This window comes from Chiloscyllium plagiosum, unplaced genomic scaffold (genome assembly GCF_037043375.1).
Source record: "Chiloscyllium plagiosum isolate Xiang-an unplaced genomic scaffold, Cpla_swu_hap1 HiC_scaffold_3, whole genome shotgun sequence".
Classification (NCBI taxonomy): Eukaryota; Metazoa; Chordata; class Chondrichthyes; order Orectolobiformes; family Hemiscylliidae; genus Chiloscyllium; species Chiloscyllium plagiosum.
In genome coordinates, this window is record NW_028270141.1 from 94,271,389 (window position 1) to 94,536,397 (window position 265,009).

The 265,009-nt window shown below is 42.7% G+C and overlaps 2 protein-coding genes and 1 non-coding gene across 3 annotated transcripts; all 3 read right to left on the reverse strand.

Moving 5' to 3' along the window:
• Positions 1-128,488: 128,488 nt before the first annotated feature.
• Positions 128,489-196,466, reverse strand: faxcb (failed axon connections homolog, metaxin like GST domain containing b). Its single transcript, XM_043685561.2, has 6 exons — positions 196,009-196,466; positions 188,823-188,958; positions 164,997-165,193; positions 141,284-141,501; positions 138,425-138,541; positions 128,489-129,442 (listed from the first exon to the last, which is right to left on the reverse strand). Exons 1-6 carry the CDS (start codon positions 196,266-196,268, stop codon positions 129,144-129,146), a joined length of 1,227 nt encoding a protein of 408 aa, XP_043541496.1. The 5' UTR covers positions 196,269-196,466; the 3' UTR covers positions 128,489-129,143.
• On the reverse strand, positions 175,763-175,834 carry trnag-ucc (transfer RNA glycine (anticodon UCC)). Its single transcript has one exon. It is a non-coding gene; the product is annotated as a tRNA-Gly (tRNA).
• Positions 196,467-205,412: 8,946 nt separating the features above from the next.
• On the reverse strand, positions 205,413-235,470 carry coq3 (coenzyme Q3 methyltransferase). Its single transcript, XM_087981570.1, has 6 exons — positions 235,264-235,470; positions 227,097-227,243; positions 219,088-219,187; positions 217,116-217,358; positions 211,529-211,688; positions 205,413-205,837 (listed from the first exon to the last, which is right to left on the reverse strand). The coding sequence occupies exons 1-6, from the start codon at positions 235,440-235,442 to the stop codon at positions 205,626-205,628; spliced, it is 1,041 nt and encodes a 346-aa protein (XP_087837696.1). The 5' UTR covers positions 235,443-235,470; the 3' UTR covers positions 205,413-205,625.
• Positions 235,471-265,009: the final 29,539 nt, after the last annotated feature.

Sequence of the window (265,009 nt, forward strand, 5' to 3'; positions counted from 1 at the left end):
TTATTTGTTTATTTCTGAATCATTTAATCATTTTAGAATATGATTAGTGGATTCTGCTGTGAAGACTGAAGCAAAGTATTTATTCAACTGCTCTGCCATTTCCTGGTTTCACATTGTTATTTGCTCCATCCTAGTTCTCTAAGACTCCCAAAGCAATTACTCTTCTTGGAACTTGGCTGAGGCAGGAAACCCCAGGGAAGACAGTAGAATTGCTTTAGGGATGTCCTCTAAGCATCCCTGAAGAGATCAAATATCCCTGCTCAAGGGAGACCCTGTCCTATGGCTGACCTTAATAGAGAAGATTTATTCAGGAAAGCACCAAACACATTGAGAGGCTTCATTGTTTCAGGATTCTTGCTAAGGGAATTTTATGAAGGTCGGTAGCAGAGAAGTAGATCAGTGGTGAATTATGCAGTAGTGTGCTCATATGGGAATGCTTTCAGGGGAACTGGGGTCTGATGAACTGCTCATGGATTGACTTGCTGTAGCAAGACGTCTCAATTTCTCCTACCTTGCACCTCCTTCCCTTTTGCTTCTTTGTCTTCCGATACCTTCTCCCAAGCTGCTCATCTGCTGACAAGAACAATGCCCTCATGGAAGCAAAGGAGTTGGAGCCAGTGCGGGGAATGGAGATATTGTGGTACTCGTTAAACATCAGATCGTCACTTAAGCTGCCTGTGTTGATTAACCAGGATTATTTCAAAGAAAGCCTCCCTCAATAACTGTTGAAGTTAGACACGAACTTAATGTCAAAATCAAGCACTATTTAATTGTTGCTTAAAAGGTATATATCATTACATGATGACTGCTGTTGTGGAAAGAGCATCCAAAAGATGGCTGGGAGACATTTTGGGATACTTTATCAAGAATTCACAAACATTTATTTTGGAAGTTTTTACAGGCTTTATCTAAAAACGGCCATGTGTTGTGCTGTTCCAGTTGATAGAGATACCAGAGGGAAAGGGTGTGCTTTATCATGCGTGCTTTGTCTGAGTTCTCCTTGCTCTGGAGAGAGGGACACGATAGTCCAAAACCATTTAAGGACTATCATTTGGAGGTACAGTCCTTCAGCATCTCCAACAGTTCAGCACTGTCTCAGTACCGTGCTGGAGGACCAAATGATTACTGTTGCAAAAAGCTACTCAAGAAAACACTAGTAGCCAGTCATCCATTGTTGGATGTTCTACTGCTAAAAAATGCTAACATGCTTTCATTGTTAGATTCAGCCTCAGTATCAGAGGGTGTTCAAATTCTACTCCAAACTTGCACATAGAGATTCTGAAATTCTGTTGGTATTTACAGAGCCTCCTGCTGTTAATCCAGCAGGATGGATCTGGTGCCCTTGAGTATGAGGCAGACCAACTTACTACTTAATTGCATATATAAAAAGTCTAACATCAATTGGAGGCATTGACCCTGTAACCACTTCTGTTCGTGTTTCTACCAGTTTGGTGGGTGGTGCATTTCAACATTAAATTCATGTGTGTCATTTCCTGCCAACTAGATGATTTGGCATCCATTCTCTACCTGTAAGACAGGGGCAGATTTCTAGGCCACTATGTGCAGGAGTTGTAATCAACTAAACAACCAAAATATCAGATTATTGAGGTATGAACAAATGTGTAAGGAGCAGTGACCAAAGTGAGCTTGTAGAGACGGGGTTTTAACATTATAGCCATGATTCTGCATTGCATGAAAATGTGGAATTATCCCTGATAAATATGAAACTATTGTGTGAAAGCTGAATACCTTGAGCGTTGCACTTACTTCTGAACAGAGGAGCAAACTTTCAAGTGCTGTAAGCAATGCAGAAAACAACAATAAGGCTCATCCCTATTGACAGAGGATTCAATTGTAGTCTTAAAAGAAGAATAATGAGAGGAGACCTTGTAGGAATATATCAAGCGTTAAATGGAACTGAAAGGGATTATCTGGAACACTATTTCAAGGTAAACCACAGATGTATGACAAAAGGACATAGATACAAAGTAAAAGAAAAAGAAGGTTCAAGTCTGACATAACAAAGCACTTCTTTACACAAAGAGTATGTAATACATAATACATGAAATGGTCTCCGGGTAGAACAATGGAAGACAGATTTGGAATCATTCCAGAGGCAGCTGGATACCATGGTGGGAGATTTGTTGCCTTTACGATACCATTCAATTGATCAGGTTTATCAATCATACTGCCTTCAGTGGGAAGCTCATTAAGAAATATCCGATCCCTACCCCACCCAATCCCACTCACGTGAGGAGTATAATCCATCACCTGCACCAACTTTTGTGCCACAGATTCAGAAACATTTTTTTACCTTTTTCCGATCGGAGCCAAAAACATTCATGGATTATAGAAAATCTATCCCTTAATCCCCAGGGCACCATAAAATCTTTGTAAAAATATAAAATCCATCAAAAGTTATCCCCCCCCCAGCTGACTTCTTGATGTAGCCCTCAATGAGGCAGCATCAGGGATGCTGATCCTCAGATGATGTTACAACTTGTCCCCAGATGAGGTTCCCCAATTTCTTACAGTTCCAGATAGGATATCTCAGGTTTTTTTAGCCTTCCTGGTGAGGCGGAGTGAACTGGCTTCCCTTCAATCATCCAAATGGCCCCTCCATGCCCCCCTCAGTTAGTTATTTAAAAAGGATCCCTTTCCTTGTGGCTATCTTCCTCCTAGATCCAACTGAGCTTATGTTCTAAAAGGTGAAAATTGAACTGGGCATTCTATGAAGTAGCAAAAAGAATGAGTTTTGCAAAAGGAGAAGAAGTAGTTACACATCACACACACAAAATACATTAGAAGTAAGAGGTGTGTCAAAAATATAGAGTTTAAAAATGTTATACAGATCAGTCACTGATTACCTGTGAAGTTACTCACAGTAGTGGATATTGCTGATAGCGTTGATGTTGGTAATTGAGCAGACAATTTTGAGTTTCTCAGCTTTGTGAGTTGATGAAAACTCCCCAGTACTGATTCCTTTTGCTGGTGGCTAACTGGCAACATTCAGGATCCCTACAATATGGAAGCAGACCATTTCTGCCCATGATCCACATTGACACTCTGAAGAGCATCCCACCCAACCCACCCCTCTAACCTATCCCTGTAACCCTGCATTTCCCATGGCCAATCCAGCTAACCTGCACATCATTGGACTTGGGAGGAAACCGGAGCACCAGGAGGAAACCCATGTAGACACAAGGGGAGAACACGCAAACTCCACATAGACAGCTGCCCAAGGCTTGAATTGAACCCAGGCCCTTGGTGCTGTGAGGCAGCACTGTGAACCACTGAGCCACCATCCCACCCATCACTTGTAGTGAAAGAATTGCCTTTGCTTTACCTGAAGTGCAGAGATGTTTAAATGGTTGCTCTCAGAGCTCTGATTCTCATAGAATACTCATCCATATGTTCAAATGGCAGGACACTAGCATACACAGACTAGTGTTGAAGCTCTCTTTTACTCGAAGGGGGAAAATATAAGTATGTCTCTTGTACAGATTGCTGTCTTTTTTTTTATTATCTTCACAGTTTGAGATACTCCCAGGAAATTACAAATTCAGTTTGCGGTGCATTTCTTCTCTTTGAGATTTTGATGACAATTCATCAGGTGTGACATTACAGAGTCTCTGTCCAGACAACCACTGAATTTACCGCTGCTGGTGTATGTCTTTTTTTTAAAGAAGAAGGTCTGTGGTCATGACAGACAAAACTGTAAGTCCACTCTCCCTATTCCCATGCCTTGATAGATATTAAAGTTTTTATGCTCCTATTCAAAAGGCAGGTAGGTCTCCAAGTGTCCCTTAATCAACTCCACGAAAAGCACCTTGGAGACTTAGTCATTCAATTGTTTGTGGAAAGGATTGTATGTCGAAACACTTTATGAAATTTTTCAGGAAGATGTCAAGGTGCTTTGTTTAAATGCAAATCTCTTTTTGTCTCCATAGATCAGGTGGGAGATGTTTGATAGTGATGTAGCTGTTTGGAAAGACCCAAGTCAACGATGTTCTTTTAATATTTTCTTTTTCAGTCACCATTGTGCATTTGTAGCTATAACCAAGTGAGCTGAAAAGAAGAAAAAAGGACATAATGATTTAAAGAACAAAAAGTCATCCCTTAAAATGCATTGGGTGTTTGTAATTTGACTCTTTTAACCATATTTGTATTTTTGATTCGACCCTCAACTGAAAGTCACACAGATAAAATTTGCCAAGTACTGTCAAATCTATCTTTAATCAAATCAGGCAGCTCAAATAATGCTTTGTTACTGAATTTACAACTTCACCTGAAATTCTAATTTTCTTTTACACAGAAAATGTCACCACTGGGGCAATTCCGAAAGCACTGCCAAGTCTGGCAATAAGAATACAATGTGATGAAGATTAGTGGCAGAAGATTGGGAAACATTGAACAACTATCAGAGGATATCTAAAAAAAAATATGCTATACCCATAGTTTTGAAGGAGATAGCTGAGGAGATTATGGAGGCAGTTATGGTGATCTTTCAGGAATCACTGAAGTCAGAGATGACTAATAAACAGTTAATGTAACATCCCTATTAAAGAAGTGGGGGAGGCAGAAGACAGGAAATTATATGCTGGTTAGCCTGACCTCGGTCATTGGTAAGAATTTAGAATCCATTATTAAGAAAGAGTTTGCAGAGTACTTGGAAGTAAAATAGCACTGAGTCAGCACAGCTTTGTCAAGGGGAGGTCATGCCTGACAAATATATTAGAATTCTTTGAAGAGGTAATAAACAAGATAGATGAGTGAGAGCCAGTGGACATGATCTATTTGAATTTCCAGAAGGTCTTTCACAAGGTGCTGCATAGGAGGCTGCTGAATAAGATTAGAGCTCATGGTGTTAACGGCAAGGTACTGGCAATGGATAGAGTGATTGGTAGAGGGCAGACAGCAGGAATAAGGGAGTCTTTTTCAGGCTGGCAGCCAATGACTAGTAGAGTTCCATGGGGTCAGTGTTCACAACTATTCACATGACACTTAAACTATTTGGACGAAGGAACTGAGGACATTGTTGCTAGGTTTGCATATGACACAAAGATAGATGGAGGAATAGGTAGTGCTAAGGAAGTGGGGAGGCTGTAGAAGGACTTGGATAGGCTAGGAGAGTGAGCAAAGAAGTGGCAGATAGAATACACTTTTGGAAAATGTGAGGTAACGCATTTTGGTCGGAAGCTTGGAGACATAGGTTGTTTTCTCAACAGGGAAAGGCTTCGGAAATTTGAAGCACAAAGACTTAGGAGCCCTAGTTCAGGATTCTCTTAAGGTTAACATGCAGGTTCAGTTAGCAGTTAGGAAGGCAAATGTAGTGTTGACATTCATTTGAAGAGTCTAGAATACAAGAGCAGGATACTGCAGAGGCTGTTTAAGGCTCTGGTGAAACTGTATTTAGAATATTGTGAACAGTTTTGGACCTCATATCTTAGGAAAGATGTGCTGGCTTTGGAAGGGGTCCAGAGGAGGTTCACAAGAAGGATCCCAAGGTTGAAAGACTTGTGATATGCGGAGTGGTTGAGGACTCTGGAGTACTCGATAGAGTTTCGAAGGACCGGGGTTCTGAATGAAACTTACAGAATTCTGAGAGGTGGAAAAGATGTTTCCATGTGTAGGAGAGACTAGGACCAAAGGGTACAGCCTCAAAGTGAAGGGATGATCCATTGGAACTGAGATGAGGAGGAATGAGAGGATGGTTAATCTATGGAACTCATTGTTGCAGAAGGCTGTGGAGACCAACTCATTGAGTGTATTTAAGACAGAGATAGACAGAGATAGGTTCTTGATTGGAAAGGGGATCAAGGGTTACAGGGATAAAGCAAGAGAATCGGGTTGAGAAATGTATCAGCCATGAATAACAGAGCAGACTCAATGGATCAAATGGAATAATTCTGCTCCTATGTCTTATGGTCAAATGGTCTAGTATGTAAACTTGCCTTTATTTTTACATTAAATCTGATTCAAAAGTCTCAGTATAGTTCACCGAGAATGTAATCACACAGCTGTGAAATAATCCAGAAGTTCATTACTGAAATGGCATTGTAGAAGGATTTTACATTTGAGAAATTAAAAATTTAAAACACAGAGATGTTTTATGTGGAGTTAAGAATGGACTGATTATTAAGTCACCACATAGCTGAGCCAAGGAGTATTCAGTACTGATGATGGTATAACATAAAGTGAAGGAGTAAGGATATTTTTCATGAACTTGTGCTGTTAGAAAAACCTAAGTTATTAATGAATAATTCTAGCACTTCACACTCCATGTCAGGAGCACATACTCATAAAATTTAAAGCCACCAATAGGAGTGCTGAGAAAGATTTTTTTTTTGTTTCATTGTAACCTTGATGTCGCTGTGGCAATAACAGAATTACTCCCTTTTTGTCTCAGTGCCAACTTATGCTGAACCCATTCCCATTCTCCACTTTCAGTCACAAACATACCGGTGGGCTATTGCCTTTGAGGTAGTCAAAATGGGTGCCCAAAAATGGAAAAATTGTCAGGGTAAGATAGGGGCTGACAGTTCCCCACTATTATTGCCATGAGACCTGAGGCCTAACTTCTGTCAAGCCTTTGATAATGTGGTTTAGATACACAAAACACATTGTCAATTCTATACCCAAAAATGGGTGATAATATTTTTTTTTAATCGGACAGTTTCCTACAATGCTATCTTATTAACCATTGCAAAAGCATTATTCATTTACTAATTTGGTTGGAAAGCATGTCAGGATCAGGAACTCATTCACTGGCCTTGATATTAGTAGATTCAGATCCCACATCATGGGCTGGATATCATATGTCCCTGCCAAGAGTATTTTCAGCAATTTGGAGGGCATGTGACACAGGGCAAATGCTCAGCTCACCACCTTCCCATCCATCTAAAGACTCACCACATTCTACAGAGATTGGTGGAGGTAAAGATTGGCAGCCCACACATTTTATGTAACCAAACAATTAAGGGTTTACTAAGCTTGTTGAAAGTTCAATTGACCCCAGTGTTACACTCCCCAATGCCATAATATGGTTGGTGTAGACAGGTGAACAAGAGGCACACCCCTTTAAAAAATTTTCAAACAACAAGGAAGAAATTTGAAGGGTTCTCTTTATTCACTTGAGAAAACCCCAGAAGATAGTACCTTGCCCGCCTTTACTTCCTCCTTGAATGGTGTTTAAAATCAATCCTTCACCCCATCCCCTTATGGTCACCAAACCCTCCTTGCCTGATGCCCCTTACTTCCCGCAGCCTGGGGTCCAGTGGGGCCTTCTCTTTTGGACTGCTTGAACTTCTATACATGCCCACTACTGAGTTTTGGCACTGTTGGTGCTGTTGGAGCTGCTAGTCAATCACTGAGAGACAGAGGTCCATTACTTCGACCCACAAGACAGTGTGTTATGGATATAGGGAAGGTATTGCCAAGGCCTGTTGTCTGGCCACTGACATTTCTCTCCAGGTCAGGGCTGAGGTATTGGGCAGGAAGAAGGTAATTTGATTCCTCTGCCTGTCACTCCTCCTCCCAGCCTTATTGTAAACTTCTGCCCCCTCAGCGTACTTCCAAATACCAAACCATTTGAAATTTGTAGTGTTAGTCTTCCTTTGAGGGCTGAATTTAGCAATAGTGCATTATTATCAGAAAAATATTTATTTTTCACTTCCATTGTGCCCGGTCTCATCCTCATGCACATATTTCAGTTTGTCTTTATCATTACACAGCAGGGTGAGGAGATGTTAATTGTCTCCTTGTGCTGAATTGCTATAGCATTGTTGTGTTCATGCAGTCTTCCTTGCCCAATTTCCTCTTAGTATTGTGGTCAGGCACAAAATATATGTCCCACTGTTTATAATGCTGAGTGACTAGTCCATCCCCTGTGATTCAAAATCTATGGCGAAGAAGCATACACTTCTAAATAGCTCCCCATTCAAAAACGCAACACATTTGCCCATTCTTGTTGAAGGAGGATTGGTAAAGCTAATTAACACCCAGTGTAAGAGGGGAAAATTTGCTGCATTCTTTATGATTTTTTGACACTTGTGGACGCCGGGCTGAAAACAAAATGAACCAAAGGAATGTTATTGATTACGTATTTATGCGTTACTGCAGAGATGTTTGATGCATTATGATTAGTATGAATTTTACAAGTATCTTGTAAAATGCAAGTTACATTATTGTCATATTATCATTATTATAAAATGCAAAATGTTGGAGATATTAAAAACTTGAAACAAAAACTTAAAGTGCTGGAAGCAGAGTAGATCAGTCAGAATCGAGATAGGGAACAAATAAGTCAATGCTTCCATAGCAAATTCTGATTCAAAAACTACAAGTTTGTCACTAAAACATGAACTTGCCTACTCTTCTTAGTTGCTTAATGACCTACTGTGTTCTTCCATCATTTTGAGACTTTATAGTTAGGATTAAACTGCAACATTTCTGAATCAAAAACAGAAACTGTTGATAAAACTTCAGCAGGTCTGAAGAAGGGAGACTGGACCTGAAACATTAGCTTGTCTTTCTTTCCACAGATGCTGCTAGATCTGATGAATTTCTCCAGCAATTACTGTTTTGGTTTCAGATTTCCAGTATCCACAGTTCTTTGTTTTAGTTTAGTATGCAACATTTCTGAATGGTTCTTCCTAACCTGTACTACTGACTTGTTTTTCTTATCAATTCCACGCTTGCTTCAAAATCAAAATATTGTACTTGGATCTGATTATTTTCCTTTGCAGGGTCAACAAGGGCTCTTTGCTGAAAAGTACTTGCTGCTAAGTTTTACAGATTTGCTTGGCTGCAAGTTCCAACCAAATTATATAGTCAAATGTTTGTGTTATGTCTTATGGTCAGTGTACCTGTAAAACATGTGCTTATGCTGTCATTCATTGTATCATAGCATGTGAACTGAGAGTATAAAAGGCTCTTGAAGCATGACAGACATCCAGAAGCATGGTATTCTGTGTAATTTAAAAGCATAAAGTTAACCCAGGTACTTAGATAGGCGAAAATGAGGACTGCACATGCTGGAGATTAGAGTCGAGAGTATAGTGATGGAAAAGCCCAGCAGGTCAGGCAGCACCCAAGGAGCAGAAGAATTGACATTTCGGGCAAAAGCCCTTCGTCAGGAATTCCTGATGAAGGGTTTTTGCCTGAAACATCGATTTTCCTGCTCCTCGATTGCTACCTGACCTGTCCTGTTTTTTCCAGCATCACGCTCTGGACCCAGATACTTATGTGCCTATTAATAGAATGTGAATATAATAGCTGTAAAAATGTGTGAGAAATTACTGCCAATGATTTAGAAGTAGAATTAGCTTTATTGTCACAAGTACTTACATGAGTAAAGTGAAAAGTTTACAAGCCTTTGACAAGCCTTCTCAGGTACAAAGGTCCCTAGGTACAGCTTTTTCAGTTATAGGTCTTGAAAAAATAGAGAAGTAAAAAAGTCCAACATCACAGATTTTAGGAATAAATTATAAAAAGGAGAAAAAGATTTCAGAACAGTGCTCTTCCAACCCAGTCCATGCCGGCACCCAGCCTCCGGCCTGCACTGGGCCTTGACACCAGCTCACGACTGGCTTCACCTCAGGGTTCCTGCAGCCAGGAGACTGATTTGGAATCTCCTCGGGACCAGAAGTCCACGCCAAGGCCATGCTAAACTCAGAGACCACCACATATCGCTTGAAGACCACCAAACTGGGCCATTACATCAGGGAAAGAGAGCAAGCTAATATTTTGAGTCTAGATGTCTCTTAATTAAAAATTTCTGTTGAATTCTTAAATACTATGATATCCACACCCAGTTTCCTATGTTACATGGGATAACATAAACATTTCTGCATCAAATAAAACACCCTGCTGGACTCAAATTCACACTAAAATTAATTTAATGAGTTGTGTTTCTTAGCTGTAATCTACTATATTTAATGAAGATTGTAATGGATAATGTTTTGTGTGATCTGTACTAGGATGGCAGATTGCATTATACACTATCAAAGCTGATGTCACATATTTGCCAGAGGCACTAGGCCTGTTTCCTTTCTGAATGTTTTCTTATATTTGTCACAAAGAAATTAAGGCTGCATACCAACAAAGAGTGGGATGTGGAATTTATTTCACTCAAAGACAAGAACTTTCAAAACCCACTCATGGCTTTGTCACTGGTGGCTTGCAAAGGTCTTAGTTAAAAGTGCAATGAACTTAGTGTCCCACTCTTGCCGATTCAGTTTTCTTTTTGTACTCCAATTTAAAATTAGATACAATGGCTCATTATGTTGGGATATACTGAGGGTTGTCAGACTTTAGACTGCCAACATGCCCAGAGAAATTTTACATTAAGAAAATGAAAACACTTTGTTTATCAACATCCTTTATTCTAACAGAATTTTTCTCCTACTTCTTCTCTTCTCCTTGTGTATTATTTATTAATTATCTAGATTTTTTTCACAGTAAACCCCTTTATTTGTAACTCTAAAGTATATTATGTAACTTGACATTAATCATCAAACTTCTTGCTCTGTTTATTCGTTTTTGGGGTGAGAGCAAGTTTTGTTTTAAAAAAGGTCTTATTAGAATCATCCCATTTATCAGCATGCTATGGACATCTAATTATTTCTGTTTTGTTGTTTGATTCTGTCGCATAATAAATATTCACCGTCACCATCACGAGGACATCATGAGAAGGCTGACATTGTCCACATTTCTCGATTATGGTTGACTCTTTAGTTGTGACAGACATTAAATAATCATTCATAAAATTACTCTGGTGGAACAGTTGCTCTGGTCATTATGTAGAGAGACAGATTGTAAATGCTTATCTGGCAATTCATTTTGCAGCCCATCATTATGTAAAACAAACAATAATTTGGACCATGTTGTAGAAAAGGAAAGCATTTGGGTTATTATATTTATGGTAGCTTTCTAAGAAATATCCACTCAGTATCCATTCCTATTCCCTCGTTCCATGTGTCCTTTTCATTTTTTATTTAAATATTTATCTATTACTCTTTAAAACTTGATGTATGAGATTTGCAGACACAGACCATGTCAAGAGCACAGGATTATGCAGATAAAGATAATTCAGCTTGAAAGGATTGATTACTTTCAAAAATATCCTTACTTAGTTTCTCAACAGCATTGTACAACCTTCTTCATTTGTTACCTAGCCTGGGTCTCTTCTTTAACCTCATGGTAACATGAGTCTGCTCTAACTGTTTTGATTATGTGAGGCAGCATCTCTACTGACTCCTAAAGCTCAGATATTAAATTGTAGCCACACTTTGATGTCGGCTTAAAGTCATCTTCCAATAGTGGGTGGCAATTCTGTTCTGCCACATTTCTACTGGCAGTATGATGCTTCAGATATTTTGAGTGCCGACAATCCATAAAATAAGATCAATTGTGAGTGTTTTGTTAAGTATAGCATTGTATTAAATCTGCCACTCAGAAACATCTCATTCAGCCCAACTGGCCTACTCCATTCTGTATATTCCATACAAGCAACCTCACACTCTAATCACCTCTTCCAGCAGTCCCATATTGCTCTTTGCTCTTGTCCTCAAATATGCATCACATTGCTCCTGAAATGCAACAATTTCAAGTGCATCTGTTTCAAGCACTCCAAGTGGCAGTGAGTTCCACATTCCCACAACTCCCACGTTATGAAATTTCTCTTCATTCTTTTATTTGATTCCAGTATCTATCTTATAATTATTTCCTCTGGTCCTGAACTGATATTTAACTGAAAAGAAATTCCCCAACTTCAGTCTAATGAAGTTACTTCTTAATTTTGAAGAGCTCTCTTCTGAGTTTTCTTTCTGCCAGCTTCCTCACTCTTTCCATTCTGTTGCGCAATCAATTCATTTTCTTGTAATGGTAATCCTCAGGATGCTGAAAGTAGGGTATTTAATAATGGGGAATGTCATGACTGTCAAAGAGGGATGGTTAGATTGTTGCTTGTAGGAGATGGACATTCTTGTTACTTAGCAGAAGAAGCTGAATGTTGTATAAGTCTTATTGCATATGGACTGCTTCAATATCTGAGGAGTCACAAATAGTGCTGAATATTGTGTAATCATCAGAGAACAGCTTCACTTCTAAACATACAATGGAAGCAATGTCATTGATGAAGCAGATGAAGATGTTTGAGTCTAGGACACTACTCAGAGGAGCTTCCGTAGTTGTATCCTCGGGCAGAGATGATGTAAATTCAAAAGCCATAGCCATCTTTTTTGTGCCAAGTGTGACTCCAACCAGTGGAGGCTGATACATTGATTCCCATTGATTCCAGATTTGTTAGGGCTCCTTGGTGTTATACTCAGTCAAATGCAACATTGATGTAAAGGGTAGTACACTCACCTTACCCCTTAAGGTTAGTTCATTAGTCATGTTTGAATGAGGTTTTTATGAGGTCAGGAACTGAATGGTCCTGGCAGAACGTGAACGGAGCATCATTGTTAGGATATTATGCCATTTAATAGAACTGTCAGTCACATTTTCTGTCACATTCTGGTATAGCCGTATATGCAGACCTGAAAGAAATATATTTGTTAAGCATATTGTTGTTTTTGCAAATCCATGCTGACTTTCTTTATTATAATCTTTGTCCCTAGATGATTGGTCATCCTTTAGACAGTATCCTGCCTACTACTGATGTTAAGTGTTTTTCTATTTCCATAGTTTGGCTCTGACTCATATCCCGGAGAAAGTGAGGACTGCAGATCCTGGAGATCAGAGTCAAAAAGTGTGGCACTGGATAAACAGAACAGGTCAGGCAGCATCCGAGGAGCAGGAGAGTTGACATTTCGGCATAAGCCCTTCATCAGGAATGAAGGGTTTATGTCTGAAACATCGACTCTGCTGCTTCTCGGATGCTGCCTGACCTGTTCTGCTTTTCCAGTGCCACACTTTTTGACTCCAAGTCATATCTTGATAACAAGAAGCAAAGATCTGGATGTTGGCTAGTTTAAGCCCAACCATCTGCTGGAAAATGTGTCCAAGAAAAGTTAAAATAAGGGGCAAAGTTGTACTCCTACCACATTCCCTGTGAAATTTTAGCTCCTGGGCTTAATTTCCATTCAACTGACTGGTTGCCCTAACATTCTGTCAGGAATCTGATACTTTCATAACTTCCAGCTCAACTTTGAGTTCTATTTCATCTGAGTGTGCACCTTGTAAAGTGTAATTATATTCTCTGCTCAGAATTTTCATTGTAAAATGCTAGAAAATATCTCAGCTGCTGAGACAGTAGGTTGTCCAAGATTCTTTGATGCTTCCTTGGGAGTTCCAGTTGACAAAGGCAGGTTAAGGGTACAGATACTCTTCTCAGTAGCCACAGGAGTATCCCCATGTTGTCAAACAGGCCTGGGTATAGGTGGCTGACAGATCATGTTCCATTAGTTTCTCTGTAGAACTGAATTCAGTTAATCAGAAAGTTCAATGACCCCACACAAGTAACTTAGGCAAGAACATCATTCCTATCATTCCTTCCTTCTCTGCCCACTCAACATTGCCTTCCTCTCTCTTTCAAAGCCTTGAACATAGAATCACAAGGGTACCAAATAATAACAGTGGACTCTTGGGCCAGAAGAAGTTAATGGTCCACCAAGCATCAGCCACAGGACCAGGTGAAGAGAAGTGGAAAGACAAATTATCTCCACTATTGCAGCAGTAACAGATGCAGGAGCTTTCATAATCAGATTGTCATTTCCTACTATAAATCACTGCACAATGAACCTAACTTCGACCGACCAAATTGGGCAGTTGAGGTTTACTGTGTCTAATGCTCCACCACTGTGGCAGACCACCATCAGATATTGCCAAATTTGAATAATGATTACCAGCTTGAGATCTGTTAAAGAGGATCCAGTTTCACCTCATTCCCCAGTGAGGAATGAATACTTAAATTCATCTGAAAGCCAGTAAAAATGTTATCATTAGCAAACAGCCAACTGTTTATGAAAGAGAGAAAAAAAATAGCAAGGTCCAAAGGCAGTTAAAGAATTTCTAACACATTATTAATTTTACATCAACTGAAGATAACCTGCAGCATGTAAGATAGGAGCCTCCCTCAAATTTAATTGTTATCTAACTGAAAATCTGAATTTTACGTCAGTAATATTGTGTATTTTGCATTACCACAAAGCATATATCCCCATAATGACACAGAAATTTTATAATGTGCAGTGTCCAAATACATCATATGAATGCACTATATTATTGTCCTAAATTGAAGATAATGTGTTCCTTTGTGATAGGAGCACAGACATGCGTAATGCATTACTATAACATCCGTTTTACATGGGCTTCAGAGAAGGCATTAATGTTTATTTTAAGAGTAAATTATTAATTAATATTTCTAATTCATTGTGTACTGCCTAGTGGACAAAATTGTATATCATGTAAGGTTTCATTAACATATTATCATCCTTATCCTCAATGATCTATATTCACTTCCACTCCCCAATGCCTTAAATTTAACATTCTCATTGTTGGTTAGTAAATTCCATCACAGTCTTGCCCCTTTTAAACTCTGTAACCTCCTGTACCACACAATGTGACACCTAACACGGAAACATTCTGTTCTTCTGGCGCTGGTCTTGTGAAATTACCATTTCAATTCAGTTTTGAAACCTGTGCCTTCAGCTATCAAGATCCTTGCTGGGTAAGTCTTCCATGGCCTCTTTTATGACTTAAGATCCTCTTTGAACCCATGTCCTTGAACCCAACTCTTTTATTACCCTCTCCTAGTATCTCCAAGCATCTATTTATTCAACAGAGTCTCAATGAAGCATCATGGAGCATTTTCTAAATTATAGGAAGTTTACAAGAAAAGTTGTATAATGTTAACATTTTAAAATAATATTATTACATTATAACTCCAATTTTATGTCAGCACTGACTGTCAGTAGACATTCTCATCTTTCTTTTCAAAGTTTCTCTGCATTGTTATCAAAAGGTGTGTTCCCAACAAGTACAAAATGCAAGCAATAGAGTGTATTCTTGAAACTGATTGCAAGATTCAGGTGGCATTGTTACTGTTTATAACTTTCTGATAATAATTGCACCATGATTCAAATCATGCAAACCACCCTTGTGTTGATTTACTGTTTTCAATATACATCGAAAGGTTTGCCTACAGTACAGAAACAAACAATCTGTGTTTCTGAGATGGTTTTGAGAGCTGTGCTGGATCTCGTACTGTGGGAATCTTTATTTTTGTTCCATTCTATTTCAGTAACTGGTACAGTATGTCACATTGCCACATCTAAATTGAATAATTAATTATCACACCATAATCACAATAAATGTATCAAATAACAATCAAACTTGAATTATAAGGAATTAGCAAAGTCAGTCTAATTATGCATATCTAGTCATGATAATTCAAGAATTGGATGTTTAAGTCTACAATACTATTGTTGACAGGGAAAAATGATTTGGACTTCTTTTTTGACTTTTTATATTCTATGTTCTTTTTGTTTGAGGAAATGCAGCTTTATGACCATTCACAGCTCTGCAGTGCCATCCCACTACAACAGTAAGTAGTACAACATTTCATATCATTTGGTGTTCTATCTACAGTCAATCCAATGTTAATACATTATACTTCCTTCCTTGGCTCAATGGAGAAGGTACCAAAATGAAGTAAGTTTAAAAACATTATGAAGATCATCAGAAGCACAACAGGTTGAGTTGTTTGCACTGGTCTCCAGAATGAAGCAGCTTGAATTTCTTGGCCATTAAGTTGCCTTAATGTTCTTCATACATCAGTAAAGACCATGCAGGGGGAAGAAAATGAAGAAATGAGTGGAGAAACAAAAGCACAGTGGAAGGAACTCTTTAGGATTTTTTTAAGAAAGTGAAAGAGAAATGGAAAAGTAATTAAGATATAGAGAAATATAATAGCTGAAGGAACAATCATTGATGACAGAGTAAAAGAAATGAGGAAAAGAATGAAATAGCATTAGAATATCAGAGGCTTTAGCATAACATCCAATACAATGGGTTCAGTGCAGCAAAGTGGCACTAGTCTTGGAAGTAATATATATTTTGGCAGTACAGGCGTAATAGGCCAAAAGCCCTCTTCTGTACTGTATGATTCTATACTTTCAGGCATACAGCTGAGATAAGATGGGACAAGTCTCTGTTGAGAGATTGAATGGTAAGCAAAGTGTTTCTAATGTCATTTTGAGCTACCGAGAAGGTGAACAAGGAGATTTAGACCATATGTATATCAGTTAATGAAGCAACGAGATTTAGTCAAGTTAAAGTTTCTGGAGGATGTTAGCCGGTAACCAGAAAGGAGGGATTTGCATAAGGGTCTTAGCGGTACGGACAATGCAAATGATCTTTCAGAGGCAAACTAGACTTTCCTAAGAATTCATATAAAGGAGGAAGATAGGCTTTGGGCTGAGAGTACATTGTGCATGCATGTTTGTCTTACACTTTGGAGGCAACAATGTTTCATCCAAGTTTCAATGATAAGCAAGCAGATAAAGAGATGGAGAACAAAATTGAATCAATAAACAAAAATGAGAATTAGAGCCGAATATTATTTTTTCATATTGAAAACTGATCTCAGTAGATATGACCAAGTGGAATGGTAGAATTTGAAAGGGGAAGGGATAGGGATAAAGCGCTGGGTTTCAAACAGACACAGAATACACACAAAACTTTCACAAAAGATATGAATCACTTGATTATTTTCTTCATTGCGTTGCACCTGAAATCAGCCAAATTATACATAATACTCAGATGGTTAAAAATTGATTATTGAGCAGCAAACCACAAGTTGCATAAGTAATTGCGCAACATCTGCACAACTCCTTACCTGGAGGACAGGATTTCTCTTTTTTTTTGTTCAAGCTATGAAATTAAATTTGGTGAGAAGCATGGAGCACTCACGTTGGGGTAAATGGTAGTTAGGGCAGGAAAGAATTTAGGATTTCTCAAGCAAGTGTAATCCAGAAATTACCAATATGTCCTTATTGTGGAAGCTATTTAGCAAAGCAGCAGCTGAGGTGTGTACGATGAAGCTGTGAAAAGTTGAAATTTTATTCGAGATTGCCATTCCTCTGCAGTTACTTACAATTTCCAGTTGACTAATATCACTTTCCCCCAAAAAAGTTCAAAATTGCAGGAAGCCCTGAGCCTTACTACATTAACTCAGAATGCCCATCACATTAAAGAGCTGTGGTGGCTTTATAGTATTGTCTGCGAAACTGCTGCTCACTTTCAATAATTTTGAAAACCTCTTACATGTTTGTTTAAACACTTGGTTTCCTCTTTTTTCTAACTACCTTCACATCCAATTTATTTCGTTTACCCTACTGACATATGTGGGTGGCACGGTGGCACAGTGGTTAGCACTGCTACCTCGCAGCGCCAGAGACCCGGGTTCAATTCCCGCCTCAGGCGACTGACTGTGTGGAGTTTGCACGTTCTCCCCGTGTCTGCGTGGGTTTCCTCCGGGTGCTCCGGTTTCCTCCCACAGTCCAAAGATGTGCAGGTCAGGTGAATTGGCCATGCTAAATTGCCCGTAGTGTTAGGTAAAGGGTAAATGTAGGGTCATGGGTGGGTTGCGCTTCGGCGGGGCAGTGTGGACTTGTTGGGCCGAAGGGCCTGTTTCCACACTGTAAGTAATCTAATATCCCATAATCTACTCCAGCTATGTTCTATGTAGCATCTTTTCAGAGTTCCTGAAAGTCCATGGTCAGCACATGAGCATGCCACACTATTTTGAAACCTCCTCAATGAATTTAAATTTGCCGTGACTTCCTTTCTGCAATCTGTTTGCTGCTTCCAATTATTTTCAGAATACTGTTTTATTTGAAATTGGGATAGGGTTCTCTGTAATTCAAATCGGAATGACGAAGGAATGATCTTTCCAGAGTATAAAAAAATTATATATATTGGCAAGATTCAATATCTTCAGTTTCCTGGCTAATACAGTCTCGATCAAACCATTTGCGAAATGACATTATACTATAAATTTCTGTTGTAAATGTTAGCTCACAAATACTTTATATGTTTGTATAAAATGACATACTTTTGTAATGGAGGCAATGAACTATCTAAGTAAAAACTGAAAGAACTGAGAATTCTGGAAATCAGAAACAAAAGCAGAAATTGCTGGAAATGCTCAGCAGGTCTGACAACATCTGTGAAGAGAACTCAGAGTTAATGTTTCGGGTCCAGTGACCCTTCCTCAGAACTAGCTAAAGTAGGTGAATTAAAACAGTGAAATTAGAACTGTTTTTTGAAGTTGCTATATAATCATTCACAAGGCTGTTTTCAGGTACAACTTGATATAATTATATCTTTAGATCATGTATTAAATCACAATGAAAGATTGCCACTTAGTGAAGGAAATTGTAGCCCTTGAATATGTGTGTAGAAGAGTCTGAAAAGGTTACTGGTTGATTGAGTGCAGTAAATACCACCCATTATGATGATATCACAACAATCCTGTTATAGTAAAGAAGGAACTTGTAGGAGACTGACCTGGTGCTCGTGTGTTCTTAATAGTCATTGTAGTCATAATAGTCATTTAAAATTTATGTAATCTGTAAATAATTTTAACAATGCAATAAACTCTGTGCTGTTTATTCAACAGTGAGAGCAGAATGGCGGATGTCCTAATTTGCATTCTATTTCTTGATGCTTAAAGGAACCCAAATTTAACAGTACCAATTTCCACTCATATTGCAAGTTTACATGAATGCCATAAATCTAGCCTATCAATATGCATCAACATATTGTGCACTACATGCCCCTAATTTAAAGAATTTCCAGCTAAGAGCATGTCGTTGAAAAAGTTACATAACTATGTCATTGTGATTACACACGTAAATCAAGCTTCTCATCATCACTTTTTTACATGAAAACAGCTTTTGCATTTCCTATCACAGTTATTCACCATCTTCTCCACGAAACCATCAATTTAGTACCAGGTTTTAATCAATTTATAGGTAACAATGCATTAGCGGCATGCCATCACTAACTTCAATGGTCACCACAGAGAGGGATATTCAAACCACCAGTCTGCATTGGTGTAGGAAAGCATACATCTGTCCATATCTCTCAATCACAATAGTGATATCATATTGTGCCATCTTACTATTATTTCAAGGTCAATATATTGAAGATATTCTTTTGAAATTCCTGTTTTGGAAGATCCAAACTTGTAATTGTTAAAAGAAACACAATCAGGTTCTGTCCTTGATATAACTCAAACTTGCTGATGTTTTCAGAACAGATGTCATACTTGCCTAAAGACAATTTTTTTTTATCAATCAGTTACATTAGTTATGAATGATGTGCTTTCAATTCATTATTGCAGTTATTCTGAATAAAAGACTGTCCCTCTAAAGCACAGCTCATTGTTACTTCTAATACGTTTAGGTTCCTCATTCATTCCAAAACATAAATCAATACAAGAAGCAATTGGCTGGAGTCCAGCTAGTGTCTAAAATGGCACAATGTTCTCCAAAATAAAGTCTGATTATTAATATGAGTGTTTGTTTATAACAATAGGTTAGATTTCCAACATATTATGCATTACAATAAATAAAAGAGAAGCAAAGAAGACATTCTGCCTTGGTAGCATTGCAAAGGAATATAGTAATTGGGAAAAAAATACGAGCAAACTATATATTTCCTGCATTAAAATATTTTTCACCAGTTACTTCCATTACAATGTTTATAATGTTCAGGCAATGGACTAAATATGTGCAATGAGCCAGCATTGTATTACACACACATTCCATCAACCACATGTTTAATAAGTACCCCAGTTGCTGTGTTGCTGTACTTCACCTCAAACACTCAGACAAACAGATAAGCTCAGGAGTATCAATGGACAACGTCAACTCAGCATTAGATAAGAAATAACAAAATCTGTTCAGATATACAAAACGTGATTACTTTACAAAGAATATTTGTGTATGGAAATACTATGGTTGAGAGTTTTACTGAAAACCTCAGGAATTTTTTCAGACTTCATTTTTGTGGCAATGAAGGTTTGCCACCAAGAATACATATTCAGAATTTCAGTGTATTCCACTTTCCAAGTATTCATGAAGGAAGCAGAATGTGTAAACTGCTCAAATCTGACCTGCAGATGACCTTTACCGCATGAACAATGCTGCTCATAAATTTCAAGATTCAGAGATGCCGGTGTTGGACTGGGGTGTACAAAGTTAAAAATCACACAACACCAGGTTATAGTCCAACCTGTTGGACTATAACCTGGTGTTGTGTGATTTTTAACTTCATAAATTTCAAGGTCATCAAAGACCTCAACACTCTTTCTTCAGGCTCATCCCGCACTGTTACAGAAGATGTCAACAAAACCAGTCAATCTGCAATGTAAAGAGGCACCATGAACTTACAGATACTTTGTTCAACAGGATGTTATACTTTTTTCCATTAAGAAATACAAGGAAAAAGACCTTTCATTATTTTTTACACTATTGGATCTCCTAAAGATCACGATCCTATTAAAGCATTATTTAGTCAACTACACAGAATCTAACGTTGTTAATGAACTGCAAGGAGTTTGATCCACTTCAACAATTTCATGTTGATTAGTGACTAGCAAAAAGAATAATGCAGTTAAATATTCCTTGTTAGGTCAACAGTCATACACTTCATCTCAAATGATCTACGATGCAGGTTTATTGATGGGAGAAGACAAATAACATAAGTGACTTACAGTTGGTAAGGCTGCTGGCTCATGACATTATTGGACTGCCAAGAACAACAGTAGAGCACAGTAACAATGATGTCTTTATATCATCAGGTTCATTATCAAACACATTGTTGGAAACTGAAGTTGCTCTTCCAATATCCCAAAAAAAAGGACACCTTACAGTACATGGCTGCCATTGATTTCAAGAATATGTCAGTCTGCCCCATGTTCCACAGCTTTGCTTTCAAGAAAGAGGAAATCTTTGCTAATTGCAGTGCCTTTCCAATGCAGTAACAACCTTCACTACATCTGCACAAAAAATATGATGCCAAATCTTTAATCCATTATTGTCTTATGCTAAGTCATCTGAAGAACTACTCTCTGAACACAATGAAAACTTTATCTTTGAAGATGAGTAGTAAATGGTTTTTGTGTTTGGTTACTGAGTGATTTCGATAGCTTAGTACAGTGCTTCATGTAAACATAGAACCATAGAAAATAGGAGCACGAATAGGCCATTTGGCCCTTCAAGCATGTTCTACCACTCATTATCATCGTGTCTAGTCATCCAACTCGATAGCCTGTTCCTGCTTTTCCCCAGTATCCTTTAGTCCCTTTGGCCCCAAGTACTATATCCATCTCCTTCTAAAAATCATACAATATTTTGGACTCAACTGCTTTCTGTAGTAGTGAATTCCACAGCTCACCACTCTCTGAGGGTGGTTCTTTTTTATATTCCCCAGTGGCAGGAGGAAGTTGGATAGAGGTGGTGCTGTGTCATTTTACACTGGGCTACACTGTGACTGAGGCGTGTATATCAAGTGCTGTGGTGACTCTCAGGCACTCCTTTCTTTCTGACATAGCTTTCGTAATTTAAGTGAGAAAGGTGCAAGGGCAGGTTTCTGCTGGGCATTCCTTCATTTCTGCTGATCTACATAGAGAAACATTTCTTATTAGATAGATAATTATGGGTGGAAAACAGTATGGATAATATGGCAAAGGTATTGCCATTGTACAGGAAATTGGAAATGATGGACCAAAACACAGAATGCTTACATTCAGATACTGTTTTAGAAATTATTCTGCAAGACATGGTACAACAAAGGTATGCAATCCACTTGGCTGGATGTGACAAAGAACGTGGATGCAGATGGGACAACAGGCTATTTTAAGAAGGCTGTAGAATTAACTCTAGCCATCAATTCACCATATTGTATTAAATTAATGCTAAGGTCATATCCTAATCCTTGGAAAACAACTCTGTCCATCTTCTGATGCATAGCCAGTGACAAAAATCTGGGGTCTAGGCAAATATTTGGTTGTCACTCTAGATACTTGAATTGAATTGAATTGAATTGAATTGAATTGAATTGAATTGAATTTATTGTCACGTGTACCGAGGCACAGAGAAAAGCTTTGTCATGCGAGCAATACAGGCAGATTGCATAGATAAGTAAATAATAGGTAAACAGCGGCAAAAACAAAAACAAAGGTACAGGTGAATGTGAAGAGTTTGTGAGTCCATTCAGTATTCTAACAACAGTAGGGTAGAAACTGTTGTGAAATCGGCTGGTGCATGTGTTCAGGCTTCTGTACCTTCTCCTCGATGGTAGAGGTTGTAGAAAAACATTGCCAGAGTGGGATGGATCGTTGATAAAGCTGGTGGCCTTTCCTTGACAGTGAGCCTAGTAGATGGATTCTATAGATGGGAGATTGGCCTTTGTGATTGTTCAGGTGAAGTTCACCACTCTCTGTAACCATCTCCGATCTTGAATAGTACAGTTGCCATACCAGGTAGTGATACATCCAGACAGAATGCTCTCGATGGTGCATCTATAAAGGTTGGCAAAAGTATCTGCCGTCATGCCAAATTTTCTCAGCTGCCTGAGGACGAAGAGACATTGTTGGACCTTTGTAACCAACGCATTCACATGAAGAGTCCAAGAAAGCTTGTTGTGGATTACCACTCCCAGGAGCTTGAGACTCTCCACTTGTTGCACCTCTGTGCTGTTAATGTGTAGGGGGGCATGAGTAACACCCCGCCGAACGTCAATAATGAGTTCCTTGGTTTTAGAACATTACAGCGCAGTACAGGCCGTTCGGCTCTTGATGTTGAGAAGAATTGATTAGATGAGATTCCTTACAGTGTGGAAACAGGCCCTTTGGCCCACCCCACCCAGACCCATTTCCGTCTGACTAATGCACCTAACATATGGGCAATTTATCATGGCCAAATCCCCTGACCTGCAGCACATCTTTGGATTGTGGGAGGAAACCCACACAGACATGGGGAGGATGTGCAAACTCCACACAAACAGTCACCCGAGGCTGGAGTTGAACTTGGGACCCTGGTACTGTGAGGCAGCACTGACCCACCATGCCACCTAGACTGCTGTTACTGAGAGCTAGGTTGTTCTCAGTGTACCATTTTTCCGGCTCTTCCACCTCCCATCTGTAGTCAGTTTCATCACCATCTGAGGTTCGACTTACTATACTTTTCAAAACTCCGGCAATAACATTTCTGCTTGTAGATGAAAGCACAGCAAAGAGGATTAAACCAAAATAGAAGCTGGGGGCTCTCATGTCAGGTAGCTGAATCAATGTGAACAAGCCATATTTGCATCCCAGTGTCTTGGTCCTTCATTTCCAATTTCCTGTACAGCGGCAATACCTCTGCCCTTTTAAAGAGCAATAGCATTTGGAGCCACAATCTACTTACTATAACTACTGTATCTGGGTCAAAAGAACACAATGTATCCAAATTGGAAACAAATGTCAGGAAAGGCCAGCATGCTAAAAGGTACAGCAATTTAGAAGTTATGATATGGGACTAACAATCAGAAAATGTGAGTTAAAATCCCACCATGTCAGTTAAAAAAATTGAAATTCAATTAACAGTGAATAAATCTCGAAATAACTAACCACATGGCAGTAAGGATTCTCATCAAATTATAACTAGTGAAAATCCAACTGACTCACTAACATCTGTTAGGGAAGGAAACCTTGCATTTATGCCCAGTCTACGCTTTATTTAAATCAACTTCCAAATGTGTTTCCAAACTTAAAACCTACCAAAATAAAGACTAGGGCAAGTTGAAAATTAGTTAACAGAAATTCCTCTATGAAACGGCCTAGCAAGGCATTTAGTTGTAATTTATCTCCAGAATAAAAAATGTTGCTTTTCTGGCACATCTTGCAAGTGACTTTTAACAAAAAACACATACCACTTCAGTCTGCATTTACAACATTATTTTTCAAAAATGTTCATGAAAAAAATCTCATCTTGCTCATGTTTGCCTCATTGAATACTTGTCATGGTACTTAATTGAACAAAAGCAGAAACCAAGTCTAATGGTCAATAAAGTTTTGGTTTGGTAAAGAGCAGTGAGGTAAGTCTCATAATTTAGACTACATGCAGAATTTTTTAAAAAACCTCCGTGTATTGCAACTTTCCTGACATTCCTTGCTGTCTACTTAATCTTGTAACTCTCAGTTAAGCAATACCAAATTGCAGAGTATTATTTAGGTAATGATAGATTGGGTATTACTGATGTACAAAGTGACCTGGTTGTCCTTTTACACCAATCACTGAAACAAGGATGCAGGTGGAAGGTAAATGGTATGTCAGCTTTCATTGCAGGAAGGTTTGTGTGCAGGAGCAAGAAGGTCTTATTATGACTTTACAGAGCCTTAGTGAGGCTACACCTGGATTATTATGTGCAGTATTAGTCTCCTGACCTAAGAAAAAATAGATTAGCTTAGCCATAATGGAGTGCAATGAAAATTCACCTGATTCTTTCATAGGATGGCAGGTTTGTCATATGAAGAAAGATTGAGTAATGCCTCAGCCATATTCAGTGGGGTTAGTTCAACAAACATTGGCATCTTTCTTGAAGCCAGTTCGACAAACATTCCAACATAACTCCTGCAAAGGCAATTATAATGGACTAAAGACCATGTCTAGATGGCTACAGATCATCTCCCTCATCAGAGCCTGTGTTTTAATTCTCAGATGGTCAGTCTTTCAAGGAAGGATAAAGAAAATGCTTCAAAGACACTCTGAAGCTCTTTGGAGAATTAACATCATAACTGGGAGATCTTGCTAGTATTCATTCAAACTGACAACAACTTGTCCAATAGGCAACATCGTGCTTTGAGCATCATGCTTTGAGCTCAATCATGAATCAGGTCAAATGGGGCCTAAACTCACCAAAGTATTGAAGAATGGACAGGCGTCCCATTGAAATGTAATTCAAATAGGGAAGGACAAACTGCATGCAGCTGTGGTGTTTCCCATAGTTGAATGATCCTGAACAAAGGGTCATGGTCTCAAGATATGCAATAGGTCACTTCAGACTGAGATGGGGAGAAATTTCCTCACTAAGCAAGTGGTGAACCTGTGGAATTCTCTACCACAAAAGGCTTTAGCGATCAAAGAAGAACTATGCACCAGGTCAATTGGTGTCAGCCACAAGTAGCCCTTCACAGCGCACCCAGTAGGAGGGAAACAAAAAGACAGCTCTGAAGACACATGGGCGATATGGGCAAATTAAGGGCTTGAATATGGTCAGTTGGCCACTGAGATGTCCAGGGTCAGATGTTCTGTATCATTGTACTCTAGGATTGGGTCACTGAAAGTCCTGCAGCAGCAGCGCAACCCAACACGAGATTAACAAGAAATCAGTCAGGGGGTTGCACAGAGGTTGATCAGGACATTCACCACAAGTTTATTGGGTGTAGTCCATTATCTGTCCCTCGGGTCTTCACACTAAAATAAAGCATGATAGAAGTACTGAGAGTCTGTAAGTACTAAATGAGTTAGCAAAGCTAATACAGTCTCATCTCTGAAAAGGCTACCATTGGCATTGAGATCTGACACTCAGGCCAGTTCAACTGTTTACAATAATGGCAGCCAGCTTTAGACAACAACGACTCTGCAAAACAACAAACATTCTAGTGTATATAACATCACATTCCTGAAATAAGACCTGGACCTTGTACCAGTGATGTGCAAGACCACTGGAGAAATTCCACCAGCAAGGTCTCTTCAACATTCTCAATACTCAATGGGGGATAGTTAAACAAACACTAGTACCCTTCATGGAGCCAGTTCTACAAGAATTCCAGCGTTATTCTTGTAAAGTCAACTGTGATGGTGAGTACACTGTCTCTGGTTGGTTGCAGTGGACCTCATACAGTCGTAGAGGTCTACAGCACAACAAAAGGTCCTTCAGCCCATTACATCTGTTCCTGTCAAAAACAACTACCTAACTATTCTAATCCCATTTTCCAGTATCCCTTGACATTCACGCATACATCTAAATACTAAAACGCTGTAAGGATTTCTGCCTCTGGTACCCTGACAGACTGTGAAGTCCAGATTTCCACCACTCTCAGGATGAAAAATAATTCCCCCAAATCCCATCAAAACCTCCAGCCCTTACCTGGAACCTTGAATCTTCCTCATCAGTTCCTGCTTCCTCAACTCTCAGATGGTCAACCTTCCAGGGAAGAATAAAGACAAAGTTTCAAAGACATTCTGAAGCTCTTTAGAGCATTAACACAAATAACAGAGAGAATCTTGCTACCATTCATTTAAAATAGCAACAACTTATCCTCGAGGATGTATCGTGCTTTGAGTCCAAACACATTGAGTATGATACTGACTGAAGGAATGAAAATGAAACGAATCCTCCACCACTACCTCATGGGATGTCCTACCCATTATGTCTGAAAATTTATTAGAGGAGACTCAGCCTGTTCAGCCACCATTACGTAAAACCTACAACTCTGCATAGACAGCATCCTTGAATGGAGGGACAAAATGTGCTTATTCCTATTCATAAATTTTCATCCTACTCTTTTTTCCATTTTTCAATGGGTTATAAGCTCAGAATTTTCTGTGCTTGAAAATTCCTTTACATTTACTACCAACTGTGCTGAGCTAAATTTCAAAATCATGTCTTTCATTTAACTGACAAGTGCTAATTCAGACGTAATCTTCAGGACTCATTTCTCTCCTGGATATTTATTTCTAAGTTGCTCGAAATAAACCTTTAGCATGAACGTAATGAGCATAACTCTGTTTTTTTCAATGAACTTCTATCAAGCATTTTTTAGATGGGAACCAGACTCAAACTACTTTGGTAAGTGAATGAATTACCATGTTTCAACATTGTTGCACTTCTGTTTATGTTTAAGAAAACCAGGCAAAATTGAACCCCAAGTGTCTAGTTTAACTTGCAATGCTTTTAACTGCAAAGTGGACAGGAACTTGCAAAAAGCAAGATTTGCTTGTTGCTCTTGTTTGATTTTGGTTAATTTTGGCTCAGAGATATGTTTATAATGATATACTGTTAAGGACAGTACTATAATTCATACTTTACCAGATGTAGTCGAGTTGGTAGTTCCCTGATTCAGAATTGAAGTTTTATATTTCATAAGCTTTCTGCAACTACCTCTATTAATCTTTCCTAAATATCCTGAAAACATTTCAACCAAGCATGGCAAGAATGACAAAAAAAGGAAAGACTTCTTGTAATAATACAAAACAGTGTATTTTGTAAGAAGACTAATTTTTCAAATTGTCTGCTGCTTGGATGTAGTTTTCATTCTGTTAATCTATTTCTGATGTAAAATCCCAAGTATGTTACTTGCACAAAAATATCCCCACCCTCAGTAAAGCCTTGTTTGATGCACTATATTCAGGATATTGCCAACGCAAGATTTATAACATTGCATTTATATAGCAACCTTTACAGTCACAATACATCTCAAAGTTCTTAAACATCAATTAAGTACTTTGTTGCATAGTCACATTTGTAATGTTGGAAATGGGAAAAGTAATTTGCACACGGCAAATGCTCACAAACAGTAATATGATTGGACTGATAATCTGCTTCTGATAATCTGCTTTTGTAATGTTGCTTGAGTAATAAATCTCGGCCAGAATATTGGGGATTATGATCTTGTTCTTTTTTAGAAATTGAGCCTTGGACAGTTACATCCAGTTGAAAAGTTGTATAGAGTCTCAATTCAACACTTAATCTAATTGACAGTATCTCTGACAGTGCAGCATTTCCTTAGTCTTAATTTTTGTGCTCAAATCCTGGAGTGAGACTGGAACCAAACATTTCTGACTCAGAGAGTAATGCTACCAACTAAATCATAGGTAGGTAGATAGGCAGAGGGAAAGGTAGCACTGAAGAGGCAGGGAGGCTGCAGAAGGATTTGGACAGGTTAGGATAGTGCGCAAAGAAGTACAGTGTGGGAAATTGTGAGGTCATGCACTTTGGTAGGAAAAATAGAGACAAGGACTATTTTCTAAATGGGGAGAAAATACAGAAGTCTGAAGTGCAAAGAGACTTGAGAATTCTAGTCCAGGATTCTCTCAAGGTAAACTTGCAGATTGAGTCAGCAGTTCGGAAGGCAAATGCAATGGTGGCATTTATTTTGAAAGGACTTGAATATAAAAGCAGGGATGTACTTCTGAGTTTCTATAAGACTCTGCTCAGACACATTTGGAGTGCTTTGTGCAGTTTTGGACCCCATATCCCAGGAGGGATGTACTGGCCCTTGATCATGTTCAAAGGACGTTCAGAAGAATGGTCCCAGGAATGAAAAGCTTAACATATGATAAATATTTGAGGACTCTGGGTCCAAGCCCGATGGAGTTTAGAAGGATGAGGGGGGTTCTAATTGAAATTTACAGAATACTGAATGGCCTGGACAGAGTGGATGTTTGGAAGATGTTTCCATTGGTAGGACAAGCTAGGACCCAAGGGTACATCCGTAATTGTCCTTGAACTGAATGGCTCATTTTACATGCTATGTTAGAGAACAGTTAAGAGACAATCGCAATGCAGTGAGTCTGGAGTCATGTGCAGAGGGGCGTTTTCCTTAACAAATTGAAACAGGAATTTCTCAAAAGAACAGTTCAGATCTTAGTTGTTTAAAGGTAGGATACATGGATGTGGCAAAGACATGATTTATCTACAAGGATGACAAATAATGGAAAACATTTTTAAAGTAAAAAATGGTGCTGGAGAGGGAAACAACATTAATTTTGTTGAAATAGGTTGTCTTCATTCAGGCTGACAGAGAAAATCATTCTTATAAGCACATTTATTTCAATTTGTAACAACCAATGAACAGGTATAAATGGACGAATCTGATTCGGACATTTTGTGGAAATCGGCATTTTTAGTTTATATCCACTTTGTGTACTCTGTGTACTTCTAACGATTGGGAACAGGGGGCAAAAAGTGTCTGTTTGAAGAAGGCAGGAGCTTTGTTCAAATATCCTGATGTTTGTCTGTGTAAAATATTTGAATTATCTTTCTTTCTATGAATAATAGATTCTGAGGGCACCCACCATGTGTGCAGCACATTGTGAAAATGCATCAAAATCTTTAAACATCAATTGTGCATTGTTTACTTCATCCATATTGGAGCTACTTTTTCCTGCAGTCACTCAGGTTTTGAATGAACTCCCAGGCATGCTTTGCTTTATGGCAATTTCACTGTTACCTCTTTCTTTCTACAGTTACATAATTAGTTGAAACTGGTTTCCCACTAGGAATCCTGCTATTTTAAAGCATTTTGTTGGTAGGAAAAATGAACCATGAGGGGGATGCAAGGACTAAGCAGGTAGCATCAGAAATTTTTGTTCCTACCCACCAGTGCCCTCATGCCTAAATCTATAAACAAAAGTAAACATATTTTGCTGAGGAAAAGAGAATTGTGTGTGCAAAGTTCAATTCTTAAGTATGCTGTTGTTGCATTAACTTGATTATTTGAAAATGATATGTTTAATCTGACTAGCTTCTTTGTAAGCATCCCATTTACATTGTAAAACTGAAACTGAGAGCACCCCAGGGAAATCAACAGGCAGCATAGTCCTACTGTGTACAATGTAAAATGCTGTCAGACCTTGGTGTGCCTATTTGCCAAGAACTTTGGGGAATTGCTTTCATGGCCTCGCACTGAAGAGGGAATCAGACATGGAGTTGAGCTACAAGCACATTTGTAACTCAATTGCAGAATAGGATTAATAAATTACATTGACAAAGGTTGTCTGGAAGATATGTCTGCAGAAACATTCGGCAACTGCTTCCCAGAACAGTGCATTGTGGAACCAACTAGGACAAAATTATTTTAGATCTAGTATTATGTAATGAGGCAAGGTTAATTATTAGCCTCATATAAAAGATCATCTGAGGAAAAAAGTGATCATAATATGATTGAATTTTGTATTGAATTTTGAGAGTGATTTACTCAAGTCCAAAACAAGAATCTTATACTTTAGCATAGCTGGTTACATCAGTATGAGGGGAAAGCCAGCTAAGGGAGGAAATAAACATAGGGAAGCATCGAAAGAAATCATTTAAATTTTAACAAAAATATATTCAATTAAAACAAAATCTCCAAGTTCCATCCTTAGCTCATTAGAAATGATACGAATAGTATTAATTTCAAGGAAAGGGCTTCCAATGTTGAAAATTGAAGAATGGGGGAGACTCTGAATCTAATAAAAATGGCCAAAAATTTGATGAATGGGGATAAACAGAATCTGAGCTAAGAATAGAAGGAGCTTCATTTCTCTTTACCCCAGCCATGTCTGATAGAGATCTCCAAATATGGTGAGATGAACACATGAGTTTGGTGTCTCCTCCTGAGATAACAATCCTGTCCCACCCACCTACAATTGTCTGGCTTTCCTGTATTCCAGATCTAGGGCCTTCTTCTCTGCGACAGTCATGCTGGGAATACTGAGAACATTTTTACTAGTCTGGATGACTGCATTTCTCTCATGCAGCCATGGCAAACACTTCCATTGTGACTGCTGTGAATTGTGTCTCATACACAAGGCTGAGTCTCTAGTGTGCTCCCACAGCTGGGCTGAAAAATAATTATGAAGCAACCATGGAAAATTAAACGCAAACAAACAACAAAGTTTACTTTCAATATGGTGTGAAATTCTCCTATTTTTTTGTTAAAATGTGAAGTGGGCATGTTAAATGGCAATTAGTTTTCCCAACCCCACCAATGTGAAAACCCATCCAGTCGCCTAAAACATTAAAAGCTGACAGGGAAGCATGGGTAAGTTTCTCAGTGGTCTTTGACATTGGCTCCCTGGTCACCAACCAGAGGCCATCAGTTTCTGAGTGTTAAAGTCCACTGACTGAGGGCTACTCCTCAGGGAGTAGCAAGAATGTAAGTATTTGTCAGTGCACAACCCTTGCTTACCATTCTTTCTGATGCTTCCAGTTGACTCCAGATTGAGAAACAGGTGAATGCCACCAACCCAACAGACTTGCTGCATTGGTTTTATAGTCAGGGAGCTAGCTGTCTTTCTCACCAACCCAGAAGGCCATTGATCAGCAAGATGGCAAGTTAAAACCATAAATTGACTACATAAGGACCTTAATTAGAACAGCCGAGAAGTTCACTCATGGAATTTCTCACCCAGAATTTAATTAATGAGGTGGCGAGAAGGGGAGGATGAGTTTTTCTCCAAAGCCAATTTACCCCATTACCTTCCCTTCTTACACCTTTCTCATCCCTCAAGGGACAAAAGAACATCTGGTTATCATTGTGGCAAAAGAAAATAAAAGCTTTATTACCGGTTATGTATCTACTTTAGCAGCTTTAATGTCTCAGAGACCAGCAAAAATGGCTAACAGTAGTAAATGGTTTTCAGTCATATTCATAATTATAATTATGACTGAGTTTTTTTACACAAAAAACATGAAAGACCTTTGCATGTGAGAAAGCCACATTAATCAAGCATGGTTATTGAAATGTTACTAAAATGTTATCCGTATATGTCAGGCACTAAATTATATCCTTTTTGTAATTTTATGTCTCTGGTGTGAATTTTAAACAGAAGTATTGAATAATATTTTCCCATCCAATTTCATAATATTCGCTATTTAATATGCAGAAAACTTCAGCATATTACACTGATTTCAATTTACCCTGCTAAATGATGACTGGACTGTGTCAGACATGATTCAGTCAGCAGTCAATACATTGATGTCAAATTTAATTAAATCTGAGCAATTTTAAAAAAAGAGGAATAAAACAATAAAATTGCATTTATGTAGAGCCATGCATAATATCTGTCCATCACAATGCACTGACAGAGCAGCAATATATTTCCAAGTTTGGGTGGTGTATGGACGGAGTTGAGGGGATCTTCCAGGTGATGGTGTTTCCGTGCATCTGCTCCTCTTGTCTTTCTATGTGGTCAGGTTTGCAGCCTTAGAAGTTGCTTTTGAAGGATCTTTCATGAGTTGTCGCAGTGTAGCTTGCAGATGATACACATTTTTGCCAATGTCTCTCTATAGACAGAGTAAGTTTTTAGGGGTTTGGAGAGAGTGCCCATCAAGCAGGTGCTGGTCGAAACATAATAAGCTTTTTGAATATTGCTGAAGTTGCACTTATGGAGAAAAGTACAGCACATTGCATCGCAATTCTGACGAGTGCCTTTTAGATGGCTGACAGGCTTTGACAAGTTAGGAAGTGAGTTATTCACCACAAAGTGTGCCGTTTCTGACCTACTCTTGTAGCCGGAGTACCTATAAAACCGATTCACTTCATTTTCTATTCAATGGTAACACCCAGGATGTCAGTTTCTGTTCTAATTATAATATTCACAGGTTCTTTGTGAACCTATGCCTGTAATTCTGCTTCTTTTTTCCACTAGAACTATATCATTTGTGGATAATCCTTTCCATGCATCAACACCTGCCAATGTTTGACATTTCCTTCCCTTGATGCTTAATTGTATACCTGTTATTTTCTTATATTCAACATTGGCTTCCTGTATTATACTCTAAGCCTGATTTTTGTTCACTTCTGAACCTTCATTGGCTCTTTTATACATAGATAGCTGCCTTTCTTCTGTAAATTCCCAGTTTGAGTACTCCATTATTAGTCCATCTAATATCAGCCTTAGTTCCAAGATAGCATCTCACACAGCAAATTCCATAAACACCACTGCAAGCATTGATATTCAAAGTAAATTATACAAACATAGGAATAGGAATAGACCGTTCAGCCCATTGAGACTGTCTTAAAATTCAGGACAATACATCATTGCTGATCAACACTTTGAGGCTTATATCTCCATAATCCTGTATGCCACTGAGAATCAGAAATAGATCAATATCTATTTTAAATATACTCAAAGACTGAGCTCCAGTAGAGAATTATAAAAGTTTGCAACCTTTTGAGTAAAAATGTATCTCCCCAATCTAAATGGGACCCCCTTATTTTCAAATTGTGCCCCCTGGCTCTGGAAGCCCTAATCACGGTAACCATCTTACCTGCATTTACCCAATCTATTTAAATATTTTAAAAGTTTCAATTAGATCACATCTCATTTTTCCAAACTCTCTGGAGTATACTACTTATGTAAGATGGTGAAGCCTCATTGTACTCCCTCATTAACAATAATATTCCTTCAGAAAAGGAGACTAAAACTGCACACAATACTCCAGATGCTGTCTAATCAAGCTCACATCTTATTTAAATAAGGCTGTACTCTTATACTCAAATGCCATGTGATATGATGTTGTTGTTGCTGCAGACTCAGCATTGATAAAACGTTATCCTTATCAGTTAAGTTGAGAGAAAAACCTCAGGTAGTAGCCGAGATTCAATAGATGCTGGAGAAACATTTGACTGAACCTAACCAAAGCAGCTAGAGTTTACCAGCTTTGTCAGTTCCTTACCCAGATGAATCAACTAGATTTTGCATAGACTACAGAGAAGTAAATATAGTCATGAAAACAGATTCCGACCCAATTCCTTGGTGAGAAGATTATATTGACAGTATTGATAGTGCATTATTATATTCTAAAATTTATCTATTGAATGGTTATTGGCAAGTGTCATTAACATTAATAGCTAGAGAAATATCTGCCTTTGCCACACCAAATGGATTATATCAATGTCGAGATATGACATTGGATTTTAAAAATACTTCAGCCATAATCCAAAAACATATAAATCAAGTTGTAGCTGAAGTACATAACTGTGCAGTTTACTTAGACATGGGAAAAACATGTAAAGGACGTGTTGATGCAATTGCAGTTATCTGGCTTAGTGACAAAACTGGCCAAAAGTGTATTGTGGAAGAAGATTGTAGAACATATTGTAGGAGAAGGGGCAAATGTTGAGAAGAACAATGAAGCTGAAGACTATGATAGAATTCTCTGTTCCTAAATCTAAACCAAACAAAATGAAGTTTTTAGAAATGCCTGATTTTTTAGGAAATCTGTGCTTAACTTGAGCATGATAGCTGTATCTTTAACAAATTTGATTTGGCAACAGCAAGTATCCAATATTAACTAGAACCTCCTTACTGCAGATGGTTTGGATGGAGCTGTTTTTGTCAGGCGTGTTCAGGAGGGTTTCCTTACTCAGTACCTAGACAGGCCGACAAGGGGAGAGGCTATTTAGGATTTGGTGCTTGGCAATGAGCCAGGACAGGTGTCAGATCTCGCGGTGGAAGAATACTTTGGTGACTGTGACCACAACTGGTTCACTTTTACCATAGCCATGGAGAGGAAAATGAGTAGTTTCTATGGGAAGATATTTAATTGGGGAAAAGGAAATTATGACACTATCAGACAGAAGTTGGGAAGTACAGATTGGGAGCAGTTGTTCCACAGAAAGGGCACAACGACATGTGAAGACTGTTTAAGGAGCAGTTGTTGCAACTGATGCATAAATTTGCTCCTCTGAGACAGGCAAGAAGGGGTAAGATTAAGAAGCCTTGGATGATGAGAACAGAGGAGCATATGTAAGGTGGAGGAAGCAAGGATGTAGCACAACATTAGACGATTACAGGCTGACTAGAAAGGAGCTCAGAAATGGACTGAGGAGATCCAGGAGGGGGCACGAAAAAGGCTTGGCAGTAAAGAATAGGGAGAACCCAAAAGCATTTTACTCACACATGAGGAATAAGAGAATGATCAAGGACAAGGTAGGGCCGGTCAGGGATAGTATAGGGAAATTGTGCGTGGCTGCTGAGGAGATAGGGGAAGCCCTAAGGAAAGGGACCTTGTTGTGAATAAGAGCTTTGAGGAGCTGGGAAACAAGATTGATGAAGTTCATGCGCTGGAAATTTTGCCAAACATTAAGATTGATAAGTCCCCAGGGCCAGACCAGATTTATCCTAGATTGCTCCAGGAAGCGAGAAAGAAGGTTGCTAAGCCGCTGGCAGGGATCTTTGCCTCCTCACTCTCCACAGGAGTTGTACCGGAGGATTGGAGGGAGGTGAATGTTGTTCCTCTTTTCAAGAAGGGGAATTGGGAAATCCCTGGCAATTACAGACCAGTCAGTCTTACATTTGCGGTCAGCAAGGTTTTGGAAAGAATTCTGAGGGTTAGGATTTATGACTATTTGAAAAAGCATAGTGTGATTAAAGGCAGTCAGCATCGCTTAGTGAAGGGCAGGTCATGCCTCACAAATCTTATTGCATTCTTTGAGGAGGTGACGAGACAGGTTGAAGAAGATCGAGCAGTGGATGTGGTGTATATGAACTTCAGCAAGGCATTTAATAAACTTCCCCACTGCTGGTTCTTTCATAAAGTCAGGAGGTATGGGATACAGGAAGATTTGGCTGTCTCGATTCAGAATTGGTTGGCTGACAGAAGGCAGAGAGTGGTGTAGATGGAAAGTATTCTGCCTGGAAGTCAGTGGGGAGTGGTGTCCTGCAGGGCTCTGTTCTTGGGCCTCTGCTCTTTGTAGTTTTTATAAATGACTTGGATGAGGAGGTCAAGGGGTGGATTAGTAAATTTGCTATAGACACAAAAGTTGGAGGTACCGTTGATAGTATCAGGGGCTATTGCAGGCTACACCGTGACATAGACATGATGCAGAGCTGGACTGGGAAATGGCAGATGGAGTTCAACCTGGATAAATGTGAAGTGATGCATTTTGGAAGGTCGAACTTGAATGCTGAATGTAGGATTAAAGACAGGATTCTTGGCAGTGTGGAGGAACAGTGGGATCTTGGTATTGAAGTGCATAGATCCCTCAAAGTTGCCACCCAAGTGGCTAGGGTTGTTAAGAAAGCATATGGTGTTTTGGCTTTCATTAATGGTGAATCGAGTTTAAGAGCTACGAGGTTTTGCTACAGCTCTACGTCCCTGGTGAGACCACACTTGGAATATTGTGTCCAGTTCTGGTCACCCTATTATAGGAAAGATGCGGAGGCTTTGGAGAGGATGCAAAGAAGGTTTACCAAGATGCTGCCTGGACTGGAAGGCCTGGCTTACAAAGAGAGGTTGACTAAGCTCGGACTTTTCTCTCTGGAGAGAAGGAGGAAGAGAGATGATCAGATTGAGGTATACAAGGTAATGAGAGGCATGGATAGAGTCGATAGCTAGAGACCTCTGCCCAGGGCAGGATTGACTGGCACGAGGGGTCATAGTTTTAAGATATTAGAAGGAAGGTATAGAGTAGAAGTCAGAGATAGATTCTTTACACAGAGGGTTGTAAATGCATGGAATGCGTTGCCAGCGGTGGTGGCGGAAGCAAAGTCATTGGGGACATTTAAGTGACTGCTGGACATGCACATGGAAAGCAGTGAATTGAGGCGTGCGTAGGTTAGATTATTGTATTTTTTATTAGGAATAATCCTCGGCACAACATCGTGGGCTGAAGGGCCTGTTCTGTTCTATATGTTTCTATGTTCTAATAGTACGGTTGGCAAAATGCCAAGCAGCCTTTTAGAAATTGATGACAATTCTAAACAAATCATTGTTGCCTGCCCATGACTTTACCAATATTTTGAAAATGGCAACTGATGCTTGAGGGTAGGTGTAGTGTTATTGCAAGATGCGGAGTTGGGAATAGAGAAGTCAATGGGTTCTTTTTCAAAGAATTTAAAACAATATCAGAGGAAGTACTTTGCCACAAGAAAAGAAAGTTTTGGATTATTGCTGACTCTTCACCACTTTTAAGTATATGTCAGACAGGGTTGCAATAAATATCAATCCCAAAATGAAGGACTGTTCAGATGGAGTCTATTAATTCAATCATTCAATGCAAAGGTTGCTCACATTGCTGGTAAGATAATCATAGATAACTTATCCCCAATGCAAAGTGATCAAATATTAAGATTTAAACAATTCCAAAAGACATTATAAGACTATAAAAAGTTTCTATTACACTATCAAAGGAAGTAAGGATGAATAAACGTAAACCTCCTGTTTTGATGTCTGTGTGTGGCCTATTTTGAGATGAAAAATCCTCTTTAAATGGTGTTGCATCTTTCCTAAGGATGGACTTATGTAAAGATTACATCTTCTATTTGTTTTTTAATGGACTGTGGATAAAATAGAAGGAAGATTCTACTTTTAGTGAAAAAGACGATATAAACAGATGGCTGCAGATTTAAAAACCATGCTTACAGGAGCACATTGTGAGTTGTATAAAATGTTGTATTTTCCTGGAACATTGAGAGCAGAACCAAGCACCACAGAGTTGATGAGTTTTGAACAAAAGAAAGACACTTGACAACAATTCTATGGTCACCTGGTTAGGAGTCAATGGTTTGTATGGAGCCTGTGCAACAGGTAACAACCTCGCGTGCAAAAAGAAAGCATCAAAAAATCTCTCTCTGTCTCTTCCTTCTTTGTGTGTGAACACCACAAATAAATATCCTCAATAAAAGGTGCTGTCTTCCACATACCTTTCTCTGTAAGTCCTATTAAAGAAAAAATAAAATGCTTTTAAGAACAGCAAACAGATGAATTCTCGACCACTGAATCAGTACATCAGTGTGCAAATAATCTTGTGCCAACAGCAAAGATCTAGAAAGGAATTATAAAGAAAGGAAATAAAGCAACTCAATGAATTCCGTGGTCCAGACTGCTACTCTTAAATAGTGTTACCCAGTTTTTTTTCTTTTTCCACTCCTAATATCCATGTCTTGTCTATCCTAACATATCTATTTGTGAAAGGGGGAATTTAAGAGATTAGTTTATGCTGTATTGTTATAAATTAGAAATTCATATCTCCTAATTACCATTGGTTAAGACAATTTGTTTGTGATAAACAGTTGTTTCCATGTTAAGTTTAGGGGAGGTGATGGCCTGGTCATGTTATCACCAGATTGTTAATCCAGAGACGCATGTAATTCTCACCACGGCAGATGGTGGAACTTGAATTTTTAAACAAACTGGAATTAAGAGACTAATGATGATCATGAATCTATTTTTTCAATTAACACAAAAACATGTCTGAATCACTAATGTCCTTTAGGGAAGGAAACTGCCACCCTTACCTGGTCTGGCCTACATGCGAATCCAGACCCACAACTATGTAGTTGACCCTCAGCTGCCCAATGGGCAATAAATGCTGACCCAGCCAGTGATACCCTTATCCCGTGAATGAATAAAAAAGTACAGTAATCTGAATAGTTTATTTTAACCTGTGTTTGGCAGGTGGGTAAATTGGGGATTTTGGATAAACTGACTAAATCGTTTCATTTTTGCGATAATTCTGGAATAGTGGGGTGTGAATTCCAGCATTCTGTACCAGTGAGTTGTGAGATGTGCTACAGGAATTGTTACTTGGATCTCCACTGTTTACAAATGATATAAATGACTCAGATGAAGAGATGGAAGTGGTTGTCAGGCTTACTGAAAATATGTGGCAAAGTAGGTTGTGAAGAACACACAAAAATACTGCATAAGGATATAGACAGTGATTTGGTGAAGATTCCCCAAATGGAATAGAATGTGGGCAAATGCAAAATTGTTCATTTTAGCAGAAAGAATGAAGAAAAAACTATCAAAACAAGAGATTGCAGAGCTCCGAGATGCAGGTACATGAGTGTCCTATTGGATGAACCACAAGAAGCTAAAATGCACATAGAGCAAGTCATTAGGAAAGATAATAGTATGTTAGCATTTATAATGAGGGAACTGAATGCAAATAGTTATTCATAACAGATAATGTTTCAATTATATGGGACACTGGTGCCATCGCAGCTGGAGAGAGGACAGTATTGGTCACATATTGAAGGAAGGATGTTAATGCATTATGAGCAGTTCAGAGAAGGACCTCGAATAGTGGGTTATTTTATGAGGAATGTGTGGGCAGGCTAGGCTTGTATCTGCTGGAGCTTAGAATAAGAGGTGAACTTAACTGAAATGTGTACGTTTCTAAAGTGCCTTGATGGGGTGTATGTACAAAGGATGTTCCTTCTTATGGGGAATCTAGAACTAGGGATCACTGTTCAAACTTCTGACCTCACCCATTTAAAACAGAAATGAGGTGAAAGCCTTTGGAACTCTGTTCCTGAAATAGTGGATCCTTGAATATTTTTAAGGCAGAAAAAGATAGATTCTTATAATGTAAGTAGATAAAAAGATATCAGCAATGATGGGAATGTGAATTTGAAGATCCATTACTTCTAGCTATAACTTCGTATGCTGAAAGTTTGCTAAAGTTTCAAGATGTCTTAAGCCATTTAAATAAACTTTTTGTGTTTAGAACTCTCTTTGTGTTACTGAGATAACTAAAATATTCAGCAACTTTGTCCAAACATTATGGTATCCTCTCTGAAAGTTGTAATGTTTTACTGTACCTTATCAAATGAGAAAATAGCTAAATGTAATTAAGATGATCTAATATTTAGTCACAATTGCGTTGCTAAAGAAATTGATTTTCCACTGTGCCAAATCCTCCTCTACCAGAAATCTCAGCATACATGAAAGTATTTTCAGAATAAATGAAAAGAGTTAATAGTACGTTTTAATAATTATTTAAGTCATCTTAAAGTATTCCCTATCCTTGTATTCATTGCCAATTATATAAAGGGTTGTCAAAAGATAGTAGACTGTTTTATTGAGCTGTCACAGAGAATAATATTTAACTAAGTAAAATAGATATTACAATCTAAACTCAATGTCATCAGCTAGTCCAATACATGGCATCTACTCAAATCAAAATATTTAACTTATGGAATTGATATCATCCTCTTCTGGTTTTTCTTTCACTATTAAACAGGACAATATCAAGAGATCATGGAGTTGGATAAGGTATGATGAGCACAATAAAAGGATAAGCTGACTAACTGGAAACAGAGTCAGAATAAATGAACTGTTTTCATCTGATCAACTGTAACTGGTAGAAAATGATAGGGATCAATGTTGGGTCCTCAACTATTTCAATCTATCGTAAGACCTTGGATGAAGGAATAAAATGCTATATAGCTATTTATACTAATAATAAAAAAGAGTTTGAAAAGCAAGTTGTGTGGAGGACATAAAGAAAATGCAAGGGGATATAGAGTGCGTGATCAAAAGAATTGTTGTTTGATTATAGGAAATGTAAGGTTATCCACTTTGCAGGAAGAACAGGAAACAATAATGTTTGAAGAAAGGAATGGCTGCCTTCATGGAGAGGGTGGCAGCTGTCCTGGAGAACCATGTTCAACAATCCCAGCATCTGCTTGATATGAAAATGGACCTGCTCTCCACTGCCTTAGCCATTGGTCCTGAAAACCGACAACTAACAATGTAGGCCAAGGGATCATAACCTCACTCCATATGCCCCTTCCTCACAAGGAGACAGGCCCCCTGCTCACCCCAGAGATAGCTGGGTCTTCCATTTCCAGCTGGGCCTATCACATTATATCCTGTGGGAGTTTCAGCTGAAGAGGGTGCACCTGCCTCTTGACACGACGCACTCTGCCCTCTCAACACAGTACACCAGAGTCACCTAACCAAAACCTGCAAGGCCACTGGTCTGCACTGTATGGCAAGATCTCCCTACTCAGTTGAAATGTCGTGGGAGGGTAAGAAAGGAAGACCATTTGAAAACACATTAGGGGCATAGTTTTTCACTTAGAGTCATAGAGTCGTACAACATGGAAACAGACCCTTCAGTCCAACCCGTCTATGCCGACCAGATATCCCAACCCAATCTTGTCCCACCTGCCAGCACCCAGCCCATATCCCTCCAAACCCTTCCTATTCATATACCCATTCAAATTCCTCTTAAATGTTGCAATTGTACCAGCCTCCAACACATCCTCTGGCAGCTCATTCCATACACGTACCACCCTCTGTGTGAAAAAGTTGCCCCTTAGGTCTCTTTTATATCTTTCCCCTTTCACCCTAAACCTATGCCCTCTAGTTCTGGACTCCCCAACCCCAGGGAAAAGATTTTGTCTATTTATCCTATCCATGCCCCTCATACTTTTGTAGACCTCTATAAAGTCACCCCGCAGCCTGTTCAGCCTCTCCCTGTAGCTCAGATCCTCCAACCCTGGCAACATCCTTTGCTATTCCTGCTATATGTTAATGACCTGGACTGTGGTATTTAGGGGATTAATGCAAAATTTGCAGATGATGTGCAACTTGGAAAACACTGTGAACTGTGAGGAGGATAGTGTAGAACTTCATGTGGAGCATAGACAAGTCAATGCAATGGTGATGTCTTTGAGCTGGAAAAAGTAGTGACATTGTACCAAATTAAATGTATACCTCTAAAGGTGGTGCAGGAGCATAGGGATTTGGATATTATCCAAAATGACAGGACAGTTGAGAGTGGGGTTAATAAACCAATCAGTAACTTAGACTTTATTAAAAAGGGCATAGAGTACAAGATGAAAGATGTTATATTGAACTTATATAAAATCAAAAGTTCAGCCTCAGCTGGAATTTTGCTTCCAGTTCTGGAAGCTACACTTTAGGAAAGAAGTGATTGCATTAGAAAGAGTTCAGCAAAGAATCACAAGAATGATTCCAGGAATAAGAAACTTCAGTTATGAAGATAGATTAGTAAAGTTGGAACTGTTTTCCTTGGAAAAGTTCAAGAGGGGATTTGATAGAGATATTCAAAATCATGAGAATCATGAAGAAATTGTTCCAAATGGTGGAAGGATTATGACTAAAGATGGATTTAAAGTAATTGGCAAAAGAAGCAAAAGTGATGAGTAAGTGGAATGTAGTGAATAGAGGAATAGTAGGATACAAACAATACAACATGAAGAAGGAAGATTTTAGCCCCTGAATTATTAAATCCCAGGTAAGTTAGAGAGTTTGGCACATCAGTAGAAAGGTTCTATATTTCATATTTTTCAATTGAACATTGCCTTTCAACAGTTGAAGAGCTTTTGGTCCTTTGGGATGGGTCAAAAATGGTAGATCTGGCCTTGCCTGATATAAAATACAAAGTGTGCCTACTAATGAAATGAAATTCTCTACTCATTTGATTCATGGAGGTGTCTATACAACTAAATATATTTTTTCAATATATTTTTCTTTAGCTGAAAATTCATCAAGTTGAGAAATTTTGCACTTTCAATTCAGTGATACCACTATCCTGACAAAGTGCATGTGTCATGTACATTTTCTTCAATGCAAAACAAAATCCCTCTTGGATTCCTGTAACTTCTCTATTTCTACACTGATACTGGTGGATCTTGCAAACTTTAATCATGCTAGTGGCAACCTTGCTGATACCTTTGTCTTATGATTTCATAAATGCTTTCATAATGCATTTATTTTACTAATTTTTTTAACACAGAACAAAGAAGCTCTGAATTTCTTGGGAGTTGAGTACCAAATTTGAAACAGAGTTCTTGCTGACCATGAAAAATTCCACAAACTAACTCACACAAAGTAAATAATAATCAGAACTTCAATGGCTTGAAAAGGAATGCCCTGCTCTGCTTTGCTGACAATACTTCTGAGTATCTTTCCCCTTACTCTCAACACTTCACGCACTGTATTCTGCTTCTTCACTTTTATGGGGCATTACAATCACTTCTCTTTCTCTCATAAAAATACAATAGAATGATTAACTTTAACATTGTATTTTTCCACTTGAATCTCAATTCATTTCCTCTGTATTTCATGAAATGTGAGCATCATTAGCAAGGCCAACATTTGTTGCTCATCCATAATTGCCCTTGAGAAGGTTGTGTGAGCTACCTTCTTGACTGCTGCCATCCATCTGCTGTAGATGCACCAACAGTGCTAGAATAGATTTGGGAGCATAGGAAGTTGATCTGAGTAGCTTTTTGATGATACTGTAGCAAGTAACTACAAATAATACCTAACATTACTGCCACAGCGACTTACCAATTAGGAATGCCAGGTCAAATAATTTTACTTTAGCAAAACCTTTAGTTATTCCTTTCTAATCTGATCCATTTGATTGCTGGACATGCGGTGTGATCTCTAAATTCCTATTCTAAATGTTCACCACTTACCAAGCTTTTTAATTTTTTTTAACATTAAGGATTGTTCCATTATTTTGATCCAAGATGGTACAACTACTGAATGTTGCAAATGTGAGCTTCATTAAGTCATCTGTGAATTTCATATAATGTTGTTTGATCTAGTTAGAACCAACAGGTAATTACAAGTTTAATGAAGCATATAGCGGATCACTCAACTCTGCTGTTTGTTTCTCAACTGGGACTCCGTTTCACTTTGTACTTATCCTACAGCAAGCCTCCTACTCCACAATCATTTTGGCAATAAGAAGTATTTAATTAGATTAATGAATTTTTATACTACCTCCTAGGAATCAGGCTTGTTAATTTCTGACAATGACAAAAAAATACTGTAGCAGATTTTTCAATATGTCTTTGCAAAGACTCTGGTTATTTTGCTGTAGCAGTATTCATAAATCAGCTGCTTCAGGCTGACTCACTCCAGCTCTCCAGAGACAACAGGTACAACCTGTTTCATCAATTAAAGAGACAGGATTCCTTTTATTGTTCTTTAGTTCCATTATTTAAATGTTACCCAAAACAATTTCCAAACTTGTCTGAGGTTGTCTTATAGCTGTCACATATCTTTTCTGTATAAGAGTATTGGTAGACTGAAGCTGACAATCTCTTAACTCTTGACCAAATGATTAAAAATGATAAGTGGAGATCATTTTTTACATAACTCACCTTCATAATTAATCCAATATCCTGCGATGTTTAAAACCATTAACAAACAGGTCAAATAGATTAGCGAGACATTTTAGAATAAACGTCCTGGCAGAAAACATAGGGTATCAGATCTTTGTCCATATTGGACTGTCAATCTTATTCTTCAATAATATCAATGGAAAGCAACATTGGACAGAGCTTGAAATGAGTGGCTGTACCATTGTTAGTGAGACAATTGTACTATTTAATCAATAATTGACTAACTTCCAATTTAATAAATAATACTAGTGGTAGAGACTAGTGATTCAATCATGAAGATTATCTGACATTGGTGCATTTGTTGTTAGCAGTGTAGTGTGACCCTAACCCCCAAATCCCAGCCCTTCATCCCAAGTCTCAGTTCCTTCATTTCCTCCCTCGATTACCATCCACACTTTGCACAGCCACACTAAATTATTGATTGATGATTGGCATCTGTTAAATATCCTGGTACTATCAGATCAAAGTGTAAGGGTGGATGTACATAGCCATCCATCCTGGTATCTATAGCTCCATACAATATTTACCAAAAGTTAAGCTCTGTTCCAACTTTTTAAAGAAAATTAATGACGATCTTAGGGACCCTGTGTTTTCAGGCATGAAGGACAGTATTTTGTTAGCATACTGCAATGAAGTGCTCATGTAACGCCATCTTTCCTGTCATATGATCATGTCATTGCATAACCTCTTTGTGTGCTTATACCAGCTCTGTTACTGTCATATAACATAAACAGCAGAATTCCTGGGAGGTAAAATAAAAATTCATGAATCTAATTAAATACTTATTACTGCCAAAATGATTTTGTACAGTAGGATACTCTGAGGTTGGCTGTAGGATACGTGCAAAGTGAAATGGAGTCCCAGTTGATTGATCTGCTATATGCTTCATTAAACTTCCAATTACCTTTGCTCTTGTGGTTTGTGTCATCCATGGAACCCCTTAACTATAACACAGCTTTAAAATATTTTTTGACTGTAAATCCAGGCAAACAGGAAATTTAGAAACTTGTAGATAACTCAAATACTCAGTGTTACTCCTAAGATTTGCCATTGGTTTTCAAAAGATGGTTCAATGTGATAATAAGTATAACTGTTACATCAATCATTGATTCTACAATTATATGTTTGTAATTTGAGGGGCATGTTCTTTCAACACTTCAATACTGGCCTAACATATTGACTATTGTCATGTATTTTTGTTTTGATTTATTATACCACCCAAAATGAAAGTATTCCAGAAATAATATGAAAACAATGTAACTCTTAGCAATATGTTGCTAAAAAATGCATTGTACTAAATAAATCAAAACATTTAATTGATCGACAACATTATTACATTGATGCACCAAGGTCATGATTCTACTTTAGAACAAAGAACCCCTACAGAATCAGAACAATAACTGAGTCTTGTCTACTGTTAGAATGATGTTTTTCATGCTCTGTTATGGTGTCAAACTCAAAAAAAATCTAGCTAGAAAAATAAATAGCAAGCTTCATCAAAATATAGTTCTCTATGAATTACAAGCTCTAAACACCAGAATAACATTAAAGAAAGAGTCAAATTGTATCTACCTAAATAATAATATTTACTCAGATGTATTTCCCTGTTACAGTATAATTTCAATTGATCCCAGGACAACTCTGATATACTTGCGCCAATGAGTTGTGGATGGCTTATTCTGTCAAACTCACAGATTGCCAAATAAGCTTTGGTCATATTAACCTGGTGATATGGTCAGTTAAATCTTTAAATTCTCAGGATTCAATCAGCTAACTGAATTACATCAAGATTGTCGGCAGAAACCTCCCTGTTCTTGAATGAGATGGGCAAAGGCAAATCAATTCGGAAAATGTGATGAGATTGGAGAAATTAGATTCTCAATGTCAAGAGAAAAAGTTAAATTCTGTAACCAAGTTTTGAACAGCAAGACAAAAATCTCATGACTGAGTTATGAAAGGCCTGTTTGTATGTATTTACATCCCATTAATACCTAATCATGCCTCACTGATATGCAGTTTCCTTTCTCCCACACGTCAAATAGAAACTTGATGGTCACAATTGCCGACATGAAGTTCAAAGCAGGTAGACAATAGACAATAGGTGCAGGAGTAGGCCATTCTGCCCTTCGAGCCTGCACCACCATTCAATATGATCATGGCTGATCATCCTTAATCAGTATCCTGTTCCTGCCTTATCTCCGTAGCCCTTGATTCCACTATCTTTGAGAGCTCTATCCAACTCTTTCTTAAATGAATCCAGAGACTGGGCCTCCACTGCCCTCTGGGGCAGAGCATTCCACAAAGCTACCACTCTCTGGTGAAGAAGTTTCTCCTCATCTCTGTCCTAAATGGTCTACCCCATATTTTTAAGCTGCGTCCTCTAGTTCGGCACTCACCCATCAGCGGAAACATGTTTCCTGCCTCCAGAGTGTCCAATCCTTTAATAATCTTATAGGTCTCAATCAGATCCCCTCTCAGTCTTCTAAACTCAAGGGTATACAAGCCTAGTCGCTCCAGTCTTTCAGCGTAAGGTAGTCCCGCCATTCCAGGAATTGACCTTGTGAACCTACGCTGCACTCCCTCAATAGCCAGAATGTCTTTCCTCAAATTTGGAGACCAGAACTGCACACAATACTCCAGTTGTGGTCTCACCAGGGCCCTCTACAGCTGCAGAAGAACCTCTTTGCTTCTATACTCAATCCTTCTTGTTATGAAGGCCAGCATGCTATTAGCCTTCTTCACTACCTGCTGTACATGCATGCTTACCTTCATTGACTGGTGTACAAGAACACCCAGATCTCTTTGTACTGCCCCTTTACCTAAATTGATTCCATTTAGGTAGCAATCTGCCTTCCTGTTCTTGCCACCAAAGTGGATAACCATACATTTATCCACATTAAACTGCATCTGCCATGCATCTGACCACTCACCTAACCTGTCTAGGTCACCCTGTAATCTCCTAACATCCTCCTCACATTTCACCCTGCCACCCAGCTTAGTATCATCAGCAAATTTGCTAATGTTATTACTAATACCATCTTCTATATCATTAATATATATTGTAAAAAGCGGTCCCAGCACTGCAGTACCCTGCCTGCCATTCCGAAATGGAGCCGTTTATCACTACTCTTTGTTTCCTGTCAGCCAACCAACTTTCAATCCAAGTTAGTACTTTGCCCTCAATACCATGTGCCCTAATTTTGCTCACTAACCTCCTATGTGGGACTTTATCAAAAGCTTTCTGAAAGTCCAGGTACACTACAGCTACTGGATCTCCCTCGTCCATCTTCAGGGTTACATCCTCATTGACTGCTCCAACTCACTGCTTGCTCCTCTGGGTCTTTATCTTGAAGTGTTGGGTACAAGTCAGAAAAGACTTAACTGAGATGCTGTTTCATTAAGTGTGAGCTGGGTAAAGCCTTAAACTGTACAGCATGGAAACAGACCCTTCAGTCCCACTCGTCCATGCCAATCAGATATCCTAAATACTATCTAATCCCATTTGCCAGCATTTGGCCCATATCCCTCTAAACTCTTCCTATTCATATATGCATCCAGATGCCTTTTAAATGTTGTAATTATGCCAGCCTCCACCACTTTTTCTGGCAACTCATTCCATAAACACACTAGACACTGCATGAAAAAATTGCCCCTTAGGTCCCTTTTAAATCTTTCCCCTTTTACATTAAATCTATGCCCTCTCGTTTTAGACTCCAGCACTCTGGGGTAAAGACCTTGTCTATTCACCCTATCCATATCCCTCATGATTTTATAAACCTCTATAAGGTCACCCCTCAGCCTGCTGGAAAAAATAGCCCCGGCCATTCAGCCTCTCCCTATAGCTCAAGCTCTCCAGACCCTGCAAGATCCTTGTAAGTCTTTTCTGCATTCTTTCAAGTTTAACAACATCTTTCCTATAGCAGGGAGACCACAACTAAATGCAGTATTCCAAAAGTGGCTTAACCCAATATCCTGTATAGCTACAACATGACATCTCAACTCCTATACTCAATGTACTGACCATTAAAGACAAGTGTACCAAAAGTATTTTTCAGTACCCTATTAACCTATGACTCCACCTTCAAGGAACTAACAACCTTTGCACTCTAACGACCCTTTGTTCAGCAACACTGCTCAGAGCCTTACATTTAAGTATAAAAGTCTTGCCCTGATTTCTCTTACCAAAATGCAATACCTCACATTTATCTAAACTGAACTCCATTTGCCACTCCTCAGCCCTTCAGATTAATGTCATATTGTATTCTGAGGTAAACATTTTCACTGTCCACTACACCACTAATTTTGGTGTCATCTGCAAACTTACTAACCATACCTCCTTTGTTCACATCCAAATCGTTTATATAAATGAGGAAAACACTGGACACAGCACTGATCCTTGTGGCATACCGCTCTTCACAGGCCTCCAGTCTGAAAAGCAACCCTCCACCACCACCTCTGTTTCCCACCTTTGAGCCAATTTTGTATTCAAATGGATAGCTCTGCCTGGATTCCATGTAATCTAACTTTGCTAACCAATCATGCCTGATCCTTCATTGACTATAATTTTTTTGTTACTTGAAAGGCAAGTTTATTCCCAAAAGTAAATGCAGCTTTTACTTTTTTTGTTTTTCACTTTTTTGTTGTTGAATAAAACTGAATGATTTCAACCATCTGAAGGCTTTCCGATATTTGATGGTCTCACATTGAACAATGAAAAGATGTTGGGTGACTGTCTGTGTGGAGGCTACACATTCTCCCTGTGTTGGCGTGGGTTTCCTCTGGGTGCTCTGGTTTCCTTCCACAGTCTAAAGATGTGCAGGTTAGGTGAATTGGCTATGCTAAATTGCCCATAGTGTTCAGGGATGTGTAGGTCAGGTCAAGGGTAAAATGTAGAGTAATAGGGTAGGGGAATGGGTCAGGGTGGATTACTCTTCAGAGAGTCGGTGTGGACTTGTTGGGCCAAAGGCCTGTTTCCACACTGTCAGGATTCTATGATTCTATGTTGCATTACAGTTGTGTTGCAATCTCTTGGACAGTATTCTAAGCTGGCATGACATTAACGATGGATAGCCTCTGTAACTTGATTCTTTCATTGACAGTCAGGTGAAAATGTCAAATTGCAACACATTTATGAATGCGATTTTGTATTTGCAATGAAGGTTTTCTTTATCGTTTCTTTCCTGTTTCCAGCATTGTGAAGGGCAACTGTGACAGTGTGTGACCTGGTGCATGACTGTGCTTTATATAGTGTCAGCGCCAGGAATCCTGGGAATGTCTAGTATTTCTGCCATTCTCAAAGCCCTGTCTAGTTCACTGATGGCTTTTGAGAGGGTAAACTGTCATTCATACTTACAGTGTAGCTCCAAACTCTGCAGCAATGTGGTTGACTACTAACTGCCTTGTGAAGTAACCTAGCAAACCATTCAGTTGCATTGACTGCTAAAAAGTCTCAAAGAAGGAATTAAACTATAAGGGACCTCCTAGCATTGACCTAGATACCAGAATCAATAACAACAGCAAACTCAGCCCTGTCAACCCTGCAAAAGACCTCTTTACTAATAAATCTGGGAGCTAATACCAAAATTGGGAAAATGACTGATAGAAACATACCTTATGCACAACGTCCCAGACAACACCATCACATCCCTTGGTATGACCTGTTCAGTGATATGACAGAGCGTCAGGAGTTGCCACAGGTGACCTCAAAATTAAGTCCAAACTCCATGAAGGCCTCATGGTAGGAGGTAAAAAATAGGCAAGGAAACCGCCTTCTGATTACCTTCCCCTTGGCTGACAAGTCAGTATTCCTCCATATTGAAGACAACTTGGAGGAGGCACCGAGGGTGATATAGAGCAGAAAGCTTTCTCGGTGGGGGACTTAATATCCATTACCAAGATTGGCTCAACAGCATCACTTCTGCTCAAGCTGATTGAATCCTCAAAGACATAGTTGCAAAACTGGGACTGGAAAACTTATTTGACCTCATTCTCATCAATCTGCCTGCCATAGACACATCTGTCAATGACAGTATTGGTTCACGTGACCACCCTGTGGAGAGAAAGCCCATCTTCTCAGTGAGGATATCCTCCATCATGTTGTGTGATGCTATCACCAAGCTAAATGGGACAGATTTCAAACAGATCTAGCAAATCAGTGAGGCAATGAGGTAAGCCATCAGCAGCAGCAGAATTGTAATCAATCATAATCTGTAATCTTGTGGCCTACAATATATCTGCCTCTCTCATTACCATCAAGTCTGGGGATCAAACCTGATTCAATGAAGAGTGCAGGAGGGCATGCAAGCAGTGGGACGAGGTACAACTAAATAATGTGTAAACCTGGTGAAGTCATAACAAAGAAATAATTGCATGCCAAAAAAAGCTGTAAATTATAGTAAAGGCTAAGCAATTCCACAACCAATGGATCAATTCTAAAATCTGCACTCCTTCACCATCCAGTCCTGAATGGTCATGGACCATTAAAAACTCACTGGAGAAGGAGGCTCCACAAATATCCCCATTGTCCATGATCGTGTATCCCAGCACACCACCACAAAACAAGACTGAAAGCTTCACAACAATCTTCATCTGGAAGACCCGAGTAGATGATCTGTCTCAATCTCCTCCAGAAGTCCCTAGTTGAACAGATGCCAGTCTTCAGCCAATTCAATTCACTCTGTATGACACCAGGAAATGACTGGAGGCACTAGATACTACAAAGGCTATACCCCTGACAACATTCCAATAATAGTACAGAAGGCCTGCTCCAGAACTTGCTGCATCACTACCCAAGCTGCTCCAGTGTAGTTACAACACTGGCATCAACCCAGCAATATGGAAAATTGTCCAGGTATGGCTTGTATACAAAAAGCAGGATATATACAACCCAGTGCTCATCTACATGACTTTTGGTCACCAGTAAAGTTCAGAAATAACCTGCTCACTGACATTTAATTCAGGTTCCATCAGGGTCAATCAGCTCTACACCTCATTGTAGCCTTGGTTCAGACAGGGACAAAAGGCCTGAATTCCAGAGGTGATGTGAGAGTCACATCAAGGTCCATATTTGACCAAGTGTGGCTTTCAGCAACCCTAACAAGAGTAGAGTCAATAGGAATCAGGGAAAACTCTCCAATAGTTACCGTCATAGTTGACAGAAATGAAGATGGTTGTGGTTGTTGGAGGTCAGTCTCCTCAGTTTGAGGACATTTCTGTAGGAATTCTTCAGGGTCGTGTCATAGGTGCAAACATCTTCAGCTGATTCATCAATGAACTCCTCCCCCACTCCACCCCCCCCCCCCCCCCCCAACCCCAACCCTGGCCATTATAAGTTTCTGTTCATTGCACAATGCTCAGAACTGCTCACAACTCCTCAGGTACTGAAGCAGTCCATGTCCGAGATAAAGATGGCAGCTCATAAACCTTGGCCTGAGGCCCAGAGCACTTTTTCCATTTGCTGAAAAAAGTGGAAGCGGGAGATTCAAATTCCGATCTATACTTGTACACCTATTGTTTACGAAACCTCCTAGTCCACACTGGCTCTCTTTCTCTCTCCCTCTCCCTCTCCACCTTTACTGGCTCCTTTATTCCAGTGAAGTAGGGCTTCTGAGCCTGGAGCACAGCTGCTCTGTTGACTATTCTTTTTATTTCTTTTCTTTCTCTCCTTTCTCCCATCTTATTTTACTTACCTTTTATTGAAGTGTTCGGTCACAGTGACAGCAAGTTAGTCTAGCATAGACTTGAGTCGGTCAGCATTTCGGCAAGATGGCGGCGGTGTCAGCTCCTGAGAGGATCCTGTTCCTTAATATGGTAACCCCTTCACATGCTACTCCTGGCCTATCTGAATAAACTTTACACTTGTAGGGTTTTTTTTAAGCTAAATGTTCAACCATTGCAGTCTTTAAGTGCTTAGCCATGCTAAGACTGCTGTTCCTACAATGACACGATCTGCTCCACTTTGGCACATTTTGGCACTCCGTCTACTCTCCTCCTTCCTTTTCTTTTCTCTTCATTTTTCATTTCTCTTGTTTTAGTTTTAGTTTTCTCAATTTTTTTTTTCCCAGTAACTTACTTTCTGCAGAAAGGCAGCAGTGGCAGTGATATCAGGCTGGTTGAATTTGGCGGTCGGCTAGATGTCCAGTGCGAGGCAGCAGCTGGAGGCCTGATCCAGGATTCTTGGCAAGTACCCGATGCATGGCGCGCGGACCGAAGGTGAGACCGAAGATCGGCCTGCTGACAAATGTGAGACTGAAGCTCGGCACAGATGGTGCCTGAATCGGGGCTTTGGAGGTCTGAGATCCCAGGAGTAAGCCCAATACAGCAATAAAGGTTCCCCAGCATCTGCAGCAATGACGAGAGCAGGGGAGATCAAACCAGTATGGGGAATGGGTGCCAAAGTGGGGCAGACCGTGTCGTTGTAGGACCAGCAGTCTCAGCATAGCTAAGCACTTAAAGACTGCAATGATTGAATGTTTAGCTTTATTTCTGTATTTTTTGACCTAATACTAAGAAGGATTGTAATGTTTAACTTTTAACTTTATTCCTTTCATTATGCTATGCTAAGAGTGGCTTTAATGTTTAACTTAGCTCCTTATTTCTATCTTGTTTTTCTACCTAGGTACTTGGTGCCATGTGTGGCAACATTGAAAACTTTTCACTGTACTCCCGTACTTATGTACCTCACTACACATTATAATAAAAACTAAATCTAAAAACATACAATAGATCCACCATCCTTCATTCCCTCCACTACTGATGCTCATAGCAGCAATGTGTGCATCTACAAAATGCACTGCAAAAATTTACCAAGGCTCCTGAGAAAGCAACTTCCAAAATTACCATCTCTCCTATCTAAAACGACAAAGTAGCAGATACATGGGCACACCACCGCTTGCAAAGTTCCCCTCCAAACATCATCCTAACTTGGAAACATAGCATTGTTCATTCTTAGTAAATTAAATCCTGCATCCCCCTCCTGAACAGCATTGTGAATCTCTCTATACCAAATGGATTGCAGTGCGTCAAGCTTCTCAGAGGCAACAAGGGATGGTTAAAAAACGTTGCTGGCCCAGCTAGTGACATCCACATCCCACGAAGAAAAGAAATTAGGAATACATCAGCAACAACAAAGAATACAGTCTAAACACAAACAATTATGCCGCAGTTTATTTTACAGCTTTTCATTTTAATTACAAGTCTTATGAACCTGTGCTAAATTTCATAGCAGCTAAGGAACAGGTTAAGGGCTCTTTAGTGTGAAAAATAATGATTCATTGAACTCATATATATAATGCAAGGTGATCCTGACGGCAGTATACAGTCTGCACTCATGCAAGAAAGGTTTGCCAGTTGCAACCATTGATTTTGTAAAAATAATTGCTGATCAGCCATCTTACATGTTTCATTAAAATGTATGGGTTGAATGCTAAGAAATAACTGCACTCTTTTATTAACATAATCCATATATTTAAAAAATTTATGGCAACTCAAATTTCAAGGGATCCTGTATTTAAAAATTTAAAAAAAAACTAAGTTTGATAAAATAAGCCTGCTGGCTTACGACAAAGTACAATTGAAAACCATTAGAATTTTTCAAATATTACCATAGAAACCATGGCGCTTAAATGCTTAAACTATTTTTCCTTGCATGCAATGATCAATTACTGTTGAAATAGGGATAGTTTCAAAGTCAGATCTTTTATATACAAAGCAATGTTTTCACATATTTTCCAAATGAAATCACTTGAAATGAAAAAAAGACATTACTATTTGATCCTGAAAAGATACAAATGCAACTTACTTTGTTTAATTTGAAATATTTCAGGAATTACTGAATACTGAGAAGCAGTAACTTTTTTAAAAGAAATGTCACATTCTCACTGTCACCCGTCCTAAGTATTAAAACTGGGTTTAACAATGGTAGTGACAGATGTTCACAGAGTGTGATCTAACCAGAAAAAGAGGATCATTTAAATCAGAGGACTTAGAAAGATAGCTGCTGCTGTCATTTATTCCCAAGTCTCTCTCTATCACCTGGAAATATCCTCACTTGAAATGATCTTTTTTCCAAACAAAAAGGAACAGATGCGAACAGCAGGATTTAGTACTCAGCCAAAACGGGGACTTGCTAACCAATAATTTTTGAGTGAAAAGGTCCAATAGCATGAGACACATTGGCATAAAAATATGGTTATCGTTATATATTTTTAAAAATTAAATTTAGGATAAAGCAACATAATAGTTCCCAAGAATCAAGCTTCAAAACAGTCCTTCTAAAATAGAGTCTCATAAAATGAATGCAAAATTCCAAAAGCTGACCATTAAGATGATATTTAAATTGTCGGCCAAGTCTTGCCTTGTTACTTTCATGACTGAAACTTCCCCTGACTATACCAATAATTGCAATTACAAGAATTGACTCAATATCCAATACGGGATACACTTCAAGACTCATGAGTGCACTTATTGATTTATACTTCCCAAGTTTGCAATTCATTTCATTTTTAAATAGGACAACATAGGCTATCCTCCAGCATTATTCCTGTGTCTGTGGAGCTACAAAAAATATGAATCAGCTCCTTCCATATTATCTTTCTTGTATTCTTATAATCTGTTCAGTTTAGCTTCAATGAAGTGAACATTAAGCTTGGATGATATCCATATTTAAGTTTTTTCAATGTTCATAGTCACTTATTATTACGCAGTAAGAAAAAGTTGTTTTGTGAACAAAGCATTTCAGTTGCTGAATGAAAAATAAACACCATTTGCCTTTTGTTGCTGTATATCAGTTGACTTTGAAAGGTTATGAAAGACCAATCTGCGCATTTTATTTTCTGGTCCAGTTTGTCATTTTAATGCAAGTTACTGAAACTGAATTCAAATTTAATAAGAGCTGTACCACAACCAACTTTATTTTTGCCAGGTCTGTTGGAAAAGAAAATGTTGTGAATATCCAACTTGATTTTTATTTTAGGAAATCGACTGAGAATATTTCTACTGAGAAGGTTTTTGCAAGATGATAATTTACAAAAAAATGTGTTGTTTAATTTTCATTTTCAATGTTATCACTTAGTAAGAAGACAACAATGAAAATAAATATTCATAGGAACATTGTAAAATATATTAAAAAATATACACATAATCACGATTCCATTTTTGAAAGGAAACTTATTAAGCCCTTCAGCAAACCTATGCTGTTATCTCAAGTCCTTGATGGTTAGCAATGATTTTTCTGTGAATTAAATGGTTGTCTGATAATTTTATTAACATTTTTGTTGCTGCAAAATGTTGCATGGATATTACATTTTATTAGTTTTAAACAAAATAATTATACAAACTAAGATGAGGGTAAATGCTGTTTCTGGATTAGTGGTGCTGGAAGAGCACAGCAGTTCAGGCAGCATCCAAGGAGCTTCGAAATCGACGTTTCGGGCAAAAGCCCTTGAAGGTCTTTTGCCCAAAACGTCGATTTCGAAGCTCCTTGGATGCTGCCTGAACTGCTGTGCTCTTCCAGCACCACTAATCCAGAATCTGGTTTCCAGCATCTGCAATCATTGTTTTTACCTGGTAAATGCTGTTTGCACAGTAAACATGGGTTTGAGATAATGGTATATTTAAAGACTATAATAGGATTACAAGCAACTTGTATGCAAATTTGAAATGATGTCAAGGTCAGTTGCTGAAAAGAATTATCATAAGAAAAGATGTAGTAATCTATTGTACTAACTCTCCATGTTTCTGATTACATTTTAACTCACTCATTCTAGTACTCAAGATTTGATAAGGAGAAATCAGTTGACAGCATCCGTTGCTGGATAATTTCAAGATATCACAGAAAGCTTAAAGGGACAAAACACCAAGCTAAATCACCAGAGTGTTTTTTTAACATTGAATTCATTTTAGACAATCAGTTCCCATCTGTTCTCTCATTGCTGTTGTGCTCTGAGCTCAGGATCAATGACATATTATTGACAGCCAATTGCCTCTGACACTGAGTCAGTAAGAGGATGAAGCTTTATAAAGATGTGAATTATAGAGTGTCACAATGGAAACAGAATTCACAAAATGTATTTCTATGAGGAGAATCTGTTTTCCCCTCATTGATACCATAAAAATCGATATTATAGAACAATAGGTCAAATGGATGAAAATAGAAAGACCATGTGATTAATTAAAATCATCACATTTTCAGACATCCACAAATTTGCAAAAATCAAAATATTTAAATTATGTAACCCCTTTCTTCCAAAGAAATTTGTTTTAATAAATTGTTAAAGTACTGTAGGAGAGGTGAGTCGGGGAAAGATTTCTACCTAGGAGAAAGTGAGGACTGCAGATTCTGAAGATCAGAGTTGAAGACTGTGGTGCTGGAAAAGCACAACCTATCAGGCAGCGTCCGAGAAGCAGGAGAATCAACGTTTCGAGCATAAGCTTTTCATCAGGAATGAGGCTTGTGGCTCAAGGGAGCTGAGAGGTAAATGGGAGGGGGTGGGGCTGGGGGGAAGATAGCTGGGAATGCGATAGGTAGATGAAGATGGGGGTGAAGGTGATAGGTCAGAGAGAAGGGTGGAGCGGATAGATGGGAAAGAAGATGGACAGGTGAGAGAGTTCAACATGGCAGTGCCGAGTTGGAAGTTTGGATCTGGGATAAGGTTGGGGGAAGGGAAATGAGGAAACTGGTGAAATCCACATTGATCCTGTGTGATTGGAGGGTCCCAAGGCAGAAGGTGAGGTTTTCTTCCTCCAGGTCTCGCGTAGTTAGAGTTTGGCGGTGGAGGCAGCCGAGGACTTGCATGTCCTTGGTGGAGTGGAAGGGGGAGTTAAGGTGTTCAGCCACTGGAAGGTGGGGTTGGTTAGTGCCCGGAGGCTGAACACTTTAACTCTCCCTCCTGACACCTGACACTGAGAGGAATTTACTAACAGATTTTGCAGTGTTTAGTGTCTGATGAAATAGCCACAAAAGACATTGGGTATTCTCTGCAGATAGCACTGAGGCTCTGAAGGACTAATTACAATTCCTATAGATTTTCTTTTGCCTGGCACTTTTTAAACATAAATTGGTCTTCAGGATTTACAATGATTTTAAGACTAATGTGATCCTAACAAAGGTTATACTGAGCAAATTAAACTCAATGCAATAATCAAATTCCAAGGTCACTACCAATTTGGCCTGAGTAAAGTCAGTGATCAAAGTCTTACACTAAAGGGTGCTATTCTGGAGCCACTAACTAAACAACATTTGCTTCCATAATTGTTCTATGACTGCTGTTGTTTTATAGTAGAAAGAAATTTATACCATGATATGTTATTCAGTATCACAGGCAGAAGTTAATGCTCTCCACCGAATCTACCGAAGGCACGTTCCGAGATGGAATTCACAAATTGGAACAAGATTAGGCCATTTGGCCTTTCAAGCCAGTTTCACTATTCAGTAAGATCATAGCTGATCTGATTTTAACCTCAAGTCTACGTGCCTGAATCTCCCTAATGATTTTTCATCCCCTTGGTTTCTGTGTTGAGAGTTGTCACCACGCATGCACAAAAGAGAAGAAATCTGCTGATTATGCAGAAAATTTGCACGGGCACCAGCCCAGGCCCAGGTTCAAACATTCCATAAGATTGAGGATCTTATCTCCAGGATGAGAAGAAACTGCTTTTGTGCAGTAGAAGTATGTAATTGTTGTTGAACTGGCCTTCCAAATTAGTATGGAAGAGGGAAATCCACTCCTTAAGATGCCATTTACAGACTAAACAACCATCTCTGCTGAACAAATACAATCATTACTTCAAGAGCTTGAGAGAATAAACATCAAGCGCGCCCAACATGGAGTGTGTGTAGGTATCGGATAAAGTTCAAGAAATTAGCTACCTGGTGGCTCAGCTTGCAGCAAAATCAAAGAGGTCCCATACACTTACCAAAATCTTAATCATGTCTCCATGTAAAAATTTTGGAGGTTTATACGAGATCAATAAAATTTCACCCTGATAAATAATAGTTAAATGTGACTTGATAGTGTCAGTGATATTAAGGAGTTGCTACTAGTCGGAGGTTGCTCTGCAAATTTATGAGTCCACCAATATAAACTGCCAGCTGGTGACCAACATTCGGAATGTTGATGGGAACTCCATTCAAGTAGGCCCAGGTTTCCCAATAACTTGGTAAATTGAAATTTAATCTACTTTGCGTTTTGCTCTGATCTACTGTTCATGATCAATTAGAAATAGTTGAGTTGAGTCAAGTCTATGCTCACAATTGAGGATGGCATATTTGTGCTGGTGGATTTGAAACATTAATGCTTTTGATTCTTTTTTAGCTTGTTGTATACATTACGTTGCAAACCTCTCTAACCACAATTAAAGTAAGTAAATAAAATAAATGAAAAAAAATGGGTGTGCAGTGGAATTGTTTGTCTCATTGAAGTGTGCCTTCACACTGAAAAGTTTGGGGTGCACTGGTCTAAATTGTCCACGAAGAGGAAATATCCTTTCCACATTGAGTCAATCAACTCCCCTCAGGATTTTATATGTTTCAACAAAGTCACCTCTGACTTTTCTAAACTCCAGATGATACAGGCCAAGCCCGATCTAGCCTTTGATGATTATCTCTAGATAATAAGGTAGGTATCCTAACTGAGACAGAAGCTTTTTTTTTGTTCAGGAAAGCAGATGACAGAGGCTTTTAACTTGCCTTTACAGCATTACTGGCAGTTACATCTGGATTTGTCAGTTTAACACTTCAACATACTGTGGAGGCTTTTCTGCTATTGTGGCAGTCAACCAGGTGTATCTGGGCCATGATAACAATGACAGTTGATTAAATGGGTATTTCAAATGCCATGATCTCTCATTGAATGTTATCTGAAATCCAAGTCATATTTGCAGGATCTGCAGAGTCATACGGCGGTGAAAACAAAAATCTGCTATCCACATCTGTGTCATAGTGAAGTTTTCGCCACAGCACATGATTTGTTTTCCTCTCAGCATTACACAATGTATTAAAAAGCTATTATTTATCCTGTACATCTACTCTTCTTTGCAATGATGTTGCATTCTCTACCATCCATCATTTTAAGAGGACACTGGTATTTGTGCATCATGAGCCATTGCAACTTGTACCTCTTTCCACCTGGAGCTTTTCAGTCAAATGAAATCAGTGTCAAAACTATCCATGTATACGTCAAAGTGTTTTATACACATAGTGGATCAGTTTGATTATGTGTGATAGTGCAAGGTAGTCAATTGTGGTAGTCAATCCGGAGTTAAATTTTTGTTGAAGTCAAAGAGCAAATATTTTTATAAATGAGGAGTGGTTGCCCAATGCCTACCACCCATTGTACTTGTTATAAAAAAGGGCTAGTTAACAATCTTGTTGTAAAAGAATCTTTAACGATGAATGATCATAATATAAAATTTCATATTATCTCCAAAAGTGAGGTAATTCAATCCAAAGTAAGAGTGTCAAGAGTGTCAACTTTGCGTAAGAGAAATTATGAAGGTATGAGGTATACATTAGCGGAGGTGGATTGGGAAAATACATTTAAAGGCCTGACTCTACATAGGCAATGGATTGTCTTCAAAGTACTATTACATGGTTTACAACAACTACACACTCCTTCAAAGTGCAAAAATTAAGACACTTTCAGTCCACCGTGGCTAACAAATTAAGCTCAGGATTTCAAAAGATGAAAAGAAAATGCCTAAAAAGTTGCTTGAAACAATCATAATTCTGAGGATTGAGACATTTATTGAATGCAACAAAGGAGGACCAAGAAACTGATAAGGAAAGGAAGAATAGAATATGAACGGCATCTGGTAAAAAATATAAAAACTTTTTGGAAATTTTCTTGTAGGTACATAGGAAGGAAACATTTGGCTAATACAAATGTGGCCCCATTAAAGGCAGATTCAGGAGAATGAATAGTGTGAAATAGAGAAATACCAGAGAAGCTAAGTGATTATTTTGTGTGTGTTATCACCGAAGAGGATGCCAGGAATCTCCAAATAGTAAAGATCCAAGTGGCTAGTTAGATCACAGTATTTCCAGGTGTTAACAGTTTTGGTATCTTTATCTTTGATTTTTTGGCATTGGAAGCAGTTCAGAGAAGTTTCACTAGGTTGATCCCAGGTATGGAGGACAGGTTGCACGGATTGGGTCCATACTCACTGAAGTTTAGGAAAATGAGAGCATAGTGAACCTTTGAAATTCTTTACTACAGAGGGCTGACAAATAATCAATTTCTGCTCCTATGTCTGATGTTCTTATGAGCAGTTGAAGGAAATTAGTGTCAGTAAGAAACCATACAAGAGCATTTAATGGGACTGAAAATTAATAGATAGCCAGGACCATTCCATTTTCATCCCTGAGTGTTGAAGGAAGTTGCTACAGAGACAGTCGATGCATTGGTGATTATCTTCCAAAATTGTGTAGATTACGGGATGATTCCTATAGATTGTAAAGTAGAAAATGTCACTGCACTATTTAAGAAGGGAGTGAAAGAAAAATTAGGCAACTATAGACATGTTAGCCTTACTTTAGTAGTAGATAAAATGCTAGAATTTATTATAAATGATAGAATAAATAGACACCTGGTTGATGATAATCTGAATGGGCATAATCAGCATGGATTTTCAAATAGGGAATCATGTTTGATAAAGCTGTTAGAGTTTTTAAAGATGTTACTTAACACAATTGATAAAAGAGAACTGATTGGCATGGTATACTTAGATTTTCAGAAGGCTTTTGATGAAGTCCTCAGAGGAGGCTGGTTAAAAAGATTTAAGCACATGGGATAGGAGATAATGTACTCGCATGAATTAATGATTGGTTAACAGACAGAAAGCAGCAAGTATGAATAAATAGGTCATTCTTGCATTGGCAGGTTGTGACTAGTGGGGTACCACAAGGAACAGTGATGATTTGGATGTGGGGACCAATTGTAATATTTCCAAATTTGTAGATTGTTCAAAGTTGAATGAAGGAAATGCATGATGTGAGGAAAACGGAAGATTTGGAGAGGCTTAGTGAATGGGCAAGAACATGGCACATGGAGCACAATATGAAAAAAATGTGAGGTTACCCACTTTGGCAGGAGAAGCAAATGTGTAGAGTATTTCTGAAATTGTAAGAGGTTTGAAAGTCAGAATGTATAACATGCAGGAGCAGCAAGCTATGAGGAATTCTAACAGAATGTTAGTCTCCACTGCAAGAGGATTTGAGTAACAGGAGTAGAGGTGCTTACTCCAATTATACAGGAATTTGGCTACATTGCACTTGGATTACTGTTTTGGATTCCTAATCTCTGGAAATGTATTAATGGTGTGGGGAGAATGCATAGAAAGTTCCTGGGATGTCAGAACTGTCTTATGGAGAGATTTGGCAAAGTGATTTTATTTGACATGATTTATTATTGTCACATGTATCTGTTTGCAATGAAAAGTTTTGTTTTGCATGCAGTACAGGAAGATCATACTACACAAACTGCACAAGGATAATAGAACAGAGTGAGGAATACGATGTTATAGCTGTAGAGAAGGTGCACAAACAGCGAGATCAACATTAAATTAAAAATTTGAGAGATCCATTCAAATGTCATACAATCTCTACAGTTCCAAACAATGAAAAGTGATCTCATTGAAACTTAGAAAATACTAAATTAATAGACCAGGATAATTGCAAATAAGATGTTTGCCTTGGTGTGGAGTCGAAGGCCAAAGGGCCACTTAGGTTCAAGATGATGAGAATATTTTTCACTCACAAGGTTGAGAACATTTCTCATTACCTACCACAGAGGGCTGTGGATGGCATATTCAGTTTTTGAATGTGTTTCACATAGAAATGAATAGATTTCCAATTACCAGTAGTGTGCAGGTTTATGGGGATGTGGTGAGAAAAAGTCATAATAGTACTGTGGGGCAGATTCAGCTGACTAAATGGCCTATTCCTGTTCCAAAGGTGCTACATTGTAACACGAAATCAAAAGTACACGCTCTAGAACAACAACACCACTGCCTCACCACAAATATAACATATTTAAAGCATTTGCATTTTTATTCAATTTTGATTTAACTCAGAAAGTTAAAATTCACCTCCCTCACATTTAACTCTCCCTGTTTTTGAATCATTTGTGCAGGTTCTAATGGAACCATATGGCCTGTTAGTATTTACTTGTCCAATTGTAAAGACAGAAACAGCACCAGGAAATAGTGAATTGCATCACCTATCCCAGGAGCAGCTTTTCATAATTCACTTCAGATTTTTTTGTTAATTGATCATGAAGTCTTCCTTGCTGTTTGGATAAATGATTATAAACTTACAAATTCTTATCATGTTGATGCTTATTGTGCATGTTTATCTTAGCAAATCAAAACAAAATGTTTGAATATGTGAAGCTTTTCAGATTTTAAATTGCGTCAGTCCAAACATGTGGAGTGAAGTATTTTATGGTTTAATATCAACAAATGCAGCAGTTCATTTTGCAGAGGTTGTGCCATTTTGCGAACAACAGACATCTGAGCTTAAAACATTTTGAAGTGATGCTGTCCATATGTGATCTTCCCAAGATCATGATATGGAACATTAAATTTACAGAATTCTTAATTCTTGCCATCTTGCTTTATACTTTTATTTGGACATAAATGGATGAATTCAATACTGAGCTGTTTGCTGTCAACTAATGATCATAGCACAATTAGTACAGTAGACAAATAATCACATCTTTCCAGTGCACATTCTCTTTTTTGTAGCACATTAAAATGATATACTTTAAAAGGTATTATAGCTTTGATTTTAGTCCCTTTTAATGCTCTGTAACATAAAGTCTAGTAAAATATTTAATTGAAGTCTTCTGTTGGGTTTCAGAAAACTGAAAAACAAATCACCAGATTTGGTACAGATTAATACCCAACCTGCTTCGCATATTGAGGTGGCAATTATTTGCTGGATTCATATTTTTTTAAATCATTTATCAACTCTTAATTGGTTTGCATTTTTTTTTCCTTTTCCTTAATCTCTCCCTAATCAGCTCCTCGGAGGGAATGAAGTCTTGCAATCTTGCAGATGTGAGCACACACCAAGCACATGGAAGTAGCAGGATTTAGGGGGCCCTAGAGTATGTCACATGGCTTGGGAATTTCACAGGGCGAAGAGCTGCCCACAGCAAACATTTGACTGCTAGTTTGTTCCAAAAAGGCTATTGTTCGCCTGGTTTATCAGGCATCACGGCTGTTTGTAAACAACCAAAAAAAATGTGCCAAATTCAAATTTTACTTGTCCCTGAGCGAGGGAAAGAGTGAGGAGGAACAGCATGACAGATGGTCTTTTGAAGATATACTAAACCCATTCCACATCAGGCTTTCTTTTGAGAAATCTTTTTTGGATGAATTTAACTTTTGAGGAATTGCTTTCTGTCTGTTAGTTATTTCATAAGCAGTCCTATTTTGTTACTTTTGGCATTTGTTTAATTGGCTGTTAATTGTTTTAAGGACAGCAACCTTTTTCATACAAATATTAAGTTCAAAAGTAGCATTCATGAAAAGTTAATAATTATTTTGGAACAAATTTATTGTCAAATTTTCTCAGTAAAGAGGCTACCAAAATTCCCAGTGGAAGTGGGGGGCATGATTATCTAGAGAAACTTCAACTGAATTTGCGAAAAGTTCTATGAGCACTATAGTAACATTTGGTACCGTATAGAAGTTCAACTGGGTGGGATTAGAGTTCTTGTTTTCGGCAGTTATGAAATTGCTTCCTGATGTGCATGGAATTGCACTGATTAAGTTTACATTGAATTAATTTTAACAATAACTACAAAATATTTCCATGGATCAGTGAAATCAGCAGCATTATTAATACTTTTTGATGAAAACAAAGAAATAATTGAGGCATTTAAAAGTGGTAAACTGACACGGTTTTATTAAAATAGCTGAAAATGAGTTTGTCACCAAAGGTAAGGACATTATTGAAAGGAGTTTGGTCTTCTACCTGTGAACAATTTGATTTTAAATGACAAACTTAAATATCCATAATTGATTCATTTGATAGTTTAATTAGGTATAGTAGTCCTTTCCTTAGTAAATTTAATGTTTCTTATGACAGAAAGGAAAATTTTGAATTAGTGTAAAAGAGATAGAAAATAAGCATAAATAGTTTTGCATTTACCTCAACTGCATTTTAAGTTCCCTGATACTTTGCAACTGACTCCACTTAAATTACTAATGGAAATTAAAATGCATGTGTGTAATTCTCAACAAAAGCAAATGAGAGGCTGAATTTGACAGTGCACCCCACGGGTTAGATGGCAAGCTGGAAGATTGGGTGGGAGGGTGGGGTGGAAAGACAGGAATGTTAAATTGGCATCATGTCTACTGTATCTGTCCACCTACAGATGGCCAATTGAGCCCTATTACAGCCACTTCAGAGCTCTCTCCCATTATTACTCATGGTAGAGGGATCATAGAATCCCTACAGTGCACAAAGAGACCATTCAGCCCTTTGAGTCTGCACCAATGCTCTGAAGAGCACTCCACCAAGGCTCCACATTTCTCATAGCTAACTCACCTAATCTGCACATTACTGGGCAATTTAGCACAGCCAATCCATCTAACCTGCACCTATTTGGACTGTGGGAGGAAACTAGAGCACCCGGAGGAAACCCACGCAGACACAGGGAGGACATACAAACTCCACACAGACAATCACCCAAAGCTGAAATCAAACCCGGGTCCTTGGCACTGTGAAGCAGCAGTGTTAACCACTGAGCTGCCAAGCTATACAGACATACTCCTTGATTAATTGTCACTGTGACATTTAATTTAAATCCATTTAAAAGAAATTAATTACAAAAAGCAACAAGATTGAAGTCTTTACTTTCCTTCTCTAAATTTGTTCTTTTCTGCTCCTGCCTGATGTTCTGTAAACTCATCACCATCTGTAAATAATTTTATGCTTGATGCTCCAAGTATCAAGCTCACCCAGGCTGGTGGTCAGGTATGATGTTCCCCCCAGAGTGTAACTCTGGTTCTCCACAGCTGCTGCAAGAGCTGTTGAGATTCTCCAGCATTCCCTGTATGTATTTCCGTTCTTCAGCATCCACAGTAGTTTGCTTTTATTCCCTTGGAATATATTCTACCTGTGTTCAATTGCAGAAAATACCAAAAATGTGTCTTTTAAAGATCAGTCATTAGAAGGAATTCTTGCAGAATTGCCGATGAGTGGATGCAAAGGAAACCTGAGTTCTGCTAGCAAAAGTATCACTGCAGAATCACAGTACCAATTCAAATGAAAAGAAATGTTTTCAACAACAATGCCAGGTACATCCTTTGGTGATAAACCACTGGGGAATCATTGCTTTCTGAGGCAGTGCCTGTATACACTTGTGTAATGCTATTTGACAATGCTGAACTGCAGCTTATGTTATTGTCATGACCATTTTTATGTTTCCCAATATATAACGTGATCAGAGGCCACCTCTACACAAAGGCTACAAGTTCTCTGAAGGCACAACATGTGAACTTTCATTGGCATTGATTGAGTTTGCACATTCTCCCTATGTCTGTGTGGTTTCCTCCAGGTGCTCCAGTTTCTTCTCACAGTCCAAAGATGTGCAGGTTAGGTGGAAAGGCTATGCTAAATTGCCCATAGTGACCAGGGATTTGCACGCTAGATTGACCAGCCATGGTAAATGCAGGGTTACAGGGATAGGTTAGGGAAGGTGGGTCTAGTTGGGATACTCTTCAGTGCGTAATGTGGACTCGAAAGCCGAATGGCCTGCTTCCAAACTGTAGGGATTCTCTGACATCTCTAATCATTCTCCAAGAAAGTCAAGCTGGGTTTGATTTGATTTTGGAACCATAGCAGTTGTCGAGGCATTGAAGAGACATAATCCTGCTGATGAGTCTATGATCTGCATTCATGTTATTGGCAGATTTCTGCCTGCTCAAAATCACACTGGAGAGGATAAAAATATTTATCCAAGCTTTGCTCTGTTCTGGTTATTGAACCAACTCCTTTCCCTGTAAAGGCTGTGTATTTTAGCATCTGTACTCTTCTCACTAAGTCTTCACCTTTCCCCATTGCAGAAGTCAGCTGATTTTCCATCATAAAAAAACTGATGATCTAAAAAGGAGCAATAAGATGCTGTAATGTATTATTAGCCTTTAAATCAAACTAGTGTCTGAATATGGTTTATATATGCTGACTGTGGCTGTGGACACACCATCAACTTTATGTAAATTTTGAATCAACAGAGAAAATTCAGATATTTAAGTCCAGGGAAAGTTTACGAGAACACATGAATCTAACTCTCCTTGGTTCACCCTTAATACCATAATCAATCTCTGCTTGTGATTCTGATCCAATACTGACTTAACAAAATGCCCAGAGTTTAGAATTTCAAACATAGATGAGAAGAATCTCCAATTGCATTCAGAACTGCTTTCATAAATTCATAGAAGGAAGGGCATTTGGCCCATCAACTCTTCATCTCTTTCACTCTCTTGGTCTTACCCCCATCTCTTCATTTTCTTTCCTCCTTCAAATATTTATCTGCGAGAGGTACCATTGAATCTTCATCTATGACCCTACAGAGCATTGCATTCCAAATGCTAACAAAAAAAAGGTTTTCCTCATGTGCCATGATGTTGTAATATATGGTCAATTAAACTTTAATTCAATCAACTGATTTTACACCTGGGACCTTTGTTTGAAAGAAGTCAACTTAAAATGAGCCAGGAAACTGTTTAAAAATGGCTGAGATGTCACCTGTCCTACAAAGTTGTACAAGATTCTAAAAGACCTGGAAGTGGATTAAAGCAAACATGTCCACATAGTTCCTGCACAGAACATTACTCCTACCATAATTGGAACACTTTGTTAAATCTTCTTACTCACTTACAAAGGGAGGCTACCAAAACTCATTAAGCCAAGAGAAGGCTGAAGGCACTCATTTCTATTTTAATGGCATCTTGATAGCTTTGATAATTGGAGATCAAAATTTCTTTATTGGCACTAATGAACCCCATTGTGAGTCAAAAGCTGTCCAACACATGACTTAAACCATCACTTATAAAACCCTATACACATAGCTTTTCTTTATCTGTTTGTCAATAACATTAACTAAGTCTGTATTATGGAACTGTAATATCAGCTTTCTCTCTACTATTTCATTTCAAATTCAGAGCCTACATCTGTTACATTTTGGGTTATAAATCAGGGAATTTAAAATAAAAAGGAACTTCAAGTACCAAAAGGGATGGATTGCAGTTTCAAAAAGCCTGTCTCTAGAAAACACACAGGTTGGATTGGACATAATGTCACTGGTTACAATACACAGTGAAATGTACATTACATTTTTGACTATGGATTTAAGTTTTTTTACCAACTGCCTGCCCCACCCTACAACAATTCTGTTTCTATGTGCCTATGTGTACTTCACATAACTTGGGATGAGTTTTGCATTTTAAGATATTTTCCACTTAGAGCGAGTTTTATGTAACACTAACTGCTCAACTTTGTTAACTCAGGAGATCTGGTTTTCTTATGTTTTCATAAATCTTTAACTGTGCAAGATCATATTGAATAAAAGAAATAAAAGTCATGTCTTTTTAAAAATGTAAAAAAATTTTTATAACTAAGCTCAAGAGTGAAAAGAAAGGAATTTATTAACCTCCCCAGACTTGGTCATAAAATACAAGTGACCAGTTTATTTTCTCAATCATCTTCAATTTCTGCTTGATAGTTATCAACTCCATAGCCATTGGAAATGGACTCTCCTTATTTATTCTATTTATTATTATTATTCATTATTTTAATCCACTTAGTCTCAGCTCTAAGTTGAATGATGGCAGTGTCTCTAACTTATCCATATAATGTGATCACTTATCCTTGGAATCACTCTAGGATATCCCTTTCTTCATTTTCCTAAACCTTCATCATTGTCTTAAAATATTCTACCCAGAATTGAACAGAATGCTACAACTGTGGCCACACAAGTGCATTATATAAATTTAGCATGACTGTCTGCCTCACGTACTCTATGCTTCTATTTAGAAATCCAGGGGTGCCATATGCTTTATTAACTGCTTTGTTTATCTTTTTCTGGCACTGCTGGCATTAAGTTGATTTCATGCCATTTCAGAGGGCAGTGAAAAGTCAACTACATTGCTGCAGCTCTGGAGTCATGTGGAGAGCAGAGCAGTTAGACATAGCAGATTTCCTTCTCTAAAGGATATTGTTGAACCTGATCGGTTTTACAACAATTGTTAATGAGAACATGGTAGTCATTAAACTAGTTTTTAATTAATGATTTAATCAAATTCAGATTTCACCTTCTACCATGCTACTATTTGAATGTATGTCGAGATGACTTGTCCAGTGACATTATCATCATGGCACTCCCTCCTTAAACTGTCCTACCACCATTTTGCATTTATTGTCTCTTATCCATCTTTGTTCCAAATAATATCACCTCATGCTTTTTTCCCTTTGAATTTAAAGTGACAGGTGAGGCAACCATTCTACCAGCCTACCTATTTCCTTTTGGGGTCTATGGGCTGGATCTTACATTTTGATTGGCTAAGTGCCAGCTGTGTCAAGTTTTTTGGAAGATTTCTTGGTGCCAGGCCTGACAAGATTTCTTACCATCTTATGAAACTTGCCTCATTAACTACCTACCCCATTCTTATTGCATCCCCCTTGCACAATTCTGGCCCCATCGTACCACACACCATTCCCAAAATAACTTGGCACTCAGTGAATATCTGCCAAAAGACTGACATCCCACATGTCCGCACCACCTTTGAAAGGCCAGTGTGCACCTGTTTAGGCATTGGCTAACCATCACTGCTCTCACTGTGGCAACAAGGCCACTCTACTCACAGCACATAGCTGACACTGTTTCATATGAATCCCACTGTCTCAGTATAATCGCTATTTAAATCGACAGGTCACATTGTTTACCTGTCCTTAGCTACATTCAGATGAGCTTTTGCTTACAGTTAACAAAACTGAACACAAATAAAACAAATTGAGGCTGTAGTTCACCCTCACAATGCAAACCAAATGCTGTCATCATGACCAACAACTATTCTACAGTCCATGTTGGTTTCCTGCACCTATCTCTTGTCTTGGAACTGGGTGTCAATCTGTTCCTGTCTAGTCTGTAGTGCCCAACTCAGCTGAGTTCTGTCATGCTCTTGATCTCCTGTTCCTCAGCATCCATCACAACCTCCTTGCCTGCTCCAATTGTACAGAGCACAGAAAACCAGGATCATGAGGCAAATTCTGTTCAAACTATACTGTAGGGCCTTTCCTGACCAGTCTAAGCACTGAAATAACATCACTGGAACCATATCACCTGCACCACCACAGCCCTGGCCACAGTATGTGTATCAACTTAGTGAAGGTGGTGAACACATTCCATTAAAAAGTGATAACCTTCTTCTGAATCCCTTGCCTTTCCAGACCCACATTAACTATGAAACTCATCATGTACTCAGTGGAGTCCATTTTCATACTTACAGGCAGGCCAATGCCCCTGCCTGCTTCTAGATGGCCAACATCATCCCTATGCCTAAGAAGACTCATGCAGCATGTCTCAATGACTACCGCCCTAACTTCGGTGGTCATGAAGTGCTTTGAAAGGCTGGTCATGGCATTAATCAACTTCGGCCTCCCCACTACTCTTGACCAACTCCAATTTGCCTATCGGATCAACAGATCCACATCAGATCCACTTGCCCTTCACTCCTCCCCTAGAACATCTTGAACCAGAACAGCTGGGTAAGAATCCTATTCATTGACTACAGTTCAACCTTCAACACTATTATCCCCTCAAGACTAATTACTAAACTTAGAGATCTCAGACTAAGCCCCACTCTCTGCAACTGGATCCTAAGTTTCCTAACCCACAGGCCACAATCAGTGAAGATTGGGGACAATATTTCATCTTCACTAACTTCAAAACTGGAGCCCCACAGAGGTGCATACTCAGCCCCCTACTGTACTCACTGTAAACCCATGACTGCATCGCCAAATACCAGACTAATGCCATTTACAAGTTCGCTGATGACACCACCATAGTCAGTTGAATCTCAAATGGCGACAAAACAGACCACAGATGAGAGGTGGAAGACCTGGAAAAATGGTGCACTGAGAACAACCTAGCTCTCAATGCTAGCAAAACCAAGGACGCATTATTGACTTTGTGGGATTTTACTCATGCCCCCTGTACATTAACAGCACAGAGGTGGAATGAATGGAGAGTGTCAAGCTCCTGGGAGTGGTCATCCACAACAAGCTTTCTTGGACTCTTCATGTGAATTCACTGGTTACAAAGGCCTAACAATATCACTTCTTCCTCAGGCAACTGAGGAAAATTGGCATGATGGCAAATAACCTTGCCAACCTTTATGGGTGTGCCATTGAGAACATTCTGGCTGGATGTATCACTACTTAGTAAGGCAACTGTACCATTCAAGATCAGAGACGGTTATAGAGAGTGGTGAACTTGGCCCAGACAAATTACAAAGGTCAACCTCCCAACTATAGAATCTATCTACCAGGCCCACTGTCAGGGAAAGGCTGCCAGCATTCTCAAAGATACATCCCACTCTGGTAATGTTGCTCTACAACCTCTACCACCAGGGAGAAGGTACACACACACCAGCCAGTTTCAAAACAGTTTCTACCCTACTGTTGTTAGAATACTGCATGGACACAAACTCTTAACATTCTCCTGTACCTGTGTTTTGGTTTTTGCCACTGTTTACCTATTATTTACTTATCAATGCTACTTAACTATGTGATTTGCCTGTATTGCGCACAAGACAAAACTTTTCACTGTGCCTCAGTACATGTCACAATAAATTCAATTTAATTCAATTCAATTCATGACGTATAATGAAACAGCATCATTAGAAGTTCCACATGTGATGGAATACTTTTCACCTGCACTAGCCTGCTTTTAAGTCATTGCTGCTAACTTCTGTACCAATTACATGTCAAGATTTAATTAACAAGGAGCAATGGCATGATGCCTGCCCACATGCACAAAGTATCCTTGCAGCCTTTCAATGCTAGCTGCTGTTGTGCCCCGCACTGGAATTCTGTTCTTAAGTATCCTACAAGTGGGTTGGAAAATACCATGAGGATCCTGAGGGCTTGGCAAATTTCAGATGCCATTGACCATGGACAAGAAGTGAGTGTGACTGGTGCCTATGGAGCGTACCATGAGAGGCAGTTACAGCCTGGATGGTCACTGCAATCAGCAGCGGTTTCCCAGATATCTGCTCTGACATCCATGTTGAGAATTCTCAACATCTAGTTGGCATAATTGCTAAACTAGAAAGCTAATGAGGTCAGTTGTGTCATTAAAGGCTTTTAACAAGTAATAATCCTTCTTAGTTGGCAACTCACTGTTGTCTCCTGAGAAAATTGCCTGAAGTCCAGCAGGTGCACCAAAGATGCAGAGAGGTGCCCTGTTGGACTTCTTGTGCTATTCTGTCCAAATCTCACAGTGGCCCACATCACTCAGGTCCCAAGAAGATTCTGCCCTTTAATTGGCTTCCCTATTCCTTACTACTTCCAAGATTCATGGTATCTTCAAATTTTGAAATTGCTCCCCCATACAGAATTAATTGTGGAAAGTGCACTTCAAGTCTATTGGCCAGTCAGTGTTTACTTTCCTCTGATGCATTATTATCTTCATATTGTAAAAAGTGACTTCATACCATTTATATATACTGCATTATTTTATCTTCAATGATAATGTCATAGACATGAAGCATGGCTTTAATAAACTTGTTTCATAAATATTTTCTATATTAACTGTTATCTGTGAAAGTACAATCTTAAATACTACTTCAGATCAAAGTAATTCAAATTATATTGAACATTTAATCAGAGGGTTAGATAGGGTGGATGGTGAGAGCCTTTTTTCTCAGATGGTGATGGCTAGCACAAGGGGACATAGCTATAAATTGAGGGGTGATAGATATAGGACAGATGTCAAAGATAGTTTCTTTACTCAGTGTAGTAGGGGTGTGGAACACACTCCCTGCAACAGTAGTAGACTCGCCAAGTTTAAGGGCATTTAAATGGTCATTGGATAAACATATGGATAAAAATGGAATAGTGTAGGATAGATAGGCTTCAGATTGGTTTCACAGGTCGGCGCAATAGAGGGCTGAAGGGCCTGTACTGCACTGTAATGTTCTATGTTTTATGTTCTATTTATTGCTAAATGCTGAAATAAAGAATGAAAGTGAAATCATATTTTTTCAAGAACAAATTATGTGCTTTGACAGATGGGTTATAGGTCTGCTCTCTCAGATAGTTGTTACAAATTAATTTCAATTAAGTTCCCGACAGACATGAGTCAGTAACAAAAACCTGCCCCATCAGTTGTCACCAGTTAGCCCTAATTTCATTCAAAAGACCATAAGATAGAATGAGAGGGAATTGGAGGCACCACTCTTGCATAAAATGATGTGCTGAACCTGGAGGTCAAACACATTGTTTGAACTAATTGAAAAAGATCTCTACACTTCATCTAACCGGTACTATTCTTGACAGGAATGCGTCCTCACAATTGGAGGGAGGTGGTTATATTACAAACTTCACTTGATTAAATTAAAAGACAGCATTTTGTGAATTTAAAAGTATTGAGTCATTTGAAAATAATATCCAACTTCATAAAACAAAAATTCAATATAATCTGATGTAACTCGGGTGTGCTTCGGAAGAACAGTTCTCATGCATCCAATCATGTGATGATATTAGTCTCTTCTCATGCACTTCACCATTTCCACATTTGGTTAGCGTTGCATAACTGAACTACTTTTGCATCATTTTTGGCTTTACTGGGCTTTAACTGATGGCAGTGAGGTAAATGAATCAAATAGCAAAAACCAGCATTATTAACTATTAAGTGGCTCAATAAGCACAAAGTGACATCACCCCCTTTTAGGAACAGTAGAATGATGACTGTCAGAGGTGATTATAACAAACAAAACATTTTGTTTGCTATAATTTATCATGCATGAGGTAAAGATTCTAGGCTTGAACGTTGCCACACACAACTGGCTAAGCCATCTGGGAACATGGGGCTAGACTTAATGGAGCACCAGAGTTCCTGTGCCTTCAACATTCTTTTTATTTTTTTATTCACTCATTGGACTTGGTGTTGCTGACTGGCCAGCATTTATTGCCTATCTCTAACTACCCTTGAGAAGGTGGTGATGAACTGCCTTCTTGAACTGCTGCAGTCCATGTACTGTAGGTATACTCACAATTCCATCAGGGAGGGAATTGATGTAAAAGTCACTGCCGTAATGTTAGAAATGCAGTAGACTCTTTACATTATGACTTTGCTGTTTGTGAAGCTTGATTAATGAGCAGATAACCTGCTTCTGTGATGTTGATTGAGGGATAAATATTGGCCATGGCTTTAGAAATATCTTCCTTGATCAAAGTTTGGGAGAAGATTTGTAGCTCGGGTGCTCGTTGTTGTGGTTCTGTTCACCGAGCTGGGAATTTGTCTTGCAAACATTTCGTCCCCTGTCTAGGTGACATCCTCAGTGCTTGGGAGCCTCCTGTGAAGCGCTTCTGTGATGTTTCCTCCGGCATTTATAGTGGCCTGTCTCTGCCGCTTCCAGTTGTCAGTTCCAGCTGTCTGCTGTAGTGGCCGGTACATTGGGTCCAGGTCGATGTGTTTGTTGATAGAGTCTGTGGATGAGTTGAAACTTTATTGCTGGAACAGCACAGCAGGTCAGGCAGCATCCAGGGAACAGGAGATTCGACGTTTCGGGCACAGGCCCTTCTTCAGGAATGAGCAGAGAGTGTTCAGCAGGAGAAGATAAAAGGTAGGGAGGAGGGACTTGGAGGAGGGGAGTTGGAAATGTGATAGGTGGAAAGAGGTCAAGGTGAGGGTGATAGGTCGGAGTAGGATGGAGGTGGAGAGGTCAAGAAGAAGACGGTCAGGAAGGTCAGGAAGGTGGTGCCGGGCTGGAGGGATCCGGCTGAGACAAGGTGGGGGGAGGGGGGATGAAGAAACTGGTGAAGTCCAAGTTCATCCCCTGCGGTTGGAGGGTTCCCAGTCGGAAGATAAGACGCTCCTCCTCCGACCGTCGGGTTGTTGTGGTTTGGCGGTGGATGAGTCCAATGACCTGCATATCCTCGGTGGAGTGGGAGGGGGAGTTGAAATGCTGTGCCACAGGTTGGTTGGGTTGGTTCGTCCGGGTGGCCCAGAGGTGCTCTCTGAATCGCTCCGCAAGTAGGCGGCCTGTCTCCCCAATATAGAGGAGGCCACACCGGCTGCAGCGGATGCAGTAGAACACTCTCTGCTCATTCCTGAAGAAGGGCCTGTGCCCGAAACGTCGAATCTCCTGTTCCCTGGATGCTGCCTGACCTGCTGTGCTGTTCCAGCAATAAAGTTTCAACTTTGATCTCCAGCATCTGCAGACCTCACTTTCTCCTCTGTGGATGAGTGCCATGCCTCTAGGAATTCCCTGGCTGTTCTCTGTTTGGCTTGCCCTATAATGGTAGTGTTGTCCCAGTCGAATTCATGTTGCTTATCATCTGCGTGTGTGGCTACTAAGGATAGCTGATCGTGTCGTTTCGTGGCTAGTTGGTGTTCATGGATACGGATCGTTAGCTGTCTTCCTGTTTGTCCTATGTAGTGTTTTGTGCAGTCCTTGCATGGGATTTTGTATACTACATTTGTTTTGCTCATGTTGGGTAGCGGGTCCTTCGTTCTGGTGAGTTGTTGTCTGAGAGTGGCTGTTGGTTTGTGTGCTGTTTTGAGTCCTAGTGGTCACAGTAGTCTGGCTGTCAGTTCGGAAATGCTCCTGCTGTATGGTAGTGTGGCTAGTCCTTTGGGTTGCGGCATGTCCTCGTTCCGTTGTCTTTCCCTTAAGCATCTGTTGATGAAATTGCGAGGGTATCCGTTTTTGGCGAATACCTTGTATAGGTGTTCCTCTTCCTCTTTTTGCAGTTCTGGTGTGCTGCAGTGTGTTGTGGCCCTTTTGAATAGTGTCATGATGCAACTTCGTTTGTGTGTGTTGGGGTGGTTGCTTTCATAGTTTAGGACTTGGTACAGACCCAACACACACAAACGAAGTTGCATCAAGACACTATTCAAAAGGGCCTGGAACTGCAAAAACAAGAAGATTGTGCTCCAGAATAGCCACGTTCCTAGCCAAGATGTTCTAGTACATTGACAACATTGACATATTCCTATCAATGGAATGTGGAAAACTATCTGTCAATAAAAAGCAGGACAAATCCAACCCAATCAATTACCACCCAATCAGTCTTCGCATGATCATCAGCAAATCATTGGACAGGGTTGACAACAATGCTATTGAGATGTGCTTACAAAGAATTATCCACTTACAGTTATTTAGTTTGGGTTTCACCACACCCTGACAGCTTCTAACATCATTATAGCCTAGGTTCAAGCATGATCAAAAGACCCAAAATCCAGAAACGACTTGAGTGTGACTGCCTTTGAGATCAAAACAACATTTGACTGAGTATAGAAAAGAGCCACAGCAAAACTGAAGTCAATGAAAATCAGGAGCGAAAACTTTAATACTCAAAGGGTTGTGCATTTTTCGAATTCTAGAGACAGATGTTTGGTCTCTCGGGCAATCACAGGATATGGGAAGCGGGTGGGAAAGTGGAATCGAGGCATAAGAGTAGACATGATCGTATTGAATGACTAATTGACACACGATCTCCTCCTGCTCATATTTCTTATGGTTTTATGAGGTGTTACAGAATGACTCCTTGCACTTGGAGTCTTCAATTCATCAAACCTGCAGGGTTATGTGAATTTCAATTCTTGGATGGATTTGACTGTCGGAAATCTGCGCAGAAAATATCTCTGGCAGCACCAACCATGCTCACCTGCCAACTAGTAAAGTCTGACTCGTGCTACTTTTTCAGCAAGGACCTTTCTCCCTGCCAACTAATGTGTCACCCAGACTAAGCATGCACGGCTGAGGGCTACAGAGGAGCATCTCAGCCAAAATTATCTGGAAGCAACTAAGTTACAGACTTTTACTAAGCTTTAGCAGAAGACCAAATCTCCAGTGCAGATGCTGAAAGTTTTCTTTGACAATCCAATCTATCTAGTATATTGAGATAAGCTGGTGTGCCCAAACTGGCATATTGCCTACAGCACTGAGTCGTCTATTTCCATATCTCATGCTCTTCTCTTTTTTGGACATCTCATCACTCTTTCCACTACTTTTACCACCACTACACTAGCTGTGATTAATGCTGTGTGAGCTGGAAAGCACATATGAGCAAATTAGTGTATTCATCTTTCGTTGATAATTAACGGACCAAAAAATAGCACGGTAGGGTCAGCACGTTGGTGCACATTAATTCAGTTTGCTCCCTGAAGGAGTTTCAGGAGGCTGGACAAAAATGTGTTAATGCACTAAATTACTATATATAACATTCACTGAGCACAAGTATTAGAATTCTCCCGCTGGTGACTAAATGGGTATCCATCAAGACTAAAGGGAGAAAGTTACTGTAATTAAATGTTACCAATACAAGTTTGTAAAATTAGGTTCCACTGACATTGTATATTTAGAAATAAACACTATTCTATAATCTAAAAAAAGACGTTCTCATGTTGGCAGATGGGCTGGCATGTTTATTGGAGTGGGAAAATGTCAGCTGAGTATGGATTTAAGAAAAAAGTGGAGGAACAGTTTGATGCATGAAAGCATGAGATAAGCAAGAGACCTCAGCTAATAAGAATTGACTCAAAATATTTTGCTGTGAACCAGTGTTGTTCAGATTTTTTAAAAAATAGGCATTTCAGACTTATTTTAATTTTTTAACAATAAAGTGGTTGAACAAAATCATCTAGTTTTGAAATGGTTTCATTCAATGTAATAACAGATTTAAAGTAGGATTTATAATAAAAATAAATGGCAAGTAAATGGTTGACTATGATTCTGATGTCTATAATATTTCATATCCATTTGAATTGAACCAGCTATTTGAATTTTATTACACCGCAGGACACTAAATAATTTTTTATGTGAACACTCGATAGGTTTTTAATTGATGTCACAGCTATAATCATTCTTTTCTATTATTTCAATGATATTTATCATGAAGGGAATTACTGTTGGCAAAGCAGTAAACATTAAAGTATAAGCTTTTTGGTAATCTGTCACTACACCCGTAGCTAAAATATGTAGAAACCTTGTGGAAAGAGTTCAAATATATATAGAAAACAATGACTGTAGATTTATTCTATCATGAGGGTTTACTTCTGCCTTCCTAGATAGAATGAGACATGCATAATTCTCTTATGTGGCTTTATGCTACATATCTGCTTGACATAAGTCAGCCACAATCTTTATAGTAAGATTATTTTTAATTATACAGTATTCTCATCAATTCCTCCAAGGTCTCCGAAGTTGGAAAGATGCAGCTAATCTGAAAGCAGTGGAAGATTCCTACCTGGAACAGATATGAGGTTTTGGGACTACTGCTAGCCTTCTGACTAACTGCTGAGGATCAGTTTGAGAAAAGTTTTGTAAGGGGTAGCTGTTATATTCTGAGGCTATGGCATTTCCTGTAAGGTCCAGAGAGGGAACATTGCTCCTCTGAGCCCCACAAATGAAAGTTTTACATGACCTGATGAAGCCTTTTCTGTCATCAGTCCTGTTTCTGTTGAACTGGAAAGAATATCATGTCTCTCTGCAAGTTTAAATTGTGTTTGATGCCAATTGATGTAATGAGGCTCCAATCCAGAGTCATAAAGTCATACAGCATGAGACTCTACTGTAACAGCAGGTTAAAACTGGAATGGGTGTGATCTGAGCTGGTAAGTAATTAATTTGTTTTTAATTGCCTTCCCACCAGGTTTCTGTCACAGTCCCCAACAATGGACTCTCAATCCAACACCGTATCAAATACTGATAAATGTATTGTGATAAAATCATCGAGGTCTATCTGGATCTTTCAAAAAAAATTCCTTTAACCTAGAAAATAAATGCTGCCCTTAATACTATCTTGAAAGTGTGATAATGCTGTTTGTTTCATTTATGGCTGTTACATACTTCTATTAAGTGAGCGCAATTATTACATTCTTTCAATGTTACCGAGGAAACCCAGTCACTTATTCAATCACCTCTGAGTATTCATTAAGTTACTTATCTGAAGAAGAAATCATTCCTTTGTTTTCCATGTTGCTTAGCCTGCTCACATTAAAACAATAATTTAAATAGTATATTGTCTTATTAAGCAAACAGAAATCTATAGTTGTACACATCTGTCTTCAGTACCATTGATATTCATTCTTGTTTACAAAGTAATTTAGCTGTGAAATCAATTTATGAGAGAGTTTGGAGGTTTTTAACTCCATTTACATAGTGTCATCTCAAGAGCTTCCCATGAGACAGGACTGCGAGGCATCAGCCAGGCAGTTCAGAAGATGCAGGTAAATATACACAAGATGCTTATGAGGCTGAGAAGCAATGAAGGTGCCTGTAATCTTTCTATTCATGATTTATGTGCCATGCTTTTCTTTTGCAAAGGTGTGAATAAACTCCATTCATCTTTATATTTAATTTTTGTGCTTCTTGAGTATATTTATTCCCTTTTTTATTTTCTCTCATAATAGTATGGGATTAGAATATTGTTAATAGCAAAGTTAAATAATGCATTCTCATGGATGAAATGGATATTCCTGATCAGTTAGGAGTGGTGTAATGAGTTATAATGCCCTCCAGCAAACCATGGTCACATGAGATTTTACTGTGCTCCACTTTCTGGCTATCACTGCAGCTGGGCAAGTACCACAGCAGTGCTCCTTTGTAAAAGCTAATGAAAGCTGGACACGTTAGAAGACCAATAGGTTGGTCATTACAGCCTGAGTAGGTTGACTCCTTCCAACTAATTGAAAACTTGATTTTCAATCAATTGACCACTTGCAAATTTGGTTGTTAAAAGTTAATCCAATTGCCCATGGAAGTATAGTAAGAATTTGAAATTGCATAATCTTAGAGGACCACACTCTCATTACAAAGAGATAACTGGTGGTGTTTAACCTGAGAGTCACCACACCTCAGGTGAGGGGAGAGCCTGAGAAGGTAACTGCTTCATGGTACCTCAACTGTACACAGTTGAAAATGTGTTGCTGGAAAAGCGCAGCAGGTCAGGCAGCATCCAGGGAGCAGGAGAATCAACGTTTCTGGCATGAGCCCTTCTTCAGGCTGAAGAAGGGCTCATGCCCGAAATGTCGATTCTCCTGCTCCCTGGATGCTGCCTGACCTGCTGCGCTTTTCCAGCAACACATTTTCAGCTCTGATCTCCAGCATCTGCAGTCCTCACTTTCTCCCTGAAAATGTACACACCCAAGGTATTAAGAATTTGTCATGGGGACATAGGAATAGGAGCTGGCCATTCAACCCATTGAGCCTGTCCACCATTGTGGTGGACCAAGCACTTCAATGTTTTTTGGCTAGCCCATGACTATTAATTGCCATCGGCAATCAGAAATCCATTAATCTTTTGCTTAAAAATACTCAAAGACTAAGCTTCCACGGACCTATGTAATACAAAATTCCAAAGGTTTACAACCCTCTGGTTAAAAGGATTTCTCCTTACCTCAGACGAAAGGGGCATACCCATTATTTTTAAATTTTGCCCCCTGGTTCTAGACTCCCCAGGCAAGAAAAACATGTTACCTCTTTCTTGCCTGTCTACCCCTTTAAGTACTTTATACAAATCAATGTAATCATTTTTGCATTCAAAGTTCTTGTGTGTCCAGCTCCAGTTTGTCCAATCTGTCTTCATAAAATAGTCCCATCATCCCCGAAACAAGTCAAGTTGAGCTCTTTCTATAGCATTAATATCTGTCCTGAGATTGAATGACCAAAACTGCTGACAATACTTCAGATGCGATCTAACCAAGATCTGATAGTCATAAATAATTCCATCAACAACACCAAATAGGTTCACATTGCAAGGAGAAAAGCAAACAACAAAATAAAAATAAAAATTAATGAAAAGTATTGCAATGCTGGAATCTTCAAAATCTGTGAATGCTGTCCCATTCCCTCATTCAGTGAATAAGAACAAATTAGTACATGCAAAGAAATAATAGTCCTGAGTTTACTGCAGAGCAGTGTGTGGGCCAACAGTGGAAAGGTAAGTGCCCAACCCACCCCCGGACGTTGGCATCTTGTTACCGGAGCAGGTTAAATGTCTGTGCCTCTTTGTTCACCCTGATGGTGAGATTCCAACTTGAAATATCTGGAATATGCCAGCTGCTAACCAGGCAGCAGTAGAATGATTGACTATAGGAAATCACTGACTCAAACCAAACGAAGTGCTATCCCCAATAAGATCAACCTTGTGGAGGGTGTTTTGTGAGGATTTCATGATCGGGAAAGGGAGGACCTATGATTTTGAGACACTCTCCTTTTGTCATTTAGTGCATCACATTCGTTTCTTAAAGTCACACTAGTAAAGGAAACGTTTTTAATGTAACCTTTTGGACTTTTGGCTCCATATTCCTATCCTGCTATCTAACTTGGGAGGTTGTGGGGGAAGCCACAATAGCTTCTCTGTTAAAACCACCACTAACATTGGAGTCGGGGTCCGATGATACCGACAAACTTGAATATTCTCGTTAGAAAAGGAGGTCGAAGTCTTCAGGTGGAAAAGACTAAAGGAGACGGACTAACATAGGACAGTGACAGGTAAATCAATTCACAAATTACATGAGGTGGGGGTTGGTTTAAAGTGACCTTTGAAATTTCTCATTGTTAGAAATTAATATTTATTTCCTGTATAATCATAACTATTTTAAAATGTTAAGCCAATGTCAAAGATTAGGTATTTAGCATATTTACCTTGAAGTAGTGCCAAATACCTTATTGATATTAGCTTTAAATATGTACTTAATACTTATTTGACTCCAAAAATGGAAAACAAATGTGTAGAAAGAAATGGATCTACAATGGTAGTACTCTAGCAATTTACTAACAGCATTTATATCAGAAATGTAGTGAGCTCAAGATGATGGTCTTTTAATGATTAAATACATATTGCAATATAACTGTTTAGACTTAGCAGAACCAGCAAGGAAAGCAAAGCATCTAACCCAAGAACAAAATAAGTAGGGGCCAGAGTAGTTTATTTGGTCCTTCAAGCCTAATTTACCATTCAATAAGATTGCACTTGATCCAATTGTGGCCTTAGCTCTACTCTCCTGTCGAGAGTGTGGTACTGGTAAAGCGCAGCAGGTCAGGCAGTGTCCGAGGAGCAGGAAAATCGACATTTCAGGCAAAAGCCCTCCTGATGAACGGCTTTGTCCAAAACGTCTATTTTCCGTCTCCTTCTATGCTGCCTGACCTGCTGTGCTTTTCCAGCACCGCACTCTTGATCTAATCTCCAGCATTTGCAGTCCTCCCTTTTGCCAAGTTGATTCTACTCTCCTGGTCCTCCTCCACTCCCAATAACCCTTGATTCCCTTTGTACATCAAAAATCTTCTGTCTAACTCAGCCATGAATATATTCAATGAGTCTCCAAATTTCTCTGTGAAAGAGAGTTCTGAAGATGAATTACCCAGAGAGAAGGCCTTCCTTCTCATCTTAGAATGAAAATGGAGACCTCCTACTTTTCTAAATTCCCTCACAAGAACAAACTTCCTCAACAGCACAGATCCTGTCAGGCATCTACAGAATCTTATATATTTTGTGACAGTCACTGTATAGATCAATAACGCTTAGAAAGATATTTGTATTTCTAGTAACTTGCCCAAAGTAATATACAAGATGTGAAGTTCTAAGATAGTTACTGTAACAAATAGACTAAAAGCAACATTGATCCACAGTATTTCAGCAGGCAACGTATAAACTAAACGATAGAAAGGTTTCTCCATTTAGTTTTTAAAACAGCCAAAACTCCTCCACCACTTTTACAAATTACTTTATCCCTTATTCTGTTCACCAGCAGGACAGACCAGCAGAGGTGGTGGCACAGCGATGTACAATCTTGTCCATTGTAGTATTGGTAAGAGTGACCACTGCACAATCATTACAGAGACGAAGTCCCACCTTCACTTCATCGATCATTTTGTATGGCAATATCACATTACCAAATGGGACAGACTTCAAACAGATCTAGCAACTCCAAGACGAGAGATCCGTAAAGTGCTGTGGGCCATCAATAGCGACACAATTGGGCTCCAATACAATCTATAACCTCATGGCCAGCATATCCCTTACTCAACCATTACCATCAAGCAAAGAGACCAACATTGGTTCAATGAAGAATGCAAGACAGCATGCCAGGAGCAGCACCAGACAAAACTAAAAATGAATTGGCAATCTGTTGAGGCTACCAAACATAATTACTTGCATACCAAATAGCAAAGACAAGTGATAGACAAAGCTAAGTGATCCCTTAACAAACAGACTAGATCTAAGCTCTGCAGTCCTGCAATGAATGATGGTGGATAGCTAAACAACTCACTGGAGGAGAACGCTAGACAAATATCCTCATCTTCAATGATGGAAGAAGCCAACATACCAGTGCAATAGATGAGGCTGAAGCGCTCATAGCAATCTTCAGCCAGAAGTACCAAATAAATTATTCATCTCAGCATCCTGTAGTGGTCTCCAGAATCTCAAATGCCAGTCTTCAGCCAATTCAATTCACTCCGTTTGAAACTCCATCAAGAAACAGTTGGAGACACTGGATACTGCATAGACATGGACAACAATCTGGCAATAATACTGGTGACTTGTGCTCTGGAACTTGCCAGTTCCCTCGACAAGCTGAAACAGGATAGTTACAACAGTCGTATCTACCTGACAACGTGGGGGAAAATTGCCAGGAATGACATTTACACAAAAAGCAAGACCAATTGCCGCCCCATCAGTTTACTTTCAATCATCAGTAAACTGATGGAACGTGTCATTAACAGTACCTGCTCAGCAATAACCTGCTCAGTAACGCCCAGTTTGGGTTTCACCAGGGCCACTCAGCTCCTGACCTCATTACACCCTTCGTTCAAACATGGACAAAAAAAAAGAGCTGAATTCCAGAGGTGAGGTGAGAGTGACAGCCTTTTAAAGGCCACATTCGACTGAGTGTGGTTTTAAGGAGCCCAACTAGAATCAATGGGTATCGAGGCAAACTCTTTGCTAGCTGGAGTCATACCTGGCACATAGGAAGATGGTTCTGGTTGTTGGAGGTCAGTCACCTCAACGTTAGGACATTTCAGCAGGGATTCCTCAGGGTAGTGTCCCAGGTCCATCTATTTTAAGCTGCTTCATCATTGATCCTGTCTTCATCATAAGGTCAGAACTCCTCCTACTGAAGCAGTACATGTTCAAATGTAACAAGATCTGGACAATATTCAGGCTTGCGCTGAAAAATGACAAGTGACATGTGCACCACACAAATGCCAGGCAATGACCATCTCCAATAAGAGACAATCCAGCCACTGCCCCTTGATATTCAATGGTGTTATCCCTCCTTATCAACATCCTAGAGTTACCATTGAAAGAAACTCAATGGAATTTGCTACATAAATATGAGGAGGTCAAAGGCTAGGAATACTGTGGCAACTAATAAAGCACAGGTTAGGAGTGTAATGGAATGGAATACTCCCTACTTGTCCAGATGAATGCAGCCCCAACAACACTCAAGAAGCTTAACTCTATCTATAACCAAGCAGCCTGCATGAATGGCACCACATCCACAAACTTCCACCTCCTCCACCATAGAAATTCAGGAGTAGCAGTGTGTACTATCAACAAAATACACTAAAAATTCAGCAAATCCCAAAACCATAGCCACTTCCATCTCGAAGGACAAAGGCAGCAGATACATGGGAACACCACCATCTGCAAGTGCCTCTCCAAGCCACTCACCATCCTGACTTGAAATATATTGCCATTCCCTCACTGTCGCTGGGTCAAAATCCTGGAATTCCCTCCATAATGGCATTGTGGGTCTACCCACAGCATATAGACTGCAGTTCACCACTATCTTCTCAGGGCAACTTGGGATAATTAATAAATGCTGACCAGCCATGTCCCATGAGTGAATAAAATAAAAAGAACATTTTATTTTCCAGGAACCAGTCAAATACTATTCTCAGCTTCCAATATTTGACTTCTTATTTCTGTTCCAGCCAGATAACCCATCTGGTTCATAATGTCCTTTAAGAAAGGAAACTGCATTCCTTACCTGATCTGGCCTACACGTGACTCCAGACTCACAGCAATGTGTTGACTTATAACTGCTGTCTGGTCAATTAAGGATGTGCAATAAATGCTGACTTAGCCAGAGACACCACAACCTATGAGTGATTTTTTAAAAAATTGTCAAACTGACCTACACAGAGAGGATTACTCTCTCATCAAAATCAAGTGACTCAGTCAGACTTGTTTAAATCTTCATGAGCTTAGTCTATTCAATCCAACTGCTCTTACCTGCAATTTTAATGGTGAACAATAGGGATGAGGGAGGAGTGGGGTGTAGAGCCACTAACCTGTCTGTGAGGTTCATGAATGTCTTAGTAGAAGTCCTATAACACAATAAATACTGTAATAGTTTATTATGGACACTTCTCCTAACAAAACTCAGCTGCATAGCAATGTGAATCAGATGAGCCCAATATCCAGGTAGAAATGATATTTACTCATCTGGTCTGGGAACTAATTAGAAAGTTTACGCTATGTAATTATTAAACCTGGCATGCTGAACAAATTCCTACATGTTGAGAATTGTGATCAAACTTCTATCTACTGTCAACACAGTTGTGAAAATCTCGCACCTTTTGCCCAATTAGACAACTCGGGCCCAAATTTAACCTTTAACAAACAAGCCATCAAAGGTTACTGTCGGAAAGAATTCAGATATTATCACTTGACCTCGTTTATTCCTCCATTTTACTCCAGTGAAGAAAAAAATCCCAAAAGCAATGTCCTCACATACTACATATTTTTAGCAATCTATAAAAACCCATCTGGTTTGTGAATGCCCTATAGTAAAGAAAGTCTGACATTCTTTCCTGGTCTGACCTACATGTGACTCCAGGACCACAGATATGTACTTAACTCTTAACTACTCCTAGAAATGGCTACTCAGTTCAAAAGCAGTTAGAGGTGGACAATAAATACTGACTATCCCATGAAAGAATAAAAACATTTTTAAAACCGATGCTTCTAACCCCTAAAAAGCATTGGCCCAACCTGTCAAAGTTTACATATAGTTTTTTTTCAGGTAGATTAGATATTTATTCTTTTGCTCAACTGTATTTTCAATGAAATTGAAATGCTCACCTCATTTTAAAAATGTCTGAATAGGCCCCCAAAGTCCTGTAATATACAGGACTGCTGACCAACTGGTAGAAAATTGGGTTAAGCCAGGAATCCTGTTTTTTTGAAAGGTGCAGACATGATAGTCAGAACACCCTTCTGTGCCATAATGTAACCTCTATTTTCTATGTATCCCAAAAGGAGAAATGCACGGAGATTTGCAAAGGGGAGAGAATATGGCAGTGTATTAATTGCTCCTTAGGAGAACATAGCACAGACATAGAGGGTTGAATGTCCGTCTTTGCTGTAACAATTCAATCGTACAAATATCACGACATGGCAATGAACCCTTCTGTTAATTAAACCAGACACGCAGAAAAGCTCACCTTGCCTCGTAATCTGTTGAAATATGAGTGACAGAGAACTCCCAAATTCCACTATTTAATGAAAATAATATCAATTTATTCCTTTACTCTAAAAGTGAATATTAAACAACAACTATTCGCAATTCTAAGCCCCCTTTTCTTATCTGCTCATTATGTGCCTCCAACCCGATAACAACACTCTGTTCTAATAAAAATAACACTTATTAAAATTACATCAACTTTATTTCAAAACTATACAGTGGCAGTCATCCCCGGCTTCTGTCTTCTTTTGGTTGAAGATCTCCATGGGTTGTCTTCTTTCTTTTACTGCAAAGATGTTTCATATGAAAAAGATACCTTTGTTAGGAAGTGTTTTTGAACAACAGTCTTTCTTGATGGCAGTTACTTTCTACCTAACTTTCAAAATGTCTGCTGCTCAGTCAGAAAGTCAGGAGGAATGGGATACAGGGGAACTTAGCTGTCTGGATACAGAATTGGCTGGCCAAAAGAAGACAGTGAGTGGTAGTAGAAGGAAAATATTCTGCCTGGATATCAGTGGTGACTGGTGTTCCACAGGGCTCTGTCCTTGGGCCTCTACTGTTTGTAGTTTTTATTAATGACTTGGATGAGGGGATTGAAGAATGGGTCAGCAAGTTTGCAGACGACACAAAGGTTGGAGGTGTCGTTGACAGTATAGAGGGCTGTTGTAGGCTGCAGCAGGACATTGACAAGATGCAGAGATGGGCTGAGAGGTGGCAGATGGAGTTCAACCTGGATAAATGCGAGGTAATGCATTTTGGCAGGTCGAATTTGAAAGCTGAGTACAGGATTAAGGATAGGATTCTTGGCAGTCTGGAGGAACAGAGGGATCTTGGTGTGCAGGTACATAGATCCCTTAAAATGGCCACCCAAGTGGACAGGGTTGTTAAGAAAGCATATGGTGTTTTGGCTTTCATTAACAGGGGGATTGAGTTTAAGAGTCGTGAGATCTTATTGCAGCTCTATAAAACTTTGGTTAGATTGTACTTGGAATACTGCATCCAGTTCTGGTTGCCCTATTATAGGAAAGATGTGGATGCTTTGGAGAGGGTTCAGAGGAGGTTTACCAGGATGCTGCCTGGACTGGAGGGCTTATCTTATGAAGAGAGGTTGACTGAGCTCGGACTTTTTTCATTGGAGAAAAGGAAGAGGAGAGGGGATCTAATTGATATATACAAGATAATGAGAGGCATAGATAGAGTCGTTAGCCGATTATTTCCCAGGGCAGAAATGGCTAACACGAGGGGTCATAGTTTTAAGCTGGTTGGAGGAAAGTACAGAGGGGATGTCAGAAGCGGGTTCTTTACACAGAGAGTTGTGAGAGCATGGAATGAGTTGCCAGCAGCAGTTGTGGAGGCAGGGTCATTGGGGACATTCAAGAGACTGCTGGACGTGCATATGGTCACAGAAATTTGAGGGTGCATACATGAGGATCAATGGTCGGCACAACATCGTGGGCTGAAGGGCCTGTTCTGTGCTGTACTGTTCTATGTTCTATGTCAATGTTCTATGTTCTATATACCCCAAACATCAGATCATCTCATTGGTTCGAGGTTGGTAAAAAAAATTCAAATTCAATTGAGTTTTAGTATCCTGGGACATAATTTAAACTGATTGGCTAAATTCAAATTGTTATCAAAGTAGCAACCAACTCAGGTATCTGTTTCACAGCCAAATTTTATATATTTTCAATTGCCAGCTAGTCATCACAGGTGCTTGTCAGCTCTCAATTCAGAACAGCCTTCACTCTGTCTTAAAGATACAGTACACACCTTTAACTTCATAACATCTCCCCCTTAAGAAAAAATGAACAATCATAATAAAAAGTTGGCTTCATCTTTGTTTCTACTTCTTAATCCCATTACAATGAAATGCATAGGAAATTGATCTAAGTTCATATTAATTTCTGCATATGTATATGTGTGTGTGTGTATGTAGGTGTGTGTATATATAAACCTTGGTATCTGTTCGATCTTATCTATACTTTATCCTTTAAATCCTTGATAACGCATCTGCTATCACATTTTTATGATCCCCAACGTGTACAATTTGTAAATTAAAAGTCTGTAACATAAGATTCTAATGAAATAATCTCATATTCTTGTCTTTTAAATCATTCCAAGAATGTAAGAGGATTATGATCACCTAAACAACATTGTTGTCACATAAACATTAATATGTTGCAAGGCCAGTACCAAACTCAATAATTCCTTTTTGATGGTAGAGTATTTTCTCTGGTGAGTGTTGAGTTTCTTTGAAAAGTAACCAATTGGCCATTCAATTCCATCAGCATCTTCCTGTAGCAGTACAACACCAACACCTATATCGCTAGCATCGATGGCAACTTTGAAGAGTTTCAAAACTTTTGGTGTAGCTGAAACTGGTGTGACGGTTAATATTGCTTTTAAATTGTCAAATACCTCCTGGCATTGTTCTGTCTACCAAAATTTTATGTTGTTCTTCAGTAAATCTGTTAGCAGTGCCACGACACTGCTGAACATTGGAACAAACCTCCGGTAGAATACATTTAGTCCCAAAAATCGTAGCACCTCTTTCTTTGAGGTTGGTCGTGGAAATTCCTCAATGGCCTTCATCTTGGCATACCTTGGGGTCATCCTTCCATGACTGGTGTTATGTCCCAAGAATGGTCACCTCTGCTTTCATGAATTCTATTTTATTTAAAATTATTACCAGGTTTGCTTCTCTTAATCATTCAAACTGCTCTGCCAAATGTGACTTTTCCATGACTCACTAAAGGTCACTAAATCATCCAGATAGACTGCATAGTTTTTGTAACCCATCTACAACTCTGTTCACAAGTCTTTGGAATGTGGCTAGTGTGTTCATCATTCAAAACGGCATCACTTTGAATTGATACAGCCCACTTGGAGTTACAAACACAGAAACTTCTTTCACTTTCTCTGATAAAGATACCTGCCAATAACAATACAGTAAGTCCAATTTCTGGATGTAAGTGGCTTGTCTAACTTTCTCTATACAGTCCTCTGATTGTGGTATTGGGTATGAGTCTGATTTTGTTATAGTATTGACCTTCTGATCGTCCACACAAAATCATTTAGTCCCATCAGGTTTGGGACGATAGACGAACTCCACTCACTCTGACTTGGTTCGATAATATCTTCATTGAGCATTGCATCTACTTCCTTCTGGATCTGTGTGGCTTTGAAAGGATTAAGCCTATAGGGGTGTTGTTTTATTGGAACAGCATTCCCTACATCTACCTCTTGCACAATAGTATTTGTCGTCTCCTTCTTATTCCTGCATATGTCCTCATAGTGTTACAACAAACCTTTCAACTGGGTTCTTTGGTCCTAAGACAGATAGTTCACTAACCTATCCCACTCCTCAAGGGCTTCTTTATTGTGTAATGTATTTTAAGGCACATTAAACACCATGACATCTGCATTTGATTCCTCGCTCTTCAAGTCAGAAGCTAACACCTGTTTCTCCAGTTCCCTCACTCTGCTATAATAAGGTTTCAACATATTCACATGACATACCTGATGCAGTGTTTTCCTATATGGCATTTTTACCAGATAGTTTACCTGGCTCAACTTCTTCTCAATTTGATAGGGACCACGAAACTTGGCTTTGAAGGGATCTCCTGCCAGTGGTAATAAGACTAATACGTCATCCCCATGGGAAAACGTCCAAATTTCAGTGTTTCTATCTGCCACCTGCTTCATTCTATGTTTTGCTCATTTCAGGTGCTGTTTAGCTAACTCACCTAACCAATTTAATCTCTCCCTCACCTCTGATACATAATGCAAGTGTGAGATTTCAGACTTCGGTCCTGTCAATTTCTCTTTAATTAATTTCAAAGACCCTCTTACTTCACATCTGAATATTAACTCAAAGGGAGTAAACTGAGTAGATTCATTTGAGGCATTTGTAATGATAAACAAAATGAATGGGATACCTTTACCCCAATCATTCGGGTAACCCTGACAGTAAACTCTTAACATGGTCTTCAGGGTCTGATGCCACCTTTCTAAAGCTTTCTGGGATTCAGAATGGTACGCACTTGATTTAAAGTGCTGTGTGCCGAAGCTATCCGTGACTTCCTTAAACAGTGTAGCAGTAAAATTAGACCCTTGGTCTGATTGAATATTTCTGGTAGCCAATACCGTGTGAAGAAAGCTACTAACTCCTCTACCACTCTTTCTGCCTTAATACTTCATAACTGAATTGCCTCCGGAAATCTGGTTGACACACCCATTATGGTTAACACATATTGGTTCTCACTTTTAGTTTTTGGGAGGGAACAGTGTAGATTAACTACACAGTCAATCACAACCCATGTGATCGGTTTTTTGAATGCAGGAATTGGCAACAAAGGCACTGGTTTTAATACTGCCTGTGACTTATCTACCATTTGGCACATATGACATGCACGGCAAAAAGTTAATTAGATTCTTGAGCATTCCAGGCCAATAGAAATGCTTTTGTACCTTAGCCTGAGTCTTCCTCATATCTAGGTGACCTCCTATTGGTAATTCATGTGCTACCCGTAACACTTCCTGTCTGTATGCTACCGGCAACACAATCTGGTGCACTTCAGCCTATTTCTTCTCTGCACTAACCTGCCATAGTCTCCATTTTCATCTTAGGATTCTATCTTTAAGAAAGTAACCCTCAGGAATACGTTATGACTCCTTTTCTGAGTATGCATCAACATATTTATCTGTTATTGTCTCGTCTTTCTTTTGTAAGTCCATTAGCCATTCAGGACTAAACATTTCTGCCTGACCCACTGCAGGTTCACATTTCTCTTACACCATTACATCAAACAGGGTGTCCACTAATTGAACCTCAATTCCTTCGTCTTTGTCTTTCGTTTTTGCTTTATGTGTGACTTAAGATAGAGTGATCTTGTAACTATACAGTCTGGAAAAGTTCCAGGGTTTTTTCTTTGAATTCCTCAGTTCCCTGGTCTTCCTTTGGCTTCGAGGCAAAAGTGAGGACTGCAGATTCTGGAAACCAAAGTTTAGATTAGAGTGGTGCTAGAAAAGCACAACAGGTCAGGCAGCATCCGAGGAGCAGGACAATCGACATTTTGGGCAAAAACCCTTCATCATCTCCACAACAAGGGTGTCACTCCCATCTTGGATCCTGCTAAGTCATTCCCAAGAACAAACTGTATTCCTGGAACTGACACTCCATCAATCACTCCCACTGACTTGAGTTTGCACTCCAACCTGATGTTACATAGGGGAATGGTAAATTTCTGTCCATCTATCCCAAAGCTTACCACTCTCTCAGGTAACAGGTCAGAAAGAGCGCAAATACATTCATCTCTTTCTATTAGAGACTGATTAGATCCTGCATTCTCAATATTATAACTTCTTTCCCTTCTCCCCCTGTTCTTATTGAGTAAACCTTAGTCACAGAGGTGAGGTCTTTGTAGAGGTCAGATACTATCTCCTTACCAAGCCCAGGCCTGGGTTGCGCACTCTCCTGCAGCTTCTTGACGTTTTGGGGGGTTTTCTTTACTATTTTCATTAATCCCACCGGTTTAGCCTCTTTTACCACATCTTTTCCCACAGGGCCTTTCTTTAACAAACAGCACTGTGACTTTACATGTCCCATTTTACAACAGTGGAAACACCTGTGGCCTTTCACCTGCTTTCCACCCTCTTGGGCTTTTTTTTTAACCTGTGGTAAACAATTACCAATGTGCTCTACTCTTTGTTTTGTAGTGTAGGATCTCCCATTCTCCCAATTTCTATCCCTCACAGGATGAAATTCTTGCTGGAAGCTAAACTCTGCCTTATGCGCTAATGCATATTCATCTGCCATCTCTGCTGCTCTTCTCATTTTTTTAACTTTCTGTTCATCCACATGAATTCTTATCATCTTTGAAAGTGAGTTTTTAAACTTTTCCAACAGAATAGTTTCTCTCAGAGCCTTATAAGTCTTATCTATTTTTAAGACCCACACATATCTATCAAAGTGACTATGTTTAATTCTTTCAAGTTCAACATAAGTCTGACCTGGTTCCTTCCTTATGTTTCTGAACCGCTGTCTTTACCCTTCTGGTACCAATTCATAAACACTCAAAATAGCCTGTTTGACATCTTCATAATCTCTTGACCCCTCTCTGACAATGCTACAAATACCTCACTAGCTCTGCCTACCAGCTTAGCCTGAACTAGCATTACCCACAAGTTCTCTGACTACTCCATCTGCCTTCCCAATTTTTCAAATGAAATAAAGAAGGCTTTGATATCTTTCTCATCGAAATGTGGCAATGCTTTGACATATTTCTAGACATCACTACCTTCTTTCTTCATCTCCAACCTGTTCACTTGACTTTCCTGACTAATTTGCAACTTCTGAAGATCAAATTCTTTCTCCTTTTCTCTTTCATCTCTCTGTCCTTCTCTCTCCCTTTCTTCTCTCACTCTTTGCTAGGCTAAGTACTTCCCTCCCTTTCTTTTTCCTCTCTCCCTTTCTGTTTCCTCTCTCTTTCTCTTTCTCTCTCCTTTTCTTCTCTCATGGCTCTTCTTTCCTCTTGTTTATCTTCTAACTCCATTTGCCTGAATTGTAATTTATGCTTTTTCTAACTCTACTGCACTTCTTTGTTTCTCTCACATACCTTCGTGCTTGACTAACTCCCATACAATTTCAGCTTCATTGTGTCCCTGGTTAGACCTAATTCTAACCTATTTGCTAATTCTAGAAGTATGGCCTTCTTCTATTTTTCTAAACTTTCTTGGCAAATTTTGGAAGCATCTTTAAACTCCAGAACCTCTTTAGCAATCTTAGGAGCCATTTTTCTCAGTTTAATTTAACCAACCACAAATAACCTAAATTAAACAAATTGTCACGTCTATGTTTTATTTAAAAACCTAAGACACTAATCAGCCAATATTTAAATCTGCTGGAATCTTTCATACCCCAAATCTATTCAAATTTGTCAAAATCTCAAACTGGATCTGTCCAAACCTGTCCAAATCACGGACCTGAGCCCCCAAACCGCCACGACACAGCAGTGATCCCTTCTGCTAATTAAACCAAATACCCAGAAAAGCTCACTTCGCCTCGTAAACTGGTAAAGTGGGAGTGACAGAGAACTCCCAAATTCCACTATTTAAAAAATAAATTGATATTTTTTCTTTAAAGAGTGGAATTTGGGAGTTCTCTGTCACTCATATTTTAACAGGTTACAAGGCAAGGTGAGCTTTTCTGGATGTTTGGTTCAATTAGCAGAAGGGATCACTGCCATGTCTTAAAACTAATAACAAATACTTAGACTAATTGAACATTCTCAAATTTGAAAATGCAATAAGATAATATTATTTTGCAAAACCTTTAAAGAACTACCATTTATTTGTAATGAATTTAGGTGGACTTTTTTATTTTATAAAATGAACAAACCACCACATACTTGTCATTACATGGTTATCATCTCTGACTCAGTTTGTTGTGCTTATGTCTCTCAATCAATATTTACACTTTCTCATTCCATCTTCAAATGCTTGAGCACGTAACCTTGCAGGACAATCTAAATCCAATATGGCGGCTGTGCTGCACTGTCAACCTTTGAATGTGACATCAACTAAGACCTGGTGTCCCTTCTCAGATGAATGTAAGGATCCCATATCACTGTATGAAGATGATGAGTTGAATATTCTCACTAACATTTATCTCTCAGTCAACATTAATGAAACAGATTACCTGTTCATTATCCCCTTAACATTTGGGAGATCCTTCTATCCAAAAATTGGTTGCTGAGTTTTCTGCCTAACAACAGTGACCACAATTCTGTGAAACCCCTTCAGCACTTTGGGTCATCTGGAGATCATGTAAGGTGTTGATTAAATGCGCTTTTTTGCTTTAACAAAATACTCTTTGATAGTGAAAGTTTGTTTTGTACATAGACTGACTTCCATTTACTTTCAAGACTGAACAGCGTAGAGGCACTAAGAGAAGGATTTTACAACATTGCTATTTCAAATGTTAGCACCTCCAATTTCCCAGAATCCGTCCATGGAGATTAGCATCTCTTATTAGTTGATTAATGATATGTTGTTCTTGTAGTGAAAGCTACTGTAAACAAGTTGAGTGGCTTAATAGGTGAACCCTCAGAATTATTTTTAAATTACTAAATTCATTTATTCATGTTTACAACTTGTCCTCCACTACATGTACTGACTGAGAAATATTGTAACAAAGACAACACCCTGTTCCCTAATGGTACAAAGTCTTCAAATGTTACCATTACCAAATACTTCCAACATTGTAACAAACTACATCTTAAAATGAGTGGTATTTCATCAAGCCTGCTAAAGTATGAAAACAAAATCACGTTATTAATAAATAAAAGAACATATCAGAACAAACATTGGGGATTCTTCAGAACTGGCCCAAGATTCCATTCTTCAGCCTGCCTTCTGTTTTTTACCTACATGTTATCCCCATGGCTACAGGCTGACCAAGTGTTCAGGCAGTGGCTTGGCCAGGGTGCCTGCATTGGTGGTTCCAAACACCGTTATAGAGGTACAACTTAGATTTTGAGATCTGGACATTTTCTTACCTTTTGGCTTTGTTTTATTTCTGTTGTTTTTTAATTAAATTCTGGTTTTGTAATCAAGATGGGGCCAGAGAATAGCAACCTTGTACACTTTTCGCTGTACAGTTGTATTCCTATACACGAGTACACGTGACAATAAAATCTAATTCAAATCTATTCAAATTCACATTGTCCAATTATATTTCTGAATAGGTCATATAATGATTATGTTGCCATTCTAGTAATCTAGAGAATATTGCCTTGAAATCCCCATGATAGCAACTTAAAAATTTGAATAAAGATTTTAATAAATCTGAGGACTGTCCCCACCACTAATACTGAGTGAGTTGATGTTAATGCAGTTTGCCCACGGTAAGTACTGTAATATTAAAAGTATTAGCAAAATGAGACACGTAAAGGAAGAGAAAATGTAATGCAGGAGTGTAAAAAATGTTGTAAAGGTTGAGAAACACAATTACTCTTCAGAGAAAAACAAACATTGTATTTGCTCCAACTTTCAAAAGAGTTTCAGAAAAGAGAGAGTTAAAAAGGATCACCGGCACATCTAATGAGCTCCATGAAAGAGCATCTCTGCCTGTTTGAAATTCACAAAGTCTCCACCAGCCTGTATACAGCATCCATGCTTGATAGCCAAGGAATATGTTCCCAGATGCTCCTCTGTTTATTGTTGACTCCGTGTAATTTGTTTGCCCTAATTTGTCTCTGTGTATCGAGGGAGTTCCCTTTTTAATTTTGCCTTCACTGTTTACCGCTCTTTGTGGAGCAGCGGGCTGTTAAGCTGTGAGAACCACAAGCCAAAGAGGAAGGGAGGCAAAAAAAAAGTGATGCAGATTGTTTTAAGCCTTTGCTGCCCCATGGGCCCAAAGGCCTTGCTTGAAGCCTGCACCTGCTCCTCCTCCTGAGACCTGGGGCTCCTGATCTTTATGCCATGCCCTTCAGCTGCCCGATTCTGATTATCCTAAATCAAACAGCGTTTTCTACATTCACGCCTCCAGCACTTGGCATGAAATTAATAAGTCTCGCTGATACATTTCAGTGGAAGTGTGGCTCTTTCACACAGCAGTGGTAGATTAAAAATGTTGGCATCAGTAACACTCACTGCATCCAGGCGCACAGTGTGACAAAGATGAGAGACGTTTGAATTTAGCACAATAATACTTTTAACTCTTAAATATCAAAATATCAGCTGAGGTCAAAATTATCTCAAAAGCAAAATGAAAAATTTTCTCAGCATACATCAGAGACTGATGTTATAATCCACTTCTTTTGTTTAATTACTATTATTACTCCTCTCCTCTGTTCTATAACATGTTGTATTGTTTCCCTCATTTTAGTACATTCACACAATAATAACCTTGTAAATTCTGAAGAGGTGACTGAAAAGTCTTTTAAAAAGTGGAATTGAACTGAACAGTCCTCTTTTAAGTGAGCTGTTCATAAATTTCTAATATGCAAAGCAAACAAGGGGACATTTTAACACCCAGTAGAACTAGACAAAAGAGAAGTTCAAATCAAATTCCATTGCTGCTAGATTCCCACCTCGCAGCTATGTTTTCTGGTGGTAGCTAAGGCATCATCGAACATACATGGATTTTAATATGTGGGAGCACATGGGTTTGGGTGCAGATGGGAGTGGTTAAAAGTGATAAATTTGATGTCAGGAAGTCACTTTCAATCTACTGCCTTCTGCTTTTGATTGGAGCACATTTGGCTGATTGCATGCGAACCCTTGGGAGAGATGGGTTGTCAATTTTCACATGTTAATCGTTCAATTAGTGCAATATTGACACAGTTTAATGGCAGTCCATGAGTTTCCTGAAACTCGCCAATTAATGGAGTTAAATTAATCACATGGCAATATCCCAGTAAATAGTCAATATTCACACGTTGCTTTCACACCTGCTCATGGGAAAAGACTTACTCACAGTACTTTTGCTTAAATTTAGAGGGTAACATTATACATGTTGGAGCATTTCTCCATTAGGAGGATTCTAGGTAATCCAAGATGGGGGATGGGAAACATTTCTGGCTGCAATAGCTACTCCTTTTTTTGAGATATTTTTGGTGCTGGAGGTGATTTCCTCGAATTTCAGGAGCAGCAATTACTGTTTCATATGCTGTTGCATTGTTTTGGAACTTTGGGAAAAAAAAGTCAAAACAACAGCAGTTTTAAAAGGGAGAAGAACAGACAAAGGAAGCACATGGTGAGGACAGTGCAGGAGAGAGAGAGAGAAAAAACCTGCACAGTTACTGCCTTTGCTGTTTTCAATTCATGTATCGCTGGACGTCGGAGTGCATCTGGGAAAATTCACACAGAGGGTGGTACGGTATGGAATGAGCTGCCAGAGGATGTGTTGGAGGCTGGTACAAGTGCAACATTTAAGAGGCATTTGGATGGGTATATGAATCGGAAGGGTTTGGAGGGATATGGGCTGGGTGCTGGCAGTGGGACTAGATTGGGTTGGGATATCTGGTCGGCATGGATGGGTTTGACCGAAGGGTCTGTTTCCATGCAGTACATCTCTATGACTCTATGACATCAAATTGGAGACCCTGAGATTGTCCTGGATTAAATCTCACATAAGAATCAAGATGACCAGCAACAGCTCCTACAGTGACTGGCTGAAAGCAGAGAAAAGAAAGTTAGAGAGAGGACCAGTACAGGGTTGCAGTTTGTAAGAAGCACAATCCATTAAACTGTGATTATAGTTAGAAGCTCAGTTTTCCTTGGAATGTCTGAATACTGGTGTCACAGGAGGTTCAGGATGCCCTGTCAGCTGGTGGGAGAGATCTACAGTTTCCTATCACAAGGCCTGCTGCCTACTGGACCTAGTGGCCACACATTGTCAAAGCCATTAGTTTTGCTTCTGAATCTTCCCAAAGCTCTGTCAAGACTGTTTCATAAGGTAACTGTTCTGAAAGTGTTAATGTTGAAAACTGTATTAACTCCATCCAATCAGATGATGTCTTGCATGCAGAAAAGACAAGTCTAATTTGAGAACCCGATGGAAACAGATATATTATCAGTTTCTCCTCATAGCTTTAATTATTATGTCTAACTACACAATGTAACTTTACTTGGGCATCATGTAATAAACTATGTCTTGTTAAGATAAACTCCTCTTCTTGTTAAGATTCACCACTGGTACAATTCACTAGTCATTGAATAGGCCTTTAGAACCAGTATAGAAAAGAGAGTTGGAAAGTATTGCATGCAGCAGTCCCAATGCAATCATGGGTTAAATATACTGGGTGTGAGGCCACATGTAGCTTTTATGGCCTCAATGAAACTGTTTTTCACATTTATATTGAGTGTTTCCTTTTGAAGCCCCATTTTAGCTTTTTGAAGGGGTTCCTCCTGGATTTGTGGTTGCACTTCAGCCTCATGTTCTTGATCTGTGAGCTACACACACAGGGAAGGTCAGACAGGTCAAAGGGCCTCCTTGTGGGTCTGTTCCTACGCCTGGCCAAAGTGGTCATCAGTAGGTCTAGGTGTTGGTCATCTGGGAAATTGTGTCTGTGTCTGATTGTTTGTCCCTCTTTTGTGGTTATGTCCATGTTCATGTGTCCCTGGAGAGGGAGCATGTGGTGTTCACAGAAACAATACATGTCTTTAGAGGCTGGTGGGCACTGCAGGGGCTGCGGTCTTTCATCAGCCAGACAACATTATTTTCTGTTTACATTACATTACATGAGGGGCTCTTTAACCCAATTTTGCTAATTTACAGTTTAAGAGTAGAAAAGAGGTTTGGTGAGAACACTTTATTGCAAGCAATAGCTGATCATGGTTGTTTTCACAAGCACATACATCAGAGATCTATGTAGGTTCTCCCAGTCAGCTGTCTGAAGATGTACAGGATAACTGAGAAGAGAGTTGCTTGCAGGTCCTGGGAATTAAGTGAATTCTAATCACTGATAATGCCTGTTATGATGAATAATCCTCAGCTTTGTGACTACATTTTATTCCCATGGTTGCAGAGCAGCATCAACTGCATTGGCATAACAATATTGACACACCCAGACTGATTTGGAGAAACCCCTCAGAATGCCAGCATTATGATTTCCTGCCTCTACACAAGTAATGAGGACCTGCTGGAGAACCAAGGTGAGTAGCTCACATAACTTCATCAAATGAATTAATGGGTTCACTTAGCCTGCACAAATGAAGTCATGTCACAAAAAATGCAACTGCCACCCTTTGCCCAATGTCAGTGACACACAGCTATCCTGCACGAACCAGCTTTTTAAAATTACTCCTTCACAGGACATGGACATCGCTGGCTAGACTAGAATTTTTTGCCCAACCTAATTGTATGAGAACATGGCTGTGAGCTGCCTTTCTGAACTATTGCAATCCATGGTGGGAACAGGTACACCCATAGTAATGTAAGAAAGGGAATACCAGGATGGTGACTCATTGATGGTGAAAAAGCCAAGTAATAGTTCCAAGTTGGGATGGTGTGTAGCTTGGAAGGAAACTTCTTCAACATCACTAATTTGATTCCCATCAATTCATGGCTTTACATGTTAGAAATGCACTTACTGAACATTTAAAAATAGACAGCAGAGGAATGTGGTGAGAAAAAAATGAAATTCATCTGAGTGAAATAAAGAACAAAAAGCTGATCGACAAATTTTCTCAGACACATTTGTACAACTCCATACTCTGCCTTTTCCTACTGCTGCTGGAAGGTCAGAAGGTTTTGAGGGATAAAACACTAAGTTCTTGAATTGTAATATGGTCTCTCCAGTTTTGCTTGACCTAACAAGGCACTGTACAAATAATCAGTATTTATAACACAAGTAAAATGTTTACTAAGCAAACTTTTATTCATAATTAACACAAATGAACAGTGAAGACAACATGGAACCCTTCAAGGCACAAGGTACTTTGCATTTTAACAGCAAAGGCAATGCCTTTCTTTATCTGTCTCTGAAGTGATGTTACATTGAAATGTGTCTCTGAAGAATATTACCAAAGAAACCATGGCAAAACTATGTCAATGGTTACATTTGTCCTAATTTTCATCAGAGCACAAAGGAGATTCTTTCTTCTAAGGAAAAAATGCAGAAAATGGCAGCAGAATCCTTCCTGAACCTGGTATTACCCATTTTTCAAGGGAGTTAGGACATGGTTCATGCAGGTGCTGTTCACAAAGGCAACTGACCATTTAGATGCTCAACTGCCTCCACATAAATTGGACTTTGAATTCTCTCATGTCTGGAACGCAGAAGGTGGAGTTTAGACAAAGTAAAAGCAGTTATTTTCTTCATGCAATTGTTTTGGATCATCAGAATATCCATTTGGAGAGCTAAGGTACTTCTGTAGATATGGTGCCTGGACATTTTAGGGACGGGGGTCGAGTGGCCTTTGGGATGGTTAACTGTAGAAAAGATTGTGCATGAAAGGTGCTTAAATCCCTTGGGACTAACCATCTTGTGAAGACCTGTCAAAGTGTGGCAGGACCTGTCGAGAAGTATCAAACATGTCAAGACATCTTAAATGAAAGTCAACCTCTCAAGATATGTCAAAAACTGAGGTGCATTGAATTTGTCAATCTCAATCTTTTTCCTAAAAATCTAATTGTATTTGCATTTTGTATTCATTATTTAACTGAAATTTACTGATTAAGTCTGAATAAAATTTAGAATTTAATCAGGGATACACACGCTCTCCTGTGGAGAGCAGCTAAAAGTTATTAATTTCGGAAACTGGCTTAAGCAGTGGTAGTGTCCCACATCTGAAATCAGAAGATCTGGATTCAATTCCAACCTGTTGCAGAGGTGTGCAATAAAGCAATAACATCTCGGAACAAGTTGAATAGGAAATATCTGGGCTTGCATGCACAGTGATAGTGACCTTACCTCTGAGACTGATGGTCCAGGTTTGAATCCCACCTGCTGCAGAGATGTAAAATAACATCTCTAAACAGGTTGATTTTTTAAAAAAACAGGATCCGAGCTTAAGCAGGTTTTCTGTAGCTGGGTCCAAGATAGCTCAGATTATGTGAATAGAAGTAGCTATATAACTAGCATTGAGTGTGACTTTAAACAGAGTGCTGGGAGTTGGTGAGTAAAACTATTTGAGGAGGTGCACATTTGCTTTTTCTAGTCAGCATTGGTTCTTCTACAAGGAAAAAGACTAACCATTTAGTAAATATCTAGGATATGGTTAAGGTGTATTCTAATTCCAAGGCATGAAATAATGCAAGGAAATGTTGGTAAAGTTAATGAAGCATATTGCTTAAAAACACAAAATTGAATAAAGTAATTTAGTTAGTTAAAGCATATTTCAGGATGTCAGGACAGATGATGTGTCATGGCTGCAGCAGAAGATTGTGTTGCTGCCTAGTTCCAGGGTTAGGGACACTTGCTCCATGCTGGAGAGGGATAGACAGCCTGAGAAGGAGAATTCAGCTGTCGTGGTCCATGTGAGTACCAATGATAGGCAGGTTCTCCAAAATTAGTGGAGGACCTTAGCAGTGAATTAAAACCTCAAAAGAAATGTCTCTGGATTACTACCAGAGCTACATACAAATTGGAAAATGGCAATAAGATTAGAGAAATGAGTTTATAGGTTATAGAAGATTACAGCGCAGTACTTCAGCCCTCAATGTTGTGCTGACCTGTGGAACCAATCTGAAGCCCATCTATCCTACATTATTCCATTTGCATCCATGTTTATACATTGACCATTTAAATGCCCTCAAACTTGGTGAGTCTACTACTGTTGCAAGCAGTGTATTCCATACCCCTATAACTCTGAGTAAACAAACTAGCTCTGACATCTGTCCTATATCTATCACCGCTCAGTTTAAAGCTACATCTGCCCACACTAGCCATCACCATCCGACTCAATTAAGTCATCTCTCAACCTTCTTCTCTCTAATAAAAACAGCCTCATGTTCCTCAGCCTATCCTCATAAGACCTTCCCTCCATACCAGGCAGGAGGCTGAGAGTAATGAGGTCAGAAATATGGTTTCAAGGTCGCAAGAGTTCACTGGCAAGCAGGAAGGTGGTTTGAAGTGTGTCTATTCAAGGCCAGACGCTTCCGGAATAAAGTGACTGAACTTGCAGCGTGGGTTGATACCTGGGACTTCAATGTGGTGGCCATTTCAGAGACATGGATAGAGCAGGGACAGGAATGGTTGTTGCAGGTTCTGGGATTTAGATGTTTCAGTAAGATCAGAGAAGGCGGTAAAAGAGGGGGAGGTGTGGCATTGTTAGTGAAGAACTGTATTATGATAGCAGAAAGGACCTTTTGATGACTCGTCGACTGAGGTAGAATGGGCTGAGGTTAGAAACAGAAAAGGAGAGGTCACCCTGTTGTGTGCGGAGTCCGAGGAGATGGGGAAGCACTAAATAAATATTTTTTATCAGTATTCACACTGTTGTCGAGGGGAATACTGAGATACATTGTTGTGGTTCTGTTCGCCGAGAACAGAACCACAACAACGAACAGAACCACAACAACGAGCACCCGAGCTACAAATCTTCGCACAAACTTTGAACTGAGATACATTCTACTAGTCTAGATGGGATTGAGGTTCACAAGGAGGAGGTGCTAGTAATTCTGTAAAGTGTGAAAATAGAAAGTCCTCTGGGCCGGATGGGATTTATCCTAGGATTCTCTGAGAAGCCAGTGAGGAGATTGCAAAGCCTCAGGCTTTGATCTTTATATCACTATTGTCTACAGGAATAGTGCCAGAAGACTGGAGGATAACAAATGTTGTCCCCTTGTTCAAGAAGGGAGTTAGAGACAGCCTGGTAATTATAGACCTGTGAGCCTTACTTCGGTTGTGGGTAAAGTGTTGGAAAAGATTATAAGAGATCAGATTTATAATCATCTAGAGAGGAATAAGTTGATTAGGGATAGTCAACACTGTTTTGTGAAGGGTAGATCATGCCTTATTGAATTCTTTGAGATGGTGACCACACAGGTGGATAAGGATAAAGCGGTTAATGTGGTGTATATGGATTTCAGTAAGGCATTTGATTATATTCCCCATGGTAGGCTATTGCACAAGGATGTTGCTCAATTTGTGGCTCAGACTGGTGCAATAGACTTTAGTTCACTTGATAGGGTACCAACATCAATGTTGGTGAAAGTGACGCAGTACTATTAGGGCAGTCTGTACCTGAACATACTAGGGTCAGGGTTCTAGCAAACTGCATAACTATGGAAGTCGAAGGTGTCTAAAGCAGAACAGTGTGGGCAAAGGATCAAATATGGGAAGAGGTAGACAATAAAAGAATACAGAAAAGGCAGGAGAGAAAGGTATTAATATGGGAAATGATATGTTGGTCATGACAGAGTTGAACATGACAGAGCGCAAACCTAAGAATAAATCACAGATGAGGCTAGTGAATAAAAAGACACAAAGCACATGCCATGAAAAACAAAACTGATGGCACAAATAAAAATAAATAAGTATGACCTGATAGCAATTACATAGACAGGGCTGCCAGATGACATCAACTGAGTCATGAATACTGAAGGATTCAGGACAGTTCAAAAAGAAAAGGTGAAGGGATGGCTCTGTTCAATGCTGATGAGTTTTAGCACATTAATGAGGGATAACCTAAGTGTAGCAAACCAGATCATAGAAACCGTTTGAGTCGAGATGAAAAGTGATGCAAGCAAACTGTCACTCGGAGTGTGCTGTGCATTGAGTCAGGTAGGCAGCAGTGAGTTACCAATTGACAGGGACTATAGCATGTTAAATGCCTTAGTAATTCCACAACTCTGTTACAATTCAGATCCCTTTCTTGCCAAACATGCTGAGCAAGCTAGACAGTGAGAAACGTAACATGGAAATCAAAGCATGTACCTTGTAAATTCAGCTCACTGCTGGCTATGACTAGTCTCCATGTTGCTCCAAACCAAACGCTATCACCGAGCACAATCCATTTACACCAGCCTCATGTACCTCTCTTCCATGGATGCTGGCACCCAACATCTGCCAATTGCTCAAGACCATCATGGCACCTCTCTGATTCTCTGGCAGACCAGTTAGGAGCCATACACTTATATTGCAGATCGCACTGGCAATTAACATTGGGAGGAAGTGACAAACATTCTTTGAATATTAGAACTAGGAGCAGGATTAGGCATTTCAGCCCCTTGAGCTTGCTCCTCCATTTGATACGATTATAGCTGATCTCCTATCGGCCTCAACTCCACTTTCCTGCCTGTTCTCTATAATACTTCAATCCATTATGAATTAAAAACCTGTCCAGCTCTTCCTTAAAATTATCCAGTTCCCGCCATCCACTGCCTCCGGATAATGAGGGACCCATTCTTCCTCATCAATGTTTTAAATTTGCCACCCTTTAGCGGCTATGATGCATTGTTCTGATTTGCTCCACAATGATAAACAAGCATGCGGTGTCTTTATTTTGTCAATTCCCTTTAGCATCTTATAAACATTAAATCTTTTCTCATACTCCTAAATTCTCACAAGCATAGACATAAACTGCTCAATCTCTTTTCATAAGATCAGCTTTTCATCTCTGGAATTAATCTAGTGAACCATCTCTGAACTGCCTCCAATGCAATTACATCCTTCCCCAAGTTTATTCCGCAAATAAACAGTTCTCCAGATGCGCTCCCACCAATACCTTGCAACAATTGCAACAACACTTCCCTACTTTTATGCACAATTCATTTCACAGTAATTGCCAAAATTTTATTTGGCTTCCTAACTACCTGTTGTGTCTGCATAATGTATTTCTCTAACTCATGCAAGAAGACACAAATATCCCTCTGCACCAAAGCATTTGAAGGCTCTCTAGATTTAGATAACTTGCACAGGGGACAGGCAATCAGCTTGTCCTACTGGCCACCAATCTTCAGTCAAAGGGACATGGCTGTGTACTGTGTCAATCTCACACCTGCATCACATATTAGTGGCTCATGTGGCAAACTCACCTTATGTGCAGTGAGCAAACAGCCATGTCTCAACGTGTTAGGGGACTGGGCCTCAGCAAGGTCTGTGGAGGCACCTATCAGTCAGGGAGTTGTGGCACAATAAGTTAAGAACAGCCTCCCATCCCAGCCCAGGTCATTGGCCACAGTTGTTATCATGTAATGTGGTCTGAAGGAATGAAGAAATAGGTGACAGATATAAATATTTAAGTGTCACTTGCATTTGGATGGTTGTATAAGTATTGAGGGGTTGTATTCAGGAAACGTGAGTTTTACAGAGGGTGGCTAACTGAAATAAGGCTCTCACATAAAAGTGAGGAAATGAATTATGTTTAAATACAGTTATCTTCTGGAGTATAAAGCTGGTAGCAGAGGATGGTTAAGTTGAAATATAGAGTTTTGGCATAGTGGTTATCCACCCCGTGTTCTGAAAATGAGCCGTATAACAATGGAGGATGAAATTACAATATGGAACTGGGTTACTCTTTTAATAAAGAAGAAGCCATGTATGGCCTTAACAATTTTGTTATCACATGGAAGCAGGATAAGAAGAAAAGTTATTTTGGAAGTGGAGCCTGATGATTTAAACACGGATGAATGATTGGACCGATTATTAACTTCCATGGATAAATTAGTCAAAGAAATGATCTATTGACTGCTTGTAAGGTACAGTCAGATATTGACAAATTTAGTAAGACTGAGGACAGCACTATGGAAGAGTATGTAATAAATTCAGTAGGCTGGATGGAAACCTGCAGAATGTTAATGTGGAAATTCCCAAATCGGTGCTGGCATTTAGATTATTGGACTGTGCGAACATATTAAGCACAGACAGACTTCTATAAAACAAAACAAGGAGCTGCAGTATTGACTTGAAACATAAGCTTCTGAGCAATGAGGGCCATTACATCCACATAGCTGTCTACTGCTCCCTGTTCCTCCCTGTGCAAGTTCATGAAGTTAAGAGTGTGGTGCTGGAAAAGCACAGCGGGTCAGGCAGCATCTGAGGAGCAGGAAAATCCTTTCATGAAGGGCTTTTGCCCAAAATATCAATTTTCCTGCTCCACGGTTTCTGCCTGACCTGCTATGCTTTTCCAGCACCTCACTCTTGATTCTAATCTCCAGAATCTGCAGTGCTCATTTTTGCCATGTTCATGAACTGCCTAGTTACTGACACCACAGGGTCCTTCCCTGGGCCTGAGCAGTTGACAATCCCCTGAGTGTCAGTAGCTTGGAGCTTTCTTCCTTGGCCAGCTGCAGACATGTCTCAGTATGGTGGTCAGTGGCTTGTATGCCTAATCTCTTTCAAGATAACATTCCCATGGAGGTGTTAGTCACTGAACTGATGGGGCTGCAGGAGGAAGCTAACCAATGCTTTCTCTGAGGTCTTGATACTTACATCCTCTGTAACTAGAGTCACCTTGGCAACGATAAAAGTCAATCTCTTATTTCCCAGTCTCCAAGAATGAACATTTCATTGTGAGAACAAATAACACATCATTTTAGATACAGAAAAGGTGTCCAAGCATTATTACATCCTCTTCTCAATAAAGCCAATAATTACAAACTACCCTCCTCAACATTCCAATGAACACTAAAGATATTAGGAACAAATGTTTCCAGCAGAATATCTTTTAAATTGTTCCAATTTTAAGTGTGTCACATTCAGTTTAAACTGCTAGATTCAACAGCCTCCTGCATCAAACTTGTCTAGTCCTGTTAGAATATTATAGGTCTCCTAGAGTTAGCCCCTTCATGCTTATTTTTTTTTAAATTCATTCAGGGATTGTGAATATTGCCACACAGACCAGCTATTGCATAATCCATATGGCAGTTAAGAGTCAACTGTATTGCTGTGATCACATGTAGGCCAGACCAGATAGGATGGGAGATTCCTTTCTTAAAGGACATTCAAGAACCAGGTGGATTTTTTCAACAGTCAGCAAGATTCACAGTCATCATTACGTTCTTAATTCCAGACTTTTGTTGAACTCAAATTCCATTATCTGCCTTAACAGGAGTTAAACCTGGCTCCTATGTTTGCTTTTCCATTGTGTTGGTTCCCTTACCACATGCACAGATCCAGTTTAACAACTATGCCATTTAAGACCCAACCAGCTTGATTAGTAATACTTCTGCTGAGTCACAGTTGGTGGTGGACCTCAAATCCCCCATCCAGAGTGCATTTTTGCTCCGTTGCCATCTTCAGTGTTTCCTCTAAATGTTGTTCAATATGGAGGAGTACTGATTCATCAGCTGAGGAAGGACAGTAATCAACAGGAGGTTTACTTGCCTATATTTAACCCAATGCCATGAGACTTTAGGAAGTATGGAATCAATGTTGAGGACTCCCAGGACAATTCTCACCTGACTATTCCACTGTGCCATCACCTCTGCTGGGTCTGTCCTGCCAGTGGGATGGTGATGATGGTGCCTGAGACATTGTGTGTAAGGTTTGATTCCATGACTATGACTATGTGATGCTAGTGCTTGACTAGTCTATGAGACAGCTCTGCCCATTTTGGTTCTAGCCCAAATGTTAGATGTTAGTAAGGAGTACTTTACAGTGTTGGCAATGGTTTTTCTGCCATTGTTTTCTGGTGATTAAGTTAATGTCAAGTGGTCCATCAGGTCATTGGTGAATATCCCCATTTCTGACCTTATGACAGAATGTCACTGATGAAGCAACTGAAGATGATTGAGTGGAGGACACTACCCTGAAGAACTGCTGCAGAGTTGTCTTGGAGCTGAGATGATTGGCATTCAACAATCACAAACATCTTCCTGTGTGCTGTGTATAACTCCAACAAATGGAGAGATTTTCTCTGATTCCCATCAATTTCAGTTTTACTGAGATTTCTTGATACTACACTGTCAAATGCTTCCAGTACATTAAGAGCAGTCACCTTCATTTTCAATATTGAGCTCAGCTCTTCTGTCCATGCTTAGACAAAGGAAAAAGGTCAAAAGCTAAATGTCCCTGGTGGAACCTAAACTGAACATCAGGTTATTGTTGAGGAAATGGTGCTTGATAAGACTGAATTGTGGACTTGGCACTTCTGGCTGAAGGTGCTCACAACTGCTTGAGGCTTGTTTTTGCACTGATGTGCTGAACTCCTCCATCATTGAGAATGGGGACATATATAGATCCTTCTGCAGTGAGCCGTTTATTGTGCACCACCATTTCACAACTGAATGTGACAGGACTTCAGAGCTGAGAACTGATCTGATCTGACAGTTGTGGGATCAGTTAGCTCTGTCTATTGAATGCTGCATATGCGGATTGGCATCCAAGTCACCCTGTGTTGAGGCTTCACCAGGGTGCAACAGCTCAGATTCTCACACTCTAGTGGGACTTGTAAGAAAGATCTCCTCATCTGGTGAATCACACCTCCCATATGAGTATGATCAGTTGTGGAGACAGTGACAAAAATCAAGGTGGGGTTGAGGTGGGTGACCAAACTGAGCAAAGAAATGCCAGCAGTGGTATAATGAGTAAGCATATCCATGCGACAATGGAGCACAGTCAGTTTGAGACTGCAACAGAGTGAGGTGAAGGCCCAGTGAGATACTGATGGTAGTTTGAAATTTGGTTCAAAGTGGAAATTCAGTGCAAAGGAGGACAGAGGCATTGAGCTAGAGTTTACTGCAAAAAGTAAATTCCTCAGAGTGAGAAGTGAGCAGAAGAGGGTAAAATGTATAGTTCGAGTGGCCGACCACAGTGCAACCAGCAGCGGAGTGACACCATGGATTCCAGCATGTCACTAATGCAGGGAATGAAGCTGTTTAGCGAGTATGACCGATGAATATTTCTAGTTGTTAAAGTGGAAGTAAGGTCTTCAGTTTTTAAGTCTCCAGTCTTTTTCTTAAACAGTTAATTTTAAGAAAAAATTAAGTATTAAATTGATAGTGCTTTTTTTTAGTTTACCGCAAACAATATATCATTGCAGTGAAACGTAAAGAGCAAAGAATTTCAAGTAATTAACTTATAAGCTAAGTTAAATCCGATACCAGGACAGGTGATGTGTTGCTGCTATAACATGTGGAAGTTGCTGGACACCGATGTAATCCAGAGCAAACACATATGGAGTGAGTGTTGGTAGTTCAAGGAACTTTGGATCTGAGTAGAGGAGCCAGACTCTCAGGCGCAGACATTGCATCACATTGCTCCAGAGGTCACACCCCCAATCTAAGTATTTCAAAATTGGCCTGTGATCAGGGAAAAGTGGGTGTGACTGCAGGTGCAGGTAGGAAGACTCAGAGGGTTAAAATTGAGGAGCATTGATCCTGCAGTTGTCTATCTGTTGTGAGGTTCTAGCAGCTGTGCAGATTAAAGTGCTGGCAGGAGGGGAGGGATCCTATTGTCATCATCCATATTGGTACTAACAACTATGGAAGGACTAAAAAGGAGGTTGTGCTGAAAGAACTTGAACAGTTTGGAGCTAAATTAGAGAAGAGAATGATCAAGGTAATAATCTCTGGATTACTGTCTGAGCCATAAGCAAGGTAAAGAAAGTCAAGGAGTTAAATGTGTGTCTCAAAGATTGGTGTAGTTGAACCGGGGTTCAGATCATGGGGCACTTGTCCCAGTACTGGAGAATAGGTGAACCGTTCTGGTTAGAAGGGCTTCACTTGAACCATGCTGGACAAGTGTCCTGGTAAATCCAATAACTAGTTATAGACCTGATGGGATGCATCCTTGTATATCAAAGGAAGTAACCACCTAGATAGTGGATATATTAGTCATAATCTTCCAGGACTCCTTAGATTCTGGAAAAGTCCCAGAGGGTTACAAACTGCCAATATCACGCCATTGTTTGAAAAGGGGAGGCAAAAAATAGGTAACAGTATACCAGTTAGCTTAATGTCCATTATTGTGAAAATGGTGAATCAATTATAAAGAATGTAATAGCAAAGCATTTAGAAATACATAATATGAATTAAGCAAGGTCAGCACAGCTTCATGAAAGGGAATTCATGACTATTACTTTTACTAGAATTCTTTGAGGAAGTCACAATCAGGATAGATAAATAGGACACACTGGATGTAGTATGTTTGGATTTTCCAAAGGCATTTAATAAGGTGATAAACATTAGACTACGTATTAAGATGTCAGAGGCTGTAAATTAGCATGGATGGAGGATTGGCTAATTAACAGAACATAGAGAGTTGGGATTAGAGGTGATTTTCATGATGGCAATTTGTAATTAATGGTGTGTGACAGGGATCAATGGTGGAGCCACAGTTGTCTACAATATATCTAATGATTTGGAGGAGAAAAGTGAATGTACTAGAAACAAGTTTGTGGATGACACAATAATAGTGGGGAGGCAAGTGGTGAGGATGACACAAAGAATTTGCAGAGGGGATATTGACAGGTTAAATGAATGGGCACAAATTGGCAGATGGAATATAATGTAGGGAAATGTGAGGTTATGCACTTTGGGAGGAAGAGTAGAAGAGCTGAATATTAAGTGGAGAAAGACTACAGAAAGATACAGAGTAGGTTCAATAGATGATAGGGATTGCAAATGAAATGTTGGTTTTTATTTCAAAGTGAATAGAGTATAAAAGGGAAATTTTGCTAATACTATATAAGGCACTTGCCAGACCATAGCTTGAATACTCTGAATAGTTCTGGGCCCTTTATATAAGGAAAGACATATTGACATTGGAAGTGGTCCAGAGAAAGTTTTGGATCGATAAGAGGTACGGAGGGACTATCTCGTGAGGAGATTGGACCTGTACTTGCTGTGTCACAAAGCTGATCCTTTTTTTTTGAAAAGTCTTTCATTTTCTCAAGGATTCTGAGTCCTTGTTTTTTTTTAAGAGGATTTGTAAACAGCTCCCAGCTCCAATTAGATGGTTTTGTACAGAGGTTAAAGAGTATTGAGAGGCCTTTTGTTTTCACATAAACAGATGAGACTTTAGGCCAAAGCTTTTATGTTTTTAGAAGTAACCTGTATAAGTCAAGGGGGCATAGCCACACTCTAGCTGAGCAGGTCAGTCCAGACTAGTTAGGGAGTTCAGCAGTGCACTGTGTGAAGAAGTAGGTTGCTAAACTCTTTCTCTCCTTCTGCCCTTCTAACTTCGACCTGTAAGCTTTGTTTCATTTTACTGTGTTTAGGGGGTTTGCTTATTGGGACTACTGTGTATATTCAGAACAACATAATTAAGTCTAGTTTGATAGACTGGGTTCTGTAGATATTCTTTATTCTGTTCTTTGTGTTTCATTGTGTAATTTTGTGAATAAAAGTTTGTCTATTTTAAAACCTGGTAGTCAACTGAGCTAATATAATCCAGGTAATTTTCACTGTACACTTACCAAAGCAAATTGCTAAGTTATGGTCTGGGCTGCCTGCTTAAGAATGTTTTGAGTGGTCTGGCCTAGTCCATAACAGAGTGGGGGCTCGTCTGGGATTTTAAACAGCGAGTGGGAGGTGTTGGTGTCTTTATTTCGGGTGTTGGTTTTGATGGGTAGCTAAAGCTTGGGATAGTAATGGCTCTTTCACTCACCAAAAGTTTTCTGGAAGTGGATGCAGTGACTTTGGAAGTGTTGCAAAAGGTGGATAAAACCAAGCTGCAGGAATTAGCAGACACACTGGGATTAGAGCTGCCTCCTTCTGTGTAGAAAGGAGAGATAATTATAGCAATAGCTCAACATTTAAACTTGATGGAGAAGCAATCAGAATCTATAGAGATGGTAAACTTCAATTACAAATGAAGCAATTTAAGCTCAAGGAGAGAGATAAGGAAAGGGCAGCAGAAATGAAACAGTTTGAGTTATGGTTAAAACCTAAAGAGAAAGAAAAAGAGAGAGTGTTTGAACTTCAGAAACTGATACTTAAAAAGGAAAGTCAGCTTAAAAGGATGGAGGTGAAGGCTGAAGGCAGGTCTTGTGAGGAAGAGAGTTGGGATGGGCAAAAGCCTGACGAGAAACTATTTAAGCATTTTCAAGCATTGCCTAGATTTGATGAGTAGGATGAGGAAGCCTTTTTCATCTCATTTGAAAAAGTAGCTAAACAGATGCAATGGCCAGTGACCATGTGGATTTTAATGATCCAAACAAAACTTGCAGGTAGGGCTAATGAGGTCTTTGCAACACTATCAAAGGAGGTATCTGGGGAATATGAGGAGGTGAAAAAAGCCATCTTATGTGCATCTGAGTTTGTACAACAAGCCTGTAGACAATGTTTCAGAAATCTAAGGAGGGATCCCAGTCAAACCTATACTGAGTTTGAAAGGATCAAACAGAATAATTTCGATAGATGGTTAAGAGCTTTAAAAATAGAGCAAACCTACAATGCCTTTAGAGAGGTAATTATTTTGGAGAAATTCAAAAATTCACTGTCTGAAGCAGCGCAAACTCGTGTGGAAGAGCAAATTGTTAAAACGGCAAGGTTAGCAGTTGAAGTGGTTGATGATGATGAGCTGGTCCATTAAACACAGTTTGGCTTCCAGAATCAATTTCAGTCCATGAGGGATAGAGTCATAGAGATATACAGCATGGAAACAGACCCTTCGGTCCAACCCGTCCATGCCGACCAGATATCCCAACCCAATCTAGTCCCACCTGCCAGCACCTGGCCCATATCCCTCCAAACCCTTCCTATTCATGTACCCATCCAAATGCCTCTTAAATGTTGCAATTGTACCAGCCTCGACCATGGATAGAAATTGGGGCAAAGAGAAATCCTCACGTGGAAAGGGAAAGGTAGATCTGAGTGAAGCTCATAAGGAGAACTTACCACAGGGTAAAAAGGAAACCCTTGATGGGGGGCAAAGAAATTAAAAAGCTCCGGTATTTTCATTGTAATAAAGTGGGCCACACGAAATCACAATGTTGGTGGGCTAGGAGAAAGCCAGATGTAGGAAAACTGGACAAGTCTGTGAGTTTTGTTAGACTAGTAACAAAAAGCACAAGGGAAGTTAGACAATTGCCTCAGAGTGTACTAGATGATCAGAGGTTGACTTAAGGAGCAAGGGCCAGATCTGCTTAAAAAACATACATGCAAGGGTAACGTTTGTTCCCATAGGCCAGGAGTAGTAGATAAGGAGGTTACAATATTAAGGGACACAGGATCCTCTCGGTCCATATTGCTGAAGGATGAGGAGATATGTACTCCTGAGGGACTATTGCCAGAAAAGGTACTGATCGCAGGAATTCATGGTGAGACAAAAAGTGTTCAATTATGTAAAGTGAGGCTCGAGTGTCCAGAGAAGAGTGGAGAATTTGTGGTAGGAGTACTGGACAAACTCTCAGCTCCAGGAATATAATTTGTCCTTGCAAATGATACAGCTGTTTCACTGATAGGTGTGCTGCCTACTCTATTTGAAAAGCCAGTGGAGACTCAAGCAACTGAAGGAATAAAGGATGTTTATCCAGGAATTTACCCAGATTGTGTGGTCACAAGATCACAGAGGCACAAGTTGAAGCAGGAGAGATCAAAAGCCACAGATAAGGAAGCTGACATAGCTTTATCCAAGACCTTTTTTGATCAGATAAGTGGGACAGAGCAGGAGCGAATAGGTAAACATGTAACTATCTTTAGCTCTGCTTTCTGAATTACAGCAGAAAGTTGAGAACTTAAAATAGTTGTATCAAAAGGCATATACAGAAAAGGGGAATGCATCCCTGTGTGTTATTACTTAACAAATGATGTCTTAATGAGGAAATGGAGACCATTGCACATTCAAGATGAGAAATGGACAGAAGTTCATCAGATTGTTTTGCCAGTAGGGTATAGAAAAGAGGAGGTGCTGCGAGTGGTGTATGAGCCCACATGTTGGACTATTTGTCAAATTTTAGAGAATGACTAAATAGACCTGGAGAGTTGGCTAGACAGCATTTAAAAGTGTCGCAGCATATAATGAAACAAGAAGTGGTTAAGAAATCAAAAATTCACAATTTTGCCATTGGGGATAAGGTATTGGTGTTACTTCCAGTAACAGGTGAACCTTTTTAAAAGCAAGGTTTTATGGACCATCAAATCGAAAGGACATCGAGTGAGGTGAACTACTTGGTAAGGACTCCAGACGGGAAGAAATCTTAGTGTGTCATGCGAATATGCTCAAAAAGTATTTTGAAAGGGAAGGTATGCAAGAGGAGATGATAGCAATGATTACAGCACAGAAGCAAGAACCAAGTTCAGGGGATTCTGAATTGGACATTCCTCAATTAAATTGGATAATGAGGAAGTTGTCAAAACTTGAGATAAATTATTATGTTCTCTTCCTGAGAAAAATCAAAATGACTGAAAGAGTTATTACTATCATATGTGGAGATATGTAGAAATAGACTGGGAAGTACTAACCAAATTGTGCATGATGTAGATATAGGAGACACTGTTCCGATTAAATAACATCCTTAAAGGCATAACCTTCTAAAGTTGGCACAGGTTCAGAAGGAGATAGAGCGCATGCTCCAAGATGGCATAATCAAAGTGAGTTACAGTGACTAGAGTTCACCCAAATTGAGAGGAAATTCAGTGAGGTGAACTACTTGATAAGGACTCTAGACAGGAAGAAATCTCACAGAGTGTGTCATGTGAATATGCTCACAAGGTATTTTGATAGGGAAGGAAAGCAAGAGGAGAAGCTGTTCATGATTACAGCACAGAAGGAAGAACCAAGTTCAGAGGATTCTGAATTGGGCATTCCTCAAATCAAATTGGACAATGAGGATGTTGTCAAAAATCAAGATAAATTATTGAGTTCTCTTCCACAAGAAAATCAAAATGACCTGAAAGAGTTATTTCAATCACATGGGAAGATATGCGGAAATAAACTGGGACGTACAAATCTAATTGTGCATGATGTAGATATAGAGATACTGTTCCGATTAAGCAAATCCTTAAAGGCATAACCTTCTAAAGTTGGCACAAGTTCAGAAGGAGATAGAGCACATGTTCCAAGATGGCATAATCAAGTGAGTTACAGTGACTGGAGTTCACCTATATTCATGGTGACAAAGCCAGGTAGTTCTCAACAGTTACGTGTGGACTATCACAAAGTCAATACCATTACAAAGCCTGATGCATATCCAATCCCACGGTTGGAGAAATGTCGAAAACCTGGGACAAATAACTTACATTACTAAGTGGGACTCGCTCAGAGGCTACTGGCAAGTACCTCTGTCGGAGAGAGCAAAGGCAATTTCAGCTTTTGTAACACCAAATGGACTATATCTGTTCAAAGTCATGCCAATTGGCATGAAAAACGTTCCAGCCACATTTCAGGGACTAACTAATATGCTCGTTGCTGGATTACTCAACTGTGTTTATATTTATGACCTGGTAACATATAGTCACTCATAGAAGGAACATTTACTGCATTTATTGGGCTTGTTTGATCGATTTCAGAAGGCAGGCTTGGTGGTAAACCTAGCTAAAGGTGAATTTGCCAAAGCCCAAGTCACCTTCCTGGGCCCTGTTCTTGGACACAGACAAATGGCCCCACAGGATGTGAAAACAAAAGTAATTGGGGAATTTGCCACACTGTCAACAAGAAGAGCAGAGCTACAGTTCCTGGGGTTGATTGGATTTTATCGAAGGTTTGTGCCAGATTTTAGCAGTGTGGCTGCTCCATTACTGAATTGTTAAAAAAGGGCAAGAAGTTTCAGTGGACAGCAGACTGTCAAAAGGCAATTGACAGCCTGAAGACTGTGTTAACCACTGTCCCAGTATTAGCCATACCGGATTACACAAAGTCTTTCAAGGTGGCTGTCAATGCCAGTGATGTGGGTGTTGGTGCGGTGCTCCTGCAGGAGGATGACGAGGGAATAGAAAGACCCATTGGGTATTTTTCCAGGAGGTTGAACATTCATCAACAGAAATATTCAATGGTGGAGAAAGAGACTTTAAGCTTGGTGTTGGCATTACAATATTTCAGTGTTTATGTTACGAGCATTGCATCTGAAACAATCATATACATAGATCATAACATTTACATTTGTGAAAAAATTTAAGAACAAAAATTGCCCGACTGTTTAGATGGAGCTTGTTGTTGCAGCCATTCAATTTGACAATTGTGCAGGTGGCAGGTCGCCAAAACATGATTGGTAATGCATTATCGAGACTCGAATGAGATACAGAGGCGTTTGGTGCCGGGTGTGCCGCAGCCCGACTTCGCTTGTGGTTGTGCATGTTTGCATCTGTATAGCTAGTATAGTGTATATGTGTGTTTTAGACCACTAACCAGTTTGTTTTTGAAATTGATGGTTCTTTTTTTAAAGGGTAGGAGGTGTCACAAAACTTTATATACCCATCCAGATATTTTTAAATGTAATTATATCAGCCTCCACATGGTAGGCTGGCAGTTCATTCCATACACGTGCCACCCTCTGCATGAAAAGTTGCCTGTCAGGTCCTTGTATGGTATCCTAGTCCCACATTCTTATCGATGCCCTGAGTTAAGCTGCCTTACCTGCAGGCCTCCGCTTTGAAATAAATGTGTTTTAATTCATCAGTCTTCCCTTGTTCCCTGTCGTGCTCTTGCCTGTCTTGCCTATTTGCTCTTGTTATCTTCTGTACCAGCCGCAAACGTCTCTCTTGACTCACTACTGCTTAAGGTCCCAAACCTCTGCCATACTAGTTCAAACCCTCCCGAGTAGCTCCAGCAATGTCCATTTACATTTTCTATCCTTCCCATAAAAATAGACAGTCTTCTCACATTATATTTTATCTGTCCACTTAGGTAACCTATGTATATCCCCTTGCAGAGTCATACGCTGCCCCACAAGCTTGCCTTTCTACCTGTCTTATATTGTTAGCAATTTGGCTACAATATATTTGGTCCTGTTTTTTGAATTATTAATACAGATTGTATATACAGGCTCAAGTACGGATTTCTCTGATGCCCCATTAGTCAGAGTTTGCAATGTGAAAGTAACCCATTTATCTCAACAGTTTGCTGTCAATCAGTTAAACAGCACACTGTTTTTGTTCCAGATTTTCAGAATCCTCAGTACTTTGTGTTTATTGACTCTACTTGTGATTTGTTGTGAAGGGAATTGTGATTTTCTAAATTTCCAGTTTCAGTTTTCAAATCTCATGTTCCCAAATATGCCCTGACATCATCAGCCTTACCTGTAAGACCCTTTGTATTGAAGTAAATGTAGTTTAATTCTTCAGAGTTACTTTGTTCTCTGGCTTACCCTTGTCTGTTATTTCTAACTAACTTGCCTTTTTTTTTCAATGACAAGTGTTAGATTAACTGGCATAAGACATTTTGTTTCTGTCTCCATAATTTCTTCAATGTACAATTTTCTAATCTGCTTGGATGTTGCAAGAATCTTCGTGAATTTTGAAAGATTATTTCTAATGCAGACACAACCCTGCACAATGATATGTTTTGTGAACATTTGTTGACCATGCTTAATTGATTTGAACTGAGTGATCTTACTTCCCATTTTAGGAGGTGGTTAAGTGCTAACCATATTATTGTGGGTTGTGGCTGTATTAGAGGTAATTATGGTTTGAACATTTCTTATGAGACCCTGGGACGCAGGCAAACAGACTTCAGAGATGTTTGAGGCTTTAGTCCCATTAGTCTACCTAATATTTTTCTTCAGTGACCATGACTATTTTGATTTCCATTCACCCTTTTACTCCTTGATTTTCTACTATTCCTAGGATACTTATAATGTATTTCATTGTGAAAACACATACTTAAACAGTCCAATGCCCCTTTTAAAAAAATTCAGTTTCAAAGTCCTCCATTTCCTGTTTGTTAAGATTAATTTCTCATTCTCATTCTCAAAGCAATTTATTTCTGCTTTAATTATTCTAGTATATCCAAGGATAAATGTTTGGTTCCACACACACCTACCTCTATACTGCCCTTTCGTGTCACGTGTTAGTTATCACATGGTGTCTATCTATACTTTACCACCATCTTTCTTGACTCTCCCCACTGTTGCTAAATAATCCAACTGCTTATCTGACATCTGGTACTACCTTAACAAGCATTTTCTTCAATTAAATGTTGGGAAGACTGAATCTATTGCTTTTGATCACCACTCCATTCATCTCCCTGGCAACATGTCTGAGATTGAGCCAATCTGTTCATGAACTTTGACTACAAAATGAACATGTCCAAACTTATGTTCATACTATTGTTAAGCTGTTCTATCTCTATCTCTCCAACATCACCCAACTTAACCTCTATCACCTCTTGCTGAAGCCCTCATTTATACTTTCATTTCTCGACATTCCCAATGCGCTTCCATCTGATTTCCAACATTTAACCCTCCATAAACTTGGGGTCATCCAAAGCTCTACTGCCTGATTATTCACTTCCATCACATCTCATTCTCCTTTCACTTCCTGATCACTGACTTACATTGCCTTTGATTCAAACCTGGATTTAAAACTTCTCAACCTTGTTTTCAGATCAACTCCTTGCCACCTTGGTAACCTCTTCCAGCCTATACAATCTTCCATGGTATCTGCTTCTCTAATTTTGGCCTATTGACCAACCAAATTTTAATTGCTCCAACGATGAGCATGCTGTCAATTGCCTGGAAGCGCTATGTTACCATTGCCCCGCCTCTCGATTTCCTCTACCTGGCTTTCATCCTGAAAATGTACCTCTTTGACCAAAGTTTGGTCATTTGACTTAGTATCTCTTTAAGTATCCCATTGTCATATTTTATTTTATAATTCTCTGCAAAATGTTTTGTAATATTTTATTACTGTATAAGTTGATGATGCTGTTGTAAAACCTTTTTCCTTTAGGTATTTTTCTGAAGAAGGCTATTTCTGTAAGATTTCACTTTTGTTCATTTGCCATGTTAACATTAAATGTATAGTTGTCCTGCATCTTTCATTGCAAGCCATGAACCATTGCAAGCAGTGCACAAGTATCCCTCGTGCTTTTCACTCCTCTGGCTTGGAAACATAATTCTTTCACGATCTGTGCATCTCACATTAACATATTTTGAAGCTCAAACCTATGTCTGTTCCTTCTCTGTAACACTGAACATTTAACAAGCAAGTACTCACCTGAAATGTACTGTCAATGAAAATGTAATTTGTGGTAGACATGAAATACTTTTAAATGTGTTCATGTAACTGAAATATTCTGGTTTATACTGGAAATGCATTGTATGTAAATGACTGAGATCCTTTTTTTCATTTGTGGGATGTGGGCACAATCAGCAAGGCCAACATTTGTTGACCATGCTTAATTGACCTTGAACTGAGTGATCTTATTTCCCATTTTAGGAGGTGGTTAAGTGCAAATCATATTATTGTGGGTCTGGAGTCACATGTGGAAAAGCCAGGTGACAAATTTTCTTCCTGAAAGGAATTTAGTAAACCAAACAGGTTTTCATAACAATTGACAATTGGTTTCATGAATTTTGTTACAGAGTTTTATATTTATCAACGACATTTAAATTCCACCAACTGCCATGTGGGATTGAACTCATGTCCCCACAGCACTAAAAATTCAAATCTTGAAGAATGGTCACTGGACCCAAGACGTTAATGCTGCTTCCTCTTCATAGATGCTGCCAAACCTGCTGAGTTTTCTGGTTTTGTTTCCTCAGAGCCATTCGGCTGGATTTCTAAATAGCCTGGATTACTCAATCACAGGAAAGGCCTGAAGATTGCCACTTGGGAACCTAAAATTCACTTGATTCTGTCAAACTACTCCAACATGGAGCTGACAGGGATTCCCATCAATTCTTTAACTAGTGAGTGACAGCCATGTTGGCCTGACTGAATCCAAACAATGTCATATTCCACATTCACACTGAAAATGTTCAATACTACTGTCTTCTGGACACCTCAGAACTGCACTTTACTTGTTTGACTTATGTATTGTGAGAATAAATTTCCTTCAAGTAAATAATGGGAAGACCTAAATCCTTGCCTCAATGCCCCCTCATTTTCCCTAGTCGTAAACTTTATATTCTCACTGGAAATTGTCTGAAACTGAGGCAGACCATTTTCAACAATTTTATTTTATTTGACCCTAGGCCTAGTTTATAATTCCATAACTTCTCTGTCAACAGGACAAGTAGGCTACTTCCATCTTCTTGTAATCCTTCAACTTTGTCTATCACTTTGTTGTTGAATCCCTCATGCATACCTTTGTTACCTTGACTCAAATATACTGATACTCCTCTGATTATTTCCACTTTAATAAGATGTTGATTATGGGTGGGCTCAGTGATAGTGAAATGATTAAGGTCAGAGGGAGATCATTTTCTTTTCTGTTGAAGATGAGTATTTTCTCCTTTTCACACCTTCACTTACACTTGTGTCAGTCTTGCCATCCCAGTAATCAATTTGGTAAACCCTCACAGCACTCTTTTTCTTTTATATAGCACGAACATCTGATCTCAAATAAGGAGACTAAAACTGCACACAATATTCCATGCCCTGTAGAACTGCAGCAAGATATGAAGGCCAGCATACAATTTGCCATTTTTACTGTCTGCTGAGTTTGCAAATTTACTTTTCAGCAAAAGATGTATGGGGAGCCCCCGATATCATTGAACATTCCCCTCTCTCAGTCTACAGCCATTCAAATAATAACCTGCCTTCCTATTTTTGCTACAAAAGTGAATAACCCCACAGTTACTCACATTATACTGCACCTGCCACGTTTTTGTCAACTTACTCAGTCTGTCCAAATCAAACTACAACGTGTTTGCATTCTCCTGACAGCTCACCCCTCCACCCGACTGTGTCTTCTGCAAAATTTGAGACAATATATTTAGTTTCATCATCTAAATCATTGTGAATAGCTGGGGTCCTGTTACTGATCCCTGCAATACCCCACTAGTCATCGCCTGACATTCAGAAGAAGAGCAGAAAATGTGTTGCTGGAAAAGCGCAGCAGGTCAGGCAGCATCCAAGGAGCAGGAGAGTCGACGTTGCGGGCATGAGCCCTTCTTCAGGAATGAGGAGAGTGTGCCAAGCAAGCTAAGATAAAATGTAGGGAGGAGGGACTTGGGGGAGGGGCGTTGGAAATGCGATAGGTGAAAGGAGGTTAAGGTGAGGGTGATAGGCTGGAGTGGGGGTGGGGGCGGAGAGAAAAGGAAGAAGATTGCAGGTTAGGAAGGTGGTGCTGAGTTCGAGGATTGGGACTGAGACAAGGGGGGGGGGGGGGGGAAATGAGGAAACTGGAGAAATCTGAGATCATCCCTTGTGGTTGGAGGGTTCCTAGGCGGAAGATGAGGCATTCTTCCTCCAGCCGTCGTGTTGCTATGTCTGGTGATGGAGGATTCCAAGGACCTGCATGTCCTTGGTGGAGTGGGAGGGGGAGTTGAAGTGTTGAGCCAAGGGATGGTTGGGTTGGTTGGTCCGGGTGTCCCAGAGATGTTCTCTGAAACGTTCCGCAAGTAGGCGGCCTGTCTCCCCAATATAGAGGAGGCCACATCGGGTGCAGCGGATGCAGTAAATGATGTGTGTGGAGGTGCAGGTGAATTTGTGGCGGATATGGAAGGATCCCTTGGGGCCTTGGAGGGAAATAAGGGGGGAGGTGTGGGCGCAAGTTTTGCATTTCTTGCGGTTGCAGGGGAAGGTGCAGGGAGTGCAGGTTGGGTTGGTGGGGGGTGTGGACCTGACGAGGGAGTCACGGAGGGAGTGGTCTTTTCGGAACGCTGATAGGGGAGGGGAGGGAAATATATCCCTGGTGGTGGGATCCGTTTGGAGGTGGCAGAAATGACGACGGATGATATGATGCATATGGAGGTTGGTGGGGTGGTACGTAAGGACCAGTGGGGTTCTGTCCTGGTGACGGTTGGAGGGGCAGGGCTCAAGGGCAGAGGAGCGGGAAGTGGAGGAGATGCGGTGGACAGCATCGTCGATCACGTCTGGGGGGAAATTGCGGTCTTTGAAGAAGGAGGCCATCTGAGTTGTACAGTATTGGAACTGGTCCTCCTGGGAGCAGATGTGGCAGAGACGAAAGAATTGGCATTTTACAGGGAGCAGGGTGGGAGGAGATGGAAATGTGTTGCTGGAAAAGCGCAGCAGGTCAGGCAGCATCTAGGGAACAGGAGAATCGACGTTTCGGGCATTAGCCCTTCCTGAAGAAGGGCTAATGCCCGAAACGTCGATTCTCCTGTTCCCTAGATGCTGCCTGACCTGCTGCGCTTTTCCAGCAACACATTTCCATCTCTGATCTCCAGCATCTGCAGACCTCACTTTCTCCGCAGGGTGGGAGGAGGTGTAGTCTAGGTAGCTGTGGGAGTCAGTTGGTTTATAGTAAATGTCCGTGTTGATTTGGTTGTCCGAGATAGAAATGGAGAGGTCTAGGAAGAGGAAGGAGGAGTCTGAGACGGTCCAGGTAAATTTGAGGTCGGGGTGGAAGGTGTTGGTAAAGTGGATGAACTGTTCAACCTCCTCGTGGGAGCCTATTCAGAAAAAGACCCTATTTAATTATTTCTACTCTTCATTTCTTGTCCGCGAACCAACTTTCTATTTATCTCAACACACTAAACCCCCAATTCCACTCACTTTCATTTTACACATTAATCTCTAATCAAAAGCCTTCTGAAAATCCAAATAAACCACAACCACTGGCTCTCCATTAAGTCAAACAATTCTCATAGATTTATCAAGCATTATATCCTTCGTAAACCCATGCTGACTGTGTCTATTGATAAGATTCCCTACAGTGTGGAAACAGACCATTTGTGCCAACAAGTCCACACCGACCCTCTGAAGAGTAACCCACCCAGTCCCATTTCCCTCTGACTAATGCACCTAACACTACGGACAATTTAACATGGCCAATTCACCTAACTGGCATATCTTTGGGCTGTGGGAGGAAAGCGGAGCACACAGAAGAAGCCCACGCAGACAGTCACCCGAGGCTGGAATCGAACTCTGGGACCCTGGTGCTGTGAGTCAGTAAACCACTGAGCCACTGTGCCACCCTATTCTTTGATTGTTTTCTAAGTGCTCTGCTGTAAAACCCTTGATAATATACTCCAGCATCTTCCTTGTGACTGATATCAGACAATAATTCCTTGTTTTCTCTCTGCCTTCTTTTTTAAATAGCAGGGTTAAATTAGCGAGATTAAATCCTCTAATCTGTAGGAACTGTTCCAGTGTCTACAGAAGCTTGGAAGATGACCACCAATACATGTATTATTTCAAAGGCCACTTCATTCAGTACTCTGAGATTATCAGGCCCGGGGGATTTATCAGTCTTCAATCCCATCATTTCGCCAACACACCATTTCTCTACTAAAACAAATTTATTTCAGTTCCTCTCTCTCACTAAATCCTGCGTGCTCCATTATTTTTGGTACTTTAGTCGTGTCCTCCTTTGTCAAGAAAGAAGTACGAATTTAGTTCATCAGCTTTTAAATTGGTCCCCATTATAATTTCCCCCATTTCTGACTATAAGGTGCCTACATTAGTTTTCACCAATTTTTTTCTCTTTATATACCAAACTTTTACAGCTACAAAAATTGTACCTAGAATAATTAAAGCAGACACAAGAATCTGAACTCAAACTCTTCGACCTCTTAAGTCATTTAGGTCAGCAAGAGTTCTACGCAAGCAATTGCCTTCCCTTAATTGTCTTGCAAGCAGACATCCAAATTCAAAGCAAAAGAATAAATAATACAAAATGCTAAGATGTTACTGGAGGGTGGAAAATGTTAATCCCTTGTTCAAGAAAGGGAATAGGGATAATCCTGGGAATTACAGAGCAGTCAGTCTTATGTCAGTGGTGGGCAAAGTACTGGAGAGGATTCTGAGAGAGAGGATTTATGATTACTTGGAAAACCAGGTTAAAAATTACACAACACCAAGTTATAGTCCAAACTTGTTGGACTATAACCTGGTGTTGTGTGATTTTTAACTTTGTACACCCCAGTCGAACACCGGCATCTCCAAATCATAACTACTGTGGAAAACAATAGTTTGATTAGAGATAGTGCATAGCTTTGTGAGGGGCAGGTCATGCCTTACAAGCCTTATTGATTCTTTAAGGATGTGACAAAACAGGTTGATGAAGGTAGAGCAGTGGATATGGCATACGTGGACTTTAGCAAGGCATTTGATAAGGTTCCCATGTTAGGCTCATTCAGGAAGTGAGGAGGCATTGGATACAGGGTAACCTGTCTGTCTGGATACAGAATTGGCTGGCCCATAGCAGACAGAGAGTGGTAGTAGAAAGTATTTAGCCTGGAGCTTGGTGACCAATAGTGTTCTGCAGGGATCGGTTCTGGGACCTCTGCCCTTTGTGACTTCTTTAACTTACTTGAATGAGGAAATGGAAGGATGGGTTAGTAAGTTTGCCAATGACTCAAAGGTTGGTGGAGTTGAGGATAGTTGAAGGGTTATTATAGGTTGCAATGGGACATTGACAGGATGCAAAACTGAGCTGATAAGTGGCAGATGGACTTCAGCCTGGAACAGTGTGAAGTTGTTCACTTTGGAAGATTGAATTTGAATGCAGAATACAGGGTTAAAGGCAGGATTCTTGGCAGTGTGGAGGAACAGAAAGATCTTGGGGTCCATGTCCATAGATCCCTCAAAGTTACCACCCATGTTGATAGGGTTGTTAATAAGGCATGTGGTGTGTTGGCTTTCATTATCAGGGAGATTAAGTTTAAGAGCCCGTGAGGTTATTCTGCAGCTCTGTAAAGCCCTGGTTAGATTACAATTAGAATATTGTGTTCAGTTTTGGTTGCCTCATTATAGGAAAAATGTGGAAGCTTTAGAGAGGGTGCAGAGGAGATTTATCAGGATGCTGCCTAGATTGGAAGGCATGTCTTATGAAGAAAGGTTGAGGGAGCTAGGGCTTTGCTCATTGGAGTGAAGATGGAGCATTAGAGATGACTTAATAGAGGTGTACAAGATGTTGAAAGGCATAGATAGAATGGAGAGCCAGAGTATTTTTCCCACGGTGGAAATGTCTATCACAAAGGGGCATAATTTGAACATAATTGGAGGAAGGTTTAGGGGGGATGTCAGAGGTAGATCTTTACTCAAAGTGGGTGGATGTGTGAAATGCACTGGAAGTGGTAGTAGAGTCAGATATATTAGGGATATTCAAGCCACTCTTGGATAGGCACAAGGAAGATAGTAAAATAAAGGGTATGTTGGTTAGTCTGATCTTAGAGTAGAATAAAAGGTCGGCACAACATTGAGAGCCGAAGGGCACATGCTGTGCTGTATTGTTCTATGTTCTATGTACTCTAAACCCAAAAAGTAATAGTATGATCAAAATCTCATACTAAGTGTGGTGCAACCTGGGGTTTCAGCAGAGATAGAGACAGGCTGCTCCTATCTGTGCTTTGACATCTGAACTGCTCTTGACAATTGTTTCTGGCGTTTGAAGCCTGAGATAGATCTGCCAATGCCTGCTCCTCCTGGACCTGTGTAGGAGCAAATCCAGACCTCAGGAGACAAAGGTGCATGTAGGTGCTGAATGAAAAAGGCTACTGGGTGACAAATAGATGTAGTTTTAATGGCGTCAATGATCTGAATATTCCAAGAAAAGATGTCACTCCTACATTTTTATATTAAGACCTACATTAGCAATGACGGTCCCAGTTCCTTCGCCTGCTATAGGAAAGATGTTGTTAAACATTGAAGGGCTTCAAAAAAGATGTACAAGAATGTTGCCAGGGTTTGAGTTTGAGCTAGAGGGAGAGGCTGAATAGGCTGGAGTTATTTCCTGGAAGGTCGGAGACTGAGGGATGACCTTACAGAGAGAAAATCATTAGGAGCATGGATAGGGTGAATTTCCCTCTCACCTTAAACCTATGGCCTGCAGTTTTGGACTCCCTTATCCTGAATAATAATTGATTATTTGTAATTTTATCTTTGCCTTAATTAGTCAGTCCATACGTCATCCCTTCACTTGGATTCAGCTGCTAACACTTTACTCACACCGTTTGATACTTTTTTCATCACCATCAAAGATTTGTTATTCAGCCAGCCCACTCACACTATTTGTACTTATCTGTCGATACTCTTAATTACCTGGAATTATCTTGCCATTATCTCTCCACCTATATATCTGTCGCTGTGCACTTCCCTCCACTTCATGTGATGAAGGAACAGCACTCCAAAAGCTTGTGATTTTAAATAAGCCTGTTGGACTATAACTTGATGTCATGTGACTTCTGACTTTGTCAACCTCAGTCCAACACTGGCATCTCCACATCACTGAAAATTAACTCTGAAAAATGTGGAGTTTCATTCCTTCAATTCTAATGCTGGAGACTTTTTTCTTTGAAAACTGTTTTGCTCTTTGCGATATTTCTTTATTTTGTTTCGCTCTTATTCTAATCCTTCTTTCCTTCTGTTTATTTGTCTATGTCGATGATTTAATACTGAGTTTCATTCACGCATCCTTCTGAATTCTTGTGTTGTTAATTTCACAATCTTTCAATCAGTTTGCTTCAGGAGATACATGGTAGATGTCTTTCACTCAGATTCCAGATGCTGTATTTCTTGTTGCAATGTTATCAGCTCACATGTTCAGCAGCTTAGCCGATAAAAAATGGTTTTATAAAACGTAAAGCTGCAATTAGATACCCTGCCAAAGCAAATCTGGGTCATTGTTTACTCAAGAACTATTTAATGTCGCTTAATTTGTCAAGTAATCTCAAGATCCATGTGATCTGAACTGTAAATATCATGAAAAATATTTTAACCAGCCCTGGTATTCAGAAGTAATTGATTTCATTTCCAAAAATTTTCAGATTGAAATTTATTTGTAATAAACTACTGTACTGATTTTTCTCTCTTTTTGGGAAATATTTGTATTTGCAGTGTTGTACTGGGTCTCATTAGCAACATTGAGTTGGAAACAACAAATGCTGGAGATCACTGTGAGTCAGGCAGCATCCATGGAGGCAGAGCAAGCTAATGTTTCAAGTCCAGAAGACTCTTCACCAGAGAGTATGGTTGATAGAATGGGCAAATCCCAAGCCAGTAAAAAAAAGTATGGATTTAAACAATCGATAAATATTTCCTCCTCCTTTCCAGCACCAAGACATAGTAGCCTAGATAATTGTTGGAAGCAATATCAGTCGATAGACACTTAATGTATTCATTTGACATTCTGTTGTTTGGTATTTCAGTGAAGTTATTGACCTATTTAAAGTAAATGGGTTAATGTCTGCAATAAAACTGGAGGTGGGACTATCTTAACCAAGGATATGTGTACATTGTCTGCTCCCAGGCCTTGATGTGCCAAAACACAGATCGCTGGTGTCAGAGGTTAATCTCACACCTCTGTCCACAGTTATATTAAATAAATTGAAAAGATATCACATGTATTTTCCCCACTTTAGGACACAAAACAATTAATAAAAATTGTAATATATCCATGTAACCATACAGCTTGCACTTTGGTGAGATGTTAAATTGAAGCCTCTGCCTGCCCTCTCAGCTTAGAGATTTCATGACACTATTCAAAAAGAACAATGGAAATTTCTCTAGCGCCTGGAACAATAATTACACAGCCAAACAGGCTGTCACGTATGATCCATGGCAAAGTCTCTACATTACAGCAGTGACCACATTTTGTAAGTACTTTAAAAAAAATTATTTTGGGACATTCAAAGGGCATGAAATGCATTGCATGAAGGCAAGCTTTTTTTACTTTAGCCAGCCACATTAAGAGAGAGACAGCCAAGGCGAGTTTAGCAGCCTTAAAAGTGATTAAGCCTGGAGACCTGGATGAGATGTATCCCAAGCTATGGAGTGAGGCATGAAAGGCGATAGCAAGGGCTCTGGCAGTAAATTCCAAATCCTCTCTGGCCACAGCAAAGGAACCAGAGAACCGAGGGAGGCCAAATTCGTCTCATAATTTAGAAAGGGAGAAAGCAATCAACCAGGAAACTACAGGTTAGTCAGTCAGTCTAGTTTTGGTGGTGGGTACATTATTAGAAGGGATTCTAAGGGACAAATATTTCCACATTTGAACAGATATAAATTAATCAACAATAGCATGAATTTAATGAGGAAAGTTCGTGTTTGACAAATTTGGTCAAATTTTTCGGAACAATAACTTTTGAGTGTAAATGATGGTAAAGCATTTGATTTGGTATATATGGATTTTTGCAAAGCTTTTGATAAAGTCACTCATGGTCAAGAAAATAAGATGTGAAGGTGCCGATGTTGGACTGGGGTAGACAAAGTTGAAAATCGCACACCAGATAATAGTCCAACAGGTTTATTTGAAAGTACAAGCTAAGTACCTGACAAAAGAACAGTTCTCCAAAAGTTTATACTTCCAAATAAACCTGTTGGATTATAACCTGGTGTTGTGGGACTTTTAAAAAAGAAAATAAGAGCCCATGGGATCCATGGCAAAGTTGCACTTTGGATCAAAATTGGCTGAGAAGGTAAAAGCAGAGGGTGATGGTAGAGGGATGTTTCTGTGACTGGAAGTCTGTTTCCAGCATTGTTCTGCAGGATTTGGTACTGGATGTCTTGCTATTTGTTACTCAGTAATGATTTGGACTTAAATGTAGATAGTCTCATCAAGAAGATGTCACAAAAATTGGTAGGGTGCTAAATAATGAGGATGATAGTCATTGCATGACAAAGTAGGTGGATATCAAGGGATTGGCCAGCCAACCAGGACACTGGGAAATGGAATTCAACATGGAACAGTCTGAGGCAATGCATTTGGGGAAGGATAACAAGGCAAGGGGTCACATTGTGAATGATAGGACCCTGAAAAGTATTGATGATCAGATCTTCGTGGTGTGCACATCCATGGATCACTGAAGGGAGCAGGTCTGGTAGATAAGATGGTTAAGCAGGCATGTGGTGTACTTGCCATGATTAGGTAAGGCTTAGAATACAAGAGCAAGGGGGTTATGCTCGAACTTTATAAAGCACTGATTAGACGATAAATGGAGTACTGTATGTCAGTCTCAGTCACCTCAATGCAAAGGATGTAATTGCAATGAAGAAACTGAAGAGGAGATTTACTAGAGTATTGCCTAGTCTGAACGGTCCAAGTTATGAAGTAAGTTTGGATAGACTGGGTTTGTTTTCCATGGAGCAGCAAAGGTGACAGAAGACTTGATAGAGGCGTATAAGATTATGAGGCATATGGGTAAGATAGATCAGAAAGCACATTTGCCATTATTAGGGAGGTCAATAAATAGAGGTATAGATTTAATGTATAAGTTACAAAGTTAAGAGAGAGTTGATAACTTTTCTTTTACATGGATGGTGGTAGAAGTCTGGAATTTACCATCTGAAAGGGTGATTGAGTCAGGAACTCTTGTAAGATATAAGCAGTATTTAGATTTTTACTTGTACTGCCATAATCTCCTATACTGTGGGCCAAAATGGGATCAGATCTTTGTTGTCCAGTCAGAAAATTAGGGTCCGAAAGGCTTCTTTTTATGCTGTAAATCTCTTATTCGTCTATGAGTCAATTTAGTTTGAATTTTCTCACCTATGGACTTAAGAATTATGGCCACTTACACCTGAGTTAACAATGCAGTATGTATATATTCACTGCTTCCAAGTATTTGAGTATTTACATTCAAAGAGAATGCTCCTTCTAAGTCCTGCACCAGAGAAAATATACATAACAAGGAAAACCATACAGGCAAATATGTATATTACAGAGTACAAATTAAAAATAATTATTCACTTCACACACAGGAAGATTCTATAAATGCAACACAGTTTAATATATAAAATCCCAGAAAACTGCTACATTATATTGTTCAATCCATTTGAATCTAACAGGTACATGAAATACACTGCTGCTTTCCGTGCACACTTAAAAAGTTATCTCTTTGAATTGGCATTTATATAGGATGTTCTGATGAAAGTGATTTATTTTCAACTTATATTACAACCGACATCTCTGCATATTAAAGAACTTGACTGAGTTATCCATGCGCCTTGCAATGAAGGCCTCACTTATACTGTGACAGACCTTGACTTCCATAGATATCATAGTATGTTTAGATGTATGCAACTTTTAAATTATCTCAAATTAATGAAGGAGAGTAGCATGTTCTTGTAAGATAGCTGTAAAGAATTGCAATGTTACCTACTGTACCGTGACTATTATGACTAAATGTGCTGTTCTATTAGCTTTATTTAAGCATATTGTTCAGTTAATTACTACACACTTGATAGAAGTGTAAAGGAGTTTTTCTGTGATTCTAACTGGCATGGCGATATTATCACATTGGTCCAAATAACAATACCTGTACTAACGGATTCCTAGTGATCTCAAGACTAACTGTGAAAGGTGCAAAATTTGCAATAATGTATTTTTCTTCAACCTAGAAGTTTTTTTTTCACTCTTATTCATTTACCCAACTCATTGTCTGTGTACTCTTCCATCTCAACATCTGAATCAAAAAGTGAATGGCCGGTATAATCAGTGTCCGGAGTTTGGGAATAGGAGACACTGTTCTCAGTTACTTCTTCATCAAAAGTTTCTGTGCGAGAGTACAAGCTGAAGTCTTGTAGTGGTGTGGGAGTCAAACTGTCTTCACTAGACAGATCTTCATTGTCATATGAAGCATCATCACTCTCTTCAATCCATTCAGGCCAGAACTTCCTTTTAATCCTCTCACAGTACATGGCAAGGTTAACTAGCTCGTCTGAAAAAAAATTCAGAAAGATGCATATACAATTACCCTGTATCTTTTGAGTGTGTTGTGTTTCAGAACAACTTCTCAAAAGAATTTCAACATTAGCTTCTCTAGTATGGCAATGAGCAAACTTTGACTTAGACTTAACTTTGACTCAGAATCAATCAAATTAATATCCAATTTTGTGGGCTTGTCATACGAGGAACAGGTAAGGACTCTGGGTCTGTACTCTGGTGTTTAAAAGAATGAACGGTGATCTCACTGAAATTTAGAGAACATTGAAACGCCTGGTTAGAGTGGATATGGAGAAGGTGAGACCTGAGGGCACAGACTCAGAGAGAAGGGACAACCCTTTAGAAGTGAGATGAGGAGGAATTTCTTCGGCATGAAGATAGTTAATCTGTGGAAATCATTGCCAGAGAAAGCTGTTGAGGCCAAGTTATTGAATGTAATTAAGACAAAGATAGATAGGTTCTTGATTAGTAAGGGCTTCAACGATTATGGAGAGAAGGCAGGAGAATGGGGGTTAAGAAATACATCAGTTATGATCAAATGGTGGAGGAAACTCGATGGGCCAAAGGACCTAATTCTGCTCCTGTATCTTATGGTCTATGGCATAAATCCCTGTTGGCTCCAAATGTTTCACCAGATTAGAAATAATGACTATTTCCTGACATTACCAAGATCCAGGCTCACGTGATGTAAGCAACCCCAGTTGCTGACCCCAGTCTCTCTCATCTCCTTATAATGAAAGATTCTACACTTACTTACCTGAGCAGACAGACACAGGGTATCACAGGCTTTTTATCTTTGGTAAAGACAATACTCCAGCATAGGCCCTAATACAAGACATTTCTTGGTCCGATAAGATGGGATTGTACTCCCCAAATGTAAACAAACTGAATGAGGTCAACAAAATGCCCTGAGATAGATCTCCGCTAGTTTCGGTCTAACACCCTGGTTAACTTCAAGGCCAAGAGCAGAAGTATCCACTAGCAACAGAGAACAACATCACTCTGCTTCATTCATCCAATCAGAGAATAATATTAGTTGCATTTTTCTTCTATCTATTTTACTTGTGCATTACTTCATTAATAAACTGCTGTAGATCACATGGTCATGACCCCATTTTTAGGTAATCTCTGCCTCTTGGATCAAGTCTTATACTGGCTTCAATCTTCACTTCTCGAGCACATAATCTAATCTAGCATCACAGTCCATCCCTGGGAAAGTGCTATACTGTTTGAGGTGAGTTTTTCAGATGAGACATTAAATCGTTGCCTCACCTAACTTTGCAGATAAAAGGAATATGGCATATTTAAAGAGTTTTCCAGAGGTCAATATCTATTCTTCAACTAACATCACTAAACAGGTAAGTGATTTCATGGCTGTTCATGAAATCTTGGTGTATATAAATTAACTCCTATGTGATGGAGAAGCAATGGTCTAATGGTATTATTGCTAGACCATTAATCTGACGGTAATGTTCTAGGAACCAGGGTTTGAATCCTGCCACACAGAATTTGAATTCAATCAAAATAAAAGTCAGGAATTAAGAGTCTAATGGTAACCATGAATCCATTGTTGATTGTTGTAAAAATCCATCTGGTTCACTAATGTGTTTTACAGAAGAAAATGGCCATCCTTACCTGGTCTGGCCTATAGATGACTTCAGACCTACAGCAACATGGTTGACTCTTAAACTCCCATATGGGCAATTAGGGATAGGCAATAAATGCTGGACTAGCCAGTGATGCCCTCATTCTATGAATGAATTATAGAAATGGTTCCCTACAGTGTAATTGTGTATACATTTTCAAGAGCATTTATTCAGCTGTAAAGTGGTTTAAGGTTTAGAACATGGTGTGATTGTGAAGAGATGCTTTTTTAAATAGACGTTTTTACTTCTTTCTGTCAGTAGCTTTATTGGCTAAACAACGAGAATAGGGTATGGAATAAAGCCAACCCCCTATTTAATCCTCATGCCACAATGGAAGTTTGTGCAGGCCTGCCTCCTCTTGTTACTCCACATATGTGTGAAATTTGTTACCCTCAATCTTTACAGAACTAATTTCCTCTCTCGAATGGAGAGGGAAGACGATGAGCTGTTGTGGCTCCTTGTCATTTCTTCCTTCTTTCTAAACATATGTTAGCCTCTTAAAGGCTGTATTGAGGGGAATAGGCAAGAAAACTGAATGAGGAAAACCACCCGACAAAATTTGCCAGCTGCCAAGCTAGATGTGATTCTAAAGTAAGTTGACCTGTTCGATACTTTAATTTTTAATACTTCTGTAGATGTTCTCATAGCCTCCGTGCTCTAAGGAGAATAATCTTAATTTTCTATCTGACTAAAATCTTTCATTCCTAATACAACCTTGTAAAATGTCTCTGTACTCTCCTCTAGGGTAGTCCTTTATTGCTTTAATTGGTGAGCAAATAGACCTGAAAAACTCGAATGGGTCACTTACCAATAGCCTCTAGACTGGGCTGACCAATGATTATTTTCAGTACACATCTAAAAGCTGTGCTCAGTTGTTGGAGAAGTTTGTAAAGAAAGGTAGCACTCCAAATCTCTCTTGGTGATGTAGTTTTGGGGAAAAAAACTTAGCAAAGTTTCAAATATCAGAATGTTTTGCATCTGAATCTGAAGTCTGGTCTGAAGTTTTTCAATGTGAACCCATCAACAAGAAGCTGGATAAAGTCACCTCATTCTACCCTTTTAGTTTGGCCGCATAATCAAGTTATAATTGCTTTGAGGAGCTATGTTGTGTGTTTCATCCTGTCTGTGTAGCAATGGGTGAGTGTGCTGGATTTAAGGGGGATATAATTTGATTTGCATAGCAGCTTAGTTGATGGCTAGTTGTTTGTAGAATGTGCTTGCTTGTACTAAAAATGCTATTCTTTAGTTTATTCAGAAGAGATTTTCACCAGATTTATGTCTGGTTAACAGTAATAAAAAGAAATAAACTGACCCGTTTTTGATGACTGAATAAGATATTCACACTTTTAGCAAGGTTCTTGATTTCCAGGGCACTCAACCCGCCAGAGTCTTAACAGGTATCTTAATTGAAGCTGCCCTTTTCTCCTTTAGACTTTGCTTTGTTTATCAATTATTTTAAATCTGTCCCCTTTTGCTTCACTAGTGGGAACAATTTATTCCCATCTACTCAGTCCAGTCCCCTCATAATTTTGAATACCTCTAACAAATCTGCTTTCAACCTTCTTTTCTGCAAGAAAAACACTCTCCAGTCTATCTTCATAACTCTGACTCCCCATTCCTGGAACCAATCTCGTGAATCACTTCTGTTGCATTGTGACTCATGGTCAGATACCTTGAAGCGACATGCTCATGACATTATTATTACATCGTATCATGTGACCTGTGGGTGTATTGCTATTGGGTATAAAGATGTCAGGCTCCGTCTTACCTCAGACCACTTGAAACATGACATGCCATTAAAAGCACACTGTTCTTTTAAACTGATAACCACCTATCAGCCCAACAATTAGAATGTGCCTGCATATGTAATGTTTGTATAATAATAGATAGTTGTATTAAATGTCTGTTAAAATCTTCAATACCATATCATACATGCCCAATTTCTTTCAAGATAATGGATAGCATAAGCATTGCAGCATCAGGTAAGATAACCTGTGCTGGAGGCAAAATCACATTATTTCTTTCGCCTTCACATTCTTCCTAAAGTGGTGTCCAGAGTTGAAAGCAATATTCCAGTTGATGGACCTTACATTGACAGGGAATAGCAGACCCTGCCCATTAGGACCAAAGGTCAACCTACCCCACAGGCATTTCACTACCATCAGGCTTTTAATTAGATTGAGCTGGAGTCTCTGCCCTACAGAGAGGAAATCCTGCCTCTGGCAGTTGCCAATCAATCAATCAATCAGCCATGCCGAAAAGAGCAGTGAAGAAGATGGTGCCATTAGGCCCAGGGTTCCATCTCGGCAAGGCAGACCCCAGCAAGTGGATTCGGGACAGGGATCCATAGGGCCATGGAGGGGTGAAGGCAAACGTGGGGGAGGTAAGGAAATATCTCAGTTTAGTTTGTAAAATAATCAGAAAGGAAAGAACATCCTCAAGTTGGGTTTTTCCTTTTGTCACAATTATATCCTTACTGTAAGAGCTATCTGGTTGCATAGAGCTGTTGGAATTAAGGCACTATCTTAAAAATATATAAAATCACTTTAATAATGCATTTTATAAATAATTTATAAAATACATTAAATGAAAATACCTGTACACTTTATGATTGCTACTAATATATTCTTTTTCTCAACCATTTGTTAGTAGAGCTAATCTATAATTTACAAAGATCACTGTCAATCAGTATGTAAAAGGAGAACATTTATATGAAAGCTGTTTAAAGCAAGGGAGTAAAAGCAAAGCTATTTTGCCCATAGCGCCACCTTATAGCCACATTGAGAATTTCATGATAGAGTAACTGCTTGCTATGACTTAGCATTACCACTTGAGGTCACTTTCTTTTCAAAATACCAAAGGCTTCACTTCCAACAAATTTCTCATAAGTTTCAATTGAAGCCCATGATCAAAGTCCAGTTTCTTTTCAGTGCAAAAGATTGAAAACAAATTGGATGCAAGTGATCTATGCTTATTTTTATACTAAGTCAGAATCTCCCTGACTCTTTAAAGTGGTTCCATGAAAATGCTCTTGAAATCCTCATCAGTTTACGACCACATTCCTTTCCCATGCAAAATCGCTAAACAGAGGCCGGTATCCCGTCACCAAGTCAGCCGTTATATACTTCTGCGCAGTCAGTCCCTGAACTGAGGAGATTCTGAATCCTTTGTTCATATTGGTCAGCCAGGGTTTCTCGATTGACCCAGGTTAGCTCTACTGCGAATCCTCTTACAAGGATGCCTGCCTTGAAGAAGTTTTCCTCCTCTCTCTACAAGAATCTCAGGGAATCCCTCTCCCACTGCAACTCCCAGGTCATTTCCTCTGCCCTGAAGCTCTTCAACCATGTCCTGAAACAAACTCGCTACCACAGCCACATTTGCTTCCTCAGTGCCTGCCTCATTTCCCCTTCCCCCATCTCACCCCAGTTCCAAACTTCCAGCTCAGCACTGTCCCCATGACTTGTCCTACCTGCCTATCTTCTTTTCCACCTATCCACTCCACCCTCCCCCCCGCCCCCGATCTATCACCTTCATCTCCTCCCCCACTCACCTATTGTACTCTATGCTACTTTCTCCCCACCCCCACCCTCCTCTAGCTTATCTCTCCACGCTTCAGGCTCTCTGCCTTTATTCCTGATGAAGGGCTTTTGCCCAAAACGTCGATTTTACTGCTCCTCGGATGCTGCCTGAACTGCTGTGCTCTTCCAGCACCACTAATCCAGAACCAGGTTAACGACCCCAATCAAGGATCTCATCATCAATAAGATCTACCTGGTTCCAATCACTACAACATGCAACAGCAAGTTTCCTGAATTTACATCACCGCTGTGAGGCCTTAAAATTACACCAATGATATCAGACAGAACAGGGCCCAAAGTCATACTTCTGCTATTCAGTGTGATTATTTTTTAGCTTTGGGTTTCTCATCACTGAGATCCCTACCATGTATTTTTTATATTTTATGAGGTATCTTTATGATGCAAAAATTATCTATTTAAAAATGTAAAGAATCGTAGAATCTTTTTCTTAAAACAACCAATCTCTATTTGAATGACTTGAATGTCATGACACAACACGTTTGGTTTCTTCATTCATGGTTATGAACCTAGTGTGGGAAAGTGGGACTACTTTAGGTTGTACTATAATTTTGGTGAGTGAGACTCCTTAGGCCGAAGTGCCTTTTCTGTAAAGTATGAGTGTACGTTGTAGTTACATTTGCTGACAACACCAAGATAGGTTAAAAAAGTAAGCTGTCAGCAGGAGGTAAAGGTCCTAAAAAGGGATACAGACAATTAAATGTATCACAAATGTATACTTACCTATTCTGTAAAGAAAACTAATCTGTCTTTAAAATAAACACACGAAATCAACCAAAATATCTCCCCCCAAAAAAAACACACAAAATCTCTCTTGTGGATTAAACTGTAGCTGAATTAGACAATAAGACCATATTATAGGCAATTATAAAGGACCATTAAATAATTAAAAAATGCTAAAATTGTTTATTGAACCCTCAGTCGTTATGGTTCAAACATTATGAAGAAACACCATTTCTGTAGTGTTGCCCAGAGACAGACGAACATCACAACGAATTCGGGTATAATTGACTTTGCTGTTTGGACAATGATATATAACTAATGACTAATGTTTGAACATTTTTTTAGGCTGATTCTGATAAAATAGGGCTGAGGACATGAGAAGAGAAATATCTGAACAGCAGAAGAGAGACACCTTGAAACTGAAACTGCTTCTCAACAGAGAGACAGAGGAAGGCATCAAAGTCAAAGAGAGAACCCAGGAAAGGACTGTTGTACTGAACCAGGGTGCAAAAAGCTCACTCTGCAGGACAATAAAGGTGAAATAACGGAGCCTTCACTAACTCCCTGAATTTGTTCTGCACACCGTGTACACCTGTGTACACTTCAAACTGTTCAACTACTGGAGATTATCACTTCTGCCGAATCTGACTTTATTTCGACACTTTCACTTCAGAAAGAACACCTTCAAGTGACTTGCACCTGCAATAATATCGTTTGTTATTTTTATCCTTACTTACTTTATATCTGTATTTTGGATAATAATTATTTGGGTAGGGGATGGGATAGATGGGATAGATGGAAACTCAGTGGTAACATCACAGGCTGAATATCCAGTGGCTTAGAAGAAATTATCTGGTTCAAATCCCATCAAAACAGCTGGTGGAAAATAAATTAAATTTAAAAATCTGAAATTGAAAGTTTGCCTTAGTAATGACAACCAGGAAACTATCATCAATTTTCATAAGTACCCATCTGGTTCATGAATGTTCTTTAAGTGAAGAAATCCACTGACATAGCCTATCAAACTATTCAATTCAAAGACAATTAGGGATAAGCCATAAATATTCACCTTAGCTACAATGCCCACGTCCCATGAAATGCAAAGGATTTTTCTACCAAATAAAAATTTTACCATTTCTCCATAAGTAACTTTCATCAATACTTATGTGTAATAAACTAACCTTTAATCTTGTTTAAAACTTTAAACCATAAAGTTTTGCTGAGGATTACTTTTAAGATGAAACAAAGATTAAAAGGGTGCATTCTTAGTTCACAGACTTGCTATCTGACCATGACAAGTATGTTGGATGCATGGAGTACAAAGGAGTTTATGCGCACCCCACCTTGCAGTCTCCCTCTCTCCTACTCATTTGGAGTCTGTCCCCTCCCACCAAGTTGCAGTCTCCCCCTCAATTCTTGCAGTCACCTTCTCTAGCCATCCCCTTGCAGCCTTCTTCTCTCTCATTTTCCATCCTTTGCAATCTTCCTCTCCCCAACCCCTTGCAGCATTGCTCCCCGCTCCTTGCATCTTCCTTTGAACCCATGCTCCTCCAGCTGTCACAGTCAAGGTCCCAGCCCCATGAACCCTAGCAAAGGTCTTCCTGGCCTGCTCACTTACTTCTTTTTAATCTCACTTGCTGCTTCTCCAATCACATCCTAGTTCTCCTCTATCTTTACTTCTGATAGGCTAATGGCCGAATCTATCAGCACCACGAGAGGCAAGAACCAATCTGTGATTGGAAGAGCAACCTCTCAAGGATTTTGCTCCTTCCACAAGCAGAGTCACATTTTATCCCACTAGTTGCCCCAATGATTGAATTTTTCCAGGGAAATTTGGGGACAAATTCATCCATCATCACAGTGACATTGTTCATTGAATTCTGATGCAGAGGTATCTGGACATCCCAGTGCATGAATAATAAAAAGCTAATATGCAGGTTCAGCAAGTGATTAGGAAGGCAATTGGAATGTTAGTATTTATTTTTAAGGGGAATGGAATGAGCTGGTAACTTTCACTGCAGCTATACAGAGTTTGGTGAGATCACATGCAGGGTACTGTATATAGTTTTGGTCCCCTGACTTGATCAAAGATATAATTACATGAGAAGCCATTTAGAGAAAGTGCATTTGATTCATTCCTCAATGACGAAATAATCTTATGAAGAAACTTTATATTCATTGGAGATTAGATTTGTATCTCAGGCCTGCCTCAGTGCTGTAGCAAGGCTCAACACAAGCTGAAAAAGCAACATCTCATCTTCCATGCAGAGACACTACATCCTTCAAGTCTCAATGTTGAGTTTAACAATTTTAGAGCATGAACACCTCCTTCCATGTCTATCACCCACCCCTACAGCCCAGGTCCTGTCATGATATGAGTTGCTTTCAGCATAGCCAACTCATTTTCAATACCTATAGCCCCCATGATCATCTATCTAGCTTCACTCCATCTCTGGCTTACTATCAACAGTCCATTTATCTGCCTACCTTTTATTTTCTTTCTCAGTTTGGGCTCCATCTCCACTTATTCACCCACACTTCCCATCCCTCCCCACCCCTGCCAACCACGTCATCAATATAAATACCATCTTTTCCAAGCTGCTATTAGTGATGAAAAAGGGTCACTAGACTTGAAATTTAACTTAGATTTCTCTCCACAGATGTTGCCAGATCTGCTGAATTTCTCCAGCAATTTCTGTTTCTGTTTTGTTTCTTTATCATTGAATTTATTCAAGGTTGAGTGACAATTTTTTGATAGACAAAGGAGGCAAGGATTAACAAGTGGAGACTGGAAAGTGAAATTGTGACCACAACTATAATCATCTTGGGTGCCAGAGCAGGTTGTAAGGGTCAAAAGCCCTATTGCTATTCCTAAGTGCTCTATGTTCCTATGTTCCTATGACAATATGCAGCTTCATGCTTTAAATGACATGGAAAAGAATGAGTTCAACAGAGAAATGAAAATTTGCTTAAGTTGTGGAGATCATTCCTATAACTTTTATAACTTCTTACCTTTGATCAGCCTTTCTGGCCTGGTTCCTGGCAGTGTCCACATAGCCTGAGCCAACTGCCCAAACACAGCAGCGTCCACTGTGGAAGGCCTTGGGCCCATAATGTACTTTTTATCACCTGAAAACATTAGACCATATCAATTTGGATTTGTTTTGTACTTCCTTCCCACTTTCTCCCACCCTGCTTTCCTCCAAACTCCATCCTTAAAGACTCCTTTCTTAGAAAGGTAGATAGAAACAGGCTTATTCACAGAGCATTTTGGCAATCTCACTCTTGAACAAGTGATTGCAAAACATTTAAAGGCAGTGCAGACTGATTGTCTTTTTAAGTATTCTCTCCTTCTACATTCTGCATATTCAATCTTTGTCAGACTTTTATACAAAAATGCAAACAAAAACAAAACTTAGGTCTACACATTGCTTTAAAATTAATATTACAAAAATAGAGTAAACAGCATATTTTTGATTAGTATATACACTATACCTTGTCAATTATTATTCTCACTCATATACATATCATGGATACATTACACTATTTTAGAATACCTTTATAGAATAACCCATGTTTTAACTAATCAATATACTGTACTTAACTGACCAAAAATATCAGTGTATTGTGCTGTAAAGCAGATATTAGACAACAATACATGTCACGAGAATATTGTAATGTAATATCCAGTAAATTAAGCTACTTCCTGTCCAGTTGTACATTGTATTACACAGCAGTATTAGCATACCATGATGCATGAACTGTAACACTGCTATACTGTATTATTTTATGCAAGTAGTGCTATTGAGTCTTAGCAAAGGGTGCTTAGGGAGCTGTTAGAATAATTCCCAATATATATTGTCAAGATAGGCTGTAAGAGTTGAGAGTTTATACTTTACAGAAACACAACTTGGGATGTTCCTAATTGAAGTTTATAAAAGAAATGATTTGGTAAGAAGGGACAATGGATTTGGATTATTTGATATACTAAGATTGGATCCTCCCACCACTCCCACTACAAGAAAAGTGGAAAGATACCATATAATTCGATCCCTTCAGAATTTAGGATCAGAGCGAGTCATCAGCAACCAATTCTCTCCTCAGGGAAAGACACCACCAATACTGTAATTTCAGGCTGCTGGAACTACAACCTCATCCAGAACCAGTCCCTCTGCTGCAGGGAGCCACACCTGTCAATCAGGCTGCTTTCCCACATGGAATCCATTGGAAATAAAGGAGGCAAAGTCACTGAGTGTATTCAAGACAGAGGTAGATAGGTTTTTGATTAGGAAGCGGATCAAAGTTAATGGTGAGAAGGCAGGAGAATGGAGTTCAGAAACAAATCAGCCATGATCAAATGGTGGCACAGATCTGATGGGCTGAATGGTGTAGTTCTGCTCCTATGTGTTATGGTTACATGGATCCACCAACCAGAAGTCATCTCCCTTGACTGAGGACTTCTGACAAACCATGATAAGATACCTGACTTTGCATCTGCTCTAGATAGCAAGGCTAGACAGAAACACATTGAGGCTGGTATCTCTGGTTGATGGGCAAGGCGTAAAGAAGGCAAGGCAAGGCAGGGATGATGTGAGCTTTCAGGTCAGTAGTAAGTGGGCATTAAGAGAGCAAGCAAATAGCCCAGAAGTGCACACTGCTTGAATTCATGAGCTGCATGTGTGGCCCTGATTGCAAAGTGTCTTTGCAGCAGCATTATGATAATAGTCACCATTGCATCCCAGCATGAAGCACTGGAGTGCAGAAGAGCATTCTGGATTAGTGGTGCTGGAAGAGCACAGCAGTTCAGGCAGCATCCGAGGAGCAGTAAAATCGATGTTTCGGGCAAAAGCCCTTAGTTCCTGATGAAGGGCTTTTGCCTGAAACGTCGATTTTACTGCTCCTCGGATGCTGCCTGAACTGCTGTGCTCTTCCAGCACCACTAATCCAGAATCTGGTGTCCAGCAGCTGCAGTCATTGTCTTTACCTTGCAGAAGAGCATTGCAAATGGATTGGAGATGTGTCATGAGACATTATAGAGGCTGACACATGTCGAATGCCATTGTCCAGGAATGTGAGGTGTATATCAGTGGTGCCCAAACCTTTGAAGGAAGCAGTGAGCTGTACTCATCAGGTACCTGCTCTGATTTCCATGTCAAGGGCTCTCGGCATACAGTTTGCTCACTGCAAATGCTCCAATAGAAAGCTGGGTATGAATATTGATATAATGTAATATTAATTTAATTTTTCCCATGCACTAAAAGTGTAGTATCTTAAACCTTCATTTCTTTAGAAAGGCCTGACTTCCTTGGGAAAAGTGCTGAGGAATGCAGAAAGTAACCTACTCACCACCCTTAATCTGGACAGAGATCTAGTGTGATTACTCAGACTCAGACTGATCACTCAGTGATCATTCTAATATTCAAATTCCTACAAATTGTAAATGGAATATAAAATCTGCAGTTAGTAAGGTTGTTAACAATCAATCATCCTCCTTTATAGGCAACTCACCACTGATTTGCACGAATCTCACATTGTCACGAGAACTTAGTTAAAAAATGGAACAAGTTGATCCCAATGTTAAGAGAGGATTCAATAAATTATTGTGTGATCTGCTACATTTCTTATTATTGTCCATATTTCTTATCATTGTATGACACTTTTAAGATTCTGCTCTATCATTCTATAACTCTAATTCCTTCTGTAGTTCCTATTACTAAGATTCACGTATAACAAATTGAAGGAAAGGATCTGAAATGGGGTAACACTGTCTCTTAATGAAGAGTGATAAACAATGGAGGTGCGGGTTGTATTCAAACAAGGATTATGACTGTGAAACACAGCACATCACAGCAAAATAAGCTTTCATCTCACCCAAAATCACAGAAAGTGATCGCATATCCTTCTCCATTAAGGTATATATTTCTTCCTTTGAAAAGCGACCAATACCTTGACCGTACATTTCCCGTTTAACAATTCCTCTTGTTAGGTGACACAGTATCCATTTCAGGAAACCACTGAATGGACCTGAGACAGACAGTATTTTTCTGGTCTCATGGAGGTTGTCAATCCACTGACAGTATACTATGGCCCTGTAATATAAAAAATAGATAGTGTAACATTCACAAAACAGCCCTTTAAACCTGACTTTAATGCATGGATGTGACAACGTATATTCAGTAGCAAAGACAAGCACATCTCTTGTTTCCCTCCTGCATTCATCTGCACTGGAAATGGGAAGTTGGCAACACAGTAACAGTGGAAGTGAAAGGATCAAACATCAATGGATTTTGGCCCATCAGCAGTTTCAGCAAGCAACTTCCCCCAAATTACAGACAGAGTGATTTAAACAGACAAATCTTGTTGACAAATAAATTTGGCAAAACCTGTATACTTTCTTTAAAAAAAATGAAACTTCATTTTGAAACCCAAATAGGATTCTGATGATGTTTACACAATTTGAAATTTTACCACAGGCAATTTTGAAGATTCGGAGTAAATTTCCCAGGTTACTTTCTCTGTTCAGCATGTCATGGGTCAAAATCTAATCTGAATGTGATATCAATGCATGATCCACGCAGCATTGTATTAATCTGGAGCTGAACTGTTTGTGCACTGGCAGATGAGCCACAGTGGTGCCTGATCCAACGCCCAACATTTGTATCTTTGATAGGAAAACAGGCTGTTACCGCCATAAAATAGCTGCACAGCTGAAATGACAAAGTGACAAAATCTCTCTCCAACACCATCTATTAATTTTGTGATGCCTTTTAATATAATCTCCATTGGCCGTAAACATACAGTAATAAATGATGACATGAAATTTAAATTCTAAGGTTGCCTGCAAACAGGCTCCAAACTCTAGGCAGCTTCAGTATGCTGCTCTTGACAGAGCTTTGTAATGAAACGATAAGCTGTCATTGTGATAGAAAAATAAATGTATGAGCTTCAGCTAATATCAACTGTGGCAAGATTAAAATCACACACAACCATTTTCAGTCCATGCAATTTGAAATCTAGTGACTGACTTTAATTGAGCCAATCCTGCAAACAAATCAATTACATCAAATCAAATCATTTATTTCTATTGCTCACAATAATTCTTACTTATCATTATCATCAGTGCCTTTCTCACAATTACTTGATTTTAATTTTGATGCAGTACTTTTTGACTGTCGCTAAGGGTTGGATTTTAAACTGTGCAGCATATAACATCACAAATACAATGAAAAGATTCCACACTTTTGTCCTCCACTTTCACTGTAATCACAGCTGAACAACTGGAGACATTACCCCTCAGTAATGAGTGCCTCCAGCAGGTAAGAGTTTTCTCTATTCCTGCCGTGAGGCAAATATTGATTGAACTGTGCCTTGTGATATTTATATCCCATATGTTAAAACATTTATAGGAAAACAAATAATAGATCATTCAACCCATTAAGCATTTATTATTAGGCTTAGTTATCACCATTGGAATCACCCCTCCCCAACTAGTTAAACTCAAGTTTAACCTATTTTTCAACCTATTTTAACAAAGTCATTAATCTATTTAAAATTTTAAAATTCAGATAACATTAAAGTAGCCTGCCAAGGAATAATGCCTAAAGCTAGGTAATAGAACCAAGAATTTTGACGTTTTTGATTGGAGAACTAAGCAATTTTCCTGAGTGTCAATTGTGTTTCTGGAAGCATTTCATGTCCTCAGACTTTGAGCAAGTAATGTTGAATAGTTTTATAGTTTAAAATGACTATTGTACATTCTTGTTATCCAAACTGTTGTCAATTTTGTCATCTTGATCTACAAGTGATACAGAGTCAATAATAAAAGCTCCAGTCAATGATGACACTAATGGTGCTTCTGAATGTCAGTGATTGACTGAATATGATGAGGCTGACAACCAGATGGAAGGCAAAAAACTTTGAAAGGAGAACTGATTGAATTGCACTGTCTCATATGTTTTGCATGGTAACCCGTGGATTGTTTCATGGTTCAGGTTTTTACCTTCTGAAAGATGTGATATACACAAAGGTCAGCAAATTTGAAATTGTGGTAAGAAGATCACAGATGCTGGTGATTTGTCTTTCTATTATTTCAATGAAAATTTAGATTATAAAAATGGAACAATTCAGAGGAAACATAATGTAAAATAACAGAGTATTTACAGATGAAAATGATCCCTCCTCTGAGCCCCATTCCTTACAATTTCACTGTCTCACAGTATCTCTTGCTGCTGTTCCAAGAGGTGGAAGTCAGCTCCCAGTGGGAATCCTCACAACATCTTTGCAGAGTCAGACATTCCCTCCCACTGTAATGTTCTATCCCAGGGATGGCAACAGAACCAAGTAGGAGATGCAGTGGTAATGAATTTTCAGATCAGTTCCAAGCAACAGACAAAGGAAATGCCAAAATCTTGCATAAAATCTCCACTGAGATATAGTGGGACAATGGGGACATTTGGGTATGAATGGAAAGAATGGGAATATTCAAGTCAGTTTTAAAAATGATAAGCAAGAATAAAATGTGGAGAGAATAGGAAGAATAAATTGCAAATATTAATTGAGGGAAGAATAGAATGAGGAATGTGTAATAATTAACTGGGAGACAGTATTGGAAGATGACAATGTCAGAATAAAATATAGGTTAGAGAGGAAAATTATTAATGTACAATTACTTTACCTGGAAAAAAAATTGTATGTAGTCAGATGGCAGTAGAAATATATCTGCACAGCAAAGTTGGTCAGCTACTTCCTGCTGTAGGTAGTTTTTAGTGGGAAAGAAAATGGAATTCCTGGCAATGGTGTTGCTGACAATCCCTCACTATCATGAATAGGGACAGAGAGAGACATTAAGGTCAGTGGTGGCTTTCCCTCCCATTTCAATCCTTTAACAATGGCACAGTGGAGCTGCCTTTTCACGACTCAGTTACATGGCAATTTTTAAACATTCATGCACAGGATGTAGGCATTGCTGGCTGGGCCAGGTTTTATTACCCATTCCTGGTATCTCCTTAAGACGTTGATATTGAGCTGCCTTCTTAATTGCTGCAGCCCATGTCTGAGTGACTTCATTACATGGAGTGAATCGAGTTGGCTGAAGACAGACATCTGCGATGCTTGGCACGAGATGGGTCATCTACTCTGCGCTTCTAGCTGAAGATTATTCGGAATGTTGTAGCTTTACCTTTTGCATTGATGTGCTGTGCTCCCCTATCATTGATGATGTGGACATTTTTGGAGGCTCTTCCTCCAATGAGTTGTTTAATTGAGCATTTCTATTCATGATATTGTGGTCATGCTGACCAGTGAATGTGCACCTTTATCACTGTCAATGAAGGTGGGACACCTGCTAAAATAAGGGAGAACCTGTCATTGACAAGTTGCTGAAAATGATAGCTGACAAATCAAGAAGAGTGAATAATTCCCTCTTTTCCACTAGCTGATGTAGGATATTTGCCTAAAAATAGCTTGTGAATCCTGCTCTTGTCAGGTTTTTGTTGCTGTGGTGTACAATATTGGAAAAGGCTTCCTTGCAGTGTGCAATTATTTTTCATCATGATAAACACTTGCAATAAAAGGAAATAAGAATGTACTAAAAAAAAGTAGAGTAAACACGTTAAACAACTTCAATGTAGTTACGCTGCACTGATTCACATCAGCAATGCTTTGATTTAGTTCATCCTGCAATAACCCACATTCAAGGTGCTTTAGTGTCATTCATCCAGTTGTGACCAATGTTACCTATATTTTAATGTTGCTCATTCTGCACTGACCCACATTCATGACACTTGGAAGTCAGATTAAAAGAATTGAAGTTCTTTTAAGAAAGCAAGTAGGAATGATAAAAGTTTATTTAGTGCTTTTAGACCTTTATCATCAAGGTGCATAACAAAGACCAAATCATTACTTCAATATCATGTTTCTATCTGTTCCCTCTGAACCAGGGATTTGAAAAATTAATACAATTGATACTGAGGGCTAACTTGAAAGTGACATGTATTTAGATACTGCATGCTTTTGACTTTGTTCCACTTCCAGCTTCAAAACAACATGCGAGCCCCAGGTGGATAGGGGATGCATTTCAATGATATTCACAAGGCCTCACTGGCGAAGTGTAGCATTCCCATAAGCACCTGCCCCAAGACCATCCAAAATGGAGGAGGAACATCTGAGAAGACATCGAGCACCTCAAGACTTGCCATTGGGTAAAAGCAGAAGCTAGGCGCAAACAGCGAAAGGGGTGCGCACCAAACCAACATCACACCCACCCCACCCCATGACCACCACCTGCCCCAAGTGTAACAGTACCTGTGGTAGCTGCATCAGTCTGTACAGCCACCTACGGACTCACCCTGAGAGTGGAAGAGAGACATTCTCGTCTGCGAGTGACAGCCAATGATGATGATAATGAAGACAAGGATTTCTATCCAAGTGCTGTGATGATACTGAAGATTCCACAACATGCCTTACATCTACTTTGCGTTCCCTCATTACTTTTATATTTCACAATATTACCCTAATTATATAGATATTATAATACCTCAAAACTTGCTGACTGTGACCTCAAATATTTCTACCTTATAACTGGCCAACTTATTGTCACTCCTTTTAACACCTTGCATCAATTATCATGTTGAAAAGTTGAAGGATCTGTGGCAGCAACAACTTTTTAATCAAATCTAGTCCATCATTTAAAAAGACAGTCAATTCCTTTCATGCTTTACGCCAAACTTAGTTTTTGAGCAAGGAGAAAGGGAGGACTGCAGATACTGGAGATCAGAGTCAAAAAGAACGTTACTGGAAAAGCACAGCCAGTCAGGCAGCATTGGAGGAGCAGGAGAGTCGACATTTCAAGCACATTCCTGGATAAAGAGCTTATGCTTGAAACGTCGATTCTCTTGCTCCTCGGATGCTACCTGACCTGCTGTGCTTTTCCAACAACACACTTTTTGACTTAGTTTTAGAGCAATACAAGGATTTCATTCTTGAGGTGACAGATATTTCTAAAACAAAATGTGCCAAGGCGATCAAGAGGCTTCAAATGATCTGCAAACGTTCACACAGCTTCAGTCTAATGGATTGTGATGTTATAAACACCAGTTGGACAGTAGTCCACAAGATACTGCTTTAGACTAAGGAAACTGTGTTAGAAGAAGTTTGCAATTTTAGAAACAAGTTACTGGAGCACATTGTGAGTTGTACATACAACATTGCATTGTTTTATGGGACTAGTGAGAGGGAATAATCCAAACAAACCAGTATCAGCATCATTATAATCTAGGCTAGTGCCATAAGGTTTGTGTCTTGTCTTGTTTGTTCATGTGACTGTTTGTATATGTACGATGGGTATTTTATAAAAGGATAGAATTTAAGTTATAGAATTAAACATTAGCAATTCAATTTCTTTTTCCTTTGGTTAAAACAGTTTAATTACCACAAATAGTTCTTTTCTTGTTAGTGGAAAAAAACTTGTGTGTACATTTTTTAAAATTTTTTATTGAAATATAGATATTTTAATATTACAATAAATACAAAACAGTACAATTCAAAACAATACAAAGACAAAACACAAGTAAAAGAAAACCCAATCTGCCCTCATGTACAAATGTATAAATATTTATAGAAAAGTATATATTAAAAAAAAACAAACTAACAATTTAACTAAATAAATAATAACCAACAACAAACTAATAAATTGTAATAACTCAACTCGGCCAAACAAGACCTCATATCTTCGTAGTTCCTCCTTCCTGGATATTAGACTCGTAAAGTACAATCGTTATGGTTATATAAAACCCTTATTAGTGTGGCAGATAAATCTGTGTCCAGGTATTCCAAAAAGAGCTGCCATGTCTTTTAAAAAATTCTCAGTTTTGTGGTGTACCATACTTATGAGAAAATCCAAGGGGATATGCTCCATAACAATCTTCCGCCAACCCAACAGGCCCGGGGGTTTTCAGATACCCAACCGAGCAAGATATTCTTTCTTGCACAGAAATGAGGATGCTGAAAAGTTTTTTCTTATGCACATCTGCAGGGAACACACTAGGTAGGCCAACAAGAAGAGAGATTGGGTCCTTTTCCATCCTTATACCCAAAATCCTCTCCATTGCACCCGCCACAGCACTCCAGTATGTTTGATACCTACCACAGGACCAGAGACAATGGGTAAGAGTGCCTGTACAGACCTTGCTCTTGGGAAATATTGAAGACACCTCTGGTTTAAATTTTGACAAACGGTCTGGAACCAAGTGGACCCTGTGGACAATCTTCACCTGTAAAGCATTGCAAATTGATGCCTCTGAGGAGACCTCAACTCCTAGCTCTCTCTCCCACACCCTGCACAGGGGGCACCCCCCAAATTGATGATATAAAGTGCTGACAGAAAATGTACTCTTAGCACTGAGCACCCTCCTCTCTATGTTGGATTTGTAGGGATCAGTCAAAAGTATAGTCTTTTTTTGAATGAAATCCCTAACTTGAAAAAAAATGAAAGAAGTCCATGTTAGATAACTTGTGTTTCTGTGCTAACTGATCAAAGAACATCATTGTGCCTCCCTCAAATAAATCGCCCATGCAAGACATACCCCTAACTGCCCAATGTTTGAATCCTGAATCTATCAACCACGCATGAAAACCCGGCATATCCACTATAGGATGTTTTGCCAATATTGCCTTCATTCTGCCGAATTGCCTCCATGCTTTAACAGCATTGATAATTATTGGGTTATGGCAACATTCGGGCAAAAGTGAGGACTGCAGATGCTGGCAACCAGAGTTTAGACCAGAGTGGTGCTGGAAAAGCACAGCAGGTCAGGCAGCATCCGAGGAGCAGGAAAATCGATGTTTCGGGCAAAAGCCCTTCATCAGGAATCGCCCAATTTGCCCGAAATTTGATTTTCCTGCTCCTCGGATGCTGCCTGACCTGCTGTGTTTTTCCAGCACTACTCTGATCTAAACTTATGGCAACATTCCCTCACTGTCCTCATTTTGTCCAAAAACAGCAAGCTGGTAAGGGGGCACCTTGCCTGGGAGGTTTTGATATCTAACTATATTGAAAGTGGTTCCCCACAGGCTCCATCACTCACATAGGATAAAAGCAAGCTTCATTGGTAGCTTTTAATGTCCGGGAGATCCGCTTGCCCCAATCTGTGAGGCAATTGCAGTTTAGCTCATTTAAGGAGGGGTCAATTACGATGCCAAATAAAAGAGTTGAACCAGCCATTCAGCCTCATGAATGTTTGCTTATTGAAAATCAGGGGGAGCATCCGTATAGGGTAAAGCAAATTGGGAAGAATATTCATCTTAATAAACGCTATCCGACCAAACCATGAGACTGGATGCATCTCCCATCTTTGAAGGTTTTGTTTGATTTTGTCAAATAATTGAACAAAATTAGCTTTGAACAGCCAATTCAGAATTGGAGTAATGAATATGCCCAAATACACAGAACCCCCCGCCGTGACCACTGAAATGGGAATCGATATGTACCCTCAAGACCTAGCACCTTCGCAAGACCACCCATAGGCATAGTGTCTGATTTTGCAAAATTAATCTTGTACCCCGAAAAGATGTCAAACGCACTGATGCATTGTATCAAGCGAGGTATCGAAACTGCTGGATTTGACAAAAAAAGGACATCGTCCACATATAACAAAATCTTATGTAATTTTGACCCCACTTCTAGAGTTGATATATAGGGATCCTTACGAATGGCCTCTGCCAATGGTTCAATCACCAGCCTTGCCGGCTGCCCCTAAAAATGTTAAAATGTTAAAATTGCTGGATGACCCCATTGGTGATGACCATAGTGAGAGGGTCACTGTAGAGAATCTTTACCCATCTTATAAAACCAAACTGCTCCAGAGTATGGAAAAGGCACTCAACTCAGTCAAATGCCTTCGCTGCATCTAGACAAATCACCAAACCCTGTATTGACTGTATTGACCTGCTTGAATTACATTAAACAGCCTCTGAACATTACTGGAAGATCTGTGGCCCTCTATGAAGCCCGTCTGGTCCTCTTTAACAATAGAATGTAACACAGTCTCCAGCCTTAACGCAAGAGTCTTACAGAGAATTTTAAACTCCATATTTAAGAGTGAAATGGGCCTGTATGAAGCACAGTCCTCCAGGACCTTCCCTTTTTTAAGAATAAGCGAAAGATTGGCCTCTCTCAGAGATGGCAGGAGACAATCATGCTGTATGAGTCATTAAACATGTTGAGTATTGGACCTGACAATATGTTTATAAATTCCTGAAAGAATTCACTGGGAAGTTCGTCAGGACCAGGCGCCTTTCCACTCTGAAGCTGCTTCACAGCCTCCTGCGCCTCTTGCTCTGATAGGGGGGCATTGAGAAAAGACTCTTGTTCGGGGGTCATGCCCGGAAGCTCCAGATCCTTGAAATGGGACTCCATTTTGGCCCACCCCTTCTCACAACCTTCAGATTGGTATAAGTTAGAGTAAGATCACTGGATTGCCACATTAATCTTTTTGGAGTCACATGTTAAGTTCCCAGACCCTTCCCTAATCGCCGTAATGGCTTGAGGGGTGCTCCTTTTCCTGGCGAGATATGCTAATTATTTGTCTGGCCTGTCACCATGCTCGTATAACTTTTGCTTTGCAAAAGCAAGCTCCTTCTTTGCTGTCTGAGTGAGCACAGAATACAATGCAGACCGCAGTGCCGTAATCCTCTGTAGCTTGACCAACGAGGGCCTGTCAAAGTAAGTAACCTTCTGCTGCTTCCTACTGGCAGAGTAGGAAATAACGAACCATCTGGCAAAGGCTTTGGCAGTTTCCCAAAGGACAGAGTCTGAGTTAATGTCTAGGAATGCCCAAAATTCCCTAGAAAAGTACTCCACAAACTTTTTATGCTTGAGGATAAAGGAATCCATTCGTCATTGCCTCGAACCCACTGTAACGTCTTTATTCTTAACCAATAGGTACACTGGAGCATGATCAGAGATGGTAATATTACCAATCGTACAAGATGCCACCAAGTCCAGCGTTGCCATGCGGGTCAGAAAAAAAATCAATCCTAGTGTGACATCTGTGTGAATTTGACAAAAATCCCTGTGTGTAGGGTGGAAACGCCTCCAGACATCCACCAACCCTAACTCCACACACAGATCCACTAAGTGTTTAGTGTGTACAGAGAGTATCGGGGGGGCCTTTGGGCAACTTGTCTACTGTGGGATCCATGAGACAGTTAAAATCTCCCCCTATAATGATAAGCTGGGACTTGAGACTGATCAGTTTAGAGAATGCATCTACCAAAAATTTGAGGGAATGGACCGAAGGCCAATAAATATTTAAAACACCATATTTTCCCCATTTATCAGGGCTTTGAGAATTGCAAACCTCCCGTGTGTTTCTTTAACACAAAAAGAAGAAAAGTAAATCCATCAAAACCATTCTGCTGTAGTTTCAAATGCTCCCTATCATCCTGTAACAAAGCAATATCCATCTTCTCTTTTCTAAGACTCAAAAGTACCTTCTTCCTCTTAATTGGTGAATGACTCCCTTTGATATTCCAGGTGCACCATTTAATCAAGTCATTAGCCATAACCTTCTTCAGTAACATTTAAATTCCAGAGAGGAGGAACTCGAACCACAAATCGCCGAGTCTTAGTGTCACAAGATCCATCAAACATAAAAACTGCATAAATTAAAACCACTACAAGTAATAAACCTACAAAGCTATCAAAGATTACACAAAGCAAAAACCAAAAAGCAAACGAACAAAGAAAGCGCCAACGGCGCTGAATAAGGGAACTCACCCCCTGCCCAAAGGGGCAACTATCCATTCCAAAACCCAATTTCCCATCCCGCTGCCAAAGCTGCAGCACGGGCATTTAAACCAGATATAAACTGGTATAAACTGCCCGTAAGTAGGCATCTAGCCATCCCAACCATTTTCGCTCTTCCCAGCTAGAGCCGCACCGCAAACACGAGCAGAAAAGAAAGAAAATATACCGTGCAGTAGCAAAGTGAATAAAGACGCTTCTTTTTAAAAAAAGGGGGTAAATACCCAACCTTCTTTGGTATAAATTAACTTAAAAATTGAATGTACACATCTCGACTGTCACCAAACATAGTTTAAACCAGTTTATTACCAATAAAAAAAGGAAAAGAAAGCCCCAACCAGGCTTCCTCTGTTTTTTTTAAAGAAGACACAATGACATACCCAAACAACACTAATATTTGTAGATACTAAATTGTTCAGATTAGGTTAATTTGTCCACAAAGTCTCTTGCCTTCTCCAACATGTCAAAGAGAAGTATGGATCCATCTAAGGTGATCTGAAGCACCACTGGATATCTCAAAGAATATTGGATCCCAAGCTCCCTCAGTCTTCTCTGGATCACCACCGCTGAAAAGTCTTGGAAGACATGATCTTAGAGCCCTCGTACAATAGGGCCTTCAATTCCTTCCCCTGAATTCTGGAAGCTTCCATGATTCTCTCCTTATCTCTATAATGATGAAACCTCACCAGGAGAGGTCGAGGACGTTGACCCAGACCTGACCTCCGCTCCGTGACCCGGTGAGCCATCTCGATCTTCACGCCTCTCATTCCAGCTTCCAAGTTAAAGAATTTTGGCAACCAGTCCTCAATAAATTCCGCTGGCTGCTCACTTTCCTTACCCTCCGGCGGACCGATGATTCGAATATTCTTTTCTTCTGCCCCTGTTCTCAAGATTATCCACTTGGTCACGCAAATTACAGACCTGCATCTCCAGGGCTTGGGTCCTATCCTCAGAGGAACTGGTATCAGCTTCCACCACTGTAACTCTATGTTCAACCTCAACCGTCCTTTTTCCCAGGTCTCCCAGCTGCTGTTCCTGCTTCTGCAGCATGAGAGAGATTGGGGCCAGCTTCTCCTCTATCTGCTTACCCAACATCTCGCGAGATTTCACAAGCACCTTCACCAAGGCCTGGTAGTTAATCGAGTCTGAGGCTCCTGCAGGCTGGGCTTCCGACGCAGCCCCTCCCTTCTTCGGCATCCCTGGACAGCAAATACCCAGCTAAATTGGTTTTTCACTATTTCCTGGGACTCCATGACCTTTCCAGAGTCCCAAAATATTTCAATGGTCCAGGCTGGGCAGGTTAGATGTTTGTCCCATTTGTACTGCAGTGCAGAGCTCTGCAACACTATCCTCCTAGATTGCTGCCATCTTGGATCCCTGTGTACATTATTTTAACCAGAATTATAAATATTTTTCTAATCAACCTGATCAGAAAGAGGCATTTGGATGGGTATATGAATAGGAAGGGTTTGGAGGGATATGGGCTGGGTGCTGGCAGGTGGGACTAGATTGGGTTGGGATATCTGGTCGGCATGGACGGGTTGGACCGAAGGGTCTGTTCCCATGCTGTATATTTCTATGACTCGATCTCTGGAGTAAGTGGGACTTGAGCATTCGGCAATTCAGTAATTAAACACATTTTCACATTTGTGATGACTCTGGGAGTGTTGCAGCTTTACTTCCAATGGACTACCCCAGTGAATGATGATAATGCAACTACTCTGTCATCTAAGCACACTCACCTCTCAAAAGTGAGAGTCACAGGAACAGTCAAGCCATGATCACTGATAAGATCAGCATTGTTTCGATTATCTTAGGGTCCCAGATAATCAAAATAATCACAATTTGGGCCAGAAATGCTGCAACTGACACCAGAAGTGTTTTTTCAGATCTCACTATGTGCTGTGGAATAATACATTAGTAGTTCAGTGCACAATGGGTAGAGTATTAGTGTGTAATATGGCATGCTGGATTTATAGGCACATAACAATATAGTTCCTAACTTTTCTCAAATAACACTACACTATAACATACCTTGTTCTTTTTTAAATTAAGAATCCTATATATATCCATATAATTGTGCCTATCATTAACTTTATATAATTTTAAAGAAATTAACAATCAACTATTATAATCAAACTAAACATCCTAAGAGTCTTTTGCCAGTATGTTTTATTTCCTCAAAAACATTAGGCTGTAAATTTCTTATTTGAGCTAAGTGTCAGTTTCCTTGAATATTTTGGGGAGTTCCCTGCCACAAAGCCTAAGCACAATCGCTTGCTATACCTTACCCACATGCCTCACTAACTACCTACCCCACACCCACGGCACTCCTCTCAGCCACAACTACCACGAGCCATTTCTGCAACTCACCACGAACAGGATATCTGCCAAAAGACCAGAAACCTTGTAGTTTGTGCTTTAAAGACCACTGTGAACCAGTTTGAGCACTGATATCCTGAAGTTCACAATTCTCCAGAACTGGAAAAGGAGGCCATGCCACTAGACCCTGGAAACCTGTTTGAAGGTCACCACCCCATGTCAGTAAGGACCCCAAAGTCTGGGAACAACCAGCACTTTCACTGAAAATCAATGATCTCCACCAGGCTAAGTTCTCTCTGCTGACTCTGCTACTGGACCAACCTCCCATCATGGCTGCCATCCCCACTATTGCCTGCAACATCCTCCCTCATGTGTTCTTGTTTCTGGCCTCTCAGATCACTGGCCCTTCATGGCCTCTATGTTGCCTATTGACTTGCCGGGACACCTCACCAACTATTGTCCACCGGAGCTTTACTAACAACTGTGTCACCCACTGTCACCCCACTCAATCCCTCCCTTTCTCTCACTCCAAGAGAAAACAACCTATAACAGGGCAGAATGAGGCAGCCAAGACGGGTGGACAGGTGCCCAACATCAGGCTCCTTATACGCTACAACGGCAGAATTTTGTCTCTCACAGGAAAACTCCAGGATCACTCCTAAGGGAATGTGGATGTATCCATGTCTCATCAACCAAGTTAATATCATACTGCCACTCTATGCAATTAACCTCTGATCAATGTCATTCATTACATATCAGGTCTGACCATTGGCCACGACTACTGCCCTCCCAATGTCCCTTGCAGGTACTAGCAATATATTCAAGGCCCCTGCGAGGAAGCATGCCACTCTGTCAGAAGCCACATCCTTATCCTGTGTGAAGACAGTTCAGGGGCCTCAAAGGAAACATTGGCAAGATGGCCTCGTGGACCCTTCCCTCCGCCCAGCAACTCAGATACTCACACCTCGGGGAGAGCATCATGGGTAGCAAGTTTGGGAGCATAATTTGGTCAGCATTTCACTGGACAGTCCTATATCTGGCTGAGGAAGGTACACCCCAGATCAATAGCAATGGGTAGCCCCAGGCAGGAGGAGACCCTGAGCTGTTGCAACTAGCGACTTAGTCCACATACACTAGGAGGAACAGGAGCAGCAGACGCCATGTGAGACTCAATGGCTCTCATCGCCATTGTGAGTTCATAACCTCTGTGAGCTAGGTGCCCATCCATGTGCACAATGTATCCCTGCAGCAGCCTTCGCAAGGTGAGACCTGCTTCCTCAGTGTCCTAGAAGTGAATCTGAGAGGTGTCCTGAGGATTCTGAGAAGTCATCAAATATCAGATGCCAATGTCCGTGGACGAAGGGTGCATATACCTAGTGCATAGTGCCCAAGGCTTCATGCCCTGAGACACTATTGTATGGTGAACAACATGAAGGGTCTTCGCAACCAGTGGTGAGCTGAAGGTGCCAGGTACCCACTCTAACTTCTATGTCAAGCATTTTCAGTATCTAGTTTGCTAGCAGCGAGTGGTAGGGTGGGAAAATTGCATATTAATGAGCCACAATGTGTAGTTATTAAGATCGTTAACAAGTAACAATCCTCTTTAGCAGGCAATTCGCTACTCCCTAGCAAGAATCTTGCCTCAATGTTAGAGCTTAGTTAAATGATGCAGCAAGTTGTTCGCACTTTGAGACAGACCTCACTGAATGTCTCGCATGAGTCTGCCATATTCCCTGCCACTGTACATGTGATTCAGACCACTGTAAGATTCCAGCCATTAGGTATGGTATAGCTCAGGTGTTAGGATGTTGGGTTTTATATCCCACCTATTTTATGCTGATGAGGCTGGGAGCCTCCACCCCCGAGGCTCCCAGCCTCATTCCTGAAGGGCTCCAGCCCGAAACATCGATTTTCCTGCTCCTCAAATGCTGCCTGACCTGCTGGGCTTTTTCAGCAACACACACTCAACTCTGATCTCCAGCATCTGCAGACCTCACTGTCTCCTCAAGGATTTGCTGTTCATCGCTCTCATTGATGAGTGGCTAGTACTAACAATGTTGCAGAAATCACTCCCAGTGTGGGAGTTATATTTAATGTCACTCAGTTAATTTGATTGTTGCGACATTGTACTGCTTGCTGGTGATGTTATTGACATTGCAATACTGTTTAGTGATGTTGCTGATGATCTTCCCTATTTTTCAGCTCAGGTACAGGTCAAAAATGAACTCATGGAGGTGTTACCTTATTCAATTTTACCTCTGTCTCTAGGAGCGGGGTTGTTTTCCCCTTGTTATTTTGTATTATTATATTTAATTATTATTTGTTGAGGTGGTAATTTTATAGTTATATGTTTATATATGGTATTAACATTACCAAATATACCCAGGTGTTGGTATGGGTGGGGGTAGGGCGCTCACTGTTAACTCTAGCTGTATTATATTTGAATTCTCCTCATTTTATTGAGGAGTGCCTGGGTCAAGGGTGGGGCATTGGTTGGGAGAGGATATGAGGGACTTTTGGAGAGGAAGTGACGCCCCCTGGGAACAAGGGGGAAAGTCTCCACTTAGATACGTTTTATATTTTTTTTATTTAGAAATAGTTTTTTACTGTATTGTTGTGGGTGTATTAAAGAGGCTTTATTTTTGTAAATTTTACATGTTCTACGCTCGGGATGTTCTGGATAGGGTTCCCCCTCCCGAGGGGTCTCGGATTGGCCCAGAGGATTATGGTTGATCAGTCGGTTAAGTCAAGTGGAATGTCAAGTGGAGTAATTCACCAGTCAAAAGGAAGAAAATATTATCAAATCTTAAGAAGGAAAGAGTTGATATAGCTCCCCTACAGGAGACACACCTGTCAGATAAAGAACACTTGAAATTACGACAGGGCGGATTTGATCAGGCCTTTTTTTCTTCTTTTAGCTCAAAAAGCAGGGGAGTTGTTATTCTTGTTCGGAAGAATTTCCCTTTCAAAATCCTAAAGCAGATAAAAGACGAATCTGGACGATATATCTTGATTAAAGCCCTCATAAATGGAGAGGAATATGGGATTTTAAATTTGTACTGCCCCCCGGCACATCCCTTTAAATTTATAACGGAAGCCTTTTCAAAATTGATGGCTTTTGATGCCCGTCATATAATTATAGGGGGAGACTTTAATTGTATTATGGATCCGGAAATAGATAGGATTCCCAAGAGTACTGCAGGAGTATCTCCCAGATCTAGACAACTGATGGATCTGAACAAAGAATTAGGATTAGTAGATGTATGGAGATGTCTTCATCCACAGGGTAGAGATTTTTCTTTCTACTCTAATCCACATAAATGTCATACCAGAATTGATATGTTTTTTGCCCCCTCGATTTTTTTAAATTCCATATCATCCTGTAAAACAGGTAGTATAGCAATTTCTGACCACGCTGCTATATATATGGAAACTAAGGCGAGGAACAATGGGACATCCCCTTGGCACTGGCGTATGGACCCCTTCCTAATGAAAGATAGTAAATTTGTAAAGTACTTCTCTCAAGAATTTAAAACTTTTTTAGAAATTAATTCAGGTACAGCTAGCAACCCGTCAATGATGTGGGAGACCATCAAAGCTTACACGCGAGGCTTGATCATCTCCTACTCAGCGACCCAGAAGAAATTAAAGGGAGAACAACAGCGTCTGCTTGAAGCTCGCTTAAAAGCAGCTGAAACAGCATACACTGATAGACCTTCTATTATTAAATTGCAAAGGATTACAGCTCTTAGGATAGCTCTAAACACTACGCTTACTCAAACGGCTAAGAGGGAAATATTATTTGCAAAGCAAAGGTTATATGAATATGGCGACAAACCGGGTAGATACTTAGCATTTCTTGCAAAGAAAAAAAAGGCCCCTCAAACTATCATGTCTATCAAGGAAAGTACGGGTATTTTGACTCATGATCACAAAAAGATTAATGCGATCTTTAGAGAATTTTATTCTGAGTTATATAAATCACAGGATTGTGAAGATAGGACGAACAGGATGCAGTCATTTTTTAAAAAATTGACTTTTCCAGGCCTAACTCCGGAACAAGTATCGGTCCTAAATGCTCCTCTTACACCCCAAGAAATAGTTGATGCAATTAGGCAACTTCAAAATGGTAAGGCGCCGGGCCCAGATGGTTTTCAAGCTGAATTCTATAAAGAATTTACAGAAATACTGGCTGGTCCACTTATGGACATGTACAACTATGCATATAGTCAGGGCTGTCTCCCGCCTTCGCTAAAAGAGGCAAATATCTCTCTTATCCTTAAAAAAGGAAAGGACCCAGAAGATTGTACATCATACAGACCAATATCCTTGCTAAATGTAGATTTTAAAATCCTCTCTAAAACGTTAGCACTGAGACTAGAAAGGATACTACCACATATTATAAAGGAGGATCAGACGGGGTTTATTAAGGGCCGTAGATCATCCAATAATGTTAGAAGGGCTCTGAATATGATTCAAGCTTGTCATCAGGGAAAGATACCAAGAGTAGTGGTCTCATTAGACGCGGAAAAGGCATTTGATAGGGTCGAATGGTCATATTTGTTTTACACATTGGAGAGGTTTGGCGTTGGACAGGTGTTTACCAAATGGGTCTCAACATTGTATAGTGATCCAAAAGCAGTGGTGGTTACCAATGGATTAGGTTTGGATAGCTTCAGTATGGGTAGGGGCTGCCGTCAAGGATGTCCCCTCTCGCCATTGTTATTCACGCTAATAATTGAACCACTAGCAGAAGCTATACGAGCTGATCCTAATATAGTGGCCCCAAGGATTGGTACAGGTAAACATAAAATTACCCTTTATGCAGATGATGTTCTTCTATTCCTCAGTAACCCTTTGATGTCCATACCTCGCTTAATCCAAGTTATTAATACATTTAGTGCATTCTCAGGCTATAAAATTAATTTTTCAAAATCGGAGGCTATGCCAATGGGTGGCCTTGCTATGATACCCCGCTTAGCGGACGGATCCCTTTTTCACTTTCACTGGTCCCTGAAGGGCTTCTTATATTTAGGCATTTTTATTACTCCAGTATTTGGTCAGTTGTATAAGGCTAATTTTGTGTATTTATTGGAAAGGATAAGGCAGGACCTCCAGCGATGGGGAGACCTACCAATTTCCTGGTTGGGTAGAATAGCACTAATCAAAATGAATGTCCTGCCCCGTCTCCTATATCCTAAAAGAATGCTTCCGGTGATGCTGCCGAGGACGGCTTTATGTAAATTATATGGCTGGCTGGGTTCCTTTTTCTGGAATCATAGGCGGCCCCTCATTAAGCTGAAGAAGCTACAGCTTCCACAGGCAAGGGGTGGATTGGACTTCCCAGACTTTAGGAAATATCAGTTAAGTTCCCTATTAAGTTACATAGCTGATTGGGTCTTGTCTGATCCACAATCAATCTGGTTGGACATCGAGGCTTCTCAAGTAAAATACCCACTTGTTAACCTTTTATTCTCAGACAAGAGGAAAATCATTACAGATCACTGTAAAAACCCTATAATACTAAATACAATCAAGGCTTGGAATATAATGCGGCAAAATGAGGGCAATTCACATAAAACATCCCCCTATGCACCGATAGTGGGAGCATGGGGATTCCAACCGGGGTTAACAGATGCCACTTTTAAACTCTGGAGATCCAGGGGTATCTCATGTCTAGGGGATCTATTTAAAGACGGGGTCCTGATGTCTTTCGAACAGCTGTGTCAGAAATTCGGATTACCCAATGGAGACCTCTTTCGATACTTCCAAATTCGAGATTATATACAGAAGAAGACTACGTTATTAGATAGTCTTTATAAATCCGATAGAGAATGTAGTGTCCTACGACCAGTGGGGGTATCTTCCGTCAGTACTATTTATCATTTACTACATGATGAAGTATCGGGAGATATGGATAATCTGCTTAAAACATGGGATCAGGATCTGCGACTAGAAATCTCCACAGAAACGTGGAATGATATTTGGGAAAACGCTAGAAGAATTACTATTTGTAACAGAACCCAGGCTATCCAGCTGAAGATACTTCATAGGGCCCATATAGCACCGGTTCGATTGGCAAAGTTTAAGGCAGGAGCATCTCCAATGTGTCCCAAATGCAAAATAGAGGTGGGCACTCTTGTACATTGCTTATGGACCTGTCATAAGATCCGTAGATATTGGACTAAAGTAACAAGTACCCTGACAGTAATTTTAGGAACGGAAATTAAAGTGGACCCTGTATCTCTCCTCTTGGGCTTTTCAAACTTTCCCTCCCTGGACACGTACAGGAAGAGACTATTTTCTATTCTTTCTTTCTGTGCAAGGAAAAATATTTTGGTGAACTGGGCGGTTGAGGGCCCCCCTGGACTTTCAAATTGGCACAGACTAATTATGGAATGTATTCCCCTTGACTTCCTTACAAATATGGTGCACCGAAAGACCGAATTATTTTATATAATATGGCAGCCCTTTTTGAATTACATAAATACAGATATTTCGGCTCTCCTAACAAGGGCTTTTATTTAATTGAGATTACAAACCTGGCTGGTCCGGGGCCCCTCGGGGGAGGAATCCCGCACGAATACGGGTTTTATTATATCTGATGCTAACACATCCCGAGCATGTAAGAGACTTAAATATACACCCTGGTTAGTTGTAGGTTAGATTAGTAGATAGTTGAGTTTTGTTTATTTTTTTTTATTTTTTTCGGTTCTTTTCTGTTGTTGTGTTTTTTTTTGTTAAATTTTGGCTATTGTATATTTGAGCTAATTTTTATCAATGTTTATATCTGAGAGTTTTGTTTATTTTTGTAAACTTGTAAAAATGTTAAATTTCTAATAAAAATATCTATAAAAAAAATGAACTCACTCTGTTTCTTTTCATTTGCTTACTATCCCAGTCACAATGATTAAAAAGAACTGTGGAATCTTTGTTTCACAACTGTTACTAGATTGCAGCTTTTCACCGTTGGATAATTCCCATGCACACTTTGTCATCTCAACAACATTGGAAAGGATTTTACATGTTTGTTGAAGTGTTAACCTCTTCTTATCTATGCATCAGTAAGTGTTTCATAGTTCTCTTAGTCATTTGGAGGCCATACCTCGCTTGGCGAAGTTATCTCGTACTTTCTGCCATTGAGAAACTCAGTGAATGATTTTATGTCAACTTTGAAAGTTGCAGCTCAGCCCGGCAGGGAGGCAATGTGTGGGTTTTCTTTCACAAATGTTGTCTTGACCATCTTGCCATGTCTTTCTATAAATCCATGTTCTCAGAGGTAAATATGATGTTGAACTCCTACTGTACAGCAAATTCCTTATATTTCCTGGAGATTAATTGAGTTTCATTGCCACCTATTGCTCTTTCAGGAATTCCTTGTTCAGCAAACAGTACGCATACTGCTGAGATGTTTATTGTAACGCTCAAACATTTCATCTTCCTGTTGAATGGGAACTTAGAATAATAACTTTCAAGAATGAGAAATAGTATCATTCTTAATTGTGTGTAGGGTAAGTAATCAGCTCCGACAGTATGGCTTACTCTGGGTGGTACTTCAATAGCAATCAGCTCTTCTTTCTGTTGTATTTCTGTATTTCAACTTACATTGTATGTAGACATCATTCTTCTGATCTCTTGTGGATGTCTATCTTGTACACAGATAGTCTGCCTCTGAGTTTCGACTTCTCCATTTCCATGTAGCCGTCAAGTACATCCTGCATCTCTGAGTTCAATTATTCTGGATCTGGTGAGTTAAACTAGTACATCTGTTTGAGTGGATGCTGATCAGTCTGATTAATGAACACTCATCGACAGAAATATGTATGAATTTTTCTCATCCATACTTGAATGCCAACAGCTCTTCTTCTGTCTTAACATATCTGGTTTCAGCTGATATTAGAGCTTTTAACGTGAATATTATTGGTTTTCCCTCTTGTACCAAAGTTGCTCCAAGTTTTCAGGAGTAGCATCTCCCTGAAGAGTGTCAGACTTGGCTTTTTGCCTGTAACTTTATTGAGTTTGCAGAAACTCCTCCCAAATGTCACTAATTACTGGTGCTCAACATTTTCTCTCGTTAGCTCAGTAAATTTGCTACGTGTTCTAACATGTGAAGCATAAAAGAATGCGAAGCCAGATCATCTGTGTACTTGATCAAGCCAAATAAACTATCCTAGTTGTTTTTATCCCTTAGACTTTCTGTCTCAGAGCTACCTGTGATTTTTTTTTCCGAACTTGGCTTGACTCCATCACAATTCAGAAGAACTGGCATTCTCTAAACGTCATCGTGCGTTTCACTGGATTTATCATGTTCCCAGCTCTTGTTCTCTTTGCAGCTTCAGACAAATGGTTGTCACTGTCTTTTTCATCTACATCATAGAAATCCATCAACCATGCTGACTGTTCCTAGTATATCCCACATATTTTATGCTGATAAAATCTTTGCTCATTCTTGGGCTAAACGGTTGATGCATGTTTTTGTACAATCTAAAGAGTTACTAAATGGTATAAGCAGCTAAGATTGTTCACATGAAGCTGAAGTTGAAATCCTTTTGCCTCAACATTGCACTGGCTCTACTTATGACTTCATCAATCAGTTTGTGTCCTCCTGTCTTCATATGGGCTTTGTAAATCCTTAAAATACCAACATCATCATTGGACCGTTGAAAGAGAATGTTTCATTGTTTTGGTTTACAGGTATTTAGCCCCTAAACCTTTCAGTACACAACACTTCAGCTGCACAGGTGGCACAAATTAATGAGTGAATTAAGCTAAACTCAGAGATGTCAGCTCCCCACTCTGTCAAACATATCATTTTGTGCAAAAAATAATCCAAGGCTGTTTTGCACAAGATACCAGAATTGGTTTTCAATTTTCCTGAGAAATACAAAAAAAATCCACTTTACAAGCAAATTAAAACCCAGTTGCTCCAGTGTTGCCCTTAACTGCACTTTAGTCAGCGGAACACTACAGAATGAACAAACATAGATCATCTGTCAGAATTCCGGCAGTTTCATCACGTGATATTCCATAGCTAATGAGCAATTTTGCAAACAGGAAACAGACATCTGAACAAGGCCCTTGGAGCCTACTCCACCATTCAGCAAGATTGCAGCTTCTGATTTTAACTTGGATTCTACATTCCTGCATAACCCCAATCTCCTTAGTAATCAAGAATCTGTATGCCTGAAAAATATTTAATGATTCCTCATCCACTTGAGGAAAGGGATTTCAAAAACACAAAATCCTCTGAGAGAAACCTTTTCTCCTCATCTCTGTCTTAGCTGGGCAATTCTTTATTTTTAAACAATGACCCCGAGTTCTAGCTTCTCCCAGAAGAAGAAACATTCTTTCCAAATCAACACAATAAAGGTCCTTCAGGATCTTTTATATTTTAATTATGTCACCTCTGTGCCTTTCTAATGATAATTCATTCTGTACCTCAAAATTTTAGCCAATAATTTTCTAATCACTGAGGTTAGACTGACTACTTGTAATTACCCCCCCCCCTATATATTCTTACCTTTCTAAAGCAATTTTACAACATCAACAGTCCTCCAGCCCTCCAGTAACCCATCTCTAACACAGAGGCTTGGTAAATTTATTTACTTGCTTCTATGAGCAGCCTGGATACATGCTTTTCAGTCTGGTAATTTATTAAAGATGCTCAGCACATCAATACTTCCACTCTCACTATTTCTGATGAAGGGTTTATGTCCTAAACATCGACTCTCCTACTCCTCAGATGCTGCCTGACCTGCTGTGTTTTTCTAGGGCCACAGTTTTCAACTATGCTTACTGATCCAATGTTTCACAATCCTCCTCCTTACCTAAAATGTTTGTGCCAACCCACTGTTGTACTGATGCATGCAAAATATTCATTAGTGATTATTTTCAAGTTTGCTGCCTCCATAGTCATTATTTTCTTGGTTTCTAGTAAGTCCTACTCTATCTTTAGTTAGTCTCCTCCAGCTTTTTACATACATAGAAAATAGCTTTGAGCATTCTCTGATATCACTTGCCAATATTTTCTTCATAAACCAGATTTGCATTTTAGGTCACGTCAGCATTTCCTCTGCCTCTCCAATCCTTCTGCAGTATTGACCTTTTATCAGAACTGGGACTGAAATGAGAAGTAGGCAGTTTTCAAGCAAGTACAGGACCAAAGAAAAGATGGATGTCAAGAGCAGTGGGAAGAAAAAAGAACAAGAGAAACTTCTCTGACAGCAGAACAAACAGAATTGTTTAAATGACAACAGGGATGATGGTCTGAAGACAAAAAAGGAGTAGGAATGAGATAAGCCAATGAAACAAAAACTGAGTCTGGAGGATGGAAGTACATAGCAGAATAGCAGAGGATCATGCAATTAAAGAAGATCAGGAAAGGAGGAAGCTGCTATGAAACATAGAAACATAGAAAGTAAAAGCCAGAGTGGGCCATGTGCCCTTCAAGACTGCTCTGCCATTCAATATGATCATGGCTGATCATCCAACTCAGTACCTGCTCCAGCTTTCTCCCCATACTCTTTGATGCCTTTAGCCCTAAAAACTATATCTATATCCTTCTTGGAAATATTCAATGTTTTGATTTCAGCTGCTTACGATTCTCTGGGTGATGTGAATTTTACTCATCTCAGTCTTAAATGGCCTACCCTGTATCCTTAGGCTGAGACCCCTGATTCTGACTCCTTGGTCAGAACATCTTTCCTGCAGTTACCCTGTCCAATCTTGTTAGAAATTTATAGGTTTCTATGAAATTCCCCCTCACGTTTTGAAACTCTAGTTCTAACTGATCCAGTCTCTCTTCATATATCAATCCTGCCATCCCAGGAATCTGTCTAGTAGACATCTGTTGCACTCCCTCTATAGTTAGAATATTCATCATCAGATAAGGAGACCAAAATTACACACAATACTCCCGACATGGTCTCACTACAGCCCTGTACAATTGCAGCAAGACATCCCTGCTCCTGTTCTTGAATTCTCTTGCTATGAAGGCCAACATATCATTTGCCTTCTTCGCCATCTGCTGCACCCACGACTTACTTTCAAGGACTGAAAGACATCCAAGTCTCGTTGCACCTACTCCTTTCCCAATCTATCTCCATTCAGATGGTGCCTTTTGTTTTGTTTTTGCTATCAAAGTGAATAACCTCACATTTATCCACATTATACTTGACCTGTCATGCATTTTTTCATCCACTCAGCCTGTCCAAATCACAATGAAGTATCTCTGCATTGTCCTCATAGCTCACCCTCCCATCAAGTCTTCTGTCATCTGGAAATTTGGAGATATAGTTTCCTCATCTAATGTTCAAAATGACAAAGCATTCTGAAATAGATGATGATTTGATCTTGCTAATTCTTAACAATAAACAAAATAATACATATACTGCATGTTTTTGTAACACAGCAATCATGAGACCTTTTTATTCTGTGTTCAGCAAGCTTTCACCAACTTACCAATAGAAGTGTTCTTCCATCATTTTTGTAATAGCCCTTGAGACAGCTCTTTCCCTGGAATCCAGATGTTTATTTAGATTAACTCCCAGTTTTTCTTGAAGAAAGTCAATAATGAACTCTGTCCCTGATACCTTTTGATGATTATATTCAATCCATGGCATCTTTCCTTGAGGAGAGAGTTTGCCATCAAAGTAATTCTAAAAGAAAACCAGAAAAGCATTTTAGGAAAAAATAAATTGCTCCACACACACCTCTTTGTATTAGCATTTTAGATAAAAGGAAAGAATAATTTTATATGTTCACATTTGTCTAAATATATTCTCATAGGTTCACATCAAGTTGCTTAGAAAAACAATACTAAACAAGTACTTGAAAGGCCTGCAGAGCTGCTGGCACAGAAACATAGGAGCTTATTTTGCAAGGATAATCATTAAACATTGCATTGGCAGCAGGTAGTTCTGCTCATTGCCTGGAATTTGGGCAGCTAATTTTCCATTTTTCACTTTTGGAAGCATAAGCTTCCTGCCAACAGAATGAATGCGAAAATCAATCCACTATATCTTTACATCCTGTAGCTACTCTTGAATGTTTGATGTTAAAGTGTGCTGTAAAAATGGAAAATGTTTATATTTTGTAACATCAACATTACCACAATTTGTGTAAACACCCATCCAATGACAAGAACTTAAACTTAATCAAATATAGTTCTAATTCAATGAATCCTGGCAACAGTTCAACTGTAGCTAGTCAATCACAGACGTACAGTCACCAAGAAATACTGGTCACTGTATATACCATTCATTAATTGTCATGTGTGCTTTGCCTGAAGACAGGTCCTTGGCTCATTATCTGCTGATGCTTCAACCTGAGCTGTTTCCTGCAGTTTTTTTTTGTCAGGAGTAGCTTGCCATTACCTTCCACTTTCAGAGACAACATGAGGAGGCAAGTCCTTAGTCTACATCTGCACTGCTGGCATTATACTGAAGTATACACTAACTAGCTAGGCAGCTGAGTTAACCAGCCGCATCATTTATTATTTAATTTTTAAACTTTGTTATTCTATTTCCAAAAGACTCTGGATTAAGATTGTTGAAGAAATTTCAGCCACCATTTTCAAAAGTATGCTATCACTATATATCTTAGAGGTTAAAAATCACAACTGCAGTCTGCGTGCATTATTCCACTGGTGAGGGTGTGAGCACATGCATGGTGAGGGTCTGCTGGAAGCATTATTTGACAGCAGGATTGACATTTTGGAGCTCAAAATGCAAACTAATGCTCTTTTTCCTAAACTCGCAAATTGAACACACAAGGGCCTTCTTCTCCAGAAGAAGGAAAAGGGGTAGAAGGCTTCTCAGCAGGAGGTCCTACCTGTCCATGGTGTTCAGGGGACAATTGCTCCATCTAAACCTCATTGAGGAGCATTAGGGAAAACAATTTGATTGTGCTGAACTATATGAATTAAATTAGTTGCATGGGGCATGCATTCTCCACCTCTCCACACCCTTTTTTCCCAATGATATCAATGAGGAAACCTATTTGGATTACAGATTTAACAGCTGGTGGTGGTACAGTCTGTCTTTGGAGAATCAACATAAATTTGATTTGGAGATCTCAGTGTTTGACTGGGCTGGACAAAGTTAAAAATCACACAACACCAGGTTATAGTCCAACAGGTTTAATTGAAAGCACTAGCTTTCGGAGCGCTGCTCCTTCATCAGATGGTTGTGTCCTGATGAAGGAGCAGCGCTCCGAAAGCTAGTGCTTCGAATTAAACCGGTTGGACGATAACCTTGTGTTGTGTGATTTTTAATATAAGTTTGCACAGCAATCTTTAAAGCAGGGCTATGCAAACAAAATCTTCAGCTAGTGTGTCAGATGCATACACTTCAAACAGGAGATCCTTACTGAAGTCTGCCACTTACTGCAGCCACACTTCCAACCTCAGGGTTGTGAAGGTCACTGTGGCAATGAACTCTTAATTGCTAGGCTCCTTTCAGACTGAAGTTAGAAATGTTTGCAACATCTCACAGTTAGTTACCTTTTGTGGAACGTGCATATGGAGAGAAGATCTAGAGACAGACAACACCGTTTTTGCTGAGATTCAGCCCAAAAAGCTTTGTGATGTAGAAATCTGTGGTCGAAGTGGCTGGAGCCAGTGTTAAATCCATAGGGAGGTTTCTATGGTGTAGTAGCAATATCCCCTTCGTAAAGTCAGGTGGACTAGGTTCATGCGGACTATGTAATGTTATCTCTGATTGGGAAATAGCTAGAATCTATAGGGCTGTATACCTGACAAGGAATGCATATTGGAAACACCATTTGAAACTGTACTGAGGTACATCAGAATGGGAAATGTTATGCTGAGAGAAAAAATTCTATTGCAATTTTCAATTTGAAATGACTTGTTCATGGGCTGTATGGTTGACATGGAATGAATATTATAAATGTTAGGAATATTACAATAGTATTGAGGTACTATAGAATACATGCCACATTGGTGGCAAGCTGAATTTTATTGTGTTTCAAGTCCAAATGGTTTGTGATGCATCTTTAAAGTATATTTTTGGAAAATACAATACAAGTTTGAATAAGCCAGGCGACTGAGCTTCTACATTCCAAGGGAGCAGAACACATATTTGCCAGTAGTCAGCAGGCAAAAATGGTACTTTTGACTTTGTTCAGCTTCCACGTTGTGCGGGATGCTACTGATTACACACGTCATTCTGCAGGCACCCCACACATCAATCCTGAGGCATACAATAACTGAAAGGGATATCACTCCCACAATGTCCAGCAAATATGTCATCATATGCAGCAAATCATATTCTGCAGCGGTCCACACAGCCAGCTGCAGTTCAGCCACCAGAACATACTGAAAGGGGACAACTGGAAGATTGGGCTATCTATTGAATACATTATGTCTCTGATTCAAAACTTAAGCATAGGTAAGCTGTTTACAAATAGTAAAATCAATGGATGGAATTTGCCCAGCCCCATACTGTGGTGGGCTTAAAAGCAAGGAGCAGTAAGGAGAGGGAACATTAAGGAAAAGAGAGGGGAGTTGCTGTAAGGGACAGCACCCTAACTCATTTACACCAGTAGGAAAATGTCCCAGAGATGAGTAGGAATTGATCAGAACTCTACAGTTAAAAGAATTAATATCCTAATTAGTGATGGTTTATACTTATCCAGGCAAATATTCCAACGCATTTCAAAATGTTGCCTAGTAAACGCAGAAACAGGTTTTTTTGGGGTGTCAACAGGTAAGTTACTTGTCACAGAATTCCCAGCCGCTGGCCTCTTCGTGTCGTTCCAATATTTATGTGGCTGTTCGAGTTAACATTCTGGTCAGTAATAACCTCCCAGATGTCGATAAAAATTTAATTATGACAATCTATTGAAAGTCAAGAAAAGGTGGTTTCAATCTTCCTTTCTTCTGCCAACTTTCCAGGGATACAAAGACTCAAAACCTCAGACAGAGTAGTATCATTCTTAATGAATTCTAAGGAGGTACTTTATTATTTTATTCAATTTGTTTTTTTAAATTAACCTTAGCATTAGTTGCTGTACTTTGAACCTAAGGAATATCATGCACCCTCTTGTGGTACAGTGGTAGAGTCCATGCCCCTGGATTAAAAAAGCCTAGGTTCAATTCCCACCTACTCCAGAGGTGTGTACTAATGCCTCTGGATAGGTTGATGAGAAAAATGGGCTTTTTTTAAAAAAAAGCCTTTTTTGCTGTCTTGCCTCTTCCTCATTCATACTTTTAAAAAATATTTTCTAACCAACCTGCTTACAGATATTATTTCACACCTCGGGAGCAGGTGGGATTTGAGCCTTCCTGGCTCCGAATTGGCCACAATGCCCCTATACTCCAAGAACCCTTTTACTCATTCATATTCTCAGCTGATTAAGTTCAATATATATTACAAGGCAATCAATCTACCAGTGAGTGCTGAAATCCCTTGACAGATTTGAACACTTACTCATTTGATCATTCAAATCAGATTACAGGGGGATTCTGGTGGCACAGTTGTAGTGACCCTAACTCTGAGCCAGGAGACCCTGGTTCAAGTTTTATCCATTCCAAAGGTGTGTGACAACATCTCTGAACAGACTGATTAGAAAATATATTTCAAACCAAATTGTGCTCTTATGGCACAATGCTGACATTCCTTCCTTAGACCGAAGAGACCTGGGTCAAGTCCCACCGGCTCCAGAAATGTGGAAAAACATTTCTGAACAGGTTGGTTAGGAAAATATCCAAAACAGATTATCAGTGGCATCAGACTGGCTCCTCCTTCCTACCCACAGCTTTCAGGACTGGTCAACCTGTGTGGACACTCTGGAAACCAGGCTGTGGGAGCAATGTACACACCAGGCTAGAATAATCATATTTATTTCAAGCAGGCAGAAAAGCAGTCTGACTAATACTATCCACGACTGATTTCCAGTGTAACCCCATTCCCTCTCACAGTCAATGCTGTGTACTTATATTTTTTTTCTTGATATCTGCCAATCATTTAATGTTAGGGGATTCTGCTTTGAATGCTGCTGTTGCACATGTTTTTAACAAGTTCTGGACAAGCTACTATCATGACTCTTCTCACAGGACCTGGGCAATTCCCACCCTCTCCCTCTCTCCCAGTCCTCTTCTCTCTTTTCCGCAGGTTCAGGATATCTGCTGTTTCCTTCAGTACTGATACCACAAACCAGACTTGTTCTATTCCTGGACACGAGGTCCCACCAGGCCAAGAAAATTCCCTGTGGACTTGTTTATTCTTGATGTGGAGGTGCTGGTGTTGGACTGGGGTGGACAAAGTTGAAAATCACACAACACCAGTTTACAGTCCAACAGGTTTACTTGAAAGTACAAGCTTTTGGAGCACTGCTCCTTCATCAGAAGCAGGATCATAGGGCACAGAATTTAAATTAAAAGTTCAAATGTCACAATACTGATGTGATGTTTTGAACAAACCTAGATTGATGTTAAGTCTTTGATCACCTAGAATGGGTTGCAGGTTTTGAATCATTAATATGTAAATCCAAGAACTTCTTTCAAGTCACATTCCCGAGATAACAAAGTTTTATTAAAAAGGGTGACATCTCAGCCCAGACAGAGTCTGTTTATATTCCAACCTTGAGTCAGGCCCTCACACCCTACACAATCTATAGGCAGTGACATTTTATAAATTCCTACTTTGGAAATAGAACCGGTCTGACTCAAGGTTGGAATACAGAAAGACTCTAACCTCACACCTTTAATGCAGTTGAGGATGTCACTTTTTTTTATAAAACGTGAAGTTATCTCGGACTTGAAGGAAGTTCAGGGACTTACATATTAATGAATTGAAATCTGCATCCCCATTCTAAGTGATTAAAGACGAACAGTGGGTTTGTACAATACATTGCATCAGTTGTATGACACTTTGATCTCTTACTATAAATTCTGTGTCCTATGATCCTGCCCCACTAGCTACCTGATGAAGGAACAGCGCTCCAAAAGCTTGTACTTTCAAACAAACCTGTTGGACTATGGACTGGTGTTGTGTGATATTTAACTTTGTTTACACTTGGCTGCTCATGGCTTGATGGATTTCCTGAAACCTTTTTATTGACTCCAAAGTGTTCACAAACCTTAAGAGCTCCTGGTGTAAATGGTTCAATGAATTTGTTTGCATATTTTATCAGAAATAATGTTTGTCATTTCCAGCAGTGCTCACATTTTATGCTTCAGTTTTAATGGCCTTCACTGGAGCTTAAGAAAATTATGCTGAATGATTTTAAAGTCAGCACATATGGTAGATTTATGCTAACTTGAACTGTACCAAGAAGTGGGAGGCACAGTGCTGGGAACTAAATGTCAATACCAAATGAAGTGCTGTTAAAATGTTTCTGAACCTGACAAGAAGCCCTTGCCAGCTGCAATTTATTATGTTACTTCCAAAGCAAAGCACAATGAGCAGAGAAATATTGGAGGGCTCAGGAAGAGTCCGATAAGGGGATTGAGAATCAGGTGGGGGCAGATAGTCGAGTGGGGGATTTGAAAGTCAAGTGGGACCTGGATAAGTGGATGGCGAAGCTCAATAGACAGGAGGAGTCTCCAGAATTGGTGAGCGGATTGAGAGTCATGGGGCTGGATAGTTGGGATGAGGGCTTAGCAGTCAGTAAAAGGACATTCCTACAAGCAAGTGGTTTTGACACCTGGTCGAATCAGGGAGTGAGCAATTTTGCAACAGCTCTGTTTCCTTTATTTTGCTTTTGGTCCCTCTTTTTGTCTCTCCCGGGCGAATATATGGTTTTGGGTGACAGGGGTTAGATTGAGTGAACATGTCTTATCGTAATATTCCAGTCATTGTGAGTATATGGCAGGCTGAAGCACCAGCTGGTCTTCTCTTACTCATAGTTTTCATATGGTTATAAATATTCAGTGGCAGCACCAACCAATTTTTCCTTGAAACAGAGCAGCAAAAAGCTGAATCGAATCAGGTTAGATTAGGATCTATATTTGAATGAACTATAATAACCTCATAATCCTGCACATTTGACCTAGAGCTGAATATGTGGCTTTCAATACCTTGCTAGATATAATTACTAGTGAGTGGCAAAGATCCAGTGATGGGTTTTGCCAAGCCTGTTTGTCACCATTGAATAATACCAACAGCAGATCTGATCAGAACATGTCTTCAGCGATAAGAGGAGTTTTGAAGTTCAAAAAGGCGATGTTTACTTTCTCATAAAAGAGGTAATGTGCAAAAAAGCATGGGCTTTGAAATCCCTTGGACTTTTTGTCTCCGTACACAGAATAAGGTTTCTACTGCACTTCCTGCAAAGCTGCAGAAATACATTGGCAGAGAGTCAACAGTTTCTTTTTTCTGAAGCTTTAAATCCAGAAAATGATAGAATGACTGGTGAAACATAGAACCATTGGCTGGTTCCAGAACAGAAGGAGGCCATTCAGCCGTGGTATCTGTACCAGCTCTCTACAAGGCTAGCTCCGTTAGATCTAAACCCTGTTTTCATGCAAATACATTTCCATCAGTTCTTTATTCTATTCACTTCTGAGAGCCACAAACGAATCTGTGTCCATTCTCAGGCAGTGATTCCAGATCCTGACCAAATGCTCTGTAAAGGATGTTCCTTGTATTGTGTTTGGTTCTTTTCTCAACCACCTTAAATTAGTGAATTTCAGTTTCCAAAGTTTCCACCAAAAGGAACAGTCCTTTTCCTCTGACCTGTTTACACCCATCATGATTTTGAACAAATCCATCAAATCTCCTCTCAATTTTCTCTTCTCCATAGAGAACAGCTTCAGTTTCTCCAGTCTATCCACATTATATAAGTCCTTTATCCCGGACTCATTCTCAACTTTTCTGCACCCTTTCTGAAGGCTTCACAATCTTCCGAACATATGCTGCCCAGAATTTTTCAAGTATACTGCTGCAAAAGATGGATAATGATGTCTGCTCCTTCACTGATATCTGTTCCGCTTCTACCAGCTGGTTCATCCACACCAACAATGGTGTTGCAACTCTGATCATCAAATCCTATCTTGATCTGTCCTCAGGCATCTTCTTTCCCAGTAAACACCTTATTTCACCTCCCTCATCCCTCCTTTAAGATCCTTACTCTTTGTCACTCACCAAATTCTCACTGAATACCTTACTTTTTTCCTCCTCTTTCAGTCTCTGAGCTGAATGACTTCTCAACACTTTCAACTTGCATCTGGTCTCAGCTTCTTTTCTCTCTCCCACATTGACTGGCCTCCTTTACCTTCTTCTCTCACCTTGCCATCTCACTTAGCTTCTCTGTAGCTATCACGTCAATATCAGATAAGAGTATCTCTGGACATTTCCTTAAATATCTCTCTGTTCACATCCACTTCTACATTCCAATATCATTTCCCAGTTCCCTAGTGATTGTGGCTGTTTTGAGTTCCTCCTTCTCTTTTGCCCCTCTGTCTCTTGATTTTCAAATATTCTAGACAAAAATACTTGTTCAACACTTTTGTCATTTCATTGTCTCCCATCATTAATTCCATAGTCTCATCTTCTGACATATCACTTCAGTCACTCTTTTCCATTTTAGACTCTGTACCTTCTCTGCCACCACGTTTCCTCTAATCAGAATTAGAGTTAGAATTAGGTGTATTGTCGCATGTACTCACACAAGTGTAGTGAAAAGTTTACAAAGTCACCACTTACAGCACCATCTTAGGTACAAAGATACTTAAGTACATGATCTTACGAATAAATTAGAAAAATAAAGAAATAAATAAGGTTAAGCATTACAGTCCTTTAAGCTGAACATGTCAAGTCTTGCCTCTAGTCCACACTGGGCCTTGCCTCCAGTCCGTGCCAGGCCTCACCTCCTTGGATGCTGCCTGAACTGCTGTGCTCTTCCAGCACCACTAATCCAGAATCTGGTTTCCAGCATCTGCAGTCATTGTTTTTACCTCACCTCCAGTCGATGACAGGCCTCGCCTCCAGTCCGTGCCGGGCATCACCTCCACACTGCACCCGGCCTCACCTCCAGACTGTACCGCACCTCACCTCCAGAACGCACCCAGCCTCACCTCCTCACTGCACCAGGCCCCACTTCCAGTCTGCACCGCAACTCACCTCCAGACTGCAGGAGGCCTCGCCTCCAGACCATCTTAGGCCTCGCCTCCAGACCATTCCCGGCCTCACCTCCACACCACACCAGGCCTCACTTGCAGACTGCATCGCACCTCGCCTCCAGACCGCATCGCACCTCGCCTCCAGACCGCAGGAGGCCTTGCCTCTAGACTGCATCAGGCCTCACCCCCAAACTGCATCCGGCCTCACCTCCCGACCACACTTGGCCTCGCCTCCAGACCGCACCAGTCCTCATCTCCACATCCCACCAGGCCTCACTTCCAGACTGCACCACACTTCGCCTCCAGACCGCATCCAGCCTCGCATCAGGCTTCATCTCCAGACCGCATCAGGCCTCGCCTCCAGACTGCAACAGGCCTCACCCCTAAACTGCATCCAGTCTCGCCTCCAGACCGCACCAAGTCTCACCCCCAAACTGCATCTGCCCCCGCCTCCAGACCGCACCCGGCCTCACCTCCACATCCCACCAGGCCTCACTTCCAGACTGCACCGCACCTCGCCTCCAGACCGCAGGAGGCCTCGCCTCCAGACCGCACGAGGCTTCATCTCCAGACCGCATCCGGCCTCGCCTCCAGACCGCACCAGGCCTCACCTCCAGACCGAACCAGGCCTCACCTCCAGACCGCATCCGGCCTCGCCTCCAGACTGCACCAGGTCTCACCCCCAAACTGCATCCGGCCTCGCCTCCAGACCGCACCAGGCCTCACTCCCAAACTGCATCTGGCCTTGCCTCCAGACTGCACCTGGCCTCGCCTCCAGACCACATCTAGCCTCGCTTCCAGACATCACCGGGCCTTTCCTCCAGACTGCACGGCCTTTCCTCCAGATTGTACCTGACCTCACCTCCAGACTGCACCTGGCATCACCTCCAGACCTCACCATCACTCACGTCCATACCTCACCAGACCATGCCTCCAGACTGCACCTGGCCTCACCTCCAGACTGCACTGGGCCTTGCCTCCGGACTGCACCAGGCCTTGCCTCCAAACTGTGCCGACCTCACCTCCACAACCCGAGTCCTCACTGAGGTCTACCGCAAACCTGCTCTGGGTACCAAGCTCCGCCATTTGTCATATTGACAATACAGGTCATTTTGGTATAACATGACAGTTGTGTTCCTTTGTAGCCTTGCACCAGAGAAAATCACGCTCTGGTAAACCACTGTAGAAAATCGTGCTGTATAAGATCACTCATAGAAAATTGCTGTACCTGTTCAATAGAAAGTTCATGGTATCCAAACAACATCCACAATTTGTCAATCACGTTATAGTCAAGTCGTGCTGATGAAACCTAGATTATAGCAGAATGCCCTGTATTGGTCACCATCCCTGTGCACTGCTGTAATCCATGTCCATGCTTTTCTCAAATCTGATTCAACTACTTGAATGCGCTCCTGCCTAACTACTCATCTTCCAAATTCAGTGTACGTCAGACTTTCCTAAGACCTATAGACTGAATCCTAGCTTGCACCAAATTCCTTTCTTTCAAATGTTTATTCATGCAATATTGACATTGCTGGCAAAGCCAAAATTTATTGCCCATCCCTAATTGCCATTGAAAAGGCAGTGGTGAGCTGCCATCATGAACTGCTGTGGTCCTTACATTGTAGCTACTGTGCTGTAGCAGGATTTTGACTCAATGACCATGAAGGTACAGTGATATAGTTCTGCACAGGATGCTGGGTGGCTCAGATGGGAACTTCTAGGTGATGGAGTTTTGTTTCTACTGCCCTTTGTAGGTGTTAGAGATTATGGGCATACAAGGTGCTGATTAGATTTTTTAGATTAGATTAGATTACTTACAGTGTGGAAACAGGCCTTTCGGCCCAACAAGTCCACACTGACCCACCAAAGAGCAACCCACCCAGACTCAATCCCCTACATTTACCCCTACACCTAACACTGCGGGCAATTTAGCCTGGCCAATTCACCCAACCTGCACGTTCTTGGACTGTGGGAGGAAACCAGAGCACCCGGAGGAAACCCACACAGACACGGGGAGAATGTGCAAACTCCACACAGTCAGTCGTCTGAGGTGGGAATTGAACCCAGGTCTCTGGCACTGTGAGGCAGTAGTGCTAACCACTGTGCCACCCATTAAAAGACAGTTTAGAAATCACAACACTGCGATGGCTGGGAATCGAACCCAGGTCAACTGCTTGGAAGGCAGCTATGCTCACCACTATACCACCATCACCCGGCTGTTGAAGGAGTCTTATGTGAGTCTGGTGAGTTGCTGCAGTGCAATTTGGAGACACATCACACTACTGTATGTACAGCTGACAGAAAGCTCACCGTGTTACATGTGCAGCTAGACAGAATCGGAACCTCACCATGTAGTAGCTTGGCTGCCACCATCCTCTTAAATGTAAGGATCTACATCCTGTTTGGTCTAGTATGGCAAAGGTAAATTATTAATTAGTCTAACTAGAATAGGCTTTTGTAATTATTAGGAAGTATTTTATTGCACATTAGCAACTAGTTAAGATTACATCGATACAAAAGATTTTGTTAGAGAGATTGTGAGGAGAATCTGGTTGTTAGGTTTTATTTTTTCAAGATGTAAAGCTATCCTGCCTTCAAGCCCAGATGATATTATCCCATTGGGTGATGTTTATTGCACTCCATTGTATTAACCCATTCAGACTTATAGAGATCTACATTTAACATACACTGCTGCCACTTTGCTTTGGTGATGAAGGGAGTGAATGCTGAGGGTGATGAATGAAGGGCCAATTAATCGGGCCAGGTAATCCTGAATGAAGTCAAGGTTTTTGAGTGTTGTTGGAACTGTACCTATCCAGGGAAGTAGATACCCTCCCATCACAACTCTGACTTATGTTTTGTATATCACACAAACTCATGAACAAGCCCAAGGACACCACTTTCATGCCGGAATGTGCCTCAGATTCCCCTCATGTAAGTTATGGCAAATGTCCTCAGCCCAACAATCTTCAGCTGCTTCATCAATGACCTTCCCTCCATTATAAGGTCAGAAGTGGGGATGTTCGCCAATGATTACACAATGTTCAGCACCATTTGCAACACCTCAGACACTGAAGCAGTCCATGTCCAAATGCAACAAGATCTGGACAAAATCCAGGCTTGGGCCACCAAGTGACAAGTAACATTCATGCCACACAAATGCCAAGCTCTGACCATCATGAATAAGAGACAATCTAACCACCATCCCTTGGCATTGAACGGTGTTACTGTCACTGAATGGCCCACTATCAACATCCTGGGAGGTATCATTGACCAGAAACTCAACTGGACTCACCACATAAGCACAGTGGCTACAAGAGCAGGTCAGAAGCTAGGAATACTGCAGCAAGTAACTCACCTCCTGACTCTCCAAAGCCTGTCCACCATCTACAAGGCACAAGTCAGGAGTGTGATGAAATACTTCCCACTTGCCTAGATGAGTTCAGCCCCAACAATATACAAAAAGCTTGACACCATTCAGGACAAGGTAGCCCGCTTGATTGGCACTACATGCACAAGTATTCACTCTCTCCACCACTGATGCTCATTAACAGTAGTGTGTACTACCTACAAGATGCACAGCATAAATTCACCAAAAATCCTCAGACGGCACCTTCCAAACCCACAAACACTTCCATGTAGAAGGACAAGAGTAGCAGATATTTGGGAACACCACCACCTTCAAGTTCCCCCCCAAGTCATTTACCATCTTGACTTGGAAATATATTGCTGTTTCTTCACTGTCACTGGGTTAAAATCCTGGAATTCCCTCCCTAGTGGCATTGTGGGTCAACTCACAGCAGTGGTTCAAAAAGGCAGCTCACCACCACCTTCTCAAGGGCAACTGTAATAAATGCTGGCACAGCCAGCGATACCCACATCCCGCAAAATGAAAAAACAGGTGAAGCTAGCTGCTTCATGCTGCTACTATGCAGTACTGATATTCATGGTGTTCACTACAAACAAGGTGCTGTTATCAGCAAAAAAAGATCTTTTGTCTAGCATGTGAATGAGTAACGTGGTATATGAATTTCAGTGAGGAGAAAGTGAGGTCTGCAGATGCTGGAGATCAGAGCTGAAAATGTGTTGCTGGAACAGCGTAGCAGGTCAGGCAGCATCCAGGGAACAGGAGAATCGACGTTTCGGGCATAAGCCTGAAGAAGGGCTTATGCCCGAAACGTCGATTCTCTTGTTCCCTAGATGCTGCCTGACCTGCTGCGCTGTTCCAGCAACACATTTTCAGTATATGAATTTCAGTGTCATTGTGATGGTAGGTATGGAGGCTGTATGTCCCAAGGATTCATGGATGGTAACGAACAGCAATTCCCTTTAGCTGTTCCCATCAAGCAAGGTACTGATCCTATCCAACCAGCTTACAATTGCCAAACCTAAAACACAGCATTCATCATTAGATGTAATTCTATGTTTGGACAGCAATTGCTACATAATTCTAAGCGTGCAAAGAATTCAGCTGGCAACTAATCGTCAGTCGAGCTCACAGCATAATATACATATACCTACTGAAAGCTGGATACTTTAATGCACAGGGCCATGTTCTTTGACATCGGAAAGAACAGGTATACACAATACGACTGTTTCAAATCAACAAAATAGGTGATAGCTACTCTATGCTTCATTTCTGTGGGCAAAGGTTTGACCAATCGGAGTCAAGTTGCCTTGTTAAAATTTAAACAAATCTTAAAAATCGCACAACACCAGGTTATAGTCGAACAGGTTTAATTGAAAGCACACTAGCTTTCGGAGTGTCGCACCTTCATCAGGTGATTCGAAAGCTAGTGTGCTTCCAATTAAACCTGTTCGACTATAACCTGGTGTTGTGTGATTTTTACCTATGTACACCCCAGTCCAACAGCGGCATCTCTAAATCATAAACAAATCTTGGTTGTTGACTATCAGTCGTCATCTAACTGTTCTATTCTAATTGGCAACACCCTTATTAATCAGAGTCCACTTGCCAAACAATTAGCATTCTCTCAAACCATATAATTGTCATTTTCTCTTTACATTGGTATTCATGCATATTGTCCTGATGAGTGCGACACGAAAAGCTTGTAGCAATTAATTGAGGTCTTTGGGGTATTAACATGCGCTGTGAATAAAGAGGAACAATTGTACTTAGATTTCCAGGAGGCATTGCATAATATCAAAGATATTGTGGAAATTTTGTCGCATTGAGCTCACACTAGCTTTCTGCAAGAGTAATTTGTTGTAAAGCAGAATCTGTTGATATATTTAAGCCACACAACATAAGTTTCCATAAGTTGCCACTTAGCTTAAAAATGTGACCATTACCACATCCTTTCTTACTGCCTGTACATCACATTTGTGTTCTTGATTCCAGCTTTTGCTTCTCCTAGTTCTTTTGCTTCTCAATATCAGGAACATAGCTGCATCAGTTTTGTTTTACTCCAGAGTAGACCAGATCACGTATGAATTCTGATACCTTTAAAACACTTCGAAAATAGATACACTCGTCTCTAAATTAGAAGGTTGCTGGTTCACATCAAACCTTACAGACTTCCACACAATGTTTGGGCTGATATTTCAGTGTAGTTGTGAAGTATAATACTTGAGGGTCAGGTTGGTTATCAGATGTTATCATGTGTTGCACTAATTCCTATGTCCTTAGGTGCAGGCACCTTAAAGGATTGGAGGATTACCACCAGCAACACCTTTGTAAAATCTCCCACATCTAGTGACTAGAACATCAGTTCAACAACTGTGTCCTCTGCCAAGCTGACTTGCACAGCATTAAGGTGTGAATCAATCAAAGTCAGTCAAGCAGAGAATGTCAATTATATACCTGACATGAGGTTTCATTTGGAACTTAGTCACAACAGCAATCTCCCAGGAGGGCAGTGGATTTGCTTTAGGGATGCTTTCAAAGCATCCCTGAAGAGGTCAAACATCCCCACCAACTCATGGGAAAGCCTAGTATACGGCCAACTAAAATGGAAAAGTATTGTTTCTGAAGGAACCAAATACATTGACTGAGTTGGGAATATACAAAGGGAAAGTTGAAGTGCTGGAGGGAAAGCACAAGCTTACAAATAGCTCAATGCCAGAACCTTTCAAGTGTCACCTGTCTCTACTTGTGACAGAGTCTGCCCACCATACGTTTGAATTATCAACTTTCTCAGGACCCATCAAACCAGAATGGAAACACATCAATCCTAAGAGACTGCCTAAGGAGGATAGCCACAGGATGGCGCGGTGGCTCAGTGGTGAGCATTGCTGCCTCACAGTACAAGGGACCCAAGTTCAATTCCACCCTCAGGTGACTGTCTGTGTAGAGTTTGCACATCCTCCCCATGTCTACGTAGGTTACCTCTTGACATACCAGTTACCTCCCCAACAGTCCAAAGATGTCTAGGTTAGGTGGATTGGCGATGCTAAATTGCCCATAGTGTCCAGGGATATGCAGGCTAGGTGGATTAGCAATGGGAAATGCAGGGTTATGGGGGATAGTGTTGGATCTGGGTGGGATGCTCTTTGGGGGTTGGTGTGGACTGAATGGTCTGTTTCCACATTGTGGACTTTATCTGTAAGGATTGAAGATGTACATATGCAACGTTAATGTGTCAACTAACACTTGTTTTTATCCATTCATATGTTGTGTGATTCACTGGCCGAATGAGCATTTATCGTACATTCCCAGTTGACCTTAAGACGACGATGTATTCTTGAACTGCTGCATACCATGTGCTGTAAGTAGCTCCAAAATGCAGCAGGGAGGGAATTGCACGATTTTGGCTCAACAGCACTAAAGGAATTGTAATATACTTCCAGGTCAGGATGGTGAGTGGCTTGGGAGGGAACATGAGGTTGGCGTTGTTTCCATGTATCTATTACCTGTGTCCTTCCAGATGCTGGTGGTTGTTGGTTTGGAAGGTACAGTCTAAGATGCCTAGGTGAACCTCTGCAGTGTATTTTGCAGATGATAGATGCTGCTGCTACTGGTGGTGGGGAAGCTGACGTTTGCGGGTTGCTTTATCTTAGATGGTGTCAAGCTTTCTGTGTGTTGTTAGAGCTTACTCATTCAGGCAAATGAAGAGTATTCCATCACACTCCTGCCTTGAAGATGGTAGACACACTTTGGGAGTTATTCACTGCAGGATTCCCAGCATCTGATCTGTTCTTGTAGCCACAATATTTCTACAGCTAGTCCAGCTCAGTTTCTGATCAATGGTAATCTCCAAGGTATAAATAGTGAGGGATTCAATGATGATTATGCAATTGAATGTCAGGGGGCAAAGCTTAGATTCTTTCTTGTTGGGCAGCACTGTATGTTATCTCATGACTCTTTTGTCTTTTTAAATTACTTTCAGAACACAGTACAAACAAACCAGGACAGAGACCGAGGGAAAGAGAAAATTGCCATAATAAGATTACAAGCTCTGAGTAGTCCAATAAAATTTGAACGTTAGCCGCTAACAATTACTTGTAATAATTCTTTGACAAAATCATCATAAGCTCATTGAAATGATATGCAAAGTTGTTTGGGAAAGGTTAGGCTAATGAATGCTTCACAAAGCCTATGAGCTAACAAGGATGTCAAGTTTCAGCACAATTAAATATGTTTATTTATTGTCACAGCTGTAGCTGGTAACAGCCCCAACAGTCAAAGTTAATTATATTGGGTGTCAGACATCAGACCCTGAACAAACAAGGACATTGTGTGTGTGGCATATATTTAACTTTACAATAATAAGATGGGTATAAGCCAATGAGTGACCTCGTAAAATTCAGTAACTTTTAATTATAGTCGACAATGTAAAAAGGGGTTTCAATGGATAGAAGACATAGGAGACTGCAGAGAGCAGTCACAGAATTTGAGAGAATCACAGGATGTGTCAGGATTTCCAACCGAAGAGTACAAACATTTGTTGCAGTAATTTTTAACAAGGTAATATAACTCTCAACAATATGAGCTAAACTACAGCTCAGATAATGTACGCATCAAGTCTTGCCTGGGCTTTATAAAATGAAATTGTTCCCATTAATGTGGTCTCGCTGTAATGCTTGGTCAGAAATGCCACCTGCATTATCCCTGTCAGATCAATAGGAAATATTCTATCTGACCATTTGAAGAAAGGTAATGCTTGGTCAGAAATGCCACCTGCATTATCCCTGTCAGATCAATAGGAAATATTCTATCTGACCATTTGAAGAAAGGTCGCTGAATTCTGCTTTGGACCCAGGTTAATGTTTATCCCTCAACTATGTCAAAAAAAAAGATTAGCTGGTCATGATCTAATTACTGTACGTAAGATCTCTCCATGACCGAATTGGTTGCTGCATTTCCGGTGTTAAAACGGTAACTATATTTCAGAAATATTTCATGCGTTGTAAAGTACTTTCAGCCATTTAGTTTCTCTCCAGCACCACCTTATTTTTAATTTTTGTAATAATCCCTCTGCCTCATTTCATCGGATTATAGGTCATCCCTTTGCTTGCTATTCAGCTGTTGACACTTTACTCACACCATCTAACACTCTTGGTCACCTGCAAAGACTTATGATTCGACACTCCACTCACACCAGTTGTATGATCTTTTGATCTCTCTGCCCTTGGTCTCTCTGCCTATAAATTCTGCCTCTGTGTGCTCTTCTCTCTCACTTGTGATTTCAAATAAACCTGTTGGACTATAACCTGATGTCGTGTGACTTCTGACTTCAGCTATCTTGATATTGTGAAAGTCTTTCCTTTCACAAAGAGAAGGAATAATGTAGTGAAGGAATTCAACATGGAGACAGCAGAGATTAATAATAAACTTGGAGCTGGCAGTGTCCCTTACTTGCCTAGTTCTTGTCCAACAGCTTTATTTGGAAGTACTAGCTTTCAGAGCGCCACTCCTTCATCAGGTGGTTGTGGAGGTTAACATCATGCTCACAGAATTTATAATCAAAGGAGTCTAGTGTCGTGGAGATGTGATACAGTAAACAATCTTAGATTAAAACGTTCATCTTTTATAATGGGACACGCTGGTTTCTGTTCTTTGATTTGCAAATCCCAGAACTATTTTTAACATTTCATTCTCAAGATAGCTCAGATTTTCAAACAATAGGTCTGTCTGTGTCCCAATGCTATGTCAAAGTTAAAAATCACACAACACTAGGTTATAGTCCAACATGTTTAATTGGAAGCACCTGACAAATCCTTTGCATAGTTTTACAAAGTTTTACATGGATTCATGCAGTTTTTAAGCAAAATAAAATGTAATTCTGGAAAAACAAATTCACTCCATAAGTTTATATGTGGGCACATATAGGAGCGACAGATTGAGTGTGCATGTGAGTGTGTACGTATGGGTGTGAGTGCACGTGATAGAGTGTGTGTATGTATGTGTGTGTGTGAGTGTGTGAGAGAGAGATCTCCATGACACTGGACTCCTTTGGCTATAAATTCTGTGAGCATGATCTAACCTCCACAACCACCTGATGAAGGAGTGGCACTCTGAAAGCTAGTGCTTCCAAATAAAGTTGTTGAACTATAACCTGGTTTTTAACTTCATCCACCCCAGTCCAACACTGGCACCTCCAAATCTTGCCTAACTGGCATACTTAATGGCCTCCCAGATGTCTTTTTACCAAACTTTGCACACAGAAAATATAAAACAAATTGCTGTGATCCACTTACGTTTTGACAATTAACATGCAATTCTGATTTATTTTTACATTGAATAGAATTGAATTATGCTTCATCTCGAATGAAATATTTATGTTTTTTACTTTATAATGTGATATGGGATTTTGTTGGAATCTTAGTCTGGATGGTTTCTCCGATGACAAGCTATTAAAAAATGACCATTGAATGCTTCCTCAATTCCTGAAAATGTTCTGAAAATTTCTAATTCCAATAATACTTGAAATTTCATGTTCCCTGAAAAAAGGTGTGAGAAAAAGAAATGCATAAAAGATCACTTCCTCCTGCCATTTTGAACTGTGACTTGAAAACTTCTTTATGAAAATCCTTGTAATTCATCCTAATAATCTGGCTAACAAGTAAGGACTGAAGAGCACTCTTAAAATATCTAGTGGCTCTGCATTACAGATCCAATAAAATGGGCCCTGCAAAGCACTGCTGGAACTGGGCCTGAGGTTGGCGCTATTCTGGTGTTTCAAACTGCTGTGCAAGGAACAGCTGCACGCAACCCAAAAAAAGCAAACTGATCGAGCACAGCAAAAATCACAGTGCAGCACTCTGTAATTTACTGCACACTGACATTTCAGGCAACTACAGCCTGAACTACAGCTTGCAGTCCACAAAGCACAGGCAACATTTTCTGGATTGGGGAGCTGGGTAAGTGCATCCAGCACTGGGGGCGGGGACATGAACGGGCACAAGGAATGACCAAGCACCAAGAAATATTTTATATAATTTATTAGGTCTCGTGCGCTGCCTGTACCAAATATAAATTGTGCAGCTGGAGCACTGCTTTAGCAGTACAGTTGTACATTGAGGGCAATTCCCTAGTTTGTTTATTTCCTCAGTACCTTTGGGTGTCTACAAAGATTCTCAATATCCTTCACAATAGCAAGTTAAGAAACATTGCCTCACAACATTTTGAGATCGCTTGCCTATTCCAGACAACAGATACAAAAGCCCAACATCTTACTAATATTTTCAAATGTTCAGATGCTATGCCAAATGAAGCCAGCATGCTCCTCTGTTTGAGAGCCATGGATAGAGTTTGGAGGAACCATTGCCTGGCAGATATCCGTGACATGCCATGTTTCTATCATTCTGCATCTCTAATGGGGCTGGAATATTAGAATTGTCTACTGGGTATCACAATTAATTTCATAAATAAAAACAGAAATTGCTGGAAAAGCTCAGGGGGTCTAACAGCTTCTGTGCAGGGAAATCATTGTGAGCATTTTGGGTCAAGTGAGCCTTCCACAGAAAACCTTTTGGTTTTTACAATTCATGTTGAGCTACCAACCTCTGTTATCTGTGCCACCCCAAGATGTTCAACAAATGTCAATAAGGAGTAAAACAGCTACGAAATATCTTCAGGTATCAACAATCAGTATAAATTTGATTGTGGAGGTATGTTAATATATTCACATGAAACCTTTCCAACCATATTCTCCCTATCTTGGAAGAAGATACGTTCAGTACTAAATTGAGGTTTTCAATAGTCACACAGAAAGATGGAATTCATGTCTGGGCACATGATTAGCTCAGGCTGTTTTGAATGACATGCTGTGTTAACATGGAAAATGCAGTCATCTAAGAGCTGTCAGGAATCCTCACCTGCCAGTACCATGTATCAGAAATTAGGGGTGTTTGAATTTCCAATACTCAGTACCATCAAGCAAGGTACCATTAACAGCAGAGTGAAGTGGGAAATTACTCCCAAACAGTGTAAAGCAGATGGTGAATAAAACAAGAGGGGGGCAAAGCAGTAAAAGATAATCAAACAGTATTGAACATCACAGATTTACAGTATTGATATAGTGCAGAAAGAGGCTGTTCAGCTATTATGTCTGCATCGGCTCTCTAATGAGTATTATGATTGAGTATCATTTTGCTGCCTTTTTCCTGTAATCTTGCACATTATTTCTACTCAAATAATCAATAAAAGCAAGTCCTCATGAGTGGGAACAGTTTCTCCCTAATTACTCTGTCCATACCCCACATGGTTTTGAAAACTTCGATCAGATCTTCTCTAAGCTTTCTCCTCTCTAAGGAAACCAGGTTGAACTTCTCCAGCCTAGTCTCATGAATAAAATTTCCCATCCCTGGAGCAATTCTTGCAAACGTCTTAGAGTCATACAACACAGAAACAGATCATTCAGTCCAATCAGTCCATGTCAACCATAATCCCAAAGTAAAATAGTCCCACCTGCCTGCGCTTGGTAAGCAAACCTTTCTTCTTCATGTATTTATCCAAATGTCTTTTAAACGTTGTAATTGTACCCACATCCACCAGTTCCTCTGGAAGCTTATTCCACATGCAAACCACTCCCTGTGTAAAAAGTTGCTCATCATATCCTTTTTAAATCTTCCTCCAGTCATGTAAAAGTATGTCCCCTACTCTTGAAATTCCTCACTCAAAGGAAAAGACACCTGCCATTTATCTTATCTATACTCCTCATAATTTTAAAAACTTCTGTAAGGACACCCCTCAATCCCCTACATACAATGAAAAAGTCCTAACTTATCCAGCTCTCCCTATAACTCAAACCTTCCATTCCCGGCTACGTCTTGATAAATCTTTTCTGAACCTTCTCTGGCTTGATAATATGCATCTTACAATAAGGTGACCAGATTTGGACATAATACTCCAGAAATGGCCTCACCAAAGTCCTCTAGCCCCTCAACATGGCTTCCCAACTCCTATACTCAAAGGTTTAAGCAATGTCTTCTGTACACTATCCAATGCATTCACATTCTTCCTACAGTGTGCCTTTCAGAACTGTTTACAACCTTCCAGTTGAGGTCTAACTAGTATCTAATACAAGCGTAACATCACTTCCTTGCTCTTGTACTCTATGCCCCTATTAACGAAGCCTCAGATATTGTTTAACATACTTTCCTAATTGCTTGCTTTACTGCATGTGCTATTTTCTTTCAGTTATTAACAACGATATGTTGATGTCCCTTTGTACATCAACATATCGCAACCTATCATCACTTACATAATACTCTGCTATTTTTCCTACTGAAGTGTACAACTTTATATTTATCTATGTTATACTCTATCTAGCATGTATTGTTCACTCACTCACCTCTCTAAAATGTCTTGAAGCCTTTTTCCTTCCTCTTCACAATTTCTCCCAGTCTTGTGTAGTCATCAAACTTTGAGATATAACTTTCAATACCTTCTTCCAAATCATTGATACATATATAATGAAGACCTGGGGCCCAAGCACTATTCCCTGTGGTAATTCACTAGTCACCACCATCCACTCCGAAAATAAAAACATTTATTCATTCTTTCTGTTTCCAGCCAGCAGTGCTTTAATCTTGTATCTTAACTTCAACTGTGGGACATTATCAAAGGTTTTCTGAAATTCTTTATTAACAAAACTCTCCACCTATCCTGCCAACTTTCAGCTTATTTTTATCCTATTTATTATAAACTGAAGATTTAAGAGAAGAAAGTAGAATCATTTACCCTTACTTAGCAATCAGCTCCTTCTCCTGTGCCAATCAATTGGATACGCAAGGATAAGAATCAATTCCTAAAGGTTAAACAAAACTAATAGCACCTCCTCCTCATCTTCCTCAGCTCAACAACTCACTGCAATACTTGAGTCACACTTAATGCTAAGGCGCCATATTTATATGTTTTGAAACTAAAGAGTTAGCTACACGCTAGTCTCAGAGGGAAGAACAAAGTTGGGCAAAGCTATTGACATGTGATGAAGCTGCTCCTTTATCAAGGTTATGCTGTCCTTGGGTTTTTTTTGAGAGAAGTTGTAAAAGCAGCAATTCTGGAAAGTCCGGGTTTAACTATTTGAGAATGTTTTCAAGTAAAAAAAAACACTTGTACAATGAACGGAGAGTGGTCAGTTCTCCCAGCTCAGCTTTTCTCTGGTTTGGTTTGGTTTTTAGCAGTCTCGATGTTCACTGAAAGCAGTCAGCCATTGTGAAACTGTTGGACCCTAAGAAGCAGGTCCATGCTGATTCTCCCTCTCTCTGACATCTCTTCTGTAAGAACCTGTGTTGGATTTTTTTTCTTTTTGTACCAAGGGGTATTAACGGGGATTGTTGCAAGTATTTGGAACAGCATCATTACGTTGGGATAATCTGTTGGATTTTCAGATAGTTTAAGTTATTCTGTATTCTGTTCTCTTTTTTGTGTGTTTCATTTGCTAATCTTGCAAATAAATTGTTTTATTTAAACTAAGTGGTTGGGCCAGCTGCCATCATTCCTGGAATATCCACCATACACCTGTTTAAAACAACTAACAAAGTTAGGGGTTGGGCTGCTTCCTTGAAATATTTTGAGGGGGTCTGGCCTGATCTATCACACACAGATGTCAAGGTGGATACCTGAGTGAACAGCCATGGAGAAGGATTAAACCAGTGGTTTTGATATGTTTGGTTAATACATATTATACAATGTCTTTCCCCTCTTCAATCTAAGAAAATTTAAATTAATATTTAGTCCTCAACTCATATATGTCTTTTACTGGGGCCATAAACATGAATGCTTTAATTTCCTGTCTTACCAGCCCAGCTTTGTAAAACAAAAACACTAACAAAATACTACAGATGCAGCAAATCTGAAAAAAAAACTACAACATGCTGAAGAAACTCAGCAGGTCTGACAGCATCTATGGAGAGAGATTCTGCCACACTTGCTGAGTTCCTCCAGCGCTCATTTAAAAAAAAAATTCCTGATCGTCTGATCTCCTGATCCATCTAACCTTCTGTTCACCTTCCCAACTTTACAGTATCATGCACTACAGACCTTGAATTTTCAGTGAAAAGATTGATATCAAAAGAAGGAAATCTCAAATTATCAGTTTCTATGAGGCTGTTGCAAAGTTATACAGCTGTTGCCCTTTTTTAAGCAATGCATTTTGATCAATATTGATTAGAACTCAATGCATCCACTCTGCAATAAATGTACAAAGATTTGTCTTGACACTCAGCTCTTATAGCTGAGGAATGAGCTATGGATCATAAAATAGGTGGTACACAGTTATTAACTAGTGTCCATTACTTAGTAATATTATAAACATCTATTTATACATTGAAACTAATTTGGCTCGAAACTTTTTCTTTAAGCTAAAATGTAATGCAAAATAAATTCAATTACAAAATTAAGATTTTTATTCAAACATACAGGAATACATGGCTTTTTCTTTAAATAATTGTTATTGATTATTTCTCACCTCTACTACTATTTTGTACGGCCAAATGTTCTGCTAATATAAGAGCCGTAGATGTTGCTACCAACAAAAGGTTACAATGCTTGGTTATTGGAAACAGAAATGGCTCAGGAGCTTTATGTTCAAGGGCAATAACATTTGAATACTGAAACTGTCAACTCAAGCAGACCTTTTCCATCCAATGTATTAAGCTGATCTAGGAAGCTGACAAGAAGCAGATTAACCAGTGAAATGTACCATGAAATATGGCAATTTTAAAAAGCTCTGCCAAGCAGCATTACATGTATTTTGACCAGTAATAATATCATTAACTGAAATTTTAGCAACCTGGTATGGCAAGTCTGCCATTCGAAGATACGTTTCCATCTTCAAGCAAAAAGGAGACAGACTAGGTACCTCACACTCAGGTCGTGAGAACTGATGCAGAATAATTGCATCTTTTGAATCAAGTTTTTGTTCCTTTCTGAAAGAAAAACACAAGTTACTTCCTGAAATAAACACTAATAAACATTTTTTAAGACATCTGAAGACACATTATTAATTAATGGATATGATAAAACCTGACCTCTGTTGAAGAGAGAGCAAAGATCAGAAGTACGTAAGTCTTGGAAATCAGCCTGGTTACTGGCCCCTCCTCGCTGTCACTTACATGTGATGAGGACACTGGTGGCTAGCAGCAATATTTGCAGGACAGTGAGAGAATAATCTAGATTGGTCTAAGATATTAAGAGGTGTCCAGCATCAAACACAAATGTGTCTGAGTTCTATATTTTTCTAGATGCTTGATGTTGAGGAACATCAATCTCTCATAAATGACACAAAATGTGGAAAAGAGGCTTGTAATTTTTGAATTTCTTAATAACTCAGGCCAATAATCACTTTATCTCAGATGAGTTTTGTAGAAAGATAAATTCTGTGCTTGTGTTTATCCCCTCCATCCACTTAAGCATTACTGCTTTTAGAACTTTTTTACTATCTTCTGTTTTTATAGTTCCCTACATTTTAGGAAAGTTTGAACTTCAAATGTACTTTATTTGCTGTAAAGTATTTTTGATTCCCTGAGCTTGTGAATGATGTTAAATAAGTGCAAGTTCTTTCTTTGGCAATGCTAGCGATAAAGCTATTAATAATTAACCACGTAACAAACATTGAAAACAACGCAATACCTGAGTAAAATGCATTTGTTTACAACTTTTAACTTTAATAGGTCTGCATCATTTTCATTTACTGCTCCAACTTTCATTCTCTAGTTACCAACTTCACCTCTCTTTCTGGCAGCAGTCTGAGAGTAAGCCTGTCTGTTTACAAGCTTAGTATCATACCTAAACTCCAATGAGCTTTGGACCTCATATTCACTTCATCAATAAAACTGCCCATTTCCACTTCTGTTCTGTTATGTTCACGATCTCTCCACATCCTTTATTCTATGAAAAACTCCTTAAACCTAACACATTGAGAACATTTTTGACCATCTGATCTAATATCTCCTTATGTGTGTCAGTGTCATACTTTGTTTTATAACACCCTGGTGAAGAATCTTGGGTCACTTCATTAAGTTAAAACATAAGAACTAGGAGTACGAGTAGACAATTCAGCCCCTTAAGTTTGCTCCAACATTAGATATGTTGATCTCTTCTTGGCATCAACATTCCTGCTCACTCTCTATAACACTTCAACCCATGATTAATTAAAAATCTATCCCCTCCTTAAATTTACTCAGTGTCCCAGTATCCACTGCACTATGAGGTAGTGAATTCCACTGATTCATGACACTTTGAGAGATGTAATTTCTCCTCATCTCTGTTTTAAATCAGCAGTTCCCTTATCCTAAAACTAACCGTTCATTCTAGATTGCCCCACATGAGGAAACATCTGCTCCACATCTACTTTGTCAATCTCTTTCAGCATCTTATACACCTCAATTAGATATCCTCCCATTCTTCGAAACACAAGACAACATAGTCCCGAATTGCTCAATCTCTCTTCAGAAAACAAACCCTCAGTTGTGGTTCTGTTCGCCGAGCTGGAAGTTTTCGTTGCAAACGTTTCGTCCCCTGTCTAGGCGACATCATCAGTGCTTGGGAGCCTCCTGCGAAGCGCTTCTTTGATGTTTCCTCCAGTGTTTATAGTGGTCTGTCCCTGCCGCTTCCGGTTGTCAGTTTCAGCTGTCCGCTGTAGTGGTTGGTATATTGGGTCCAGGTCGATGTGTTTGTTGATGGAGTTTGTGGATGAATGCCATGCCTCTAGGAATTCCCTGGCTGTTCTCTGTCTGGCTTGCCCTATGATAGTAGTGTTGTCCCAGTTGAATTCATGTTGCTTGTTGTCTGTGTGTGTGGCTACTAAGGATAGCTGGTCATGTCGTTTCGTGGCTCGTTGATGTTCATGTATGCGGATTGTTAGCTGTCTTCCTGTTTGTCCTATATAGTGTTTTGTGCAGTCCTTGCATGGTATTTTGTACACTACATTCGTCTTGCTCATGTTGGGTATCGGGTCCTTCGTTCTGGTGAGTTGTTGTCTGAGCGTGGCTGTTGGTTTGTGTGCCGTTATGAGTCCTAGGGGTCGCAGTAGTCTGGCTGTCAGTTCCGAGATGCTCCTGATGTATGGTAGTGTGGCTAGTCCTTTTGGTTGTGGTATGTCCTCGTTCTGTGGTCTTTCTCTTAGGCATCTGTTGATGAAGTTGGGCGGGGGTATCCGTTTTTGGCGAATACCTTGGAAAGGTGTTCCTCTTCCTCTTTTTGCAGTTCTGGTGTACTGCAGTGTGTTGTGGCCCTTTTGAATAGTGTCCTGATGCAGCTTCGTTTGTATGTGTTGGGGTGGTTACTTTCATAGTTTAGGACTTGGTCTGTGTGTGTGGCTTTCCTATATACCCTTGTAGTGAATTCTCCGTTCGGTATTCTCTGTACCATCACGTCTAGGAATGGGAGTTGGCTATTCTTTTCTTCTTCTCTCGTGAATCGGATTCCTGTGAGTGTGGCGTTGATGATCCGGTGTGTTTTTTCTATTTCCGTGTTTTTAATGATTACAAACGTGTCATCGACATATCTGACCCAGAGTTTGGGTTGAATTTGTGGTAGGACTGTTTGTTCTAACCTTTGCATAACTGCCTCTGCTATGAGTCCCGAGATTGGTGATCCCATGGGTGTTCCGTTGATTTGTTCGTATATCTGGTTGTTGAATGTGAAGTGTGTTGTGAGGCACAAGTCCAGTAGTTTAAGCACTGTTAAGTCCAAGCACTGATGATGTCGCCTAGCCAGGGGACGAAACGTTTGCAACAAAAACTTCCAGCTCGGCGAACAGAACCACAACAACGAGCACCCGAGCTACAAATCTTCGCACAAACTTTGAACAAACCCTCAGCTCTGGAATCAATCTGATGAACTTCTGCTGCAATGCTTCCAGTGCAACTACATCCCTCCTCAAGTAATTAGATTAGATTAGATTACTTACAGTGTGGAAACAGGCCCTTCGGCCCAACAAGTCCACACCGACCCACCGAAGCGCAACCCACCCATACCCCTACATTTACCCCTTTAACCTAACACTACGGGCAATTTAGTATGACCAATTCACCTGACCTGCTCATCTTTGGACTGTGGGAGGAAACCGGAGCACCCGGAGGAAACCCACGCAGACACAGGGAGAATGTGCAAACTCTGCACAGAGTTTGCACATTCTCCCCGTGTCTGCGTGGGTTTCCTCCGGGTGCTCCGGTTTCCTTCCACAGGTGAAGTTCACAGTACTTCTGGTGTGGTTTCACTAAGGCCTTGTACAGTTGCAGCTACACTTCCCTACTGTTATACACTATTCCTTTAGCAATAAATGTCAAACTTCCATTTACCTTCCATATTATCTGCTGCCCCTGCATTCTAATTTTCTGTGATTCAAGCACAAGAGCACCCAGATACCTCTGCACCGAAACACTGTGAAGTGTCTCTCCATTTAGATAAGTTGCTTTTCTATTCCTCTGATAAAAATGTGTAACATAACAATGATCCATGTTAAACCTCATATGCCACATTTTGGCCCATTTGCCTAATTTATCCATATCCACTAGAGAAGCGATTGCAAGGCCTCTGGGAAAGCAAATCTTAGCAGGACTTATATACTTAATGGTAATGTCCAAGGGAGTGTTGCTGAACAAAGAGACCTTGGAGTGCAGCTTCATAGCTCCTTGAAAGTGGAGTTGCAGGCAGATAGGATAGTGAAGACGGCATTTGATATGCTTTCATTTATTGGTCAGAGTATTGAGTACAGGAGTTGAAAAGTCATGTTGCGGATGTACAGGACATTGGTTAGGCCACTGTTGGAATATTGCGTGCAATTCTGATCTCCTTCCTATTGGAAAGATGTTGTGAAACTTGAAAGGGTTCAGAAAAGATTTACAAGGATGTTGCCAGGGTTGGAGGATTTGAGCTATAGGGAGAGGCTTAACAGGCTGGCGTTGTTTTCCCTGGAGCACCGGAGGCTGAGGAATGACCATATAGAGGTTTACAAAATTATGAGGGGCATGGGTAGGGTAAATAGGCAAAGTCTTTTCCCTGGGGTTGGGGAGTCCAGAACTAGAGGGCATAGGTTTAGGGTGAGAGGGGAAAGATATAAAAGAGGACTACAGGGCAACTTTTTCACACACAGAGTGGTACGTGTATGGAATGAGCTGCCAGAGGAAGTGGTGGAGGCTGGTACAATTGCAACACTTAACAGGCATTTGGATAAGTATATGAATAGGAAGGGTTTGGAGGGATATGGGCCGAGTGCTGGCAGGTGGGACTAGGTTGGGTTGGGATATCTGGTCAGCATGGACAGGTTGGACCAAAGGGTCTGTTTCCGTGCTGTACATCTCTATGACTCTAAGTTGCTTATTTTGCTTTCATTGCAACTTACTTTTCCATCTATTTTAGTCTCTTCTGCAAATTTGGCTCGAGGACTTTCTATCCCTGAATCCAGCTTATTAATATAGATTGTAAATAGTTGGTACCAAGGACCAAATCCTGTGTCACCCCATTAGCAACATCTTGCCAACCAGTGAATGACCATTTATTCCAACTCCCTGCTTTCTGTTGGTTAGTCAATCCTCTATCCAAGCTAATAAATTACTCCCTAATCCCTTGTAATCTTACCTTGTGTATTAACTTTTTACAGAGCAGCTATCAAATGTCTTCTGGAAGCCGAGGTATACTATGTCCATATAATCTCCATTATCCACATAGCATGTTACAGCTGGTAATATTCTGCATCCAGAGAATTTTGGAACATATAACCAATGGATCCACTATCTCTGCCGCCACTTACTTCCTTTAAAACCCTAGAATGTAGGCCATCAGGCCCTTGTTTGCTTTCAATCCCAACAGTTTGCTCAGTACATTTTCCTCATGATTATCATTGTTATAAGTTGTTTCCTTTCTAATACCTCTGCATTACTCGTAATTACTGGGATGGTACCAATGTTCTCCATTATGAAAACTGAAGTAATGTATTGATCTAGTGACCATCCCATTTCTGTGTTCCACATTATTAACTCCGAAGCCTCATCCTCTAAGGGACCAATATTCATGTTATCTACTCTCTTTTCTTTCCTATACTTATAGACGCTAGGTAAACCTAAGCTCTTACAGTCATAAAGTCATAGAGATGTACAGCACAGAAACAGACCCTTTGGTCCAACTAGTCCATGCCAACCAGATATCCCACCTGCCAGCACCCGGCCCATATCCCTCCAAACCCATCCTATTCATATACCCATCTAGATGCCTTTTAAATAATGCAATTGTACTAGCCCTCCACCACTTCCTCTGGCAGTTCATTCTATACACGTACCACCCTCTGCATGAAAAAGTTGTCCCTCAGGTCCCTTTTATATCTTTCCCCTCTCACCCTAAACCTATGCCCTCTAGTTTGACTCCCCCACCGCAAGGAAAAGACTGTCTATTTATCCAATCAATGCCCCTCATGATTTTATAAGGTCACCCTTCAGCCTCCGACACTCCAGGGAAAAGCAGCCCCAACCTATTCAAGCCCTCCCCAAAGCTCAAATCCTCCAACCCTGGCAACATCCTTGTATGATCATTAGAAGTTATCATAATTATTTTTTGTTAATTTTATTCACAAAATTTGAAACATTATAATGTGAATGATGGATATATCCTTCTTAACAGAAGCTACAAAATTGATAAAGAGCACATTTTTGTCAAAATACCTATCTTTTATCACTTGACAATGATTTCCAAGATTTGAATCAAATGTCACTAATGATTGTCTTTCATTGTTCAGTTTGCTTCTAAGAAATCACTTTTTTGCTTATAAATTATTATTGCTTCTATATTAATCATAGTTTTTAACTTTTAGAAACAGATTTATTTTCAACTGAGTTTGGTACACCTGAAATGTAGAATATTTCGTCACTGTTTATAACTGTGTTTTCCTACTTCCATGCATCTACTCAAAACATTTTCAGCATTTGGCAAGCAATACATGATAAATATATATTTTTAAATGCACGCGTCTTCATAAATGGTATGTTTGTTTTATAATTCTGTCACTGTCTTAAGTTGTGTAAGTAGTGGAAACCTTGTCTGATTCTCTTTGGTACTGACAGTACTAATTAGCTAACCTATATTGCCTATTTCTTTATTGTCTTAAGGTGGATAACCTCTAGAGTAAACAGTTTATAATTTGATGTACCGTGTTTGTTGAAAAAAACAAGTTATGGTAGATTTACTAGTGATATAAACTGTTTGCAAGATTTTCCTTTCCAATAACTTCCTAATATGCTCCTTATTAAAGGTATCAATGCAACTGGATCAGGTTTGAACAGACAATCCTAAATATCTCACCATGTTACATGAACTATGTTGCTTGTTATTACTTTGTGACCCACAAAGAAACTAGGTGAAAGAATAAAAAATACAGTCTGTATGTTTTTTTACACACAGCACAGGTATGCACAACAAAACAATGGTCATATAGACGAATAGACACATATATATTAGACTATTTAGTTAAATGATTTGGGGGTTATGAATTCTTGAAGGGATTTAATCTGTTAGTGAAATAATTCGGTTTTGGAGGCTAAAGCTGGATCAATAGCTGTTATGCATAGTAAAATATATTAGAAAATGTCCAATTTTACACCAAGATTTTTTTAAAAATTCTATACTGGCTATTCCAAGAACAAGACTACATCGGACAAATACATTCAGTTTTGCAGTTAAGAAACGCCTACATTAATAAAACTAGGCGTCCACACCTGACCTGATTTATATCAGCCGATGGAAAAGAGACAGTACCTGGCCTATTTTCAATTTGAAACCATTCTTAATGAAAACCAAAGCGTTTCCGAGTAATTATTTGTCATCTCTTTCAGTCAATATATTTTCATTTATAAAAGGTTTTGCAATTCGTTCTGCTCAATCCCCATTCACATACTTCATGGGCGATATCACTTGTCAATTACGGTTAGCTGCCCTTGTGCCCAGCCCGTGCTATCACCATCAAAGAATGGACGGTGAGCTGTTACCTGATTGCTAGCAGTTCATGTAAGAGGTATGCAGCAGCTGCTAGCAGGGCTCCACCGGTCAGACACAGCGTTTTCTTCCACCATGATTCTGCTCCCAGTCCTGACATGATGTTACAGTAATCCTGCAAAGGAAAAGTGATTATGTATCCATAAAAGGAATAGTGATCCTCAGAACCGCACAGTCCCAGAGAAAAGCTTTGATTCCTGCTCAGATCAACCACGCATGATCTGGACGATGCAAAACCAACACCCCAGTACATTCTTCGATGTTCAGCTGGATCGTCCCCGAATGTCTGCTCTTTCTCCTTAAATATGGAACTATTGCAAATGATCGGGGAACCGTAATGATGTTGTGCCGCTGTACGTTGCAGGAGAAGCGAACATGCGAACGCCGTTAATGTATCTGTGCAAAACACGCAACATTTTGCTCCCGCTCCTGCCGCCTGCCTTTGTCTTCCTGTTTCCCCCACAGCTACTCAGTGATGTCACTGCATGGCAAATTAATTCTCTGAAGAGACGTAGATTGTGTTAACACCTAAGCCAATCCTCCCAACTGTCAAGCCCTTACATCTATGTTTGAATAGCTTCAAAATGACATGTTTATTGACTTTTGTAGATCTTCAGCTGATGTTATGAACATGAGCGTTGGTCTTCTTTCACGGAATGTCCCATCGCTGACTAAGGCTAGCATTTCTTGTCCATCTCTTGAGAAGCTGGTAGTGAACAACTGCACTCCACGTGGTCTACATTATTGTTAGGGAGTGAGTTCCAGGATTTTGACCAGCAACAGTGAGGATTGGTGATATCAGTAAGGAAGGGTGTAATTTGGAATGGTGATGTCCTCATGCATCTACTGCCCTTGTCCTTTCAGGCAATAGAGACGACAGGTTGAAAGATACAGTGCTGTCAAAGTAGCTGTGGGGAGTTTTAGTGGTGCATCATGGAGATGGCCCACAAAGGCCATTGTTGAAGGAGTGAATGATCAAGGTGTAAATGATTAAGTGGACTGTCTTGTCCTGGGTGGCGTCAAGGGTTTTCATATGATGTTGGAGCAAGTGGAGAATAGTCCATCACTCTCCTGACATGGGTCTTGTAGACAGAAAAAGGCTTTGGGGGAAGTCAGGAAGTGAGTTACTGTCTGAAAAATATCCAGCATTTTACATGCTGCAGTGTAGTAGTTACATGGCTTGTTTAGTTCATTTCTTAGCTAATGGTAAAACCCAATGGTGGGAATGCCAATTATTTTTTATAAGTATATATTTGGTCCGTGTGCTGAGGGCATCGCTGACTAAGGTAAATTTCCCAAAGGGCAGCTAAGAGTCGCATTGCTGAGAGTCTGGAGTCAAATGTAGCCCAGACAAGTTAAGGAATGCAGTTTTCTTTCCCAAAAGATCACTAATGATCAAAATGGCTTTTTATAACAATCAAAAGTAGATACGTCATCGCAGTAGACTAGCATTTTATCTCCAGATTTTTATTTAATTCAAATGACACAACAGCCATGCTGAGATTCAAATCCATGTTCATAAGACCTTACGATATAAGAGCAGAATAAGGCCATTTGGCCCATTTGTCATTCTATCATGGTTGATGTGTTCCTTTACCCTATTCTCCTGCCTTCTCTTCATAACCCTCGATCCCCTTATTAATCAAGAACCTATCTATCTCTGTTTTAAAGGCACCCAATAACGTGGCCTCCGCAGCCTTATGCTGCAGTGAGTTGCATAGATTCACCTCTGGTGAAGAAGTTCCTTCTCATCTCCAGTTCTAAAGGGTTATCCCTCAGGCTGTACCTTCAGATCTTAGCCTCTCCTACTAGTGGAAAGATCTTCTCCACCTCCACTCTCTCAGTATTCTGTAAATTTCAATCAGATTCCGCACCCCCCCCCCCCACCTCACCTCCTAAACTCACCATGAAGTACAGATCCAGAGTCCCTAACTGCTGCTTACACAACAAGCCCTTAATCCCAGGATCATTCTTGTAAACCTACTCTGGACTCTCTTCAACACCAGCTCACCCTTGCTTAGATGCAAGGTCCTAAACTGCTCACAATATTCCAAATGCGGTCTGACAAGACCCTTATACAGACTCAGCAGTACATCTTTGCTCTTCTATTCTAGTCAGCTTGAAATGAATGCTAACAATGCATTTGCTTTCCTAACTGCCAATTGAACCTGCATGTTATCCTTAACAGAATCCTGAACTAGGACTCCTAGGTCCCTTTGTGCTTCAGATTTCTGAATCCTTTCCCCATTTAGAAAATAGTCTAAACCTCTATTCTTCCGACCAAAGTGCATAACCACATTTTTCCCATATTGTATTCTATCTGCTACTTCTTTGCTCATTCTTCTTGCCTGTCCAAGTCCTTCTGCAGACTTCCTGCTTCCTCAATGCTATTATCTTTGTGTGCTCTGCAAACTTAGCAACAATGCACTCAGTTCCTTTGTCCAGATCATTAATATATAACATGAATAGTCATGGTCCTAACACTGTACCCTGTGGAACTCCACTAATCACTGGCTGCCATTCTGAAATAGATATCTTTATCCGCACTCTCTGCCTTCTGACAATCAGCCAATCCTCTATCCATGCCAGTATCTTGCTCCTAACACCATGGATTCATCTTATCTAGCAGCCTCCTCTATGGCATCTTGACAAAGACATTCTAGAAGGGAAGGGAGTGAACAATAAGTGGAGATAGAACCAGGGAGAGAGAACAACAATCGAGCAGACAAGAAATGGGTAATAGTGAACAAGGGAGAAAGAAAAGCTGTTCTTGGGGACCATCAGATGGTGTAAACTGGATTGTCTGTGATGAAAGCAACCCAGGCCAGGAGTGTGGATGTGGGAGAAGGTGTTCAAGCCCTAAAATTATTGAACTCAATTTTGAGTCTTGAAGGTTGTAGAGTCCCCAAGTGAAAAATGAGATGCTATTCTTTCAGCTTGCAGTAAGCCATGGGCGTAGGGGGAGGTATTTGGAATGGAGGAGCACTGGAGCAGGATGTCTTGGAGGGAACAGGCCCTGCAGAAGGCTGACATGGGAGGGGACAATATATGCCAGTGGTGGTGGTGGAAATTGCAATTAGTGATCCTTTGGATGTGGATGGCACTGGGTGGAAAGTGAGGACTTCTGTAGGGATCATTCCCACCGGAACATCCTGGCCACACTTCTTCCCCTCCCCCCCTCCATACTCCAGTTTTCAGCATAAATATTGACTTTTCCTAGGCTAGTCAGTTCTGAAGAAGGGTCACTGGACCTGAAATGTTGACTCTGCTTTCTCTCGAGATGCTGTCAGACCTGCTGAGTTTTCGCATCAATCTGTTTTTGTTTCAGATTTCCAACATTCACAGTTCTTTCTTTTTTGTTTCTGCAGAACATTTGCCTGGGGTCTGGTTTACTAGGTCATTGGTGAGATGGTTGCATAGAGGTATTGTCAATGTCAATAAGGGTGTTTATACTTGAATTGTTGGAGATGGTCACTCTCTAGCACTTCTATATCACAAGTTACCTGCTACTAATCACCAAAACTTCTCTACAGCCCAGGCTTTTCTGTGTGCACATGCATAGATAATTTGTTACATTATCTAAGCAGTTCTGAATGGACACTTTGCAAAGAATCCCGACAGTGTGGGCCCTTCGGCCCAACAAGTCCACCACAACCTTCCAAAGATTAATCCACCCACACCCATTCCCCTACTACTGCACATTTATCCCAGACTAATGCACCTAACTTACACATCCATGAACACTGTGGGCAAGATAACATGGCCAATTCACCTGACCTGCACATCTTTGGATTGTGGGAGGAAACCCACGTAGACACAGGGAGAATGTGCAACCTCCACACAGACAATCGCCCGAGGTGGGAATCAAACTCAGGTCCCTGGTGCTGTGAGGCAAATGTGCTAACCACTGAGCCACCATGCCACCCCAATTAATGTGATGGATATACAAAACCTGCATTGCCTAGCTGTAATAATGCCCAGTGATGTTAGCTAGGTTGGGCTCAGTGATTCTCAGCTCATGTTCAAGGATTACATGTCAAAGCTTATCAATCTCATTGCTTTGGCTTCTTCCTAGTACCTGGATCTCTTGGGAATGTGGAAATCACATCTAATTAAATCTAATATCATGTTATTGGAAGCGATGGTGATAAAATAGAAGCCTGAAATGATGAGAAAATGGTTGGGGAAAAATGAATACAAGCCAAGCATAGCATGTGCTGTGTGATTGTGTGCCTGTTTGACAGAAGGAGGTGGCTGATGTCAGGATAAGTCATGTTATGCTAAACAGACCACTGTCTGATCTGCACCAAGCTGATCCACTCAAAATGCCATAAATCAACTGGCCAACCAGCACCAAAACTAGGTGCCAAAGTCAAAAAAATCCTACTGTACCCTTAGATCTTGCTACACATTGTGACACTACTCTGCACTTTGATTTTCTTTTTCCAAGTGATGTAGAAGCTGCATGGAAACAGCTTTATGACCAGCACTTCAAGGCCTTACAAGATGTTTGGGATGTACAAGTAGCTCATTATACTCAGTTTATTATACAAAGATTCACGGTCTATGTACATTTGTAGCCCATCCCCTTTATTAATGACCTGAATGTAACTGTAAAGCTAATAAATATCAATGTACCTAACACAACCCTGCAGGACACTAGTGGCAACTGGTATCCAAACAAGTCTATAGCCATAGAGTCATAGAGATGTACAGCACGGAAACAGACCCTTCGGTCCAACTCGTCTATGCCGGCCAAATATCCCACCTGCCAGCACCCGGCCCATATCCCTCCAAACCCTTCCTATTCACATACCCATCCAGATGCCTTTTAAATGTTGCAATTGTACCAGCCTCCACCACTTCCTCTGGCAGCTCATTCCATACACGTACCACCCTCTGAGTGAAAATGTTGCCCCTTAGGTCTCTTTTATATCTTTGCCCTCCCACCAGAAACCTATGCCCTCTAGTTCTGGATTCCCCCACCCCAGGGAAAAGACTTAGTCTATTTATCCTATTCATGCCCCTCATGATTTTATAAACCTCTATAAGGTCACCCCTCAGCTTCCGACGCTCCAGGGGAAACAGGCCCAGCCTATTCAACCTCTCCCTATAGCTCAAATCCTCCAATCCTGGCAGCATCCTTGCAAATCTTTTCTGAACCCATTCAAGTTTCACAAAATCCTTCCAATAGGAAGGAGACCAGAATTGCATGCAATATTCCAAAAGTAGCCTAACCAATGTCCTGGACAGCCCCAACATGACCTCCCAACTCCTACACTCAATACTCTGACCAATAAAGGAAAACATACCAAACGCCTTCTTCGCTATCCTATCTACCAGCATCTCCACTTTCAAGGAAATATGAACCTGCACTGCACGGTCTCTTTGTTCAGCAACAATCCCTCGGACCTTACCATTAAGCGTATAAGTCCTGCTAATATTTGCTTTCCCAAAATGCAGCACCTCACTAAATTAAACTCCATCTGCCACTCCTCAGCCCATTGGCCCATCTGGCCAAGATCCCATTGTAATCTGAGGTAACCCTCTTTGCTGTCCACTACACCTCCAATTTTGGTATCATCTGCAAACTCACTAACTATACCTCTTATGCTCACATTCAAATCATTTATATAAATGATGAAAAGTAGTGGATCGTTGTGGTACTCCACTGGTCACAGGCCTCCTGAAAAACATCCTCTACCACCACCCTATGTCTTCATTTTCCAGCCGTCCCTTTATCTGCGAAAATCTGCCCCCAATCAGCTTTTGAAAGTTCTTGCCTAATACCATCAAAATTAGCCTTCCTCCAATTTAGAACTTCAATCTTAGTCTATCCTTTCCCATACTATGGCTAGTTCTCCCTGTATTCCATGAGATCTAACTTGCAAATCAGTCTCCCATGGGGAACCTTATTGAACACCTTACTGAAATCCATATAGATCACGTCTACCGCTCTGCCCTCATCAATCCTCTTTGTTACTTCAAAAAACTCAATCAAGTTTGTGAGACATAATTTCCCACACACAAAGCCATATTGACTAGCCCTAATCAGTCCTTACCTTTCCAAATACATGTACATCCTGTCCCTCAGGATTCCCTCCAACAACTTGCCCACCATCAACGTCAGGCTCACCGGTCTATAGTTCCTTGGCTTGTCCTTACCACCTGTATTAAATAGTGGCACCACGTTAGCCAACCTCCAGTCTTCCGGCACCTCACCTCTGACTATCGATGATACAAATATCTCAGCAAGGGGCCTAGCAAACACTTCCCTAGCTTCCCACAGAGTTCTCGGGTACACCTGATCAGATCCTGGGGACATATCCACTTTTATGCATTTCAAGACATCCAGCACTTCCTCCTCTGCAATATGGACATTTTTCAAAATGTCACCATCTATTTCCCTACAGACTATATCTTCCATGTCCTTGTCACAGTAAACACTGATGCAAAATACTCGTTTAATATCTCTCCCATCTCCTGCAGCTCCACACAACGGCCACCTTGCTGATCTTTGAGCAGCCATATTCTCTCCCTAGTTACCCTTTGTGTCCTTAATGTATTTGTAAAAACCCTTTGGATTCTCCTTAACTCTATTGCCAAAGCTATCTCATGTCCTCTTTTTGCCTTCTTAAGTATACGCCTACTGCCTTTATATTCTTCTCAGGATTCACTCGATCTATCTATACCTGACATATGCTTCCTTATTTTTCTTAACCAAAATCTCAATGTCCCTAGTCATCCGGTTTTCTCTACACCTACCATCCTTTCCTTTCACCCTAACAGGAATATACTTTCTCTGGACTCTCGTTATCTTATTTCTGAAGGCTTCCCATTTTCCAGCCATCCCTTTACCTGCGAAAATCTGCCCCCAATCAGCTTTTGAAAGTTCTTGTCTAATACCATCAAAATTGATTCGGAGATGACGGTGTTGGACTGGGGTGTACAAAGTTAAAAACCACAGAACACCAGGTTATAGTCCAACAGGTTTAATTGGAAGCACACTAGCTTTCGGAGCGACGCTCCTTCATCAGGTGATCAGACACAATCACCTGATGAAGGAGCGTCGCTCCGAAAGCTAGTGTGCTTCCAATTAAACCTGTTGGAATATAACCTGGTGTTGTGAGATTTTTAACACCGTCAAAATTGGCCTTCCTCCAATTTAGAACTTCAATCTTTAGATCTAGTCTATCCTTTTCCATACTATTTTAAAACTAATAGAATTATAGTCGCTGGCCCCAAAGTGCTCCCTCACTGACACCTCAGTCAGCTGCTCTACCTTAGTTCGCAAGAGGGAGGTCAGGTTTTACACCTTCTCTAGTAGGTACATCCACATACTGAATCAGAAAATCCATTAATAGCTACTGCCTATGCAAATACAACTAATTTTTAACTCACTGCAGAAACCTCACAACAATCCCACAATATTCGAAAAGTAAACTTTTGGAGAGTCATCTTCTCAAAAGCTACAAATTGAAGCCGTTCATTGCCACTCGGCCATATTTGTTAATCCAGTGACTTCTTACAGGATTTTCTTTTCAGAAGCTGTGTTCAATATTTATGAAGTTTCATTCACTATCCAGGTACTATTTCTTGTAATCCTCAGCATCTTGTCAATTACGTAAATTAAATTAATGGTTGTCTGGTAATGAGTTGACATTTTTATTGATCCTTGTGTCTACATGTTTCTAAAGTAACAAGCTCCAACACTCACGATGCAGACAAAAACATGCTCCTGTCATCTGGACTGGCAACCCTACCTTTGGTGGTTCTTATTTCTAACTGGTCATGCAACCTCCGCTAGTTGAAGTTTTACAATCCATATTGACTGTGTAGCTCATTGCTGGTAATTGAACTTGTCTATAGACATGAAATCTGCTGCAAAGTAATAATTTCAGACTTTTCACTACACCCCAAGAGTCCATTTAAATCAGTCCTGATGAATCTTTCAGTAGTCCTCTGCATCTTGCATGGCAATCTGACTCCTGACATAGCCAAAAAAGCTTTTACTATTGTGACTTACAGCTGTCCACGATCTTCTCTTATGGCCTTTTAGTTACTCTGGTAACAGCTTTTGTTGCTTCTAATTGTGCACAATACTTGTCTCTGTTCTCCTGTGCATTATTTCTCTCAAAAATATAAAAGCATGTTTGTTCGAGCCTAATTTGCCCTTTTGCCAACAATCAATTTTGCTCTTACTGTAAATGCAGCACATTTCATAAGAAAGCACCCAAGAGTGGAGTTTTGTGTTTATTTCTGTACCATTTTGGCATACTGAAGTAAAATCATTGCTGATATAGATCATAGAATCCCTACAGTGTGGAAACAGGCTCTTCGGCCCAATATGTCCACACTGACCCTCTGAAGAGTAACCCACCCAGACTCATTCCCTGAATCTATTACTCTACATTTACTCCTAACTAATGCACCTAACCTATCCCTGAACTCTACGGCTATTTAGCATATCCACTTTACCTAATCTGCACATCTTTGGACTGTGCGAGGAAACTTGAGCACCTGGAGGAAACCCACGCAGACACGGGGAGAATGTGCAAACTCCATACAGTCACCCAAGGCTGGAATCAAACTTGGGCCCCTGGCGCTGTGAGGCAGCAGTGCTAATCACTAAGCCACCGTGCCGCCCAATGTAGATAAACTATAAATATGCGAGGAGAAAGTGAGGTCTGAACTATAAATATGCGACCAATACAGTCTTCCTTACAGCTTACATGGTCCCACATGAAGTGGCTGTTGCTTGGGAAACTCTCACAAAACTCATCCATTACAGTTCCAATAAAATGTATTGACTCGAGATGCTGGTTTTGTTTCTCTCTCTACACCAGTTTCTAGCATTTACTGTTTATTATTTCAGATTTCCTAATCTGCAGTATTTCATTTTTAAGTACAGAAACCTGACAACTCTGTTTGCATTGGAACAACCTTTTGAGCTTACTTTTGTACTAGATTATGCTAGACATTCTCTTCTTTGCATCTTAACCTTCAATATCCCAAGTCAAAAAAATTTATCAATCGCAGTTGAACAAGCAAGGCCCAGTGCAGCTCTAAGCTCCCACAGTCTCCCAGAGGCCACCCTTACAACAATACAGCCTTCCATGTAAGGTTAATGCAATTGATCACCACAGCATGAACAAATACTGGGAGTTCCATGGAAAAATACAGCCACATGTATAATTCTAACCTCACTGTCATTGATCAATTTAACCTGGGAGTACAGCAACACTTTTTATATTTGAACAAGGAGCATGCATAGCCGACATTAATTCTTGTTGCCAGGTACTTTCCAGAGGACCATAATAAGAGGGAATAAGAGGGAACAGATATGAGATTTCAAATAATTAGTTTGAAACAATGATAAAAGTAACACCACAAACAATTTTTGAAATCAACTCCATTTTAATTACAAAGAAATTATCAGTCAGCACACCAACACACTATTTAAAAATGGTGGTTCATTGATTATAATTTTGTTGTCTAGATGCAAAACTCGATGTAGCAAATGTTCCATCAAGGATAATCAACCATGTCAGACAGTTTAAATTAGTAAAGCAGCATTTTGTAGCAGTGCTAGACCAAATAGCTCATCCTCCTACAACTGGACTGTAGAACCAACATTGGATTCTGATTGGTCACAGCCATGGTCCTTCCTGCCACTTCCTTCTGACATGAAATCTGATTTCTCTTCAATTTTCTTTTTTACTGCATGCAGTGCATAATTTACGCTAGTATTAATAATCCAACTCCAGGAATCAAACAGAGGGTTATACAGCATTCCATTGATAGTCTCTACTGTGAACCCACCTGAAAATAACAAACAGAAAAATAAGTAACGCATTTAAAGTAAAGCATCTGATAAATTGCTTTTAAAAGTAACAACTTAAAGAAAGAAGTTATGGATCAAGGATGAACATCAGATATAAATTATACTTTCCATAAATTACCAATGCATTGTTTGTGTTGTTGAACACTTGAGGGAGACTTTCCATGATGTACTGAAGAACAAATAAAGCACAGCAGAGCCAGGTTTCAACATTTTGCACAGTTGTGCTTTTATCAAAAACAGCGTTTAAAAATCACAAAACTGTTGCAAGTTAACTATTAGATTTTGTTGCTTTGGATATTAAGATGATCACTATTTTTCAGTTACTTCTTACAAGTTGCATGCCACAAGTTCCAGTTATTTGTCCAACTTAGCAAAATTAAACTCCTTCCCAAATTCCAAGAATTCAGATAAAAAGTGTGAAGTGCAAGGATATAAAGTTTTTATTTGTTAAAAAATGCACTTAAGACAGCACACAACATTTGCCCTTCAGCTGTTTTGTAATAAACTATTGCAACTATGGCCATGACATTCAAGCAAGGTGGGAGGAGGGGAGCGAGAATAGGTAAAAGGGTAGGACACAGGAAGAAAAATATCAGAGGAGGTGTATTACTCATTGCTTAATAGCTGTCTTATAAATATCACTGACACAGAATCAATATTCTCATTTACCTGATCTCTCAAAGTGGAAATTAGAAGTTATTTTTGGAGAAAGAAAAGCAAATTGTATTTTGTTACTGAAACTTTGACATTTACAGTGCATAGCAACAAGGCTTTTCTGTTGCAATGAGGCAATTTATCATAGCATAGCCCCTACCATCTGTGCTCTGCACAGGAGTTTCTTGGGACCATTGTACAGATCATCTGCAAAGTTCACAATCTTTAACCCTTATTCAAAAGAAAAATTTCCATTTCCAAAAATATTTTGGCTAACCATTCACATTCTCCAGAGAGAGAGAGAGAGAGAGAGAGAGAGAGAGAGAGAGACAGAGACACAGAGAGACACAGAGAGAGAGAGAACGAGAGAGAGAACCTGCACAGTTGCTACCTTTGCTGTTTGAATTTGTGTATCACTGGACATCAAAGTGCATCTGGGAAAATTAACAAACAGTGAAATTCACAACTAATCTTGGAGGAACTGTTGGGCAAAGTTCACAGCACAGAATCAGATAAGTTAATTGTTGTTTTAAGTCTGTCCAAGAGAAAGGCTGCAGTAGTTAGTACAGTGGATTCTTTCTTGATTAGATGTTTTTTGGAGATAAGTTTCTTGATTAAACTTAAAATATAAGCCATAGCTATTAATTTAACCTCGGGCAGTGTTTGTAGAGGAATAAGATGGTGTTATTTTCTGGGTCTGTAGATTGTGAAGGAGCAAAAATGGCCTTTGCAGTGATATGTACTTCTTGTCAGATGTGAGAGTTTAAAGAGAATTTAAGGGTTACTACAGATTATATCGGTCATAAATGCTGTTGGATGCGAATCTTATCAGATTGAGTGGATCGGTTGGAGAGACAGATGAGGAATTGGCAACAGCAACAGTTTGTGATGGATGGCAGTTACAGGAAGGGGGATAGTCTCAGATACAGTCACATAGATGGGTTAACTCCAGGAAGGGTAAGAGGGGTAGGCAGCTTGTGCAGGAGTCTTTTGTGCATATACCCATTTCAAACAGGTATGCTGTTTTGGAAAATATAGGGGGTGATAGATTCTCAGGGGGAACGTAGCACGAACAGCCAAGTTTCTGGTATTGAGACTAGCTCTAATGCAGTGAGGGGTATGTTGGCTTCCAAAAGATCAATTGTGTTAGGGGATTCTGTAGTCAGAGGTACAGACAGACATTTCTGTGGCCAGCAGAGAAAAAGCAGAATGGTGTGTTGTTTCCCTGGGGCCAGGATCAAGGATGTCTCAGAGAGGGTGCAGAATGTTCTCTTGGGGGAGAGGGGCCAGCAGGAGGTCATTGTCCACGTTGGAACCAACGACATTGGAAGGGAAAAGATTGAGATTCTGAAGGGAGATTACAGAGAGTTAGGCAGAAATTTAAAAAGGAGGTCCTCAAGGATAGTAATATCTGGATTACTCCCAGTGCTACAAGCTAGTGAGGGCAGGAATAAGAGGATAGAGCAGATGAATGAATGGCTGAGGAGCTGGTGTATGGGAGAAGGATTCACATTTTTGGATCATTGGAATCCCTTTTGGGGTAGAATACAAGAAGGACGGATTGCACCTAAATTGGAAGGGGACTAATATACTGGCAGGGAAATTTGCTAGAACTGCTTGGGAGGATTTAAACTGGTAGGGTGGGGGGAGGTGAGACCCAGGGAGATGTGAGGAAAGAGATCGATCTGAGACGGGTACAGCTGAAAACAGAAGTGAGTCAAACAGTCAGGGACAAGGTAGGACTAATAAATTAAACTGCATTTATTTCAATGCAAGGGGCCTAACAGGGAAGGCAGATGAACTCAGGGCATGGTTAGCAACATGGGACTGGAATATCATAGCAATTATGGAAACATGGCTCAGGGATGGGCAGGACTGGCAGCTTAATGTTCCAGGAAGGATAGAAAGGGAGGCAAGAGAGGAGGTGGAGTGGCATTTTTGAAAAGGGATAGCATTACAACTGTGCTGAGGGAGGATATTCCCGGAAATACATCCAGGGAAATTATTTGGGTGGAACTGAGAAATAAAAAAGGGATGATCACCTAATTGGGATTGTATTATAGTATTGGGGAGTGTAAGAGGGAAATTGAGAAACAAACTTGTAAGGAGATCTCAGCTATCTGTAAGAATAATAGGGTAGTTCTGGTAGAGGATTTTAATTTTCCAAACATCGACTGGGACTGCCATAGTGTTAAAGGTTTAGATGGAAAGGAATTTCTTAAGTGTGTACAAGACAATTTTCTGATTCAGTATGTGGATGTACCGACGAGAGAAGGTGCAAAACTTGACCCAATCTTGGGAAATAAGGCAGGGCAGGTGACTGAGGTGTCAGTGGGGGAGCACTTTGTGGCCAGCAACCATAACTCTATTCGTTTTAAAATAGTGATGGAAAAGGATAGACCAGATCTAAAAGTTGAAGTTCTAATTTGGAGAAAGGCCAATTTTGACGGTATTAGGCAAGAACTCTCGAAAGCTGATTGGAGGCAGATGTTCACATGTAAAGGGACGGCTGGAAAATGGGAAGCCTTCAGAGATGAGATAACAAGAATCCAGAGAAAGTATATTCCTGTCAGGGTGAAAGGGAAGGCTGGTAGGTATAGGGAATGCTGGATGACTAAAGAAATTGAGGGTTTGGTTAAGAAAAAGAAGGAAGCATATGTCAGGTACAGACAGGATAGATCGAGTGAATCCTTAGAAGAGTGTAAAGAAAGTAGGAGTATACTTGAGAGGGAAATCAGGAGGGGAAAAAGGGGACATGAAATAGCTTTGGCAAACAGAATTAAGGAGAATCCAAAGGGTTTTTACAAATATATTAAGGACAAAAGGGCAACTAGGGAGAGAATAGGGCCCCTCAAAGATCAGCAAGGCGGCCTTTGCGTGGAGTCACAGAAAATGGGGGAGATACTAAATGAATATTTTGCATCAGTATTTACTGTGGAAAAGGATATGGAAGATATAGAATGGAGGGAAATACATGGTGACATCTTGCAAAATGTCCAGATTACAGAAGAGGAAGTGCTGGATGTCTTGAAACAGTTAAAGGTGGATAAATCCCCAGGACCTGATCAGGTGTACCCAAGAACTCTGTGGGAAGCTAGAGAAGTGATTGCTGGGCCTCTTGCTGAGATATTTGTATCATTGATAGTCACAGGTGAGGTGCCGGAAGACTGGAGGTTGGCAAACATGGTGCCACTGTTTAAGAAGGGCGGTAAAGACAAGCCAGGGAACTATAGACTGGTGAGCCTGACCTCGGTGGTGGGCAAGTTGTTGGAGGGAATCCTGAGGGACAGGATGTTCATGTATATGGAAAGGCAAGACTGATTCGGGATAGTCAAAATGGCTTTGCGCGTGGGAAATCATGTCTCACAAACTTGATTGAGTTTTTTGAAGAAGTAACAAAGAAGATTAATGAGGGCTGAGCAGTAGATGTGATCTATATGCACTTCCGTAAGGCATTCAACAAGGTTCCCCATGGGAGACTGATTAGCAAGGTTAGATCGCATGGAATACAGGGAGAACTAGCCATTTGGATACAGAACTGACTCAAAGATAGAAGACAGAGGGTGGTGGTGGAGGGTTGTTTTTCAGACTGCAGGCTTGTGACCAGTGGAGTGCCACAAGAATCAGTGCCGAGTCCTCGACGTTTTGTCATTTACATAAATGATTTGAATGCGAGCATAAGGAGGTACAGTTAGTAAGTTTGCAGATGACAACAAAATTGGAGGTTTAGGGGACAGCGAAGAGGGTTACCTCAGATAGCAATAGGATCCGGACCAGATGGGTCAATGGGTTGAGAAGTGGCAAATGGAGTTTAATTCAGTTAAATGCGAGGTGCTGCATTTTGGGAAAGCAAATCTTAGCAGGACATATACACTTAATGGTAAGGTCCAAGGGAGTGTTGCTGAACAAAGAGACCTTGGAGTGCAGGTTCATAGCTCCTTGAAAGTCGAGTCACAGGTACATAGGATAGTGAAGGTGGTGTTTGGTATGCTTTCCTTTATTGGTCAGAGTATTGAGTACAGGAGTTGGGAGGTCATGTTACGGCTGTACAGGACATTGGTTAGGCCACTGTTGGAATATTGCGTGCAATTCTGGTCTCCTTCCTATCGGAAAGATGTTGTGAAACTTGAAAGGGTTCAGAAAAGATTTATAAGGATGTTGCCAGGGTTGGAGAATTTGAGCTATCGGGAGAGGCTGAACAGGCTGGGGCTGTTTTCCCTGGAGCGTCGGAAGCTGAGAGGTGACCTTATAGAGGTTTACAAAATTATGAGGGGCACAAATAGGATAAATAGGCAAAGTCTTTTCCGTAAGTTGGGGGAGTCCAGAACTAGAGGGCATAGGTTTAGGGTGAGAGGGGAAAGATATAAAAGAGACCTAAGAGGCAACTTTTTCATGCAGAGGATGGTACGTGCATGGAATGAGCTGCCAGAGGATGTGGTGGAGGCTGGTACAATTGCAACATTTAAGAGGCATTTGGATGGGTATATGAATAGGAAGGGTTTGGAGGGATATGGGCCAGGTGCTGGCAGGTGGGACTAGATTGGGTTGGGACATCTGGTCGGCATGGACGGGTTGGAGCAAAGGGTCTGTTTCCATGCTGTACATCTCTATGACTCTATTAGATTAGATTAGATTCCCTACAGTGTGGAACCAGGCCCTTCGGCCCAACAAGTCCACACCGACCCTCTGAAGAGTAACCTATCCAGTCCCATTTCCGTCTGGCTAATGCACATAACACTGTGGGCAATTTAGCATGCCCAATTCACCTGACCTGCACATTTTTGGACCTGTGGGAGGAAACCCACGCAGACACGCGGAGAATGTGCAAATTCCATAACAAATGATAGATAATAAATGAGCATTTTGACTTTACTGAACTTATAAAACTACATTCCCAAATTAAAAGCCATTTAGCTCTAAATCAATTCAAGGGCAAAACCCTTGAATTGCCCTGATTTCTATTCAAGAAATATAACTTTGAAACTAAAAAAAAGGTAAATATTGACATTACTCACTGGAAATTAGATGAGTCTCCAATTTATTAGGACTGATGAACTTTTCCCATTCATGAGTCCCATTTGGTACAATTCTGAATATCTTCTCAGCTGCTACAATTGCCAATGCGTAGGACAGGAATGTTTTATTAATGGTTGTTATAAAAAGTGATCCTCCAGGCTGATTAAGAAGGAATAAGAGATTTCAATTATTTGCAGCTGTGAACAGCACACTACATCATTTTAAATTAATAACCTTTCTGGTCAGCTGGATGTCTGATAATATAGAAACTCATCTTCCAGCTCAAACCTCCTCCACGAATTTTTTTTTTTTAAATTCATTCATGGTATGAGGCCATCACTGGCTCTGTAGCATTTATTGCCCATCCCTAATTGCCCAGAGGACAGTTAAGAGTCAACCACATTGCTGTGGGTCTGAATTCACATGTAGGCTTGACCAGGTAAGGATGGCAGTTTTCTTCCCTGAAGGTCATTATAAACTAAATGGGTTTTTCCAACAATTGGCAATGGATTCCTGGTTATCATAGACTCTAATTCCAGATATTTACTGAATTCAAGTTACACCATCTGCTGTGACCCAGAACATCACCTGGGTCTCTGGGTTAAGAGTCCAATGATAATAGCACTAGGCCATTGCCTCCCCTTTCTACATTCACCTTTCTGTTTATCGATATTGAATGCATACTTGCGTGGGAACACATCTCATTTCTCAGCCTGCCAAGTTAAGGCACAACCAAAGCTTAAAGATACCAAGTGAGCACAGGTGAGTCACCAAGAGCCATGTAACCTATCAAAATGGATCATCCCTACCTCTGAGCCAAGAGGCCCACCTGTTCCAGAGGCATATAATGACATCACCGAGCTGGTTCTTTAGAAAGTACCTACCAAATTGGATCAAGGAAAATTTTTTTAAATTGCAAAAAATATACTATATTCAGAAAAAATCTGTATGTAATTCACAGGTACTAAAGCAGTCCGCACAGTCTTTGGATATAATGAAAAAGAATAAACACTGGAATTTGACATTCCATGCCAAATTGCAAACCAAGTCATTTCTTGCTCATGCAGGACACTATTTACAAACATTGAGAGCAAGGGGAGAGTCTGATGACTGAACGGACCCTCGCTGTGGTTTGGAAGAAAGACTTCAGACAGCTGCCCCAAGTTTTAATGCATCCCTCAGTACATAGTCCTGGAGCTTGGAATGTGGGAGATTGCAACACTTGGTCAAGGTCAACTCCTTGTTCTGGAAGGCCGACAAGTTTCAGGCAGTCCAAAGAGCATCACACACAAAGTTGTTAGTCTTCCAGGTATGGTCAGTGTTTGCCTTGGTGAGTGCCCTGGGGAACAGCTGTAGAACACAAGTCCTGTGTCACGGAGCTGCTCCAAGAAACCTTGACATAAACCACTGCATCTTTCTCCAGGCTTGTTTCACAAAGACACATTCCAGCTGGAGATGTGTGGTAGTTTCTTCCCTGCCTCCACTGTGGCACAGAGGCGCCTGGGGTACAAGAAGGATCTCAAAGCTTGTGTCCTTCTCACCACCAGCCAAGTGATGCCTTACTGCTTGTTGGAAAGGTTTCGCAAGGAGACATTCTGCCCAATGACTCTGACAGTCCAGTCAGGAAATGCCCAAAAAGATCAACCCTCTTCTTTTCCAGGAGGGCCTTTAGGTCGCTACGTGCTGACAACTGCTTGCTCAAAGGTGTCTTCCTTTACAAATTTTTCCAAGAGGGACCGGTCATATGGAACAGTCCAAGTGTGAGGAGAATTCCACAGCAACAGCAGGTATAGGTAGAACCTCAGTATTGTAGTAACACTTGGTGTTTGCGTACAGAGGGTCTACACAGTTTGATGCAGACACACACAAAGATGGCTTTCAGGTTGAGGGCGGTGTTGGGTGCACTCTTCCCCCATTTGAAGTGGTATAAGGCTCGGGTGACTGCAGCAGTGAAGGATCGGGGAATGGGCCAGACCTGTGCCACATACAGCAACAGCAAGAGTACCTCATGCCTGATGACTAGCCTTTTAACCACAATGGAGGGAGAGTGGTGCTCCCATTCTGCCCAGTTTCTGCCTCACCTTGGCAATTTGCTCCTCCCAAGTTTTGGCACATGCTCCATGCCTTTGAACCATGTACATTGAGGCAAAAAACCATACCTGATACAAATCTAATCTGCAGGATAACCAAGCACTAAGTGGGAAAAATCACAGTCCTTACTAACAGGTAAGCTCCATCAGAGGTCTGAGTGATCAAAAATATTATCCTCTGGATGCATCTGTTTCACTCTCAAATCTTCTCATCTCATTTTTTAAGAATACTAAGCCTGTCATACAGGGTTGAGATAGCCTAGGTCACCCTCACCCTACTGGATAACCAGTATGTGTACATATGAGCTATCATTGGTTACCTGAAACATGCAAACAGTACGTTGGTCACACATGATGGGACGCCTGGCTGGAAAATGACTGTCCACACCCAGGAAGCTGTTCTGGGGGGTCAGCCATGTCTTGGGACTTCGGCTGGCAACATAAACGAGGGGATATCACAAAAGTGAACACGACCCAGTAACTGGGACAGTTCGCTACTCAGAGTTACTACAGCATCAGATGGTCAGAAACATATTTTCCACTGGAATTCAGTAAAGTGCATTTACCATTCCAATATGACAACAGCAGCAGCAGGGGAGGCAGCAGCAGCAAGGGAGGCAGCAGCGGTGGCAGCAGCAGCAGGGGAGGCAGCAGCAGCAAGGGAGGCAGGGGAGGTGGCAGCAGCAGCAGGGAAGGCAGCAGCAGCAGCTGCGGGGGAGGCAGGGGAAGCAGCAGGGGAAGGGGAGGCAGCAACAGCAGCAGCAGGGTAGGCAGCATTCGGGTTTGTCCACTGCCCAGGCTGGCTACATCTTTCCCTGTTCGCTGTTTTGGCAGTGACGGTGGGAGAAGGCAGTGGTGAGGCTGCAGTTGATGGGCCTGGCTTGGGACTCATGGTGGTAGCATGGCTGAAGTCCTGAACTGAGAGGGTTTAAGGAGGGGCTCCCAAATGTCCTTCCAACATTTACCAGGCACAATTCAAAAATGTGATGACCTGCCACTTGTGTACATAAATGTAATTCGAATAATGTGCAAGACGTGCAACTCCATCCAGGACAAAACAGTCTGCTTGATTACAGTCATAGACTCCTAGAGATGTACAGCATGGAAACAGACCCTTTGGTCCAACCCGTCCACGCTGAACAGATATCTCAACCCAATCTAGTCCCACCTGCCAGTACCCGACCCATATCCCTCCAAACCCTTCCTATTCATATACCCATCCAAATGCCTCTTAAATGTTGCAATTATATCAGCCTCCACCACATCCTCTGGCAGCTCATTCTATACACGCACCACCTTCTGTGTGAAAACGTTGCCCCTTAGGTCTCTTTTATATCTTTCCCCTCTCACCCTAAATCTATGCCCTCTAGTTCTGGACTCCCCCAACTCACTGAAAAGATTTTGCCTATTTACCCTATCCATGCCCCTCATAATTTTGTAAACCTCTATAAGGTCACCCCTCAGCTTCCAACGCTCCAGGGAAAACAGCCCCAGCCTGTTCAGCCCCTCCCTATAGCTCAAATCCTCCAACCCTGGCAACATCCTTATAAATCTTTTCTGAACCCATTCAAGTTTCACAACATCTTTCTGATAGGAAGGAGTCCAGAACTGCGCACAATATTCCAAAAGTGGCCTAACCCATGTCCTGTACTCAATACATGACCTCCCAACTCCTGTACTCAATACTCTGACCAATAAAGGAAAGCATACCAAAAACCTTCTTCACTATCCTATCTACCTGTGACTCCACTTTCAAGGAGCTATGAACCTGCACTCCAAGGTCTCTTTGTTCAGCAACACTCTCTAGGACCTTACCATTAAGTGTATATGTCCTGCTAAGATTTGCTTTCCCAAAATGCAGCACTTCGCATTCATCCGAATTAAACTCCATCTGCCACTTCTCTGCCCATTGGCCCATCTGGTCAAGATCCTGTTGTAATCGGAGGTAACCCTCTTCGCTGTCTACTACATCTCCAAATTTGGTGTTATCTGCAAATTTACTAACTGAACCTCCTTTGCTTGCATCCAAATCATTTATGTAAATGACAAAAAAGTAGAGGACCCAGCACAGATCCTTGTGGCACTCTATTGGTCACAGGTCTCCAGTCTGAAAAGCAACCCTCCACCACCACCCTCTGTCTTCTCCCTTTGAGCCAGTTCTGTATCCAAATGGCTAGTTCTCCCTGTATTCCATGAGATCTAACCTTGCTAACTAATCTCCCATGGGAATCCTTGTCAAACGCCTGAAGTCCATATAGATCATATCTACGGCTCTGCCCTCATCAATCCTCTTTGTTACTTCTTCAAAAAACTCAATCAAGTTTGTGAGACATGATTTCCCACGCAAAAAGCCATGTTGACTATCCCTTATCAGTCCTTGCCTTTCCAAATACATGTACAACCACTTCAACCTCCAGCAACAGAATTACACGGTTGCAGTTATGTACCGACAACCAGGTACACTGCAGAACATTGCCAATGTTCTGTTGACCTTCCTCTCAAACTTCTGCCACTTTGAAGAAATGGATGGTGCTACCACCACCTCCCAAGTTCTTATCCAAGTCACACACCATCTCACTTGCAAATACATTGTCAATTCTCAAAGTTTGTGAGAAGATTTGTAGTTCGGGTGCTCGTTGTTGTGGTTCTGTTCGCCGAGCTGGGAATTTGTTTTGCAGATGTTTCGTCCCCTGTCTAGGTGACATCCTCAGTGCTTGGGAGCCTCCAGTGAAGCGCTTCTGTGATCTTTCCTCCAGCATTTGTGGTGGTTTGAATCTGCTGCTTCCGGTTGTCAGTTCCAGCTGACCGTTGCAGTGGCCGGTATATTGGGTCCAGGTCGATATGCTTATTGATTGAATCTGTGGATGAGTGCCATGCCTCTAGGAATTCCCTGGCTCTAGGGATTATACCGGCCACTGCAACGGACGCGGCAGATTCAAACCACTACAAATGCTGGAGGAAAGATCACAGAAGCGCTTCACTGGAGGCTCCCAAGCACTGAGGAGGTCACCTAGACAGGGGACGAAACGTCTGCAACACAAATTCCCAGCTCGGCGAACAGAACCACAACATTGTCAATTCTGTGTCATGGCTGGATCAAATTACTGCAGCAACTTATCAAAGTTGATTGTCATCAGATAACAATGTGGTGTCAAAAAGAAATAAACAAGCATGAATTACAATCCTCCATTTTGAGCACAGGTCAAACAGCAATGAGCTAAATTCTCTTGCCATGGTTTAAACCCTAATGAACAATTCTCAACGTTTAACTGTTTCCGGTTACAGCATCTACAAAGACTGTTATAAGTAAAATTCTTAAATTATACACGACTAATCCAACTCTCTTTTTATGTACATTCTATTACACAATGACAGCATTTTAAGAAGGCAGTTCACCACCATTTTCTTGACAGTCATTTGGGATAGGTAATAAATGCTTTTCTTCAGTGTTGCCCAGATTCTGTGAATTAGGTTGGATTTTTTTTAAAAACCATACCTTTAAAACTTGGGCAGCACATCCGATAAAAGTTTCCACATCACCGACATGTTCCACAACTTCAGAGGCTATAACAGCATCAAACCTTCCAGGTGATTCCATTGCCATTTCCTCCAGACAGCAAGCTGAATACTGAATCAGTTCTTTCAGGACTGGATCAAATGACTTGTGTACATCCGCTAGTCTGATGTTATCTTCCAAAGGGTCAATTCCTGTGACCATCGCTCCAAGTCTACCAAGAGGCTAAATAGGTCAAAAGTAAAATTACCAATGTTTACCTGGAGAAAATACAATTACCATTTTATAACCAATATGAAAAGAGACAAAACAAAATCCCACAGAAATAACATTAGTTAAATGATTTTCCTGAAAAAAAAATGTACAGAACCCAATGAATACACCCAAAATTATGCCAGGAAAGGGGCACAACCAGTTTGGGCACAAGGCAGTGAACATATGGTAACAGACCTGTTTAAGGAAGCACATCATTTGTACAGGAGAACTGCATAGATATTTGAGGCAGTGAGAAATTCTGTTTTTTTTTTATTTAACCAGGACTGTCTATTTGGTGACCCTGCTGAAGGGCTAGTGGGGTCCACAAGGCTCTTTGTAGCAGAGGGCCGTGAGAAGGGAGTGGTGAGGAGGAGGGGAAATGAGAGTGTCAGAAGGGAGGCAGCAAGTGGAAGTTTCGATGAGCAGGAAGCAGCAAGTTAGATGCAGCAAATGTGATAGAATTAGTAAGTTCTTAAATTGAGAATTCTAAGGTATTAAAAGTATCATGACTGGTTGGCAAGTGCACTCTGATCATCTATGACAACGTCTTGACTGATGCACGAGACGTTTTACTAGTTCAGCTGTTGCCTATTTGAAAAAGGTGCAATGCCTAGATATGTTGTCTCTGTTCAAAGAGAACATGTCTATGTATATGCCCTTCCTGAAGAAGGGCTTATGCCCGAAACGTCGATTCTCCTGCTCCTCTGATGCTGCCTGACCTGCTGCGCTTTTCCAGCAACACATTTTTCAGCTCTGATCTGCAGCATCTGCAGTCCTCACTTTCTCCATGTCAATGTATACGAGTGTATGCAGGTTTTGGCGAGCGGATTGCAATGCGAGCCTGGCTGATGGTCTTAAATTAGTAGTCAGTGTAATTACACATTCAGGATTGTTCAACAAGTGTTATCCAATATTGGAATGCTAGTACAATGTTGTGAGGTTTGCAAGCACATGCTGTTTTTGTGTGGCCAGTATTGTGTTGCAAACATCTAAAGAGGTGTGCTATTTGATACCAGTTAATGGAAAGTATAGCAAACATTCCTCTTTTTGAATGTAAATACTTTAGTGATAACCGTTCCTTAATGCATTCTCCTCAGTAACACCTTGATTAATCAGAATTCATTTGCCACCTAATCAGAAATTCTGTTTTTTCATTTTTCTAATTTTTTTTAACTTAATACTTCTATTATTTTTGAAAATTCACTCATGTGATGTAGACATCACTGACTGGGCCAACACTTAATACCTGTCCCTGTTTGCCCTTGAGGTGGTGGTGGTGGTGGTGGCAAGCTGCTTCTTGAACCGCTGCTGCCCATGTGGTGTGGTTACACCTATGATGTCATTGGGAGGGAAATCCAGAACTCCTGTTAAAGAATTATCATTATACTAGGAATTATTATTTCTGTGCTTGTTCTTCGTATATTGTGCTACGTGCAAAGCACTGGGTTCCAACTGGGTGTGGGGGGGGTGTGCGCCAGTGGGGGTGTTCAAAGCAAAATGTCATCCCTCTTGGTCGTAAGTGGACAGTCCTGATCTAACTCAAAAGGTCATAATTCTTGTCATCTACTCTCCAGGTCCCTAACCTTCAACATTTTACTGAGTTAAGGTGCTAAAATGATGCAGGTTATTAGTAAAATGTTTTCTAATCTCTATGTAAACTGTGAATTGATCAGTCATTAATCACGACTCTTTATCGTACCTCACTCAGCAGTCCTCCTCCACAACCAACATCTAAAATTCGAAAGCCACGAAGGGGACGTCCTAATTGCTGTTTTTCACTATGTGTCAACAATGTGTCTCTAGCAAAGATTAGAGAAAGAAAAAAATGATTACCTATATAAAGCATTTCCCCAGAGATCACCATTAAAGTGAAATGGAAAGTTAAAAAAAATTACATCTTATGTTTACTGTGTTCATGTCTGACAGTATGTTCATCCCTTAGGAAAACATGTCCTGATTTACAGATTTTAAAATCAGGACATATCAGTGATATAGATAGTAACTGACTGAATAAATCAAAAGTTGATATGCAATAGTTGTTTCTTTTAACTTAAAATTATTATTGAGATTTTAAAATATGTTTTGCAAAATATAACTAAAGCATTGAGTAGTCCCAGTGAATTTTCTTGGAGCACAACAGTAAAGTTAATAAAACTGGAACACTTCTGATAAAATTATGATTTTGGTGTGTAAGTCATTTGACTTAAAATTTCAAAGTTTATTACAGAACTGAATAGAAACACCACAATGGAAGCAGTTTCACCTGAGGATAGGAAAATAAAGATGAGCATGTGGTCATGCATTAAAGCAATAAAAACACAAATGCTCACAAGCACACAGTGTCTGTTTTTTTTTAAAAAGTGCATTATAAGTAATACAGCTTCATATAATTTAAAACAAACCCAATGACATATTGAGCAAAAAGATTCCTAGGTTTTAGAAGGAACTGACACTGGGAAAATTCCAGAAACTTCCTGCTTCTACAGCCGTGTTCTATTTCCCAAACAGGGGTATACAATGCTGATGGCAACACTACTACACCATCCACCACCTTGCAGCTAATTGTATATTCCACAGCTCCCACCTCTGGAGCCTGCCACCATCCCAAAGTGAAAGCTGAACATGGACACAAAGTATTAAATGGCTGTCTCTAGTACAATTCAGCCAGAAAGCAAATATTGAATGTTAAGCAGGTTCAAAACTGGGCAATGATCCCAATATTTGGTTTCCAACTCAAGGCCTTTTTCTTCTGCAATCTTTTCAATGTGAAAGATCAGAGTGGTTTCCCCCAACGACTAATGGAATAAGATCACTGTGGTGTAAAAGTGTTAGATGCATGCCCACGCAATTTACTTTCACACTATTTGAAAACAGCCACAGATGAATAAGGTCCTTTAGCTCATTCGATTTAATTCTTCTACATTATCAACTCTTATCTTTCAATCTCAGATCTGGTACAGCCTCCAGGCAAAATAGGTGGTCACTTCAAATAGGAAATGCAATGATGGCTTTCAAGTAAAATTTGGAGTAGTGGCAAGCAGAAACTACTACTTCTCAGTTGTGGGTAGCTCTGTAATTTTACAGGAGACTTAAGACCACCAACAGTCCCAATTTTCTCTAAGTCTGGCGGTTGAACTACAAAGCTACCTGAAGGTCCTTTCCACTCAGCAACTGTCAGGTTGTTTTTAAAAAAAATTGTTAATTGTCAGTTAAATTGCCATTGCTGAAAGTCATTACTAAGTGCAGAGCAGTGATTGGAGAAGCAGTGAGAGCAGGGGAAGTGGAGCTATCTTTGGAAGCACAGACTATGTGGAGGAGTAAAAGCAACAGATAGGAAATCCATGATTAGAGGTGCTTTACTGCAACTGTGGGAAAAAAAGAAGGAATCTATGATTGAAAGAGCAATCGCTGCTCCTCCAATCACAAATCTGGCTAGTCCCAGTAAATGTTCAGCTTGTCCCATCCTGCTCTCAGACCGCTAAATGCTGATGGTTGCAGTGAAGACTTTGTTGTCCCACTGTTGGTCTAATCCACTCCTGGGGATTCTTACCCTTGTAATGCAACAGTTTTAGAGCTGGCAACCATGGCAATGTACTCATTCTCGTGCATTCTGGGTTGGACTCTCTTGTTAATGCCAAAGCAACTGTCCAGGTGGATGGAGTGTTTCAAAGCACCCAAATTATGCCTCCAATTGAACTAGCATTTTGAAATTCCAATTAGTGATTACGTTATGAGGGGCTCTGCTCATTTTTAAAATTAGTATTTGGATTTAAGCTTCTTCTATTTTAATAGGACACGTAGTTTATGGGTGAAGCTGAGGGAAACTAATGGCATTATTCACAGTGCTTTCACAGTCTGAGAATACTATCGGCCTAGGGGATCTGTATCGCGAAGAGTGGTCAGCAGTAAAGTTATTAAAAAAAGCTACAAAATGTGAATCTATGAATATCTTCCACTTAGCTTCAATTAAGTTTAATACCTTCTTATGTCATTACCTGTATTCCCTATACAATGTCTGTCCACTATATGCTGGTCAGTGACATCCTCTTCAGTGTGAATTGCCCCTCCTTTCTGAAAAAAACCCTTAATTTTTTGCCACTCTTTTTTTTACATGCAGAATACACTATCTGAAAATGTGACGGAGGTAGGTCTAATCAAAGCATACAAAGGAAATTAGATGGTTATCTGAAAAGGAAGCATATTCACAAGGAAGGAAGGAGAATGACACCTAGTGAACTACTACATTTGGGAAACCATTGCTGAGAGAATTGGTCAAGAGCAACAATTTCCTGACTCTATAATTTCCATTGCAATGTATTCTTCCTCTTTGTTACTAAAGGAACTGCATACTTATCTATATGCGTTGCAGTGGGCATGTTGGTTGGTTGTTAATGCAAGATCCCTGATAAACCAACAATAGACAATGTATAAGACTTGGGGAGGGGCGCACATGAGGATACACCAAGGGTGCTTAATACACTTGTACCGGTCCTGTTCCTTACAGGCGTTCAGTCACCCAGTCTCATTCACCCTTTTTGCCACTTTCTTCAGTTGTCATTTGTGACTAGAGTCATAGAGATGTGCAGCATGGAAACAGACCCTTCAGTCCAACCTGTCCATGCAGACTAGATGTCCGAACCCAATCCAGTCCCGCCTGCCAGCATCCAGCCCATGTCTCTCCAAACCCTTCCTATTATATACCCTTCCAAATGCCTCTTAAGTGTTGCAATTGTACCAGGCTCCACTACTTCCTCTGGCAGCTCACTCCATACACTTACCACCCTTGTGTGCAAAAGTTGCCCCTTAGGTCTCTCTTATATCTTTCCCCTCTCACCCTAAACCTATGCCCTCTAGTTCTGGACTCCCCGACCCCAGGGAAAAGACTGTCTATTTATCCTATAAGGTCACCGCTCAGCCTCTGATGCTCCAGGGAAAATAGCCCCAGCCTGTTCAGCCCCTCCCTATAGCACAAATTCTCCAACCCTGGCAACACCCTTGTAAATCTTTTCTGAACCCTTTCAAGTTTCACAACATCTTTCCGATAGGAAGGAGACCAGACTTGCACACAATATTCCAACAGTGGCCTAACCAAAGTCCTGTACTGCCGCAACATGACCTCCCAACTCCTACACTCAATACTCTGACAAAATGCCTTCTTTACTATCCTATCTACCTGTGACTCCACTTTCAAAGAGCTATGAACCTGCAATCCAAGGTCACTTTGTTCAGCAACACTCCCTAGGACCTTACCATTAAGTGTACAAGTCCTGCTAAGATTTGCTTTCCCAAAATGCAGCATCTCACATTTATCTGAATTAAACTCCATCTGCCACTTCTCAACCCATCTGGTCAAGACCCTGGTGTAATCTGAGATTACCCTCTTCGTTGTTCACTACACCTACAATTTTGGTGTCATCTGCAAACTTACTAACTGTACCTCTTATGCTCGCATCCAAATCATTTATGTTAATGACAAAAACACCTGGTCCCTTTACATACAACCTCTCACCTTTTAATAAATTGTCCATACATATATTCCTCCGAGCAAAGTGCATAATTTCACAGTTGTCCACATTATATTCTAACTGCCATGTCCTACCCATTCAGTAAGACTGTCCAATTCTTCGTGAAACTGCTTTATATCTTCTTCACAACACATCACTACTTAGTTTTATAATTTTTGCAAATTTAGAAATATTTGGTCCCCAAATCCAAATTATTGACACAGTATTACCCATTTAAGTTTCTGGGCCATTGTAAACTTTGTCTACATAGTAGACTTTTGACATTACTGATCCAAGATGGTGGTGGACTATGTGATTTTATATATAGAACATAGAACAATACAGCACAGAACAGGCCCTTTGGCCCACGATGTTGTGCCGAACATTTGTCCTAGCTTAAGCACCCATCCATGTACCTATCCAATTGCCCCTTAAAGGTCACCAATGATTCTGACTCTGCCACTCCCATAGGCAGCGCATTCCATGTCCCCACCACTCTCTGGGTAAAGAACCTACCCCTGACATCCGCCCTATACCTTCCACCCTTCACCTTAAATTTATGTCCCCTTGTAACACTCTGTTGTACCCGGGGAAAAAGTCTCTGACTGTCTACTCTATCTATTCCCCGATCATCTTATAAACCTCTATCAAGTCACCCCTCATCCTTCGCCGTTCCAATGAGAAAAGGCCTAGCACTCTCAACCTATCCCCGTACGACCTATTCTCCATTCCAGGCAACATCCTCATAAATCTTCTCTGCACCCTCTCCAAAGCTTCCACATCTCCCCGTGTCTGCGTGGGTTTCCTCCGGGTGCTCCGGTTTTCTCCCACAGTCCAAAGATGTGCAGGTCAGGTGAATTGGCCATGCTAAATTGCCCATAGTGTTAGGTAAGGGGTAAATGTAGGGGTATGGGTGGGTTGAGCTTCGGCGGGTCGGTGTGGACTTGTTGGGCCGAAGGGCCTGTTTGCACACTGTAATGTAATGTAATGTAATATAATCTAATCTTTCCTAAAGTGAGGCGACCAGAACTGCACACAGTACTCCCAATGTGGCCTAACCAAGGTCCTATACAGCTGCAACATCACTTCACGACTCTTGAATTCAATCCCTCTGCTAATGAACGCTAATACACCATAGGCCTTCTTGCAAGCTCTATCCACCTGAGTGGCAACTTTCGAAGATCTATGAACATTGACCCCAAGATCCCTCTGCTCCTCCACCTTACTAAGAACCCTACTGTTATCCCTGTATTCCGCATTCTTATTTGTCCTTCCAAAATGGACAACCTCACACTTGACAGGGTTGAACTCCATCTGCCACTCCTCAGCCCAGCTCTGCATCATATCTAAGTCCCTTTGCAGCCGACAACAGCCCTCCTCACTATCCACAACTCCACCAATCTTCGTATCATCTGCAAATTTACTGTGCTGTATGTATTAGTAGGTATCATATGTTATATCATAATATGTTATATTATGAATATTTTTCATGTCTTTGTGCTCCATTGATCACCAAAATAAAAAGAAACAAAGATAAGAATTGCAAAATACTACAACATTTTTTTTGTTAAACACCCCATAATCAAAATACCAGCATTAGAATGTGTAGTTTAAAATACTGGTAACAATCTATTGTCATCGGTTAGTTTTGAAAATATCAAATATCAATTAGAGTTGCTTCATTCTTGATGACAGATCCTTGTCTACATGACTATTAAACTGGTCCAGTAATGCCAGAGCTTTTTGTTTGGTCTGTTGAAAAGGGACATACAATGAGCTGCTGCTAGGAGCCAAAGTTAACTGACCTTTTGTGAGATTTTACAACTTGAAAGAATGTACAATTGCTGTAAGTGATGTAGTAGTTCTTTCAAGACTTTCCACTGCCTATATACATCATGGCCTTTTAATGTATTTTCCCAATTCATCTCGGCCAACAAGTCAGTTTCCTTTATTCAAATTTTAACACCCTGATTTCAGATTGAACTACCTCATTTTCAATCCATCTATCACATTGTGGTCACAGATCCCTAAAGATTATTTTACAACATGATTATTAATTCACCCTTTTTAACTACATAACTTTGATCTAAAATAACCCATCCTTAAGTCAGTTTCATAGGTCAATTAAGAGTCCATCATATTTATGTGGGTTTGGAAACCTGTAGGCCAGACTAGATACTGGACATTAGTAACCAGATGAGGTTTTATCATTATTGTTTCATGATCATTGAGAGATTTGCTACCATAGGATTTGAACTCCAGAGGATTACCAGTGTTTCTGGTACACTACTCAAGTGACTTACTTCCCCTTCCTCATATTCTTATGTATCAGGGTGGACTAGTTGATATACGTAGAAAAATGCTGCTTGCAAAATTCATCAGGCATGTGTATTGCAGCTATACAGGACATTGGTGAGACCACTTCTGTAATACTGTGTTCAATTCTGGATTCCCTGCTAGAAGAAAGATGTTGTTGTACGTGAATGGATACAGAAATTATTTACAAGGATGTTGCCAGGGTTGAAGGGTTTGAGCTATCGGGAGAGGCTGAATTTGCCCTGGGAGCGTCGGAAGCTTAGGGGGTGACCTTATAGAAATTTATAAAATCATGAGGGGCATAGATAGGGTGAACAGCCAAACTAGTTTTCCCAGGGTAGGAGGGTCCAAAACTGGAGGGCATAGGATTAAGGTGAGAAGGCAAAGATTTAAAATGGCAACTTTTTCACACAGAGGGTGTTGCACATATGGAATGAGCTGCCAGAGGTGGAGGAGCAAGTTGGTACAATTACAGAATTTTTATACAGAATCCCTAGCGTGGAAGCAAGCCATTCAGTCCATCAAGTCCACACTGACCCTCCGAAGAATATCCCACCCCATCCCATCCCCAAATCTCCCATGGCTAACCCACCCAGCACGCAGATCCCTGGACACAATGAGCAATTTAGCACAGCCAATCCCATCTTTGGATTGTGGGAGAAAACCAGAGCACCGGGAGGAAACACATGCAGACAAGGGGAAAATGTGCAAACTCCACACAAGACAGTTGCCCGAGGTTGGGTCCGGGTCCCTGGCACTAAGGCTGCAGTGCTGACCACTGATTACAACATGTAAAAGGCATCTGCATGAGTACATGCATATGAAGGGTTTAAGAGGGATACGGGTCAAATACTGGCAAAAGGGACTAGATACGTTTAGCATATCTGGTCGGTGTGGATCAGTTTGACCAATAGGTCTATTCCCATGCTGTATAACTCTATGTATCAAAAATGTAGCTGAAATCAGTTCAAAATAAAAGAAAATGACATTACGATCTATTTGTACATTCACTCCTTTTCTCCATTTAATTTCTTGCAACACTGGCTTGTGTAAGCAGAACCTACGGAAGAGTTTGGAAAACACATTTCCCGGGCTGAGGCAGGGTTACAAGTTTCATCCAAAGCAGAAGTCACCACCATGAGGTTCTATTAATTATAAAAAAGTATATTTGTAATAACAAAAGATTTTAAAAACACAAAATGTGATGATATGAATAAAGCAAATCAATACAGTGATGATGAATTCCTTCTGTCAAAGGGCAGTGAATCTGTTTTTATTCTTTACTGCAGAGGACTGTTGAGATTGGGTCATTAAGTATATTCAAGGCTGTGACAGAGAGGTTTCTAATCAGTAAGGGAATCAAGGGTGTTGGGAAAAAGGGGAAGAAAGTGGGTTTGAAGATGATCAAATCATAAATGGCAGAGCAGTATGAGCTGTATGGTCTATTTCCATGTCAACATCTATTGTCTAATAGCTGTGCCATGTGCTCATGTGACAAATTAACATACCCCTCATTTCCAATAGCAAATAATAAGGAATTAGAAAGACGTTTTTCCCAGTCTCCTTAATGTGACAAATTCTAAAATTAATCAGCATGTTTTTACCATGGATGTAGGTTTGTTCGCTGAGCTGGAGGGTTCATTTCCAGACGTTTCGTCACCCTACTAGGTAACATCTTCAGTGGACATCTATAGAAAGCAGGAACTGTCAGCAGCGCTTCGCCCGGAGGCCCACTGAAGATGTTACTTAGTAGGGCGATGAAAACATCTGGAAATGAACACCCCAGCTCAGCCAGCAAACTTACATCCAGAACCTCAACTTGGGCTACAAATCTTCTCAAAACTCGCAATGTTACTAACATATGTGGAGAACTTAAATGTTACCATACCGGATAAAAGGAACACGGAGGTCATTCAAAGCATGTAGAGCTCCAAATTCTCCGTTTCGATCCCACCATTTTTGTGATAAAGCCTGAAACTTCTCCAATTCATCAAATTCCACAGTTGACTTTGATGTGCTGTATTTTCTAAAAAAGCTAAGAAGCAAATTATTGTAAATAATGCATGTTAGAACCCCTTCAAAAATCAGCAGGTTTTCATAATAGGTGACATTTGAAATTCGATGTTGTATGTAGATTTCTATAGGAAAACATTTGAAAAACCATTCAGGTCAGTCTGACATTTCTTTGATAGCCAACCTCACCTGCTTTAAATCAAGTCCAACAGATCATTACAGCATGTGATATTTTACGAGCGACATTATTTCAATCATACCCATAACAAAAGCCATTATATTGCTGTTAATTTAATAAGTTACATTTTCTTTTGAAAAAGCATCTAAAAAGTGTTTGTCTGTTCACCCATGACTGGACGGAAAGGACGTTTTGATAAAGTACAAGCCTCTATTTATAGATATAGCAGGATAGTTGGAGGAAACAAAACAAATCACAAAACAATGAAAAAATGCAGCTGGCACATGAAGGTCTAATGGCAGTTTCTCATCTTGGATTTAAGATTTTACAACAAGCACCTGTTTTGCTTAGTGATAGGTCAAAATATTGTAGGTTCAAGTACTGCTGTGACACAAACTTGACAGGTATTTCAGTGCAGTCTGCGGCAGTACTGACTGCAGTTTCTGCTTTTTGAAAGAAACACTAAACTGACAGTTGCTCACATGTTTCTGGTGGATCTAAAAGATCCTATTGTATCTTTTCCACAAATTGCGTTCTTCAGCTGACCTCGCTAGTCTTCACTCTTCAATAGATGATTAATGTCATGATTCTATGGCAACTTGCTGTGCAAACCTTGCAGCTACCTTTCCTAATTGGTGACTACACTTTGAAGTTGTATAGTAGAAGAGGTTTCCTGAGGGACCAAAAGCCACTATGTTGAAGCAGAAACTGTTCCCATTAGCAGAAGAGTTAAGAACCAAAGTGAGACATTAAGGAGTTAATTTACTCTGCTGACCTTCAAGAAATTGGATGTCCTCGGGTAGGGTGGTATGTTTCTCTGTTTTGCAAGTAGAATGTAAAAAAATTTACATTGCAATCTCCTGCTATTTAGAATCAATAAGAACATTGTAGTTAAAATTCTAACCACATCCCGCAATTAAAAAAAGATTTACATCAGACTTTGCCATTAAGGAATGATCTACATCACATTGTTTATGGGAGTAATCAAATCACTACACTGCATCCTGTGGCAGGGGGCTGTCTTGTGAGCATTACTGATTGTGATGTGAATTCTTGCATAAAAGGAAGAACTGGTCCCTTTACACAGTTCCGCAAGCATTGCAAAGAGTGTTAAGGGTTCCTCCAAAAGGTTGTACTTAGAGTCATAGAGATGTACAGAACGGAAACAGACCCTTCGGTCCAACTGGTCCATGCCGACCAGGTATCCCAACCCAATCTTGTCCCACCTGCCAGCACCTGGCCCATATCCGTCCAAACCCTTCCTATTCATATACCCATCCAAATGCCTGTTAAGTGTTGCAATTGTACCAGCCTCCACTATTTCCTCTGGCAGCTCATTCCATACACGTACCACCCTCTGCATGAAAACGTTGCCCCTTAGGTCTCTTTTATATCTTTTCCCTCTCACCCTAAACCTATGCCCTCTAGTTCTGGATTCCCCCACCCCAGAGAAAAGACTTTGTCTATTTATCCTATCCATGCCCCTCATGATTTTATAAACCTCTATAAGGTCACCCCTCAGCCTCTAACGCTCCAGGGAAAACAGCCCTAGCATATTCAACCTCTCCCTATAGCTCAAATCCTCCAACTCTGGCAACAGCCTTGCAATTCTTTTTTTGAACCCTTTCAAGTTTCACAACATCTTTCCAATAGGAAGGAGACCAGAATTACACACAATATTCCAAACGTGGCCAAACCAATGCCCTGGGCAGCCGCAGCATGACCTCCCAACTCATGTACTCAATACACTGACCAATAAAGGAAAGCATACCAAACGTCTTCTTCACTATCCTATCTACCTGTGATTCCACTTTCAAGGAGCTATGAACTTGCACTCCAAGGTCTCTTTGCTCAGCAACACTCCAGAGGTCCTTACCATTAAATGTATAAGTCCTGCTGAGAATTGCTTTCTCAAAATACAGCACCTCGCATTTATCTAAATTAAACTCCATCTGCCACTGCTCAGTCCATTGGCCCATCTGATCAGATCCTGTTGTAATTGGAGATAACCTTCTTCGATGTCCACAATACCTCCAATTTTGGTTTCATCTGCAAACTTACTAACTATACCTCTTATGCTCACATCCAAATCATTTATATAAGTGATGAAAAGTAGTGGATCCAGCACAGATCCTTGTGGCACTCCACTGGTCACAGGCCTCCAGTCTGAAAAACAACCCTCCACCACCACCCTCTGTCTTCTACCTTTGAGCCAGTTCTGTATCCAAATGGCTAGTTCTCTCTGTATTCCATGAGCTCTAACCTTGCTAACCAGTCTCCCATGGGGAACTTTGTCGAACACCTTACTGAAGTCACATTCACCGACCTGCCTTCATCAATTCTCTTTGTTACTTCTTCAAAAAAAAACTCAATCAAGTTTGTGAGACATGATTTCCCACACACAAAACTATGTTGACTATCCCTAATCAGTCCGTGCCTTTCCAAATACATGAACATTCTGTCCCTCAGGATTCCCTCCAACAACTTGCCCATGTCCAAGGTCAGGCTCACTGGTCTATAGTTCCCTGGCTTGTCTTTACCACCCTTCTGAAACAGTGGCACCACGTTAGCCAATCTCCAGTCATCCAACACCTCACCTGTGACTATCAATGATACAAATACCTCAGCAAGAGGCCTTGCAATCACTTCCCTAGCTTCCCACAGAGTTCTAGGGTACATCTGATCAGGTCCTGGGGATTTATCCACTTTTATGCATTTCAAGACATCCTGCGCCTCCTCCTCTGTAATATGGAAATTTTTCAAAATGTCACCATCTATTTCCCTCCATTCTATACCTTCCATGTGCTTTTCCACAGTAAATACTAATGCAAAATAATTGTTTAGTATCTCCCCCATCTCCTGCGGTTCCACACAAAGGGCTACCTTGCTGGTCTTTGAGGGGCCCTATTCTCTCCCTAGTTACCCTTTTGTCCTTAATGTATTTGTAAAAGCCCTTTGGATTCTCCTTAACTCTATTTGCCAAAGCTATCTCAGGACCCCTTTTGCCCTCCTGATTTCCCTCAAGTACACTCCTACTTCCTTTATACTCTAAGGATTCACTCAATCTATCCCATCTATACCGGACATTCCTTTTTCTTAACCAAACCCTCAATTTCTTTAGTGATCCAGCATTCCCTATATCTACCAACCTTTCCTTTCACCCTAACAGGAATATACTTTTTCTGGATTCTGGTTCTCATTTCTGAAGGCTTCTCATTTTCCAGTCATCCCTTCATCTACGAATATCTGTGCCCAATCAGCTTCTTGCCTAATACCGTCAAAATTGGCCCTTCTCCAATTTAGAACTTCAACTTTTAGATCTGGTCTATGCTTTTCCATCACTATTTTAAAACTAACAGAATTATGGTTGCTGGCTCCAAAGTGTTCCCCCACTGACACCTCAGTCACCTGCCCTGCCTTATTTCCAAGAGTAGGTCAAGTTTTGCACCTTCTCTAGTAAGTACATCCACATACTGAATCAGAAAATTTTCTTGTACGCACTTAACTTCCTCCCCATCTAGACCCTTAACACTATGGTAGTCCCAGTCTATGTTTGGAAAGTTTAAATCCCCGACCATAACCACCCTATTAATCTTATAGATAACAGAGATCTGCTTACAAATTTGTTCCTCAATTTCCTTCTGACTATTAGGGGGTCTATAATACAATCCCAATAAGGTGATCATCCCTTTTTTATTTCTCAGTTCCACCCAAATAACTTCCCTGGATGTATTTCTGGGAATATCCTCCCTCAGTACAGCTGTAATGCTATCCCTTATCAAAAATGCCACTCCCCCTCCACGCTTGCCTTCCTTTCTGTAGCATTTGTATCCTGGAACATTAAGCTGCCAGTCCTGCCTATCCCTGAGCCATGTTTCTGTAATTGCTATGATATCCCAGTCCCATGTTCCTAACCATGCCCTGAGTTCATCTGCCTTCCCTGTTAGGCCTGTTGCATTGATATAAATGCAGTTTAATTTAATCAGCCCTACCTTGTTCTCTACTTTGTCCCAGCCTACCCTGACTGTTTGACTCGCCTTTGTTCTCAACTGTACCAGTCTCAGATTGAATTCTTTCCTCACTATCTCCCTGGGTTCCATCCCTCCACCTTACTAGTTTAATTCCTCCCGAGCAGCTCTCACAAATTTCCCTGCCAGAATGTTAGTCCCCTTCCAATTTAGGTGCAATCCAGCCTTCTTGTACAGGTCACTTCTACTCCAAAAACGAGATTCCAATGATACAAAAATGTGAATCCTTCTCCCATACACCAGCTCCTCAGCCATGTATTCATCTGCTCTATCCTCCTATTCCTGACCTCATCCAGTTCGTAGCACCGGGATTTAAGATGAATGGCAAAAGAATTAAAAGATGCCCAGTGGTGAGGGTGTGAAATGCATTGCCTCAGTGTGTAATGGAAGCAGATTCAATCATGGCTTTCAAACAAAAACTGATTAAGCGTTTGAAAGGAGAAAAAAAAATGCAAGGTTTCAGAAGGGTAGAGAAGTGGAAATTGCTAAATTGCTCTTGCAGAAATGGCAAATGCAGAACGATTTGCAACCATCCTCTGATTCTAGGTCTTTGGCTGAAAAAGTTTAGCCATCACCTCGAGTATCACATTGAGTTCTTTCATCTCAAATTTTGCCCTACATCTGTGAAGTGCTTTTGTGTTTGCAAGACTATAATATAAATGAAAGTTATTACACAAACAAGTTTTCTTTCAAGTTCCATCAAAACTTTCATCCTTCAGTGCTTCAGCCACTTCACTTATTTCTTCATTCTTTTTCCCTAATTTTCTTTGCCTATTCAAATACCAGGAGTAGAGGCCCAAAAACTCTAAAATGGGGAGAGATCACGGAGTCAACTTACACTCCTAATATATCTTGAGACACTGAGGAAAACAACTTATATCTATAAAGAATTATACAGCATGGAAACAGACCTTTTGGTCCCACTCTTACTCACTGACCAGACATCCCAATTTGAGAATCTCATTTGCCAGCATTTGGCCTATATTTCTCTGAAGTCTTCTTATTCATTTACCCATTCAGATGCATTTCAAATGTTGTAATTGTACCATCTCTACCTCTTCCTCTGGCAGCTCGTTCCACACATGCATCATCCTCAATATGAAAAAGCTACCCCTTAAGTCTTTTTAAAATCTTTATCCTCTCATCTTAAACCTATGCCCTTCAGTTTTAGACGCCCCCATGCCCCCCCCGAATCCTCAGAAAAAGCTCTTCGCAATTCATGCTATCCATGGCCCTCATGATTTTCTAACCTCTATAAGATCACCCCTCAGTCTCCGATGCTCCAGGGAAAAGTGCCCCAGCCTTTTCAGCCTCTTCCTGTAGCTCAAACCCTCCAATGTTGGCAACATCCTTGCAAATCTTTTCTGCACTGTCTCAGGTTCAACAACATCCTTCCAACAGGATTGTATGCACAATATGACCTCTCAACTTTTATACTCAAATGTCCCAACCAATGAAGGCAAGCATCCAAGCAGTAAAATCAACGTTTCGGGCAAAGGCCCTTCATCAGGAATAAAGCTTCAACAAAAACAAGTCCAGCCATTAGCCTTTGACATTACAAGCAGTACAATCAATGAATCCAACACCAATGAATATGGGGGTTAACAGGTGACCAAAAACTGAAACAGCTATATAAATACTTTGGCTACAAGAACAAGTCAGAGTCAGGAAAATCTTGCAGCAAGTAATTCAACACTGGTCTCCTCAATGCCCATCCATCAACTATAAGACACAAGTCAGGAGCATGATGAAATATTCTCAATTTGCTTGATGCAACACTCAAGCATCTTGAAATGATCTAGAATAAGACAGTCTATTTGATCAGCGCACTATCCATAGAACATAGAACAATACAGCACAGAACAGGCCCTTCGGCCCACGATGTTGTGCCGAACTTCTAACCTAGATTAAGTACCCATCCATGTACCTATCCAAATGCCGCTTAAAGGTCGCCAATGATTCCGACTCTACCACTCCCACGGGCAGCGCATTCCATGCCCCCACCACTCTCTGGGTAAAGAACCCACCCCTGACATCTCCCCTATACCTTCCACCCTTCACCTTAAATTTATGTCCCCTTGTAACACTCTGTTGTACCCGGGGAAAAAGTTTCTGACTGTCTACTCTATCTATTCCTCTGATCATCTTATAAACCTCTATCAAGTCACCCCTCATCCTTCGCCGTTCCAACGAGAAAAGGCCGAGAACTCTCAACCTATCCTCGTATGACTTCCTCTCCATTCCAGGCAACATCCTGGTAAATCTTCTCTGCACCCTCTCCAAAGCTTCCACATCTTTCCTAAAGTGAGGCGACCAGAACTGCACACAGTACTCCAACTGTGGCCTAACCAAAGTCCTGTACAGCTGCAACATCACTTCACGACTCTTGAATTCAATCCCTCTGCTAATGAACGATAATACTCCATAGGCCTTCTTACAAACTCTATCCACCTGAGTGGCAACCTTCAAAGATCTATGTACATAGACCCCAAGATCCCTCTGTTCCTCCACCTGACTAAGAACCCTACCATTAACCCTGTATTCCGCATTCTTATTTGTTCTTCCAAAATGGACAACCTCACACTTGGCAGGGTTGAACTCCATCTGCCACTCCTCAGCCCAGCTCTGCATCATATCTAAGTCCCTCTGCAGCCGACAACAGCCCTCCTCACTGTCCACAACTCCACCTATCTTCGTATCATCTGCAAATTTACTGACCCACCCTTCGACTCCCTCATCTAAGTCATTAATAAAAATTACAAACAGCAGAGGACCCAGAACTGATCCCTGCGGAACTCCACTTGTAACTGGGCTCCAGGCTGAATATTTACCATCTACCACCACTCTCTGCCTTCGACCGGTTAGCCAGTTTTCTATCCAATTGGCCAAATTTCCCTCTATCCCATGCCTCCTGACTTTCCCCATAAGCCTACCATGGGGAACCTTATCAAATGCCTTACTAAAATCCATGTACACTACATCCACTGCTCTTCCCTCATCCACATGCTTGGTCACCTCCTCGAAGAATTCAATAAGACTTGTAAGGCAAGACCTACCCTTCACAAATCCGTGCTGGCTGTCCCTAATCAAGCAGTGTCTTTCCAGATACTCATAAATCCTATCCCTCAGTACCCTTTCCATTACTTTGCCTACCACAGAAGTAAGACTAACAGGCCTGTAATTCCCGGGGTTATCCCTATTCCCTTTTTTGAACAGGGGCACAACATTCGCTACTCTCCAGTCCCCTGGTACCACCCCCGTTGCCAGTGAAGACGAGAAGATCATTGCCAACGGTACTGCAATTTCCTCTCTTGGAGGAAGAGCTTCAACATTCACCTTCTTTACCACCCACACACAGTGGCAACAGTACATACATCTACAAAATGCATTCCAAAAATACATCGGAAGCTTATTAAACAATACATTCCAAACCCTAAAAGAAGGGTAATAGACCACCTGCAAGCTGCCCTACAAGCCATGATTATTTCGATTTTAAAATAACACGCAGTTCTTTCAGTGCTGCCCGATCAAAATGCTGGACCTCCATCCATCCCCAACAGCATTGTGGGTGTCCCAATATCCCTAGAACCTTCGAAGGTTCAAGACCACGTTCACTACCAGTCTCTCCAACTAAGTTATAAATGAGCAGTATATGCTAACCGAGCCGGCGAAGCCCACAGTCCATTAATGATTTTTTAAAAAGCCTTAAATACACAATACAAGTATGCAAGTGATTGTTGAATATTTTCATGCGGAAGATCACAAATAAATTATCCCACTGAACTTTAGATGCTAAAAGAAACTAAATCACGATTATTGACGTTGCAATTTCTCACCAGCTACTGTGCCTGCCATCCCCGGCCGTTCCGGGGCCCGCGCCGTCTGCAGGCGTTCGGAATCCGGGCCGTACCAACACCACGTTCCAATCACAGAACGCAGCCCGGCCAGCGCGTTCTAAAACCCCGGCGCGAGAACCCCTCCCCGCGGCACATAGCAACTTTCTCCACATTGCCATCACAACCACCGCCGCCGCCGCTGGTGTAACTCACCGCTCTCGGTGCTGCAGTTGTTATTGTCCGGCGGAAATACGTGCACTTGACAACTCCATCCCAACGACCTTTAAGGGAACGGTTGTTGGATAAATTGCAACATAACATTTAGTAGGCATTCCACTGTCCCTCATTCTGAATGAATGTTCACCAAAAGAGGAAATTGAAAAACATAAAATTCAAACTCAAGGTGTTGGAGCTTTCTTCGACGGGGGGGGGGAGAGAGAGAGGACGGGGGGGGGGAGAGAGAGAGGACGGGGGGGGGGGGAGAGAGAGAGGACGGGGGGGGGGGGAGAGAGAGAGGACGGGGGGGGGGGGGGGGAGAGAGGACGGGGGGGGGGGGGGGGGAGAGAGGACGGGGGGGGGGGGGGGGAGAGAGGACGGGGGGGGGGGGGGGGAGAGAGAGAGGACGGGGGGGGGGGGGGGGAGAGAGAGAGGACGGGGGGGGGGGGGGGAGAGAGAGAGGACGGGGGGGGGGGGGGGAGAGAGAGAGGACGGGGGGGGGGGGGGGAGAGAGAGAGGACGGGGGGGGGGGAGAGAGAGAGGACGGGGGGGGGGGGAGAGAGAGAGGACGGGGGGGGGGGAGAGAGAGAGGACGGGGGGGGGGGGAGAGAGAGAGGACGGGGGGGGGGGAGAGAGAGAGGACGGGGGGGGGGGAGAGAGAGAGGACGGGGGGGGGGGGAAAGAGAGGACGGGGGGGGGGGGAAAGAGAGGACGGGGGGGGGGGGAAAGAGAGGACGGGGGGGGGGGGAAAGAGAGGACGGGGGGGGGGGAAGAGAGGACGGGGGGGGGGGGGAAGAGAGGACGGGGGGGGGGGGGAAAGAGAGGACGGGGGGGGGGGGAAAGAGAGGACGGGGGGAAAGAGAGGACGGGGGTGGGGGGGAAAGAGAGGACGGGGGGGGGGGGGGAAAGAGAGGACGGGGGGGGGGGGGAAAGAGAGGACGGGGGGGGGGGGAAAGAGAGGACGGGGGGGGGGGGGAAAGAGAGGACGGGGGGGGGGGGGAAAGAGAGGACGGGGGGGGGGGGAAGAGAGGACGGGGGGGGGGGGAAAGAGAGGACGGGGGGGGGGGGAAAGAGAGGACGGGGGGAAAGAGAGGACACAGGGGGGGGGGGGGAAAGAGAGGACGGGGGGGGGGGGGAAAGAGAGGACGGGGGGGGGGGAAAGAGAGGACGGGGGGAAAGAGAGGACGGGGGGGGGGGGGGAAAGAGAGGACGGGGGGGGGGGGAAAGAGAGGACGGGGGGGGGGGGGAAAGAGAGGACGGGGGGGGGGGGGAAAGAGAGGACGGGGGGGGGGGGAAAGAGAGGACGGGGGGGGGGGGAAAGAGAGGACGGGGGGGGGGGGAAAGAGAGGACGCGGGGGGGGGGGGGGAAAGAGAGGACGGGGGGGGGGGGGAAAGAGAGGACGGGGGGGGGGGGGAAAGAGAGGACGGGGGGGGGGGGAAAGAGAGGACGGGGGGGGGGGGAAAGAGAGGACGGGGGGGGGGGGGAAAGAGAGGACGGGGGGGGGGGGGGAAGAGAGGACGGGGGGGGGGGGGAAGAGAGGACGGGGGGGGGGGAAAGAGAGGGACGGGGGGGGGAAAGAGAGGACGGGGGGGGGAAAGAGAGGACGGGGGGGGGGGGGGAAAGAGAGGACGGGGGGGGGGGGGAAAGAGAGGACGGGGGGGGGGGGAAAGAGAGGACGGGGGGAAAGAGAGGACACGGGGGGGGGGGGGGAAAGAGAGGACGGGGGGGGGGGGGAAAGAGAGGACGGGGGGGGGGGGGGAAAGAGAGGACGGGGGGAAAGAGAGGACACGGGGGGGGGGGGGGAAAGAGAGGACGGGGGGGGGGGGGAAAGAGAGGACGGGGGGGGGGGGGAAAGAGAGGACGGGGGGGGGGAAAGAGAGGACGGGGGGAAAGAGAGGACGGGGGGGGGGGGGGAAAGAGAGGACGGGGGGGGGGGGAAAGAGAGGACGGGGGGGGGGGGAAAGAGAGGACGGGGGGGGGGGGGGAAAGAGAGGACGGGGGGGGGGGGGGAAGAGAGGACGGGGGGGGGGGAAAGAGAGGACGGGGGGGGGGGGGGGAAAGAGAGGACGGGGGGGGGGGGAAAGAGAGGACGGGGGGGGGGGGAAAGAGAGGACGGGGGGGGGGGGGAAAGAGAGGACGGGGGGGGGGGGAAGAGAGGACGGGGGAGGAGAGAGAGGACGGGGGGGGGAGAGAGAGAGGACGGGGGGGGGGGGGAGAGAGAGAGGACGGGGGGGGGGGGAGAGAGAGAGGACGGGGGGGGGGGGAGAGAGAGAGGACGGGGGGCGGGGAGAGAGAGGACGGGGGGGGGGGAGAGAGAGAGGACGGGGGGGCGGGGAGAGAGAGGACGGGGGGGGGGGAAAGAGAGGACGGGGGGGGGGGAAGAGAGGAGGGGGGGGGGGGAAAGAGAGGACGGGGGGGGGGGGAAAGAGAGGAGGGGGGGGGGAGAGAGAGGACGGGGGGGGGGAGAGAGAGGACGGGGGGGGGGGGGGAGAGAGAGAGGACGGGGGGGGGGGAGAGAGAGAGGACGGAGGGGGGGAGAGAGAGAGGACGGGGGGGGGGGAGAGAGAGGACGGGGGGGGGGGGGGGAGAGAGAGGACGGGGGGGGGGGGGAGAGAGAGAGGACGGGGGGGGGAGAGAGAGAGGACGGGGGGGGGGGAGAGAGAGAGGACGGGGAGAAGAGAGAGGACGGGGGGGGGAGAGAGAGAGAGGACGGGGGGGGGGAGAGAGAGAGGACGGGGGGGGGAGAGAGAGAGGACGGGGGGGGGAGAGAGAGAGGACGGGGGGGGTGGAGAGAGGACGGGGGGGGGGTGGAGAGAGGACGGGGGGGGGGGAGAGAGGACGGGTGGGGGGGGAGAGAGAGAGGACGGGGGGGGGGAGAGAGAGGGACGGGGGGGGGGGGAGAGAGAGAGGACGGGGGGGGAGAGAGAGAGGACGGGGGGGTGGGAGAGAGAGAGGACGGGGGGGGGAGAGAGAGGACGGGGGGTGGGAGAGAGAGAGGACGGGGGGGGGAGAGAGAGGACGGGGGGGGGGGGAGAGAGGAGGGGGGGGGAGAGAGAGAGGACGGGGGGGGGGAGACAGAGAGGACGGGGGGGGAGAGAAGAGAGGACGGGGTCGGGGGGGGAAGAGAGGACGGGGTCGGGGGGGGAAGAGAGGACGGGGTCGGGAGGGGAAGAGAGGACGGGGTCGGGGGGGAAGAGAGGACGGGGTCGGGGGGGGAAGAGAGGACGGGGTCGGGGGGGGAAGAGAGGACGGGGTCGGGGGGGGAAGAGAGGACGGGGTCGGGGGGGGGAAGAGAGGACGGGGTCGGGGGGGGAGAGAGGACGGGGTCGGGGGGGGGAGAGAGGACGGGGTCGGGGGGGGGAGAGAGGACGGGGATGGGGTCGGGGGGGGGAAGAGAGGACGGGGATGGGGTCGGGGGGGGGAAGAGAGGACGGGGTCGGGGGGGGTGCAGAGAGGACGGGGTCGGGGGGGGTGCAGAGAGGACGGGGTCGGGGGGGGGCAGAGAGGACGGGGTCGGGGGGGGAAGAGAGGACGGGGGGGAAGAGGTGTCGTGGTCGTGGTCGTGGTCGGGGTCGGGGGGGGGAGAGAGGACGGTGTCGGGGGGGGGAAGAGAGGACGGGGTCGGGGGGGAAGAGAGGACGGGGTCGGTGGGGGAAGAGAGGACGGGGTCGGGGGGGGAAGAGAGGACGGGGTCGGGGGGGGGAAGAGAGGACGGGGTCGGGGGGGGGAAGAGAGGACGGGGTCGGGGGGGGGAAGAGAGGACGGGGTCGGGGGGGGGGAAGAGAGGACGGGGTCGGGGGGGGAAGAGAGGACGGGGTCGGGGGGGGGAAGAGAGGACGGGGTCGGGGGGGGAAGAGAGGACGGGGGGGGAACAGGTGTCGTGGTCGTGGTCGGGGTCGGGGGGGGGAGAGAGGACGGTGTCGGGGGGGGAAGAGAGGACGGGGTCGGGGGGGGGAAGAGAGGACGGGGTCGGGGGGGGGGAAGAGAGGACGGGGTCGGGGGGGGGGAAGAGAGGACGGGGTCGGGGGGGGGAAGAGAGGACGGGGTCGGGGGGGGGGGGAAGAGAGGACGGGGTCGGGGGGGGGAAGAGAGGACGGGGTCGGGGGGGGAAGAGAGGACGGGGTCGGGGGGGGAAGAGAGGACGGGGTCGGGGGGGGGCAGAGAGGACGGGGGGGGAAGAGGTGTCGTGGTCGGGGTCGGGGGGGGGAGAGAGGACGGTGTCGGGGGGGGGGAAGAGAGGACGGGGTCGGGGGGGGGAAGAGAGGACGTGGTCGGGGGGGGGAAGAGAGGACGGGGTCGGGGGGGGGAAGAGAGGACGGGGTCGGGGGGGAAGAGAGGACGGGGTCGGGGGGGGGAAGAGAGGACGGGGTCGGGGGGAAGAGAGGACGGGGTCGGGGGGGAGAGAGGACGGGGTCGGGGGGGGGGAGAGAGGACGGGGTCGGGGGGGGGAGAGAGGACGGGGTCGGGGGGGGAAGAGAGGACGGGGTCGGGGGGGGAGAGAGGACGGGGTCGGGGGTGGGAGAGAGGACGGGGTCGGGGGGGGGAAAGAGAGGACGGGGTCGGGGGGGTAAGAGAGGACGGGGTCGGGGGGGGAGAGAGAACGGGGTCGGGGGGGGAAGAGAGGACGGGGTCGGGGGGGGAAGAGAGGACGGGGTCGGGGGGGGAAAGAGAGGACGGGGTCGGGGGGGGAAGAGAGGACGGGGTCGGGGGGGGGCAGAGAGGACGGGGGGGGAAGAGGTGTCGTGGTCGTGGTCGGGGTCGGGGGGGGGAGAGAGGACGGTGTCGGGGGGGGGGGGGAGAGAGGACGGTGTCGGGGGGGGAAGAGAGGACGGGGTCGGGGGGGGAAGAGAGGACGGGGTCGGGGGGGGGAAGAGAGGACGGGGTCGGGGGGGGGAAGAGAGGACGGGGTCGGGGGGGGGAAGAGAGGACGGGGTCGGGGGGGAAGAGAGGACGGGGTCGGGGGGGGAAGAGAGGACGGGGTCGGGGGGGAGAGAGGACGGGGTTGGGGGGGGGGAGAGAGGACGGGGTCGGGGGGGGGAGAGAGGACGGGGTCGGGGGGGGAAGAGAGGACGGGGTCGGGGGGGGAGAGAGGACGGGGTCGGGGGTGGGAGAGAGGACGGGGTCGGGGGGGGGAAAGAGAGGACGGGGTCGGGGGGGTAAGAGAGGACGGGGTCGGGGGGGGAGAGAGAACGGGGTCGGGGGGGGAAGAGAGGACGGGGTCGGGGGGGGGAAGAGAGGACGGGGTCGGGGGGGGAAAGAGAGGACGAGGTCGGGGGGGGGGCAGAGAGGACGGGGTCGGGGGCGTGGGGAAGAGAGGACGGGGTCGGGGGGGCGGGGAAGAGAGGATGGTGTCGGGGGAAGAGAGGACAGGGTCGGGGGGGCAGAGAGGACGGGTTTGGGGGGGGGAAGAGAGGGGGGAAGGGGGGGAGAGGAGGAGGAGGGGGGAGGAGAGGAGGGGGGGAAAGGAGGGGGGAGGGGGGAAAGGAGGGGGGAGGGGGGGAAAGGAGGTGGGGGGAAAGGAGGGGGAGGGAGGGGGGAAAGGAGGGGGAGGGAGGGGGGAAAGGATGGGTGGAAGGAGTGCTGAAGGGGGAGAGAAGAGGGGGAAGAGAGGGGGAGAAGAGGGGGAAGAGAGGGGGAGAATAGGGGGAAGAGAGGGAAGAGAGAGGGGGAAGGAAGGGGGGGAGAAAAAGGGGGGGAAGGGAGGGGGGGAGAAAGAGGTGGGGAGAGAAGGGGGGAAGGGAGGGGGGAGAAAGAGGGTGGGGAGAGAAGGGGGTGGAGGGGGGAAAGAGAGGGCGGGGGGAGAAAGAGGGTGGGGAGAAAAGAGGGGGGGGAGAAAAGAGGGGGGAGAAGGGGGAAGAGGGGGAGAAGGGGGGAATAGGTGGGAGAAAGAGGGAGGGGGAGAAAGAGGAGGGGGGGAGAAAGTGGAGGGGGGAGAGGGGGAGAGGGGGTGGGAGAGAGGGGGAGAGGGGAGGGTGGAGAGGGGAGGGGTAGGGGGGGGGAGGGGAGGGGGGAGAGGGGAGAGGGGAGGGGGGGAGGGGGGAGAGGGGGGGAGGGGGGTGGGGGGAGTGGGGGGAGAGGGGGGGAGGGGGGTGGGGGGAGGGGAGGGGGGGTGGGGGGAGGGGGGAGGGGGGGGAGTGGGGAGGGGGGAGAGTGGGGAGGGGGGAGAGAGGGGAGGGGGGGAGGGGGAGAGAGGGGAGGGGGGAGAGGGGAGGGGGGGAGAGGGGAGGGGGGAGAGGGGAGGGGGGAGAGGGGAGGGGGGGAGAGGGGAGGGGGGGAGAGGGGAGAGGGGAGGGGGGGAGAGGGGAGGGGGGAGAGGGGAGGGGGGGAGAGGGGAGGGGGGGAGAGGGGAGGGGAGGGGGGGAGAGGGGAGGGGGGGGGAGGGGGGAGGGGGTGAGAGGGGAGGGGGAGAGGGAAGGGGGAGAGGGAATGGGGGGAGGAGGGGGGAGAGGTGAGAGGGGAGGGGGAGGGGGGGAGGAGGGGGGAGAGGTGAGAGGGGGAGGGGGGGAGAGTTAAGAGGGGGAGGGGAGGGGGGAGAGTGGGGGGGGAGGGGAGGGAGGAGAGTGGGGGGGCAGGGGAGGGGGGAGAGTGGGGGGGATGGGGGGGAGAGTGGGGGGGAGAGGGGGAGAGAGGAGAGGGGGGAGAGGAGAGGGGGGAGAGGAGAGGTGGGAGGGGGAGGGGGGAGAGGTGGGAGGGGGAGGGGGAGAGGTGGGAGGGGTAGGGGGAGAGTGGGGGGGCAGGGGAAGGGGGGAGAGTGGGGGGGGGATGGGGGGTAGAGTGGGGGGGAGGGGGGAGAGGGGTGGGGTGGGGGGGGGAGAGGGGACGGGGTCGGGGGGGGAAAGAGAGGACGGGGTCGAGGGGGAGAGGAGGAGGAGGGGAGAGGAGAGGAGGGGAGAGGAGAGGAGGGGAGGAGAGGAGGGGGGGAGAGGAGGGGAGAGGAGAGGAGGGGGGGAAAGGAGGGGGGAGGGGGGAAAGGAGGAGGGGGGAAAGGAGGAGGGAGGAGGGGGGAGGGGGGAAAGGAGGGGGAGGGAGGGGGGAAAGGAGGGGGAGGGAGGGGGGAAAGGAGGGGGGAGGGGGGAAAGGAGGAGGGGGGAGGGGGGAAAGGAGGGGGAGGGAGGGGCGAAAGGAGGGGGAGGGAGGGGGGAAAGGAGGGGGAGGGAGGTGGGGAAGGGGGGGAGAAGAGGGGGAGAAGGGGGGAAGAGAGGGAAGAGAGGGGGGGAAGGAAAGGGGGGGAGAAAAAGGGGGGAAGGGAGGGGGGGAGAAAGAGGGTGGGGAGAGAAGGGGGGAAGGGAGGGGGGAGAGAGAAGGGGGGAAGGGAGTGGGGAAGGGGGGAAAGAGAGGGCGGGAGGGGGGGATGAGGGGGGGAGAAAGAGGGTGGGGAGAAAAGAGGGGGGAGAAAAGAGGGGGGGGAGATGGGGGGAAGAGGGAGGGGAAAGAGGGGGGGAAGAGGGAGGGGAAAGAGGGGGGGAAGAGGGAGCGGGAAGAGGGGGGAGAAGGGGGGAATAGGGGAGAAAGAGGGAGGGCGAGGGAGAGGAGGGGGAGAGGAGGAGGGGGGAGAGGAGGGGGGAGAGGAGGGGGGGAGAGGAGGGGGGAGAGGAGGGGGGGAGAGGAGGGGGGGAGAGGGGTGAGAGAGGAGGGGGGAGAGAGGGGAGGGGGGAGGGGGGAGAGGGGAGGGTGGGAGAGGGGAGGGGGGAGAGGGGAGGGGGGAGAGGGGAGGGGGGAGAGGGGAGGGGGGAGAGGGGAGGGGGGGAGGGGGAGAGGGGAGGGTGGGAGAGGGGAGGGGGGAGAGGGGAGGGTGGGAGAGGGGAGGGGGGAGAGGGGAGGGGGAGGGGGGAGAGGGGAGGGGGAGACAGGGGTGGGGGGAGGGGGGAGAGGGGAGGGGGGAGAGGGGAGGGTGGGGGGGAGGGGGGGAGAGAGGGGAGGGGGAGGGTGGGAGAGGGGAGGGGGAGGGTGGGAGAGGGGAGGGGGAGAGGGGAGGGGGGAGGGTGGGGGGGAGGGGGGGGAGGGGGGAGAGGGGAGGGTGGGGGGGAGGGGGAGGGGGGGAGAGAGGGGAGGGGGAGGGGGGGAGAGGGAAGGGGGGAGGGGGGAAGAGGGGAGGGGGAAGAGGGGATGGGGGAAGAGGGGGGGATGGGGGAAGAGGGGGGAAGAGGGGAGGGGGGGAGAGGGGAGGGGGGAGAGAAGAGGGGGGGATGGGGGAAGAGGGGGGAAGAGGGGAGGGGGGGAGAGGGGAGGGGGGAGAGGGGAGGGGGGAGAGGGGAGGGGGGGAAGAGGGGAGGGGGGGAGAGGGGAGGGGGGGAAGAGGGGAGGGGGGAAGAGGGGAGGGGGGACGAGGGGAGGGGGGACGAGGGGAGGGGGGAGAGGGGAGGGGGGAGAGGGGAGGGGGGAGAGGGGAGGGAGGGAGAGGGGAGGGAGGGGAGGGGAGAGAGGGGGGGGAGGGGAGGGGGGAGAGGGGAGGGTGGAGAGGGGAGAGGGGAGGGGGAGGGGGGGAGGAGCGGGGAGAGGTGGGAGGAGGAGTGGGGAGAGGGGAGGGGTGGAGAGGGGAGAGGAGAGGGGAGGGTGGAGAGGGGAGGGAGGTGGGGGGGGAGAGGGGAGGGAGGTGAGGGGGGGAGAGGGGAGGGAGGTGAGGGGGGGAGAGGGGAGGGAGGGGAGGGGGAGAGAGGGGAGAAGGGAGGGGGAGGGGGGAGAGGGGAGGGAGGGAGAGGGGAGGGAGGGGAGGGGAGGGAGAGGGGAGGGAGGGGAGGGGAGAGAGGGGAGGGGGGAGAGGGGGGGGGAGAGAGGGGCGGGAGGGAGGGAGAGGGGAGGGAGGGGAGGGGGAGAGGGGAGGGAGGGGAGGGGGAGAGGGGAGGGAGGTGAGGGGGGGAGAGGGGAGGGAGGTGAGGGAGGGAGAGGGGAGGGGGGGAGAGGGGAGGGAGGGGAGGGGGGGGAGAGGGGAGGGAGGGGAGGGGGGGAGAGGGGAGGGAGGGGAGGGGGGGAGAGGGGAGGGAGGGGAGGGGGAGAGAGGGGAGAAGGGAGGGGGGAGGGGGAGGGGAGAGAGGGGAGAAGGGAGGGGAGGGGGAGAGGGGGGAGAGGGGAGGGGGAGAGGGGAGAGAGGGGAGGGGGAGGGGGAGGGGGGAGAGGGGAGGGGGAGATGGGAGGGAGGTGAGGAGGGGAGATGGGAGGGAGGTGAGGGGGGGAGAGGGGAGGGAGGTGAGGGAGGGGAGAGGGGAGGGAGGTGAGGGGGGGAGAGGGGAGGGAGGTGAGGGAGGGGAGAGGGGAGGGAGGTGAGGGGGGGGAGAGGGGAGGGAGGTGAGGGGGGGAGAGGGGAGGGAGGTGAGGGGGGGAGAGGGGAGGGAGGTGAGGGGGGGAGAGGGGAGAGGGGAGGGTGGGAGAGAGGAGGGGGAGAGGGGAGGGGGGTAGAGGGGAGGGGGGAGAGGGGTGGGGAGAGGGGAGGGTGGGAGAGAGGGGAGGGAGAGAGGGGAGGGAGAGAGGAGGGGGAGAGGGGAGGGGGGTAGAGGGGAGGGGGGTAGAGGGGAGGGGGGAGAGGGGAGGGGGGAGGGGAGGGGGGGAGAGGGGAGGGGGGAGGGGAGATAGGGGAGGGGGGAGAGAAGGGGGGGAGAGAGGGGAGGGGGGAGAGAAGGGGGGGAGAGAGGGGAGGGAGGGGGGAGAGAAGGGGGGAGAGAGGGGAGGGAGGGGGGTGAGGGGAGGGAGGTGAGGGGGGAGAGGGGAGGGGGGGAGCGGGGAGGGGGGGAGAGGGGATGGGGGGGAGGAAGGGGGAGAGGTGGGAGGGGGAGTGGGGAGAGGGGGGGAGAGGTGGGAGGGGGAGTGGGGAGAGGGGGGGAGAGGTGGGAGGGGGTGTGGGGAGAGGGGAGAGGAGAGGGGAGGGGTGGAGAGGAGAGGGGAGGGGGGGAGAGGAGAGGGGGGGAGAGGGGAGGGAGGGGGGAGAGGGGAGGGGGGGAGAGGGGAGGGAGGGGAGAGGGGAGGGGGGAGAGGGGCGGGGGGAGAGGGGAGGGGAGGGCGGAGAGGAAGGGGAGAGGAGGGGGGGAAGTGGGGGGAAGAGGGGGGGAAGGGGGAGTGGGGAACAGAGGGGGGAAGAGGGAAGGGGGGGAAAGAGGGAAGGGGGCGAAGAGGGGTGAAAGGTGAGGAGGGGGAAGAAGGGAAGGCGGGAGAGGAAAGGGGGGGAAGAGAGGACGGGGGGGGAGAGGGGGAGAAGAGGGGTCGGGAGGGAGAAGGGGGAAAGAGGGGAAGAGAGGACGGGGGGGGAGAGGGGGAGAAGAGGGGTCGGGAGGGAGAAGGGGGAAAGAGGGGGAGAAGCAGGGTCGGGGGGGAAGCGGGGTCGGGGGGGGAAGCGGGGTCGGGGGGGGGGGGAGAGGGGTCGGCGGGGGGGAGCGGGGTCGGGGGGGGGAGAGGGGTCGGGGGGGGGAGAGAGGACGGGTGGGGAAGAGAGGACGGGGTCGGGGGGGGGAAAGGGGAGAAGAGGGGTCGGGTGGGAAGAGAGGACGGGGTCGGGTGGGAAAGAGGGGTGGGGGGTGGGAAAGAGGGGTGGGGGAGGGGGAAGAGGGGTGGGGGGGGAAGAGGGGACGGGGTCGTGGGGGGAAGAGGGGTCGTGGGGGGAAGAGAGGACGGGGTTGGGGGGAAGAGGGGTCGGGGGGGAAGAGAGGACGGGGTCGGGGGGGGAAGAGGGATGGTGGGGTGTTTTAAAAAATTCTCAAGGTCAAGGACCAGGCTCGCAGGAAAGTAGTCTGACACAGAACAAACAGCCAAGAGGCGAGTCTGCTAGAATATAGTTTTATTCCCCGCAGTGTCCCCACAACCAGTCTCGTACTTACAACGGGTCTGGCTTATACTCACTCTACATGTTACCAAAACTGGGAGCCGTCAGTTCTCGTAGAGCGGTTGCCAACAACCCACGCTCGGCGGTTAAACGTAACCCCGGAGCAGACTCTACCGAACTGGAGACTTCTCCAGCTGATATACCCTTTTCCAGATATAAACATTCATGTGAACAGCAGAGCAAGGCTAAAAAACACATTCCATTCTGGTTACATACAGATAAGAAGATTCACACGGGAAGGTGTATAACAAGATTCACACGGGACTAAGCGACACCTTCCATTTTCGGTTAGATTCACACATGTATTGGGACACAATTTTAACCCTTTCACCACATTCCACTGCTTGGCCCAATACATGTGTTGCATAATGATTCACACATGTATTGGGACATAATTTTACACCACATTCCACTGCTTGACCCAATACATGTGTTACATTATGCCCATATGTATTCTTTCTAACAAGCGCCTACGTACACGCCAAATATACAAGCAAGTCAGGACATTACAGCATGTTAAAATCACCAGGACCGCTACCAGGATCGACAAGGGTGGGAACAGGAATGTCCCCGCAGTGGAGGACATACCACTCAATATGTCCCACCAATGATGAGCTGACTCCACGTCCACTACACGGGCAGCATGTACTACCTCCTGTCCATGTATAAAGGTAGACACCGTAACCTTGGTGACATTGGTTTGATGCTTTCGTAATATCTGCTTAAGCTCCTCGGATCGGTCCAATGCCCGCTTAAACCGATCCAGGGAAATGTTCCAGGGATTCCTCAGCACTTTCCACTGCACCTTGGTAAAGTGGCGAGCACTGCTATAAGTGGTCAACAAATAGGTGTGATTCTGCCAGTGCCACTGATAGACATTTGAGAGGCATCCCGAGAACGGTGCTGAGGGAAGCATAGGATGTGGATTATTGGTAGCCACACAGAGCGTGTGTGGCCCAATCTGCCACATCATGTCCCTTGGAGTCTCAACAGTCCATTCGCACAGGGCCGTTCCCTTAGTCAAGCAAGGGTCCCGATACCTGTCCATCAGTAGGCAAGTTTTCCCCTGATCAGTCTGTTCACAAGCGGACAGATCATAGGTAATATTGGTATCTGGGCTAAACCACTGTCCCCTTGTCTTCAGAAAATAATATCCAGAAGATGTAATCACTGGTAATACATAATATCGACAGACCGTAACAGTGTGGGTTACATTCATGGTAACAAAGTATCCGTTACACATAGTTGCGTTACACCATGTTCGCTCTGGATGGGTTATCATCCACAATTTCTCAGATACATTCCATAGTCCCCTCCACGCCTGTACATTGGGGGATGTTACCACACGCAAAAAGCGTTCTTTCTGTATTTGAGCATGCAACATTTGAATATGACAGGCAGTCCAATTTAACTGAGCCGTAATGTTCTCAAACAGTTCCTGAGTGGCGCCCCAGACATCCAGTTCCCATTGCAGAGATCGTATCATTATTTCAGCTGTCTCTCCTTGAGTCATCATTACGGATGGCATCCACCTTCCAATAGTATGTAGTCCTTGTGAGGTGGCCTGTCCCGTGTTAGATAATTTAGTACGGGTTACCTCAGAGTCAATGGCATTCGAGATACCCATAACAGTTCCTGCGCCTCCCAGCAGGGTGTCGTACCACGCTCGTCGCCGCCTCTTGGTATGACACTCGGGTATGAGGGGCAACTGTACCCGCCAATGAACATCAGTGTGCAGTACCGCCCGGGCCATCTGTTGACAAGTTGACATAATAGGGGCCAACTGTGTTCGATGCGACCGCACGCCCCCCGTGGCACCCCTCTTCGGTGCTGGCCCGCCCCGCGTGGGGTTTAATAACGCCTCAGTCGGGGCGTTCGTCGAGGGCAGTACCATTATTAACCACATGAATCGATGACGATTCCGAATATCGGTGGCATTGCGCAGCCACAGATCTTCCCCCCGAGCTGTGACGCTCCAATGAGTCCCCGTTGTCCCGCATGTCTGGGTGCGTCGGTCCCACAAACACATCTTGACTTGGGCATTTACCACCAGGGTGCAATTAGGCGGTATGAACGATATGTCATATTTTTCCCCATCCCGGCGCATGTAGCACTGTGCACACGTGTACAATTGACAGTCGCTGGTGAGAGTCAGAACAACGCACTGCTGACCGGGTTCACATGTAAAATTGTCCTGCGTCCGTCGCTGGCTACTGGCCTCCCACCGCACCTCATGGCGGGCGACCGGTACCAGCGTCCAGGCCGTGATACCGATGCCCTGGAGTGGCCATCCGATCGCGAACATCGCCAATAGGAGTCGCAATCCCCATGACCACCCCATGTTCAAGGCGGAGGGTCAGCCTGCGGGTGCATAGCAATTACAACATTATTTAGGTCTCACGTAAGTAGCACTGGTTCGCCGGGACGTTTGCCCAGGTCGGGTCTCCGGGGTACATAATGGTGACCAGACTGTCCTTCCCCTGTGCTATGATTTCGGCCGGCCTGGGGGGGCCGGTCGTCTGGCGCACCCATACCTTGGCCCCCTTAGTGTCAGTAGACCCAAATCCCCCCGTCCCACGCTCAGTAACCGTAACGGGAGCTCCCATCTCTTCCACCGTTGTAAGGTTACATGGCTTAATGACCAATTGCGCTATTCTGTCCCCCTTCTGTATCACGTAAGGTTCAGCGGTGATGTTGACCAGGATCACCCCCAACTCCCCTTGGTAGTCTGCGTCAATTACGCCTGCCATCACATCAATCCCCTTTAGTGACAGTCCCGACCGCGGGAGGATATGCCCATAGGTTCCAGGGGGACAAATCAACCCTAACCCGGTCTTAATCACCGTAGGTTTCTGTTGGATCAAAGTCTGGGCAGTTAGTGCTCGTAGGTCCAGTCCAGCCGAAGCCGGCGTGGCCCTTACGGGAATATCAGCTTCCTCAGCGAACTTCCACATTTTAATAGGCTGAGTCTTTGGGGTATCACATACTTGTATCATCCTATTCAAGGGTGTTACCCCATTTCCTAATGGGCGGTTATTAATTTGTTTCACCACCCGAATTAGTTGCTTCCTCCAACCCGTTAAGTCATTGCAACCTCCTGCTTTTCGTAGTGAGGACTTCAGAAGCCCATTCATTCGTTCTATAAGTCCCGCAGCTTGTGGGTGATAGGGTACATGATAAACCCATTCCACGTGGTTATCGTGACCCCACTGCTTTACCGCCCTTCCTGTGAAATGGGAGCCATTGTCACTCTGGACCTGTATGGGCAATCCATAAAATTGTTCAATCAAATCTAAACATCGCAAGGTAGCCTGTTGATTGTTGTGACGACAGGGATGGGCTACCAAAACCCCAGACATAGTGTCCACAGCTGTACATATGTGGTTACATCCTTGTGAGGAGGGTAAGGGACCCACAAAGTCCATTTGCCAGCTCTGTCCCGGACCATCCCCCCGATGGATATGTCCCATCATGTGTTGGGGCACTCCCTGCCGCTGATGTTGACACTGCTCACACTGGTTTACTGCAGTCTTAACATCATCTACCATAAGATCTATTCCTCGGTCTCGAGCCCAGTGCAAGGTTCCTTGCACTCCCCAGTGCCCAGCCTTAAGGTGTGCCCATCTAGCTAGGTCCACTGAGGTGCCCCTTTGCACCATCATGGTTCGGACGATACCATCCACATATCGGTTATGTAGAGCTTCCACATCATTTCGAGAGGTATGGGCATCTACGTGGGTGATGTATATGACCAGGTATTGAGCTTTCTCCCATATATCCTCCCATAACTGTTTACCCCACACTTCCCTATTCTGGATCATCCACTGATTGGCCTGCCAAGTTGGCATCCATTGTGTCATGCCGTTAACCACTGACCACGAGTCAGAGAACAAACAAACTCCCATGACCCCTGCTTGCATGACTACCATATGCACTGCCTTTAATTCTGCCCACTGACTACTTTTTCCCTCCCCTAATTCTTCTAGGGTAGTGCCTTGTTTTGGGTTAAAGGCGGCAGCTTTCCATCTACGCTGTCCCGCTTTCCATTGGGCTGACCCATCTACGAACCAAGCCGTGGCTTGTTCATCCGGGGTCAGTTCATCATACCGTTTTCCCATCTTAACGGGTGATTCCTTGTATTCAATCACCTCAAACCGCTTTTCCCCTTCCTCAGGGGCCTCCGCCACTTGCTCATGTAGGACTGACACTCCTTTCTGTCCAGTCCGCACTCTCTCCGACACATACCATTTCCATTTAATGATGCTGCTCTCTTGGGCAGTTCCTATTCGGTGGGTAGTGGGGTCACTAAGTACCCACGGAAGAATAGGGATAGCTGTTCTCATGATCACTTCATGTCCAATGGTCAGGGCTTCGGTTTCCACCAAGCCCCAGTAGCATGCTAATAACTGTTTCTCAAAGGGGGTATACCGTTCCCCTGCCGGGGGTAATTTTCGGGACCAAAATCCCAGTGGCTTACGGGTCCTTTCCTGTTTTTGCCATAAGCTCCAATTGGCATAATCCCCCTGTGCTGAGACTTGCAGTTCTACAGGTCCTGACTGTATCTTTCCCAAGGATACAGCTTGCTGTATCGCTTGCTTGGCCATTTCAAATGCAGTTTGATGGACCTCCGTCCATTCGAACGCTGCCTTTTTCCTCGTAACTCGATACAAAGGTTTTAAAATTTGTCCTAAATGGGGAATATGCTGTCTCCAGAATCCGAATAACCCAATAAATTGCTGCACGTCCTTCTGGGTGTGAGGGACGGCAAAGACCTGAATCTTATTTTTAGCTTTCGCAGTGATTTCCCTTTCCCCCTTGTTCCACACGATTCCTAAGAATTTTACCGTTTGTGAGGGACCCTGGATTTTGGCTGGGTTGATCTCCCACCCATATCCTCGCATATGTTGAACCAGTTGGTCCAGCAATTCCTGAACCTGCTTCTGACTTGTCCCCTGTATCATCATATCGTCAATATAGTGCGAGATCATCACTTCGTCAGGCACTTTAAAGGCAGCCAAGTGTTCTGCAACTATCCGGTGGCAGATAGTAGGGCTATGCAGATATCCTTGGGGCAGTCGTGTGAACGTGAATTGTCTACCCTCCCAAGTGAATGCGAACTGTTCCTGCCTATCTTCGGGAATAGGAATTGTGAAGAAGGCATTAGCCAAATCAATTACTCCGTACCACACCCCTGGATGATGTTGGATTCGTCCTATAATAGTGACGGCATCCGGGACCGCTGCCGTCAAGGCCGGAGTGTGACGGTTTAGTTGCCGATAATCTACCGTCATCCGCCATGACCCATCGGCTTTATGTACGGGCCATAAGGGGTTATTCCACGCCGTGGTGCATGTCCTAAGCACTCCCGCTTCCAAATAATCCTTAATTGTGGCGGATATTTCTTTATGTCCGCCGGGAATCCTATACTGTCTAAGACTTATTACGCGATCGGCGATCGGGATGGGGAAGGGGTCCATCTTAACCTTTCCCACTAACACCGTCCTACAGCGCAAAGCCATTTTCGTGATTCCAAATTCAAACTTCCCCTGTTGGAGGTGAAGTGTTAAACCGGCCAGAATGTCCATTCCCAGGATCCATTCTCTAACCGGTGTAATGATAATTGAATAAGTTTTAATGGGCATTGTACCTATCTTTAGGGGCAATTGTACTGTTCTTCCTTCAATCAGATTACCTCCCAGCCCAACCAGCGTGACTGGGGTTCCTTTAAACTTATGGGGCGTCCCATAGATTAAGGTGGCCTCCGCCCCTGTGTCCACTAGAGCCATAACGGTTTGGACGGATTTGCGCCAATAGATAGTCAATGATACATGAGGTCGAATGTCGTCTGCTGACCATTGGCTCGTTCGTGGGCAAACCCTTGGGGCTTGGCCCGATTCCTATTGTTCCTCCCATTCATCTTCCCCAGACAGCACTGGGTAAAGACGTTTGCCTCGCCCTTCTTTGTTCTTGCCTTTCTTACTAGGTTTCCGGCCACGCCTATCCACTTTATAACACTCTCGGAGGGGAGGCCGTACCTCCTCCTCCTCCTCGTCCTCCGAGGATTCCCACCGCTGGGAAGTGGAAGTTCTACCCCTTCGAGGCTCATTAACAACCGGACCCCGTGTCTGACATTTTTGTGTTAGTAATTCCACTAGGTCTTCCATAGTGGGTCGGGACTCCGTCTCTACCCGGGACACCTTCAGTCCCTTTCGTCTGCATAAGTCTTTTAATTCCGGTGTAGGTAGGCCATCAATCTCTGATGCTGGGACCTGCGCCCGTATCAAAGCTTGCCACAAAGCACGCCGTGAGGGGCCTTGGTTACTTCCTTGATTAGGGTTTACTTTTCCCCCTGCTCGAGCCTCAGGGCGACGCCCCTCCGTGCCCCCCTGAGAAGCACGGGTTGTGGGTCCCCAATCCCCCAAACCACCCATCTCCCTCATCATACTACGGGCATCTCCTAGGGTTTCTCCCCGTCCACTCAACATTATGGTTAATAACAGTGGTTTATAATGGGGGGGGGGCAGTCTTCACTAGATGGTCTCTAGTCTGTCTACTAACATTTGTGTTATCTACCTCGTCCAGCACTCCCAGCAACAGGGCATCCCGCACACACAAACGGGTTAGCCTCTGAACCCCTTCCTTAATCGTTGTCCAAGTTCCTTCCAAGGGGGGCCAATCGGACGGGAAGGGATACTGTTCGGCCACTGCCCTGGCATACATCCCAAATAGGGTCCCCATACTGCGATCTATTACCATATCCTTGGCTTGGTTGCGGTACCCCAGGTCTATGGCAGCATCCTTTGCTAATCCACCAAACTTGGGAGCATCCTGATAGTCTACCTGCACTTGTTGCCCCCCTTCCTCGAGGAGCCGAATTAGCCATAGCTCTAACGGCTCCCCAGGATTACGTCGGGTTTTCTGGGTGATAAACAGCACCTCATCGGTAGTGAAGTCTTCCGTTAATTCAGAGAATTCTGCGGGAGGCTGAGCCCGCGGTAATTCATGCATAATTGCCTCCCCTTGTTCATTCCGTATAGGGTTTCCTTTCTCATCTAACATTACCTCCCGTTGCACTGGGAGACGTCTCTGAACCTGCTTTCTCCTAACCACTGGTTTAGCTTGGAGTACGGGTGGGTCCTCTTCGTACTGATCATCTAAATCTCCCCAAATGTTCCCATCCCAATGATCGATATCCCACCGATCCCCGTTATTTAACTGGGCTACAAACGCCCGTACTTGTACCGGGTCCGGGGTTCGAGGGACCTTCCTTTTCTCTTTCCGTTTCTTAGCAGACAAATACATAATAGTTCGTCCTGCTAGTTCAGTTAATGCTGTCAATTCAGCTTTTAACTTCATAATTTCCTGCCTCAACATAGAGGCATCTCCCGAACTGAGTCCCTGCTCATGTTTCAGGAGGGCTAATTCTGCTTCAGCTTTTTGGCGCTTGTCTGACTGTTGTCTACAAGCCGCCGCACAGGCCCACATCCTCCGCTGTACCCCAGGCAATGGGTTCTTCGGCAGGACTGGGATCCTCTCAAGGGTGGACAGCAGCGACCCTGGGGTTCCTACGCCCTCGGCCTCCCAGTCCTCCGGTCGCCCCCCACCATTTCTCAAACAAACTGCCACGCCATGCCACGGCCCATGCCATCCCGGGACGGTCAGGACCTCCACAGTTTGTTCCTCTGGTTTCTTAGCCTTTTTCCAAAACATTGTTCTGTATCAAAATCTTTCCTCAATTGCGATTGATCCTGCCGGCTACGCCAAAATGTTTTAAAAAATTCTCAAGGTCAAGGACCAGGCTCGCAGGAAAGTAGTCTGACACAGAACAAACAGCCAAGAGGCGAGTCTGCTAGAATATAGTTTTATTCCCCGCAGTGTCCCCACAACCAGTCTCGTACTTACAACGGGTCTGGCTTATACTCACTCTACATGTTACCAAAACTGGGAGCCGTCAGTTCTCGTAGAGCGGTTGCCAACAACCCACGCTCGGCGGTTAAACGTAACCCCGGAGCAGACTCTACCGAACTGGAGACTTCTCCAGCTGATATACCCTTTTCCAGATATAAACATTCATGTGAACAGCAGAGCAAGGCTAAAAAACACATTCCATTCTGGTTACATACAGATAAGAAGATTCACACGGGAAGGTGTATAACAAGATTCACACGGGACTAAGCGACACCTTCCATTTTCGGTTAGATTCACACATGTATTGGGACACAATTTTAACCCTTTCACCACATGGGGGAAGAGGGGACGGGGTCGGGGGAAGAGGGGACGGGGTCGGGGGGGAAAGAGAGGACGGGGTCGGGGGGGGGGGAAGAGAGGACGGGGGCGGGAGAGAAGAGGGGTCGGGGGGGGGAGAAGAGGGGTCGGGGGAAAGAGGGGTTGGGGGGGAAGAGAGTACGGGGTCGGGGGAGAAGAGGGGTCGGGGGAGGAGAAAAAGGGTTGGGGGGGAGAAGAGGGATCGGGGGGAAGAGGGATCGGGGGGGAAGAGGGATCGGGGGGTAAGAGAGGACGGGGTCGGGGGGGGGAAGAGAGGGAGAAGGGGGAGGGGGGAAAAGAGGGAGGGGGGAGAAGAGGGAGGGAGGAGAGGAGGGAGGGGGAGAAGAGGGAGGGAGGAGAGGAGGGAGGGGGAGAAGAGGGAGGGGGGAGAAGAGGGAGGGGGGAGAAGAGGGAGGGAGGAGAGGAGGGGGGAGAAGAGGGAGGGAGGCGGAGAAGAGGGAGGGAGGGGGAGAAGAGGGAGGGAGGGGGAGAAGAGGGAGGGAAGGGGGGCAAGAGGGAGGGGGGGAAGAGAGGACGGGGTCGGGGGGGGGAGAGGACGGGGTCGGGGGGGGGAGAGAAGACGGGGTCGGGGGGGAAGAAGAGGGAGGGGGGAGAAGAGGGAGGGGGAAAGAGGAAGGGATGGAGGTGGGGAGGAGGGAGGGGGGTAAAGAGGGAGGGAGGGAGGGGGGTAAAGAGGGAGGGAGGGAGGGGTAAAGAGGGAGAGAGGAAGGGGGGAAAGAGGGAGGGGGGAAAGAGGGAGGGAGGGGGGGGGAAAGAGGGAGGGAGGGGGGGGGAAAGAGGGAGGGAGGGAGGGGGGGAAAGAGGGAGGGAGGGAGGGGGGGAAGAGGGAGGGAGGGGGTGAAGGGTAGGGAGGCAGGGGGAAGAGGGAGGAGGGAGGGAAGGGGAGGGGGGGAAAGGAGGGAGGGGGTGAAGGAGGGGGGAGGGCGGGGGAAGAGGGAGGGGGGGGGAAGAGGGAGGGGGGAAAGAAGGGAAAGAGGGAGGGAGGGGGGAAAGAGGGAGGGAGGGGGGAAAGAGGGAGGGAGGGAGGGGGAAAGAGGGGGGGAAGAGGGAGGGGGGGAAGAGGGAGGGGGGGAGGGGGGGAAGAGGGAGGGAGGGGGGAAAGAGGGAAGGGGGAAGAGGGAGGGAGGGAGGGAAGGGGGGAAGAGGGAGGGAGGGAGGGAGGGAAGGGGGGAAGAGGGAGGGAAGGGGGAAGCGGGAGGGAGAGGGGGAAGAGAGGGAGGGAGAGGGGAAAGGGGGAGGGAGCGAGGGGGCTTAAGGGGGGGAAAGAGGGAGGGGGGAAAGAGGGAGGGAGGGGTGGAAAAGTGGGAGGGAGAGGGGGAAAGAGGGGATGGGGGGAAAGTAGGGAGGGGGGAAAGCGGGAGGGGGAAAGAGGGAGGAGGAGAAAGAGGGGGCGGATGGGGGCAAAGAGGGGGGAGGTGAAGAGGTGGGGGAGAGGGAGGGGGAAAAGAGGGAGGGGCGTAAGGGGGGAAAGAGGGAGGGAAAGTGGGAGGGGTGGAAGAGGGAGGGGTGGAAGAGGGAGGGGTGGAAGAGGGGGAGGGGGGGAAGAGGGAGGGGGAAAGAGGGAGGGGGGGAAGAGCGAGGGGGAAAGAGGGAGGGGGGAAAGAGGGAAGGAGGAAAGAGGGAAGGAGGAAAGAGGGGGGGGAAGAGGGAGGGGGGAAAGAGGGAGGGGGGAAAAGAGGGGGGAGGGGGGAAAGCGAGGGGGGGAGAAAAGGGGGGAAGAGGGAGGGAAGGGGGGGAAGAGCGAGGGGGGAGAAAAGGGGGGGAAGGGGAGGGGGGAGAAAAGAGGGGAGGGGGAAGAAAAGGGGGGGGAGAGGGAGGGGGAGGAAAGGGGGTAAAAGGGAGCGGGGAAAAGAGGGAGGGGGGAAAGAGGGGGGAAGAGGGAGGGGGAGGAAAGAGGGAGGGAGGGGGGGGAAAGAGGGAGGGAGGGGGGGAAAGAGGGAGGGAGGGGGGGAAAGAGGGAGGGAGGGGGGAAAGAGGGAGGGAGGGGGGAAAAGAGGGAGGGATAGGGGGAAAGAGGGGATGGGGAAAGAGGGAGGGGGAAAGTAGGGGGGGAAAGTAAGGAGGGGGGAAAGCGGAAGGGGGGAAGGGAGGGGGAAAAGAGGGGGGGAAGAGGGAGGGGAATTGGAGGGGGGAAGGGACGGGAAAGAGGGAGGGGGAAAGAGGGAGGGGGGAAGAGGGGTGGAGAGGGAGGGGGGAAGGGGGGAGAAAAGGTGGGGAGGGAGAAAAGGGGGGGAGGAAGAAAAGAGGGGGGAGAAGGGGGGAAGAAACAGGGGGAGGAGAAGGGGGAAGAGGGGGGCGAAGTGGGGGGAAGAAAGGGAGGACGGGGTCGGGGAGGGGAAGAGAGGACGGGGTCGGGGGGGGAAAGAGGAGGTGGGGGGGAAAGAGGGGTGGGAGAAAAGGGGGGGAAGAGGGGAAAGAGAGGGGAGGAAGAGGGGGGAATGGGGGAAGAAAGAGGGGGGAAGGGGGAAGAGAGGGGGGAAGAGGAAAGAGAGGACGGCGTCGGGGGGGGAAGAGAGGATGGAGTCGGGGGGAAGAGAGGACGGGGACGGGGTGGGGGGGGGGCGGGAAGAGAGGACGAGATCGGGGGGGGGGGGGGAAGAGAGGACGGGGTCGGGGGGGGGGGAAGAGAGGACGGGGCCGGGGGGGGAAGAGAGGACGGGGCCGGGGGGGGGAAGAGAGGACGGAGTTGGGGGGGGAAGAGGGGATGGGATCGGGCGGGAAAGAGGGGACGGGATCGGGGGGGGGAAGAGGGGTCGGGGTTGGGGGGGAAGAGGGGACGGGGTCGGGGGGGGATGAGAGGGCGGGGTCGGGGGGGAAGAGAGGGCGGGGTCGGGGAGGGTGGGAAGAGAGGACGGGGTCGGGGGGGGAAAGAGAGGACGGGGTCGGGGGGGAAAGAGAGGACGGGGTCAGGGGGGAAGAGAGGACGGGGTCGGGGGGGGAAAGAGAGGACGGGGTCGGGGGGGAAAGAGAGGACGGGGTCGGGGGGGAAAGAGAGGACGGGGTCGGGGGGGGGGGGAAGAGAGGACGGGGTTGGGGGGGGGGAAGAGAGGACAGGGTCGGGGGGGGGGGGAAGAGAGGACAGGGTCGGGGGGGGGGGGGAAGAGAGGACAGGGTCGGGGGGGGGGAAGAGAGGACGGGGTCAGGGGGGAAGAGAGGACGGGGTCGGGGTGGGAAAGAGAGGATGGGGTCCGGGGGTGGGGGGGGGGGAAGGGGGAAAGAGAGGACGGGTTCGGGTGGGAAAGAGAGGACGGGGTCGGGGTGGGGGAAAGAGAGGACGGGGGGGGGGAAGAGAGGTCGGGGGGGGAAGAGAGGTCGGGGGTGGGAAGAGAGGTCGGGGGTGGGAAGAGAGGTCGGGGTCAGGGGGGAGGGGAAGAGAGGACGGGGTCGGGGGGGGGGGGGGGGGAGAGAGGACAGGGTCCGGGGGCGCGGGGGGGGGCAAGGAGGACGGGGTCCGGGGGGGAAGGAGGACGGGAGGGTGGGGGAATGGGAGGACGAGAGGAATGTGGGAGGAAGAGAGAGGAATGTGGGGGGAAGAGAGAGGAATGTGGGGGGAAGAGAGAGGACGGGAGGGTGGGGGAGAGAGAGGACGGGGGGAGAGAGAGAGGAATGTGGGGGGAAGAGAGAGGACGGGAGGGTGGGGGAGAGAGAGGACGGGGGGGAGAGAGAGGAATGGGGGGTGAGAGAGAGGAATGGGGGGGAGAGAGGAAAGGGGGGAACAGAGAGGAATGGGGGGAGAGAGAGGAATGGGGGTGAGAGAGGAATGGGGGGAAGAGAGAGGAATGTGGGGGGAAGAGAGAGGACGGGAGGGTGGGGGAGAGAGAGGACGGGGGGAGAGAGAGGACGGGGGGGAGAGAGAGGAATGGGGGGTGAGAGAGGAATGGGGGGTGAGAGAGGAATGGGGGGGGGAGAGAGAGGAATGGGGGGGGGGAGAGAGGAATGGGGGGGGGAGAGAGAGGAATGGGGGGGGAGAGAGAGGAATGGGAGGGGAGAGAGAGGAATGGGGGCGGAGAGAGAGGAATGGGGGCGGAGAGAGAGGAATGGGGGCGGAGAGAGAGGAATGGGGGGGAGAGAGAGGAATGGGGGGGAGAGAGAGGAATGGGGGGGAGAGAGAGGAATGGGGGGGAGAGAGAGGAATGGGGGGGAGAGAGAGGAGGGGGGGAGAGAGAGGAATCGGGGGAGAGAGGAATGGGGGCAGAAAGGAATGGGGGGAGAGAGAGGATGGGGGGAGAGAGAGGAATGGGAGGGGAGAGAGAGGAATTGGGGGGGAGAGAGAGGAGGGGGGGAGAGAGAGGAATCGGGGGAGAGAGGAATGGGGGCAGAAAGGAATGGGGGGGAGAGAGAGGATGGGGGGAGAGAGAGTGGATGGGGGGGGAGAAAGAGGATGGGGGGGGAGGAGAGAGAGAATGGGGGGGAAGGAGAGAGAGGGCGGGGGAGGGGAGGAGAGAGAGGACGGGGGGGGAGGAGAGAGAGGAAGGGGGGGGAGGAGAGAGAGGACGGGGGGAGAGGAGAGAGAGGATGGGGGGAGAAGAGAGAGGACGGGGGGGGAGGAGAAAGAGGACGGGGGAGAGGAGAGAGAGGACGGGGGGGGGAGAAGAGAGAGGACGGGGGGGAGAAGAGAGAGGAATGGGGGGTGAGAGAGAGGAATGGGGGTGAGAGAGAGGAATGGGGGGGAGAGAGAGGAATGGGAGGGGAGAGAGAGGAATGGGGTGGAGAGAGAGGAATGGGGGGGAGAGAGAGGAATGGGGGGGCGAGAGAGAGGAATGGGGGGAGAGAGAGGAATGGGAGGGGAGAGAGAGGAATGGGGGGGAGAGAGAGGAATGGGGGGGGAGAGAGAGGAGGGGGGGAGAGAGAGGAATGGGGGGAGAGAGAGGAATGGGGGGAGAGAGAGGAATGGGGGCAGAGAGGTATGGGGGGGAGTGAGAGGACGGGGGGGGAGAGAGTGGACGGGGAGGGGAGAGAGAGGATGGGGGGGGGAGAGAGAGGATGGGGGGGGAGGAGAGAGAGGATGGGTGGGGGAGGAGAGAGAGGACGGGGGAGGGGAGGAGAGAGAGGATGGGGGGAGGAGAGAGAGGACGGGGGAGGGGAGAGAGAGGAAGGGGGGGAGGAGAGAGAGGAAGGGGGGGAGGAGAGAGAGGACGGGGGAGGGGAGAGAGAGGATGGGGGGAGGAGAGAGAGGAAGGGGGGGAGGAGAGAGAGGATGGGGGGGAGGAGAGAGAGGACGGGGGGGAGGAGAGAGAGGACGGGGGGGAGGAGAAAGAGGACAGGGGGAGGAGAGAGAGGACGGGGGGGAGGAGAGAGAGGACGGGGGGAGGAGAAAGAGGACAGGGGGAGAGGAGAGAGAGGACGGGGGGAGAGGAGAGAGAGGATGGGGGGGAGAAGAGAGAGGACGGGGGGGAGGAGAAAGAGGATGGGGGAGAGGAGAGAGAGGACGGCGGGGGGAGGAGAGAGAGGACGGCGGGGGGAGGAGAGAGAGGACGGCGGGGGGAGGAGAGAGAGGACGGCGGGGGGAGGAGAGAGAGGACGGCGGGGGGAGGAGAGAGAGGACGGCGGGGGGAGGAGAGAGAGGACGGCGGGGGGAGGAGAGAGAGGACGGCGGGGGGAGGAGAGAGAGGACGGCGGGGGGAGGAGAGAGAGGACGGCGGGGGGAGGAGAGAGAGGACGGCGGGGGGAGGAGAGAGAGGACGGCGGGGGGAGGAGAGAGAGGACGGCGGGGGGAGGAGAGAGAGGACGGCGGGGGGAGGAGAGAGAGGACGGCGGGGGGAGGAGAGAGAGGACGGCGGGGGGAGGAGAGAGAGGACGGCGGGGGGAGGAGAGAGAGGACGGCGGGAGGAGGAGAGAGAGGACGGCGGGAGGAGGAGAGAGAGGACGGCGGGGGAGGAGAGAGAGGACGGCGGGGGGAGGAGAGAGAGGACGGCGGGGGGAGGAGAGAGAGGACGGGGGGAGGAGAGAGAGGACGGGGGAGGAGGAGAGAGAGGACGGAGGAGGAGAGAGAGGACGGCGGGGAGGAGAGAGAGGACGGGGAGGAGGAGAGAGAGGACGGGGGGGAGGAGAGAGAGGACGGGGGGGAGGAGAGAGAGGACGGGGGGGAGGAGAGAGAGGACGGCGGGGGGAGGTGAGAGAGAAGGGGGAGGAGGAGAGAGAGGACGGCGGGGGGGAGGAGAGAGAGGACGGCGGTGGGAGGAGAGAGAGGACGGCGGGGGGAGGAGAGAGAGGACGGCGGGGGGAGGAGAGAGGACGGCGGGGGGAGGAGAGAGGACGGCGGGGGGAGGAGAGAGGACGGCGGGCGGAGGAGAGAGGACGGCGGGCGGAGGAGAGAGAGGGCGGAGGAGAGAGAGGACGGGGGAGGAGGAGAGAGAGGACGGGGGTGGAGGAGAGAGAGGACGGGGGAGGAGGAGAGAGAGGACGGGGGGTAGGAGAGAGAGGACGGGGGGTAGGAGAGAGAGGACGGGGGAGGAGGAGAGAGAGGACGGGGGGTAGGAGAGAGAGGACGGGGGAGGAGGAGAGAGAGGACGGGGGAGGAGGAGAGAGAGGACGGGGGAGGAGGAGAGAGAGGACGGGGGAGGAGGAGAGAGAGGACGGCGGGGAGGAGAGAGTGGACGGGGGGTGAGGAGAGAGAGGACGGGGGGTGAGGAGAGAGTGGACGGGGGGTGAGGAGAGAGAGGACGGGGGGTGAGGAGAGAGTGGACGGGGGGTGAGGAGAGAGAGGACGGCGGGGAGGAGAGAGTGGACGGGGGGTGAGGAGAGAGAGGACGGGGGGTGAGGAGAGAGAGGACGGCGGGGGGAGGAGAGAGAGGACAGGGGGGGGAGGAGAGAGAGGACGGCGGGGGGAGGAGAGAGAGGACGGCGGGGGGAGGAGAGAGAGGACGGCGGGGGGAGGAGAGAGAGGACAGCGGGGGGAGGAGAGAGAGGACAGCGGGGGGAGGAGAGAGAGGACGGCGGGGGGAGGAGAGAGAGGACGGCGGGGGGAGGTGCGAGAGGACGGCGGGCGGAGGAGAGAGAGGACGGCGGGCGGTGGAGAGAGGATTGTATGCATTTGTAGTGTGGACTTAATGGGCTGAATGGCCTTGCTTCCACTCCTATGTCTTATGGTCTTTCGATTCCTCCTTTATTTCCTTAGTTATGCATGGCTAATTTTCCTATAGTCCTTCCTTCTCATTGGCACTGTGAACATATGCCATCCTTAAATATCAGAGCTGCAACTCCTCCCTCTCTAACTTGCCGAATAGTCTGATACCGCAGATATTTAACACCCTATCTTGACGACCCTGCAGCCATGTTTCTGTAACAACCACTAAATCATACCCATTTGTGATGGCATTTTTGTGCTATCAACTCATTTATCCTGAATTCTGCAAGCATTCAGGTAAAGTCTCCTAATGCCAGTTTTTACACCATCTTTTTGAATCAACACATGCAAAGAAATTGTTTTCAAACTTTTTTTTCTGTCACTACCTGGTTTCCACTCGTCTTAGTACTACACTGCTCAGCTGCCTCTTGCTTTTTATTTATTGTCTTGATTCTCTATTTCCTTAAGCCCTTACTCACTCTAGCTAATTCAGATTCCCTCCTTGGGTTCCCATCCCCCTACCAAACTAGCTTAAAGTCTACCCAACAATACTACCAAACTACCAAACTACCCTCAAGAATATTGGTCTCAGCACTGTCTGAGTGGACAGCGTTCATCTTAAACAGGTCCCACCTTTGTCAGAAACAGTCCCAGTTATTCAGAAATCTAAAGGCTACCCTCTGATGCCACTCTCCTAGTCACATCTTAAACCGCCTAATCTGCCAATTCCTAGCCTCACTAGCATGTGGCACAAGCAGTATTCCAGAGATTACTACCTTTGAGGTCCTGACTTTCAATGTGTCTTAACTCCCTAAATTCAGCCTTCAAGATCTCATGCTTGTTCCTACATACGTCATTGGTACTGTGTACCACGACCACCAGTGGATTCTAATTGACCATCCACACCATTGTTCCCCTCCAAAACAATGCCCTGCAGCCACTCAGCAACCTGCAGGACCTTTGCACCAGGAATGCATCACACCATTCTGTTGTCACTAGAGCAACTGCAGAAGCACATCTCTCCTGTAACGATTGAGTCTCCTTTCACTATAATCCTAACAGCCTTTTTCTCTTCTCTGTGCAGCTGAATGACCTGCAGTGCTATGGGCTTTGCTTTGGCTGCAACTCCCGCAGGTATTATCAACATCACCAGAATTCAGCACAGAATACTGGTTGGCTGTTGGGATAGTCTTCGGGGACTCCTGCACTATCTACCTTGCCTTCTGCTTGTGTTAGATGATCACCCATTCCCTATCCTCCCGCACCCTTTTACACTGTGTGGTGACCACAGCTTTGTGCACGCTAACACTCATTCTCTTGAATGCTGCTCGGTGCCTCCAAGCCTCACTCATCCTCCATAACCCAACGCTCAAATTGGAGGTACTGACACCTGCACATGCGTTGCTCATCGATGCAATTAGCATCCAAGAACTCCCACATAATATAGGTGGAGCAAACTACTTGAAGGAGGCGGCCTGCTATCCCTTTAATCGACCCAAAAATTACCCACTTTAAAAAAAATCTAATTCTCAGTAACTGATACTTACAGTTAACTAGTTGGTGTAGTAATTTCAACAGGTTATTTGACTGGAGTAGATAATTTGACGTTATTCTCACCTCTCAAACATCCAATCACTTACCAGCTTGGGTGTGACATCACTCTAGGATCTCGCAATCCCAGAAGCTGTTTAGCCCCTTTCCAGTTCCCAAGTTTCTGTCCACAGACTGATGCTGGCTCCAAGCTAAGTCCTTGTGTGACTTCTCCAGGTTCATTCGGCTGATACGAGGTATGGAGGGGCTGAAGTAGAGTAGGGTGGGACTGTACTCATTTGCATTTAGTAGAATAAGAGAGAACTGATTGAAACATACAGGATTTATTAGGGACTTGATATTGTAGATGAGGAGAGTCCGTTTCCCGTTACGGGAGAAATAAGGATCAGACATCTCAGAATAAGGGGTCACCCGTTTAAGGCCAGGATGAGGAGCAAATTTTTCACACAGGATAATAAATCTGTGGAATTCTTTACTGCAGAGAGGTGTTAAGGAGTACTTAAGCATATAAAAGGCTGAAGCAGACAGGTTTTAATCAGTAAGGAAATTAATGGTTAAGGGGAAAAAGCAGGAAGGTGGAGAAGAGGTCAGACGAAACAGAATTGACAGGCTGAATGATCTACTTCTGCTTCTATGTCTTAGACATACCACTTTGAAGGACCTTGGATTCACACGTTTGCCAATGACTCATGCACATTTGCAGCTGGGCAGAAACCAAAAACACAGTCAAGCTGTCCTTTGGCTCCACCACTATAGGTGGCACCTCCTGAGCCTCTGTTGCTTAAGTTTTGTGAGGCATACAACACCAATAAATAACAGTTTCATCAGTGAATACCTGGAGGGAGATCCTTTCTCTCCAAGTGTAAATTCTTCCACAAATGTGGCTGCTACTTCAGCATCTCAATTTTTCCCCCCCATTGCACATGTAATGCATACCTGTTCTCAAACTTCTGCAGCCACGTTTGCAAATATTCACACTCATGCTGCAAGTTAAACTCTTCACTGAAGATTTTTGCTTGGGCAATTAACATCTCACCAGAAATGCTCATTCCAATAAATCCTGAACCAATATATGAATGCACTATCGATACTCTTTCGTCCTTGAATGGCTTACAGTCTGCTGTAACACACTTCTATGATCAGTTAAAAAAAATTCAAGATTATTTTCCTTTTGCTTAAGTCATACACTGTTAACGACACACATTAAACCTCTCACAAATCCTGTACAGATGTGTCCATGTCTAATTATGTTCATATTTCAACTTATTGCAGTTTTTTTTATCAAATAGACAGGTTGGATACTTCATCTAAAAGATACATATCTTAAGTAAATGATTTTCATTTTCTATGTTCAGTAACGTTTCTCTAAGCAAAATGAGAAGTGCCTGCTTCTATAGCAGCAATCATTACTCATCAGGTGAAGTTAGATTTATTGTAATTTTCAACAAGTGCTGTTTAAAATGCTGACAAATAGTCAGATTGGCAATCTTGGCAGTCTATTAACCTTGAATTTGTGTAGTTGGATGTCAAGGTAATTTTATACCCAGCCTGAACACAGATTTGGTGATGAGAATATTACTAACAAATGCAAGGAAGCCATTCTTCTGGCATTTATGACATTAGTAGGAGTGCCAAAGAGGGCAACACCAATTTTCACACAGGTATTGTAGTTGGAGAGAGAGGAAGGAGGGGCAAAAGTGCATCTGTTTTCTTACTCCTCCTCAAGAGCAAGAGGTCTTCATTTTTCTCCTCAGGAAAAGGATAATTGCTTGTTTTGGAGGCAGAAGAGTGTTATTCGCAGTCATGGAAAATTATGGGT

Excerpts from the sequence above, each read along its gene's own strand:
- faxcb (XM_043685561.2), bottom strand. The coding sequence starts at position 196,268 with ATGTACTGGGGTGTTGGTTTTGCATCGTCCAGATCATGCGTGGTTGAT. Across the intron at positions 188,959-196,008 it reads CATGAACTGCTAGCAATCAG|AAAGGAACAAAAACTTGATT; the intron begins GTAACAGCTCAC and ends TTTTTCTTTCAG. Across the intron at positions 129,443-138,424 it reads GCCAGAAAGGCTGATCAAAG|ACGAGCTAGTTAACCTTGCC; the intron begins GTAAGAAGTTAT and ends ATTTTTTTTCAG.
- coq3 (XM_087981570.1), bottom strand. The coding sequence starts at position 235,442 with ATGGCAATGTGGAGAAAGTTGCTATGTGCCGCGGGGAGGGGTTCTCGC. Across the intron at positions 219,188-227,096 it reads CTCCGTGTTCCTTTTATCCG|AGACACATTGTTGACACATA; the intron begins GTATGGTAACAT and ends AATCTTTGCTAG. Across the intron at positions 205,838-211,528 it reads GGAGACTCATCTAATTTCCA|GTGGGTTCACAGTAGAGACT; the intron begins GTGAGTAATGTC and ends TGTTATTTTCAG.